Raw genomic sequence first — 280,996 nt, 5'->3', positions numbered from 1 at the left:
CACAAGATTCTCCAACTTTTTTTCCCCTGTCAGACTAGCCCGCGCCACCGTTCCACTCTGCATTACCCCACCACCAGCTGATGGATAAGTATTCGTCCAGCACATGCATATCTTCCCTTTTCACCTGGGAGTAAATACAAAGAACCTGTATTTCAGCCATGCGACTCTCTTTCTCTGCCCATCTCTCTCTTGCTCTGTGTGTAAGTGATACACTTTGCACCCCCCCACCCCCACCCCCCACCCAACAAGCATTCCTTCTTCAGACCTTGTGGAGACAAAAACATTATCCAGATATATGACAAACACAAAAAAATTGTCTCAGTGGCTGCACAGTTCCTTTCATGGCACACGGCCAAAGACAAAACGGACACATGAAATAAATTATTATGATAAAGGGGTTGGGGGGGGGGGGGGGGGGGGGGGACGTAAAGAAGCTGTTGTTACCACCAATTATTTCCTCTGGTGTTTCTCTTAAGCTGCCTGCTGGGTTTGTGTGGTTAAGTTCCTATTGCAGACATAAACACTCCCAAGCCAGCTAGGTACACACAGACACACGCACACTCACACTCAGCAGCTTCATGTCCAAACAGCCTGACTGACCCACAGCAAGAACGCACAACCAGTCCTGCATGGGCAGCTGCTTTCACAGCTTAAACGCTGCACCAGACACACAAATGTATGCACATATACAGATACAAATACACAGTTGCACAACGAATCAAAATGCACTAAAGAGTACTCTTATTTACAGACAAACACACAAAGAAATATAGTAAGTGGTTCTATCAGTTTCTTGTTATCTCTATGTTGATATAATGACTTATATTTGGCTCTTGCAAAGTTATTCACCTGCCAGGGCAGCTGCAGCTCACAGACCAGCTCCAGTCAGCGTGTTTATCCACATTGCAGTCCAGACATCCAAGACGGCTGGGCAAAAAGACAAATATTATGCAACTGTAAAGGGAAGCTTCACTGACTTTGTGGATTTCTATTATAGTGGTCAGTCTGATTTATAATAACTTGTGAAAAGTGCCAGACAAAACCACAAATCCCAGAGAAGCTTCAGCTACGCTTACATCCAGCCTGATAATGAAGGAAAACATGACATGGTTTGAAATAAGCTTAATACAAACTGTACTGTCAGGCTTGAACAACAAACCCTCTTTCTCTGTTAAATTCAGTGCTCTCCTCGCCATTTTTTTTTTACTTTTTCTCTGTCAATTCTCCACTAAGAATAGTTCATGCTATATGAGATCATGTGTTTGAGTTTTTAATGCATAGGCAAATTATAGAGACTCTCTCTCTCTCATAACCATTAAAAAACTCTTAGAGTGCTGTGGAGTCACACACAAAAAAACTATTTCCCTCATATAGGATCCAAGATAATCATGTGACCAGAATGCTGGGACAACACATTAAAAGGATGACTAAAGTGCATAGCAGCAACTTTACCATGAACAGGTGTGTACTGTAATGTAATGTTTTGTTTTGGCACGTTCACCGCAGAACTGCGATGGAAAACAAGTACATCGAGACAGTGCAGGTAGTTACTGGACGGCAGCAACTTTTTAGAAACAGCGTGTGCCCTCCCCAGTTTCTTTATAAGGTCAGCTCAGTGGACCTGTCTGCCGAGACTGGAGAGTGAGATCAGAGGTTATCACAGTCCTCCTGTGCTGTTCCTCTCAAACAGTCTGTAGCTGCCCAACAGCTCTGTGTTGGCTTAATGAAACACTTTTAATTAATCTAAATGCATTAAGTCACTGGTGGGATTTCTTTTTAGAACTTAATTCCTTAAGTGCAGTTACAGTGGCATTTTGCACAAAATGATGCTTTGCTGTAGTTCCAGCCTGAAGTATGCAGTGACAAATGTACTTAAGTTTGTAGTTTTAAGAAAAAAAAAATTTGAAAATTCTGAACAAGAGGTGAAAATTGCTCCCAACAAAAGCCAAATCAGTTTGTACTGCTGTGTCACTTGGAACAAGATGTTGCTTTTTAAGTTTTCGAGGAATGGTCAGCAGAAGGAGGGAATTGCGCAAAAACAAGAAGAAACCAAGAAAACGTCTTCTGGTTTCCTCAAAGAAGTTCCAGTAAAGCATCAGCGGGCCAGGATGGGGGTAACAGTTTGGGGGTAAACAGAAAGTTCATGACGTGTAACCTCTTTATTTGGTTTATATAAAAACTTGTTTATATCCTAGATGGATAATGCAACACAAATAATTAAGTAGACGGCTGTTCTTTCCACAGTATAGTTTACATGACCTGTACACTGACGGCCCACGCAGCTCATTATTTTTAATTAGCCCCACTTATTTAGACAAAAGCACAGTGTGCGGGCCCTTTCATTCATTTCACTGCGACGACTGCATTGACACAATGGGTTTGCTGATGCAGTGGACTCAAGGGGGAAAAAAAAATCAGTCTAGCCAAGGCACCAGACAAAATTTTCCACTGGTACCACTGGTCCTACAAACTTTCTCAGTTGAGCACACCATCTCTTTTGAGCGCAGTAAAATAAAAAGAACAAGTGACTATCAAGGAAACCATTAGCATATATTATGATTAGATTTAAAATTTAAAGTTTAAAATCTATTTTTTATGACAAATTATTATAAGAAACAGAAAAGAGACTCAACACTTTGTGGTTTTGTCGGGAGTGAAGTAGAGAGGAACTCAAAATTTTGGTTGACGTATTAAATGATGATGTATTGAAGCTTAAAAGTTTAAACTATGTTTTTATGACAAGGAGTTTAGCGATAGCAGCTCCCTCTTACTGTAATTACAGGTACTACAATAGGTGTTGTGGTTGAAAACAGACTGTACATAAAAGATCAACAACAACAACAACATCAGCTTTATATGCAGAATTAAGTCAATGCAGAAGTGCCTTAAACCTGCATTCTTATTAACAGTCAGAAGGGGGCGACTCCTCTGGTTGCAAAAAGGCTTGTGCAGAAGTTTAAAGGAAAATTGCCCTTGGATGCCTCGCTGTATGACTTAAAACTTTCCTGTTGATTCAACTGGTAGTTTTAATTCACATTTAATACAATGTAATGTCCACCTGCTAAATTAAGGTCATACTTAAAAGGATGACACAGCATAGCATGCTTTAGGGGTACCTTGACAACTCGCTAGTATATGAGAGCCCGTCTAAATAACTGCATACTTTAAGTATAAATTGTGTTATAGTTCATCCTAAACACTGACTACCTTTCATGAAAAAAAGAAACAAACTCAATACATATGCTCATACTCTCACAAATACATCTGCACAAAATGAAGAATTTAACACATGACTAAAATCAGAGCGCTCTAACACAGAATGAATACTTGAACAAGTGTTTCTGATGCCGGTGGCGCGCTCGAGGATAGCCATTTGTTACCTGTAGCAGGCTTTAGTAACAAACACTCACACCCCTGAACCTGGTGATCTCTCCATATTCCTCATGTAGGTCCTGTCCTACATCTATTACACCGTGGCTATTGTACAGCCCCTTCCCCTATGTGCACACACAGACGTATTAATACACAAAACACACACACACACACACACATACACAGAGTGCGACTGGGGGCTATCGTTCTCCATTATGAAAACTAGGTCGGGGAGGAGTGGGCGAGTAGAGTGGGGCAGTAATTATTTTTATCATTATTAATTTCCACCTCAAGCTTGCGCCGGGGCTTTTTTGTCTGCTTCAATCTTCATTTCAGCCCCCAACATCCACACATGCACACACCACCACCACCATCACTACCAGTGCCTTTGAAAAGGCTACGTGCCAAACAAGGCAGAACAGAGCATGGGGGCACAAAAGAGGAAAAGAGCTCAAAGGGATAGAAAGAGTTTGACAGAGAGCGAGAGGGGCGACAGGGGAAGCCGGAGGGGTCGGACGTGTCGCCTCATCACTCACCGGACCCTAATTTACACTAACAGGTTGTTTACTTGATATGGCGAATGATAATAAAAGCCTGGGTGTTGGATGAGGGGAGAAGGCAAGGAAAGAGAAAAATTGAAAGCGAGGCCCTGCGGGAACACTTCGGCGCTGTGATGGCTTGCACACTCCAATTAGTCCCATGAAAAGCTTCTCTCCCTGGAAAGGAGTTAAGGAAGGGGTGATTTGCTCATTGCGTAAATAAAAACAGCCATATTCACCCCAAAACTCTCTTGCTGGGCCACTGCACAAGGAACAACTTCACTGGTTGTTGGGACTCAGCCGTGGCCATGTGCAATGAAAACACAGTTTTCAAGTTTGTTTTGTTAATGACACTAAATTTGTTATTTGTACTGTACATATTACACGTAGGTTCAGCGACCACAAAAAAAATAAAAAAAAATAAAAAACAAAAAAACAAAAAAACCGCTGCTGACACTAACTACATAAATGAATGACTTGAAATGCACCTTTAACCATACATAGTCCATAACAGTGTGCAAAGACTGCAAAATCAATGTAGTGATTTACTTCTGCTCCAACTATAAATAAATATTAATCAATTTAAAACTGTTAAAAAAGCAGTGTTTTCCTTTGGATCATTTGAAAGTCTAGTTCTGTTACTGCTGTGTGCAGTAGTATCTATTTCCATCTATCCATCCAACTTCATCCGCTTTATCCGGGGCCGGGTCATGGAGGCAGCAGCCTAAGCAGAGAAGCCCAGACCTCCCTCTCCCCAGCCACCTCCTCCAGCTTATCCAGGGGAACACCAAGGCGTTCCCAGGCCAGCCGAGAGATATAATCTCTCCAGCGTGTCCTGGGTCTGCCCCGGGGCCTCCTCCCGGTGGGACATGCCCGGAACACCTCGCCCAGGAGGCATCCTTGTCAGATGCCCGAACCACCTCAGCTGGCTCCGTTCGATGTGGAGGAGCAGCGGCTCTACTCTGAGCCCCTCCCGGATAGCCGAACCTCTCACCCTATCTCTAAGGGAGAGGCCAGCCACCCTTCGGAGGAAGCTCATTTCCGCCGCTTGTATCCACGATCTCGTTCTTTCGGTCACTACCCACAGCTCGTGGCCATAGGTGAGGGATTTCCATCTATTCTATACCAATCATCCTTATGTAGTCTTTGTTATGCAGGTCAAATTTATGGATCTCTGATAAAACTCAGCCATCTGATGTTTAGAAAATCTTCCTCCTGATTTTTTTCGCCTACAGTAAAACTTTTTATTAGACTTATCTTTGGTGCAACACTTGAAATATTATAACAGGGTCTCCTCCGCACTGTCTTTTCATAGAAGATCAGATTACTACGGTTTTCTCTATATTCTTATAAGATCTTTACCTTACAAAATAAAGCACCTTGAGGTGACTGCTGAGCTGAACTGAATTGAAAAAGTTAATCTTGTATTTCATTATAGTTGTTCATTGCACTGGGTTGTCAGAAGTTACGTGATTGAATCGGTTTATTTGTTTGATAGCAGGATTATTCTTTAAGTTATAGATGGAATTGGATTAAAACTTGATCAGTGGAGGAGGTTGCCTCAACATCAACATATCAAATGTAAAGATTTGATATGGTTCTAGATGCAGGATATTTTGTACCATTCTGAGATAGTGTGCCCACTGGACACTTTATTTATTACATCTTGTTCCTACTGGGTTGGACCCCGTTTTGCATTCAGAACTGCCTTACTTCTTCATGGCATAGATTCAACAAGGTGCTCAGAGATTTTGGTCCATATTGACATGAGAGTATCACACAGTTGGCTGCAGACGTGTCACTTGTACATCCATGATGCAAACTTCCAGTGTCATCACATCCAAACGGAGTCCTCTTTTGGACTGTCTAATTGCTGTGGAGACCATTTCCACCCAGTAAACTACCACTCATGGGATATTTTCTCTTTTGTAGACTATTGTCTGTAAACCCTATGGATGGCTGTCTGGGAAAATCCCAGGAGATCAGCAGACTGTCTGGCACCAACAACCATGCAATGTTCAAAGTCACTTAAATTGGTTTTCTGCCCATTCTCATGTTGGGTTTGAACTTCATCTTGACTATTTCTACATGCCCCCCCCAAAACAAAACTGGGGTGCTGAAGTGGGTAGTGGGTGTATGTATAAAATTGAAATAAGAAAAATCATCTTGATGTTCTTAAGAAAATTTCACAAGCTAAGCTAGCTAGAGACATCCTTTTAGATTTAGACATTCATGCATCCTCTGCTTTAACAGATGCAGTCTCAGACTGAAGGCATTAAGTCCTCAGATTTTGAGTTCAGACACTAAGACAGACGTTTTCCCTCTTAAAATCAAGCATAAGTCCTCATGGCTGCTAAAAAAAAAAAAAAAAAAATCCCATGTCCTCTGTCCTCCACTCCTCAATTAGGACAAAAACCTCTGGAAGTGGCTACACTGACACCTTGATGAATGAGTAAGCCATGCAGAGTAAGTACAGCATCATCCTTTAAACAACAGTGGGATCAGCATTCCCCACATTCTATGGTTCTCTTCTACCACATAAACAACTGAAAATCCAAACTCAAACCTGCTGTTTGGACAAAGCGAGATAAAGGTTGATGTATAAAAACTTGTTTTATTAAAACATCTGTTCATGGAAATGTCTGCAGACACAATGCGTTAACAATTCTATGTAGTATAAAAGTGACAGGAAAAACAAGAAAAGCAAAAAAAAGATCTTTGATAAAAGAACTCGGTTCATTCACACAGTTCAGGGGTGACTCAGTTGTTTTTGCTTTCCACTTTAGGGCCACATTAATCTGCCAGCAACCAGTGGAGAGTAGCAGAATATGTGTGGGACTCTGTGAGGCCATGTTACAAACCAAAACACTGGACAGAACAAAAATGAAAAAGAACGTAAAATGGTATTTAATTTGTTATGGTTAAAAGCAAGTAAACATCTAAGACTAATTATTCAGTTATACAAGAGTCGGTTTTGAGACTAGCTCATAGCTTCCTAGACTGTACACCATGGAACTTATATTAAAGTCCTTCATTTGAATTTCCTGTTGTGCCCTTTCTCCAGAATTTCTCTTTCAATACTCACATGTGAACCAGTTTCCATGAATTCTCGTTGAAGCATTATTAGCCAGAAATACAGTATACACTAGTTTTTGCACTGGCACTCAGCAGTTGTTTTTCTTTGCGAGAAGAAAGCCCAACACTGGGCTACCAAGGTCAAGTGCATTTTCAAGCTAAACGACCGGCACAAACATTTTTCTTTTTCGTTGCATGACTAAAAACCATGTTGGGGAAACATGCAGGTATTGCTTTGAACTTGGTAAAAATGTGCAGCCTGAAGATCATTAATCTAAAGCAGCTTTCAGTTTTGGACACCTGTCATAGCTCATCTGACTTTAACAGTGCCATTTGCAAACCTTAACTTGTTTTGAGCTGGGCTTTTATTTTTCTTGTAATTAAATTATAAGAATTACCAAGAGTATCCAACATGAAATACACAGATATTAAACAAGTTACTGGTGTTAAATTCCTCATGGCAGTTGTTTTTATTTTTAGAAAAATGACAAATGAAGAATTAGCAATTAGCAGGACCCTGAGAGATGCAGCTGGCCCTTCAGTTGATCCATCTACTGTTCACTCAAGCCTCATCTCAAATGGTCATTCTTAAGGAAGGGAAATTACCCAAGAACTGGACTGAAAATCAGTGCTAATGCGCCTTATATAGAGTGACGAATCCAAAATTTATAATCTGTTTCAAATTGTCATCAGTATGTGTAGACGTGGTCAGGAGAGGGGTACAATAGTGTGTGTTTATAGCCATCTTTGATACGCCGTGGAGGCTCTCAGCTTGGGCTTCATTTCAGGAAGCAGTGTTTGGGATCTTGCCAGTCCTGAGATGAATACAGAAAAATGCCATGAGAATGTGATATACCATGCAAAACCATCTGGAAAGCATTTGATTGAAGCAGCTTTGTTATCATTGTGTTGCTGAAATATAAAGATATCGCTAATGCAGTCAGGCATGGATTGGCCTCCCCAGAGCCCAGACTTGGCAGCGTACATCCAAAAAAGAGCTTTGATTGTCCTTTAAGAAGCCAGAAGATCTCTTCCTGAAGACTATTTAAAGAAATTGCAAAGAAGCTTGCTTCCAATGGCAGAGACCTTTTGCTTGTCAATCACTTGGCAAGCAAAAGGTTGCTGGTTCGCTTCCAGCTGGAGAAACAAATCCCCCTTGGGGTTGTGTCAGGGAGGGCATCCAGTATAAAATTCAGCCAAATCAAACATGCGACCTCTTGTGGCAAAGGAGCAGCTGAAAGTAAACTTCTTCTACAAGAAAGCATGCCTAAGGGTTCAGGCTGTGAAGGATGAAGGATAAAGGTGGTCATAACAAATATTGACGTTTAAGCTCATTCGAATGAAACTCTGTTTTGCCTTGTATGTTTCCACATCTTTAAATAAATTGTTGTTCCTATTTGAAATATTTTAGGAAAGAATGAAGAAATAAGGTGTAACTAAAGACTTTCCCACAGTACTCTATGAACCACATTATGTGTATGTACACATATCACTGAGCACCTGAGGTGTTTAGAAATATCAACATTTAAAGCTGAGTTTAAGATTAGAAAATGCAATGAAACAATTAAAATGCAAATTTCTTAGGAACATGACAATGATTTTATCTGTTAGATTGTATGTTGCAAGTTTTTAATTAATCAAAAGAATATCATCACAGGAGTCTGTACCCTAAATAACCCATGTTAATTTTTAACACTCAAAGCAGACATCGGTTGGTTTGTTTATAATGTAATTTTCCAATCATAACAACAGTAAGATACAGTATTTTTTAAATAATTGCACATCAAGCATTTGCTGCTGTGAAATGTGAAGAAAGGTACGTCAATTTGGCTTGAAAGACATCACAGAACGAAGGTACATCACAGTGATTAGAAATCAAAGCTTTAAAAGCCTTCAAACATATGCTCCCAGTCCTGTAAAACTCATACAGAGATGCTATAAACCAAATAAACTGTCGTGTGCAGCACATACTGCACGCAACTAATTCAATGGTAAATACTGGTGGGGATAATAAATGCCTCTGCTTCAGTTTGGAAATATTTGGGGTTTAGATCAAATAACACACATAAGCCAGCCTGCTGCATGACAGCACAGACCACTTCTGGCAAACGCTCCAAGTTACTGTTTTTCTTTTCTTTTTTTTTTCTTTCTTTTTTTTAAACAAGCAACTTACTGATTAGTAGAGATTTAAGCAAACAGTCAAAAGACCTGCTACCTTAGCTAAAATGCCTTTAACTAATAATAATTGAATCTGTGTGCATTTTCATGCTTAAATCAAAGGTAAATGTGTGGCTGTACTCATGGAAAATAACTTTTCCGCTGATTTGAAGTTGTGTTTCTGGGATCTTCATGAATGGTAAATGTAATAACTGCTGTCTGTACTGAAGCCTGACGGAAATATTAAAACGGCTAAGTGTTTGGTACTAAGAAGGTAGTGTGCAGTAAGGTTTTACAGCTTTTTGATGAAAGCAGTGGTTTTCTGCAAATGAATGCTGTGAGAGTGATAAGAATGACTCATAGCAGGTTGCAAGCTGGACAGCTTAATGATGCAATGTTGCAGTTTTTGGCATTAACTGCAGGAGCTTCGTTCCACTGAACAAAATCCACACAAAAAGAAATGTCAAAGAAAAATAAATGCAGGTGCACATGTCCCGATGTCCTTTTTCTGCACACTTTCTAGCATAATGCTATCCCGCAAATTTGCTTTAAATATATCAAATAGTCAAACACTGGGCTGTCTGCAGTGAATACAGTCTTTATATATCTGTGAGTTTAAATGGTGGAGGCACATGGCTTGGCACCATTTAAGTGTGATACATTTTTCAATAGCTGTGAGTCATAGTTCTTTCTGAGTTCTGAGCAAGGCAAAGTGCGTCGCTCGGGGCTGCCTCCATCTACAGACAGTTAGCTTCGTACTTCTTTTGCATTTGTTAGACGCAAAATCTGTTCTCCAAACTCCTCGCTTTCAGTTCAGCTCCCAGTTCACTGTCATCACAGCAGCCCCCTCCCTTCCTGCAGTCATGGTAACGGAGCTGTGAAAGAACAAGCTGAGGAATATGAGGCATGGAGGATGACAGACACATGGCCACATTGTGACAGAGACAGACGAAGAGAATGCCGAGTGGTTTGACACCACAGACAGCGATTTCCCCATCCTGACATCCAGCATGGAAGCAATTAAGAAGGACATGAGGCAGAAGTTATGTGGGACACAGCAAGTCGAGAAAAACAAGATTTCTAGTATTTGCAAGGCATTCAGCAGCAGAGTGGAAGTTCTTGCTGGACACAGATTTTATTGTTTGGAGGCGAATCTGTGTACTTTAGGGTCCCGTACTGTCATTCCTTCGTCTGTTGCTGAGATCGGACTTGTTCACTGTACAAATAAGATCAATGAGTCGACCTCCTGACACAAGCTTTTCAGAGTCTAGAACTCGGGAGAAAATAGGCTATCACCATGGCTGAAAATCAATTTGATAAATGATAGAGAGGTGTTCTAGCAACTGAAATCCTACACGCAGGCCATCAAAAAGCCGTCTCTCTTCACATACATTCTTATGGCCTAATAGATACAGTATTGATTTTAGTGTGGTTGGTGGAAATGCCAATGTGAACTTGTAAAAGAAAAAAAAAAAAGTAAGACAAAACAGCTCTTGTTCTCACTCCGTGGCATAATCTGAGCTGTTTTCGGGCACTGCGCTCTTCAGCAGCTAGGATAAGTTGCTTTTGCTTGTGTGTGTGAGAGCTGCACAGCATGGCTGGCACACACATAATAAAACAGATCTATTCCAAAAGATACCATTCATCCCTGGACGGCCAGCACAGACTCTCACTTCTTACAAATAAACACATATGCAGTGATAACAGTCGCACATAGCAGTAAACACTGTTGAGATACGCAAAAAAGTCGTACTCACACAGCATTCGCACACATGCACAGTCAAACAAACACTGGCAGTAGTAGTAGAGGTGTAAATGTGCATGAGCGCACATACACACACATATTTGCACTTGCAGATCCACTCACATTAGAAACACAGAAGAAGGCGGGAGGAGGGGGAAGGGGGCACTGAGGCCACAGAACATACAACAAAAAGCAAGCAGACAGCCTTGAGCTATGAGCTCAGCTAAATAAATAAATAAATGAAAATCTCATTTTAAACCAGAAGCTTCGCACCCCCTCTTGGAGCCCACTCCTCCTCCTCCCAGCTCTCCTCCTTTTCCTCCTCCTCCTTTCCATATCCCAGATCAAGGTTTCATTCTGAAGAAGCACAAAGACTGGCTGCCCAGCATCCATCTCTTCAACTCCATCCATCCCACCTATCGTAGGGCTCCAGAGACATAGATGAGCAGCACTGCGCTGGCTCTGCTTTCCATTTTCTTCCCCCCTCCACAGGATGAGCTCTGACAGTACCCAACCACACCAGAATCTGGCAATCAACCGGCAAAAGCGCCAGAGGTTGTCAGACCATTGTATCTGTTTGTGTAAATCTACTGTAACAAATGCACCTGGCTCCATTTTATAATCCAGAGTTTATGTCAGGCTTCGTGGCAGGTAGGATGATGCCAATTAGAGAAAGGCATGGCTGTCAGGGGAAGCACATAGGTTTAGCCCGCTGAGACACTACAGCACACTAACTGATTTAAGCCAATTTGTCGCCATATCCATATTGTGCTTGACTGTGCAAACAAACAGATATAAGTAGCGGCTGTGGGCATGTGGATCTGTGGGTGTGGATGCTGGAGAGACACAATAGATGGTTGTTTTGGCGTATAAACCCCACACAGATGGATGAACATCCTGCTTTGGATTGGTTAAACCAAACGTACTGAAGCAGACATGACACAATATCTTTTAAACTGTGCACATACTCCAACTGTCAACAACTGAAGAGGGACCAGGGATGTGAACAATCAGTCGACTAGAAGCTTAAGCTCCCTTCACTAGTCGGTACCAGAAATACTCATTTGTTCAACTAATTGCTCAGATTTCACAAAACGAGCTGTGGGATGTCATGCAGTCACTTACAACAATGTCTTCCCCTTTCTCTCGGTGGTGAAATATTCTAAACAAGCAAGGTGGAAAGACAGATGACATCTTGTAAAACCTGTGTGGTTTGGCAGTATTTTGATCTAGAAAAGAAATGCTTGGGTCTAGGCTGTGTCAGGCTAGAACCACTGAACCAGAGCAATCTGTCACCCACATTCAATACAGCCGTGTGGACACTATCCTGCAAGTAAAGAAGGCTGCTGGTGGCAGCACACTCGCCAAGCCAAAATGACATGTGCAATGATACAGACAGCAGACAGCTCCATAAATTTCAGAGGCATTTTAAATATGATTTGATAACAAAAGGGTGGAATTAACAGAGTGAAATGGCTATGCACACAATACTTGTACAAAAGTAATTACATTACAGTCTTAACCATTTCTCAAACATTTAATTGATAATGAAATTAGTCACAAGGAACATCCCTTGTATGGAGAGGAGGACAGAGTGAGCCAGATGATACAGATGATAATGTGACCTTCATCTTTGTCACTATGAATAGAAGGAGGAACCCCTGTGGCCTTAATTATATGGGTCAGCAGACCAGGAGCTGGTGGTCCCACATTGGGGGTATCAACAAGTCAAACAAATGCAGACATACACAGAGAGCAAGTTGATTCGAGTCAATCAACGATGGGGCCCTGCTTTAAAAAGAGAAATGCAAATTGCAAATGCAACACACACACGCACGCAGTCAAATGAATGCATTTCCTCTCATAATAATGACGCATTCATGAGCATTTTACAAGACAAAATGTTACAAAGCAAGACAGGAAACAGAGGGAAACCAGCGGCCTTTGTTTCCTGACTTTATATTCAGCTTTAAAATGATGTTGTGCACTCGATGTTTACTCATAACAACCAAGGACAATCGTTTATGTGCAACACTGTACCAATGACAAAGAGAAAAGTGCTTCTTGCACACCTGCTCCACCATCATCATGATGGCTAGAGACTGTAATTAACGGCGAGGTTTAGGCGTACGTTACAATTAACACATCCATGCAGATATGCACACGATTTACACAAAATATAATGGTCCATTGAATCCTCCACTGTAGGTCCTTCAACACAGTGTTCCGCACACTCACTGATCCAATTACAGGTCAGAGGTCACAAGACGGTCCCATCCTACCACAATATACAACAGGACCTCCCCCCACTCACTTCTCCCCATCCTCCCAGCATTCCCCTCATTCATTTATCCTCCTCTCTTCACACCCTTCTGCTCAGCTGTCATCTCTCACTTCGTCTCCTCTAAATGGCTATTGACTGTGCTCACAGGGCTGTCGTTCTTTGTCTGTCCCCCATCACAAATGTGTCTGCCAATCACAGGCTCACTGCTCTGAGTGATCCTATATCTTATAAAACAAAAACAGCACTGTTGCTTTCATTAAAAAAAAAAAAAATCTTAAATCTCTTTTTAAAAATTTTTAACTTCTGGTATTCCACACTGCTCCCAGTGTTGTTGCTGCAGTTCCTCAGCTAATCTATTTTCTCTGTGGTTGCCCTTTTCTCAATGATTGCCCTCTCTCCGAGCTTTCTCTCCTACGCTCCTCCACTGTTACTCGCTTAGACTCGCTCCTACTCTCTCCTTTATTCTTTCCTTATTCTCGCTCCCTATCACATGTTAAAACTCTAGCTTACGCCCTAAGGGAAGTTCTCCCTTTCAACTCACTGGACCCAGAGAAAGGAAAAAGCTATTCCTCCCTACACCGTGTGTCACTGCACTGCATCTGTTTCTGGTAACTAGCTGGGTAAGCATGATGATGTCATCATGTTACTGTGTCACTGTGTCAACAAAGCACTGGCTTTATTGTACAGTGTATGTAAAGATTAATCTTCAAACCTAGACCAATCTGGTATTTATTACCTCTGCCACAAATCATATGTGATTGGTTGAGTTTGTCTCCTGGTTGTTAGCAAAATTATTCAGAAAGTTCTGGAAAAATATCAATGAACGTGTTGCCATTGATGGGGCTTAGCCCATTGTTTGGAGGTGCAGGTTGGGGTAAACCTGCAAGACAAGCAAAATTCAACTTTAAGCCCATTTTTTTCCAAACATATGCACTTTATGTTTTGTTAGGAAAATTGGAAAAAGATACAGCGTATTGGATTTATAATGCAATAAAATCATTGTCATGCTGAAAAATAAAGCTGTTGCCAATCAGGCACTTTTCAGACAGGTGAATCAAGATGTGAAAGCACTTTTCTGCGTTCATAATTCAATTATAATAATTACATTTTGACATCATCCACAACACAAGCACCCCTCACTAAAAACTGAACCAAACTTTTGGGTCTTTCACTCTGTTGCCACTGACTTCCAGTTCTTGCGTAATTTTCCCTTCCTTAATATTGGCTGCCCTTCCATTGACACCAAATCCAATGAGGCTTCAGTGAATAGCAGAGGAATCAGCTGAAGGGCCAGATACATCTCTGTCCTGTGTTGGGATTTTTTTTCCCATTTTTCCTATTTCTTACAGACATGACTTTCAAAAACTGTTCATCTTCCGTAGATAGTTTTTAGGCCTGTCACTTCTTTTTTTTGTCCTCTACTTGTCGATTTTTAAGGACACAGTGTGCAAAATGCTGAGATATGTCAGGTTTGTCTCCTAAAATCACCTGACTGGTGCAAAAGAATACTATTTTATGCCTGCCAAACTGTTATTGTTGCCATATTTTGTAGATTCAACAACAAAAAATGGAAATATTGTGTGTAAAATAAACACTGAATCCTTTCTTGAGTTAGGTGCATTTTTTAATGTTTGAAATGATTCATGGGTCAGCATGAAGTAGAATGACTGGTATTAAAATTAGTGAAAAAGCAGCCAAGACCACTTTAAAAAACAAGTCCAAGAAAGTCTGGCTCCTTGGAAACAACAAATAAAGAAATGACAGATGGCTCGAGACTTTTGTACAGAATTGTATTAAAATGAAATAAGAAAAAAAATGGGACACATTCATTCAGTTAAAAACAGCAAACTAACCCAGATATCCTTCTGGAACCAGGTATTCAGTTCATGCTTGTTATGGTCTTTTCAGAGGTATGCTCTCTCAGACTCATCTTGTGGGTTAATAAATATTCTAACCTAAGTGTACATTACTTTTAACAAGAGATAAGTAAAAACATAACATATTCCAAATAACTGATGGCAAAACCATCTACAATCTTGGGTAAAGGGACCTATAGTTTGCCACACAAAGGCTACAAAAACATAAAATTTATTTCCTCCATACAGACAAACACACACCCCACAAAGACAAGGTCATGCCTCATTAATCCATCACTCCAACAAGCTCCCCCATCAGCCTCATTCCTCTCCTCCACCACGCACTTGCTACATATCCTGCACGAGTGCCCGAGATTTACAGCTGCTCTGGCTCATGGGCAGAGGTTTGGCTGATATACAGTGAGCAGTGAAAGAAGAAAAAAAATGGAAGAGGCAGAATGAGAAAGAGATGAGAACTGATATTTCAGCCCTCTAATCCCTCGGCACCTCTGCTGATGAGTTTTGCTCTCCTGGCATTAGTTTAGCTCAAGCACAAAAACTCATCACCTCTCTGGGCAACAGCAAAGGTAATTATGACTAATGAAGTGCAGACTTTTATGGCCAAACATGGGCCTAACTGCATTTGTGCTCATAATGGCATACAGAAAGAGACACCCTCTGCTTCACTGGCATAAACATTACGCAGACGCAGAATCAAGGTCACCTCAGCAGATTAGCACAGCCTGTAAATGAGTTCAATTAAACAAGTTGCTAATGACTGTCAGCTAATGACCAAGTTATACCCTGGCAGCTCAGTGACAGCGGATGCAGGGCAAAGACTTTGCATAAGCTACAGTGGGTGGCAGCAGGTCCATCTACGGATAGGCCTATGAAGTACCTGTAGATATTGAATATTTTATATCTTAATATAATTTGAATGAAACATTTATTTGATATGCTTTACAGTCCTTGAATATTACTCAGAAGAGATTTAATGAAATATTTTGCACAAGTGGAATAACAATGTGTCAAGTGCTCAGAAAACAGGTTAAAAAAACAAACAAAACCAAAACAAATGACTAATTCCACTTTAGACAACGAAAAAAAGAGGAAACATTTTAATCATCTAAAAATCTAGTTACAATAATTAAACATGAATAATGAGCTCCTCCATAATTAACCTGCTCCCCAAGCTACACTCCTCTCTATTAGAGAGAAGATCAACACAGAGCACCAGAGACAGAGAGATATGAAGTGCTCAAACAACAATGAGTGAGATCAAACCTATTTGCTTGGACCGGGATGGAAACTTTCCGTGCAATTAAACCGCATTTCCAATCATGAATTGGGAAAAGGGATCTCATCATCTGCAGAGGCTGATAGATTACGCTCATGAGACTGCGCGGTGCTGTCACAGGGCCAAACCAGACTAACTCACCCCAAACTGCCCCTTTGCTCGCCATCATTTACAACCAAGCTATTTACAAAACCATTACAGCGTGCTATTACACTTGACGTCACGGCTGGACGTTCGACCTGGAGCGTCATGTGGAGGTGAGGTTAGAATGAAAATTTAAGAATCATCCCCGTCCTCAGAGTCGGAAGCAAAACACAAACACACTATAGTAGCGCTCAAGTGAAGAGACTATTTTCTCTTTAAAAGAGATAAGAACCAGAAATCTGTCCACATAATTATCAGCGAGGCCCCAACAGAAACAGAAGTAATACCTCATATGCACAAGGGAAGCAACCACATAATGAGAGGTTAAAGGTCAGCCCACACACAGAAAGAGACAAATCACTACTTAGGAGCCAAATTGTGTAAGCAGCTAAGATTATTTAACCCCAAAACAAATCTAATATATTCTGTAGACTTTCACACATATTTAAAAAGACATAGACTGCTGAAAAAATTACATTTCAAAATATTTTTTTAATCAGAGTATAGCATCGAGGCAGTGAAACCGGTTAGATATTGATCTAGTCAGTTGAGCAGCAGAATAATAATGGATTGCATTTATATAGTGCTTTTCGAGACCCTCAAAGCGCTTTACAATTCCACTACTCATTCACAAACTGGTGGAGGCAAGCTACAGTTGTAGCCACAGCTGCCCTGGGGCAGACTGACAGAAGCGAGGACGCCATATCGCGCCATCAACCCCTCTGGCCAACACCAGTAGGCGGTAGGTGAAGTGTCTCGCCCAAGGACACAACGACCGAGACTGTCCGAGGCTCGGGGCTCGAACCGGCAACCTTCCGATTACAAGACGAACTGCCAACTCTTGAGCCACAATTACCCGTAGAGGCAGAGGATATTGTTAGTTAGCTATAGTTATGTTAATGAAATTAACAACAGGTGCAGGAGGGGGGCAACTATGAGACAGCCCCACAAACAGGTGGAGGCCACTGACATTTTTTTTCTTTTCTGGGTTTGTTTTTTTCACAATTATAACATTTGGCCAGGGTCAGTGTCACTGGTAGCAGGAGGTGATACCTGAGAGGTCACACAGGTAGTTCACCTGTGAAAGGATTTATACCACAGCCTGGCCCTCGCGCTAAAGCCAACAAAGCATCTCTGGGACACCATGTTGCACCTTCGACTGTCCAGGTGCTCAGGGATGCCTTGGCCCAGATCTGAATTCATTTTTTTCATTTAGTAGACTGATCAACTGCAAAATTTTCACAATAATTATTTTTTAAATTATTGTCAATCAATCACCACATCTTTAACATTAGTATGTAATTAGTAGTATGATCTGCTGGCGCTTAAAAATGTACGTTATTTTCAACAGGATTATGCAAACTGCAGATATCCTTATCCCCTACAGGAAGAAAAAAAGCAAAAGCACATTGTCTCTCCCCAAACAATACTACACCTATAACTGAAAGGGAAAGATGTGTGCACAGTAGCAGTTGCAAGATTAACTCAGCTAAAACAGTTTAGTCACGTGTGAGTGTGTATTGTATTTGTATACAAATACAAAAATATTGTATTTTTGTATTTGTATTTTTCTAAAATACAAATGTTCCACCTCCCAATAACTGTAGAGTGGTTATTGACCCTTGTCCTAGAAATTCACCTCTGGTACTTGGCAAGCGTTCGTCCAAGCCACTGCAGTGTGGAAGCAGACAAACTTATCCATACCGTTTCAGTTTCATCGCTTTGGTGGTGCCAGGTTTCAGTAATATACCCCTTCGAGGAGATTAAAAAAAAGTCCAGTGGCTCCGTGTGGAGGCACTCTATGTAGAGTTTTGGGTCTCATCCAACATTATTCCCCTGCTGCAGAACTCACTCGATAAAAACTGGCCTCCTTACCACAGCCGACAAACCGCCCCAGTCTGAAAATTTCTCACATGTGGGAAATTTTGGGTCACATTCTGAATGACATGCTGGATACAGTGGACAACCTGCAAGTTTCAAGGTTGTACACAAAAAAAGGTAAGTTTAAAGTAGCAAAGGTTCATTTATTTTCACTGAACATCAAAGAAGGGATTTCAAATTGGATGGATGTGGAGGAACAGGAAGCACCACTCTGTGTTCTTGTCCTCCCTGCTTCTTTCCTTGGTTGCTTATTGAGGCCAAGGCAGTGTTGCTGCACACTGGCTCAGCAGCAGGCCTCTCAGAATGAGCAGTAAAACTAACCACCAGTGGGAGGTTAAGCTACTCCAGTGTCACTCAGGCAACCCGCGGTGAAGCCGACACACTTCCTCTGCCAAGGACAAAAAAAAAAAATTGTTTCCCAACTTGTCCACTGAGGTCTGAGTCTCAAGCCATGGATGAACAAGCTGAATAAATCATACAAGTATGACTGAGAATGTGTACACCCAGAAAGCCTGAAGGAACAACAGAGTGGGTTCTGAGCTTCTTTCATATTAGCAGACTGCTGGCCACATGGCTGGGGGAGCTGAGCCCTTCGAAGCTCAGGCTGTTGTGAGAGAAATACTGAATTATGCATCTGAGAAGGGAGGGGAGATTGGTTGCTGGCTCCGATACCCCCCCCCCCCCCCCCCCTCCTTTTCTTCACCTCCTTTCCTATTCACTGACAGATAGATGAGGGCATCTCAATGAAGTTTCGCAGGAGGTCAGCTCCTCAGATTCAGCACTGACAGACAGTGGGGGGCGTGTCCCTGTTTCCCGTTTTCTGCACCATTTCACAGAATTGGGAGAAATGCCACTCTCCGCCCTCTCAGCCGAATGGGGCGGGCAGGTGGGGAAGGTTCCGTCGCCTCCAGCAAAGATGTATGCTCGATGACACACTGATGACACATTTGCGCCTCTGAAATCGGCCGAGGGTGGTTATGAGGTACGCCGCATCGATTCTCGGTGGATGAGGACCATCTCCTGCCACACCCACAGTGAGCAATGGGGTCAGGAGGTCACCCTTTTAACTGCCTGCCAAAAATCAATTCCTTATTAGAACTTCATTGCCATGGGAGAAGGAACGAAATGGCGCTAAAATGAAGACAGAAGACATTCACCTTTGTCAGATATGATTATGGATGTTCTCTGGTTCCCCCCTGTTGTTATAAAGGAATCTCAGTGGTTCAGTCCCTCTTTCATTTTCTGGGCCTATACTGCTCCTCCTCCTCTTCATTTGAACCTCTTGCTCCTTGTCTCTTGACACTTCATTGCCAGGCTGCTGGTTCTATTTCTGTCCATTGCCGCAGGCTATACATTCTGCATATTGTGTGTGTACAGATATCCACATATGAAACACCTGCTTTCTACACTGTATTCAGCACGAGACCTTACTGCAGCACGTTTTTTTTTTTGAACTACAAAAAGAAGAAATCTCTTTTACAGCCTGGTAAACTATTAATTATTTTTATAGATAAGGTGTGTAGCTGAAAGACATCAGTGATTTTTCTATTACTCGTCTTGATTGATCATTGTTTGTCCATTAGTTAGCTTGTGAACCACACTGTACACCACAATCTTAATGTCCTTCAGTTCTGCTGCCTCTGGCTAAATGGGGTTTACACAGAGACACTGTTATAGATGAGGGTCGGTCCCTTAATGGATCCTCTTGACTGTCATAACCAGCCAAGGCCTGTGGCGGAAACTGTCTTCAGTTTGAGTCCTGAAACTAGAGCAATGGACCCCTCCCTGCCCCTGTCCTCTAGACTACCTCGCTGGGCTTGATGGATGGATGGCAGTCAGCGATAAGCTGTGCAAGGCAACTAGAGACTGCAAAGCAACCAACATTAGAGGACCAAATAACAAGAATATAGCATTCTTCATAAGTGCCACCAATGCAGAACAGACAGGATGTCACTGTGGGAATCGTTACTGATCACACACTCACATGTAAACTGTTGCATATACATTACACACACACACACACACACACACACACGTAAGGCATTAACTTCACATTTGAGATTACGGTAATGTATATTACATCAATTTGCCCAGGGTGGATTTATAAACAACAAAAAGATGTGGCCAATCTGTAAACACAATAAGCTCAATGAGAGCATAAATATAGATGACATGCTCCAGGCTCCATGGTGAGAATATATGACCCTCCCTCAGGCTGTAGGCCTATTTGTGCTTCTTCCCCCACCTTGAGCTTTCCAATGTACATATGTATGGAAAAGGATGGAGGAGGACACACTGACGCTTCATCCATGGACTCAAATTTATGATCTGGATAACCAAATGAGAGCAGTTTACCCCACTGGTTCCACACTGGCAACATATATCTTTCACTAAGCTCGCTGTGCTGCAGCTATAGAATGCATTACATGCTCTCTTTTCTTTGCCTCGGGTTGCTTGTCTATTGGCTGTCAAACTGCAATGAGTGATGCACCGCATGCAGACATCATGAAAATATGTTCAGGATTTTCTGCATTTTGCCAAACCATAAATCCACTTCTCTAGTTGTTAGTAGCAAACAGCCAAGATGGAGTGCAAGCAGGACAACACCTTAACATATATAATCCCATGATTGTTCAATTGTTTTTCCTAATCATACTTACTCCCACTCTCCTCTCGCTTTCCTGTCTTCCTGGAGCCAACCAGCAAGGCATGAACTTGTATGAGTTACTCAGTCGCAGGTATGTGTGTCTCTTAACAAAGACTGTCGCCATTTCATAGAGCTGAACTCGACTTGGTTGATATTTGATTTGGTGAGAGAAGAGGTGAGAGTGGGTGCTGGGAGAGATAACAGGAGAGAAACATGGTACAACACATTCTAACGCCAGACCACGAGGGCCTGCTTGGATCCCAGTAAGGTAAATTTCATCAGAAGACGTTTCCAGACTTTTTGAACTCCAGCTGTCCACATGCCTGCCTAGTTTTTGTGACCTCACTGCAGTGACTACAGCAGGTCTGCAGCTGTCCAACAGAGGATAATCCAGGCTTAAGATGTTTTATGGACGCAAATATAAACATCAAAGTGATAGACACACTTCCAGCTGTGGAAATGACATCCTGTGCCTTTAGGTTTACACAGATATCTCTAGTTAAGAGTATGTTGATGACAGACCTGTTCCACTAAGTGTGACAATCTGAAGTTTGCCATGTTTCTTTTCTGCCACTTGGAGAGCTTTCTGGTGGTAGAAAAAGCCTTTTAGAGACATAGTAAAACTGTTTTTCTACAGATCAAATACCAGGTTTTAGTGTTTCATTAAATAACCTAATGAATCCAAAGGAAGGACACAATTTGCACTGCATGCAAAGACAAAAAGCTCTGTTTTTCAGAGCTCCACAGGAAAAAATATATCTAAATGTGGGGGTTGAATAAAATTTTCCCCACTTAGCGTGGACATGGTTGAAATTTGCTGATAAATATTAATCCAACAGTCGGAACGGAAATTTCCGGTTCTGATTGTGTAGGTAACTCTGAAATGTATTTAGCACCCCATAATGTGTCAAACAACAGCATCCCATTGCAGCGTCTTGTTAGTCACTCCAATCCCCTGCACTGAAGTTGGGACAAATTTAACTCAGGACGCACCCACTTTGCGTCACTAGGAGTTATTTCACCCGGCTTCACAACAAGTTGCCCCCTTTCCTCAAAGGTGACATCCACAGTCACAGTCACTAGCTGTTTCTTCTTGAGTGGACTCCCATTTAACTGTCGAAAGATTTTTTTCGGGGTTTTTTTGCGATTTCTGTTGAAAACGGGATTTCACTCCATGATTTTCTTCTTCGGTCTAGCGTCATCTCGTGACTTGGCGTGTTGTGTCCTGCTAAAAGTTTACCAGTTCGTATCGCTCAGATGATACATTTTTTATGCCGGGCATTAAAAATTCAAAAGATCTGTTCCCCTTCTTTATTCTGAGACCCAAGGAAAAAAAAACAAGTCTCAATAATGGATGAGAGAAAGGTTTGCTAAGAAAAGAGAGCCAGTACGGTGCGATTGAGCTGAAGGGAAGAGAGAGCGAGAGGTATGATGGGAATGATGTATGTAAGTAACTAGCAGAAAGGATAGAGACAGATTGAGAGGAAAAAGAAGCTGCTGACCTGCAGTTTATAGACAGGAATAGGAAAGGGGACTGTCTAAGTATGTGCAAGGTGATCTGACCTGGTGTGATGAAACCCTCTTGTTCCACATGCAGCCTTTATCCATAGGTACATACAGCTGACTGCTCCCACTGCTTGTCTCTTAGTCAGTCATGCAGCAGGTGTGCAACATTAAAAACACACATATGTACACACACATATAGAGAAATACGCAGAGCTCTCATCATCTCACCTCGCCACAGAGAATGCTGTATTTATCACTATAAAGAAACCTCCATTCAAGGGCTTGTATATCACAGAAAAACATTAAAAATCCCCTTTTATTACATTCCTGAAAGCCAAATGCAGTAATTGTCAGAGCCTCGTTGGTTAGAGTAGATGGAGACCCTCCACGCAAATGTAGAGAGCTGATAAACAGCAGTTGTTTCGCAAAATTGTCCGTCTCTGGAAGCGCAGATAATCACAGAAAACAAAACTTTTAGTTAAAAAAATAGAATCGCTTCCTTCTTTTTCTTTAACAGTCAATAACAGCAAACATCTACTGTGAAAATACCAAGTTTCTTCATCTCTATCACTTAACTCTCCAGATGGAGATGTAGACGTTTGAACTGCCAAAATCTGTGCAAAAGACTTCTCGTTATAATAATGCAAGCAAATAACAAACAAAAAAACTCCCAAGTGTTTGTGCTTTGATAGATCCAAAAAAATGCTGCACTAGACGCAAAGGAACATAAAGGCAATATTACAATCATATATTAAAGTGGCAGAAAAGGCCTACAGCAAATCGAGCAGTTTTAAGAACAAATAAAAAAATACGCCTATGGAGATGAGCGCTATTTTATAACATCCCTCTTGTAGCCTACACTACAAACAAAACAGTGACGCTGAGATTACAAAGGCTTCTCTCGGGATGCCATCTAGTGGTACATTACACAACATACACTCTGTTGTTTTTGAAGGAATCCAGAGAATTGGACTTTGGAGATACTGAATAACATGCACTATTTTCCTGTTAATGATGTGCTGATGTCTGTGGTACTATGGAAGATGCTAAACCTATAGTAAATGGCAACAGTGTCCTAAGGGTTGAGCAATTAAATTTCTCATACAAACACCTATCGTTGTACACGTCACGTTTACTCTGATCAATCGCAATCAGTTAAGAGGTAACAACACTGATAACACCTCTTCTATATCAATCTTACCCTTATTCATGAAACCCAAATCAATTTTAATTTAAAAGTGCAAAAATAGATTTCTTTCCCGCACATACAAAAGCAAACTGCACAATCATGAGCACACAAACACGCACACCGATGTTGCGAGACTCATTAGTATGGCACAGAGTGTTATCAGTCTAATGAGACCAGTGTAAACATTTTAATCAGAGGGAGACAGCGTCTTGGAAGGCAGACTCCCTCATCGCACGAGGCAGCGAAGAATGGTACGAACATATTTAACCCGTAAAGTACAACCAGGCCACATCTTATAACTGTCAACAAGTCCAACAGAAAAGATGAAACCAATAACACCAGAGTACACCTGTCATTGCCTTTCATCTTCCCTACCACGTCTGTCATCACAAAGTAAATTAATTCCAAGTAAAGTCAGAACTTTATATATAAAATTCTAAAACTTCTTCTCATAATAACATGCATATCTGACAACATAGCAGATGCACACGCTCTCACACGCGTTCCTCGTCTATAATCATAAAATTCCAACACCAGCCAGAATTAGACAGCAAAAGACACCCCCCCCCCCTTCTCCTACCAACAGTCCCTCTCATTGTGTTGATTTTACTCCCTCACCAGCTTTCATTTCGGTGTTTTATCTTTTGTTTACTGGTGTTTTTTGTTTTTTTCTCAGCGGCTCGGGGAAGCAAAGTGTTGGCAGTAGCTCAGTTTGATCTGCGGTCGTGGATGAAAAGAGCCAGTGAGGGAAAACAAGGGCATTTTGGAAATATAAAAACACTGCCATGTAATTACAATAAAAATACATAACTATGAGTCCTGCTGACAGCGAGGGAAAGTGCCAGTGTCAGCATTGTGATGGTAAACAGTCTGCGAGGGAGTGTTTGTGTGACACAGTGGGGGTCACCTCTACAATAGACGAGTCTGACTTTCAGCTGAGAGTTCGAAAAGTCTGGAAACTTTTCTCAGAAACCAAACCAGCTATTTTTTAAATTTATTTTTATGTTGAGTGGACAGAAAGAAAATTAAAACACAAACTTAACATTAATGATATTTTGTCTCACAAAGTAGATAAAAGCAATTTTTTAAGATATGTGTTTTTATGTAAAGTAAAAAAATCTTCGGGCCACCATTTCTTTCTTGTTATTTTTCTTCCCAGTAGCCAGAGTTTCCTGTCATTTTTAAAGTGGTCTTGAGCAATGGTTTCTGAAGGTCTTTTTCTTTGGACACCAGCTGCTTTTTCACCCAATTTCAGTTTCCAAAGGAATTTTTTTGTTTGTTGGAAAGCCACACAACACTGACCTATGAATCATTCGAGCATTAAACAAAAAAAACTTACTCTGGGGATGAACTGATGTTGTGTTTACACATACAGGATGAGACAACGTTCCCTTTTCTTAAATCTCCAAAAAATGCCAAAGAAAACACAATTTGACAGGCATAAAATAGTGTTTATACACCAAAAAGTTGAATCACAAAGAGCTATTAGCCAAAAACAATAGACTGTGCAGTGTGTCCTCAAAAAAAATCTGAGGAAAATGGACAAGTGGAGGACAAATAAAATAGCAGGAATAAAAAAAAAACTATCTACAGCAGATGAACAGTACCTCTTTAAGAAATAGGTAATGGGACCTGAAAAATGCATCTGGCCTTTCAGCTGATCCATCTTCTGTTTGTCAAACTCTTATCAGAAATGGTCTCAGTGCAAAGGGTGGCTGTCAAGAAGCTATTCTTAAGGAAGAAAAACAGGGAGAAAGTCTGAGATCTGACAAATTACGCACGAACTAAACTGAAAATCAGTGGCAAGAGGACTAATAGAGCGAAGAATCCAAATTTTACATTTTTGGCCAAATTAACATGTATGTAGGAGATGAGGAGAAAGGCACAACAGCGAGTGTCTACAACTATTTGTAAAACACGGTCATGTGTCATGGTTTGGGGCTACATTTAAGTCGGTGGTGTTGGGAATCTTGTCAAAATTGATGGAGTGCAGTAAAGTACCATCAGATTTTTGATTCAGCATGCAGTACCATCTGGAAAGTGTCTGATTGGCAAAAGATTCATGTTCTAATGTGACAATGATCCCAAACACACTGGCAATGCAGTAAAAGGCATATCTGGATAGAAAAAACATGATTCTGCCCATACATATATACATATATACATATATATATATATACATATATATATACATATACCCTTCGAGTTCAGCTAACTCTGTCTCAGACTGACCAAATCAGAGACCAAACAGCAGTTTCCAATGGAAGAACCCACAGTTGGAAGAACCCACGCCAGAGATGGTGCAACAGGTCAGGACAACAAGCAGGACGATTTGCTTTGTTTTTTTTGGCTCAGCACAGCACATCCAATTCAGAGCAAATGACTTTGAGTGTTTTGTGCCTGCTCACAGCAAAACAAGAGCACTGGAATACTGTCCAAAATAGTCTCAGCACAGGATTTACGCAATGAAGTGGACCTGTCAGCAGTGACTGCAGCACCGCCGCAAGAGATCATGAACATGTACTATTCCCAGAATAAAGATGATAAGATAAACATTTGTGACTACGCTTAAAAATAACAAGTAAACAACATCAGAAAAAACAAACTCAATTCCTGGAGAAAAAAAAGAGCTTGTGGGATGCAGAGGAGAAGCAGCAGATGGAGGGAGAGAGAGACTGAGACACGGGAAGACTCTTATCGAGAATGGCGCCATTGTGGGTCGACATTTCAGAAAGAGCTGTTTGCAGCCCCGTATCACTACACAACAATTAAACATAACCATAACGTGCTCATATGCCCTGAAAACAACAACCGCCCAACGACCAATGCTTATCTCAGCATGCCCAGGCTCTCTCTTTTTGGCATTCACTCACTCTCTCAAACATGCAAACACACACACACACAAGCCTATCTTTCATCCTAAAATTGGATGCAGATCTCTCTTATCCTCCACCAACCATTCTTTCTCTTCAACTCCCACAGGCACTGTTCCCAGCCTTGCCTCTAAGTTCTCCCCGATTTCCAAGCCAACACTGACCGATTCACAGTCATAACACACTTTGCATCCTTTCCTTTCTCTACCTTGTCTCAGCCCACTTTCATTTTTCATCTAAAGTAATCTAATTTAACTGCGGAAGCCTTGTGAGTAGCTTGACTTTTCTCAATACCAGACAATTCTGACCCTGTGAGCATCCGAAAGTGCATGTTTGCTTTGCACCACGTGTCCAAAATCATGTTAATCGTGATGTCAACACCCTGCACGTTGCTACAGTACTATTAACTGCTCTGTGTTGCTGATTATCATTATGCAATGGAAAGGAAAGTCAAGTCTGGTACCAAATAATTTCTTTATTCCGATATTGTTCTGCAGCGCACCAGGCTTAAAGAAGCGCCATGGCCCAGAAGGCACAGAGCACGAAGGGCACGACCTTTCTATCTGAGCCACAACTCTCACACAGATCAGATGATAGATTACAAGAGATTAGTGACATCATAAATCATCTTCTAGAGAAAGCTTCATAAAGCTTGCCACACAAACAGTTTTGCACATTAGCTATTCTGTATTTGAGCTCTGGCAATAATGTATATATGCAATCTCTGAGTCTACCGTGTGCAGCTATCTAATGCTAGGCTATACTGATCCCTGGTGGTGAGAAGAAGTATTGCATCAAGCTTCAGCTGATTAAAGATCTTAAAAAAATGTTTGAAAATCTCTTTAAAACATTTCAGTATATTTCTATTTAAACAAATATATTAAATCTAAAACCCAACACATTTTTACCTCGGAATGTAATTTAAAAAAATAACGGGCAGATTTAGAAACAGTAGGAAAGCACTATGTTTGGCTTGAAATGAGAGCTATTCTTTCTACAAAGCTGTGAAAAAAATTACTTTCATCACAAACGTTGAGACACGTCAGAGACTGTGTAATTGTTTCTCAGCAGTTCATTAAAAAACACGACACTGAAGGAAGCTTCCAACGGGAGCCTGATGACAGAGTTTCCTAAAACAGCAGAGCCAGGTGAAGAAAGCGCAGGAGCGGAGGGATACTGATTTACTTTAGAACTCTTCCACAGCCCTGTTAATCTTACCCCTCGTGTTTTTTTTAGTTTTCGCTCTTTTGTGATTATATGCCCCCACCCCGATTAGTCTCACCTGCCTGGCCTTCCACATCTGTCTCCTATTAGCCAATCACTGCCTTTTGCTTTTCTCCAGTAAAGCTTTCCAGGTTTTTATTTTGTTCCCTGTTTCGTGAATTGTTTAAATTCTCATGATTCGTCTGCTCCTACTTCATTGTTAACATCACTGTGTGCCTCCTTGCCTATAAATTAAAGATTTGTCTTGTTAGACACCTGTGTCTACAACTTCAAATATCAAAATAATTGCTGCGATAAAGGTCTAGCTTAATGTGATTTGTTTAAAACTGTGTTCATGTACTCCAGCATAAGAGACTTTTTTTTTTTATCAAACTGTCAGAAATAGCACCAAAAGAACAGTCTTTTGTGTTTTGTTTTTTATTATTATTATTTTTGTCAGCAGACTAACATGCGAGACAATAAATACATACATAAGGGTACCAGGTAATTAACTAATACATGTGTTTTTCTTGCTCTAAAAAGTCTGGCCAACAAACCAGCAGCTGTGGCTTAAATCTGGTGTGGTGGAAACACGAACATGATTGACATTATGTCTGTGAAGGTTCTCAGTCATCCAGGTCATCGTAGTCAAAGGAGCTTGCAAAGAAAAGCGTCTGGACTTCTTTAAGTTACTTGAAGACGTTTCACCTCTCATCCGAGAAGCTTCTTCAGTTCTAAGGTCAAATGGTGGAGAGTCCCAGATATAAACCTAGTGGGAGTATCCCCCCACAGAGGGACAAAAGGACCCCCTGATGATCCTCTAATCGCCTGAGCCAAGGTGTGAAACTGGGTGTGGGTCCCAATCAGCCAGAGTTTCGGGTGTGTTCATTGTGAAACCTGGCCCCACCTTATCATGCGAATTCCTGAGGTCAGATGGCCCAGGATGTGAGTGGGCGTTAAAATCTCCAAGTGTCCAACTTTGGAAGACCTGCAGAAAGCCTGGAAAACTATTGGGCAAGACCAGGTGTACAGTATTTTACATCATCTTAAAAGGAAAAGACTGTGGTACAGGAACTAAAGTGGACGATGGGCAATAGCATGCTGGTGTTTCTACTTTTGACTTTAGGTTCAAATTCAACCTTCAATTTCATGTCAACTGTGCAACTGTGAAATGCTCTTACTGTGTTCATTTATATATCCTGGTGTTGAGTTTTAAGTTTGGTTTCTGGTTTATGTCTGCCATTAGTTTCCTTAATATTTGTTTGTATCCCTTTGTCTTATTACTATATGTATGCCTTGGTCCAACTGTGCTTATTGATCATCTGTTAATATTCATCGAGGATTGAGGATTAAATATTTACATATGCTAACATCATTATTTCTGTTGTCAAGTCTTAGTTTTGCTTCCTCTCTGTCCAGTTCAACTTTTTACAAATTTATATCAGATTTATCTATGTAACACCAAATCACAACAACGGTTACCCAAAGGTAGTTTATATTTTAAGATGAATACCCTACAATAATATAGAGAAAACAGAAAAACAACCCAACAATCAGGTGACCTCTATGAGCAAGTGCTTTGGAGACAGTGGGAAGGAAAAACTCCCTTTTACAGTTTTTTGCAATCGCTAACAAGCGCCTACCCATACTTCAGATACTTTTTCTAAACTCTTAACACAGACTCACACCTACAAAACACAATTGGCCAAATGGATAATTTTCTTCTCAAAAATACATTTTGGTAAATATATACTAACTCTTCATTTCAAAATAGAACACATCTTTCTCTGCACACACTAACTGTACAAAAACACTATAAATCTGACTCAAAATGAAATTAGTCTGTCAAAGAATAACACTTGTTTTCACTTCACAAGGTACATGCAGTCAATCAAAGTACACCAGGTTTCAAAATACTGGCTATTATTGACATTACAAAAACTGCATAGACTTTTATGTTTCAGTTTTACAGGTATTTGCATGCGAAACATGCAATCCACCATTTTGACACCAGAAATGTCTTGGTTGGTAACTGTATGTCCACATGTACAGTAATGTTCACATTCAAAAGCATTCCAGTAAAAAGCAAACAAGTTTTTGTTTCTTTACTGTTTACTACAGGAGGTACAGTAGAAACACGGTATGATAGGACAGAGAAAGTTTTACAGTATTGCTTACAGTGAACAAAATATCCATGAAACACACAAGAGCATTCTGAACAAAAAAACAACAGCAAAAAGCCAAGATAAAAAGGGGGGGAGGGGGAGGGGGGCTAAAAAAAGACAAAAAAGTTGCATCTAATCTCTGCGATCTTCAGGGTTAGGCCACATGTTTTCATCAACATCACATCTGATGTTATCCAAGTCGATGCACCTGGGATAAAACCGCCTGGTATGTCGGATCCACCCTTGGCAATCGTCAACTGTGATGTCCCTGGAGCCAGCATCCATGGCTTCAAGGAGGGACATCTGGTCATGTGGCTGATGGTCATAAACCTTCCACCTCCATGCAGAAAAGAACTCCTCTATGGGGTTGAGGAAAGGTGAATAGGGTGGAAGGAAGAGACTTACCAGTCTTGGGTGGACTTCAAACCATGTTGTTATTGCTTGCGAGTGATGGAAAGCCACATTGTCCCAGGTAATTACAAAGGTCCTCATGTTTTCACCCTCCTGACCCTGCTCTGGAATCAGGCGCTGGTGGAGATCATTGAGAAAGGCAAGCAAGCGCTCTGTATTATAGGGTCCAACCTGACATCTGTGAAGGAGTAATCCTGCATTTGCAATTGCTGCACACATGGTAATGTTTGCCCCTCTCTGTCCTGGCACATCAACTGTGGCCCTTTTTCCAATTACATTTCGTCCACGTCGACGCCTTTTGGCCAGATTGAATCCTGCCTCATCGATGTATATGAATTCACGAGGGGCCTGGTTGGCCTCCAATTCCATAACTCTCTGAAACAAAGTTTATGTAAGTCATGTTATTACTGTATACCATACTGTACTGTAACCTAGCATTGTGTAGGTTACCTACTTGCAAAGTGCAAAGCTTATAGAACTGGACATTGGATTGAATATACACTATACCTGGACATATTGTCGTCGTAGCTCCTTGACCCTCTCACTGTTCCTCTCAAAGGGAACAGTGTAGAGCTGCTTCATCCGCACTCTGTGTTTGGACAATGTCTGCGTAATGGTTGTGAGGCTGATTCTATCGATATTGTCAAATATCTCATGGTCCGCCACAATTCTAGTTTGAATTTCACGCAGTTTTATTGCATTATTTGCAGTGACCATTTCTACAATGGCAAGCTCCTGATCATTACTGAGGAGCTTTCCTCTTCCCCCAGAGGGTGGAAGACGTTGCATTCTTTAGAAAGACAAAAAATTCAACATATGCATTACTGTATGACCATATTGACATGTCAAGTGAGAATAGAAACAATCCATGTAAAATGCAATACTTACCTGTTGGTTTGTTGAAAGATGCGTATAATGGAGGCAACCGTTGACCGCCTCAAATTGGGCTGCACTCTTTCACCAGCCTCTCTTAGTGAAAGACCATGGTTGATTACATGGTCAATGATAGTGGCACGAATTTCATCACTGACTACTGTTCTTGCAGCCCTTGGAATGCCACCACCACGCATTCTTACACCTCTACCTTGCCCTCTCCTTGGGCCTGCTTATCTCCCTGGGCCCCTTGCTCTTACTCTTCCTGGACCAGACATTACAGTGTTTGTCTTTTTTTTGTTTCCAAAAACATCACTCCTCAAGGTCTTGCCTTATAAACCCCACTGAGTCTAAGCCAGAATGGAAGAAGCTGTGGTTGGCCCAATTTACCCAACATAAATCAGCTGTGTGTCAATTATTCAATTGTTTGTTTATTATCAGCTGAGATATATTTTTGATATTGATATTGTTTTTGTACTGATATCATTGCAGAAGCAGAGGTTTTTATACTGTATCTAAGGTTTGGAATATTGTTTTTGCTATTGTGGGATGTTGTGTGTTAACATTCGTAGATACTACAAAAACAGTCCATAATTTTGTTGGGAGGTATAGCTTGTCTGTTAAGAAAATGTAAGCATTGTGGAAATGTGTTCACTGACTGCATATTGGGTGAACACGACATGAAATGTGTGAATGGTATGGCCACAACAGATCGATGCTGTGCTAATTGTGTTTAGAGTTTTGCAAATGTGACAACTGTTTGGACAAACGCTTGTTAGCGACTGAAAAAAACTGTAACAGGAAGAAACCTCCGTCATAACCAGGCTCAGGTAGGTGCAGACGTCTTGCATGACAGAGAAAACAGTTGGGGGTGAGGGGAAGAAGACAGAACAAAGACATACTGTGGAAGAGAGCCTGAGATTAATAATAACTAATTTTTAGTTTTTTCTGAATGCTTAAACCCTAACTGTGATTCTTACAGCACAATTTCTAAAACTATTAATACTTATAGCAAAACCACTCACTGAGTTTGCAAAACTAAAAGCACAAACGCTGCTTTGCACACAGTTTGCCATTTTGTAACACACACTTTGCAATTTTGCAAAACTGTAGGCACAATTCACTGCACAGCACTCTTTTTGCAGAACTTTAAACACAACTCACTGCTTACACTCAATTACCAAATTTCCAACACACTCCTAGCAAAATTATACACATGTATGGCTATCATTAACACTATTTTGCCAACTGTCTGGCACACTTTCACATGTGAGAACTGTTTTAGATAATTAGTCCACTTTGCAATCAGCCTAAGCACTATAAACAGGCCACAGGTAAGCTGTCTATGTGGAGTACAATGGAGGGAGCAGGAAGAGTGAGAAGTAGAGGAGGCCGAGCAAGAGGACGTGGAGGTGAAGTAGTAGGATGAAGAGGACGACAAGGACAAGGAGGAGCAAGAGGAGGACGAGGAGGGGGGAGAGGAGGACGAGGAGGGGGGAGAGGAGGACGAGGAGGGGGGAGAGGAAGGGTAAGAAGAGTAAGAAATAGAATTGCTGATGACATCAGAGCTACAATAGTGGACCATGTCATCAACCGTGGAATGACCCTGAGGGAAGCTGGCCAACGGGTTCAGCCTAACCAAAGCCTGCTGTATCTGACAGTGAAAGAATGATATCGATGCTCCAAATAGATTTAGACTTACAAACCGTTGTTTGAGGGCAAGTCAAGGCAGTTCACCTCTACTCAGTTATGGTGCATTATAAGCCATATATCTTTAATAATTCATATTTTAATTATGAACTATCAACATTTGAAGATTCCCCCATCTCCTCTGAACAGAACGGTCTAAGAATGACCGCTCTAGCCCCTACGGTTAGGAAATTATGGCCATTCGTTCGAGGGGAATCCATAAAACCAGGAAGATTCAAATTGAATATTCAGAGTGGTTGACTGACATCCTGTGTGTGTCTCTGTGCATTTGTGTTTCCATATGTGCCCATATTTCTAATTGTGTGTATCTGCTGGCTGTTCTTTCGTGCATTTTTAAAATTTCTGCCAATTTTTCACAGTTGAACAACAAGTAGTTTTGAGTGAACGTCACTTTATTCAGCTTTTTTCAGCTGCTCATTTTCCAATATTTCTGCTTAAGTTGTTACTTTTCTGCTAAATTGTAGTGTTTCTGCTCTGTTTTTAGTTATTATGTTTCTCTTAAGTCACAATATTTTTCAATATTCAAAATGAGCAGATCCAGGCTGTTTCACAGTTTTTTCTGAATGCTTTAACCCTAACTGTGATTCTTACAGCACAATTTCTAAAACTATTAATACTTATAGCAAAACCACTCACTGAGTTTGCAAAACTAAAAGCACAAACACTGCTTTGCACTCAGTTTGACATTTTGTAACACACACTTTGCAAACCTGTAGCTACAATCCACTGCACAGCACTCTTTTTGCAGAACTGTAAACACAACTCACTGCTTTACACTCAATTCCCAACGCACTCCTAGCAAAACTATACACATTTACGGCCATTATTTACACTATTTTGCCAACTGTCTGGCACACTGTCACATGTGAAAACTTTTTTAGATAATTAGTTCACTTTGCAATCAGCCTAAGCACTATAATACAGGTAAGCTCTGTGTGTGGAGTACAATGGAGGGAGCAGGAAGAGTGAGAAGTAGAGGAGGCCGAGCAAGAGGACGTGGAGGTGAAGTAGTAGGATGAAGAGGACGAGGAGGGGGGCGAGGAAGGGTAAGAAGAGTAAGAAATAGAATTGCTGATGACATCAGAGCTACAATAGTGGACCATGTCATTAACCGTGGAATGACCCTGAGGGAAGCGGGCCAACGGGTTCAGCCTAACTCGAGCCGCTACACTGTAGCAAGCATCATAAGGACATTTTGAAATGAGAATCGGTTAGCACAGTCACTTTGCACTAAGATTTGTAGCACTGCCATATGCCAATGAGAAACACAACAATACCATAGATGTAAAAATACTGAAATTGTTACTTTACAGAATTGCTAGACGACCAGATGCTGGGGGCAGAGGAAGCATGTTCACTGCAGACCAAGAAACCCATATAGTCAATATGGCGATTGCAAATAATCCTATACTTGGAAATAAACACTTGTGTTTGTTTTGATGTGTGTAAATAAACACCAATACTTGAAGTTTGGATCCTTGTATGTTTACATGACACTATGACAAAAGTGTGACCTCAAATTGACATCTGTACACAGAGAAAGCAAAAGCCAGATGTGTTTTGTATTCATACCATCAGTGTGCAGTTGGCGCATTGTGTGCTTAGTAGATGATGGCTTGTGTGTACTGTTTGATACGAAAACACCATTTTTACGAAGGTGTGAAGAGTTAATCTAGCTGTGTTCGCTTTTGCAAGAGAACTACAATGTTTTGATAATTGGGTGACAGGTTTTCTTATTTGTGTGTAGAGTTTTGCAAAAATAGCCAATAGTTACAAAAAATGTGCTTAAGCAATCAGAAAAAACTGTATTAGTCCCTGTTCACTCTATGCTGTGTGTGTGTGTGTGTGTGTGTGTGTGTGTGTGTGTGTGTGTGTGTGTGTGTGTGTGTGTGTGTGTGTGTCCTAAATTAAAGGTAAAAACATACACTCTGACACACAGATGCAAATATAAGTCATCTTTATTTATATAGCACATTTAAAAGACATCAAGTGTCGGCCAAAGTGCTGAACAGAGGGATAATATGGTGAAAAGAATTAAAATAGATAAGATGAAAACATTGAGACATCCGTATATGTTTGTAAAAAAATATGTGTACATGCAAATATGCACATACATATACAAAAATGTACACATTCACACACAAGCACACATATGTGAACTTAAAATACACGTACACGTGTCTGCACATGCAAACATCATCCAATGAGATAAAAAACCAGAATAGCAGAAACACAATAACAGAGGTGTCAGAGAGATCCTTGGAAAATAGGAAGGGCTTCAGATTGGATTTGAAGACTTCCAAGGATGAAGAGGATTTTATGAAAGGGGGACGACTGTTTCGGGGCAGCAATGGAGAAACCTGTCACCTCTAGATTTGAACTGGGAGCGTGGAACTAATGACAGCATCTGACTGGAGGAGCGCAGAGTTCGAGTGGGGCGGTGCAGGCTAAGAAGATCTGAAATGTAACCTGGAGCCATAATAATAAACGCACACGCATGCGTCTTCAGCATTACTGGGTTTCTGCAGCTCCTGGTTTCCTGTTTAATACATTCACACAAGCAATCAAACGCTATGAATCGGTTCCACAATGTTTGCAGTCACTTTATAAAAGGTGTAAAAAGGCAGTCCCTGATCAGCACTATAACATTTTGACAATAAATTGTATTTGAATAAAACTGTTTCCTGCAGCCTAAATACGTCTCTGTACCTGAATAGAACTAAAGATTTTTCTCATAGGGTTAATGACATGTCTACCAACTATTTCATGTCCACATTACTGCTGAGAGTTACTCCAAAAACTTCCTTTAGTGGCTCTTCATCTGAATATTTACTTAGTTGTTGACATGAAAATCAGTCATTGTGTATTTTGAACACCTAAACTTCAGTGTGATGCCATTATCCTGCCAAACAACATAAAAGTCTCTAAAAAGGTAAGTATGGAGCAGCATTCTTTTTTATGGAAGAGGAAGGAAAAGTCATATTTATTATTATTCTCATATTACACAGACTGTGCTGACTGAACAGGCTCAGGCTGAAGCAGTGCAGATCCTGGCCTATTTTCAAGTACCATTAAAGTTATCACGTGTATAAATCTCTCATTAGATGTCAGTAGACGGCAGATTGCAGTCAGTGCAGTCACTTTTCTTATCCCTCCTGATTCAAGAGCATAAAGCGATCTACGTTAGCTCTGGTAATTCTGACGGTCGTTCAGTAAATCTTTGTTTAATCTCTTTATTTGCTTTTTGGAGAAGTGAAGGTACAAAAACCTCTTCAATGAAATTTGCTTTGGTGGACAGAAAACAGCCGTTGTAGACTGTTTGGGGTTACCTTTTATAAGTATTGAATTTTCAAAAGTGAAGTCAGTTCTCCTGACCAGGTTCAGACCAGGATGAACACAAGTATGATACTGAACCCACTAGAGAACTGGTCCCAGCTGTGGGTTCACCTCCTCCTGCTGAACTCATAGGACAGACTCTAATGTAGCATCACGTTCATCGGTCACTCCTGACCTCCTGTGAAGCATGACGAATGTGTAATTAATGACTTAATTATTTGGGGTATTATTGCTATAAAAATAATATTAATAGTATTATTATTATTGTGCTTTAGGCTCCACTGATAACGCAGAGGTCTCTTCTTCCTCTGGGCTGTTTAAAGGGCCAGTTTATCCAAAGCTGTGTATATACCAGCTGCTGTCAGGCTTCAGATGTCTGCATTAGTCCACAGTCCACTGTTTTGTAAGCCATTGCTTTACTGCAAAAGTTCCCATCTACTGTAAAGAAATGGAGATAAGCAGGCACATAATATGAAAAGGCATGCTGTAGGTTGACTTTGTCTTTTCTGATCCATCGGTTTGTGTGGCTCTTTTCACAGGAGGGACCTAACCCACACTTTATTTACTTATATGATAAGTTTAGTGGAATGTAGTGCAAAATACACAGTGTTTACTTTTAATTTAGTTTCCATGGTGACTGCTCAAGAAATTCTGCATTCATAAATAAACATCAGACTGTCAAAAGAGCTCATCTGTGCGAGACCACCGAGCTGAGAGCATTTTCAGGTCGAGATCCCCCCCGTACGCCATCGTTGGAGAGCAGTTAAAGTTTTTCTTCCCGACTGTGATTGGAAAACATCTAAATGGAATCAAGTCAAGGAATCTATAAACCTATCAGGGTATGTGAAGTTTTTGCTTTTACTGCATTTCAATAATATGAAGAATTTGATGTCGTTTTAAAAGTTGACAAACTGAGAATCATTTTAAGTAACAATGACTAAATTGCTATTTCTTTGACAGGTGTTGTTCAACACACCGATTTATGAAACTGCTGTAAAGATCTGCTGGTATCTTCCGGGCTACAGGACTCAGGTTAGACCCAGATTCATGCAAACCAAAGCTGACAGAAAATATCAGGTCATTTCTGAGTACCTGAGAGTGGTGGTGATTAAATGTCTCCTTTACTTTTAGATTGCGATTATGACGGAGTTTCTCAGACTTCAGCAGGAAGATCTAATTCCACCGAACCTCACTGCTGAAGATCTGAGAGATCTTTTGGTGGAGAAGAGCAGGGAGACACTCAGAGAGCAGTGAGTTACTGTCACACCTGAAAGTCTGTTTGTGATGACGTGTAAATGCTGAGAGAAAACCTCTGCTTTGCTTTCTTTTGAAGGCTGTGGGAGTTTGAATTAGAGGATTTTGAAGAAGAGGAAGCCAAACCTCTTCTAAGGCTGGTAAGACGAGAAAACCCACAAGATTTTTTTTTTCATTATGTGCACATAACCTTTAAACATAAGCGCACTGTAAATGTGTTTTCTGTTTCAGGTGTGGGCGGTGAACGTCAGCAATAAAATGAGGGACGTTGAATTTGAAGCCAGGATGCTTCTTCAGTTCCCAGAGGCTGTACCTCCTAAATTTCAGTGAGTCACATGTAATATACAGTTATTAACCCTGTAAGACCCAACCCATCAAAAAACAGCCAGAAAATTCAGATTCTTTGGAACTGAGATGTTTATTAACCCTTTAAACAAAAGCCACAAATTAGTTCTTTGCTATGTCATGTTGTGTATGATTTACTTTTATTATGTATTTATTTTTTGTATCACATTTGATACACTGGGTGTTTTTGGCAACTTTTTGTTAACGACAATGTTAATTTTAGACTAAAAAAAAGAGTTTTGTCCACAACATTTAGAAATTATAGCAAGTATTGATCATGTTGATGAGATCGAGGTCTCAGAAACTCATGTATGATACAAAGGCGGTTACAGGGTTAACAGTCCAGCTACAGTGTTTCAATATTTAAATGATGCTTTGAATATGTTTAAAAGATAACTCTTATCATGTTTTTCTACAGAGCACCTAAACTCCTCAGCGTGGTGAAGGATTACGTTGAAATCCTGAAAAAGAAGCAGCAGGAACAGGAGGAACAGCATAACAGCAAACTGCTCACCGCGCAGGAGGTAGTGATCGAGGTAGTTCCCCGCGTTCTCCAGGGCTTCTGGGAGCTTCCTCCTCGTCCCCTCCTAAACATGGCCTCCCAGAGTCTAAGTATCCTCTCCACAAGTGTCACCAAGGCCACTTTAGATCGTGTCTCCAAGAGCCTCACGGCGATGGAAACACAGGCCATCTTCACCCGCTCCATCCGAGACGATATGGTCGACAGCATCCTGACGGAGATTAGACAGAAATTTCCTGAAGAAATTCTGTCTATCAAAGTTGCAAACTTTGCACCAGTGTTGCTGAAGACCATTGCTGATGTAGCAAGGATCCGGATATGTGAAATCTTTGAGCCCCCTTCAAGTCCTGATGTGAAGAGCACAAATGGAGAGCGCTCCTCTGACGGCCTTTCAATGGCAAATGTTCCACCAGCCGAAGGAGCTCTGTCAGAAAGTGTTCCAGAGCCTGACGTTCCCTGTGAGGAACTTCTTACTGAAAGGGCATCCAGTCTGAGTACTCAAGACCTTATGATCGAAGGAGCTCTGTCAGAAAGTGTTCCAGAGCCCGACGTTCCCTGTGAGGAACTTCTTTCTGAAAGGGCATCCAGTCTGAGTACTCAAGACCTTACGATCGAAGGAGCTCTGTCAGAAAGTGTTCCAGAGCCTGACGTTCCCTGTGAGGAACTTCTTACTGAAAGGGCATCCAGTCTGAGTACTCAAGACCTTACGATCGAAGGAGCTCTGTCAGAAAGTGTTCCAGAGCCCGACGTTCCCTGTGAGGAACCCTATGCCAAGTCCAAATCCTGTGTTGAAGGCGAAGATCATAAGATCAAAGGATCTTGTTCGGAAATTGGGCCAGTTCCTGATGTTCCCTTTGAGGAACCTTTTCCTGAACCTGAAGCCAGCATGAAGTCCAAAGACCGTCACATCAAGAAGAAGAAAAAGGGCTTCTTCAAAAGACTGAGAAGTCTGTTCTGCTGCTGTTGCAGACAAAAAGACACCGACTGACACTGAAGCTGTGACCCAGTATTGGTGTTGCAGTAACTGTAAATATGTAAATATGTTCCTTGATGATTGTTGTTCATGTTTTTGGGGGTTTCTTTAGTTTTCAGTGGGCTGGGTGTTTTTTCTCCTCTGTGTTCTTTACTTAATTCTTGTTCATAGTTCCTGATTTGTTTTCCTAGTTCTTGTTTCTTAGTTTTTAGTTTCTTGAGTCCACCTGAGTTTCCAGCAATAAAAGCTGCTGATTCAAGTTTCATTCCACGTAAGAGTCCTGTGTTTGGGTCCTGCTACCTGCCTGTCACAGCACACCATGACAGAAACTTTATAAACTCATTCATATTTCTACACGAGTCTCCAGCTATGTTAAAGATTTTTTTCTTTCAAACATTTGTAAGAATCTCTTATGGTTCTCAAAATACTTCCATAAGTCCAGTAATTGTAGTCCAGTAACATATTGATGGTATTATTTTTAATAATTATTTTTAATACAATTATTTATTATTTTTAATGCAATTTGAACTGAAACTGGTATATAAAATGTATTTCCTGTAGAAAATGCAGTGTGAATGCTAATAGCTGAATAGTTTGAGTTGAATTTTTATAATTGCTGAAATCTTTGGTGAAAAACATGTTACAGTTTTTGCCCGTTGCTTGAACACATTTTGCAAAACTTCGCTCATTGTGCCAAAACTCTAAACACAAGTAAACATGACACAACAAAATATACCATTCACATCTGTGCCAAACTGAAACTCTGCTGTCAAAACCTAACATTCCTCTGTCAAAATGTAACTCTGTTGACAAAATGACACATACTTGCATCATATGCAGATCAGATCAGGGGGAACACACTAGTCTACTTTATATAAAACACTGCAGTCTTTGATTTTCATTGTTTATTCAGAAGGCATATTTTCAGGAGACACAAACAAACAAAAAAAGAAAATAGGCCTACTCAATATTGTACATTGCAGCACCATGAATTCAGATAAAGCAAAAAAAACAAACATAATACAGTAATAGAAAAAACACTATACTGTACACACAAAAAATCATGACAATTGTGCATACGTGGGCTCATGGATCCCGCCGTCTGTTCGGGTCTGGCCACAGGACCTCATCGACATCGCAAGCAGTGTCTTCTCCCGCTGGGCACCGGGGAAAATATCCTCTTGCATGTCGAAACCATCCATGGATTGCTGTCACCTGACTGTCGCCGCAGGCCTGTTCCACTGCCTGCAGAAGAGGCATGCGGGCATGTGGTTGGCGGTCATAGATTCTCTGTAAAACAAAGAGAACATATTACTGTACTACAGTGCTACACATACAGAACCCTCACCCATCACACAGGTACCTGTGTAGCTCTCAGAATGGATCCATGTGGTACTGATATGGTACATATTCAGCTGCTACTGGATTTCACCAATACTGTATTGTCCATGTAAAGGACAGTTACACTTACCCGTACATATTCAGCTCGAAGTCCTTTGACCCTGTCACTGTTCCTCTCAAATGGGACTCTGTAGAGCTGCTTCATGGTGATGCTGTGTTGTCCCAAGATGCGTCTGATGGTGGTGATGCTCACATGGTTTATGTTGTTGAACACTTGCCTGTCTGCAAGTATTTGCTTTCGTAGCTGGTGGAGACAGATGGCATTGTCTGCCCTCACTAGGTCCACAACGGCAAGTTCCTGCTGTTGTGTGAACAGGCGTTGGCGTCCTGCCCCAGAAGGTCTTCGAGTCATTCTAGAGAAATACAACCACATATTGTCATCGCTTTGCTTATTTTCCTTACAGTACTTTACTGTATATACTGTATCATCCACTGTACAACACTGTACTTCAATATAAGTAATCATGGTATGTTTCACAGAAACTACCACTTTGGCTGCAAAAGGAGCATCAGCACCCTGCAATACCCTGTACACTTGATATGGTGATGTGATATACTGTAGAAGTGCTATGAAAACCACCTGAGTACAGTAGAAGGTAGAGAGGTGAAGACAGACCTGCTTTCTAGTCGGAATGTTCTTACAGTTTTTTCTGATGGCTTTAACCCTAACTGTGATTCTTACAGCACAATTTCTAAAACTATTAATACTTATAGCAAAACCACTCACTGAGTTTGCAAAAACTAAAAGCACAAACGCTGCTTTGCACTCAGTTTGCAATTTTGCAAAACTGTAGGCACAATTCACTGCACAGCACTCTTTTTGCAGAACTTTAAACACAACTCACTGCTTACACTCAATTACCAAATTTCCAACACACTCCTAGCAAAATTATACACATGTATGGCTATCATTAACACTATTTTGCCAACTGTCTGGCACACTTTCACATGTGAAAACTGTTTTAGATAATTAGTCCACTTTGCAATCAGCCTAAGCACTATAAACAGGCCACAGGTAAGCTGTCTATGTGGAGTACAATGGAAGGAGCAGTAAGAGTGAGAAGAGTGAGAATCAGAGGAGGCCGAGGGAGAGGACGTGGAGGTGAAGAAGTTGGAGGAAGAGGACGTGGAGGTGAAGAAGCAAGAGGGTTAGAGGAAGTTAGAGGAAGAGGACAAGGAGGAGCAAGAAGAGGACGAGGAGGGGAAAGAGGAAGGGTAAGCAGAGTAAGAAACAGAATAACTGATGACATCAGAGCTACAATAGTGGACCATGTCATCAACCATGGGATGACCCTGAGGGAAGCTGGCCAACGGGTTCAGCCTAAACTGAGCCGCTACACTGTGGCAAGCATCATTAGGACATTTCGAAATGAGAATCGGTAAGTACTTTGTAGCACTGCCATACTCTAATGAGAAACACAACAGTACCATACATGCAAAAATACTGAAATTGTTACTTTACAGAATTGCTAGACGTCCAGATGTTGGGGGCAGAGGCAGAATGTTCACTCCAGAGCAAGAGACCCATATAGTGAACACGGTGATTGCCAATAATGCAATAAGACTGCGCGAAATACAGCAGCACATAATTGATAATGACACCATCTTTCAAAATATACACAGTGCAAGCATTTCTGCACTAAGTCGTGTACTTGCGCGCCACAGAATAAGAATGAAGCAAATTTACAGAGTTCCTTTCGAGAGAAACACAGAACGTGTAAAGCAACTGCGATATGACTATGTGCAGGTAAGCTAGTGTCATTGGTTCTGAATTTGGAAGTGCATACTGTAGTGCTGTGCATGGGCCTGATGTGTTGCATTTGTTTTGTCTTGTCCAGAGAGTGATGGAACTAGAAGCAGATGCAATGGGACATGAGCTACTTTTTGTAGATGAGGCCTGTTTTAACCTCAGTAAAACCAGGAGACGTGGCAGGAACATTATTGGACACCGTGCCATCATCAATGTCCCAGGACAACGTGGTGGTAACATAACCATGTGTGCAGCTATAAGCCAAAATGGTGTTGTTCACCATCATGCAACCATAGGCCCATACAACACTGCACACATTATTGCATTCCTGGACACCTTGCATGACATGCTCACTGTTCAGAGACCAGAGCAGACCCGATATGTCATCATATGGGACAATGTTAGTTTCCATAGGGCTGCTTTGGTCCGCAACTGGTTTACAGACCACCCATCCTTCATGGCACTCAACCTCCCTCCATACTCTCCATTCTTAAATCCCATCGAGGAGTTCTTCTCTGCCTGGCGCTGGAAAGTGTACGACCGTCATCCTCATCAACAGGTAGCCCTTTTACAGGCAATGGAGGAGGCATGTGGAGATATTGACCAGGCATCATGTCAGGCCTGGATACTGCATTCAAGGAGATATTTTCCCCGGTGCCTTGGACTGGAGGATATCGCATGCGATGTGGACGAAATTTTGTGGCCGGACCCAGAAAGACGACATGATGTAGGCTGATTGTCTTTTTATTTCCTTTTTTTTGTGAAATTCCTTTTTTGTGTTCTGACTTTGTCTTGGTTTTGATGAGTGTGAATAAACACCAATACTTGAAGTTTGGATCCTTGTATGTTTACATGACACTATGACAAAAGTGTGACCTGAAATTGACATCTGTACACAGAGAAAGCAAAAGCCAGATGTGTTTTGTATTCATACCATCAGTGTGCAGTTGGCGCATTGTGTGCTTAGTAGATGATGGCTTGTGTGTACTGTTTGATACGAAAACACCATTTTTACGAAGGTGTGAAGAGTTAATCTAGCTGTGTTCGCTTTTGCAAGAGAACTACAATGTTTTGATAATTGGGTGACAGGTTTTCTTATTTGTGTGTAGAGTTTTGCAAAAATAGCCAATAGTTACAAAAAATGTGCTTAAGCAATCAGAAAAAACTGTAAATGAAGAAAGGTGTGAAAAAGGTGAGTGAAGAAGAAGCAGTGCATCATGGGAAGCCTCCAGAAGTTGTGGCCTGCTGCAGTGTTAGTAAGTGAGGATTCAGGGCCACCTGATCCAGCCATGACTACATGTGCTAAATAACTATATATGAAGAGGGAACGATTTAAGCCTGATCGAGAGGCGGTAGAGAGGATGCCTGTCCCCCAAATCCAACCTGGGAGCTGGTTCTCAGCTTGTTCCCTGTGTCTGGTCTCATATAGCCCAGTCTTTCCTGGTTCCTTTGTTTGGGAACAAAACAGACATCTGTTTTGTTCCCCTCTTTCCTTCAGCCAAGTTTTTTCTGTGATGGTCTTTGGATTTAATCTCTGCAGTGTGCTTTTGGCTTCTCTTTCCATATAGACTTCAGTTTTGGGGGCTTTGAGTCATTCACAATAAAGGCTTGATTTGGTTTGGTAATCTGTCTGCTGTGTCCTGCTTTTAAGTCCTCACTACACAATGCTCTGACATTATGCTGCTGTGAATGTGTAATTTAAGTGTAATTTCTAAAAAAAAACCAAAAACCGCCGTTTATGCTGTATGTAGTTTTATATATGTAAAATATCTCTCAATAAAACTTTCAAGAATGCATTTTAATCTTAACAAAACATTCTTCCATCATTGCTTTTAAATCTCTCTGGCATCCATTCAGAGGATGCCTGCGTTAGGCTAATGCATCCACGGGATATGGAAGATGAAAACACATATACTCACTGTTCATTTCACAACAGGTGGAAAATGCACAGATTAGCTACAAGATTAAAACCACCTACATCCCCTTTGTGCTACTGAACACATCAGAGTATGGACAGGAGATCTGCACCAATATTTCAGGAGGTGGTTTTAGTCAACATCTATATGTATTCCAAGATTTTTCACTCAATCATCATAATAATGTAAGACTATCAGTTTTATTCACTTCATCTGTCAGAGATTTTTATGTTGTGGCTGAATTATGTGTTTTTACTTTTTGTAGGAATAAAACATCAGCGGGGATGTGACACCACTAATGTCATGAGGCAGCATCTCAGCCTGATGAATGCACAGTCTGTGCTTTCAACAACTCTGCATTTAACAGTAAATCCTTTAAACATTAATCCCTGAGTAATGTACAGAGTAGCCACCAAGTGAAAACATAAATGACCATGATTTCTATGCAGAATGTAGCCTGTATTGGAGAATGACTTAAAATGCATTCATGATAGCCGTGTTAAAGTGGTAAAGAAGTGCTAATGTATTTAATTCTACTAAAAACCAGAGGTATAAATGCATAGATCATAACATGGAATATCTACACTAGTCTGAGTTGTTGTTTGTTTGTTTTTATTTTTTGAACCTGGTAGATTTTATTCATTGTTTTAAAAAAACAAACAAAAAAAAAAACAACAAAAATTGCATAATTTAATTTCACTGCATTCATGTTATCATCCTGGTTTCTTATTTTCTGCATATTTGTCACACTTGACCTAAACAGAGTACACTGTAAACCCAAATACTCAAAGTAATTAAATAAATTAAGTAATGTAAACTTTTTTTAAACAGGCCTACTAGCTCAAATAGCTTATGCTCATCTAACATTTTCCTCCATTTGAAATAGTTCAACTTATTATTTTTGATCCACTCTGATCAACAGTTATTTTTGCATAATTTCATTTTACTTATTTATTTAAATACCGTGGCAGTCATATTTGGGAAGTTTTGATTCCTGAGGTCGATTTGACCCTAAACCTGAAAGTTATTAGTTTTTACTCCGATTAAACAGCTGGATTGATTTAAATTCTGAGAAAAGACAGTGGAGTAAAAGTAAAATGTCTTTGTCTTTTATCAGTTGCTCACATTATGCACAAAGTTTAACAAATTGTTTTTTCCCCTTCTTTTTTGCTTTGTTGTTTTGGGTTGTACTTTAGGTTATTGTAGTCAAAAGGTGGATGTCAAATATAGTCAAAATATTGGAGTCTGGATAAGCTTCACCTTTTAAGTTCATCAGCTTAAAAAACCTGAAGAAGCTCTGCTAAGTTGTTCAGGTTTACAGTGTAGCTTTGCATAATTCACAGTTCAATGTAAGCCTCATAAACCTTAAACTAGACCTTGATGTAGCCCATCAATTCATCCACTGTCTAAAAATAAACTCCTTTCAGCTTCCTCCCTTCAGGTCAGCTTTCTTCTGACTGGTTGTTGATTGGTTTGCTGAATAGGTGTGTGGCCTGTTGTGCTGACCATAAAAAAAGAAAAGAAAAGAAAAAATGATCATGTTTTGGCTCACAGGGATGATTTTTTCATAGGCTGACCTCTTTATTTGATAATTCTGCCATGTGTATTATAGGTGTCCAACAATATATGACACACATAGCTTGCTGTGCATGTTGCTGCTCATTTTAGTTCCACAGCGGCATATTTGAACTGTTTTAGTTGCTTAGTTGCTTTTTTTTTTGTCTTACCCTGAAACTACACAAAGGGTGGCATTAAAAAAAACCATCATGGCAATGTGCTCTCTAAGTTTATTTCACCTGATCATTTGATCGTTCCCTTAGTTCCCAAGAAGGGGGACTGTGTAACCAATTTTTCCCCCTTTTTTAGTATTTAATCCATGAAAGTCAACATGGCTTTGCAATTTTATTGCATTTTCAGTAGCAAAACACAAACTGTGCATTAAGCTGATCACCCCCCAGTTTGCAGTTTCATGAACTGTTACATAACCTCTCGGCATTAGACCAGCACACATCATGAAACCGAGGAGTGTTAGTCGTTTTTCTCCTTTCTTTGCCCCTCCCCTGCAAAACGGCAGGTGCCTCTGGTAGCGGGAGGTCGGGAGGATGGCGGTGGAGTATCATCCAGCAATAAAAATACATTTATACGCGTTGAATCTTTCCACTTTTAGACCATTAAAGTCGCACTCATATTTCGTCAGTCCACTGGCCGTTGACGCAGCGTTATCCAGAAGGTGTGTGTCACTATGTGCACGGACTGCCTCTGCGTCGTCTCTGCGCCCCTCCCTCTCCGAGTCCCAGCATCACCGACAGCCCCGCGATGCTGTCATAACCAACACGTTTATCGTTGACGACGCAGAGAGGGGCTGTCGTGTTTTCTGAACGGTAACTGTGATCGGGTTGCATTGATTCCTAAGCAGAATACGGGCCTTATGTATGTATGTGCGACCACCTTCGGAGACATAACGGGCTGCTCGTTACAGGCTGAAGCCGTTTCTTCGAGGATACGTGCGCGTCATATGTTATAGGCTATAGCTGAGGTCCATGTGAATACATGCCTTTAGATGTCGGGAGGCTTTCCGAGGGCAGTACTGAGCTATAAAAGTGCGGCAGCGATGTGCACGTCCGACGGCCACACGGAGCGAGCGCAGTGAGAGACCGTTTGTTCCACTGTAGTCTTTGACTTTTCACAGGCAGGGTTCAGGCTCTCCGCTTCAGCTCCTCACTTGGTTCACCGCCTGGTTTTATGCGACGTCATGAGTTGATCGCGCCTGACAGATGTTGCTGTGTTGCAGATGCACAGGCATCGCTCCTCACGTTCTTCTCGCTGCTGTTTAAGCGTTGATTAGGTTAAATAATAATAATAATAACAAGAAGAAGCTGATTATATTCTAAATGTTAAGCCCTCGCTTTGCTCTCGGACAGATCGCAGCGTTCATTTAGTCTTCGTGATTGCATAAAATGATACCTGGATCCGCCGCATCAATGCTACCGTCAGCAGAAGCCGCGAAACTGTACCAGACCAATTACGTCCGCAACTCCCGTGTGATCGGACTTCTGTGGGCCATCTTCACTATTCTGTTCGGTATTGTTAACGTGACCATCTTCTCGCAGCCCTATTGGATTGGAGATGGCATGGATACGCCGCAGGTCGGCTACTTCGGCCTTTTTCATTATTGTATTGGAGACGGAGTCTCCAGAGACCTGACCTGCCAGGGTAGCTTCACTGAGTTCTCCGCTATCCCCTCTGGTGCGTTCAAGGCCGCTTCCTTCTTCATTGGAATGTCTATGATGCTGGTCGTCACCTGCATCGGCTGCTTCAGTCTCTTCTTCCTCCTCAGCACATCCACCGTGTACAAGATCTGTGGCTGGATGCAAGCAGCATCAGGTAAGTGTCCTTTTGGAGGCTAGCTCACCGCCACTGCTTTTTTTTTTTTAAACGTATTTTTAAGTATGAATATATTGCCTAAATGTAAAATGCCTGCAAGAGCTTAGAAGCTGGCCAGCTGTTTTCTGTGTATGCTCTGCTAGGCTCAAAACATTGGGATGGATCGAATTTTGATTGATGAGTTGATGAGATAAATTAATTGGGAGCGGCCAGGGTGAAAATAAACAGTCTCCAGGATCTCCCCGGGAGCTGGCAGTCAGCCCTCCCGAGCAGACCGTGCTGTCCATGGTGCTGAAGGGCTGCTGAATGCATGACCAACATCGCTGGGGTATTTACAACCCGAACAAGTTTCTTTCTGAAAGCATGGATTACAGTTTTAGTAACATATGAAACACTGTCCAGCTCATGATTAAAAATAAATAAACAAGGCTGCTTATTATTAATAACTATTAAAAAACTTTGATTCATTTTCTTCCTTGTATTTGTCTTACATTTGAACAATTTCAAAAACCTTGTGCCTGCATCAATGAGAACCTTTGGACTTCAAGTTTAATCCAGTGTTTTGGATTTCATGGGATATATTGTAATAATATAATCACAGCAGAGTCTCCAGTGTTTTACCGTAAGCAACTGAAAATGTTTATATGCGGTCTTGTCTTATTTGTAATGCAAAACCACATAGAAAGTGCACACCTATTCCCACAGTGATTAGATAGCTTGGTGCAGGAAGCTAGGCGGGCACACACAAATTTAGATTAAAAAGTTTCTTTTAGCTAAAGGCCACAGAACAACATAACATAAGCATTAAATCACATGCTATGTTGGTAATATAGCACATCACATGTATAGTTACAATGCAGCCCATTGTTATATGCAAATGATCTTCAGCCTGTCCTCGCAGCCAGAAGACGTGTGTGCTCTTATATGTCAGAGCTGGTTTTCAAAATAAGTCGAGGTCAGCCTTTCAGCTGCTGGCAGTGTATTCTCACTAACGGTGGGCTGATGTCAGCGGCAGCAGAGGCCTCGATCATCTGAAGAGTTCAGATGCTGCCAAACATCGGTCCTAGCTCAGCTGCACTAGTGGTCAAAGCAGTCGGCTTGCTGTTTGCAACAAACAGAAATGAGGCAAAGTGGAGGGGAGGGGGTATTTGGAAAGGCTCCAGCTCAGTGTGTTATGTTTGGGCTGAATTAACGCAATAAGCCCGTCTAATAAGAAGACCGCTGGGCTTTGTGCTTCTGCAGCTCAGAGATGAAAGAGAAAGCCAAAAGGAGAGACCCTGACCACAGCAAGTTGGCACAGCGATGCCTAATGAGCAAGTGTGACTGTTTAGCACTGTCAAACTTTATTACGCTTAGAATCAGCTTAACCTTCAGCTGACTTCACTTATAGAAGACAGGTGGCCCACTGGCAGTTCCTGTGCAAGTCATAGATGGTGATGATTGGCAGCTCAGTACAAAATAAAGTGAATACAAAAGGGTTCTTCATTGAATTCTTTCCTTTTATCTTATATTTTTCACTTTAAAACATTTTGGTAGCTCAGTATATGACAAATCTCATACCTGTAAAGCAAAGTGAAATTAAACCTGTCAGCTGGTCAGCGGTAGCTTGTTGTCACCCATCCCTGCTGCTAGATTGGCCAAGGACACAGTCAGTATTCAGAGCACTCTCCGCTCCATGGCACCAGCCTTTCTCTCTGCTCCAGCAATCATCCTTATGGGTGTCTTATAGACATTTTTACTGGGTGATATGACTGGTATGAAAACACAGCATGTAACAGTACCATGCCTCATTGAGTAAAAGGTCTATTCAGGCACACTAACTGAAAATTAAGGTCATACTTGACGCGTATACGTAATTTAAGTGGTACACTGTATGCCGGTTTTGCAGGAGCTTTCATAAATCCCCTTGGGCTGAGGTCAGAGGCTGGTGGATAAAACACTTAACATAGAAAACTCACGCTGTTGCACAATGCTCCTCGCCAGCGAATCAGCATGTGAGAACGCATCTCTAGCCATCTTTTCTGTGAAGTCCAGGTAGAAACATTCAATGTTTGATGAGAAAGTGAACCAGCAGGACACATTAGAAGTCTCAAAATGCCCACCGTGGCCAAACAGCTGAGTGCAGAGAGTGCTCAAGCATCCAGCCGGCCTTTGATGGGCTCGTACCCTTCTATACTCTCCTCAGCAGAGCCATTTTTGTCTGTGCCCCTGCACAAGTTCATGGCATGTAATTATAGGTGTGTACAACCTTTCTACCCCCCCTCATAGAGCTTAAAGACAGCAAAATATATGATGCACGTTTTTCTGGCCTTTAACTGCAGTTCTTCAGGGGTCTGCACACCAATTAACTACATATACAGCGAGGTCAGCGATAATTACTTCACTGTTTTATAGACTGACGTGCGTACTTTGCCTTGTCGGCCGGGCTGACAGACTTTTTCTGTAGTTCGCGCTGCAGTGTCTGTTTTTGAGAAGAAACAATGTGAGTCATACACGTGAATGAGCAACACCAAAGCTCTGTAAAGCAGGAAATGATGTGCAGACAGAGGGTGACCTATTTGGAATAAACAGGTTCGTTTTCAAAGGACTGCAATTTCATAAAGGTCAGGTTTCTACTTTTCTGACTTCTTTGTTTATTGTAATATTTCTTTCTTTGTTTTATTGATACTCAAGAATAACTCAAGAACAAGAAATCATTCCTAGTAACGTATGTGCAAAATTGTGTGCTTTTTGTAGTATTTGCATAATTACCTCTGATGAGTAATTGATACATAAATGACACACTTTGCCAGGAGGACTTGTTGCACAATCAGGAGTCATGGGTTTTCAAGAGGTTTTTATGTTTTATATTGAGGTAGTTCTATTTTGCATAAGATGATGCTATATCAAAATAATTAAAAATAATAGTAAAGGCTTGTATTCCTGCTTTCCTAATATGGCAAGTTAGCGGTCCATAAAAAGACAGTTTATGCATAATTAGATCAAATATTTAATATATACACTCGCTGGACACTGTATTAGATAGAAACCAGGTTGGGCCCAATTTTGCCCAATCTTTCATGTTGCTTATGCCAAATTTTCACACTACCATCTGAATGTTTTAGCAGAAATCGAGACTCATCAAACCAGGCAATGTATTTCCAATCTCCTGGTGTCCAATTTTGATGAGTCAATGTGAAATGCAGCTTCAGTTTCTAGATCTCAGCTGACAGGAATATATCACCCACTGTGCTCTTCTGCTGCCATAGCCAGTCTGCTTTGAAGTTGTTATACATTCAGAGATTTTCTTTATTTTCTGCATGACTTGGTTGCAAAGAGCAGTTATTTGAGCTGCTGTTGCCACCTTATTTTTAACTCAAAGCAGTCTGGCCATCTTCCTGTAACTGACTTCTAGGTCACTTCACTTAGGTATTATTAGCAAAAGTGTTTTTTTTTCAACCACACCCCAAGTTTAGTTTTCAGCTCCTGCTCCAGACATTCTCTTCCGCTTGTCCTTGTCAGGGTCACGGGGGGTAGGGGGATGGCCATCCCAGTTGTCTTAGGGCAAGACGGCGGGTACACCCTGGACAGGTCGCCAGTCTGCCGCAGGGCCAACACATAGAGACAGATAACCATTATGGGCAATTGAGAGTTACAAATTAACCTATCGCCACTAACTGCATGTCTTTGGAATGTGGGAGGAAGCCGGAGTACACGGAGAGTTCCCACCATGCCACCATGCTGCCTAACTAACTGGCAACTCCTGATCCATTCGTTAATAACTTTCTCACTGAAGCACACTGAGTCACAGTAGTTGAGCGTGAGTCACAGAAAGCTAGAAAAGGAACAAAGTGTCACATGTTGAATATGGGATTAGTTTCTCATCAAACCAAACTCACCGAGTTCAAACAGTTCAAACAGGATCATCACATCAAAACTTCAAACCTCTATGCTTCAAGCAGTGGTGAAAAAGGACAGTGAGAATATTAGGAGCACGCGAGGTGATGAGAAAAAGAAAAAATAATAAGGACCAAATAACAAAAGGTTTTGAGGTAAACAAAAAATCCAGGTCAGAGACAGAAGGTAGACAGAAAACAAATGAGACGACAGAGCTCAGCGAAGACGAGCTGGTCTTTCTGGTCACCTCAGTCTCTCTCCACATATTTCTCTTTGTATCATTATCTCTGTTCGCTGTTGTTGGCTTTTACTCCCATAGTCCATCCTATTGAGAGGCTTGTTGTGAAAGGAGCTTTAAATCCTGGTTGAATGTAGAGGTGGAAAGTGGTTGGAGCTCAGCATGAGAGCAGCAGTCATTGAGCTGCACTTGTCACTGCCGCTGGACCAGAAATGCTCCAGCTCTCTAGAGTAAACGCTGCAAATGAGAACTTTTGTCCAGATACAAATCAGACTTTCAAAAGCAATCTGAGGAAAAGACTGATTTTGATGCTTTTTCTAGACATTTCAGATGTGTTCCACTTCTCTACATGTTAATGCATGTACATCCCTCCTCGGGGACTGATACACTTTTTTAGCATTGTGCTAAAAAGGTCCAACTCCTTCAAGCTGCTGTTATGAATCACTATGTTATAGCAGCATACAGCATATAAAGACCTCCATTTATATTCAAATATTAGAAGTTTTAAATTTAATTTCAAAACGTGATAATACATTTTCTTCAAAATTATACATTCAGTTTCAGCATTTTCAAAGTTTTTGATCACTGCTTGCTGCAGGTTGAATTTGGTTTATGGCACATTACAGCTGTCTCCCGGCAACTGTTGTTTGTCCATTTTTGACATCTCTTTTTTTTTCTATCAGTATTTTATGTCATCCACACAACTCCATTTGTGTAACTATGATTGCAGCTGTGACAGAAAGTTATCCTTCTTTAGACCTTTTTGAGATTTTGCTGCAGTCTGTTAAACACGTGACAGAGACAGCCCTGTGCCCAGTCACTTGCACTGCTGCAACTCTGTACTAAACAGAGTAATGTGTCTCAACAGTACATTAAAATAGATACCCACTGTGGCAGATTTGAGAAACAACATGAAACAACACAGGACAGCACTCTCTGCTGTTACTGCAGTAACACACAGTAGTGCCTTTCACTATAACACCAGTGAGAAAGGAAAACTGCATACCTCTTTATGCCAGGGGACCGAGAATGAAATGACAAATGAAAGGAGGAGATCTGAGAGATCTCGAAACAGATATATGAATCTTTTTCAGACTAAAAATGGCTTGAAAATTGGCTGAAATCTACCATGGCCGTGTGGGAACATTGGCAGTAGCAGTGAGGTCGTAAAGTGAAACAAAGGCTCAGGAGTTACAGAACTGATTTATCCTCTTGCTGTTTCTTCTCAGCGCAGCAGTGAAACTCAACCTTTTTGCAGCAAAATAAACTGGATGCACAACACTGTATATGCACTAATCCACACCTTTGCAGCACCCGGCTCAACAGTCGAAGGTGAAACAGTCTGTATTTAGCTCTGTTTGTACGCTGTTATTTGGCACACTTGTCGTCCTTGCACATCAAAAAATCAAGGAACGATCTGCTTGCTTTCTTACCCATTTTTCTCACGTCCACCCAGGTACTTTGCTTTCAAATTACCTCTCCGTTAACACTTTTCCATCCCCCAGTTTTTTGTAATTAAAAAACACACGGTCACTTGAACCATCTAATTATAGTCAGAGGGAGGCAACTAAACTATCATGTATGCAGCTCACACTCCTGCTGATTGTGGACAGGCAAAGAAGATGGATGAAGGATCTTATCCTGCGTGGTGGTGCAGTGGTCAGCACTGCTCCCTCACAGAAACAAGTGTTCTGGGTTTGACCTTCCAGTGTGGACACTGCATGTTATCCCTGTGCCCACGTGGTCTCTGTCTGGTCACAGTCCAGAGACATGTTTGGTTAACTGTTGGCAGTGAATGAGCGATGAACACAGTGCATAGATTAAAGTGCTTTGAGTGGTCAGTTAGACTATAAAAGTCCCATATAAATGCCAGTCCGTATCTACACACCACCATGCACATTGCACATTGAAGCATGGTAATTTGCATGCATGCAATGCACTCGCTCCTCTTTGCAGTGATTACAGCACATACGGAAGCGAGGTCTATGCTGTTTTTGTAATGCATACTTGCTGATTTAATTCTACTATGTGGTTACAGAACAGCTGGTTTAATTTAAAAACCGCAAGACTGCCTATCTGGAGATAAAAACCAACAGATCAATGCTGATTAATTAGCCCACACTTTGTGAGTTTGAATGTAGCAGCGTGGAATACAAAACTCCAAATGCCAGCCAAGTCATCATCATGACTCCCCTGTGTTCAGTGTCCCTGTAGCGCTGCAGGGTGTGGAGTATAGATTTGCCGGAGTTAATCTCTGTGATCTCAGAAGTGGCCTAGCTCAGGCCAGAGCTCCAGCAGGGGAGGCTGCTGATTTATTCCACAGGGGGAGGGATGAGGTGGGATGGCAAGGGCACAGTGACCTAGAGTGTTAAAAAAAACTCTGCATGCTGTAGTGATGAATATGTGATGCACATGTAACTTCTGAGTGCATTTGTCTAACAGCTAAAAATAATATTTGCTTTGGAGGTGCAGACGCAGCATATATGTGTATATATATATATATGATAACATTAACACTGATCATGCATAATCAGCATATTTTAATCAACAGATTTTTCTCTCTACAGCCGGCCTGACTAGCCTATTTTCATTTTCAGTTCATCAGTGTTCAGTAATGCTTTTTAGCTTTGGTTTATTTACACCAAATGTGTTCTTTGGCACATCAAACACCGAGTAACAGCATTAGTAAAACAGGTAAGCCAATCCCAAGTCACCACTTTTCAGTGAGCTTTGACCAATCCCATCCATCCATTTTCTTCCACTTATCCAGCTGAAGCGTATCCAAGGTATCATAGGGCAAGACAGACACAAAGATACAGAGACACACTCACAGCTATGGTAACTTTAGAATCACCAGTTAACCTAATCCCACTAACTGCATGTTTGGACTGAGAGTACTTGGAGAGAAACACAGAAAAGCTCTGGTCAGATGATGGATTCCAACCCAAGACCTTCTTGCTGTGAGGTGACAGGGCTAACCACTACACCACAATGACCAAACAATGATCTTTTCTTGAAAATAGCCAAGTGGGTTTAATTGCTTAGACCGACTCAAGTAAAACCTGACCTAGGGCTGTTCGATATAACGATATATATCGGATGACGATATAAAAACGTCTATCGTTTCATTTTACGCTATCGTTTGTTTCGTGCTGTTGCAAAATAAACTGTTTACGGCAATATTTTTTCATCGTTTTGATGGTGACTGCAGTGGCTATATTAATTTCTTAAAGTTCTCTCTTTCTCTTATATTTAATATAACCACACTACAGACGGACAAGCGCCTGTTTTTATGCGTTGTCGTTAGCAACAACGAGGGTAAAACCATCACGTGTCCGCTTGTTTATTTTCCACATAAACCTTTCATAATAAAGCTCAAGATCCTGTTGAGACTTTTCAAAATAAACTGAATCACGTGAAAGAGTATGCAGAGTATTGAGAAGCAAAAAAGGAGCCGTCAGGTGCTAAAAAATAAACCTTAGACTCAAACGTTAGAATAGGCTTTTCCCTGCAGCACGCCGTGTAATAAATACTCCCAAAGAAAACGGCGGCCTTTACAACCTATGTCTAAAAATGTGTAGTTTAATGCATCAGTTAAAACACTCGACTCCAGATACACTACGCCCAGCTGGAAACACTTCAGCTACCCGAGATTCACAGAATTTACAGCAAATGTTAAATTTTTGTGATTTATATCGTTATCGGACGATAGATGTTTTATATCGGGATATAAGATTTTGGTCATATCGCACAGCCCTAACCTGACCGGTAACTTTGGTGTCTAATCCTAATCAGTGAGTGAAAGTGAAAACCTAAACAACTCAGCAAGAGGAAAAAAGCTAAGCATACCCAAAACAAAAAGGTTCCAGCTGGGTTCAAACCACTGTCTCCTGGCTGGATGATGCTCTGTCCTGGACTCTCATTCTGTCTTGGGTGAATGCTCCCATTGTCAAATGTTCACTGAGAGATCACAGTCCTGCCTAAGCCGTTGCTGTTTTGCCTCCATCGTCCCCGAACGGGTGACCCAGTGAGTATTTGTCACAGAGAACTCAAAGGTCTCTTTTGATCCCCATTGCCCTTGCCAATCTTTATCCTCTGTGGAGGTACAAGCTGCATCTGGACCTGTTACATAAGCCCATCACCCCAGCCTGACTCCCTCCTGCTCTGCTCACTGCAGTTTACTCCGCGCTCCTCCCATGATTCCTCTCCCCCGCTGCCTGCATTCTCTACCTCTGTATCCTCACCTAAGCTGCCATATCTCTTAAGTGCAGTCAACTGATAATTTCCAAGAAAAGCCTTTTCTACTGTATGTCTAGCTTGCTGCAGGGCATTTACATGCTGATTTTCTTTTTAACTTCAATTGATGTGTAATAATGAGGCTCTGACCAGATGGCGTAAGAATCAGGGGACATACACTCTAACGGGGAGGAGGGATTTAAACAATATCCTAGATAGCTAGACTAACAGTTACTAAGAACTAAACCCTTTAACCCCTCATCTATTGTTTAGTATATCTACTTTATTTAATAAAAATTGCATCACTGATGTTTTTGAGCCTGAACTGCAGTGCTTTCAGATTTGATGCAACAGAAAATTAAGCGCACCGTACATTTATTTTAGTCATAGTAATAGTGGGTAGCCTCTTATGGGAATGTTCAACCTTTGAAAATGATGCGTTGATATAACAAATATGACCTTGACCTTGACCCAAAACAAGGGCTCTAGGGAGGAATACACACACACGCGCACAATAGAGTTATTATTCAGTGCAATCCAGCTGCCTGTTGTAAGTGATTGACTAAATGATTTTTTTGTGTATTAGCACGTAGGTGGTGGAAGTGACACTGCATCTTTTTTGTCCTCTCTGCTTACACAGAGATGCTTTTTTACCCCCATCTCTATTTTTTGGGATTCAGGTTTATTCTGAAGCTGTAGCCAAAATTATATTGGGAACGATTTCCTTCTTGTAGAGTTTTATTCCCTGTAGCAGAAGTCAGAGTGCTTGCCGTAGCATATCCTGTATGCTGTAAATGCAATTTGCTCTTGAAGGAAGGTTATTTGCTACATTACAAGATGGTTAAAAAGTATTTGCAAGACTTGCCCTGACACAGAACGGAGATAACGCGATGAAATAAGCCATCGCCCGCTCCTTCCAATCCTTTCAAATGAATTGATAGGTAAGCTGTGGGTATTATGTGCTCGATGTGCAGAAAATTGCTGAAGATGTTGACAGAGGGGAATACTCAGAGTGCCTGGAAGCTCCTTGCTCCCCTCCAGCAACCATCAAGTTTTGCCAGCAACTGAAGCAGAAATAGATTTGGACTGTAGACAGCTCATCTCGATGAGCATGTTCCTCATCTTCCAGGGGAGCTTGTCAGAGTAAGTTTTAAAAGTTTATCTCGCTCCACTTTCCACTGTATCCCAGACACTTTGGAAATATGTTTTTAAAGAACTTTCTTATATTTGTGCCCAGCTGGGGTGTCTTAAAGTATATCAAGATCCTGATATAAGAGGATCAGTTCTCCTACAGCCACATATAAACGCTGCAACAGTAACACTTTCTATCTAAATATTATTAATAGCTCTCTCATTGTATGTATAATTCCTCCTCATAAACCTGCATCATGAAGCAAGCTTATACTATGTGGAGACACACTTTCACACTCCATTTAGCCACACTATATGGATCATACATCCTTAATTACCCCATTTATCTAATAGCAATTATGGCATATCATTGTCATGGTTTTAGGCCATCTTTCTTGGGTACTCATTCACTCGTCTATAGAGCCAGAGAAAAGTCTTGTCAAGTGTGAAAAGGGGATTCATCATGCCCACATTAGAGGCTGAATTTGCCATGGGAAAGATTGTATTAATCAGTCTCATTTTACAGCCTCGTCATTTGAAAATTAAGCTTACAGAATTGGACTGAGTAAATTAAGTATTAAATTATGACAGTGCAGATCATCATCACATGGATATCAAGGCCTACATATGTTTCTTTGTGATCATTCAATGGTACCGTGAGGCATCTGTTATCTATTTTTACTTGCTCTTGGATTCAGATGTAGAAGTTCTGACATTGATAATCTGTTGAGATAAATGAGATGTAGACTACAAATGAAAATACAGCGCAGTGAAGAAGTATTTACCCTCTTTCTGATTTCCTTTTTTTTCTTTTTGCATGTTTTTTATTCTTACTGCACTGATATCCAGTTGTTGTTGTCATCATAATGATGTTGATCCAGGAAAAAATTGCCACTGACCAATAACGTTGTCTGAGCATGTGGTTAGCATTAGCCCAGGGTCTGGCTAATTCTATTAAAAGCAATCACGAGAAAGCCAAGACGAGTAACGTAAATTTGACTAAAACCAAACCTAACTTGATAATATATTTATTATATTGTATAAATTAATAAAGAAAACACTTGAAATAGTTGCCATTTATTCTATAAGAGAGTTTTATATAGACAAAGGATTTTTTTCCCCCTACAAGGCAGGAACAACACCACCACAAGGATATCAGATACACCAACACACGTGTTTCAGATGACCAAATTTTAGTATTAAATAAATATAACCTGATTAAATACAAAATGTCGTTTTTAAATTATGATTTCATTTAAGGGACAAACACCTTCCAAATCTTCCTGGCACTGTGTGGAAAAGCAATTTCCACCCATGTCAAATCATGAATTAACTGTGATTAACCAAATTTTGGGGGAAAGCTGAGTTCAATTTTAATAGCCAAGCCCGGGTCTGATTATTGCCAGAGCCGTTGAATCAAGAAGTCAGTTAAATAAAAACTATGTGAAAGTGAAGTAGGTTAAAAGATCAGCAACACATGACACCAAGATCAAGAGAAGCTTAAAAGCAGATTAGAAACAAGGTCATTGACATCTATCAGTCTGGAAAGGATTACAAAGATATTTCTAAGGATTTAGGACTTATCAAACCCCAGTGAGAGCCATTACACTGAAATAGAGAAAACTTGGAACAGTGGTAAAACTTCCCAGGAGTTGCCAGCATACCAAAACAAAACAATCCAGGAGGTCACAGAACAGCCCAGAACAGTGAACCAGAAAACACCTTAACTTTTCGGAAAATATTCCGTGGACTGATAAGACAAAAGTTGAACTTTTTGGAAGGTTTCTGCCCGTTACATTTGCCTTAAGACTAAAACACCATTTCATAAACAGACCATATCAACAGTCAGACATGGTGGTGGTAGTGTGATGATCTGGGGCTGTTTTGCTGCTACAAGCCTCGGACGATTTGCTGTAATTAAACCATGAATTCCGTTCTCTACCAGAAAATCCTGAAGGTGAATATCAAGCCACTAATTCACGCCCTGGAGTTCAAGAACTGAAGTTAAAACAAAACAAAATGAAGGTTTTGGAGTGGCCTAGTCAAAATCTGGACCTAAATCAGATTGACTTGTTTTTGCATGACCTTAAACAGTTCATGCTCAAAAACCCTCCAATGTGGCTGAATTAAAACAATTCTGCAAAGAAGAATGCAAGCCAAAATTCATTGATTGCTGTTCTTGCAATCAGCGTCACAGTCAGCTGTTACGTTTAAGGGACAATTACTTTTTCACACGGGGCGACTCGGTAGGTTTGGAGAACTGTTTTCCTCTAATAAATGAAATCATTCAAAACCCACATTTTTTCTTCAGTTGGATTATCTTTGTCTAATGTTAAAATTTGTTTGATGACAAATATGATAAAATAAATGATGAAAAAAGGATCAGAAAGAGGGCAAATACTTTATCATGGCACAGTATATACATTTTGTTTTTGAAACAAATAGAACCAAACTTTGTGCTCCATCAGCTTTAGCCTGGGGCTGCTACACATGGTGTGGTGTTTAGTTTGGACTGCCTGTCTCCAGCCTCAGCCTTGGTCTCATATGAATCATCACATACCAACCCCAATTTTCTCAGCAATCGCTGTCTTCAGCTTAACGCTGACAACAGCAGTGTAGATGAGAAGCAACACAGACAAATTATGTCCTAAGGAATAGTGGCTCTCAAACAAAGAAGGACAATTACAAGATATAAAATTGTTCAGCTTGGATTTAAGTCATTATGTTGCTTCCACTTTAAACATAGTCGATTTCTATATGAAAGAGCATAAAAGAGTGTAGAATAAACGCCTTGAGCAGAACTAGATTTTCCTCAATAATTAGGTCACCATTTCACTAATGTAAGTTGTGGACCGACACTCATCATCGGGGTTTGATCGTTGTGAAAAAGACATTAAGTGTTACTATGTTAAACGAAAAGAAGCGTGCACGTGTTCGATTATGTGCGAGGGTCAGATCCATATGCGGCATCAGATAGCACAGTTTACTATGCGTGCATGCATAATTAAGTTTGTCGCAGCTGTTTAAATGAGGAGAGGAGAAAACACATTCCACAAAGGACTGTGGGAGATGAAAATTGTCAATCCCTTTTCATGGCTTATATATGTCGCAGGCGTTTGAGTGATGGAGGCAGTCGGGAATATACACAACTGTTTAGTTCCAGGTCAATCAATGACATGCCGTAACAGTGAAATGATGCAGTCAGACATGCAGCCGCATTGACAGCGTTACAGCAAAACAGATTACAGGTTTGTTTTTCTTTGTTCTCGAACCAGATGCACAAATCCAATGAAGCTGCTGCATTGGTGGTCACACCTCTGCTCAGACCTCTGCTCACCTTGACTCTTAAATGACATGCGGAGATTATGAAAAGGGAAAAGTATAAATAAAAGGTCTTTCCGTATCGATGGGATTTACTTGTCTCTTTGGGAAAAATGAGCCAATGTGCTTCTGACAAATCTGCTGCCATCACACGGCTCTGTACCATCTGTCGGTCTGCTCTCAAACTCTACTGTAGTGCTGTTTGCACCTAATCTGCCCTACCTACAGTCTCTTACGTAAGTTGCTGTTAGCCAACAAGCATTTCACAGTCCAGTTTTACACTTTCCTGATCCCAATTTTCCCCAAAAGGAGAAGACAAACAGAGGAAGGTGTGTGCTTGTGTGGAAACTGCAAAAAAGAAAAAAAAAAACTCCAAACAAAAACAAGTAAATGCTGAGAATAGCTCTGCTTGTCGAGGGGCTCCAGCATATGGTAGCCAGCGTTCATGACGTTGGAGTGGTGCTGGGTACTTGCTGGCGGCTGCACACAGGAGTGGAACATGGCAAGGGTTCAGTCTCTCGCCACGTCCCCTCCTCCATCCTCTCCCTATATATCTCTGCGTGCCTCTGCCTCGCCCTGCCTCATAATCTGTCTCTCCCTTTCTCTGCGCCTGTCTGCCGCTCTGGAACGAGATGGAGACAAGGAAAAAAAGCCAAAAGGGAGGATAATGCCCGTCAGTTAATGTCTCGTCTCCGCTCCGACTGACAGCTGCATTCTGTTAGGTGTGCTGCTATTTCTGTGGCGAGGAGCCGGAGCACACCATTTATTACTGCAGCATGAAGTTCTGCTTCAGTGCAGTGCAAGCGGGTGCAGCCAGCAGATTCACAGAGATAATGAGATGGTTTTTGTCTCTCTCTTTTTTTTTTTTTAACTTTATGAGAGCTTATTTATCATTCATGGGCAGTTTATGAGCATTCAGCAAATTTATTTTTAACCCACTTTAATATATCTGCAAGCCAACTCTGTTTTTAATGAATTTATTAACCGTTTATGAACTTCGAGTGCATGGCTACAAATTGCAGACACAGTTTTTAAGGTGATGTGTTTTTACTGGTTTGTCCTATTAACAGCCCACAAACCAAACACTCAACACCCAATTAGCATCACATAAAACAGATCAGATAAAACATTGAAAACAAACAATCAATCAGCTTTTCATTTATTTCATGTGGTTTATATACAACTTTTTTTTCTTTTTGAGAGTTGGGGGCGTAACTTGCATATGGAAAATGTATATGGAAAAACAATCCTGGTGATGTCCCTTTGGGGAAAGCCAAAACCTTCCATTGCTCCAACATTTTTTGTCTGTCCTTTCATTCTCTTTCGCCAGTTCAGGGTTACTGGAGGGTTGAACCCCATCCCAACTGGCATAGGGCGAGTGGCAGGGTACCGTATTCAAATTTGCAATCGCCAGTTAACCTGATCTTATGTGAAATGGTGGATTCGAACCGAGGACCATCTTGCTGGAAGACACAAGTGCTAACCAACAGTTTTTCTAAGCATGGGGGTAAAAAAGAAAAACCAATGAGCTACTCAGTCCTGATTATTTTAAGCAACTAGAATTTATACCACTTAATGTACTGACATGTTGTCACGTTTGGCAAGTTGTTTGGTGGAATTTGGCCTGTCAGTGTAAATAAAAAGTTTAACCATGTCATAATTTTTTCTCTTTTCTAAAATTCCTGTGTTAATGAATCCACTGTCACTCTAGAGCCCATAATTACAGCTAAAGCACCATTACATGTATTATTTACATATTACTTCTGATTAATAATTGATCCACTAACAGAATTCCCACATGTCTTGTAGAGCATTCGTAAATCAAATAATCTTTTTTTTATTATTATTATTAAAGGCCTCTTAACTGAAAGAAGTCAACGCTCTTGCTTATTTTGGTGTTATTATGATATGGGTGTAGACTGCTTGATGGTAACCTTTATGCGAATCCAAATTCACAGAAAAGGTCTCATTATGTAAGCAGTGCTGTGCTGGATGGGGCTTCTCTGTAGTGTTGTGTGATTATGGATTAGTTCATAGCAGGCATTCTGTTACAGTGCATGAAGGGAACATGTGCTCCTCCTCTAACCACAAGCTGTTTCTGGAAACAAGAGTGACATATGTGGCACCCTCTGTTGGTATAATCCTGTCCAGTGCATCCCTCTGAGATGATTATCAGCAGAGGCAGACTTTGTAGTAAATAGAGTTCAGTAGTGACTGAGACATATTTTACTGTGAGTGTTATCTTTTGTCCTTCTTCCCATCACACGTTCAGTATTTGTCTCCTATTCCATCTTACTGGCAACAAAACTATTAAGAGGGATCCTCCTGTGGTTCAATCTAATATTCATGATCCTGTTGAACTGAGCCAAAGCGACACAGGAGACAGCCAGAAAGATCGAGAAAAGTGCTTGCTACCTTTGTAGCAAATACATCAAAAAGGAGACAAAGAATAGTAATGCGTATTGACTGGGTGAATATCGAAAATGGCCTTCTCTGGTACTCCCTCTGTTCGATGAATGCCGTACACAACACACCCCCTGCTAGGAGAAGCACAGTTGGTAAGAGTTCACTGATTTTCTTTCTAAAAAACTATAGCTGACTGTGTACACAAACAAAAATCAACTTTTCTTCAATATAAAATAAGTAAAATTAAATAAACAAGAAGGTTCATAGTAACATAAATGATTAACCATTTCTCTCAAAACTACACTAGTTTACATGATCTGTTTTCACTTAAGTACAATTGAAAATAAAGTGCTCTGCAGTCAGAAAGCGGTACAAATAATTAATGGAAAATAAGCTGCTGTACACTCGCTGCACCTAGCATATTTTACCTTACCAAACAAAAGCAGGTGCAACAGATTTATGCAACAAAACAGATGTGACCTGCTTGCATTATTCTCCAGTATGTTTATAACCCCATCAGATAACAGACACCCACCTTTATTTTCTGCTTTATACCTCTCCATAATTTTCCTTATAACTTTTTTGATCCTTTGATCATAACAAGGCTGCTAGCTTCTGGCTGACTCTGAATTATTTAGCTTTAGCCACTTTCCCTTAGTTAGCGTCTTTAAAATGCTAAACTTGACTGGTTAAGGGTGCTTTCATTAGGTGTTTGACTAGGTTTAGTGCACTTTGGTGAACTGGTGTGTCTTCGCTTACAGTGAAAACCTTCCTTGCTAACGACATGCTAGTGTGTGGCTGTGCGAGTGACTGTTAGCTGCTATGCACAGGCTGTGCATATGGGAAACAGATCTGACATAAGCACTGATGTTACAAAAACATAGATGTAGCTTTGGTTTAGAAAAATAACGTTAATTAATGAAGTTAGTTAGGAAATAAATATTTCAAATTGGAGGATTTGTGGATCTGTGGTACAAAACTGCACGCTCATTGGCTAATGGTTTGTGAATCGCCAATCAGTGTCCAGTTTACCAGTCAGACCTGCCATTCCGTTTCACATCTGGTTTTTCACAACCAAGTAAGAAATGCTCATCTCTTTCACAGTAGCTACTTAAGTCTTTTATACTAATCACAACCAAACTATTATTAACTATTATTACAAACTATTATTATCTTTTCTGCGAGAAGGCAACATCAGTCAGTTAAACAACAAACCAATCAAAGTGTGAACATTTAAGAGTTAAAGCAAACTGTCATATACCCTAGATTTGGTTATATATTTTTTTGTGTTTTCTTTTTAAGGGGGAAAATATTAAGATAAGAATTTTCCAAAATGGCCACAGGAATCAATCAACTAAGAAAATGTGAGTCTAAGAGTCTTAAATTCAAGCCAATGAAACTCAGAGGCAGCTGTATTTCTTTTCTTTTACGCCATCAGCATCAAACTACCTCTCGGAGATATTTGCTGCTGAACACAACTCTTCGTGTTGTGAATCAAACAAATTGTAATGCTCTTTGTTACCTGTAGTGTAACAAAGAAAAGATCACCCTGGTATTTTGTAATACCATACTAAACCTAACAGTGGCACACACATATTGCAGGTAAGTGTTTGAAAGTTCATGGGTAATAAACTAGAAAAACGCTCAAAACCCCCAAACCTAATACACAAACAAACAGCATTCAGGGGCAAAACATTGAAAGCAACTAGGTGTTCAGGGAATAAAGAAGTGGGGAGTCTGTTTTATTATTAATGTGCAATGCGCTGTGGATAATTGTGCAGTCAGCTTTTTTTTTTTCCATGTCTACTGCTGCTCTGCTGCAGCACCACCTCAGAGGAGGACCTCATTCAAAGTGAAGATGAGAGAAATTTTACCCTTTGGGCAATAAGTGAGAAAGAATTAGACAGGCTCCTCATTTTCTTGTGCTTTTCTGATGCAACATTACCTTAGAGAAGAATCTGTTAGGTTAAATTAAGTTAAACACTTTGGGCCAAAACAGAGAATTATGAGCAATAAATCTAATATTATCACCAATGTAAAAGGTTGAGGATGCTGGGAAATCCATAATGTTTTGAGTAGTCAAAACACTTTAAATCTGTCACTGCTATTAAACACCATTATTCCCACCCTTATATTCTCCTCCTTTATGCTCATATGTATTCTTGGCTTGTCCTTATTTTTCTTCGTTTGATTCACGTTGCCCATCTCTGCCTCCGACTAGGTGTCTGTCTGGTGCTGGGTTGTATGATCTATCCTGATGGATGGGACAGTGACGAGGTCCGGCGGATGTGCGGAGAGCAGACTGACAAGTACAGCCTGGGCGCGTGCTCCGTTCGCTGGGCTTATATCTTGGCTATCATGGGCATCCTGGACGCCCTCATCCTCTCCTTCTTGGCTTTCGTCCTGGGGAACCGGCAGGACGGCCTCATGACAGAGGAGCTGCTGGCTGAAAGCAAGGGTGAGAATAAGACATGACTGACTTCCTTTGAAAACTTAAAGCAACATCTTACTCATAAGATTCCTATTCCTCTGTGGGGCAACCTGCATATGGCCAATAAAGCATTCATTCAATTCAATTCAATTCAATTCAATAAAAGCTGATGTGAAAAAAGTTATTAAACCCATCATAGTTGGAGAAGTTTCCTCATCCATGATGCATCAAATAGCTGAAGCTCATTTTTCCTTTCTGAAAAATGTATTTAAACGTACAGTAAATATTTCTAGAACTAGGCACTGATCCCACTAAATTTCCAAATATTTTAACATTTTTATCATTAATTGAGAAGTAATCAGTTTTTCTTTCTCGCTGTTGTTTTTTTGGCAGAGTGGTGCCATATAAATTGCTCTGAAAGTGCATCTTAATGCAGTTTGTGTTGGTGGGGACTGCCAAATGCACACACACACAGAGCAAGAACGTTTTAAAGCTTACTTCAAGAGTCGGCTCGCGATTCATCACAGCCCAAGTGACTTTCACCAGACTGAAAATAGAAAATGCACATTCATTAACAAGGTGACAAAATATAAACAAGGCTTGAAAAGAGATGAGATGAACTAAATCCATGAAAGGATTACAGTCAGTGCACTCTTGCGTTCACGCCCAGTGAAAGTTTTGAAGTAATGAGCTTTTGATGCAGCCTTTTTAAAAGCAAAGCTAAATTTAGAAAGCTTCAGATGCACACTTTGAATATAACGAAGGGACTGGCATAAGCCTTCTTTCGGATAATTACAACCATTAATGAGCACCCGTTTTAACCCCTTAATAAGCTTTTTCCCCACCACATCCCTGTGAGTTAGGCAGCTAAAAAAATGATTCCTGTTCTCTTTTGATTACAGTTATGAACACTATCTCTTCTGCAAGAGAATGCCATTGTAATCTCTTTTGCTAGTTTGTTATGCACCTATTTGTCAAGGTAAATTAATTATTTTAAACTGATCTCTATTATTGTTTTGGGGATATTATAACAGGAGCTTTGAGGTTCTGAACATGTGTGAGGATACAGTCAGATATATTTCCAAATTAGTCAAACTTGCAAGTCACATTTCTGCTGCGTCTCCAACGGTTTTGTGACTGTGTGAGTATCTGGCAAACTTCTTATCAAAATATAACCTCACTTTCCTACGAAACATGTAGAAAAGGCCTGTCTTGTACTGGTAAGCATGCATGCATACTGTATGTAATTCTGCATCACTATCACAGCTCGACACAGTGAGGTACTGTGGAAAGGCCTGGGTAAAGGAATGTCTCCCAGTGGGAAATGCGATTTGCGTGTCCATGCCCTGTAGTCTGTAATGGAACCAGACAGGCATGGGCAAACTGTTAAAGAGAGGTGAGGAGGAAGGATGGACATGAACTAGTAAAAGAAAAGACTTGTTCATCAGCAGAAGGGATTTGGAAAAACTGGCGTGTGTAACATCATTGGGTGCTATGTTTGATGGCCTGTGAATGCAGCTGGTAATAATAAAAACAGCAATCATAATAAATAATTCAGATCTGCAATTTATTTTATCTTGTCCTAAACTCTGGTGACCTTCGAGTTACAGTTAAAGGTAAAAATTATAAAAGATTTATAGACAAAATCATAGAAATGAAAACTTGGCATTATCCATAGCTTTACAACATCAATAATACTCTGATGATGATAATGCACCACTTACTTCTCTCTTACTTCAGGGCGTGGGAGAATCTTTTCATTATAGCTCAAAAATCTTTAACCAGTTCTCTCATCCCTGGTGCCATCTACTGGTGTCTGTGTGCAATGCATCAAATCATATGCGTGGCATTGGTTGGACATGCTTTCATATATTTTTTAGAAGTGTTTTATATTTTTCTCTGTTTTTTTTGTTTGTTTGTTTTTTAGATGGAGGGAATGCCTAATCAAATCAATAGGTGAGTAAGCACAAACATACATCTTTAACTGTTATATTACACAAGCCTCCCAAATGAACTGATTGTGCTTTAATGTTTGAAATATTATCTGTGTCCTTAGGCACCATAGAGGTGTAAATCCAGTGTAAATGAAAAAAGTCATTTACACTTCACTCCTTAATGGATCGTTAATTTAAAGTACAATAACACGATATTTCAAATCAATGGAAAGATCTTGGGTTATAAATGTTTCTTGGCTAGAAGCATCAGTAGGTTCCTATATTTAGGCTATATTTTCTGTGTTTTGGTTGCCTCAGTGTGTCCTTATCTGATCCCGTGTGTCCCGTTCGGTGTTCATGCGTCAGTCCCTTTGTGTTTCCTTGTCCCTGTACTTGTTGTAAAGTGTTTGTATTCAGGTTGGTATTCATCTCCGCTGGTTGTTTCCCATTTTACTTTGAAGGTTTGCTTTCTTTCATTTCCTGCATCAGTTTTGTTCCCTCACTGCCTCCCTTGATTCCCTGGTTATTTTTACCTGTTGTTAAGTGCATTTTCCTTCCTACTGTTTCCCATCAGTAATCAGATGTTTGTGTTTAACTATTCCTGTCTTCTCTGTGGCCTTTGTTGGATTGTGTGTTGTTTATTCCTTCTGTGTCACTTGTGGGTTTGTTTGTATTTAGTTAGGTTTGAAGATTTTTTTGTTTATTTACCTGGTGGTGCTTTCTCATGAACTCTCAGGAGAGTTGCAGTACAGCTTGCTTTTTGTTTCTTATGCTGGGTCCTCTAGCACAAAGTGAGTTCAGGATATCTTTCTGTTATCTGGATTCACTTAGTCTAACAGTGGCAATCAGGATAAGTGCTAATTGTTCTGTTTTCAAGCTGGTTATCACCCTGATAACGTTAACCCAGTTAACCGACAGTTTCTCCTGCACATTCACATGAAAGAGGTGACACTGGCAACATCTAATCCAGGGGTGTCGGACTCCAGGCTTCGAGGGCCGGTGTCCTGCAGGTTTTAGATGTGTCCTTGATCCAACACAGCTGATTTAAATCGCTAAATTACCTCCTTAACATGTCTTGAAGTTCTCCAGAGGCCTGGTAATGAACTAATCATTTGATTCGGGTGTGCTGACCGAGGGTGAGATCTAAAACCTGCAGAACACCGGTCCTCGAGGCCTGGAGTTCGACACCCCTGATCTAATCAACCAAAAATGTCACACAAGAAGATAAAACTGTAATATATGAAGAGGTTAAACACATAAAATAGTTTGCAACACAGCTGCTGCTGACAAATCGTTGATATAACAATGCTTCTTGGCAATAAAACTACAACTGGAAGTCTATTTATTCCCCCTTAAATGGTGTGACATATGGTTAGGGCGATTTAAGTCTGAGGAAACAAGAGACATTGGTAACCTAACAATTGTATTCAATTACCACACAGCTGCCTCAGTAGCATGTGGAAGAACTGTACACAGCCACAACAGCCTGGCACCTCCTCCTCATGCTAAGATGGTAAATGGACTGGTTCTTATATAGTGCTTTTCTACTCTTCTGAGCACTCAAAGCGCTTTACACAACTTGTGCATTCACCCATTCACACCCATTTGCACAAGCACATTTTTCTAGGTGCTTTCTAGGTAACATTCACACACACACTCATACTCCGATGGATGCATCGGAGTATGAGTTAGTATTAGTTAGTATTAGTATCTTGCCCAAGGATATTTGGCATGCAAACTAGGGGAAGCCAGGAATTGAACCACCAACCTTCCGATCAGTAGCTGACCTGCTCTACCGCCTGAGCTACATGGCATCCCATCCTTCAACCAACATTTGTTGGCTTTGTTGGTCCCTCTGTCATGAACTGCACAACTAAGCTGATCCCACAATTATTCAGTGGGGTTGAGGTCAGGACTGTGGGCAGGCCATTCCATCCTCTCCACTCCCAATTCTGGAGGTAGTCACTGTTAAACCCTGATCTGTGGGGGACACTTGTCATCTTGGAGGTCCCAGACTGTGGAGATATGGGATTGCTGCTGGCTGCAAAATCTCATCTCGATATCTCTCTGAAGAGAGATTGCCTCCAATGATGACAAGACTTGTTCTGGACTCATCGCTGAACATAACGTTCCTAACATGTTCAGGTTCCAGTGCACATGTTGCTGACACCAGCATAAATGGGCACAACAATGAAGGGCAGTTATGACAGGTCTCCTGGCAGTCCTACGAGACCAGAGATTGGCTTTGTGCGAAAACTTGACTGCAAAACTTGACTGCAAATCTGTAGAAGACTGCCTACAGTTCCTAAGTACTAACAGGGTGAGGAAATGGTCTTCTTAGAATGCCCATCTTGCGGCCCGTCTCTGACATCACTCATTATATGGAACTTTTCCTTTAATTTGGACATGGTACCATGGCTCCCTTCAGATGCTCAACCCACAAATGTATTTTCCGTACAAATGTGGCACCATTTAAGGGGAAATAAACAGGCTTTCCAATGATAGAAAATTTTCCGCCATGAAGGATCGTTACAACCTAGAAATCATTGATCAAACAAAAACTTCCTAATTTTTTGTACAAGGTTTATAAAAATCAGAATACAATTGTAAGCTTAGTCTACAAATTTAATGTAAGGTCAGTGATCACAAATAGGTGCCATGTTAGAAGATCATATTGTTTATCAAAGAGTAAAATTGTTGTAAATTTGTTTGGAGCCAAAAAAAATAAATAAATATCAAGAAATAAAGTTGGATTCAAAAATCTATATTTTATTGCTGATAATCATCACAAAAGCAAAAAGACATTAGATACAAATGTCCAAGGGACTTTCCAGGAATGGTGATGGTATTTTCTAGAGGACCTACTGGTCACAAGGTGGTGAGTTCATATCCATTGATCCATCTTGAACATAACCTCGTCCAAAGAAGTTTAGCATCACAGCATAATTAGGTAACCTCCGGGTTTATAGTGCAGGACTCAGATATGCATTTGGGTCCACATTCAAATCATGACAAAAAGAACCCCAGTACCGTACACATGTACTCAAAAAACCATTGTAATGTCTTAAGACAAAGATGCACGTGCAGGCAATATATAGCAAAAACATGGACAGCGAACTGAGAAATTAACTGACATAAATGGCTCTAATGTGTCAGCATGTGTCAAATGAACCATGCTTTATGCATAAATACAACCACTGCAATTATGAATATTAAAAAAAATCAGTGAATCAGTGCAGCTGCAGCACGTCAGTGGTTTGCATTTATAAAATTCTATAAAGTCCTACCGATGTACAGTGTTTAAGCAATTCAAAAATAAGTAATACCTTACTGAAAGGATTAAAAAGAAGCATGCAAGCAACAGTTCACAAAGCATGCAGAGTAACAATTACAAGCAAAAAACAGCTCAGTGATTATATTCACAATACTCTACATGCAGCCATGCAAAACAGAACAAAGACATATGAGCAACACTGCTGATTAAGCATATTTTGCACACATTTCCTCTGCAAGGCAATGAAGTATAGATGAAATGCTTTTTCCCCATCCAGAATTATTCATCTTAACAAGGTCATGGTGTACGTATGTGTAAGCATAACTCTTGAATAACAATTGTAAAAATCGGAATAGCTTGCAAAATACACTTTGTCTTTCACTTTCTTTGTTGCAGGTTCCCGAAGATCCACGTGTCTGTTTTCATAAAGTACCAGTCGATCAACATCAGCTTAAAAAGGAGGGAGGCGGTCCGAGTGTGTGGTGGAAAGGAATTCTGTTGAACCAGCCAGCCTGCCTTTTGCAACTACCTGCCAAAAAAACCCAATGTAACCTACCTTTGATGTTGTGCTCACCGTTGTGCTCACAGTCCTTACGTCATCCCCAGCATTTAGATGGAGCCCAAAGCACTTCTATCCTAATGTGTCCGAGCCTTGCACAACATTTCATAGACCATGGCAAGGGGCAGAGACTGTTAATCTGTCGACAAGTATATGGACTACCCACTACCTACCTGCAAAGACACAGGGTTGACATTGTACACTTGCATTGTGAGCACAGACAAAACACAAACACACACACACACACACACACACACACACTACAACCAATGTTCCCTCTAATTTTTCATGTGTCTGAGCGAACGCACAAACTCCCTAAGCGGTCCCTTGGACCACTGTGAGCAGCAGCAGACGTGTGCACTGTGGTCACGCCAGCATCGAATCCATCCAAGTTACATGGTTTATTAAAATAATCAAATTACAGCATTTATGTTAGACTACTTTTAATTAACTGCTTTAGCCCACTTACAATGAAAATTGAAAAAAAATCTTGTTCATGACCTGTGTAGCATGTAGCACACTATTGGAAGTAAAAATAACTTGAACTCCAGTTTTGAAAACACAACTTTCTTTTTTTTCTTTCTTTCTTTCTTTTTTTTTTTTTTTTATAAAGCTCTGACTTGTATTATGAGTATGAGTCTGTGGTCTGGGAGAGAGTCCTGTAACTCTCTGTCTGCAAAATACAGTAAATAATGACCAATGTTGGGCAATTAATTATATAGTTACTTCTTTAAAAAAGTAACAGAGTTATGCAAACAACAACATTTTTTGCAGCTGTTTACCTAAAAATGCAGCCAAGGCGGTTTTTTAAATAAACATTTCAAACTATTTACAGAACAATCAGCTGTTCTGCATCAAATTTGATGCCACTCCAAAAAATAATTTCTGTCCACTATGAGATAAAGGAGAACAACAGCCTGATACCTGCAGGCCTGACAACAGGAGATGTATCACTCCTGTAACACCTGTAACATTCAGCAGTCGCCTCATTGTTCTGACACACACAACAAAACTATTGACTACACTACACACTAATTAAACAAGATTTGCGCTAAATGTCGCAAATCTCTCACATCTCAAAACACCGCCGTCACTCCTAAAACTCCCCTCTTCCTAAACAACTAAATGCCATGTTGCTATATCATTTTTTGATTGGTCGACATGGTACATTTTTCAACCAATAGGAAAGAGTGGGGTTTTTTTGGATTTGTTTTTGCTCACAGGTGGAGAGGGCTTTCGAGCGTTTTCCTTATAAAACGCCGTTTTTACTGTTTCTTCCCGCAGTAAATATAAACAACAATAGTATTCAGGAAGAAAACCAAACATTGCATATATTTTTATCATAACTCTGGTTTTACGTGGCCTATCAACACAATTTAAAAACTGGTATAAAGTCCACACTTTTTCCGTCAATTGTTCCGTCGTTCCTGCTCACATCTCCAATGGTTGTACGCGTTGTCATTGACGCCACGCTGCTTTGCTAGCTAAAACACCGGTGTTGGCACTTAAGGACGCTGTCATAGCCTGTCAACCACGTTGATTAGCTTTGTATATACAAATGTGAATCGCATTATTGGCTGGACTATGTGATAAGGTGGCATCGTTCTAATCCCATACGGGAGCAGCCAGTCACTTACTGACTAACACTGCAAAACAGAATTGTTAAAGTTTTAATTTTAATTTCAATTCAGGTTAGATTTTTTTTCTGTGTGCAACGCAGATTTTCTGTGCGCAGAAACTGTGCCAGCAGTGCGCAATTGCGCACCCGCGCAGCTTAGAGGGAACATTGACTACAACTCATACACAAGATTTTACATTCAAACAAAACATAAACAAAATTCTGTAATTACAAGTATTAAAGTATGTTAACACTTAGCTGTGTGTGTCACCGTCAGAATGCCTATCATGTTTTATTTGTGAAAAGAAGAAACTTCTCATTTTCAGATAATATCGGGTTTATGTAAATCTGTTGTGTTTAGGTTTGACACTTAAAAGAGAGTTTTATTTGCTTATGTGCCCCCACCCCCCTTGTTCCCCCTCACTTTACTAGAGAAAAGGATATTTAAGACTCTTTTATAAGAATATTGTCACCTAAAATAGACACAACTTGTATTACAAAGTATGTACAGTAAATATTTAAGATGTTATAGGTATTTTAACTAAGTCCATTTAATGCCCCGCTAGCTAACTTTGCACAGCGCTTCAGTTTAAGAAGAAATCTAATATTTTATAGTTTGTGTATCTACACTGTGATGGTGGCTATTGGGACTGCTGCAGGACTCCTAGCTACTGTATGACTGTGTGGTTCTGTATGAGTGCATACCGTAAGGAGGTCAGTGGGTATTTGAGGGAGTGCATGCACGTATGTGAGTGCTGGTGTGAATGTGGTGTGTGCAATAGTTTGTTGGTCTAGTGAACCAATATGCCAGCCTCACACACAGTTGTCCTGTTGTTAATCTAAATCTGTGGGTCTATGTCTTAGTCCAGGTCTCTTTCTGTTTCTCCCTCTTTGACTCCTTTTGTCTCTTTGCTTTGTTGGGACATACAGGGTAACATAAAGGGGGTGGGAGTATAACGTGGGGTGACTGGTGTGCCTGAGTATTGAACTCAAGTAATAATGAATTAGTAAGGCCTGTCCCAGCCTCACCTGTGGGTGTGTTCTTGTGTAAATAGATATTCTGTAGATGCCAATTAGCAAATATGGAAAAGATGATTAACTTACAGCATTGAAAGAGGTTCCTTAAAAAATAATATTAACACTTAATAAAGGTTTTCACTGTAAATCTCTGTTGTGCTTTTTAAAATTTATTATTTTAACCAAAGCTATGAAGTTTTTAAAGGGCAAACCATGTAAATGGATGAGACATGTGACAGTATATATAATAATAAAAAATACACATTGTGGTTTATTCTCTGCTGTTTAAATGGCTAAAGCAGCCTTGCACCCTCCCCCCTGTCCGTTCATTTACCCACTGTATCATTTAGGTTATGCAGATTTAGTTACTAATAAAACTAAAACTAGCTCACTTTTGAGCATCTTTTCTCCTGGGACTTGGGCTTCTCTGTTGCATTGTATACATTTAGATGGTTAGTAAGTCTCATTATTACTTGTTTGGAAGAAGGATTCAATTAAATTGTATTTTATTTATATAGCACCAGATCACAACAGCAGTCACCTCAAGGCACTTTATATTTTAAGGCAAAGACCTTACAATGAGACAGCCATCTGCGGTGACCAGCAGGGGGTGAGGGGAGAGATGCAGGACAGAAGACACGTTGTGGAAGAGTAGGAATCCAAACTAGGAGCTGGTTAAACAGACAGGCCTTAATTCTGCTACTAGACAAACTCAGAAGTACAAGTCAGCCAGTAATCTAGGATCAAAGAGCTCTATTGGAGGGATATGGTATGGATGAATGCATAATGGGTGCATTGTAATGTACAGTGTTGCAGAAAAGTCAGTGTGGTCACAAAAAATTAATGGGTACATGGACATCTATGCAGAGTTTCACTTTCAGGCTCTAGTGATGAAATTTACTCAAACCCAAGTGGACTCGCTCAACTCAGTGACACTAAAAATGTAACACTTGCTTTAAACTTCTTAATTGACTCCATATTGGAGCTGCTCTTCTTTTGCAGGTAGAATTTCCACACTTATTCCAGTTGTTTTACAATCCAACCAATCTATGGTAAGCTTTCAATAGCTACTAACAAAACAAACAATCACCATCTTCCTGTTTTGGTTTTGCAATCATTCCTTCATTTTCCAGGAGCACAGAGTGGCAGAAAGAATTGCTGTTTGAAGGATTGGGACTTACAAGGAACTAATATCGAACAAGTGTCATAGTTTTAAGGCACTGCATTTTTCAATAGGGTTTTCTTTCATAATTATAATTTTTCTTTTGAAAAGAAACAGAATTACATCAGTGATATGGTTTCCACATCTGCAAGTGCACGGGGTACACTTGGGTCAGGTCTTGTTTCTGGAAATTTTCTTTGCAACAGCTACACTCTAAAAAAACTAAATGCAAATAGAAGTTAAGGAGCCAGTACACTGAACTCTTTATCACTGAATGAGATAAAGCTGCTACTACAAAATAAAAGCTTTGAAAGAACAAATTTAGATTTAAAAGAAGGAAAATTATAAAGTGTTTAGCATTAGTATTTGAAAATAAATGTATGTATTTCTTTATTTATATTTATGTTTATTTATTTATTTATAAATGTAAAAGGGTAATAGTTTTTTCCCAAATACTTTCCTTAATAATTCAGCTGCCATAAAAGGCCACGTCTCACTTCATGTTGTAGGCAACCCGAATGAAAAATGCAGTTATGTTTGAGAGCTACAACCACTATGAGATTATGAAAGATTAACCTCTCACTCACAATAGTCCGTTTTTATCCATGTCACATGTTTTGACCGCAAAAGCAAACGAAATTCCACGCAGAGAGAAAGAAAAAAGAGAATTATTGTTCCCATCTAGTGTTTTAAGGAGTAACACCAACAACCCCCTTATGGCAGCTCAGACTTCAAGCACTCAGTACTGCCAGATTTTCAACTCAGGAGTTGTGCTGTGTATGGCTTATGTGCCTTATGGGAATCTGTGGGGTATATGGGGGTGAGATGAAGAATACCTTCATTTAGATTTAATTATATTCCAGTGCAGCTCAGTGTGTGAGGGCATAAAATCACTGCAGTAATTTTTATTTTAACTGAATGATCAAGTGTTATGTTGAGCTTTTCTGTCACTGTACATTTCTTTTCTTTTCTTTTCTTTTTTAAACACAGATCATTTAATGTAAAATATAGTTTCTGTCAAACTCGCTGCAACAGGATGAGTCATGAAGGAAACGAAGAGAAAAACTGGAAGGAAGTTGCACAGGAACTAGGGCGGCAATTTCCCAACAAACTAAAAGTAGGGCAAGCGTGTGTTTGTGCGGGACAATGTGGGATACATCAGAAAAATAAACACACAACAAAGTATGTGTGTACAGCTTTTGCATTAGTATGCCAAAGACATGTAAAGGTCATTTGAATTCAACTTTTCCAACACCCTTGCTAAGTAAATAAGGATAACAGGAGCTCTTCATATAGTCTTATTTTTCTTATGCTCTCACTGTTTGGAATTCTGGTAACTTATTTCCAGTGGCTGTTCTGTCTGATAATCAACTTTTTTTTCTTTTTTTTTTGCATCTCTTTTCAACACATTTGTCAGTTCTAACAATTTAGAGCATATTGTGAAACTCATACATAGTGTGTTTCTTTATGACATACCTACCCTTGTGCGAAATCAAAAAAAATAACTAGCAAAAAAACCCCAAATACTCTTTGAGAATTTCTTTCCACTAACTTAAGTCAGTTAAAACCAGTATCTGGGTATCTGTTGTCACCTCAATGATTTTTCTTTGGGTAGTTTTCATCATATTTGCTCAAGTACAGCTTATGACCTTGTGGTGACTTGCAAGTTCACCCACTGGGCAGAGAATTGGACTTATGGACTTAAACCATGATAAAGGTCTTAAATTATTGAACAGGGAGATGAGGGACAAAACTCCAATACAGTCCTATACCTCGGCATCCTATCTGAGATATTCTGGACAAAGATAAAAAGTGCTGCTTACTTCATTTCAGTTTTTTAAAATATCGCACAACATAAAAGACCCAGTTGCCTTAAAGCGCTTTATGTTGCAAGGTAAAGACTCCACTACAATAATGAAAAAACACCAAAATTCAGATAAACCCTTAAGAGTGAGCACTTGGCAGCAGTGGGAATTAAAAAAACTCCCTTTTACCAGGAAGAAACCTCTGGTGGAACCAGGCTCTGGAAGGTGTAGCGTCTGTTTTTGGGGGGAAGGTTGGGGCTGAGGGGAGAGATGCGGGACAGAGAGCACACTGTGGAAAAGATATCCCACAGAATGAGTTTGGCATAAAAAGGCTGTATTCATATTCATCTGCTGAGATACTAAATGGGGTGGTGTAGCTCCGGATGGAGAGCAGGCCATCTAAGGTTGATGACTTGGTGAATGAGGCATGTTGTATTAAGCGCTTCAGTGTTTAAGTAGAGTAAAAAAGTGCTAAGAACCAGTCAATGTACTTCACTTTATATTAAAAATATACCCCCCGTTTTTTGTTGTTTTTTTTTTTAATTAAGATCAAACTTCAGAGCAGATATCACATCTGCATGCATCTGCATTCGACAGACTGTACCTTTAACTCACTGCCAAAGGGGGAAAGCGAGATTCAAATATCTGGCTCCGCCTCTGCTGCTGCTGCATGTCGTCGCGGAAATAGAAACTAAACAGGGCAAAACAAAATGGGAGCATCGTTGGATACTCCAGCGAGGTGCCCTCTCTGCAACGAGCTGACCCGGGACCCGGTTACTCTGAAGTGTAACCACCGTTTCTGCCAGCGATGCATTGGAGACTTGTGGAGCATTAACCCGAACGGGCCGTACCATTGTCCGGAGTGGAGGTGTAAAACCGAGTACCAGACTTTGCCGTTTCATAGCAGTTTGATACGGTCACCAACTCCCAGAGGACAAGCACAGCCTCGCAGCACTGCAGGTACTGTTAAGATGATTAGGTTAACATTTAAATTGTAACCGGACGAGTGAAATAACGGCCCTTAAAACTACAAACGTGAAAGCGGGATTATAAACTAATGCTAGCTGCTAACGTCAGAGGTCTCCCGCTCACAAGCAAAATGGGCGTTACGCATATGTTCAGTATTGTAAACTAGACTACTGCATACTTATAATCGCATTCTAGCTGTAGCTAGTAAATGTTCACTAGTTTACTTCTAATCCAAAGACCTTAATAAATAGCAAATAGGTTGCGCTTTCTAAATGGAAGATACCATTTGATCAACCTTAGGGGACGTAAAAGTACTATAAAACTAGTAGCACGTGATGGTCTAATCTTTAATTTGCGGGAAAAATGGTTTTAGCAAACCAAAACTTTATGTGCATGTATGACCAGTGACAGATAAAGTAACATATTTTTCGATTGTATTCATTTATTGATGGATTATGTGAAATGAAGAACTCGCAGTTTAGGTTAAAAGACTATATTTTTGGTGTCTTTTTTTTTTTTAGAGCCCAATTGTACCAGTGGCAGCTTCAGGTGAAGGCACCACTTGTCTGTTGGTCATGTAGTCGAGTAGTCATGCACATCCCTACTGCAAACAGTGCTAGGTTGTTGCGTTTTGTGTCATGTTGTTTGGCCAGGTCTCATTTGTAAAAGAAATCTGATCTCAATGGGATGTGCTGGTAAATAAAGGTAAACAAATACATGTGCTTAACAATGGATGGAGCCTGCAGGAAAGAAAATCAATAATACTATTTCTAGCATTTCTTTGGTGTTATATTATGTTGTTAAAAAGGACAACAGACAGAGGACTACCACTCTATCTATGATACATTATACATCATTGCCAACTGCTATACCATTTGGGCTCTAATCTTCTAATCTGTCGTAGTTAGAAATATTCATCTTTAACTGTTTTTGTGAGACTGTTAGATTTAGATTTGAGTACTAAGCAACAATTTTCAGCATTTCAATGTCCATCCATTTTCTTAACTACTTATCCGACGTAGGCCTACGGGAGTGTTAGAGCTTATCCTTAACCCTTCTGACAACGAGTGAACGACGAGGTACATCCTGGTTGCCAGGACTAACACAGAGCGAGAAAGCTGTAAATAGTTAAATAACTTATTCACCTAGTAATCACCAGTAAAATGCCTTTCATATAAAAGTTGGGGGAGTAAAAACCCATAATGCATTCTTAAATAAAGTCTAATTGAAGTAGTATAACATTTAACACTCAAGTGAAATACAGGTACCTCAGAATTTGATTGTATTACAGTTCTTGAGCAAATTTCCTTTGTTTCTTGCTGTCACAAGGTTTAAAACAGAATATCTTAAACAAAGCATTAGCTCTTGTGTAATTTAATGGAAGCAGTGTTCGGCATTTGTTTACAGTGTCACAGATCAAAGTCCAATTAAAACTCTGAGATCAAAGTTTGAACTCTTTTTTAAAGCAAATAGACAGCAGGGTTAAAAGTCTGTTTCTGACGTGTGATCATGAGTGTAAGCAGCACCTTTAAACCTTTAATGCACTGAACAGTTACATCTGTGTTTCTTACCTTCCTTCCTTACAAGGCAACATCATCACAGAACTCCTAAGTAGTTAGTACACTCTCCTCAGTTGCTTAAAGTGGAGTTGAGGGCAGGTGTGCTTGCAGAAGGCAGCATGCAGGTGTTTATATGAAACATTGCTATGAAAGTGCAAACTCAGCCTTCTCTAAAAACAGTTTTGCTTATATTTTATTGCATTTTTTAAGGTTCATCCACCAGTAACAATGAAGAAAGTACATCTGACTCGAGTTTAAGGAGGCCATCGCTCACCAGCCGACTCCTTGGAAAGAGGAAGGCCAGCGCACCTGTACCTGAACAGCCTGAAGCAAAGAGAACATCTGTCGAGAGCCCCTGTGCATGGCCCAGTGACACAGAGATTCCCACCACTTCCTTGTCAAATGACACTGGGGAGTCAACTGCCGTGGAAACATCTAAGAAAGTAGTAGAACCAGAATCTTCCCAATCTAAAGAGGGTGATGGCTCAACCTCCAAGGAGAACTCATCTGCAAGCGATGGGCCACAAGCCATCTCAGTCCAGCATAAATCAGAAAAAGCCGTCATACTGGATGACTCTGACAATGAAGTCGACATATGTGATGCACCTCCTCCGGCAACCCCCAAGAAAGACCTGCAAGTAACAGGGGTATGTGTGACACCAAAGAAGCCTTTGTCAACTCCCACCTCTCACAGTTTTCCTGCAACCTCAACTCCAGGAAAAGATAAGCCTCCTGTGCACCATGCTGGCAAGTCATCTCCGATTCCAAGCAAAATTAATTTACCTGCTTCAGGATCCTCAAGTCATGTTGGCATCTTCTCCAGGGCAGAAAACAAAAGCGCCAGCCCTGTGCCCTGTCATTATTGTCCTAAAACTCGGTGTCAGTCTGCAGTGAAGACTTGTCTGGTGTGCGGGGCCTCCATGTGTTCAGAGCACCTGCGCCCCCACCTGGACACCCCAGTTTTCCAAAATCACACCCTGGTTTCTCCAGTGGAAGACATTTCCCTCTGGAGGTGTCAGGATCACCATGAGATAAACCGTATCTACTGTCGGCAGTGTGCAGTGTGTGTGTGCACTGTGTGTACCGTCATAGGTTCCCATCGTGACCACGAATGCGTCAGCATCAGGGAGGCAGAGAGAGAGCTCAGGGTGAGTGCTGCTGACTTAATGCACGTGAGATCTGATTTCAATGCATAGTACCTGAAGATAATCAGATGAGGAATAATTACACAGATACACATGGGGTAAAAACAAAAATATAGTGTTTTGTGGGAAATCCCTTGCAGTGACCGAGCATCTGAAATATTTGATCTGATAGATATCAGAAGATGAGGTGCTGAGCTGGGTTAACTTTGGACTGGTTGCGTTAATGCACCCCTGGACTATAAAAGAAGCAAACATCCAAAAATATTTCAACTCATCTTGTTCCGACAAGCATAACGTGAAAACAAACACTGCAAGAATAACACGCAATCTAACACACAAACACAGGCAGATAGACAACAAACAAAATCATTACCACTGTAATCACTTTTTGTGCCCATAATGATCTGTAAGCAGGGTTATATTTGGCAATGGTGAGCCGGTCTCTAAAGTAATCTTTGTTTCTGTTTCCTGATATTTGGTTTCTTGATTTTATTCAAAATTATCTAGTTGTCTCTCTTGTCTTTCTGTGTGGTCATGTATCTTCAGTCTTTTGTTTGACCATTTATGATAGCGGATTATCTGAATATAGAATGACCGTTCCTATGAGTTTACTTGCTATTTTGACAGCCGTTTTTAACTAATCATTCGTCATGTAACTTCTAGATGTATTGTAGGAAATCTGTTATCTTCCAATTTACACTGATGCCCCTAGCAGAGAAAACACAGGTCTGTTTATTCACATGGAAAATGTATAAGGTTCACAAAGTTAAAAGATGACAATCAGAGATTTAGAGGGGTACCTTAAAGGTTTTGCAAGCAACAGCCATTTGTATCCAATTTAGTACAAAATAATAATGTTTTTCAGTTGATCTAAGCTACCAGCTTATTAAAAATAACCCTAATCATTTTAGGCTTTTCTCAAAATACGTCTTGGGACTTTATATTTTGGAGAATCTGCTCAAACTACTTTGCTTCAAATTCAAAGTGGCGAAGAACATAGCCTGAAGAACAAAAAATATGTAACTGTCCAGCTGTGAGCATACAGCACTTGTGGCTAAATATAGATATAATCAAAGCCATGGACTTGTGACTTGTTTTTAAATCTTTGTGAACATTTTTCCTCAGGGAAACCTGAAAGAAGAGATCAAACAACTGCAAGAGGCTGAGCAGCAAGTGAAGGACCGAGTGACTGAGCTCGCTCAGAAGAAAGAGACTTTCAAAGTGAGTTGGCTAAGTCTGTTGTTAAATATACATACGTTCGTTCTGCTTAGCCGCTAAGAATTACAAGAGATTTTCTTTCACACCCATTGCATTGAAATTTAAGGGGTTTTTTTTAGAAGTGCATATAATTGGCTAAAATTAGTTAATAAACTTCTCCAGTTCTTTGTTTCATGTCGAATAGGAAGACTTTATACAAGTAATACAAATATTAGGCGGCTTTGTTTGAAAATGTAAAGAAATTAAGCTTAAGGTTTTTAGATTAGGGTTACATGGTCGATTGCTGCCCCCAGCTAAATACTTGTCCTTGAGTAATAGTCATTCATTCATTCAAGTGATTAATTGACGAGCTGTTTTTTTGTATTATTAGGACACTAATCCCAGGGTGCTACATTGCAGCACAAAGCTTTATTAAGTTGCAGCAACTCTTAAATAGAATCTAACACTGAAGTGAGTGTCCGTACTAAAGTAATTCTTTTTCCCATCTGCAAGTATGCTAAAGTCCAAGTGGGATAAATGTTACCATGACTGTGAGGGTCCATGCAGACGTCCGTCTCCCTGCCTGTTATTTTGACCGTGCAAACTCTTCTGCAGAGACTATTCTGTTTACGACTTACCGAGTGTTGCCACTTCCTTCCGACTCTTAGGAGGCAGCCTTGAGTCATTTCTGTTGCTCAATCTGGATTTTATTTTGAGCTGAGGAAACCAGTTAATACAAAAAAGGAAAACATAAAAATGCCATGTTTGAAATTTAAATAGACTGGAAAAGCATCTTACGTTGAAATCTTTGCATTTCTGAAGTGTTGTACGGTATACTAGTAATCGGAAATGAGTAATAACTAACAGCAAAGAAATGCAATACTACCGCAATACTACTACATATATTTATACTGTGTCTGTCTAGGAGGTTTTGAGTGAAGCACAAGCAGGAGTGAAGCAGCAGTACAGTACCATCAAAGAGGCCTTGGAGCAGGAGGAGCAACTGGCTCTTCAGTGTGTGAAGAAGGAAGAGAACCGAGTTTTGGGTGGACTAGAGGAGAAACTCTGCCACCTCCACAGCTCCCTTCAATCCATCCAACAAGGCCTTCACACGCTGGAGAGTCTGGCTGACACCAGAGGCGACAACTCTTTTAAGGACCAGGCCTTCATCATGGTCAGATCATTTTTGTTGGCTTAAAAAATATATGCATATATTTACTGCTGAATTATTAATGTTTACGTAGTAAAATGCCTTTTCTTTTTTCTGACATTGCAGGAATACAGCAAGATTGCCCAGCTGTAAGTAATTTGCTTTTAACTTCTGCTTTGCAGCGGTAAAATTGTCTGCTTGTTGAACATTTCACTAGCTGAATGTGCTCCCAGAAAATCAGTTTTGTAAACATGCTGCATAGTCGTTTACTTTATTTTAATGGAAGTACTAGTTAGCTCACCCTAGTTGGTAAAAGCTGACTTTAAAAGTTCTTTTGCAATGCAATCAGCAGGGATGCTGATTGGGAAAGCGATGTGACACTTTTGTGCTGTGGGTACAAATCCCACACACTAAGTACACACATCTAAGAAATGGAGATTGGATTTATATGTGCAATTTGCTGCACGATAGTCTTAGGGCTCATTACTGACTCAGTTCTCCTTCATCAGGAGTGGTGAGATGGGGAGCTATGTGGAGCAGTTTGAGGCCCCGGAGGAAGTGAATCGTCCCCGGCTGAGGTGTCTGCAGCAGTGGACAGAGAAGCGACTGGACACAGTTGTCATCAATACACAAAGCAAAGATAGAGATCTTAACAGGCTCCTCTGTAAGTCATGTCTTGTTTATACAGCTCACACAGCTAATTACGCCACAGCACTAAATACATGTGTTAGGATATTCAGTTAGTCTTAATTTTCTCATCTAAATTCTTCCTCTTTAATCATGTACACAGATGGCACCATACCCCTCTTGGATTCAGATACGGCCCATCCTAAGCTGCAGCTGTCTGATAACAGCAGAACGGTGACCTACAGCGATGCTCAGCAGGCTTACACGGAGCACGAGGCTCGCTTCAGTTCCTTCCCACAGGTCCTTTCCTCATTAGCACTGGAGGGGGGGCGTTGGTACTGGGAGGTGAGCGTGTCCGTGGATGATGGTCGATGGAAGGTGGGGCTGTGTGAGGCTCAGATGGAGAGGAAAGGCCAAAAGGACAACTCTCGTCTGGGGTTCAACAGTTACTCTTGGTGCCTGGCCTGTGACAAAAGGAAGGTAGAGGCCCTCCATAATAAAGTATCAGTTCCTGTGGATTCAGATGGACTGCAAAGGGTAGGAGTGTTCCTTGACTTTGAAGATGGTATTTTATCATTCTTTAATGTGACACCAGGGGGCAGTCTAGCTTTAATGCATTCCTACAAGCAGAGGTTTACTAATCTTCTTTACCCAGCCTTTTCTGTGTCTAAAACACACTTGTCTATCTGTGATTTGTTCGAGACTTAAACTGCACAGAAGCACCATATCAGTTCTGCTGATTGATTTACAAACTTCATCAATCTGTGGTGCCTTTTTTAAGTGTTAATCTATTTTAGTAAAATGCGCTGTTGTGTAACTTTCTCATGGATGATAGATCTGTCCTACACTGCATACATTCCCTGACTTCTGCAAAGATCTGTAAATGTGATTTTTACATCATTTGAAAGAACTGGAATAAATAGAAATCCTATTCAATATACCTTACATGTAACAGTCAATCACTGGTAGTATTTTTTTTTTTTTTAATAGAAAGGCCAGAATTTTTTAATGGTTTTGTTTTGAGATGATGTATCAACAAGTGAGAACGTTTTAAAGTGGTAGGCAAGTTATCAATGATGATCAATACACAAATATTTTGGATAGTGTTTCTATTTTGAATATTTGTTTTTTAAAATCTTCAGATTGTACTTTACATATCTCGTCTTTGTCATCCTTATTGCTCCTGTTGTGACTCATTTGTCTTTCTACTGGAATAAACTGTCAGAGTTTCCAAAGCTACGTTACTGCGTGCCATGATTCTTCCCATGGGCCTTTAAATAGAAACACAGGTGTGCGAGTGGGTGATGTGTTTCCCCACAACAGGTGACAGTTGGCGTGTTAACTTTTAAATTTCACTGCTCCCACAGCATGGGAGCTTTACTGACAACAAACACTGCCTTTGGCACAAACCCCTGATAGGATGGCAGACCGAAGCAGATGCTAAATTGTCCTTTTCTTTGCAAAGTCTGTGGCTCATTTATTCTGACTAGGGGTCTGCGCAGTTGACGTCATTGAGTGGGATCAGAGTGGTATTTACATAAACTCCTTCTGGATGATTGGTCGAGCGACTGAATGCCAGTGGTTCAGGGACAGCTGTCTGTGGATCACAGTGGATACAAACTTATTAAAGTAGCAAATGTAATATAACTGAAAACGAATCAAAGTCTAAATGGGGCCTGGGGAAAACGGCTACAGTTCTTTTTACATAGTTGAACAAAAACATTTCCCTACAATGTCAACAGCTTCTTCTGACTTTTATTGATGTAATTTCAAACATTTAAGAAACCTGAATCTGAGCAGGTGCTCCAGCCAAGCATGACAGCAATTTCACACTTGCAGACACACGATCCAAAGGTAATCACAAACCCTACGTGGGTTTTGCTTTATTTCTCAGTCGTTTCTAGCCTGCACACAGAGGCAGGATGCGAGACATTTCTGTGAGAGATCAAGAGGAGGAGGAGGCTTAAACAGTCGGGATAATTAAATTCTCCTCTCCCTGTCCATCTAGTGGTCTGTCAGCCACGCTCAGCAAGCTTTTCTGGAATTGTTATCCCTCAATAAGATAAGCTGAGAGCACATAGTATGTTGGTGTAGAACAACGTGGCACATCTTCTTTAAGAAATAAAATGAATGTGATGTGAAGCCCTAAAAATCTCTGTGTGGCTAAATAAAGGGACAAGGTCTTCATTAATGATCCCCATTGTTTCCCACATCTAAAACATAACAGCCAAAGTGTCTACTTGTCAAAATGTCTTCATATTAAGATCCCCTCTTCTATATCTGGCTGCTGTGTCTATGGGAATAGAATCAAATCCCTTAATTACCATGTCAGTGCACGGTAATTACTTAATTCCGTCGATGTGACTGAAAAGGCACAGAAATGAATCAATACTTAATTAGAAGAGCTCTAAACCTGGGGAAGTATTAAGAAAAGTCTTTTGCAATAATCTCCTGTGCAAATGTAGGAACATGCTTCTTCTGTTCTGCTCGTTCATAGTAAAGTAGCACCATAAGTGGGTCAAAACAGGTCTTATTTGCAAGACCTCCGACTTCTGAGTCGGCACTCTCCCTTTTTATTGCAAGCTTTTATCTATCATCATTATCAGGGAAGAAAGTGGAATGGCATGAAATTATTGAGGGTCAGAGATGGTCAAACAGATGGAAGGCAGCAAGACTTCCACTTAAACTGTCTTCTTAATGCCACAGAATGTCACTCCTCCTCCGCTGTGTGTCTCTCTCTCTCTTTTTGTTTTTTATCTGCTGGTGACCTTGTGCTAGCCCCCTTAAAAGTTAAACAAGCTCGTTTTCAAAGTTTGATATTTGGTAACATTTAAATTTGTTCTAGGTCACATCAAAGGTTGTTCTTTGTGGAACTGGAAATAATAGGACCGTGCAGCACAAATTGCCTCATTTACTGAGCTAGGACCAGTAACCACTTCAATTTGCATTTTTCATGGGGCAATGTGCCTGAGTCGACCTTTACCTCTTGGTTCAAGATAAGTCAAACACTCTCATTATACTGATAGGGATACTGTAGCTCCCTGGAGCATATGAAAATCTACATCTATGGTACAGTAACATGGCATAATTAGGTGTCTCTATGGTTTTTCTTTACACTTCCTATGTATAACCTTTCAATATGAATCACAGAGAAACAGAACTCACTGTTGTCCTCAAGGTTTTTCCTCAATTATCAAACACTCTTCTAACAATCTGGATGCAAAAATTATTCTCTACTGGTGGTGGTCAGAGGGCCCGGTGGCGCCAGTGTCCGGCAGCCTCGCCTCTGTCAGTGCGCCCCAGGGTGGCTGTGGCTACAATGTAGCTTACCATCACCAGTGTGTGAATGGGTGGATGACTGGATATGTAAAGCGCTTTGGGGTCCTTAGGGACTAGTAAAGCGCTATATAAATACAGGCCATTTACCATTTACCATTTACAACAGAAATGTTCTCATGGTGCAGCTGTGCTTTCTAATCCATCTATCAAATACTCTGATTATTTTATATTTAAAAAATTTAGCTACTGTAGCCAAAGATACTAAATTTCAGTTTTGAAGACACGTGTGTCATGGGGTGCTCGTTAAAAAAAGTCTTTGATCTGATGTTTTCCTTCAAACAGGCTGAATAAACTTCTTTTTAATTGAATGCATTACTGGCTACTCTAGTGCCTGTCAGTGATGTGCAAAGACTAGAGCATAACTACAAAAAATAGTCTTATCCTAAGAATCAAGCTAACCTTAAAGAACTCATTCTTGTGTTTAAAATTGTATTTAATTCTGCTCTGTTACTGTTTTTATTCTGTTACAATGAAAACTGTTCATATTATGTGACCAAATTTTCAGACAGAAGGTAGTTATTGTGACTCCTCTAAAGGTTTTGATCTGTCCATCATGCAAAGCTACTCTAAATAAATATCACGATGTAAATGACTATAATAAGTCACCTTTAAATCATTTTTATTTTAACAAAATGGTCCAACTACTTTGAACTAGATGTGCAGTCATAATACAAGTGCACCCCACAATTCAGTAACTTGTGTAACCACCTTTAGCAGCAATAACTTGAAGTAATTATATTCTGAGTCTCCCTTTACTGGACCATTGCAAGACCTTGATTATTTTCTTTTCCGCCATTCTGTTGTATATTTGCTGCTTCATTTCTGTCCTTTCTTCTGTTCCTTGACCTACTTTAGGCAAAGCTTTAACTGTCAGTCAGATGACCTCACATTGACTCTAGAGTACTAAACACGGGAGTTAATGGTCAACTCAGTGATCTCAAGGTGGCCAGACCCTGTTGCCGCAAAACAAGTGCAAATCATCACCCATTCACCACCGTGCTTTACAGTTGGTATGAGATGTAGCACTGCATTATGTCCACACATCTCCGCTTTTCTCTTATCTGTCCCAAAGACATTCTTCCAGAAGTGCTTTGTTCAGATGCAGCTTCTTTTTTGAGAGGCAAGTCTTTCTCTAGTACAATTAAAAAAAGACTGCTTGTTCAATCTTTTACTGCCATGAACCTCAACATTCAGCAAGGTAAATTGAGCCCATAGAGTCTGAGATGTAGCTGCTGGGTTTTTTGAAGGTTTGTACAGTCTGACCTTGGGGTGAATTTGCTGGGAAGTCTGGAACTCTTACAAAGATTGGCAGTTGTCTTGAATGTCCCCCACTTGTGGATTCCCAAATTGATGGGCAGCAACAATTGTTTCTCAGATTATTGTTGATGTCTTTCCTGCTAATGATCAGTTAATGAAGTGCACTTACCTTTTTAATTCCCATGAAAAAAGTCAGGGTGTGACTATCAAATAAACCATGGTTTGATATGTTATGATCTCTTTATCTCAGGATATAAATTTAGTACCTGCTAAGGAAACATCATAGGCAGAATACTGGTCACATATCTCTTTAATATCTCTTTAATGAGTTACACACATTCCCCCAAAACATTTTTTTCTGTGTTGTGTTTTTCTGTGTAGATTTTAACCATAGAATTTTTGTAACTATAAAAACGTAATGTGCAAGTATGACCAGTGGTTGGTGCGGTCTGTACATTACCCATGTGGCCATGTCTTCTGTTGGCATGGCAACACTTGGTGAGCTCAGGTGAGCTGGGATACTTACGTGTCTGACTTGGTCATCTGCCAGGCTTGGAACAGTTCATGGAAATCTGAGACACAAGAAATGCCGAGCCTATTGTTGAGTGGCGTGCCCATTTTCTTCCTTCACCTTTCCCCAGGCAAATCAATTTACTTTCTACAGAATGAACGCCTTACGACTTTTATGAGAAAGTCTATCGCTGCATCTGTCCGACAGGCAGGGCTGGGCGAGTGATAAAAATCCAAATCTCACATCTGTTTGCATGGCTGGTCACTATGATGGAAATGTACAAAGAACATTTTTATTCTGTATTCTGTGGCGAATTAAGAATCACGCACAGTGCAGACACTCAAATGGCAAACAATAAGATTCTTTATAATGTAAATTTATTTCTGTCTTCAACGATTGACATGGTAGCAGATTACAAAGAAACAGCAGCACCATTAGTTACCCTCTTTTTGTTGTCAGCTGCGGTGCCAGTTTGTCTCCTCATCCGACCTACCGTCCCACTCTCCCAGTCTATGATCACTCAGAATATCAGCAGTATCTTTCACATAGTTTATTTATATATGTGTCCTGCTGCTCTTTCACTTTGCCCCTCAACAGGAAGGTCAGAATACAGGTCAGAGGCTCAGACTGAGCCTCAGGAAGTGACTGGGATTCAGTGTCTCGTTCAAGGACGTGTTAGTAGAAAGGATTCAGGCTGTCTCGAGAGGTTGACGTTCAGTATACTTGATGTTTTATTTAGTTACATGTTGCTGCCTGTTATAATTTCTAACTCTGAGATTAAAAATTCTTAATTTTTGGTTGTTTTGTCACAATTGCGAGTCACACAATTGCTCTCATACCCTTCAGCTGTTAATTGGAAGCGATTGGGAATTAGCTTCCACTTTGTTTATTAGCTCAAGAACAGTGCGTAGAGAGCTTCATGGACTGGGTTTCCATGGCCAAGCAGCTCCATCGCAGCCTTATATCACCAAGCACAATGTCAAGAGTCAACGCAGTGCTGTAACGTATGCTAACACTGGACTCATAGTAGAGACGTGTTCTCTGGAGTGACAAATCATGCTTCTCTACTCCTGCAATCTAACAGATGAGTCTGGGTTTGGCGGTTTCCTTGTCTGACTGCATTAAATATAAGTATAAATCTGGTGGAGAGTGGATTAAGATGTGGGTTTGTTTTTCAGGCTTGACCCCTTAGTTCAAGTGAAAGGAACTCCTAATCCTTCAGCATACCAAGACATTTTGGACAATTTCACGCTTCCAACTTTGTGGGAACAGTTTGGGGACGGCCCTTTCCTGTTCCAACATAACATGATATAACCAGTGGATGAAGCAAGGTCCATAAAGACATAGATGAGTGAGTTTGGTGTGGAAAAACTTGACTGGCCTGACCTCAACCTGTATTTCTGCCTTCTCCACTTTTCATGTCCAACTGTCCTGGAGCAAAACAAAACAAACCCCAAAGTGCATGTATGAAAACTCTGCCCAAAACTCTGTATACATGCTGTCCCTTATACATATTTATTTATTATTGCTTTCTGTTGTGATACAGCATTGTGTCTCATTTTACATTTTACTCCCCTTCATCGCTGGCTTTATTGAAAGATAATCCCTATATTATGCTAAGAAGAAGAATATTGTCTTCATATGGAGTGCCAAATGTGCTGGGTTTAATCCATGATGATAATTACACTTCATTGAACCGTCAGTCGGCGAAGAGTTGGACAGATTTTCTTTCCAACCATCTGTGCTCCTTTATAAACTTTTTGGCTCTTTTTGTCCATCTGTTGTCCTTTGGCACACTGCACTGACCTTATTAGCATTTAATTAAACAGTATTTGCAGAGATGAGGCTGTTCTTGGTACTTAATCTTAATCAACTTCATTTCCAGCAGCAGAAACAGGAGTGGCTCTTGATGTCTCTGCTTTAACCTCTAGAAGTGTGTCTTGTTCTGACCAAAGCTGGCTGTTCCATACTCAGACACAGAGAAACAGACCTTCTGTGTCTTTCTACTGTTTTATGTTTCCTGTATTGGGTTAATTGTTGACTGTCTAGGACTACATTCACAAATAAAAATGTCTCCACTACTGTTAATTCATTAATATGACAGTCAAAGACCGAGTGTTTCTTAATGATGTCAGTGATGATTAGCCTGTGCTTCCATGTCTTAGATGAGTGACCTTTTATAATTTGCTATTTCAATCACAGACATGGACTCCTATGACCTGCATCATGAAGTCATGTAAAAAGTAAGAGTATCCATGGAAATTGGAAGCAGGTTTGTACCTTTTATCCTTACTTCTTGCACTTCTTGCCTTTTTAATGGCTCCATGACATCAGTTAACTGGACACTTTGACCAATCCTGCTTTAAAGATCCCCTCACCTGCAAGTTTGATGTTTTAAGGGTGTTGTATTCTTGCATTTTAATTCCCAACAAAGCATTTCAACACAATTTCATGACCCTCCATTTATTCTTTTTGATGCTTTTCTTGGTGGATTTTCTAGTGTGCTTATAATCCTGTTGAAAGCTCCACTTCTGCTTCAGCTTCATCTTTCAGACAGACAGCCTCGTTATTTTTAAGCACGACTTGATATGACAAAATTCACAGATGAATAAATGACTGCAGGCTGTCCAGTCCCTGAGGCAAAGAGGCAGCACCAAACTGGCCTCAAATTATATTAGTTTATTTCCTGTCACTGTGCCCAAACACTTTTAAAATTTGTCTGTCCAAAGAAGTTTTCTAAAGCGTCGGGTTTTTAACATATTTTTCTTCCTTTTCTTCTAATCTTCATGTTTTGACAGCAGTTATTTTTTGCCCTGGCGCACCTCCCAAACAGTTTAGACTCATCCAGTTTCTTTCTTGTTAAACAAAAATGCACTTTGACACCAAACATTGTAAGAGTAACCTCTAGTCTTGTGAAATTTTGAGGTTCCTGGAAACTTCTTTTTCCATCAGTCTGGTCTTGGGCTAATTTTGCATGATGACTGAAATCTATATTGATTTATTTGAAATAATTTGGCGATCTTTTAAAAGTCTTTGCCAGACTCAAGTATCCTTGGAGAGCTCTTTAGATCTTGGCGTGATGGCACCACATACTTCAGAGCAAACAGAAAACCAGACCCTGGATATAAGAGAGTTTAAAAGGCAGATTTCACTTCATGAGTCTAACCTTTGGCACCTAATCTTATTCTAACTTTATGGATATTTCCATGTGATTGATTTTTAACATTTAAAATCTGGCAAGGATGTGTTTGAGTATATAAATTTAGAAGGCAGAGGCCTGGAAGGTATTGGCATTGACTGCTTTCAACTTTAAAAAGAACTTTATAACAAATTCTAAAATTGTTATTATTTATAAAATTCATACTTCAGAGATTGTATACATTTGTGTATTTTGCTATTTTGTGGAAGAGGCAAGCTGCAGCCCACTACTTCCAGTTTATTTGCTTTGCTAAGCAGTCTGGTCACTGGCTGTAGTGAACAAATGAGACTGCACTGATTTGCAGACTGACTCAAGCCCTGCATAAAAATGCATTTATTCATTAGAATAGGACCCAGTCTGTTGACACAGCAGTGTACGAAAGCCTTTGATGAAATAATGCAGTGTCATCAGGCAACAAGTGTAACTTGGCTAACTTTTGCTGCAGCTAATTGCAATGTGGGCTGTGCAGCAATCTGCTTCCAGGTGCTTGGATTATACCTGTGCCCATTCATACCTCCTGGAATGTCGTGTTTCTATTCTTTACGTGACAATTTTTGTGATGAACAATACAACAGGAGTCACTTTCCAGAGCTGCAAAAACCTGTTGGACTGATTACGCTTTTGTATTGTACAGCTATGTAGTGGTACATGCTGATATTAGACATAAGCCAGACTTTCAGATCATTTCAGAAAGTTTTCACAGGACTTAAAACTGGAAAATGTTATCAGTATTTTACATGTGGAGGTATTTTTTGATGATTATGTTTCGTGAGATTTGCAGACATTCCTTTATGCACAGCTCAGGTTGATGTTTGGATTTTGTGCCTGTGCCATTGTAACAGTTTGATTCTTTTCTCTTTTTTTTTTTAGCCATTCTGCTGCCGTCCTCAGGATCATTGTCTTGTTGCAGGATCCAAATTCTACCAAGCTTTAGCTGCTGGGCAGGTGGCCTCACATTGGCTCTAGGATACTTTGGCATACAAAGGAGTTCACGGTCAGCTCAAAGACTGCATGGTACCCAAGTCCAGTCACTGCAAAACAAGCCCAAATCATCACCCCTCTACCACAGTGTTCAACAGATGGTATGAAATCTTTGTGCTATGCTTGGTTTTTGCCAAACATGGTGCTGTGCATTATATCCAAACATCTCCACTCTGTCTCGTCTGTCCAAAGGACATTGTGTCAGAGGTCTAGTGGTTTGTTTAGACGCAGCTTTGCAAACCTAAGTCATGCTGCCATGTTTTGTTTTTTTTGTTATAGAGAGAAGAGGCTTTTTCCTGGTAGCCATTCAAAACAAACTATACTTATTCAATATTTTTCTAAAGAAAAAGATATTGTACGGTTCTGAACTTTAACATTTAATATGCCAACAGAGGCGTCTAGAGTTTGAGATGTAGCTCTTGGTTCTTTTTGATGTCAAACAGAGCAGAAAAAGTAATCTCTGTCACACAGCTAAGCTCCACCCACCCTGTGTACAAACCTCCTATTTCCCTGAGGCAACCAATTAGGGGAAAATTGACTTAAAGGGAGAAGAATAAAACAAACAAACAAACAAACGGAAAAACCCTGCGTGTTTCTGAGAGTGATTGAACTGTGCGGTTGCACCAAGATCCAGTGAAACATGATACAGATGATGTTGAACTGCGACACAAGAAAAGTTACAGCTGTAGAGTTTAAGAATTAAAATGTGAAGGCTGATCCCTTATTATGCTCATTTCAAGCTATTAAGCACATTACTTTGACTCTACTACCACACAAATCATCTTTAAGCAACAAACCATCCTTGCAGGGCTATTTCAGTCTGAATCCCCTCTAACTCCTGGCGAGGAATTCAGCATATTACCCAAAATATCAAAATTCTAAACATGTTACAGCTGGACAAAAGCATGTTATTAAAAGGCAGACAGGCCAGTGTGTCTGTAGACATTTTAGGTACTGGTTTCTGCAGTCTGGCGCTCACCCGCTGGTTGCTTTGCATTTGGTCTAATAATGTTTTAAAGTACTTTGGGGAACAACATGCAGGGTTATATCAGCTATGATAAATCAGTTACAGTAAACGAAACAATCAATACACGCAAACGCTCGTTGATTACACGAACATAACTCTTAATGGGAAATCTGGGAGTATTATCACAAGTATTATCACATTTATCTCACACCTACACCATCAAAATGTCAGCTATGAGAGCTCTTCACTCGAAGCAGATTGACAGGCGGTAAGAGATGCTGTGGATGAAAAAAAGTTTGACATTTCTACACATAGCAGCATTGTGACCGGGAGATGAAGCCATCAGCTCTGCCCAGTGCAATCAGGCCTCTTTTTTTGGGAAGTGTAAAAGCAATACATCCTCAATCACCATTTTTATTTCCTCCTGCCTGCCTCCGGAGCCTTCTTTCAACTAGCCGGGATGTTTTTCTATCGCTGATGGAGGCGAACAGCTTCCAGTTTTCTAGGTAATTGGCATGTTGCTTAGTGAGCCTGCAGACGGAAATATTCGATATGAATCATGACATTATGGCTGTCTATATGAAAAGCAATAATTCACATATTGCAAACAGATCACGTTAAGTCTGGCCTTTCAACAGCTACCATTCAGTGGACTGTGGAGTATTTGTCTTTGTAATACGCAGATGTATAATCAATTCTTAAAATGAAGCAAGCTCATTAGAATGAAATCTTCACCTCTCCTGCTATTTCTGCTATTTCTCCCCCTTCAAATATCTTTTGGCCCATTATGAATTCTCACAGTTCGCTCGCTCTTGCTTCCTCTTCACACTCTCATTTATCTCCTCCGAGCTTTTGCTGACTTGAGTGATTTATTCACATCTCAAATTTAGCCTCTTGGTGAAATGTGAATAATGTCTGTGTCCCCGAGGGCAGCTGGCTGGTCACAGCTGAATACATTCTTAGCCCACGTTCTTCCATCCCTGCCTGTCATTTATATACCTGAGAATGAATAAAAATCACCTCTACAAAGGAGAACGAGCTGGCCAGAACTAGCGTGGCAGCATCAAACTGCATGGGTAGATTTTATTGCACTTCAGCAGGTGCACAAAATATCTTTTTATTTCATGTTTCTGCATATAAGAAAGTCCCAATAGCTGCTCCTTAAGGATAAGATTCTAAGCTTAAAAAGCTCACGGTCATAATCTGAATGTGTTGATGTTCTGCAGCTAGTCTTTTTTTTGTTCCAAGCACCATCTAAGTTTAGCACGTTAGCATGAAGACATTGGACGGTTGCAGTAAAACATAAAGTGCTCAGGCTGATCACAGTGGGATGTTTTTTATGTGTGGATCTAAACCTAGAGAGGGAGACACCACAAATGTCTGTGCAATATTTGCTGAGATATTTCACTCTGAAGGACAAAGCACATATTTACACTGCAACCCACAGAACCAAGCCACGAGTAAACATTCATGTTTTTGTGTATTTTTCTATTATTCATGCAGCATTGTTTCTTGATATCAAGACAGTTATTGTTTCCCTGCCAGCTTCCGTAGTTTTAAAGCGCTTGAAATTTGATTTGACATGCTTTTACTGGAAAAAAAAAGAAATATATTCCATTCTGTTGAGGTTTATACAGACTCAGAACTATTTCCAAATATGGTTTGACCCAGCAGCAGCAGCAGCCTGCATGGACTTTGCCTTTAGTTTTTACTCTGCTCCAAAGGAGCATCCTGACCTGCGCATAAAGAACTGCAGGGAGCGAACCGAAGTATATGATAAGTCTCCTGTCCCTCTTTATCCTTGGAGAGCTGTCATATATTCCACCAGGCAGCAAAGGGACCTGCAGAGTGTCAGCCTGGATCTTATTTCACCTCCTGTTGGAGAGGAAAGAAAGATACAGTTTCCCGAGTCTTCTCTATCCTCATCAATAAAACGCCCGCCCCGTCAGCAGGGTACAGAACAAATCAATGTGTGCCTTTACATGAGAACATCTTTGATGAGTAGAGGTTGTCTGAACCCTGCTCAGCTGTATTTCAAGGCCCAATTTGGGCCTGTTGGAGACTTAAAGGTTCTACTGACTATTGTGTTCCTGAAATGCAGATTTTTTTGAAAGCGTTTACTTTCTGAGCTTAAGTAAGATGGAATGCAACTTTACACGTTTGTTTGTGGACAGAGGCAAAATGCCACTTTCCTACTGATTCAAACAGGACGGAACTGAACTGTGAAGTGTTTGCTGAGGTGTGAACTCTGACAAAGAAAACCTTGTTCAGACACTCACGGCACCAGATCGAAGCTTGCAGGTCTGTTCCTATTCATCCCTCCAACTTTAAAAGTTCATCGTGGGCGCCAGGCTGGACTTTTATAAAAAAAATGTTTTAAATCTGCTACATTCTGCTGCTCGCTCTTATCTTCTTGCCTCACTGGTGTCTCACCGACACATATTTTATACTTTTATTTGGTCTTAATCAAATGCTCACTGATTGCTGATGGAGGGCTACATTATTTCCTTCTTTCCTGCATACATTTATCATCCAAGCACTTTCACTTGTTGACAATTCAACCTATTAGCTGCTAACAGCTGTTTGATATTGAAATGACACATTAATGTTGTGTGTGCTCATGCAGGCGAGTTACTCTATGGCTACATTAGTGGCTCCGCGGTGCTTTGAACTAAATAATAACATGAACCATTAACCATCTCCCAGTGATATTGGTGAAATAATACATGGATTATGCGGTGACCATGCACCAATCGGCGATAACATTAAAACCATTCATTTTGTCATATTACCCAAGTCCTCATGCCCTCAAAGCACTTATGACCCCTGTTGGAATAGCCTGACATTGGTAGCTGATCTTCTGAGCTGGATGTGACCTCTGTAGACAGGTCAGGTAGTTCTGAGGCAAAGTCAACAACTTGGTCCCCTTCTCTTATTTTGGCTGATTTCTTTAGGGGGGTCATCAGGCAGATCCTCTGCCTTCATCTCACCTGATCCGTAGCATCTTCCTTCACTACATCCATGAACCACTGAAGTTTTCAAACTGTTTTTGTGTAGTTTTCCCTTCCATGGGTGGTTACATCCACATGAGTGCCAGGATCCAAGGTTTCCCAACAGAACATTGCACTGAGAGGAGATAACCCAGGTTATCGAATGACCTGTCAGTTTTAATGTTTTGCTGAAAGATGCACATTTTCAACGGATATATTTAAATACCTGATCTTACTTGACACTAAACATTGTTAGTTTTTGTTATGCTTTTTTAGAAAAAATTAAATATTCCTAAAATATGTTGCTCAACTTTGGCTATGTGTAAACTTTAGGACAAGCACGTAGGTGGCTAAGAGCTGTGGAGACATTTTTCTAAACAGCGGAGTTATCGTGGTGGGCTGACATGAAACGTGAAGCAGTCATCAAAGTGAGCAGGAAGGGGGTGGCTTGCCTGTCTAAAATTTCCAGTCACTCTATCCGTGCAGTATTTTCCAAAGTATTTTGGTCTAGTCTCAACAAAGTGGTATCTCGTTAAACACTGTGTTGTAGCCTACCAGCAAAACAAAAGTGGCCTAATAAAATATTTAAACGGCTCTCCGTTTCCGTGCATGCCGCATTGGTGTTCATTTATCCTCTGTGCTTTTGGAAGGAGTGGCGAAATCTGCCGACATCGCCTGTGAAATGATCCACCAAGCAGTTTTCTACCTTAATGATGAAATATTAAGTAAACAACGCATGTAGCTGTGTGCAGGAAGTCATATACTCATCCTAGAAGGTGATGAGCGTGTTGATCCATTAGAAAACACTGCACAGCCCTGGCTTTATTCCCCCTAAACTGAACAAATATTGATATTTTAAGACTTAAAAATATCTTTTATACCTGCATTCATTGCTTTAAAAGGTTCAAACACTGTTGGTTTTTGTAAGCTTTGAGTCCAGCCATTCAGCTGGCACAGTCAACACCTCTTTTCATTTCAAACTGGAATTAATTAGAATTAATCTGTTTTTAATTAAGTTATTAGCATTTCTTACCGGTGAGATGTGTAGGCACCTAAAATGAAAGAACCCATTTTTCTTGTTTGTTGTTTTTTTTTTTCAATTTTTTCCTAACACTCTTGGGTAATTGCTCAGCTCGTTTCATACATCATAGAAAATGTGTTTCATCATCACATTAAATCTAAATTAGACCTTTTTTTCCCTAATATTTTATCCTTCTTGGAACAAATAGGCACACGAGTCTCAAAATAGCTCTTGGCTGGAGTAAAGAGGAAATTTAATTACACTTGAAAGAGGGAACCCTATTGTTTCCATAAGAAGTGAAGCTTAAATATTTAGTTGGATCCCCCCCCCCCAGCAGCAGCACAATACAGCACACCGAGCGTTCATTTTTGTATCAAAACATTATTTCCATGTGCTTGAAGTCTTTTTAAATGAACTCTGTTGTGTAATCTCATTGGCTGCAGATCTCTGGCTTTTTGGAATACCTCATCTGTGTACTCCAATGATAACTGCTCCAGCATTTCTCTTTTTCTTCTCTGTCACCTTGTTGTGTGGACACTATTCAGTGGAGCAGTAATTCAGCTTATGACCTGATTATTATTGAATTTATAGGTTCTTCCAATTCACGCCAGGATCAGATAGAGAAAATAATGATTAATCTGAAAGGAAAGAATGAGCCAAGGAAATGATTAACTCGCTGTGTGCTGGTCCAACCTGGTGGGAGAGGGGTCAACAAGCTTGTAAGCAGAGAGAATGGGTGGGGAAGAGGCACTGTAGCGCAAAACTGCATTTAACTAATACTTGACCTTTGCCTCTTTTCACTTTTGAGCAGCTATTGGACTGAAGTCGAGCCTCATGAGACAGTCTCTCTGATAAACATCCAAACCAGCAGAAACCTCTCCAACCCTCATATTTGTTATACAAGAAAGAGGAGACCGGGACAGTTGTATTAATAATTAGAAATATCGGGTATTGCTTCTAAAAACAAGGAGGTTTTATCTACCAGAATCAATAACTTCCAGTACATTTGCTCGAAAAGTTCACATATCATATCACCTCTTCCTTTTTTCATTGTCTTCTTCATCATATCTTTCAGCTTTCATTATTGGCTGTGGACAGTATTGGCTCTTTTTCAGGAAGTCACTGTTCTCATTGATTTTGCACAGTTTTCCTGTTGCGATGCTTGCCTCAAAATAAAGCAAATAGCCCATCACAGCATTGCTCCTTAACAGCATATCCTGCTCGCTATAGAAAAAGGGAAGGATTAAGGGGAAAGGAAGATTTATTTTTTATTTTTTTGGAATCTCTTCATACATTTTTAAGGGAACAGGATTACCATATGCGAGGAGTCATTGTGCTTTTTAAAACACCCTGGAATCGTAGGACATGAAGTGAGATGAAGCACAGCAGGAGAATTTAGGACTAATGCCCGAGAGGCTGTCAGACTTGATTAGATGAGGACGTAGGGTGCCTGGAAGAGAGCTGATAACAAGACCCCAATGTTACCTGGGGCTGTTGAGGTGTTTAGTATATGATGCTTATGGCCTAAGTCTAGTCTTTAAGGATTTGTTATCTGGACCATGTGTGCCCCATCATTGTTAATGAATCTTGTTAGCCTTGTATCCTCTTGTTTAGTAAAGAAATCGAGCTGTCTCGGCTACAAACCCTGATTTTCCAGGATTACAGAATATATGTTTTGTTTTAATCTTTTTATCTTCAGTGAAAACAGAAAACTGTTTCTCTTCCCGTTGCTATCCCAATTGCTTTGTTGACGTGAACCCTACATTTTAAAATCAGTGAGAGAAAACAAGATAGGTTTTAAAGCCCCGTGCCTTTATCCACATTCATCAAACACCTTGTTCCAGTCAATCCCATATGGAAAAGAGTTGGCAGGAGGCAGAAACATTGAGTTTTGTGATACTGGAACCTGATTGGTTCGCTACACATTGGGGGTGTAAGAAGAGTGTTGTTTGTTTGACAGGTTTGAGTGTGGGTGAAGACAAAGCACACATGCCTCCCCCATACCAGCCCCTTTTCTTAGAGCCCATATTCTCTTGTTCATTGCTCAAATTGCACACAGAACATTCTTGCATTCCCGTGTCTGCAGGCTAAAAATGGCACGCACTGAAAAATGGACAGGATAAAAGAGAAAAATCTCCATTTCAACCCGTTGTGGCTTTCCATCAGTGTCCTCTCCCTCATTATGTGCCCATATCTTCAGTCCTCTCACACCAATCTGCTCACTCCAACACCTACCATCTTCTTCCATTTACCTGTAACAACCAGTCCTGTCACTGCTCAGTGTCAAATGTGACTGTAACCAATATCCGGCTGAACCGTGGAACTGCGTGCGTGTGTGTGCAATAATCAGGCGAGCAAAAATGCCACAGAAATAAATCTGATCTGCAGAGATGTTTTCCATGACTGCGATTACTAGTTAACGCAAACACCCTGCTGTGTCCATCCATCCATCCATCCATTCGCGTCCGCTTATCCTTTTCAGGGTCGCGGGGGGCGCTGGAGCCCATCCCAGCTGTCATAGGGCGAGAGGCGGGGTACACCCTGGACAGGTCGCCAGTCTGTCGCAGGGCCCCCTGCTGTGTTTAAGCGAAAATTTTTTGCTATTAATGGAAGACGATATCTGTCTCACGTCGGCTTCGAGTCTGTTTTCAGTGTTTAACTGGAGTTTACGCGAGCAGTCACAAATCAGAAATGTGATGCTTGGCATTTTTCATGGAAAGATATGCCACAGACTTTAAAACAAAGGGGGGGGGAATATGCATCTAAAGTGACACATCCAGTTAATTTTGTCTTTCCGTGGTGCTGCAATAAAATGTACAGAAACCTGTGTTTCTGGTGCTGTTTGTCAGAGAAATCTGTGTGGGCTACGTTGCAACGTGAAGCCGGTCTGATTAATGTGTGCTACTTCACTTCTGGCAGCTACATCAGGCAAATCCTCAGAGATACTTCCTCCAACACTAATTCAGCACCTCTGTTCAAAGCTCGCAGTGTGTTTTATTAGCACCTGGATGAGTATTGTTGAAGCTGTTACAAAGGCAGAAGATAAAAACAAATAAACCTGTCTTTTTCCTTGTAAGCTGTGAAAATAGCATAAGGAAATAGGAGGTTGCAAAATTGTACATATGTATACATATATAGCTTGTAAAGTATGAGTAAAGTACGAGCAGAGAAATGTTATTACCAAAATGAAAGTGTTCATAGTTCTGCAGAAGCATGCCATCAGTGAGTGCGCAGGGAATTTTTTGGGATTGGGGTGTTTACTTTATTTCCCAACCTAGGGGAAAAGCTGTGAATCACAACATAAATATGGGGGAAACTTTGAGGCAAAGGAAGCAACTCACTTTCTCTCTGATTTCTTTCTTATCATAGGCTCTATACAGTATAGCCTATTTATGTTTCTTAGTGTTGATTTTTTTTTTTCACTTAAATAACATTCGGAGTTTACACAAAGTCTTCAACAACTGGAAAAAACCCATTTATCTAGCATATTCTTTGGGCAGGCTAATCTATGTGAGCCTTTCTTTGAGAGGAAGGTTCTCTGATCAAATAGTTGTGCAAACTGTTTATTCAGACGAGAGTAATAGTGTGTACTTTATTCTGGAGCATACATTCATTTTTACTCTATTTTCTCTACTTGGGTATCTATTTTGGCGATGAGGCAGTTTAGCATAATTCCAGTAAACAGCATGAAAGTGAAGGGCTGCATAGTTAGTTTATAGCATTTGCTATTGCTCTGTGATTCTGAAAAACAGTAATATTAAAATGGCAACAGCAATTTTTTTCCTCCATCCCCAAGATTTTTATGGAGGTTCAAAATATATGAGCCTTATAATGAAGTTGAAGCAGTCTATTAAGCATGTGTTTGTGTACTCGCCATGGTAGTTCAATGACCTTGAACTTTAGAAGTTTCTTTGATGGGAGGTGGAAATGTCTTCAAAAAACTGAAGTCCAGCAGCTTTCTTTTCAAGCTCCTTCGTCTTATAAGCACATTTAGCCTTACAGAATTACTTATAGGTGGCACTTATAATCTTTAATCACATATGACTACTCTGCAGTGGGTTTATATGATTTTTTTGTACTTTAACTACGTCAATGCCACATTTCTCTTTTTTTCCCAAAGTCACAGGGAGCCACTGGTCATCTACTAGACTTAACCTTTCTAAGTTAAAGACTAACTTGGGAAAAAAACACAAACAAATGAAGTAAAAATACTTTCAAGTTTTTTTTTTTATGTTTTTACTTACCGCGAATAACAGATCAGCACACTCATTAAACCATTCTTTATTTTGCTTTTAAAATTTTGGCCTGTAGATCACTCTGGCGGGCTTTTGCTACTCTGTGTATTACGGTAGAAGAATGTGCGTGTGCGCCCTGGTGTGAGCGCCGGTTATTACGGTAGCGCGGTTGATGATTGTTTGCTGCTCCGGGGTCTGTGAAAGCGCCGAGCGCTGCGATGAACCTCCACAAAGCCCGCTGTAACCGCAGCTAACGTCTCCCTCTGAGGCAAACTTTGGATACCGCTCCGCTCCCAGCTGTAAGTTACACACACGTCCTCGTGTTTTTGGCACATTTTCCGTTTTTCCTCTTCCTTTTTAACGAACTACAGTTTTACTTTAAGATGCTTCACGCTTTGTTTTCGTCTCGGAGAGTTAATTGTTAACTGCCAGATAAAATAGAAGTCATTACGCGCTGCATGACTCGGAAAGCCTTTTTTTCCTTCCTGAGTTTTTTTTTTTTTAAATTTTGCTCGCACCCGTTAGTTTTTTTTCCTGTTGTATGAGTAGTTTATTTCAATTTTCTTAAAAGCTTTAATAGTATGCTACCACAGCCGGGGGACAATGAAGTTGAAAGTGGTGAACAGTTCTGTCAAACCCCACCTCAGTAAGTTTAACGCTATTCCTAGCGTAGCGTTGTAGCTATAGGGATAAAAGGCTGTGTTAGTATTTAATTTTTAGCTATACATTAGCTTCCTAACTATCTGTGTGAACGTCTGAGCTGCTGCACCCCACCCAGTACATGTTTGGGAGCAGCTAATAATTGTTTGGTTATCCGGCTTAAAAGCATTTTACTGTCGTTATTCAACACGACACAGTCTATACTGAAATTTGTTGGCTTGGTTTTAAATAGCAGTCTTCCAAGTTTATGGATTTCGTTATACATTTATTATTATTTTTAAACGAGTTAAGGCATTGGCTTAATGACAGAGGTGGAAACTCATTTTAACTAGAGTGGTTGGGCATTGAAAGCCACAACAAACTAATATCTTCTTATACTGGCAGATTAGAATGACATCTTAATGTGTTTTATTGAGAAATGCCTCAGAAGCAGCTGTGTTTATTATAAAGAGAAGAGAGGACACATGCATGCATACCTCAGTGTGCTGCAGTGTTTGTAATATAAAAATGAAAGGAATTTCTGCAAGTGTACACTGTCCACATTTATGCTTTCTCTTGAAATTGTAATTAAGATGAATTAACATGAAGCATGGCTACTGATTTGACGTGTGTTTAAAGAGCTGCCCCTCATTGTAGGAAATTAAAAATCCCTCAGTGTGTGGGAGCCTGCTTAACGCCTGGAGGTCACGTTAGTGATTGGTGTGTCAAGACTTGTCCCAAGCGGAGTTCAGCAATCCCTCAGTAGACGATGAATAAACAGTCATGCTGTGAGTGTTTAGTTGTCTGAGGGGAAAGTCTCGCTTCTTTTTCTCCTGAGAGTTGCTGATTGAAATCTAAACTAAAAGTGCGTTTTCCACTTTCTGCCTGCTGAATTTGCTGAACATGTTGAGCTGGAAGGGTAGATGGTGAAGAGTTGTGTGTGTGTGGTTTCTTTTGTTTGTTTTTTTTCCCCTTCCCCTCCCTCAGTGATACCGCTACTCGGTTCATGCATGCTCATTGACACGCCCTTGCAAGGCAACAAGCGATTGAATACCTAACTCATGATGCTGGTATGAGTCAGACAAAAAGCAGCATGATGAAAGCGCCTCAGAAGCTTTTGCAAAAAATCTAATATTTCAAAATGTCACACGAGGAGACAAATGAGGGCTTTTCCTCTCTGCTTGAAGCCTTTAAAATTGCATCGCTGGATTGCTGTTCTTATGAATGGAGCTCCCCCCCCCATCCCTTTTTGCATGCATTTGAGTCGCACTGTTTTCCCCCTAATCATCTTGCACTTGGACATCTCATCCAGGCTCTCTGTGTGGGCAGTGGTTTCTTATTGGTCAAGGAAATGGTAAACTGCGCTTCGATCTTTATTCTTAGTGGTCATGGCGACAAAGTTCCCAGCTTTGTGAAATATAAAAAAACAAACAAAAAAACCCCCAACAAAAACCTGACGTTGAGTGGGCAGCACTGGATGCCTTGTGATACTGTGGCTGTATTGATGTAGACATGTTTTCCAGCTGAGGTACTTGCTCAGAATTAGCCAATCTTTTAAGCTAAGTGAGGATAATCTAACCATCAGGTATTTTTACTGTTAACATAGTAGCACTCTGAATGAAGTAGTGGCTCTAGTAAAGAGGTCAGATGTGGCTCGATGTTGACCTTTTGGGCAATTTGCCTTTCCCGTGAACGCTTCTGCCTGCAGGATACCGTCACCTTAGCTAACCCTCAAAGACTGTTTTGGCTTTTGTTGCAAGCCCTTCTCACTAATGGCTCTCATACAGAACAATATCACGGTTCACTGTGTCACACAGAAGTAGCACACACTGTCATGCAACTGTGCTTAATATCTGTCTGACCAATGAAATCCTGAGAGGGGTGCCGGCAGTGCAGAACTGCAGGTTTTGATTGTGTCCCCGTGCACTCCACCAGGCTGGATAGGGAGTTGGGCTGGTCTCAGTGGAGTTGGGCTGCGAGGCCAACATCATCCTGTGAGAGTTAAGCAGAAGCATATGTAGATGTGTTTATGTGTCTGTGTAGTCTTATATCAGAGCGCACTGAGACAAGCAGCAGCACAGAGTACAGCTCTGGGCAGTCCCACAGGCACATAAACATTCTTGTTTTGCTGCCTGATGGGTAAGGAAAGCACATGGTAACATTTTTTTGTATTAACCTCTCTGTGATTTTAAAAACATTTCAGTTCACAACACTGTGCACCAGCATGGACCCAAACTAGCTATTCCATTTTTTAACACAGAGAACATTTGTTTCTGTTGCATTATCCTTTAAAAATGAAAATGTAGCACACGTTGTTGCTGTAGGGGAAAAATCAGAGTTTTGCCTCAAGCCTTGTTTTTAAGTGTTATGTAAATGGTTAGAGTAAGAATTTTGTTCAAACCACATCCCTGAATGAGGGCATCTTCTACTGTGCTCCTTTCATAATCGTCTCTTTAGATGTAGGCTATCCTCAAAATAGCAACAAATATGATTTACTTGAGCGAAACTGTGGTAAGCTATATTTAGTTTAATCTATTTCTACTGACTTCTGGTCTGTCTCCAGGGCTTACTGTGCACCAGCAATATTGTCATGCCAGTGAAGATGGCTTTCTTCCTGGTGTCTTTGCTTTTAATTTCCTTCTGTCTGCTGTGACTCTGGGTTAGCTATAGGCTTTAATAAGGACCTTTCAGCAGATGAGTCCCTGTTTATTCCTAGTGGACAAGATTAGAGAAGCTAAGACTCCATGTTGCTTTTCAGATTTTGTCATTTTATGGAGGTTGTAGACTTATTGATCTAGGAAACGCAGAAAAGTGGTTCTGTGGTTGAATGTTGGCAAAAGACTGGACAGTTTTAGTGAATATTTGGCAAGGCCTTTCATTTTGAGAATTCCAGACAGACTCTACAAAATCTCATCCTGGGTCCATTTCCTTGATGAGCACTGTAATTCCTTCTGCAATATTACTGTAATCTTTTGTCAGACTCACTTGCATCCTTATGCTCAAGGTGTGACCACAGCTAATAGTATTTATAATCAGGAAGTAGAGTAAAGCCTCTTAGACACAGGCTACGTTTTTTTTTTTTTTTTTTTTTTGTTTGTTTGTTTGTTTGTTTTGTTTTTTCTGAAACGGCGATGCCATTCATTATCAGTTTAATTGTCGACAACTCCTGTCTCATTTTTGCTGCTAACCTGCTCTCCTCTGCCCTTTGATTATCTTGTTATGCCTACGGAGTGGCTTACTGGACAGTTTGGTTCAAACACCTCCAGTTATCCTTCAGGTGTTTTAAGGGAGGATCTCATCTATCTATTATCTTGGACTGCAGCTGGTGATGGTAGTCCTTGTTCTGCTTGGAGCTCCACAGGGAGCTAGAAGGCCACTCTAATCAGAACTGGCAGCAGGTGGAGAGCTGGTTCGTGTGCTGCTATGCCAAGCTTAGCAAGGCTGCTGAGCAGAACAAAGACTGCCATCGGCAACTGCAGTCAAAGACGGTGGAGATTGAATTCATCAGCAAGATTAGAGGCTTACAGAAGAGACCCTTGATTATATTGCTCTGTTTTTGTTTTTTGTTTTTTTAAAGCTTTAAACTGTATGAAGCCTGTTTGATTACAGCAAAAATCATAAACACAACTATTTTGGTCAGTCATCTTGATTATTCATAAACTTAAAAGTTTTGCACTTACTGAAGATTAAAACTTTACTATTTATGGGGGATTTCCTTATACTTTAAATATAATTCGTATGTGAAAAAACCCCCAGAAAAAAACATATGTGGGCTCCAGGGGACACAGGGTTGTCTGACTGGGACTTCTAACTCTAAAGCCCCTTCGCCCCAACCAGTGGAGCCTGTCGGTCCACAGCCTCCACTGTGGGATCCCTAGGGTACAAATGTGGTTATAAAGGGCCCCCTGCAGCAGCAGACTGGCTTGCAGAGCAGCGCAGGGGTGAGCGACAGAGTACAGAAAGCAGACCATGTGAGAGACCCTGAGCGATCTGGGTACAACGGTTAATAATGGAAACCTTGTGAGTTTTACTTCCTTTAGAAATAGCTTGTTGACTTAGATTTCTCTTTTAGTCATCTTGGTTGAAGCTGTGATAAACAGTGAGCAAGTGTACATGTGCAAGCATGCACAGCTGTAACAGAACAGTATGCACACATGGGTGTGCATATGCTCATAGAATAAATAACCAATAGAATCTAAATCTGTGTTAAGCACTACAGCTGGTTTGTTTCACTCCTGTACAATAGCACAGGAGTGAAAGAAGTCAGCAGTGAAATGAAATAGAAATGGGTATGTCTGGTAAAAGACCTGCTGCCTTCCAAAATAAGAAATAATTCATGCTGTGCTGGTTAGCTGCTCACAGAGCTATGCTGTGGAGTTGGGTTAATTGAGTCTGTACGTATTCGTGCTCACAGTGGAACATTGTGATTGTTTTGGCTGCTCGTATGTGCTCCTGCATTGAGACATTCCCCCCCATGGTTTCACCTTTCCCCTTTGCCATTTGAACAAAGTCTCCATTCATTTATCCTCAGGAGCACACAGACATTACGTCTGACGTTTTCAACACCCTCGTATGTCTGGTTAGCTGACTTCCTGGCACCCTTTTACTGGGAGGATTCAAACCTACAGTGTGATGAAAGAAAAGAAAGGATCTCCTCTGCTAAATGTGGAGAATTAAGGCAGCAGCTTCACCTCCCTGTAGGATCACAGTGTCACATCCATGCCACCCCTGTGGAGGTTCAGTAATCCCTATGGTATAGTTTGGTTTCTTTATTCACTCACAGATTCCTCATCAGAAGTTCACCACTGAACATTTGGATTCTGCTAAACTCACAACTGTTACTCTTTTACTTCATTATGCATTACTTTCACGTTCCAGGTTCATCTAAAGGTCTTTTCACTGAAACAGGTCTTCTACCAAAGTCACTAGATTTCTATTCCAATAGCAAACTTGGATGATTAATTTTAGTATTGTTGAGCAACATTTAAGATAAAGTTTTCATTAATCAATTGATTCTTTTCTTGTTTACTTGATTTTTCTGGACAGTAGCCAAAGAGTAAAACATGTCTTTACACCTTTTATCGAAGTTGTTATGTTTATATTGTTTCATATGACTACTCAGCAGGACAAATAATTAAGCAGTTGTTAATTAAAAGGGACAAAGTAAGCCTAAAAGGCTGGAATTATTGCTTATAAAAATGTTTATCATCCAGTTTTCCTAAGCTGCCTATTACTTTTAGGCAAACACATCTGGTAGCGACTGTGTTTGTCAGCAGAAAAGATGTCTCTGGTCCAAGTTGGCCAACCTTTGTTCAGCAGTGAGTGACTTTTCCTGCTGTGATGGTTTAGATAAGGATGGGAGTCTCATTTCCTATGACGCGATTCACAAACTTTGAGTTTGCAAGTTGGTGTAATCACACAGACTCTTTCAAACGCAAATTGTGTGTTTATATAACTGTCCAGGCTACAACCAGTGCTCTCTTGACCAGTCTAAATACATTTATTAGTTACTTGATTATTAATTCTGCCTTAAACTTTAAATGTGTAATGAGCTAGCATATCATATTTAGATTATTGTTATTTTTATTAATTAGATCAGAGCAGAAGCATAAAGACAAGTATCAAGTGAGCACTGACCACTTTGTTTTTCGACTGTTTAATGCACATGCAGCTCATATCGCAGTGGTCACAGCAGGTCACTATTTAAATTGGTTAAAGACGAAGGCTCATTTTCTTCTTCTTTAGCCATTTGTGCCTGTGGGATTAGGCGCCATCAACAAGAGGTCTTTGTGCCTTTGCCTCTAGCTGGCTCCAAGGAAGATCTTTTTTTTTTTTTGGTGTCTGCTAAATAATAATAAAAATAATAATAATGTAAATGTGTTAGTCCCTGTAGTGGACTAACATACCCCGTGTGCTACTCTGCATTTAACCCATTCACCCAGTGAAGCAGTGGGCAGCCACCAATGCAGCACCTGGGGAGCAGTGTGTAGGGTCGGTACTCGGGGTACTGCAGGGTAGCCGTACAGTGGAGTCAAATCCCCGACCTTCTGATCATGGGGCAACCACTCTACCTACTGAGCTATCCCTGCCAAAGGTGTCTTTACCACGTGCTTCTTGGATGGCTGGCCCTGCTCATGGCTTGGGGGTGTTCTACTTCAGGGCATGCATGGCTAGTTTTAGTACCATGTTCCCAATTCATCCTTACCACCTTGTTCCAGTTTCTTTTTCTACTGACACTTGTTGTGTCTTGCTCCTCAGATCGACATTGCTGATTTGGTCTGGCTAGTGGCTCTATTGAGAATTCTTCTCAGATGACTGCTGATAAAATGTCAGGCTGAGGGTAGTCTTTGTCATCCTGCATATAAAAGCTCAGGCTTGTCACTAGGGCTGGGCTATATCATACCGTTCACGGTAATACCGGTGTAATTTTGGGCAATGATAGGAAAATGAAATATCGCGATAGAATATGGGTAAAACGCGCATGCGCAGTGCCTATGTTTACAAACGCACATGGCGGCGACGCAGAATGAGAAGAGCGAAAGCAGATCGTTAAATGAAACGGATGAACCAGAATTGGTTTGTAAAAATGCTGCAACTTCAGTGGTGTGAAACTGGTTTAGCTTTCGTCCGTCAGATACACAACAAAGCACTATTTTTGGTAGAGCATGCTAGCGGGCCGTCGTTATTACTGTGTTGTTTGGAAAATACGGCACACTTAAAATCAATCCTTTGATTTTTCTGAAAATCGACAGTGCCCCTTATAATCCCGTGTGCCTTATGTATGAATTCTGGTTGTGTTTACTGACCTCGAAACGATTTTATGTGGTACACGGCGCTCGAAAATCTCTCAAATGTTTTAGTACGACTTTGCTAAGCTACGAAGCCGCACCGCTTGATGGCTTGTCGGAGCATTACGGCTGTCGTAGGCAGGAGCCTTGCGGAGTGATATGTACTGTGCTTCAATATAATATTACCGTATTGTGTGTGTATAACCTCTTTTTAAGTTTTGCGGATATTATACATGGTTATGCTGAGGATATGTCGGCCAGTTTCCACTGGAAATGCCTTTTGGTTAAACTGTCAGCAAGGAATTTGCATTTGCACTGTTACATTTTTATATAACTTTAATGCACATAAAAAACAGCTGCTTGTTTAAGTGAAAATACATTGATGGGGTTTTTTGCACTAATAAAGTTGTGGAGTTGTAAAGTATTTTGTCTAGTGTCAATTATATCGTCAGTTATATCGTTATCGCAAATTTTCAAATGTGTATCGTGATAAATATTTTTGGTCATATCGCCCTGCTCTACTTGTCACCCTGCTTCTTGATGTCATTCCCCTATTTTGTCTAAAATAGGCAAATAACTCCATTCTGTTAGGGTCTGAGTGTGACAGTTCAGACAATGACTGTGCTGTGATTTTGGCTGTATTTACTTGTAAATTGCTTGTGATTGCTCAGAGAGAAAGTTAGAAGACCTCTCATTTCTTTTTCCTCTGAATCCTCACCCAAACACAGTAGAGAAAGAAGGAGAGCAAGGCACCGTTGCAAAGCAGTAGGACACCAGAGATTTACATTTAGACCATTTCAGAGTTGGTTTGTGATGGTCAATCTAAGGTGTTGTATTTCTATACAAGAAAACTCCTTCCTCATCCTGAACCTACACAACCCAGAGAAGAAAACACACCTGAAGTCAGTCAGGAGAAATGGGTTAAGAACTTTTCAGACAGGATTCTCACTGAACCTGAAAAGAGAGTATTAGCCAAAGGACTCAATTTTGCCATTTCTCCACAACAGTTGCCCATAGTGGACCTCATCACAGCCACAGAATCTGCCATACAGATTAATAAATTATCACAGACAGAAGCAGAGCAAATCAGGATGAAAGTCTCAGCCACGCTCTCCAGTGCCAAAGTCCCTCCATCCAACCTCACAATACAGGAAAAGAAGGCCGTCGCTTCCCTGAGCAAAGACCACAACATCACTGTTTTACCAGCTGATAAGGGAAGATGCACCGTGGTCCTAAACACTACAGATTACCATACAAAGATCACTACTCTCCTCAGTGACAACAATACCTACGAAGCCTTAAAGCGAGACCCCACAAGCAGCTACAAAAAGAAAGTTATAGTTTGCCTTCAAGACTTTGAAAAGGACAAAATTATTGACCGCCTTACATATCACCGCCTTTACCCAGGGGATGCCATACCCTGCATCTACGGACTTCCTAAAATCCACAAGGAAGCTGTCCCACTCAGACCCATAGTCAGTAGCATAAACTCAGCCACTTACAACATTGCTAAACACCTTGCTACCATCCTTGCTCCTCTTGTGGGGAACACCCCACACCACATCAAGAACTCCACCAACTTCACAGACAAGGTCCAGAAACTTACCCTGGATCCAGATGAAACCATGGTGTCCTTTGATGTAGTCTCTCTCTTCACTTGCATACCCACCACGGAGGCCGTGGAGACTGTCAGAAAACGACTACAAGAAGACAGCTCCTTGGAGGACAGGACCAACTTCACACCCGATCAGATTTGCACACTGTTAGACCTCTGCCTCACCACTACATATTTCAAATACAACGAAGGCTTTTACAGACAAAAACATGGCTGTGCCATGGGCTCCCCCGTGTCACCTATTGTAGCCAACCTTTACATGGAGGAAGTGGAAAGGAAGGCTCTTGGCTCTTTCAAAGGAAGAGTACCCAGCCACTGGTACAGATATGTGGACGACACCTGGGTCAAAATCAAGACACAAGAAGTGGAATCCTTCACTGCGCACATTAACGCTGTGGATAAAAACATCAAGTTCACCAGGGAAGACACAAAGGACAACTGTTTGCCTTTCCTGGACTGCGCTGTGCACATTGAAGAGAACGGCAAACTCAACATCGAAGTTTACCGGAAGCCCACACACACGGACCAGTACCTCCTCTTTGACTCCCATCACCCTTTGGAACACAAACTTGGAGTAATTAGGACCCTACACCACCGGGCAGAACATGTTCCCTCTAAGCCTGAAGGAAAAAAGAAGGAACACACACATGTAAAGGAAGCACTCAAAACGTGCGGCTATCCTAAATGGGCGTTCTTAAAGTCAGCAAAGAGGCACAGAAAAGAAGACCAGACACCAACGAGGGAGGATAAGAAGGACAGACGCAACAACATTGTCATCCCCTATGTAGCCGGTGTATCAGAAAAACTTAGGAGAGTTTTCTCCAAGCATGACATCCCGGTGCATTTCAGACCCAGCAACACGCTCAGACAAAAACTGGTTCACCCGAAAGACAAAACGCCAAAACACAGACTTAACAATGTGGTGTATGCTGTACAGTGCAGCGAGGAATGCCCAGACCTCTACATTGGAGAGACCAAACAGCCACTTCACAAGCGCATGGCACAACACAGAAGAGCCACCTCCACAGGACAAGACTCAGCAGTCCATCTGCATCTTAAGGATAAAGGACACTCTTTCGAGGATGCCAATGTTCACATTTTGGACAGAGAGGACAGATGGTTTGAAAGAGGAGTGAAAGAGGCCATCTATGTCCACTGTGAGCGACCATCTTTGAACAGAGGCGGGGGTTTACGACACCAACTCTCTGCCATCTATAATCCAGTTTTGAGATCCCTTCCCAGACGCCTTAACGCCCACTCACATCCTGGGCCATCTGACCTCAGGAATTCGCATGATAAGGTGGGGCCAGGTTTCACAATGAACACACCCGAAACTCTGGCTGATTGGGACCCACACCCAGTTTCACACCTTGGCTCAGGCGATTAGAAGATCATCAGGGGGTCCTTTTGTCCCTCTGTGGGGGGATACTCCCACTAGGTTTATATCTGGGACTCTCCACCATTTGACCTTAGAACTGAAGAAGCTTCTCGGATGAGAGGTGAAACGTCTTCAAGTAAACTTAAAGAAGTCCAGACGCTTTTCTTTGCAAGCTCCTTTGACTACGATGACCTGGATGACTGAGAACCTTCACAGACATATACAAGAAAACTATTCAAAAACTGAATACCAAACCCAACAGATGAATATCTCAATATTCAAAACAGCTGGGTACAGCCCAAACAACCACACATGCTGTTTTCTTTTCACTTGTTCTCAGATATTTTTGAGTTCATGTTGATCTCATTTAGATATCATCCATCGTTTTGATAGCAGCCATTAAAACCCTGATGTGTGCATGAAGTTGCATAAAATCACCCAATTCAAAGTGCTTACTTTGAATAGCACTTCATAAGTTTGTTTAGAGGTGAAATCACCAGGAATAATTCTTCTGTATGTTAAAGTAAAAAGTAGAAACACAGTTGAAAATGACAATCCAAATTGAGTGAGATATGTCTCCAATTTGTGTGATTAAGCTCTACAGGATGGTTATTGGTTGATTACATTACAAATTATGCAATGCTATTTGACCTGCTGTGATTAAATCTAAAGGGTATCATAAACATTTCTTAATCATGTTGTCCAGCTATAATGGTGTTATACTTCTATCTGCACTACACCCGACGTGGTTTACTGACATTGGTGAGGCAAAATGACAAGACTCTTCTTCCTATTGAAAGGTTTAATTTTCTTCTAAATGGTTTAAGGCAGTGCAGTCACAACTAGACTTTTGCCAGGGGAATAATTGAAGTAAGGACTAGGAGATAAATGCAACCTTCTTCATGATTAGATGTCTACATCATTGTGCTTGGACATCAACCATCTTAGCCAGTGGCAAATCAATGCTTGCATAAGGTTGATTCCCTCATTTGTTTCTGTGTAAACTCAGCTGAGCCCACATGGTTTTTGTGGTGTTCAGTAAAAACCTGATTAGCGAGCTGCTCAGATGTGCTTACATTTATTAGGAAGTGGTTTTGGTGTATACAAAGATTGCAATGTAGAGATAGGAATGGGGACAAAAACTCTGGAAAACTGTATAAATGGCTTACTATACAGAAATTGGATCAGAAGTTTTATGTGTAGGAATTTACTGACATAGAGAAGAAAGTTAAAATGTAATGTTTTAGGCCTAATGGAATAAAGACTGAAATATTAGGATTGTTGCTAGGTAGCCTACTAATGTTACTACGAGTTACAACGTTGCATTACATTAGCTTAAGCATTTATAATACATTAGCATTATATAAATTCTTATGGAGCGTAATTGATATCACACTGACAAGTAAGGAATAACAACAGAAAGTACTTTTATGTTCTACTTACTGCCTTCTTTATCAGTGAGTCAGGGTGGCAGTTGCACTACTTGCTATCTCTGTGTGTAGTATTTCCTCTTGTTGTGGTTGTCCATCTTCAGCATGTAAAGAAACAAAAGTCATAGGCTTACAGTCCCCCTCTCAGTTCTGGAAGAAGGAAAAAAACAAGTACAGTCACTTTTTTCTTTAATATAATTTTTGTATAGAAAAGTATCGTAAGCATCTCTTCTAGTGACATACCTACTCTGCAGTGAAATGTTCATCTTGGACTTGGAGCTTATAAATGTTAAACAACAGTTACTTTTACTGAAATCCCTTTTGAAGCTAAATTGCTTGCTAGTCACTATACATTGTTTACTTCTCTGGGAAAGTGTACCTTAAGCTACAGTGTAGGCTATGGCAAAGGGTATAGAGCCACTTGTTGCTTCCACATGTGCTAAACATTTGGCTGCATGGTTTTGCCATTAAGTGCCAACATCATATACCTGAGCATAGACAGTGACAGCGTTGTTCATTGCCCATTGGTTTTACTGTTTATATCCCCCCCCCAACCTGAAAGTAAAAATCAATTTAATTAGCTGTTGGTCTACACAGATTACTGCTACTGGTGAAGTTTATTGAACACAATTTAAGTAAGTGGCTGTGATTTTTCTGGCACTTTAATAAGGCTTAAAAGTATCTGGGATAAAAGGGTGATATCCACACATCAAAGGCCTCACACACACACACACACACACACTGAGTTTGGGGACATTCTGACGACTTAGAGCAAAGCTTCAGTCAGATGAAACCAGTAGCCTTTGAGAAAAAAGTTAATTCCTGTTAGTGCCATTTGCTAAATGGGCAGCATATAGTCATTTTGACTGTAGGCTGCTTTAGATTTCTCAAAATTCTAATCTCTGATCTGTCATCTCATAATTATGTCCAATTTATTGCAGTCTGCTAACAAAGTTTATTTATATAGTTGTCTGTGTAATTAAGAAGTTAGAGTAATGTTCGCCTTATCACTGCATTTGTAAAGACTGGTTTGTATTTTCTGCATAGAATTGAGAGGAAAGTTGAAGGCCGTTTGTAAAATGTATTGTTCCAAGTATTGATTTTCTGCCACAGAGAACCTTTATCATTTGCACTCAGTCTGCTGTGTGGGAGCAAGATCGACAAACCAGTCGCAGAGTCTGAATATTAACAAGAATGGTGTGTGAGTCTGTTGGCATGGACCGCTAACGTGTATTGCTCTATCATTGGAAGATGACTTTCTTACTGACAGGGGAAATTGATTCAAGTATTTCTGACAATGAGTCAGAGCTTGGTTATGTAGAACCATTCATAATTTGATGAAATGTTTAAATTATTATTATTGTTGTTGTTATTAATGCGGTGAGGTGTGGTTGGTGGCTCAGCTGCAGGGGAGGGGAGGAGCAGCATTCAAGGGAGGCTGGTCATCACAGCTGGAAAGCATTACTAATCATGCCTTCCCTGTTTTAGTAGCCGCCAGGGCTGAAGAGGAGCTGTGGGCAGGAACAGTAAGAGAAAGGAGCTGAAAACCTGCTTGTGAAAGCACAAGAGTACTGAAAAGCACACTGTAAGTAAAGAAATATCCATGTAATAGTGAAATTTGGGTTTGGAAAAATTTTCATTATCAGCGTAAAAACAGACATTTCACAAGTATTATTTCTGTCAGATTTATCAAGCAGGTTTAGTAAAAAGTAATTTATTCATATAGCCCATACAAAAACAACAGTAGTATACATTAGCCATGCTTGTGGGACAAGCAGTTTTCAGCAGTGCAGAATTTAAGCAAACGTATACAAAATTATCACATAATGAATGGAATTTAGTCTATTTACTTCATCCAAATCGTGCTCAGGGTCATATGTGTTGCTTCATGGGCACTTTTTTCCCCGTTTTCAGAAGAATCACTCCTCGTCTTAGAATAATGGTCAGATTTGAGTGAAAGTTGGACACAGTGATTACCTCAGGGGATTCATCCAAATTGCGTTAATCCAAGGTCATGTTTGTTAATTAATGGGAAGTAACTTGTGACATGTGATGGATCTTTTGGTGGATGAACCACTGCATCAATGACATTCTGGTTGTTTATGTCGGTGTATTTTAATAATCAGGGTGTAGGCCTCTTTCTGTGCTCATTAAACCCTGTTTTAATGAGCATCGTTACGGTCACTGGCCCTACTGTAGATTAAACAGCAGTGTATTTAAAATTAACCTTAAAGATTTTTATCAGCAACATTAATCTTTATAAAACTGCCATGGATCACTTCTCTGTAGGACGTACTTTACTTTTGACATTTTAGGTTTGCTAATAATACACAGTGGTTTACAGTGTTTATAGTGTGAAACGGTTAATTTTGATGATCACTGTAGAAGTAATAATCATAGCAGTTCTTCAGACTAAAGAAAGCTGCAGAAGATTGTCAGCATACATAAAAGAATAAGACAAGCAGCTCAAAATAATGAAATGGTTTGTTACAGCCGTGACCATTGTTGTCCACATGCGCTTAACTTGATTTAGTTAAGCACATGTGGGCATGCTGTACAGTCCCTCATCTGTGACAATAGTGCCAGTCACTCTGCTTTCTGGTTGCACTCGCTGAGATTGGCAAGGATCCCAGTCCATCCCACCAATTAGTGGACCTACCTGGTTGATGTGCCCTTTAAGCCCAGTATATGACGTTAGAACCAGGATTAACAAAAGATGTGAACGTGAGAAAGGTAGCAGTGTGTGACGCTGCTCTCCCATATGGAACAAAATGGTAGTCAGCTTTTCAGTTTCAGGGTTGTTTCTCTCTGTTCTGAACTCTTATGTCTCTAAAGACATTTTTAAATACTGTGTGATTTTATTTATGTATTTGTATTTTCTTTTGTGAGCCAGCCAAAGTAATGCTTTCTTGCTTGAATAGTTTGGATAACTCCTAAGATTTAAATGTGCTGTATAACTGCAGACCATTTCACTTGTTTTGTTTGACATTTTCTTCATTGCTTGTTTAGTGTGAGCCCCAGAACATGGTGATTGTCATGCTGCCAGGTAATAATGGTAACGTCAACATCATCTTGTGCTTCAAAAGACTGCTTCCCAGTTTATGGCACAACAAGGAAGTTGTGCTTGGTTTCACTCACCTATACATACTCGAATGTGTTGCAGGGCAGTACTTAGAGATGGAACAAAATATTGATATGGCAATACATTCTGACTTCCTCTTTCAGTATGACTGTACACTGAATAGATATTTTGCAGCCACTTGGCTTAGAGCTGCTGCTTTATGGCGCCCTGCATCACTCATGCATGTCAGGTAAATGAAGCTAAACTAAATGAAAGGTATCCACCTTGTTGTTGTGAAGAGGAAACTCTTATCAAACTATTATCAAAATGGAATAATAATGATGCACGAATGTAATGCATATAAAATGCAGTGCTTGTTGGCTTTTCTAGGCCTATTTTTCCTTAGTCACTTTACAGATATCGTGAGGTATCACTGATAATTGCCTTGCAGTGTATTAACTGTGATAGAATCACTATCATCATAACAAAATTATCATGGGAACCTTAATAGCTTGGTAAATCCTGATTTAGCTTTATAGCCGATAAAAGTGGACACATTTCTGTGGAAACCAGCTTATGTGTTTACAGTCATTACTAGAACTACTGCTTTCGCTCAGGACGCTAAATGAGACCACAGAGAACATAAATGCACACCTTTGATGTACTAAAATACATATTAATAGATGTTGAAATAACACCAACGTGTTGGGTACTTAAAGAATTTCTATTTTTAACTTTATTGAGCCATTAATTCCACGTGGACATGGTTTTAGTGACGCAAGTTGAAACCTCCAAAGAGTACACTTCGTCATCCAGCAGTGCTGCTTAGCAACCAGGTAACGCTTCAGAAAGCAAGACGTGCTGAGAAAGCAAGGATCAAGTCGAAGTGTTGAAATAGTAGTACTGAGGGATCTGTCCTCAGAACAATTGATTAACTGAAATACTTTAAAACTAAAACTTTGACATACAGTTTATTTATCAGTGGTCAGTACAAAAGGGAATGGTAAGGTTTTAAATTTTTAGAAGTTTTAATCGGCAAAACTCTTCGTCTATAGAAATCAACCTCTTAGTTTACTCTGCGTCTGATTGGTGAGTATTTGCTCGTTGTTTGTTGAACTTGAGGATGACGGAGAAAAGGAGGATGCCAAAATGTGATAGAGATTTCTGTGCATTGTGCTTTAAACCTTGAATATTCATTTTGTTAACATTTACCAGCCAGTGTGGCACATTTACATACCAAATGAAAATTCTACCTACATTTGGCATTTAACAGGTGTTGATTTTGGACCTTGTTCTCATCTGGACAAAGTAAATGTTCTCAACCCTGCGTTTTTCCTGTGAGGGCGGTAACATCTGCTTCACTTCTAGAAACTGCAGATTATCATACTCCATTTTTAGCTTCTCTGCACAAAAGCAAGATCAAAGAAACACAGAAAAATGTCAACAGGAAAGTTGGACTAGCAGGACTTTATTTAAAATTAAATTGTTAGACAGTCTGTGTGGGTTTTCCTTAGGTTTCCTAAATATGCTGTGCAAGTATAATATTGGAGTATCAATGTAGATCATACATTGTTCCACATCAAACTACTAAAATATCCGCTGTGTCCCCTGGACTTGTGTGGTTTGTTTTCTTTAATTGGTTTCTCTCAGTGGTGGAGAATAAAATGAAAGAACTTCCAGTTTACTTACTGCTTATGTTTCACTGGTAACACAAAGTTTTAATAAAGGAGTTCAATAAAGTATCCCAGGATCTTTTTCTCAAGTGATGCAAGATGGAGCTAGAGATTGGCCATCTGATTGGTGCTTCCTTTAACTCTGTGGAGACGAGAGAACTGAGCTAGAAGGCGATGTTTCTGCTTAACCAGTGAACCTACTCTCCACCACTTACCACTCGGAGGTCATGAACTCTGAGTAGTGGCTAAAATGAGGGGCTGAAATATTCAGTTGTGCCATAGGGACACCAATGTAGGACACGGCATTGAAAGCAGCCAGCTGAGCTGGTTCAGGTATTTGACCCTTTGGCAGTTTCCTGCCACACCCAGCTCACAGGAGACCCAGTGGGTGACCCAGAACTCACTGTAGAGATTAGATATCTTGTCTGGCGTGGGAGTGTTTTAAAATCCTCCAGGAGGAACTATAACATGTTGTTTGGGGGGGGGGGAGGAAGTCTTTAATACCCTATTTGGCCTGCTCCCTCCCCAAGCTGTCTTCAAACAAGCGAGAGAAAAATGTAAAGTGTACAGGATTGTAGTTAGTAAAGTGTTATCATTATAGATGAAGTGATTTAACTCAACCCTTTTTTTACTTTAGTGCTTTAATGCTGAATCATTTGGAGTTTCCCATGAAATACTCAAAATTCTCCTGTAATGTGGCAGTAGTCTCTTGGGGGAAATTGGGCATGCAGAGTTTTAGCCACTAATAACCATTTGTAGTGCGTCATTAAAGCTTGCCTCATTAGCTCGTTTAATTATGGTTGGCTAACAGTTACTCTGGACAACAAGCATTTGACGTCTGGTATTTCAAGCTACCTGTGGTTGTGCTACACCACCAGGGCCTTCAGTTCTCCTGAGTAAACTCTCCAGATTTCAGAGTTGCCTGTTTTCTTTGGTACGCCTGTTTAAAACTAATGTAGTACAGTCCAAAAATCATAGTGTCAGTGTAATAATATGCTGCTGCTGCACAGATGAGCAAATTAAACAGCAAAAATAATAATTATGTGTAAGTAGTAATAATTACTGGTTGGTGTCTTACAGCAGTGTTATTTTTGTCGTGTGTACATTTAAAGGCGGGAGCTCGTTCATTTCATCCTTTTTCCGTGTGTGCTGAACCCCTCCCCCCCCCCCGATCTCCAATGGTTTTGTTCCTGTTCCTGGGAGGAGACCATTCATCTCCCAGGTGTGCGTGTACGCCAAGTGTCGGCACTCTATTCTGCAGCTTCTGCGATAGCTTCACAGTTAGCCTGCTGTGTAAAGAGTGATTCCAGAGATAGAAACCCCAACAATGCCTGGCAGCCCTCTGTGGCTTCATATTAGAGTCTCTCCCTCTCAATTCCATCCCCCACATTGCCCCAGTGTAACAGATGGTAAACATAAGCCACCTACCTTACTTGCACACCGCTGTGTTGCACATTATTTGATAAATAACAAAGCTTTGTCACTTGTACTGCTGTCCCTCACTGTTCTTTTTTTTGTGGCATGCAACTAGTAAATTGGGCTGATTAGATGAAAATATCTGGCAGAAATTATTTTTGAAAAAAGAGGGGGTGTGTAATATTCAACTGTGATACATTCATATATTATGCATCTATCTATTTATGCATATGGATGTTGCAAAAGCAAACTACAGCAACTCTGTGCGTGAATGTAAACACAGATTCATGTGCGTCATAAGTAGGGCTGCCACGATTAGTGGACTAGTCACGATTACGTCGACTATTAAAATCGTCGACGACTAATTTAATAGTCGAAGCGTCGTTTGAAGCTTTGTAAGATCCCAAAAGACGCAGGAATAAGTAGTAGGATTTAAGAGTGTAATAACGGACTGAAACAGAAGATGGCAGCACTGCATGTACGAGGATGCAAGCTGCCGTTAAACCTCGAAGAAGAAGAAGAAGAAGAAGCTGTGTCCAAATTCATGAACCGCATCCTCCTGTGCCTGCATTTGTAGGCCGATTACTTTACAGCGACACGACGAAGACTGTCCAAATTCAAAGACTCCGACAAATGCGGCCGACAAACGGGTCCTTCATTTCCCCAGATTTGAAGGATGGGTCGCTTCGTGGCCCAACCTATCCCAGAATTCATAGCGCGGCCATGCTCAGTTTCCAACAATGGCGGCAGCTAGTTAGTTTTAATATTACTCTTATTATTCTTCCTGGGTCACAAAATAAACGTATAACATATTTTCAGGCAAGAATGTAGCTGTGTAAACCTCAAATATCTGCTCAGTTTATCAAGACACCACATACTTTCAAAAGCGCTCCGACGTTTTCTTAGATGTCTGTTACCCACCAGCTCGATAGCGAGCCGGGGTTCAAGGCTCACTAGAGCCGGTGAGAATACCGGACTCCCGGCAAATCATTTTCAAACCCACTGATGTCTTTCGCTACTCAGGTTAAACATGATATATGAGTCACTTAGATAACTTAAAAATGTTATTGTTTGGCTTTTTTCAGTATTTTATTTGTTCCTGAGTAAATCGGTTTGGCTGAGATTAAAGTTATAGTTTTTACACAGCTGAATAAACATCAAGCAGACAACTGATTATCAGAAGTGTGAGATGCTCGAGTGGTGGTGGTGCAATAAGCTGTACGTTTTACGTCCAATGGATGATGATCTGATTAGTCGACTAATCGCAAAAATAATCAGTGACTAGTCGACTATCAAAATAATTGTTTGTGGCAGCCCTAGTCATAAGACGGAGAGAAAAGGAAGAATAGCTTCATGGCATTGTTCATGGTAGTGTAACTTTGGTTAACTGTGTTTACCTGTGTCCCTGTCTAAGGGTGGGGGGGCTAAATAGAATACATAATATGATAAATATATCTATTTTACTCATAATGCAAATGCATATGTTACAGATTGATGAGTCTGCTTGGCTCTGAGTGATGTGAATCCTCACTTTTGTGATGTCTGCATTTATTTGTCATACATGGAGAGAAAACATTATAGTACACAAGCTATGCATGAACCCTTTAGGTGGACTTCAATCAAACTTCAAAGAAGTATGGACTGATGGTGTCTCTAAGTATAAGCTCCACTTCATGCTAGGGCTGTAGGCGCTGAGCTGCTTCACAAACCTGAAGTGTAAAATAGTGCATTCTAAGTTGGATTTTATTTGTTAAAAAAGTGTTTAACTATGTAACATTGCAACTTGTTTGAGTAAAAGAGGTAGAGGTTACTCTAAGTCACTGTACAGAAAATATTAACTGAGCAATGTGTTATTCTAATTAGAGAATCCAATTAGAGAAGTTTAAAAATTGAGTGCACGCTGACAGTAATGGTTCTTAGAAAATCACGGTGAAAGTTGCAGGTTAGCCTTTATTAAAAAACAAAACACAAATTGTAGTCAGTGCATCTCCTATCATTTGAGAGCAGGCATTAATTTGGTACTGGTTCCAGACTGTTCAGTACTGGAGTATAAATAAGGGCCTTGACAAATGGTGCCGCAATTAGAATTAATGCAAAGTAAATTTATTCTAACATAGCTGATGTTCTTCTCCCAGTAATGAAGCTGCTGGTGTTGAGAGATCACATTTGACATTGCTTTGTGTTTACAGCCTGTGCTCTCAAGTCCAGGGCTGATGAGGCAGAATGTTCAAAATTGATTGCTACATTTATTAAATAATATGCATGCATTATCTGCCTTATACATGGGCATGAGCCAGTGGTGGGGAGAGTAACAGCAAGACCAATTGAATCAAACAGCAAATGTAACAACAGATGTTATTGGTTTAAATCGGGTATTCATTAACGTTATTTAAGTGTAAAACATATTTTTATAGGGGATTTTCTTTAACTTTAGAGATCATGTGAATGACATGCAAATACATACATTTGGGGGTTTTAAAAAAATGAGGCTTTGGCTAAGGGGTGTTTCTTAAAATATAACCAACCTATCAAGGCCAAGTTCAGTCCCTGCCTTCACTGCGGGATATCCATGGATGCAGATGGGAGCGAAGAGAGCCTCGGGCACCATCAGACCTGTTTAATTCAGGAGACCTGCACAGTAGCCACATAAGAGACAAAGATCACAACCGACTGTTTCGTGCCACCAAAAATGGACTGAGAGATTGAATGCTCCAGAGACAAAGGCAGCTACAGGGAACTCTTAATGAACTTTCTAATGGTTCATTGTTGCAATGTTTAGTTTTATTTCCTTTAGAGGGATCTTCTTGATCAAAGACTTTTACTTTTTTTTATGACCAGGGGGGTCATATTAGCTCAAACTGAAAACAGACAGAGAGTTTGCACAATAATTATTTTTGTCCCAAATATTTTGGTTTCATAACCACTGGAAGCCAAAATTTATTGATGCACTCTTTGATATCTCACAATATGTGAGACCAGGTTTTTACAACAGATTTATACTGTTTAAAAAAAGATTTTGTGGTAACATCTTACAGTAACAATGATGACTGGGACAATAAGCTTCCCTTACGTAATTGGGATGGAGTAGGTCACCCTATAAAATAACCCTCCGCTAGGTTATGTAATAACTGAATATTGGACAGGGAAACTCCAAATCCCAGAAATCATTAGGGCAAGTTCATTCCATGGTAACTGTCCTCAGATGATCTGACAGTAATCATCTGTTTGAGTCAGCACAATAATCCATTGATAGTAACCGAGGAGCTTTTCTGTTCTCAGACCAACTGTGTACAGATCTTGCCTGAGCTGTAAAGAGTAAAGTATCCAGGGCCTGTGTTGGTGGTCTGTTTTGACTCAAGACAGGAATTTGTGGCCTTCTCGATTGTCCTTTGTGTATCACCAGCTATCAGTTTTGTTGCTTCCTCTGCCCTTTTGCCACACAACTCAATCTCATTTGCAATTTCATCTACATCAGAGCCAGCATTGGTCAAGAAAGGGAATAATTACTTTGAAGAAGTCTGAGTTTTAATGTACTTGGATGTTGAAGATTTTCTTCATACCTTTGTCATTATAGATTCTGGTTACCGGTTTGTGTGTTTGGTGGATATTGGGGAATAGTCCTTCAAAGATTTCTGGTTTAACTCAACTGTGCGAACATGTTGTAGGAAAAAGACGAGACAGGCGTGTGTGTGTGTGTGTGTGTGTGTGTGTGTGTGTGTGTGTGTGTGTGTGTGTGTGTGTGTGTGTGTGTGTGTGTGTGAGTCAGGTGTGCAGTGGCTCCACTCACGTGAGTTTGACGTCATTGTTTAGCAGTGCTTAACTTTCAGGAAAACATGTCAGCACGGATTCAAGGAATTGGGCAATTTGGTGGCGGCTCTTAACTGGAACTGGTCCTTATTTTCCAACCCTTACCGCTGGATATTATAGACATATAGTTGGGATCCATGCCCTCCACTTATCAACCTAAGAGTTTATCTGGTAGTGTCATCAGTGATGATAGCTCATTGGATGGGGGGTGATAGAAAATTCCCTTATTTTCTTTGAACTTATAAATGCTGTTGGCTGCACGCGTCAATGAAACGGTGAGTCTATAGTTTTTTCCTCAATATCAACAGAAATATTGTAATCGCAAATTTTCTTGAAATATCTTGATATAATTTTGAGGCTATATCACTTAGCTCTACCACTGATGATGGAATCATTAGTGTGCTGTAATTAATTGTAGTCAGGTATAGTTTTATTGAGCAGTTAAAAATGCTAAAGGAGCTAGCTATAAAACTGAGTGACAGCTAACAGGAAGCTACCATCCTAAGAAAATGGATACAGGTAAGAGTACTGATAATGTGTAAATAGTAGTAGTATTAGTAAATCCAACTAGATCCATTTTAGTTCTGAATGTGTCAGGATTGTGTTGATTTATCAACAAAATTAAATGGACTGTTTTTAAACCAGTTAAAACTCAGAATTACTGAGTTTTTCACCACTTTTTTTTGTTTTATATCACAGAAAGCCAGCTTAGTACTTAAAAGTAAGTGTATTATATTCCTTAGTTATTTTTTCCCCAAAAATAAATCTTTACAAGGGAGAAATTGACTAAATAGCTTCTCTGATAGAGATCAGCTAAAAAGGGAGCAGATCAGAAAACAGTAAGGCTTTTATCTGCTTTGTATGAATAGTTGGAACCGAACTGCAGGCGTTTACTGAACCCTGGATTAATTTACTCTGAAGGCAGTTTGCAGATCAGCTATGGGTTATGTCAAAACACAAAAACCAGTAGAGCTAGTCTCCCTGGAATAAACCTTGAATATCCCACTCGTAGTCAAACCATAAGCAGATCTGTCCACAGATCTTGTGAATGTTTCTGGGAGTTTGCTGGAGTGAATTATCTCATTACCATTAAGTAACTATCTGAGAGTGTTTGGGAAATACTGAACACTTAAAGACGAGAGACTGGAGCACTAGTCTGCATGAAGGAAAACCTTTTTGCCCTTTGTCTTCCCCAGAAATTGGATGTGGTCACACATAATCAGAGATACCATGATGCGGTAATGCAGTTACAAATTGTTGTCAGAATAATTTTCCACTTACTTTGCCCTTCAACAAGCAAATCAGCACATTTTTAATTTGTCTTTTTAGTCACTAAGAGGTGATAATGCATGTTAATAGTAAGACATGAAAGCGCCAGATGTCATTTTGATGTAAACTATTTCATCAATGAGTGGGCAAGATGAAGAGTGAGGCTCTGAGGTTATAACGCTCATTGTAAAATATAAAAAAATGTAAGAAGAAAGGAGCCACTATACTCTGACAGAAATGAGGGTCAGATAGTGGAATAGCTTTGAATCCCTCAAGGCCATCTGTGTGATGTACACAAGTGAGAAGAGAGAGGCTTTCTTTGATTCCTGACACAGTCTATCTCTTCTTATGTAAGTAATATAAATGGATTCTGATTCTGTCTCAAAATATGAGTTATTCCCATATTCAAGCATATTGTATGTTGCCTGTGGCTTTTAAGTTGGCCTTTGAGTCTTTTTTGCAAGGAAGTAGAATAAATAAAACTAGGACTCTGGATCAGGCTCTAAAGTTCAAAAACATTAACGTCTGCACAAATGTCAGTGAATGACAAGTCACTAGGGCATACCTGATACCTGAATTTGTATAAAGTTTTGTAATGGTGTAATGGTGCCGATTACATGACAACTTTGACCTGCCGATGCTACCAGAGAAAGTCAGTGCCGTTATTTTCAGTGTCAGCTCTTTCTTGACAGAGCTGTATGTGAGAACCAACTGATAAAATAGTCAGTGCTATAGTAAAAGGTCTAGTGAGTGAGCGGGAGTTATGTCTTCTGCTTCCTAATGTCACTCCTATAGCCTAAACCAGAGGATTTCCACCTGTTACTAAGTATGTAAAATGAACTAGGGCTGTGCGATATGACCAAAATCTCATATCCCGATATAAGACATCTATCGTCCCGATAATGATATAAATCACAAAAATTTAACATTTTCTGTAAATTCTGTGAATCTCGGGCAGCTCGACTTGCGTGAAGTGTTTCCAGCTGGGCGTCGTGTACCTGGAGTCAAGTGTTTTAACCGATGCATGAAACGATACATTTTTAGACACACGTTGTAACGGCCGCCGTTTTCTTTGTGAGTATTTATTACACTGCGTGCTGCGGGGAAAAGCCTGTTCTAACCTTTGAGTCTAAGGTTTATTTTTTAGCACCTGACGGCTCTTTTTTGCTTTTCATCTGTAAATATTCTGCATACACTTTCACGTGATTCAGTTTATTTTGAAAAGTCTCAACAGGATGTTGAGCTTTATTGTGAAAGGTTTATGTGGAACATAAACAAGCGGACACGCGGTGGTTTTACCGTCTTTGTTGCTAACAACAATGCATAAAAACAGGCGCTTGTCCGTCCGTAGTGTGGTTATATTAAATATAAGAGAAAGAGAGAACTTTAAGAAATTAATATAACCACTACAGTGACCATCAAAATGATGAAAAAATATTGCTGTAAACAGTTTATTTTGCGACACCACGAAACAAACGATAGCGTAAAATGAAACGATAGACGTTTTTATATCGTCATCCGATATCGAACAGCCCTAAAATGAACTATGCTTTGTTCTGGATCTAATTCTCCATAAATGGTCTGGAGTTCATTTGCAAAAATGTCTCAGAATTAACACGTTTCAGGTTTGAATATCTCTGACAAATTATCTGCCAGTTCATTCAGGAGTCATCATGATATTTCACTAACAAAAGAAAAATAGCACAAAAAAAAGTTGTCACTGTGACATTCTTAGTCCGGAAAAAAATTCTGAATATCTGTTATTCATCTTCTGGTAACTAATAGCAGTCGTCCTAAAGTGTGAACCATGCGACTGACATACACAGATTAGGGCTGAAGCAGTATCCTACTTTCAAATCTTTGCGTTCCACTGTTACAACCCCCACTTCTGATTTTAGTCACCACTTTGCGGCTCCAAATTCAAAAAAAGACAAGTAACTCTAGGCTTAGAAGATTTGAAGTCCAATAAGGGTCTAGGAAGCTTTATCTTAGTTGGCGAGAAAAAGACTGTCCTTACCTTTGTGGAAGCTGCAGTTTTCATCAGAGCAATGAGAAATCCATGCAGTAATATGTTTATGAAGATCAGTAAATGATTATTGGTGGTTATAAGAGATGGACATTTCATTGAGGGAAAAATTACTCACTCTTGTTTCTAGACTCTGTTTAGTGGAGGCTTTAATTTGTGTGCTGTCTGCTGTTGGCACTATATGGTGCTGTCGATATTCAAAATGTGGTGGTGAGGGGATTTGGAGGCTACTGAGCAACTGTGTCTTCTGTTATTTGTGGAAAAAGAGAAGAAGAGCGGGCTTTAAGATCTGCTTTCTTATTTTGAGTAGCACATTTGTTCACAGTTGCTCCTTCACACCCACACATTGCTTTGTTCCTATGATACAATTATATTTTACAGAGCATCTTTTTAGTTGCTAACCAGAGATTTGTCCGGAGTTCACACCTTTTCCACAATATCTTCCTCCGTGTGTTTAGCAGCTTTTCGTTTCTACGGCACATGTTCTGTCACAAAGCCTGCAAATGAACTGAGAGGGTTTTGTTTGTTTCTCATATTGCTAGTACCAGACTATGGAACATTTGGTTTATTCTTGACTTCTGGTAGACTAATCTGGTCTTTCTCCTGACACACACCTGTTGTGTACTAAATTCACATGCCTGTAAGTATTGTAAAAATATAATATCACAGTTTCATGAGCTCTTCTTGTGTTTGGGTCCATTGTTTCACTGTTAGGTGCCAAAATAATAAACTTGTATCTGTTTTCTTTATTTGTGCTTCCCAGCTTGCTTAATAATTGATTATTTTTACATGACTCATCCTTTGTCTTTACTTTTCATACTTCTCTTATCTTGGTGTCCTGCTGAGTAACTGAGATTACATGTGAACTGTTAAATATTATATTTAATTTTAGCTGTTACAAAGTACCTAATTTATTCAGTCTTGTTTCAACTTTTGAGATTTAAAGAGCAAGTATTTCCGCTTTAAGGTTTTTGGTTGTCACAAGAAGCCACTCATCAGGACATCATGCCTCCACTGCAGTTAATGGGATTCGGATCAAAGTCTCTCTAAAAATTCCTAAAATGTCACTTCCTACATCAAGGAGAATGACGGCAGAGACGTTGTCATCAAAGGTGTCTTCAGTCATGAAAGGTGCTTTCAATAATGAAGAAGCAATTGGTCCATTGGCAGTTGCTAAGCAACTGCATCGGCATTACTCTTGTAAGTCAAGGAGCGCCTGTAGGGAGATCCAAAGGGAGAGACATGCAGGGACATTATTGCATGTGGGAGAAATGTGGGATTTACTAATGTATGCAGTGAAATGCGCTTCATTTACTGCTTTTATTACAGATATTGATAGGGTCACGATAGTGGAGCAAATCAACAGTCGAGGGGCTTTAGAGCCATTGCTTAGGTTTTCCATCATTTACAGGGACATGATGCAAGGTCTGCTTTCTCTTTGTGGCTCAGTCGAGTCCACATGAAAGTGGAGCAAATGATTTGCCGGTTACTTTTTCTGTGAGTGAGAAGTACACAATAGACGTGGTCGTATTTCTGTACTGAATGAGAATAGGGCATAAGGGTAGAATAGCCTGAACAATATATTAACTAAACTATAATTTAACAACTTGTGGCTGTGCAGTAATCTAGTAATCATTTTACAGTAGCTGCACTGTAATTTGGCACACTGGGACCATCATCATACACCAACAGTTTAACTTTGCTGCTTGGAAAGTAGAAAAGTTGTTTTGTTTTTTCAGGGGGCGTGTAAGTAATCTAATTGTGTATTTCCCCAGAAAATATAATTAAGCCTGAGGCAAATGTCTCACTGCGATTATTCTGAGTGGGCACCAGGTCCTTTAAGCATAAAAAGCAAATGTGTGAAAGCACTAATGGATTTTTGCGTCGGACTTTACAACTGGCAAAAAGGAAAGATGTTACTGAGGAAAAAATATTCCTCTGTTCTTGTGAAGCATTGTGATTATCGGTGTGTGGAACGGCTGGAATTAAAGCCTGCATACTTCTTTTGCTTCAAGTTCCAGCCATTGTATACAGGGTTTGGGGAGGCCCTTTTATCAGAAAGATTACCCCTCTCCATTGTGAAAATAGATTTACCTGCACTGATTACTTTCCATTCCCCGTTCTTTCTTTCTTGTGCCTCCTCCTGTTGATTGTTACAGAAAAAGGGGAAAGTCTTGTACTTCGCTCACTGTGTGGGGGACAAAATGGACAACAGAAGCCTGTAAACATGCTGTGTAACCTTTACTGACCTTTGCAATCCTATTCTGTGTGTGCATACCAATACAAGGGATTGCTGCCATGCCCTACTACACATATCCGACTCAGGAATGCACTTAGACCAACACCTTAGCATATAACTGTTCTGGGTATGCCACACAAAACTAAACAATATCAGAATTATATGTATTGACAAAATACAAAGGAATACGAATGGCATGTAATGAATCAAGACAAGTTAAAGTGATTACATGTGTGATTTGCCGTGTTGCTTTTTTTTTTTTTTTTTATTTCATTTTTGAGATGATGGAAAGGAAAGTAAAACTGAATAAAAAGTAGTATTTTTAAGATGACAATTTGGGAAGCGGAACAAAAATTTCTCATGGTAGAAATGTGGAAAAACTGATTATTTAGTCACACACTGCAGCTACTGGTAAATTAAAGTTTTCTCCTTTGCCTAAAATATATATTAGATACATTTGTTGCTATTATGTGTCTGTCTAAGAGATGTGCTTCTATGAGGATGGTGCCATTTTCAGGGAAGGCTTTGCTTCCTTTTTTTATTAAGACAGCTGCAGACCACTTTCTACACATAATGCAAAATGATGGCTCTGTAGTTCTGGTATAAAATTGGACTGTGTGTATTCTATACTTGTCACCTACTGAAAACACTTGGGGCATCATTAAACAAGAAATATGACTTTTTGGAAACTTCATTCATGTCAAACAAGGGGGGCAGAGTTCAGATCTGCATAACCATGGTAACTACACACAAAGCTGAAACATGCAAATGCTAAGAAGATATAAAAAGTAAAAATGCAATAATTGGAGTGGAGGAATGGTGTGGAGGAAAAAGAATTTCAGCTTTTTCTCAAATGAAAAGTAATAAATGACTAAAATGTGTAGCTACTTTTGTCAGCAGTAGTATTAAGTATTCAGAGATCTGTCTCTCACCTGATAGCATAAAATCAGCAAATAATCAGAGTACCAAATGAGAAAATTTCCACAAGATCATTGACTACACTGATTTATATGTGGGAGAGTTGTGATTAACCTGTTCAACAAGTTGTTTACAAAACTACAAAGCTTCATAAATTAAAAGGTTGGTATGCTTCCTGATTTGTGTCATATAGTTGTTCCATATTTTATTGCTGAGGTGTGTTGAAGTGCTTTGGCATGTATGAGTGTTAACAATGTGTTTGTGTGTTGTAAGTGGTTCTGTGCAGCTTAGCTTGCCAGTGTGACCTTGAAAAAACCAACTGTAGTAGTTTTATAACTCAGATTTTACCTTGTCAGCTTAACTGTGATGATATACTTCCCAGCGGGTGGAAAGCTGAATACTTTGAGCTGTCTCCTGTTGGTACAAATTGTTTTCCTTTCCTGTGGACAAGGCTCTCTGTTAAAGATTCTGTCTTTGTAATTGCTCTCATCGGACTTCTCCAGAGAGCTGCCCTGTAGAGAAGCCATCAATTTTCGGACGGGCCGTTCCATCATGTACATGTGTGCATGTTTGTGCATATCTCTTTGCTTCCAGTTTAATCACCGTGGAGGTTACGTTATTGAGTCCGTGATGATGACTTTTGATTTGCCTACTGGTTGCCCATCGAGTCTGCAGCCACTTCTCATTAATGCTGATCAATAGGACTGCTGCAGTGTAACCTCCTGTCACAGTCCATAGCCAGCAAGGGCAAGAAATGAATTACATGTTTGTTTGTTTTTTGCCACTGGCATTTACATCCACTCTTGTGGACAATAAGTGACGTCTGCAAGATAATTAACACATGTATATGTGCAGGGGCGTCGTGGGGGAAGTGGTGACTTTAACTACCAAGGGTTAATTTCAGCTGAAGTGGAACTTGCAATGAAGAGTTTGATTGTGTTTGATTTTTATTTTTATTTTTTTGTTGTTGTTATTTCTACATAATTTATTCAGGCAGTTTAGTTATTGCAAATTGAGTCCAAAAAAATCTTTCATTCCACTTTCACCTGTTACAAATTACAGATTGACCCCCACTTGACTCTCCTTTACGCCATAGCTAATTTATTCCATCTAGGTGACTGCTAATGCGCAGTGTCCAAAAAGAAACTAAAGAGAGGAGACGGGAAGAAAGCTGTTAACATTTTTTTTATTTATTTATTTATTTTTAAAAAGCACTTGTTAAACATTGCGCCACTGCCAGATGTAACAATATAGCTCTCAAAATGGACCAGCACAACTTAATACCATAATTTTATGTAATACTTAATCATCTAGTATCTGCAAGAATATCAGACCGACATATATGACATCTTTTGTGTTTTATGAGCTCAAAGGAATACTAACAAGAAATCTCCATTTTATGTCCTATTTATAAAACTAATTGAATCCAGTGCTTTTTAAAATACTGTTATTCTGCCTACTCCCACCAAGAGCTGTAATTCCACTGTTATAGCTTCATAAACATATATGTTTGGAGATTTAATTGAACTTTCACATTTATTAATTATAGGTCGATTGCCTTGACCTGTGGCCTGTGACATGCTTTAGTACCAAAAACATTGAAAACAGTATTGGGCTATAAAGCAGGTTAATATATTAACCTGTATCAATCCTGTATGCTTTACTCTGTGATGAAGCATACATGCAGTGACGATGTGATAAAGACTACAGTACATCCAGATATTAAGGTTGAATTCTAAGGACGCATCATAGGTTTTTATTAAATGTGGTATATGAACAGTTCATTGGGGGCTACCCTAATGACCCCTACAGATTACTGCATACAGTGGTTGGCTTAATTGATTAAAATATAAAAAGGGGGTTCACATAGACTGCTTATGTGCAGGGCCCAGAGTTCTGTGCTACGCCCCTGTGTGCGCGTGTGTGAGTCTATATGTGTGTCACTATTAGATGCTGTGATTCTCTAAGCAGCCACCTGCGTCTGTTGGGCTCTCAGCAGATACAGGGGGCAGCTGGCTCCTGCTTCCAGTCTGACTTAAGAGGAAGGTTTTATGGCTTGCCTGTATTTGTTACACCCGGATTACGTAATTGTGTTGCATAAGTCACATCCTCAAGGGAATTATTTGTAGATTGGTTGATACCTATTCCTGCCCCATGTGATAGCGATGTCGTCCTCAGACAGAGGTGTAAAATGATGATGGGAGAACTCCACTGATGTTTATTATATAAATGGTCTAGGGAAAAACAAAATTAAATCCATCCTCTTTCATTCCTCTTTCAGTCCTACTTATTAAGTAATAATTCATATTATTTTATCTCCTCTAACGACACCATCCATGTGTCTCCTTTTTTATTTTCGTGTCAGGTGTGCACCATGGCATCTAAACCTCCTGCTCCTCTAATGAAGAAGCACAGTCAGACGGACTTGATAAGCCGTTTGAAGAGCCGGAAGATCCTTGGAGTCGGTGGCGAGGACGACGATGGCGAAGTGCACCGCTCAAAGGTCAGATTACATCATATAAACATATTCCAGCGAGTTTGACTCAATCTAAGCGCTAATGTACAGTCAAATAGCTTGTGCATTAGTGCAACAAGCAGCTTGGTTAGAAATGAGTGCATTTGTTAACTATCACCAGTTAAACTACTGGAAAAGCAAAATGACTTTCCACCACAAATGTGTTTACTAGCCCTGAGAAGAGCTATGGATTCTTTTTAAAAGCCACAGTGGGCTGCAAATTGGCTCATCACTCTCTTCGTGTCCCATTGTCTGCATTTGCTCTTTATGGATCAGTAAATCTAGATCACGTAATCCAACAAGCTCTGGCAGCTCCACTGAGATGTGGCTTGGTCCCTTGAGAGACTTCCTGCCTCTTGCATCTCATATGTATTCTCTTTCTGCCTCCCATGCATTAGCACATCAGTATGGACGGTGCATACCAAAACACAACAGCACACATGCAGGTATATGTTAGGAGACAGAGTATCATATTTGAATATCAAGTTCCACAGTTGCACACTGACAATAATTTATTCCATTTCACTGAGCTCAGATTTCAAGATTTCAGATTATTATTATACATTTTTGTCATTATCAGACCTCATCACAGTGAGCATAGGCATAGCAGATTGTTCCTCACTGAAATATTCATTAACATGCAAGTGTGAAAAAGGGACAGAACAGAAGGGAGCAGGCATACGGTGGTGGCTGATAGTTCGTGATGTGATGTCAGCCCCCTTTTTCTCAGCTCTCCTGAGTGTTTGTTTTCTCTCTCAATGTTTTAGCACGGAGCCTAACCCTGACATCTGCCACTCAGAAACCTTTCCAGGACGGTATGATAAAGACAGAAACGAATGTGGCAGTTGCTCCTCTCTCTTGAGTCTTGGGGTTGCATATTCACTGTAATGGCTGAACCAACAACAGGGTATACAAACCACAGTAAAACAACAGTTTGGTTAATGGGCTCTACTGTACGTGCTGTTTTGAAAAAATGTGTTTCCCTGTTTAACTTCGACATTGAACTAAATTAGAATTTAATTGTTACTGTGACAGTATAATTGTTCACTTATTCTACTCCATTGTGCTTACTCTTGTTGGTCCATTTATCCTTGCCATACATAATTTTTTTTTTTTTTATATAGAGGAAACAGTTGACTCCATCCCGGTGGTTTCAGTAAACAATGGAAGGAAGTGCTCCTGCACTCTGTTCACTGTGCCTTCCTGCTTCTTCTACTACTTAGAGATAAGAATACTCTTCCTCTTTAAGGGACAGAAAGACAGTAGTGCATTACTGCAATGCTTTATCTAGGTGCTACTGTGCAAAAAGATAATGCCTCACCTGGCTGCACCATTGCTGACATCTTGTTTAATTCAGTGATACTGTATTTAAGTGGTAATGGGATGTTGCAACTGACAGATACTGATATTTCAGAGTACTGCTACTCTAGTTGGTATTAGCTGAATATTTTTCATCCTCTATGGCTGAAAAGCTGCTCATTGTTTACTAAATAGCTGAAGGAGTGATTGATGACAACTCAAGGCCACAACAGCTGCGCTATAGCTTCTCTCTGCACAAACAACATTGTGTATTTCTTTTCCTGTTTCTCCCTCTTTCCACTCAACCGCCTTCTGCAATATTCTGCCCTAAGCCACCATGGTACCATCAATTGATGCTCAGTTTTCAGAGTATGAATATTTCTCATGCCAGTCATGAATATTTATGTGTTCTTGTCAAAAACGGCCCCTAAAACCAAAGGCACAGGAAGGGTGATTCACCTGGTTATGTGACCACAGCTGGCAAAGATGGATTCGTGTACAGGTGCTTCAGTTGCACTGCAATGAGGGATGTACATGTCTACCCCTAAATTAAAGACTGCAGCAGACATTGGGAATTTAAGAATCTTAAAAAGAAAAATCCCCTTCCCCCATCTTACTTCAAGCACATGAAGTCTTTGTTTTCCTTTCTGCTGCTTTTGAACACGGGTTCTCTAAAGCTACTTAACAAGTTCAGGGCCATCAGTCCTTCTGTTTGTGTATACATCAAAGATTGATGCAAATGCACACACATGAATCACTACCCTTATATATTTTGTTTAAACATGGTGTGTTTTTTATCTGCATCTAAAGTCATTGCCATGATGAGGTTATTTTTATATGCCAAATTACTGTGCATTACAAATAAATGTCTGGTTGCAAATTACATATTTAACTTAGGAAACTCTTCAAACAAACACAACAGGTATAGTTTTTTGACAGAAGTGCTCAAAATGGTCACAATTGAAATTCACGTCATGATGTGAATTTCACAGAAAGTCAACAGACACGAGTATAGTTGCGTCTCGGCCCCGAGGGCAAAAAGGAAAAGTCATGTTTAATGATATCCTGGAAAAAGCTCTCTCCAGCTGCAGTGAAATTAGGTCTTGCTGATATTGTTATATTACATAATAAGTATGATGTAATGCATCAACTCTTTGAAATACACTTTCTTTTGAAAATGGTCCAGATATTGCACTTATTACCATGCACCTTGTGGGAGATGGCAGAAGGTAAAAGCCAGTGAAAACCCATGTTTTGATATGACATCGATCATTGTTTCGTTCACATTAAGTTTTCACGGGCTTATCAAACAGAAAGCTATTCCGTGTTCCCTGTAAACACTCGTAGCCAGAAAATGATTCATCTTCTCTTCTTTAGAGCTCTTTTGCTTCTGTGTATTTTTAGTTCTGTGTGATGCTACGTCTGGCTCCAGCACCGGAACCCTTTGAGGGAAGAGAATGTTTTATGATGAAGGGAAATCATTCATGTTAAAGATATGATGGAACCTGAAGGGTTTTAGATGAAGGAATTCAACTTCACAGCCAGCCCACAATTGTAATTTCTCTGTGGGTTCCTGTCCGTTCAGGCAGAAAACTTGGTTTGTTTATTTATTTATTTTCACTCTCTGTGGTTATCTGGGACAGTTTGTTTTCCTTCCTGCTCATGAGCCTGACCCTGAATCTGTTAACAACATTTCTGGGCTTGTTTCTCCTGTTTATTCTTACAGGAAAAAAATTACTACGAATCCACATTCTGTAAACACATAACACTAATGTAGTGCATTGAAAAGCAATTACCTTGGTTTGAAATAAATAATTTGTGCTTTTACAATCTAACCAACAGTCTGAACAATGCAGTATAGAATTACAATGAATCCTGAAAGAAATACATGTTTTCACTTTTTTCTTTGATTAAATTTGAACTATTAGCTTCCTTTCATCTTTTCTCATATAGTTACTGTTCCAAAGGTGGATGCTAATATTAAATGTGGTCAGGCCTTCAGATAATAAGGTCAGCATATGTGCAAGTAATCCCTCTGAGCCGTGAGATGAGGCTTCAGCCTGCTGTAAATGCTTTCAGATGTGTTTTTTATGCTCTAAGATTTTTGTGATCTCTTTATGATAAAAATGATCTTGTGAGGCACATACGAGCAGAAGCACATACAACACCCCATCAGAAGAAGGGGTGGGTGAACAGAGATGTTGCAGTATAGATAAATAGGCCTTCTTAAAACAGCACTACAGCAATTTAAAATAAATAAATGAAGTCGGACATGAGCATAATGGGTCCCTTTTAAGTGATTAATTGATTGTCAGATGTGTGTAGCATGCTAATGAATTAGTTTTAAATTCCAATAACTCTTGGGTCCTTTGAGTTTGAAAATATAGTTGCTGCTTATTAGGATTCCAGGGTCTACTCTCATCTGTAATAAGAGATGCTTATCCTATCAGATATTGTATATCTTCTGAATATTGCTGTGTGATAAGATCAGTTTGCATGGCATTTCATGAAATATTTACTGCTATCTGTCCTTGTAGTCAGCTTGAATGAACACTTGGTCATTAAGAAATGGCACGTCACACTTAGTTTTCAGTTTGTCAGACATTTTTCCCACTAACGATTTCAGGCTTCCAGGATTATAAATTGATTATTATGTGCTGCTACTGTTGCCAGCAGTCATTTGTTGCAGATGATGCTTTTCTTGTGGCATTGACATGGTAGTCAGTTATTCGTCTAGAATTCACTAAAAGATATTATGACATACAGTGAGTCTTAAGGAGGCGATTAAAAAGGCGAGAACATTTACAGTCTCTAATTAACATTAAGAGATGCTTCTCTGACACTCAGCCGCTCTGTTCCTTCCTCTTGAACACTCTGTTTTATGTGCTTCTCTCCATTAACTACTTTAAATACACCTCCAGAGTACTCTTTCTTCCTGGTTATGTGGTGTTTTGCTGAAGGTTATCATAACATGTATTTGTTATGATGACATGATTGTGATTGCATTTACCTTCTCATAACTCATTTCCTGTTTCTTTTGTCTTGCCTCGTTTGCTGATAGATCAGTCAGATGCTCGGAAATGAGATGAAGTTTGCAGTGCGAGAGCCTTTCGGGCTGAGGTGAGATTTCAGCTGCTCAGTTACTCAACATCACAACAGTCACAGTTAACACAGCAGACTGTGTAAGGTCATCCGTGCATCATTGCCAGTCTTGCAAAGTCTACAATCTGTAATTTTCACAGGATTTCACAGGATTGAAATAGCATTTCATATTTCTCTCTTTTCAGGGTGTGGATACTCATCTCTGCAGTGGGTTTCACAGCTATGGCTCTGATGGTAAGATGTTTTGCACTGATAAATTTCAAAGTCTTTTCATTTTCAAATGTAAGGCAGAAAGAAATGTATCTTTTTAGAAGTGTGAAAACCACGTTATGCAAACGCAGCGCTGAGTTACTGTAGGTTCTGTTCCAAGATATCAGTGAGGGACATCTGGGGAAACAGCTCCGCCTTTGTTAACCTCACCATCTACATTCACATTATCCTCCAGGGCATTCACTGTGATACTAGCTCAAAAATAGGGAGTCTTTGGGAAGCACACAGTGCTGTTTTGCTGATATGACAAAGCTATGTTGTGCTTTTTCCTTTTTTTACCCTACACAGGCTCTGGTGTTTCCCAACCAACTATATGAGGTCGTTTTTGAGGAGGAGCTCTCCACTACTAACATCTCTGTTCGCCTTTATGGAGGAGCATTGCTCAGTAAGTCCAAAGTTTTATGAAAGATGTGCAGCTAATTCATTCATAAAGGTATATATGCTACTGAGTGTGAATATACTTGCATGAACAAGTGCATTCACCCTGCAGCACCGATGCAGACACGATGCTTTAATATTTATTTATTTACATGCTAAAAATATACACTGCCTCACTGCCATATGCACTGCACTGCCTCTTGTGTTTACAGCTTCTAATGTATTCATTTTGAGTCGAACACTTCAAGCACTCATTCAGATACTGTAGAAAGAGCTCTCTTCTTGCATTCAGATACTGTATAAAGGGATCTCTTCTTCCTCCAAAATCCTTCCTTCAGGCTGCAAATGGTGGCTCTATAATTCAAGTTCTGTTTCTCTATGAGGTAAAAGACTAGTTCTCCAGAACGGCCACAGTCACCTCCTTTTTGCAGCTGTATATATAAGATTTGGATCTAGTTGGTACACGGTGGCAGAACAGTAAGTTTGTGTGTGCGAATGAGGTGCCCTGGAACTAAAAGAGGAGGCAGTGTATTACTCTACATTCATATTTTGCAGTTTTCTCTTTTGCAGTGGCATAAAAATTTTTGTTTTTTTTAATGTCACTTCATCAACGAGACAAAGTGCCATTTTTGCTCAGCTCCCACCTCACGCATAGCATACAACGTGTCTGAGATGCGAGCAATTATTTTAATGGGTTTTGACTTGAGACAGAGCTGTCAGTCGGGTGATCGCAGGGTTTGTAATGGGAGATGGGAGAATATGCAAAGGAGAGACAGAGAGAGTGAGAAGGCTTAATGTTTAAGTACAATTTGTGAGGTTGTCATTTTAATTTAGTTTACTAAATTAAATGCTAAATGTCAAAATGCTAGCACCTAAACTTCATATAGGCATTCAATAACATGAATACTAAGGGAAAGGCTTAATACTATGTTTTATGCATATCTTGATAAATCAAAAATGTAAAATCTGAACAAATCCAAGCTAAACCACTACAAGAACACATGAATGAACCAGCTTGACCTTGAAAAAACTGGCTTCTTCATTATAAATGTCATTCACACTGTGGGGATTAGCAAAAGAGGGTGATGGCCTATCAGACTAGGTGCAGTAAGGGGGCGGATGATGGGGTCTCATCTGCTGCACAGATGGAACCAGGCAGGGAGAGGATACAGTCCATCAGCCCTCCCACCTTTCAGCCTACCCCTTCTTGTTTCCATAGCCTCACTGTTCTCTGCAGGTGGGAGTGAAATTCAGGAAAATGAACAGGAAGAAGAGCAGGCACTGAAATGATTGCACGCAAGCCCGTCATCACAGACAGAGTCAGAGCTGAATCAACAGGCCCCGTTAGCAACATGTGCACATGGTGTCAAGATTCTTGTAGTTTTGTTAGTGGAAATTCTCTCGGACATGTAGGAGTCTTCCTTCCCGAGCTTGCTCTTATTTTCTGTTTTCATTCCCATGCCCCTGAACCTATAAATTCCCTATTTTTGCATTCTTTTCCAGGCCTGTCCCTCATCATGTGGAACGGACTCTACACAGCAGAAAAGGTCATCATCCAGTGGACTCTACTCAGTGAGGCTTGCTACTTTGCTGTGCAGTTTTTAGGTGAGTTTTCCAACACAGATTACAAGTTATCTTCATCTTGTTTTGTTTCATCCTTTTCTGCCTCGTGCAGAAAAAGGATGGCTACTTTTGTCCATGTGGGAGCGTTTGCAGAAAGAAAAATGTGCAGGTAGTGCCCTCTTGTGTTCAGTGTGAGGTGTCACATCCTTGTATTTCAAATTTAGACACATTTTTATTTAAATCTTAAAACGGTACTTTTAAGCTCTTATGTACAATGAAGCATTGTGTGTATGGGTATAAATGGTGCTGTTTTTTTGTGTGTGTTTTTTCATAGTTGGCATAAGTGTCAATTTTCATGTTGCTCTCTTTCCATAGCTGCTCAGGTAATTAATACTTTATGAAAAACAAGCAGGGAGTTTGCATATACGCACTGTCTTTATCAAAAATATACTGATAATTGTGCTGATTCATGCTTTTTTTTCAGAGGCTATTGTTGTTTATTATCATTTAATATCTAATTTAAGTAAGTTTCTATTTGTGGTTTCAGTGACGTCCATCACTTTAGTGGAGATCGGCATCCTTCCCAACGCCGCCATGCTGCTTCTCCTCAGTCGAGTACTCTTCTTGCTGGTCACCATGGCTTACTACTACCACCTGGGCCGCAAGCCAAAGAAGATCTGAGCTGACTGTGTGATAACTTCCAGGGTGGGGACAGTTAAGCACAGATCACAAATGCGGGGCCAAAAGGTTTGGATTATGATTTGATTGGGGCTCGGAGCATTACTTTGCCAGTCAATGCCCCCTGCCCCCTTCCACAGGACCTAGCCTAATGTAACCCCCAGTATTTAACAGATGGGCACAGTCTCATATTCCAGACTCTGCAACAAGAACAAGAAACCTCATAGTGAAAGTGAACTATCACTGGGGCTGTGAGGTCCAATCCTGTATTCCTTTGATTTGTAATATTAATTAACATTACAGAGTAGTTTTAAACACCTGAATCTATTGTTCATGTACAGCTCATGATTTCCCGACTCAGTATTTTGTGTCTGATAAGAAGTTGCATCGACGCCGTTTCTGAATCACACTCGAGGACCAAAAGTTTGTGCTGTCATTTGTTTGTTGTTTTGATGCTGTTGACGTTAAATCACACTATGTACTCTAATAACTGAGCTTGTGCATGCTTTCTGACGGCTTTCCAGTGAACACTCAAAATACACAATCCAAGGTTTAAGGTTCAGAAAAAGCCAAATGAGTGACGATGAAATCTGTTCTAAACCGATAGCTTTCACACTGAAAAAAACAGTTAAAGTTCAGTGTTTACTCTCAGTTATGGCCATTAATAATATTCAGATCTAAATACTTTTCAGGGACTTATTATTATTCCTTGAGTGGACTATTTTGGACTATATTTTCACTACTGACATTAATACATGCAATGTTGATGAACACGTGAAGTTACTCATACAAGAGGAGCAGAGTAGTTCTCTCTTTGCTGTGTGTGCACTACAAGATGGGACTCTTTATCCCAAGTAACATTCAGACTACCTTAAAGCTAGTGTTACAAGACAACCACGTCAGTGTGCAGGTAAACAAATCTGAGCTGGCTGTACTTTGGTGATGTAGCACAGTTTTCTTTTTTTATATACACCATATCGTTAGTCTTGCCTTAAAACTACTTAAAAGAACAGTCATCTACACTGCATCCTGCTTCCTGTACATATGTAAATAAAATTATTTACTATTCTGTGCTGTTCTTGTGAACCAAACAGGGAACTTTTTCAGTATTGGGTAAAATGATTTTCAATTCTAATCCTCCACCTAATTATGGCGCGTCTTACTTTGTACCTATTTAAGTGACATTTGTGTTTTGACATCATGCATGCGATGTAATCCACCGAAAGATCTGTAATCCATAAAACTTTGTAGCAAGTTGCCACAAACAGAAGACAGCAAAGCAGTAAATGGCTGAATGAACCAAAATGGCAAAAAAACAAACAAAAAAAAAACTAAAAATGAAAAGCTGATTGATAAGACAGTTATACTGTATGTGCTTTAAAACAAATATATCATATATTTGACAGTTTTCACCCGTTGCTGAGTACATTTCTACCTCCAAATCCTCAGCATGCCCTCAGGTACATCATAACTCAGCTTGGTTTTGGAGCGGTGCCAGCAGTCCAGTTTGTTGACTCAGCAGCACCTAAAACCTGATAGAGAGAGACACTCCCAAACACAGGCGAATCATTTGTAAGCTCGAATTTTAAAAAAAGGGAACATACTGTAGGTCTTCAAAGGTGGTCCGTATTGTTACAAAAGACCACACTGAGTCCTGCCCTAGAAGGGAGTGACCCGTGATTGTGGGTTTGCAGTCCGGTGCTGAAGGCAGATGTGCTCGTTACTTGGGGCGAACTTTCAGTTCAGATAGGGAACGCGAAACATGGGTGAGGTCTCCTGTACCCCTGAAAAGTAGTAATTATCCTTTTTGCCAGGGTTTAATTAGATGTAGCTCTCCCGCGTGACGTTCTGTTCCTCAACCTGAAATGCTCTGTCCTGGCTAGCACGATAATTATGGCGTGTAAGAGAAATGCCATTCCATTTCCCTCAATACTGCGAGGCCTCAAATCATCAGCCTTACGAAAATGTTCAAAGCTCTACAAAGCAGGTTATTTTTGAAGTGATGGGCAGGCAGGAGGAGGACTGCAAAGACATGGCTCTTTCATCTTCTGGTTCTCTGACATAAATTAGCCAAAACATTCACAAGCAGCCAGTGTTCTTTGAGTTTGAAGACATGGCAAGTTGAGCTATTTATTCCCTCCTTCATCCATCATGCGTTATACTGTTGTGAATAGCATTCCTTACTCTGTTTCAAGTTGTAGCATTGTTTTATATGTATTTATGTGGTATATTGTACCTCAAAAATGCATTGCTATTGATTTTGCATTACAAAGTTTGAAATAAAGAACACCATTGTTTATTTTGAAGACTTGACAATGTATCCAGTCACCTTGTTTTTTGCTGTCCTTGCAATAAATGTATAGGGCTGTAAATATACCGTCATGTCTTAAATCACAAAGGGAAAGGTTTGGGTTTTTTTTTTTCTTAGCAATGGACTATTGCAGTTATTTAACAAAAATATCCTCACATTTCCTGTTATTAAATCTAATGGCAGACCAACTTCAAATATATCAGCCTACCTAACGCCCAGCAGATAGGAGCGACTTCTGCGCACAGGTAATGCTAGGGTGCAGTCTCTACACATCCCTTTCACTTGTCTGACACCGCCTTAAACGTTTTAGACCCTTCAACAAAACATCCCGTTCAACTTGGCCAAACGCATCACCCAGCAAAAGACGAGCTCCACGCGTTTGTTTTAACGTGTTTAACCAAGAAACTTAAGAGGAGCTGCGCAAGCCCGTGCTTTGTTTGGTGTTTTCTGTTTCTGTTGAGCGTGTCACAACACGATCATCTGTACAAATATAATTCGGTGAATTCCAGCTCGACTACATACTATTCCAGGTCTCACCTTTTCCCCGGGCTCTTCTTACCTCTTTACACACACGCACAGCGTGCAATGGGTGAAAAGAGGGATTGTGTGGCTGTGGAAACGTGTGCGTAGTTAGGGTTGTTTATAGGCAAAAGGCTCCCATGTGCCCCGGTTTTGTATGCATTCTCCCCACATTTTCCCATTTAATTTATTGAACCCTGGTTTACTTCTTGGGGGTGACATACAATGACTCATTTAGAAGCTGTGTGAAATGTTTCGTCAAGTTTAACCATCAGCACGTGTGCCACATGGTCGTGTGCTGGTATAATCGGCATTACTTTACAGACAAAGACTAAACGAGAAAATATCTAGACTGATATTTTCTGTTGGGGCTTATGGTCTTGTTCTCTCGTGAGAGTTTAAAAGAAGTTGCAAAATGTCTGCAAAACGCACGGTCTTGACGCGATCAGGGTAATAAGATTGATGATAATCTATCAGAAGACGGTGCTTCGTCTAATGCTGGGCCCCACATTTGGCATCCGCTGCAAATGAAACTGCAGCTGCAACCGCAGAAAAAGCCACGAAAATCCTTTACTGATTTCTAAGGTGTTACAGGTGTTACTGTTTTCATAGATGCCGTTGTAAACTGCGCAAATGCAATGTCTGACAGGAAGTTGAATGCTGTTTGTTGTTTTTTTGTTGTTTTTTTGTTTTCTCCTGATGAAGAAAAGAAAACAATGTGCCCGTTGTGTAAATGAGACACCCACAAAAGAAAAAACTCACAAGGTTGAGGTTGTGAAATTGTAATAAAAGAACTAGAAAACACACCTGTAGCCTGCAGTTGTGTTGCACCAGGAAGGCAGGAGAGGGTTAAATGTGGGTGTAACGAATTTGCCCCCTCACGCACATAAACCACACACAAACCAGTCAGACAGACACCATCATTTGTTTCTCTCACACTCCGAGACCAGACTCTGTTTCAACGGTAGACTCGTCTGTTAGCTCTGAGCACCTCCAGAGACGCAAAGTAAGTGTTTGCGATGTTTTTGTGTATCTAGCTAGTAATAACCCCAGTTACCCGCGCTAGCTTGTGAAAACACGCCGTTGGAATGCCCCCTTTTTTGTACTTTGTTTGGAGACCTTTTGTTTAGTTTACAGGGGTCTTTATGGGTCGTTTATTTTCTGTTAAAGTTTCTGGAAACTTGTTAATAGAGTGAGTAGTTAATTTTGTCGGGGAAATTTGAGGAGCTGGTCAGTGGACGGTCAGCTAGCCGTGAAAGACACGAGATGCTGTGTTCAGTGTCAGGCAGAGCCAGAGTTTCAGTCCCAGGAGTCATTCAGATGTAAAAATACTTTTTCAGCCAGATTCAAGTCCTCGCTTTTTGTCGTTTGTGCACGTTTAATGCTGGTGTATTGACTTTAACATGTTGCGTGAGAGCTGTACGTGTTTGTAGGGCAAACGTTAAAACAGATGTTCAAGGTTCTGCTTTCGACATGGTGTAATTACATTATTTCGACCTTCCTGGACACTGGAAAAAATGGCTGAGTGTGGATAATTGTTATGATTGGTATTTTGTGATTATTTTTTAGACTTTACACTTGAGCAAGTTTAAAAAAAACTAATAAAACAACTCTCTCTTTTTTTTTTTTTTTTTAATGAGGCAACGTAATGCAAAGTTTCAAGTGTTTAAGACCAGTGGCGTACCTATGAAATCTGGGGCCCAAACGTATGTGGTCTCACATGCCAGATCGGTATAATAAACACGTGAAAGCATGTGAAGTAAGGCTGTTATAGTTCATTCAAATATATTTTCACATCTAGTTTTAGTTAACTGAAATATAACACAAAACAAAAATGAACTAAAATAGAATTACAGGGAAAATATTTTTAGTTTAGTTTTGTTTTTATTTAAATTTGGCAAAGACATTGATAGATGTGTTTATTGAGGCTCAACTGCATTTAAAAAGGGGATCAGCTTTGGGTTAGTATCTTGCCTAAGGATATTTGGCATGCAGACTGGAGCAGCCAGAGATCGAACCACCAGTCTTCCAATTAGTAGATGACCTGCTCTACGTTCTGAACTACAGCCACCCCTAAATATTAATAGATCAGTAGTGGCTAAATCCCGCCTCTGACATTTTCCATTAATACAGTTTAAAAATTGAGAAAAGCTAGTACTGAAACGAAAAGTAAACAAATTTCCAAAAACAAGAATTAAACTGAAACTAAACTGAATTGAAAGCAAAGTGCACATAAAACACATACTAATCAGAAAATTATAGTAACTGATGTGAAGTGGTTATTAGAGTTATCAAGATTATCAGCATCAAAGTCTTTTTAAATATGAAATTTGAGCATAGTTCATCCCCTTAATGCAGTAATTACAGTGTGAAGCTTCAGGGTAAAAGAGTTCCAAGTTTTCACGTCTTTGTTATACTGTGAGCACAAAACATACAGGTGGAAGCCTTCTACATCTGGCACATACACAGAAAGATTACAGAAAATAAATCCGTAAATAAAATGAATTGTAATTAAAGTAAATTAGTTTCCAAATCTTCTCCCATGTTGATCTTAATAAATCCCAATAAACTTGTGGTCTGAATATTCAAAGTAAAAAAAAAAAAAACAAAAAACAGGTGACGCACTGACACTAAAACGTATTATTTACATGGTAGCCAGTATTCGTGGTGGATATAAAATAACTTTTAATTACCCACTTATTGAGTCTGTGTCTGATATTGTCTGTAATCTGAGAAGATGGGGCTGTTTTTCAAATTTTATACATTTCTCTTCATTAATCCAGCTAGTTATGTGCTCTGATACTTATCTATAGAACAAGAAGAACCAGAAACATTTTTGGCCATTCTCCAGCAGGAGTGGCCTAAACCTTTTGCACTTTTCACCGTGGAGGCTCTGTGGGAGCACTGGGGGAAAAAAAAAAAAAAAAACACATCCAAAAAATGGTGCTGTAATTCCAGGGTTTGGGTGGTCCTTCCACATGTTAGGGGCCTAGTAACTGTTTTATTTCTCTCAGTGCAACAGCCCTAATTGTAAGCTGAGATAGTTTGAAGGGGAAGCAATGAGTAAGCTACTGAAATTCTAGGTAACATCCAGTTAATACAGTCTTGCAGTCTTTCTGCATTTGTGGTATGTCTTTAAGCAATTTTGTGGTGTACGAGAAGAAGTTGAAGTCTGAGTAGGCAAATGAATTCTCAGTGACTGCATGGGCTCAAACGCCTCTCTCTAAAGTTTAATGTAGAGTAGAGTAAGGGACTATTTTGATTGTTTGGTTATTCTGGAAGTATTTGTGATTGGACAAATTGTTAAATTTGTAAAACTGTACTTCAGGGTTTGTTTTGTTTATACACAAAATGATTGTCTCGTTGCCATAAATGCCTCATCTTTTCTACTGAATAGTGGGGGATTTTTTTTGGTTTCTGACAGTTTAAATGTCACATAAGCGGAAATTTTGAAATCTGTCATCTCACAAAATTCCATTCATCCATTTTCTATCACCTGTAAGGGTCCGTGTCATGAGGACAGCAGTGTAAATATAGCTCTTCCTGTCCATCCTCACTGTCTTCAGCTCTTCTTGGTGTTCCTAAGCCAGCTGAGAGACGACATCTCTGCTGAATGTCCTGTATCTGCCCTAGAAAATCTCTCAAACACCTCGACTACGATGGGACAAGGAGGCATGTCAGATGTCCGAACCCCCCCATTTTGTCTTTTCTGATGTAGAGGAACGTTGGTTATACTCTGTCCTCTCCCGAGTGACTGGAGTCCTCACCCTATTTCTAAGGGGGAGCTCAGACACTTTTCAAGTCCTTTCTACTGCTTGTATCTATGATTTTGTCTTTTCTCTCATAGCTCACAGCCCCGTAGATTGTAGGAATCTTGACCAGTATATCGACATTTATTTGACAATGCTGGACTCCACTGTTTCACCACTTGTATAAATACTTAAAAGTTGCTACCTCAAGTAGAGGAGTTTATTTTCAAACCGGAGCAGGGATTTGACCACTTTTCCGGCCAAAAACCATGACATCACAATTAGAGGTGCACATCTCACCCACACCACTTCACACTCAGCTTTGAATAGAAAACCAGAAACAGTAGAACCCCCACCCCAGAAAACAAAGACGTAATTCTGTGATCACACATCTGATAACCTCAACCCCTTGGCTGTTCTTAGAAACCGAGAAACGGGAACAAATCTCTCTGATTTATTGGCAATGATGTGGCTTGATATGGTTGGATGGGTGGATAAAAAAATTGTCAGTTACATGATATAGTGACTGTTGACCAAATCTGTGTTTAGTCTTGTTGCCACAGATGTGTCATCATTTTCATTTACGTGGGTAGGTACCAGGCACCCAACCACAGATGGGGAGTTTACTGATTTTTTTTTTGCCATACAGCTTGTCATTACATAGATGCAAAATGGGAAATCCCCTCCATCCCTGAAAACCCACTGAGGTGTATCAACTAATAAAGCAACTGAACTGATAAAACATCGTCTATATTACCGACACCCCATGACTCAGGCGAATTAAAAACTTTCATAGACATAAAAAATAACATGTTGACGAAAGCTATCAATACTAGCAGCCCTGATTCTCTCACCAGCAGACCGCAGAGGCGGATTTTACTCCAGGGGCTGTTTCTAGGAATGCATGCATTTTGAAGATGTTTTCTTTTGTTTTGTCACTGAAATGCAGCAGTAAACAACCTACAACCTGTTCGTGCATGGTGATCAACAGTTTTTCAAATGTTAAAGCAGGATTCTGGCACGATATTAAGAGCTTTAGTAGTACCAGGATGGTGTCTGGTGCATTCGTTCCAACACTGTGGCCTCACAGATACGTAAGTGGGTCATATTAAATATGTTAGGAGGAGGTAGTAGAGGGAGCTTGGCACATTGCCTGACGTTTTGTGTTCAACACGACCATAGCTGATCAATGCTGGGTCCATTTCAGACACAGTTGCTGCCATCTGCCATTCGTGCTGTCTTGTCTCTGTAACCCATGCTTGTGAACTGACCCTTTGTACAAACACTTATTTCAGCGTAACGCTTTTAACCTTTTATTGCACCCAAAATACTGTTAGTAGGTGTTCGCACCTTACGCCAAACCTCAGGGAGGGAGATGGAGGCTGTAAAGAGGGGGGAAAAAATGTGTGAGATCACGGGGCCGGAAAGTTCAGGTAATTCTGTCACGGTTTTATTCAGGGGAATTTTTTTTTCTATCCTGCACATTGTTTTTACACTGAGCCTTCACTTAGTTCAAATTGGAGAGATGAAAAATAACCTTTCAAGTAAACTGCCTTTTGACATCAGCAGCAGCATATATATATTTTCTACTTGTAATGAATGGTTAAAATGCCACTCCTGGGTGGCTGTTTAGCTCCACTTCCCATTCCGCTGCCGAGCCTTTATTTTCACATGCTTCTGTGATTGGCTTTGACTGTGTAAGCTACGCAAAAAGAATTCTCTAAATGCATTTTCAACTTGATCTTGTCAGTGTGCGAGCTTCTATGAAAGCTATACTCCCAAAAGAGTATAACCTCAGTTACTGCCTCGTAATAAATTAGGCTAGCACGTTATCCTATTTATGTTTGTTGTTTCGGAAATATAATAAGTAGCATTGAGGCATTGTTGGGAACTGTTTTCAGATGGACTGGGGGCTAAGTCAGCAAACAATGGTTGTCATAACTAAGCCTTTTTTAATCCCCGCTGCTGCTCACCATCTAGACATAAAGACCAACAATCTCCTTTAAGGATTATCTACTTTGCAAGGGTATCTGCTGTGTGGTTTGGGCTTTGCATTGTGTGTAGCTTTGTAAATATGAAATTGTGTTGGTATTTCTATCAGTATTTTTATGCTACATTTAATAAGTAATAATATTGAAAGGCTTTTGATAGAGCTGCTCTACAGACTGTATCTGACAACTTGAAACCACGAAAGCATGTTGAATCTGAAAGTATTCTTCAGAAAGCAATCTGAAGTATTTGTTTGTCTGCGTTTATGTTTGTGTAGTCTAAGTAACTCACACTCATGTGATCGTTACCAGCAGTTCAAATGAAATTTTATGGTAAAACCAGTTTGAACTACACTGAACAGCATCAAAGCTTTGGGGTTTGGTTGTTTTTTGCTGGTGTTTTTTTTTTTTTTTTTTTTTCTAGTCTGTTTTGTAGCTTTTGGCTTTATTTGTACAGTGAAGGAGATAGACAGGAAATGGGGGAGGAGGAGAGAGCGAGGCAGTGACACGTATCAGATCTGACCCGGCTAAGTTTAACTAACAACAAGTATTGTTGAGCAGAACCTATTTTTCATATTATCTTTAGGCTATAATTAATTTTCATGTTCTCTTCTTTGACATACACACTGTCTGGAAAAACACGGCAGCTTCCTTTATGCATAATCTGTAGACAGACTTCTTATCAAGTGAAGAGGAAACGAGATGTGATTAAGAGATGTCAGCAAAGTAAATTGTCTTCATTTGCAAGTCATTTGAGTGGATTTCCAAGATACATATTGTTAATTTGAACTGTTGGTTAACATAGGCAAAAGAAAAAAGAACTAAATACATAATTACCTGTTACAGATACTGGAAGAAGGTTTAGATGAAATAAGTGACACAGGAAGAGAGAGCTTGTCATGAGATATACAAGTGCCTCCATGTTGTATTTCAGACTCCTCGAATAACCACAATAGCTGGTTATATTTCCTGTTTTTCCTTAGTATGAGAAAGCTGTGGTGAATATTGTCGTTGGACTGGTTCTGCTCAGGCTGAATCGTGTTACCAAGGAGGCTTCATGAAGTGTACTGAGTGTGTGGTGCTGGCCTGGCCTACTTTTTTTCTTTTCTTTTCTTTCTTACTTTTTCTTTCTTTTTTTTTTCTTTTTTTTTTTTAAAGGGAAAAAATTACTTGGAGAAAAGTCACCAAGTGCACTCTGTGTATGTATGAAACCCAAACAGGCTGTATGTGAGCATGAGGTAAACTACTGTAAAACAGTGCAGTCGATGATATTCCATTCTAAAACCAAGAATATCAGACAGTGAAGGTCTTTCCTCGAGGATGTGATCACAGCAGTGTTCTGTCGTGTGTTTATTGGTTGAAGTTTTATACCATATAGGCTCCTCAATAAAATTCACTGCAAAAAAACTGTTGCTAACCAAACTCGTTGTTTCCGTGTTGTGTTATAGCAGTTGGTAGGTTGGTCTAGTCTCTCTCGATTTGAGATAGTAGTACACGTAACCACACGAGCCGTCATCCTCTCCACATAGCCGTCGTGACTTCACCACTCATCACTTTGTGGTGGTCCTCCTGCCGCTCTTTCCAACCAGGGTGGTTCTTCTTGTTTGTCAAGAATGCAACGGCATTCATTAACAAGTGTTACTGCAAAAACACGATATTTTCCAACAACAGGGCAGCAGTTGTCGCACAAAAGAGGGAATAAGTTGGTCGGTTGAGCTATTTAAGCCTGGAGAAATGTGACTGTTTAAAAATGAACTAGGCTAACGCTGCTTTGAAGATTTGAAGCTGTGTTTAATCAGGAATCCAGCTGTGCAGATTTCGCGACGTCCTTGACTCAAAGCTAACTTTCCTTGTTGTGTCTTTTCTTCATCTTGAGTCAGTTTGTGATCTCTCTCTCTCTCTTTTTTTTTTTAATCTCTTGCCCACGCTGCACTGTGATATAACTCTCTGACGTTAATAGCCAATAAATTCTCTTTTGTCTCCCAGAAACACAGCCATGGGGAAAGGATGCGTTGCAGTCACCAAATACTTTCTATTTCTCTTCAACCTCCTCTTCTTTGTAAGTATCTGCACATGCATTGCACACACTGTTAGAGTAACCCAACTTTCACCTTGTCAGCAGTTTTGTTTAGCTAAGCTAGACAGACGAGTATGCTGCATCCTACACTTATGACGCACTTAGAGTTGCATGATGTCTTTCAGGGTTATATTTGAATAACTGTCAGATGGTGCCAGGGGATGGTAGAGATACACAGGGAAATGTCGCTGTGACTCTCTCTGTGATAGGAGATATGAAGTTCGGTCAGGTCTAAATTACAACAGATGGTTTCTGTTTGTTTCCTAGTCGCTTGGGCTGGTCACAACATAAAGTCCAGAGGTTCATACAACCCCAGACTCCTAAAACTGACTCTGCGAGGATGTCCAGACCTTTCTAGTGGGTCTGTGGCTGTAAACCTGATGCAGACCTTTTGATGTGAATGCGCCACTGGTGTCTAATAGGAAGCGTGTGTGTCTGTGTCAGTGTTTGTCCATGTGGACAGATTAGTCTAGGGGAGGTTAGGGGAAGCCAGGAAGTGGTGGGCTAATGATGGCTGCCGGGAGCACAAGAGTCTCTCTAAATGAACGGCTCTTAACGAAGGCTTTAATTACTGCTGGGAGGTTGGGGAGGGGCAACGATACAAGTGGATAGCTGGGGAATCAACAGAGCCTCTTATTTGAGAATTTGCCCCCTCTACAGTGCCCCACAATTTCCAAACAAGGCCCCGCTTAATTACATTGATAGTCTCAGCTTCATAGCCTCATTACAAGGGTATATAAAGTAAATCTGATAATTTTTGGAGGCTTTAAGGAACCAATTACACTATGTTCCAGTTTCCAGTTCTGTTATGAATACTGATGTTAATTGTGAGAAAAGCCTGTGGAATGACTGCCTCCACATCCTGTTTCTTTCCAAATGTTGTTATGAGAAAAAGAGAAAGGCAGACAGAAACACAAGGGACAAGATGCAATCAGATGTATCCCACATGTGACAGACCAAGAAAGCAAAAAAGAAAAAAACAAACCAACTACAAACTGTGTGTAAGACATTAGAGCACATATTGTGCCTGATTTTTCTCTGTCACCTCCACAGGTGTTTGGAGCCCTTATCCTGGGCTTTGGACTGTGGGTTCTGCTTGATAACAAGAGCTTCATTGCTGTTCTACGTAAGTACCTCCTCTCTACAACTAATGCAGATTTTATCCCCTGAGACTCATTCCTAAAAAGTCACGAGGGTCTGCTCACACCTTACTAAAAATGTGACTCACATATGAACGTTGATGACTTCCTGTGCACCCTGTAGAGATACAGACACACACTGACAGGCACGTCTGTGAGAAGTGGGTTACTCAGGGGGGATGACGGGCTCTTGATTACTAAGGCATCTTAAAAGGTTTCATCTTAGGGTGGAAAGTGGCAGTTGTACTCCACTTTCCACACTTTGAACTTGCCGATTTTCTTAGTCCTACAGATGGCAGAGGTGCTAGATAAAATTTCCCACTTGTACAGATGTTCTCACATATCTACTTGTAGACACTGCATAGTAAGAAATACGTTATTATTGCAGTTATCAGCTTTCTTAAAGATAGAAACGTCTCCAACTACTGTGAAGAAGACTGGAGAAAGCATAATGAAGCCCATGTCCAGATTTGCCTGAAAAAGCAGAGAACCACGGATGGAAACTCTTAGTTGCCATAAATCTCTTTTATAAATGCTTTCAGTGTATTCATCCCAAGTGGAGCATTTCCAAGAGCAGCAGTCAAGTTTTTTTCTCAGTTTGTAAAGAGAAATTCCTTCTTTTTATTGTCTGGCAACTTGGTACATGTTGGAAGTCAGATGCAGCACTTTCTTCTACGTGACTCTGATACCTCTTTCCTATAGGAGATCTGCATATGTCGTGTTTGTCAAAGCAGGGTCTAATGTTCCATTTAACTCAACCTCAGATGAGTGGTTGTGACCTGATTCACTGTGCCAGGCTAGAAGGGCTGTGAGATTTACTGCTCTTAGACAGACTCAGTTTGAATCAGTCAAATTAGATTAATTACTGTTTTGTTAATTGTTTCGGCGCCTTGCATTGTTTGGTTTTACGGCATCGGTTGAACTTTCCAGTGATTTTTAACAAGTACGATTAATGGACTAAATAGAAGTCTGAATGATCAAAAATAAAAGTTGAGTTCTTTGATAATGAGATAAGAAAATTCTAGGTCAAATAGAGCAGAAGTCATCTATATTTTGGTTGGAAGTTTGGGGTTATTTTTTCATTTTTTGCTATCTTGATCGATTGTTTGTGAAAAGACTAGAGTTTGATCAAAACAATCTCTAGAATTGACCTTTTATTGTCCTAAAACTTAGTGAGTCCAAGGTTGTTGTTCAGCTGAGTTTGGTTATCTCAAATTAGGCCTTCAGGAAATAAAGGCAGTAGAGTGTGCATCATCCTTTTCAGCCTCAGGCCTGTTGTTGTGATAATCCAGCTGTTCCCCAAGAGATAGCATGATTCATTCATACCTTATTCGTGCTAGGAGGAGTCTAATGACCTTCCCCCCTACTTGTATTTATGTTCCCTATACAAAGGACTGGTCAAACTCTGCTCCGCCTTGGATGTCTAACCTCACAGAAAATATCTTATCACTCTGCAGAAGAACAAAAGCTCCAGCCAGCTCTGTTTATTGACTCTTGTGCGTTCCCCTCAGAAGCTTGGTCTGCCTATAAACAGGATCTTTGTGTTTTTAGTTTCCATTCTTTATGAGTTATATTAGCAAAGGCCTTTGCAGCTGTCCCAGTGACTTCAGGCAGGGAAACTATGAGGATGTTGTGGTTTCAGGCGCCCCTACCCCCCCTCTTTTTAAGTTGAAAAAGACATCTTCCCCTCACTATATACTCGTCTATATCAGAGCACTGATGTTAATAGTTTACTGTAACATGATGCCTTCAGTTTATCTTGCTGGTGTTTGCTAAAATACAGCGTGCATATTATTTAGACAAGTCAGCCTGGGAGTCAGGGAGAAGAGGTATGTGAGACGGAGAGCGCGCCAAAGCACAGTTTGGAAATGTGCTTCGCATTAATTCAGAAACTTTTACAGAGGCACAGGGAGAGAAAAAGAGAACATGCTGGAAAATGATTTTCTTTGGACTCTTTCAACTCAGAATTCAGCAAAGTAAAGGAAGGATTTTTTAAATCTGTGCGTATAGTCAAGTATGACTTTTTGCCATCTGTATGGAAGCTCAGTGTGTGGCTTCGGTCATGTTTACAGAAGGACCTGCAGCACCAAACAATCCTAACTCCTGCTCTCCCTCGCCAGCCGTCTTGAAGGGCACCATGAGTTTTCCTTCTTTAAATGGAAAGTTCCATGGAAACCACTGAAGTAACTATTTTAGAATATCTAACAGAGACCTACATAGAAACTTGCCAGAGTAGATGACAGAATAGCACAGTAACCAGGCTAATACATGCTGACTGCAGGAGGATGCTATGTTTTTGGTATTACTCCAGAAGCACACAGATGCAGGAAGCTTGTAAAGAACAGTTTCTGTTCTGCTGCTGCAACCTTTGAAACACCTGCAACTGGTCTTAGGAGTACAAGGAAACTGTTGTTTTGTTTTTTATTTAAAAAGGCTTCCTTTTTCTAAATGTGTGATGGAAAGAAGAACTAAACAGACTCAGTACCCCCGATTGTGTTTTTCAGTTAGCTGCTGCCAAGGTTTTTGTAGTGAGTTATGTTAACAATCTAAAACTAAGTGTGTTGAAACATTTCCATTAACTGAAATTAGCCTGCATTTTATACTATGCAGGCTAATTAAAATATACAGCTTTAATTTTGTTTGGTGACATTTTTCATACAGAGGCTTGGATGTCTACATGATTGTATAATTCTGTTTGTGAACTAAAATGTTGCTCCTTACAAATACCCATGTTATTGCATTAGAGTTGCACTGCAGTTCCTCAAACTTCTGGGTGTATGTTTTTAGTTTGCGTAAACACCGGGCTGCATGAAAACCACACACAACATTTAATTTAAACTCTGTAGTTAATAATCATAGCACACCGGTTTACCATCTACATGGAAAATACATGTTTGTGGTCCACTGTAGCTGCATACTCTTCAAGTGAACCTCTACTTCAGTGCGTTGAATTACACTAATAAATGTAATGATGACAATATAGGAAGCAAAATGTCGGCACGTATCTTGCTGTGTCATGTAACTTTTTCTTTGCTTTTCTCTCTCATCTGACTATGTAAATGTTGATTTGTTGCACCTCTAACTAGAGCCTTAGAAATCTCTTACATGCATTAATATATTTAGTGTTGCTAAAAGTTCTCGCTCCGGCTCCTAACTGTACCTACTGTATACTTTTATGCATGTCCCCTAAATCCCTCAGGTTAATTACTGAAACCCGTGGACATCTGTTGCTTTTGCAGCTACTAGTTGGTTGCGTGTGTGTGAGGGGAGGGGTGGGTGTGCGGTTATGAGAAAGACAGAAATAACATGCCTCAGCTGAATACCGGATATAGAACATACAACATGGTTGTCTGCCTCCCTTTTAATGTTACCTCATAAACACTCGACACATGGTGACCTCATCACTTTCAGAAAGTATTCTTAAACCACCACAGCATGCACTGTTATGGTAGCCCATGCCGAATCAGCAGTGTACATGCATTCAGTCACATCTTGTTTATAGTTTTGGTAAGTTTATATCACGTATTTAAAGGTGTTTCAGTACTAACAAGAAATTACTGTAAATGCTGTAAAGGCTTCCATTTAGTGTTCTGACAAGTTGCGTGAGCTATAAAATATTATTTATAGTTAAGACAGGATATGAAAATGTGCTGCAGCCATAAAGATTTTCTATTTATCTTTGTTTAATGATGCATCCTGTTCCGATAAGTGCAGATGATGAAGTGTATCATGGAGGTTTTCAAAGTAACATGGTGCTAGTTCAAGAAGAGCTAATGTTCCTTCTTTGCAGTCATAAAGTAGAGTAATAAAGTTCAGCTTGATTTTAACAATCTTCAGAGATATTAATATTGACTGTGCATCTGACAGAGCACATATAAAGAAAAGCAACACAGAAATATATTCACAGATATTAGAGGTGAGGTGTCGGAGCCTTTCTGTCTGTCAGCTCTTTTACCAAACTGTCGCGAGTGAGTTATCTGATTTGCTGTTTTGTTTGCTTGGCCCAGGAATCCTTGATAAGATGGAGCCATTTGACAGAGCTCAAAATCTAGCCTCATCAGTGGATTGAGCTTGGAGTCTTTGGAGCTCTTCCAAAGCAGATAACACACAGAGTCACATAATGGCTCCAATTTATCTCCTCTCCAACCTTCCCAGTGCCGGCCCCCTCCTCCTGCAGAATCCCTCCCACTCTACATACCAGAAAGGGAAATCAATTTATCTCGCCACACACTGACTTGTCTCAGTCTACTCTGATAGAAAAACCTTTTGTGTGAGAAAAGAATGTGTTCTCACACAAAAGCTTGCATGATTTCAACATAGAAAATTTGCTCGGTGAACGAGGTTTGGCTAACCGTAACCTGTGTGTGTAAAAATGGGTTTGCAGAAGTAAAAAGGCCCCCACATATGTGGTGCAAAAGTCTGTCTCATTTGGCCTGCTAGACACAGTTGCATTTGTATTACAGTTAGTGGAGAAAAAGAACAGAAGTCAGGGGCCTGTCACCATAAAAATCATGTTTGTGCCACCCTTTTAGATCTCAGGAATTCTATATGTTGATCTCTTTCTGTGTGCCCCTGCCTGTTTCCATCTTCTCCAGAGGAATCATCAGATACTGTGAAAGTGGCCTCATACATCCTCATCGGAGTGGGTTCCCTGACGATGTCCATGGGCTTCTTCGGCTGCATTGGATCCATCTACGAAGTCCGTTGTCTTCTGGGTCTGGTGAGAAGCTACACTGACTTTAAACTCTTTTTAATCTCTTTTGCCTCTATCTGCAATCGAGTGCATAATTAAAACAGTAAATGCTGTTCGAGGTATTGTTTCCTACTTATTTATATTTATTGTCTTATCATTTTAATCACGGAGAAGCTTAATTTTATTTAATGAAACATTCACCTACCTGCTTGAGCTATCAAGGCTAAGAACATGTGGTATATTCCTGCTGACATTAAAACCCTTCAGCATTTCTGCTAAATGTGTGCTGCCAGGCTATCACAGCATGTGTGGATTTACAGGTGGTGGGGTGGGGGGGATGGGGATAAAGCCAGTAAAATGTAGGGGATACAACAAGAGTGGGGATGGGTGCGTGACCTACAGCGTTAAACCTGCAAGGGGTTAACTGAATAACTGCTGTGACCTACTTCTTCCAGTGACAGTGACCAGCTGGCAGTAGAGCCTCTATCTCTGTCTCACACACACACACACACACACACACACACACACACTGAGGGAAGACTGGAAAAGCTGGATGTGTCTGCCCAAAAAGTGTTTTTCTCTTATTCTGTTTTGTTTCTATTTGTTACATGTGAATAAATTTCCATTTATTAGAGTTGATAATTTGTTTACTTTCTATCTATTCAGTAGATTAACTGTGTGAGGGTGAAATGCAATAAAAAAAGTTAAGAGAACAGGTCCAGATTATAAACATTAAAAGCTTTACCGTTGGCTGATCTCACAATCGTCTCCTACACTGTTTTCAGCACGACTGCTATCTTAGTCGAAGTCTTGTTATGACTCTTTACATTTATGCCTCTGCAATATTCATTGGATCGCCTCCTGTGTGTCATAACGGCAGACCTGCAACTTGATTGTCATTTTCGTGAAAAGGATGAAAATGTAGGGAAGCAAAACTGGTGAGCGGTCCAGAAACTCCTGCGTTTTGAGTGTGTCCTGAGCTGACAGGAGATGGCTGGCTGACATGCACCATAATTCACATCACTTCTGCTGAATGTTCTTCTTCAGAAGCCCCAGAAAGTTCGAATAGAGCTCCACGTTGACAGTTTCACCGCGGGGAATGAATTAACTGTGCACCATGTTGGAAACTAAAGTGACTAGTATGCCCCCGGTCTCGCACCTCTCCCCACACACTTGCCTTAGGACTTGGAAACTGTGGAGTCTGACACAAACTTTAGGTTGATTTGAAAAGACAAGTTAAAGTTTGACCTCTGTGCAAGTTTGAGGTCTGTGGTTAAATCATAGAGCACGGAATAAGATCTAAAAACAGCATTCATGCTGGAACTTGTCGGGACCAAAGCAGACATGTCTGAGAAGATAAGCTTTAACGTGAGATTGGCCACATTAAATTCTTCTGAATCTGTTTTTAGAGGGGTTTTTTTTTTCATTCAGAAAAAGTGTCAACACTTGTTTTGGTGTTTTGGCTGCCCAAAAATAACCGAGCTTCATGATATTCAGGACTTAATAATCGATTTTCTATCTATCAGCTGCGTGTGGCTGGATATGTTAGTGTTTGTTGAAAGTCTTCCTGCTGCTACTAAATAAAAAACCTAAACTAAACCAGCAGCCTATAATTACCTGAAACTTGCTGTGAAACTGTGCAAAGCTGATGGGAACTACAGATATATGTTCACCAATACAAGCTTTCTTACTTCATTCACTCCTGTTAAAAAAATTATTATTTTATCTGCTTTAAGATTTGCATCAGTGTTTTTCATCTCTTATCAGTGGTTATGTAAAACTGACATACGTCTGTGTCCCCTCACAGTACTTCACCTGCCTCCTCCTCATCCTCGTTGCCCAGATCACTGCTGGAGTTCTCATTTACTTCCAGAGAGATCGGGTAAGAAGCTAGTTTAGTTTATCCTGCTTTACTTTTTAATTTCACATCTTCTTTCTTTTTTGTGTTATATTTGTTTCCTTTTTTATTTTTACCATATTTCCTAATTTAACCTGTTGCCCCCGCTTCTCGTGCATTCTACCACCCACCACTCCTCCACCCACTAGTACAGTTTGGGCCCACTGGGTACTTGTTTCCCCTTCACAGCTTTCGCTGGCTGTGTGTACATTAACCTGTAAGGAATCCAAAGTTCAACAAATGGAAAGTTTCAGTTTGTGAGTTTGTGTCATGTGATTGGATTGTGAAAAGTGAGATAAAGAAGGAGGACAGGAGATATGTGATAACAGTACCAAAGTAGTTTGTAGGTTGCTGTAATCGAAGGCTTTCGTCATCATATTAGTGAGGTGGTGGTGGTGGTGGTGGTGGGGGGTTGTGTTGAAGAGCGAGTGTGCTGGAGAATCACAATAAATGATGTTTTTAAAGCTTTAATCGTATGAAATAAGTCTGTCTTCATCTTCTATACGTTAGTACTTTTCACCCCAGAGGCAGAAATTGTCATCGTATTAAGTGTCATGTCACCCATTTCTGCTCTTTTTTTAAAATGTTTTAAACAACAACAACCAAACTGTGGCAAAGTTTAATCCTTTGATAGATGTTATTAGCTCGACAGGGGGGCTTGAATTAGAAAACAAGCTGGCTAAAATAAAAACCATGACAAACAACACCAAAAAACAGCTTAAGATTTTCAAAACGTATTGGATTAAATTTTAAAAGGCTGTTGCGTAGCTGTAAATGTGTTTTTCTGAACTCCTGATGTTTTAATGTTTTCCCCCCTTAAAACTTTTCTTATACAGGTCAAACCAGTAATAGCACCACCTTTGTGTTGTTCTAAAGGGAGTGTTAAGTTGGAGCACATAAACATCTAAAACCGGTTTTGTTCTCTAAACATGGCCTTTCTTTTCCAAGACATAAAAAGCCTTTCCCTTGATAAACCTCACCACTGCGCTCAGGATAGGTGGCGGCTGTTTCAGCCCTCCAGCATTTATATGCATGTATGTGTACGTACATGTGTATCTGCGTATCTGTAGCCCAAGACACCCTCCCTGTGTTTAAGGCTCACCACAGAGCAGGGTGGTGCCCATTCCCAGAATAGGGTGAGGCTCTCGCTGTAGAGCCTCAGAAGCTGCATCTCTGCCACCGCTCTGTGGTCGTACACACATAAACACGGAGTCGTTCTCTTGCTAAGCTGTATTTGAACAATGTTTGAGCCCAGCAAGAGACGTCACATAGAAGAACCGACTGCGGCGGTGCTTGAGAAACATAAATTTAAAATTTGGAAAAGAATGATCATCTGTGGGATTTCTGGGGGGGTTGTTGCTTGTTTATTTGTTTTCCTTCATCACCACTGTTTCACTTCCCCTCTCTGGCTGGTGTTCAACCTTTTTTTTAATGCCTAAAATAAAAAGCACTTTTATTTACGTACAGCCATGGTGTGTTTTCTGATTCTTAGACACTGATAATAATATACTTGTATTCAATTCCAGCTGGCATATGAGATGGACAGCATCATTAAGACTGTGATCATCACCTACCCCAATAACAGGACCACAGAGCACCCCTTGGACTACATTCAGAGGACGGTGAGTTGACGCTTCAGTGTGTTTCCACGCCTTGTCGACGACCCCCCCCCCCCCCCAAAAAAAAAAACAAAAAACAAAAAAACATTTGTTTTTCCACAGTGGAAGTTATTTCTAATCACACAAAGTAAACGTAATCAGCTATTTGTTTAGATTTCAGTTTGGATTGTTTTGGTGGCAGGCGTGATTACTCTAAATAATTCTTCAAGAATCACATTACAATACATTATGAGCAGCTTTTCTATCCTTTTTAATGCGTAACTCAGTCAATCAACAATTATCATGCAAGCAGCTAACAGTGTGATTGCAGTTTTCCATACATCAGGAGAGACTAATTGTGCTGAATAGTTGTAGGTCTGTAACCTGCAGCCTTCGTCTAACTTAACTTTCATCCAATTCGGTGGGCTCCCTAAGTTCCATCACATCCACCGTTTTCTGGAGACAGCCTTTTCAGAACTCTGCAAATAAAAGTGATCTGAGGGATAGGTGAAAATATGCGTATGCTTTTCACTTTGGATGAACTAACTCATTAAACTAATCAGCCTGTACCCAGTTTCTTCCCTCTCTTCTTCCACCTTTCCCTCTTTCTTGCCAAGCCTCTTTCCTCCTGGTCTTTCTGAAAGCAGCAGCCAAGAATACATTGTTCTCAAATATCATAATACAAGTACTCATTCACAGAGCCAAGGGATTTGCTAATTTTGGATCCAGTTTCATTTCCAATTCATTTTTGTCTCTTTTAAAGAAATAAAATACAGCAAAACATTTTCAATCCATCCTTTGTGTTTTTTTTTGTGTTTCTAACTTGTCTCACATCTTTGCTTTCTCCCATATTACCAGATGAAATGCTGTGGTTTTACTGGGCCGGGCAACTGGTCTGAGAACCCTGTGATCAAGAACAGCACCCAGGTGCAGTATTCCTGCTCCTGTCGTAATGATTCCTTGCCTGGAGTGGAAAAGGTGCTAGCAGGCCTGTGTTCAACCTTGTCTTCGGATCCACCTGTTTATGAAACGGTAAATAACACAATGTAAAGTCTGCAGCCTCCTGTCTGTGCGCTAAGAGTTGAAAATTAGGCGAGCAACTGTTGAATTATACAACCAAGCCTGAAATTGTTTTATTTCCATACCATGATATCGCTGCTTATACAAATGATTATTATTATCATTATTATTATTATCATTATTATTTTTGGTATTTTCTTTAATGTTTTCTCCAGGCAGTGGGACAGCCCCAAAATACTGTAGTAAATTAATAATATCACAGTATTAAAAAAAAAAAGGAATTGATGATCTGCATGTTTGATTCAGCCTTTCTACGTTAGACAGGCAGGGCTGAGATGCTTTGGACATTTGCAGAGGAGGGTTAATGGATACACTGGACAAAGGAAAAGAGGAAGGCCACAAAGAAGATTCATGGATGTAGTGAAGGAGGACGTGTAGACGGTTGCTGTGACTTAGGCGAATGTTGGGGATGGGATGAAATGGAGGCAGATGATCTGCTGTCATATTATTACAGTTATTATCACTGCATTTAAAAAGTATCTTACTTACTGATTGGATGTGTACTACAAGAAGTATAGACTTATTTGAAGTATATAGGAATGATTTTTAATTTATGATTCTTTGTTTTAGGGAATTTAACGATTTTTAACATTTAATGTTTGTATCTGATAAGGCCCAATCAGCATTAAGGTAAAGTAGATGTCGGAGTTGAATTTTCCAGTAGTCTTAGCAAACAGATTACTGAAGCTTTCAGACTAAGACTGGGTGGAGATCTTAAAACACAACTCTGTTTTAAGGGTCCTAAAACTGTGGAGTAGAATGGACAGTAGACATAAACATAGCAAAAGTTACACGTTTCAAAATGAAAACCCACCAGTTTGGATTTTTGTTTTGTTTTGTTTTTAAGTCCAGGCCATGGTTAGGGAGATGACACAGACGTCACACCTTTAATCTTTACATAACTGTTTGACTAACACTGGCAGTTCAGTGTGCGACTGTGGTTAAACTCAATCAGCGCCGTGATCGGTGGCAGCCGAGGCAAATTGTTCATACTGCTCTGATTTATCCAAACAGCAGTACAGCTCCACCGTTCTGTTGTTTGGTCTGCGTGTTTGAGAAACTTTACACTCCCCAGTTGCTCCCTTCCTCGGCTAAGCTAAACCTGTTATTCTTCCCCTCACAGGCTCAATCCAGAGCTAACAGTTGTGCTTTCAAAAGGCTCAGTTCATGTCCGGCTGTGATCCTGTAATCATTCATCTCTCTGCATGTCCCCCCCCCCCCTCTTGTTCTCTCCTGTAGGGCTGTAAAACCACCATAGAAACATGGCTAAAGGATAACTTGGGAGTTATTCTGGGGATCTGTGCTGCCGTGGCAGTCGTGGAGGTACAGTATCCGCCTCTTCCTGTTCTGATTTTTATCAAGAGTGCCTTAAGGCTGCCAGTATATTTGTTTTTAACTGCACCTTGTCTGCGTTTGCTTGGATCGTAGCTGGTATACAGTTTCAAGTTAGGTCAGGCAGACACAAGATAAATAAATGCATTAAATTATGTTTGTTCATTGCAACGATGGCAGAAAGCAAACATGTGTTTAGATTATCGTAGTAGATAGACTTTATAATCCTCCATATATACTGCTATAGGCTACTTTTAACTCTATCCTCATTCACAAAAGGTCACCAAAGTGGGTTTGAGTTCGAGTCGAAGACTTTTGTGGCATAACCCCAAAAAGATCTGTGCCTTCTCCCGAGGTCTTTCCTTTATGGATCTTTTGCTTGTTTTGTTAGGTGAATGTGTAACTACACCGACAACAGCAGCTTAATCCTACACCCAGGTGCCACATGTACTGTTCCTTTAAAAGTTTGGACTTCATTACCATACCTCTGGCTTCAGCCAGTTAGCTTAGCTGGAAGCAGAGTGAAACAGCTGGCCAGCATCTGTACATAACTCTTGTAGGCAGAATCTAGTTTGGTTAAAAAGAAAAGCTTCTCCTTCCTCTTTAACTGAATGTCAGAGGCACTAAAAAGAAAGTGAAGAAGCCTTTAGAAAACAAAACCTCCAAAGTTTTAGGAAAACCAAGTTAAACAAATGAAGCAAAAACGTATTTATATAGCTTACCTTTTTTGAATAATATATAAATGTAGGTGGAGGAGAGTGTTTGAACCTTTAGAATTTGCAGTAAAATTGAAGGTGAAATTAGAATCTGGCTCTTTATGTTAAAAAAAACTGGGAGGTATTGAAGTACGATCCTGACATCTGAGGTTGTGAATCATGGCTCAAAAGCGAGAGGCCTGAGGTCCTCAGAACAGAAAGCAAGCAGTGTTTATTTATGTAGTATCTATCCCTGCTTTTTCTATATAATAATGTTTCCAGTAGTCTCAGTTTCTGCCTTTTTAGACTAAAACACGGTGCTGTCGTTTTTAAACTAAGACTGGATATGTAGTGTTTCCAAAACGTCTCACAGACAGGAATCACAAAGTGCTGACACAATGCAAAATTTTAAAAAGAAAATAAATCAAACAGCAGATTAAAAAATTTAAAATTAAAAGACAGTGTAAAATATTTTTTAAAAAATACCCTTTTTTGAAGCTAAACTAGGGTTAAGGGCACATTACATTAAAGCAGAATTTGGGGAAACATGTTTCTCATGCCAGCGTAAATGGACATGTGCGGTTGAAGCTCTGCAGTGGACATAACTAAAGTATGTGAATATTGTTTCAAGACAGACTTGGAGAAAAAAACAAGCCTGTGGTTCAGTAATTGTAGCCTGTTGTAAATACACAGAAATTCTTTGGTTTTATCACCTGCATGTTTGAGTGCACACTCTGCTCATCAGTTTCAAATGCAATATCTAAGCCGACAACTCCTCTTTCCTCCAGCTCCTCGGGATGGTCCTCTCCATGTGTCTCTGCAAGAACGTTGGCCGGGAAGATTACAGCAAAGTGCCGAAGTACTGAGCTGATGCTGGAGCCAGCGTCACATCACACACACAGATGGACGAACTCTCCCTCTCTCTCTCCTCACAGCCCAGTCTTATACACACACACACACACACACACACACACACACACACACACACAGACAAATGACAGCTGTCTCCACCATTTGAGCTTCTCATGTCTGCACAGCTGTACAGATTTCTCACGCCCACATGTACACACACACACACACACACTTCTCAAGTGTGATATATTTGTGGACCCTAAGTTGAAAAGTTACTTAATTTTCCTCATTTGTTTTTATTTTTGATGGAAGCTTCTGGCGTTAGATACTATGCAAGTGTTCATTTGTATGTCGTCGTCTTTTTTCTTTTTTTTTGTGTCCCTTTGGCTGACCTCAGTGATGCGCTTTAACCCTGTAAAGTCATAAGAAAACTGCCAGAAAATTCTTCATTTATTGTCTTAATTGAACCTTCAGACAATTTTTTTTTTTTTAAAAAGGAAGTATTAATTTGCGTGTAAGCATTTAAATTGGTATCATATTTGCCACAGCCATTTTTTATGTTTAAAAATGTTCTGTTGCTTTAAAAAAAAAAGTGCAATTCATTGATGATGTAGAAGTCTCAAAAACTCATGTATCAAATGTACACCTGGCGCTACAGGGTTAACTGGTGAGAGAAAGAGAGCACTTTAGTGATATTGAGTTAGCTGAGAGCCAGTTATTCTGACTTCAAGGCACGGAGATGAGAGGAAAATGGGAGGGCGCATGCTACCCTCTCAAGGTATTTTTGGTGCAGTGGGTGGAGGATGGATGCAGGGCATGGCTGCTGCGGTGGAGGTTTTGGCTTCTGTCGTCAACTCCTCGTACCCAGTAGCCCTCTGTTGACACCCACCACCGGCTCCACCTCATGCCTACCCATCATCTCTAAATCATGTCTGTCTTCCTTTCGGGTACGCATGATTCGTAACAAGCGGCTCTTCGAAATGAACTTTTCTGTTTGAAGTACGTATGCGTATGACGTGTTGAGTGAATATTTTATTTCTTTATGTTCTTTTTTAGTATTTTCATGTTATCTGTTCTTTTTTGTTGTTTTTAAACAGCTGTATATATGACTTTAGATAGTGATCGTGGCATGTTGAGTGCTCGGTCAGCGTTTTATATGGGAAAGCTTTCACCCACATGTTCCTGTTTTAAGACGTCCTATTGTTCTTCGGTTCCTTCTGTTCTTGATGAAGAGCAGAGCACGGCTGCCCGTCAGCACTATTTTGGTCTGAATCGGAGAAATTGGATCCCTTGGTAAATTGTCATCAGTCTTAAAGCTATATTTTCATTTCCTTAACATGGCATGGTTGTTTTTGAACTTACACACAGCTCTTGGCTTTTATTTTGAAAAGTCATTTTTTCGTGTGTCTTTTAGCAGCTGTGTGACCACAGTGGATTTCTTTCATAGCGTGACTGTTTTCCAAGAAGTTAGTTTATAGTATCAGTCCGTGAGAAAAAGGAAAGACAAAAAAAGTTGTAAGTTATTACATATTCAGAAACTGACTCTTCTCCCACTTATACTTTCTTCTCTAAAAATACTTTTTACAAAACCTTTTCTCTTCCTCATTTATGTTTTTTTTTTTTTTAGCTGTCTTCTCCATAAAATCCCATCGTTTCACTTCAATACACTATTATAGCTCAATTTATGGTTAATGAGCACTTTCATGAGCCTTCGAAAGCGTGTTCAACACGCTGTAATTACAGAGGATTAAAAGCTGTTACAGTCAGCTTCTGCTGCGTGAGCTGCCAAATTGAAAACATTAATTTAAGTTGAAGAAAAATGAAGGTTTCCTTAATGTTTAGAATATTTTGTACACTTTTACCTTTGTGGAACTTTTAAGCCATGTTAGTAATTAATTGTTTCTTTTTATTACTGAGAATTATTAATAAACATGAACCCACTAGAAACTGTTGACTGCTGATTTCATTTTATTTAAAACTCCAGTTAGAAGTTGGTACGACTTCACACACAGACTGGAGTCAATCTTTCTCAGGCTGCTTGTTATTTGTGTGTTCAGATGTCACGTTTGTTTGTTTTGTGTTTTACTCAAAGCAACCAGAAGATGGCAGTGTACACCTAACATTTGCACTTGGCTAAAATGAGTAAATTTCCCTGTTATGTCCTTTTATGTGTAAAATGAAAGACTTCTCATCACTGGATTAATTATGCTCTAAAACCCTGATTTATAAAAGCTACAGGTTTAATTAATGGGATTCATCCAGATTCTTATGAAATTGGTTATTTCACTACCTTTCCAGTTTTGCACCTCTAAGCTAATTAATTTCTTTTTTTTTTTATTATCGTTTCTTTTCTTAGTTTTTTTTTTTTATGTTAATTTAGTCTCACTACCCCGTGGCTCAATACAACAAAAAGCTCCACACGCAGAAATTTCGCTGCTTCAACAGGATTTTTCCCCAGTAAGATTGTCTCATGAGATCTAAATGCAGTGACTCTTATCAAGGAAAGTGAGCCCCATGATGTAATGTCATACCACAAGCTAATACCTCACCACTGCCTTTGCTGCTTTTAAAGGAAATAAGACAATTACAGCACAGACCTTGCTGCTCTAATCCACTATTGTCTAAGGCACTTAACCTCGGTGTAATGAGTACAGCTTAGTGTCCTCTCAGGAGGCTGCTTTTACATCTCATCAGTGAGCTTCAAGAGGCAAACATCAACTTATCATTTAAAGCACAACACTGAACTTAAACAACTGTGGCTGCTGAGAGGGCAGTCCAAAAGGAACGAGAATTAAAATTTCCAAAACTTTTCTAAGATTTTCACGCTGGCAAACACTCACACTCATCCTAGTTTGTTAGGTACGCCTGTTCAACTGCAAATATCTAATCAGCGAATGTCATGGCAACAACTCCATGCATTTAGACATAAAGACATGGACAAGATGACCTGCTGAAGTGCAAACTGAGCATCAGAACTGAGAAGAAAAGGGACTTTGAATGTGGCATGGTTGGTCTGAGTATTTCAGAAACTGCTGATCACACCGGGTGCCACTCCTGTCAGCTGAAAACAGGAATCTGAGACCACAATTCAAACGGAAGACTGGAAAAATGTTGCCTGGTCTGTTGAGTCTTGATTTCTGCCTCAGCATCCCAATGGTAGGATCTGAAATTGAGGCAAGAAAGCATGGATCTGTCCTGCCTTCTATTAATCCTTCATGCTGCTGCTGGTGGTATAATATGATAATTAAGTGTAATTAGGCTTGATGAAACCCCACAGCCATGTCCATCCATCTATGACCATCAGTGTACCCATCTTCTGATTGCTGCTTCCAGCAGGATTTCACATCATGTTACAGCTCAAATAATTTCAAACTGCTTTCTTAAACATGTACTCAACACTATTCACTGTACTCAAATGGCATCCACAGTCACCAGATCTCAATCCAGTAAAGATCCTTTGTGATGTGGCGGATGTTTCCAGCTCCTTGTTGAAGCTGTGCTATGAAGAATTACGGCAGTTCTGAAGGCAAAAAAGGAGTTTGAGCAAGGTGTAACCGTTGAAGGGGTTAATAGGTGTAGGTGTAAAACTGATTACATCATTTGGGCAACACTATTAAATCACGGTAAAAAAAAACATATATAATATGAGCCCGTCAGGTGTGTTCAGATATGAGTGTAGTTACAAGAAAGGCAGCGAAAACACAAAGGAACAAAACAATAACCATGCTGACAATTAGTCACACCGACGGAGTCGTTCAGCTCGAAACAAAAGACTTTTTTTTTCTTTGCTTGAAGGTCATATAATTACATTCGTCCTAACATTAACAGTTTGGCATCGCAGAAGATCATAAATCAGAAAGCAATCTATCCAGCACGTTTATCAACTATTTAAATGTTTGCAGCTTTCAGAGGCTGAGGAATTTCATCATTTTGCTGTTTTATGTCTGCATAAAATGATAAAAGTTATGAGGAACTGGGTTTACCTAGCAGACTGGATCGCTGGTACAATCTGACGAGGTGATGATCCCAGTCTTCTTAAATCGTTTTTTTGTTGATTATAGGGCTGCGACAAATATTTGGTAACTATTTCATAATTATTTCACGAGTCATTTAAACTCTTTAACATGAAGGTGCTTTTCACCGTTATCTAATACACCAAATAACAAATTGATTATTCCAGGCACATCTATTCCCACACGATTCTATAAAGTAAACAACTACTGACAGAAGCCCTACATGTTATTCACATGTACAGTTACATACATTTCATTTTCTCTGCTATAGGCTGTGAGAAACAGGTCTACAGACCCCTGTAGAGCAGGGTGGTGCGCTGCTGCTGCTGCTGCTGCTGGTTCATCAGATCACACACCCACACTCGCATTGTTCTGGTTGAACACAATGAGGAAGGAAACGTTCCTCTGTTTTTTTCCACATAGCTGTCAATCAGCGAGCGGAGGTCAAAGGAAGTAGGAAAGATGATGATCCCACTGAGACTGCATGAAATGAAAGAATGACTGATGAAGAGACTGATGAAGGACTTTAAATCCATCTCTTTGTTGAGAATGTTTGATTAGGAGGCATTTTAGTGAATACCCACTTTTGTAAAATCTTGCAACTTCATTCATCCCACAGGATGTTAAATATATTTACATATAAAAAGATGATTGAATATATTTGTCATATCAAATGTGTGTTCTCTGCAGTCAACACACACAAGGTCTAAAAAGGGAACACAGTCAATTGCTGGGGTCTCTCTGCAGCCGCCCCTCTGCCTGTTTCCCCCTCATCCTGTTCTGACTGGGTCAGGGACATGCTCAGGCAAAAATCCCTAATCGCCCCTTAGTCACCCGTCGCTGGACCCCACCTCCACCTGCACACTGACCCCCCTCGCCAACTCCCTTCCTCCTGCACAGGCCGTGACTGTCTTTCCTGTTTTTAATCTCTCTAAGCGATCATACGTAAACAAACTGTGTGCACTCAGTCTGTTGCACACGTCCGCCTGAAAGATATGTTTAATAAAATAACTAGCTGGGTCCATCCCCTGTCTGGTGCAGAGCACTTGAAGCCTGAGGAGCTCTAATCAGAAATGAGGAGCATGAGTCATGGTGCCCCCTGTATGAGATCGAAAGAGGTTCGGCCCGGTTCCATTAGCTGTTTAAATTGTTTCTGTGATAGGCTGATAGGCGGCAGGTCAGCGGGTGTCCTCTGCCTCATTTCCTGCCCAGCAGCTTGGCAGAAACCAGAAGAATGATACTCTGACTCACACTCTGAGTCACCTTCCTTCCTCTCTCCTCAGCTCTTTATACCTCTGTCTCTCCCCCACCTCTGCGGGCAAATCCAGCATGATAAGGGCAAGCTCTCCTCTTCATGTGGCCTCTTTGGCCTGTGGAGAGTTAAGACTGCTGAAATCACTCTGGCACTCCGCTAACCATCGGGAGCCTGTGAAAACTTATTATAGTCCAGTGAGATAGAGGAAAGGGAAACTGGCACGGAGAGAAAAATCTTGGCACCAAGTGTGGAGGAAGAGAGAGAAATAAGAAACTACAGCTGGACTCTGTGGTCAGCTGCCCTGTCTAATATTTTCCAGAAAAGCACCACATAAACTTTACTTCCGCTGGTGAAATTTTTGAAAAAGTACAACTCTTAAGCACTTATTTTTTACCTGACACTTTATATTTTAAACCACTACATTTGAGGGGATTACCAGCTGACACAGGGTGAGCTAGAGGGTGTACAGCGGACAGGTTGCCAGCCCATCACAGGGCAAACAACCAGAGACAGATAACAGCACACTCTCACAACCACTGAGCCTAACAAGCATTTCTTTGGACTTTGGAGGGGAAAAATCCCCCATGCAGAAACAAAACAGATATAAAAACCACAGAGAAAGGCCTCAGCTGACCAGATGGCTCAAACCCAGAATTGTTTAGCTGTGAAGCAGCAGCCTGTCCATAAGTACTTAAAAAAATATCTTATTTTCTACATTTCATGTTGATGTGAACAAAAAAAAAGGTTAAAGTTAAATGGAAACCTGATTAAAGCCCATTTATAGCAGATGAAAAATGGGAGGAAACATCTAAAGGTGGACGTAAATTACCAAATAGCCCAAGATGGAAAATCAAAATCAAAATGAGACGTACCAATTATTACTTCAAAATATAATAACTCATCTGAACTTTGTTGGAGAGGTTGTGGCTAGATCGGGAATTTGCGATTAGCCTCATTTACTGATAAGATGTTCAAAAAGAGATTAAACAGATGTTGGGAGTTGATGCTATGTTAGATCTGTTACTTTATATATTGAGCATATGCCTGGATAATATAATAAATGTGAAATTTATATATATATATATTAAGAATTATGCCACTGTGAATGCATTTTGTTTTTGTCCCCAATTTTTGAAAAATTATCAGTTCACTGCAACAAAATCCTGCAAGAACGTCCTCACAGGCTGGGTTATTCTGCCTCTGACAGTCTAGAAAATGGACTTTAGGTTAAGTGGTGATTCTTAATTGGCAGCAGGTGTCAATGACTGTCTGTATCTCTGTGTTAGTCTATGATAGACTGGCAAATTGTCCAGGGAGGATCCTATGACAGCTTCATATCCACTGGGTGTAGCATTTTGTCTTGATGACTTTGAGATTTTGTCATTTAAATCAAAACTAACTTGCTGGTGAGATCACATGCTGAAATGACCTCACCCAAAACCCAAATCTTACCTAAAAGTGTGAAACATTAAATAAACCCTGTGATTTAGCAGATTGTAGAACCACGTGTATCAGAAATAACTTGGAGTAATTGTTTTCTGTATGACTTTATCAGTCTTTTACATCGCTGTGGAGGAATTTGGCCCACTCTTCACCACAGAACTTCAGTGGTGTTGAGGTCTGGACTTTGGACCATTGCAACACTTTGATTATTTTCACTCTGATGTAGATTTAATGCTGTGCTTGGGATATTTGTTCTTTTGCATGACCTAATTTGGGCCAAGCATTAGCCATCAGGCAGATGGCCTCACATTTGACTCAAGGCTGCTTTCGTATACAGAGTCACTGGGTCATCGACTCAATGACTGCAAGATACCCAGGTCCTGTGGCCCTCAGTCATTGTGTTTTACGGCTGGTATGAGGTGTTTTTACTCATATGCTGTGTTTGGTTTTTTGCACGGTCTGACCTTGAGTCAGTTTGCTGGGACGTCCACTCCTGGGAAGATTGGTAACTCTCTTGAAAGTGTTTCACCTGTAGAAGGATGGTTTTCAAATTGTTTGGAAATGTCTTTAAAACCTTTGATGGGAAGATCGGTGCTGATGCCTTTCATCTTCCTTAACCCACATCTGACTGTTTCAGACCAGAAAACTGCAAGACTACTTTGAAAGTTCTCCCACTCGTCAGCTCCTGGTTCCTTGTTACCCTCTTTCTTCCTTTTTTTCCCCCCCGCTTGTCCCGTTTGGTTCTTTTGCTATCAGAATTATTGTCTAAAGGCCAAGAAAGATGCCCAACGGATTTACTTTACCAAATGGACCATCCCGGCCTTGCCGTATCGGTCCATTTGATTGACCTTTGATTTTATTGTTTATTTTATTTTATTTTCACTTGCTACACACGGGACAGACATGACTGGAGGAAAGAAAAGGGAGAAAGAAAGAGAGGTAAGGAAAGAAAAACAGCGGGGAAGAGGAACGGTGATAAAGGGCAAAAAACAAAAACAAACAGACAAAAAATACATATATCAATCACCTGGATCCCCTGTTGAGAAAGAAAAAAGAGAAAACAAGCAAAAAAAGAGAGCAATATAATAAACAACATCATCGCGATAATCTATGTGAACATAACAGTAAATACTAAATATTGAATATTATTGTGCAGCACGTCAGCGCACAGTGTGCTTTGAGGTAGGAGCCAAAAAGGGTGTAGTTTGTGTCTGTGAGCACCCGTGTGTACCCCTGTGAGCATGAGCGCGCTTGTTTTTAAAAGGTTCCTTCATGTAATGATCTGCTAGAGGGTGTGGGGAGCCACAGCCCCGTCCACCAGGGCATGAAGCAGGTATGGAGGAGATCCAGGCTCCAGACATCCAGAGACCCTCAGAGCACAAGAGACCAAGGAAGACCAACGGAGGGGCAACCGTGCCACTCTCCCGGAAAGAGCTGAGGAGAGGCCCAGATGAGGGGTCACTCAGCAGCTGTGGAGCAGAAGGCAGGGGGGGTTGCAGTGATGTGCCCGTGAGCCCCCCCCCCCGAAGGGGCTTAGGATTAGGAAGTATGGTGGTTAACACTGTCACCTCCCAACAAGAAGGTACAAATCCTCAGCGAGAGTTTAAATCCTCAGGCCTTTCTGTCCAGTTTCTCTCTGGGGACTCTGGCTTCCTCCGACAGTCCAAAGACACACATGTTAGGTTAAATGGTGATTCTAAATAGACTGCATAGTTGTCTGTGCGATACCCTGGAGGGCCAGTGCAAAAACTGAAAGAGAATATTACACTACATTAATGCAGTCGCTCTAACTCATAATCAAAATTTGATTGTGCAAGAAAATGTAATTGGAGGATCTGAATATTGAATCTATCATCTACAAAGAAACTGCAGACCGCGGTAGCACCTGTAGCTAACACATCTTCATGATCACACCTGACAGTTGTGCTTGAGGTACTAATTATTGTTCATTGTGTCCATAAATACCTCATAATAACACTGCAATCTTCTGCATCAGATTGCCTTCATCACTGTTTCCCTCCAGCTGTAATGAGATAACTCTGAATTGAATGTTTGAGGGTGTTTGTGTACGTGCCTGATGTGTTGGTATACTTTAAACATCTATGTATTTGTGAGTGTGTGTCTGTGTGCGTGAGTATTTGGTGCTTGAGTGGGAGTTCACGTCTGATCTGATTGATGGAGGCTGCAGTTGAGGCAGCACTCCCCCTGATTGCAGCTACAGGCAGCACTAGACTTCTCATTAACCTATGATAATGCACCTGTCACCCTGATACGAAAGCCTTGCAGCACATTTACTGCGGATGACTGTTCTCGCTTCTTCTTCTTCACCCCCCCCCTTTTTTTTGTTTCTTTGCCCGGTTTCCCTCCCTGCTTCATCCATCTCCTTCTGCCTGTCCTTTCTTTCTCACTTTCTTCTACATTCATGTTAACACACACACACACACACACACACACACACACACACACACACACACACACACACACACACACACAAAACAAAGTAAGCTCTGCCTTTGGAGAGCCTTGTTGACTCCTTGCCAAAATTGACCACAGCAGATGGAGGTTAGCACCCTCCCCTTCTCTACTGAATAGAGCAGCAGCTACAGTATTTAATAGGATCTGTGCTCACTAACCTATCGGGACAGGGGCTGATACGAGATCAACCGTTCCAGCTTTCGAGACTGCGTTTGTGTATGGACTACAAATGTGGCAGCAAGTATGTGCAGCAGTATGTGCTTTCACACAACATAAGCCATCCGAGTTGACTTATTTTCTGACTGGTAGAGACGTGATCTCTCCTTCTGGTGAATTTGAACTCTGAATGAGACAACTTTTCTTTCAATTCAAACACATTTGGTTATGCCAGCGATGTACATTTTAATTCAAATTTGTATCTAAAGTCTACAAATAAGTGGTAAGTTTGGAGTAACAAATAACTACAGTTCTGACTACAAAGGCAAGAAACTAACAACAAAAAAGAATTCTCTGTACCTAATTTATTGTGTCATGATAGGGTTAAGGTTTTGCTTGAGATATACGTTTTCATTAAAAAAAAAAAAAATAATAATTCATTTAACACATTTCAATAGTCTATGTACTGAGCTTGGAAGATAGAATCAAACTATCAGTTCTATCGCGCTAGTATTAAGCTGATACCAATACCAGGATTGCTATCGATTGATCGACACACCTCTAATTTCTAAAATATTTTTGTTTACTAGTTTTTATGACAGGTGATTTAATAAATGTGTCAAGCACTGTATATATAACTGACTTATTTACATTTTATTAAGGTTTAAAATCAGGTGTTTTAAGAAAAGGTAGGTCCCAGCTAGGCTGCTAGCTGCCCTAGCTAGGCTCCTCCTCAGCTAATTCAGGTCACTGAACTGGACCTATTAAGTGCATCTGTGGTGTTGGGATCTATTTAAGCATTTCTGATGCAATTACCTGCCAAATAAAAGTAGCTTAAGGTGCAGTGGTCAACATGTTCAGCTTGCACACAAAAATACCCTGAGACACAAATCTAGCATAACAGGGTCACAAGCTAATGTACTCATAGTGCTGGCCCTAAACCTGGATAAACAGGAGGGGTGCATCAGAAAGAGCATGTAGTGTAAAATCTGTCTGATCAAGTATGTGCACCCATTCACTGTGGCGACCACTTAAGAAACAAACCTGATAAATAATATGGTTTGATTTCAAGTCACTTTCAATGTCACCCCATCTGTGAAATCGGTACTTCAGTTTTTTGGGGAGAAATCATGTATTTGATTTCTACATTAACACTAATAAGCAGATGTCTGTGCAATGCACCCACACAATCTGTGGCTAAGTTGCTAAGCATATACTAGCATTCATGTTTGCTACCATTACCTGATAGTGGTCCACCTGTCTCATCAAAAGACAGACTCTGGAATATGATAGCAACAGCGATAAGGCAAAATTCAAAGCCCTAAAGATGCCACTTGATGAACTGGAAGGTGATGAATCAGTGGCGAAGTATATCTTTTACGTAGGCTAGCAAAAAAACCCACCCTACACGCGGCTTGTTTAAAGTCTTCATTTTGTATTTAGTGGTGACTCGAATAAAGTTCCTTCACACATACAGATTTTTGTGACCACTAAACCACATACGGATGACACGCTGAACTTGACACATGAAGTAAATGAAAAATGAGAACGTTACATTAAAGGGATGATGAAATGAACATAAAATAGGTATGAAAATTAAAAGAGTTGTGATTTATAATAAGGCTTCTTCAAAGACACATCAATGTTAAGAATCACTGTATGTGTGATGTTCATGCAAAGTTTTGTTCAGATTGTCCCACCTGTTAAGGAGGAGATAGGGTACACAGAGACATATGTATACATATGTAGCAATCAACATGAAGTCAACACAGGCCTGCAAAGGTTGCTCCTTTGAGGGGTGAACATCAGAATTCTTGTACAACTTTCAAAAATTCATAAAAATGCCAAAATGTTAAACATATACAGTTTTATATTGGGTCAGATGTGCTTACCGTATATTATCATTTTCACACACAAGTTAGCTATGTGCACCTGACACTTGGTAAACAACATCTCTACCCACGATGCAGCTTGTGTTAATTTTGTGATGTGTAAATATTGATTTAATTAGCACTTCCATTACATCTGAACTCAAGGCGAGCTGGCACAATCATCTCCAGTAGTCAATGTCTTATAATAATGTGTCTCTATAAGTCATTTTCTCCTCAGCAGACAGGCTCCAGTTCCTCCACCAGATGTCTTCTTTATTCCCTGTAGCCCGTTCCACTCGGTTTCTCTTTTCTCCAGAGGGCCTGTGTGTGATTTATTTATCATATCTGCACATTTAGTTAGAGCCAGGAACACGCCCAGAGAGCTCGCAGGGCTGCGTGAACACACTCTCTCGAGCTGCTGGGGAGTGTCGAGAAAGGGAGGACTTCAGAGGACAGGCTGTAAATCAGTAAAGACGTGTGTCAGAACCGTTGCGTGTTGAGTCGCGGCTGTTTCACAAGGACATAAATGGAGATTCTCAGTCTATGAATTTGTTGAGGATGTTGAGGTTTGGGTCTTTTCGGCAAAGGGAAGCTTCAGCGGCTCCCATAAGGCACAGTCATTGGCTAGAGAGACAGCAGAGGCTGCACTGGTGCCTTTTGATGCCAAGCGTCCTTTGGAATTCAGATTTCCCAATATTGGCAGGACTTGATCATGATTAAAGAATGAGCATGTGTGGTGCTGGGAATGTCTCTGGCATGACTCTTTGCTTCCAACCTCTAATCTCCTCTGTTTCATCTTATGCCACGCTCATTTCTCCAAGGACAATCAAACATTGCTTGAACTGTTAATGTCTCTGGACAATAGCCTGAGTTTGTTTGCGTTGGATACCAGCTGCGCTCATTAAGGAAAAGCACAGGGATAATAAAAAAAAGAGGAACACCCCTGCTTTGACTCGGACCTTCCTGTTTAACAACCATTCAGCTTCCTGTTGGGGTCTCTGTCTTGGTTTTTTTTGTGTGTGTTCTTTTTGTCCTTTGACTCCCCGCGGTTAAACTGGCACGAATAACATGCCGTCCTTTTGCTTTTCATCTATAAGCGGATCATCGAGATGTAACAGAACCCACAATCACTTACAAATGAATTCACACGTTTCAAATTGTCAGCAGTGACGCGAGTACCTTTTTGAAGTTATTTGGCTGTATTTGCCCAGCAAGCTGTCATTTGGAAAATACACATTTTCAGCACAAGTGCTCATTTATTTCCACTGCTTACCGAGTGGAGCAAAAAGTACTGGAAAGCAAGCCTCTTAATGTGACGAGGGCAAAGTGGATATCTTTAACACGGCAGCCCGCTGTGTTTAACATGAAAAAAAGAGGGAGCCCACGCTGGACATAATTGAAGCTGAGAACAGACGCCGCTTTCTCGAGGAGTTTAAATTAGAACCCTTTATTTTTTCAAAAAAAAGAAGAAAAAGGTAATGGTAAATTTATGCATCAGAGTAATCAAAATGAGAGGAAGGAGGTTGGGAGCAGAGCGGATGGCCTTCAGTGGAATATTCTCGGCTGCTGATTAGAGAAGCCCTGCTAATGAGATTCACTGACAGACTAATACGGAGAACAGCATGCCCCCTGCTGCGGCTGTCTGTGTCGTCCCTTTCTCTCAGTCCCCATCTTCGGCTCGTATTTTGCTCTTTTTCTCAGTTTCTTCCTCTTTGCTTGTCACGTCCTCACAGAGGGAATCGCGTTTTCACTGGACTGGGACAGCAGGGGATCCGTCTGTTTACCACCAAGTTCTTTAATGATCCCAGTTGAGGAGTTCTACCTTTAACAGCACATGATTCTCACAGTCCTCCTGTCTTCTTCAGGAAGGAGAGACAGGAAGACTGTTCTTAGCAGCCCACCACACGCACACATGCACACTTATGCACAAAGTACCTTGGGATTTGGGTACGGGTGGAGCCATATGAAAGGCAGGCAGAAAGCAGCTGGGGCACATTAACAGGAGTAATGACAAACGGGCGATTGCTGTTGGTTTTCTCATATATAAGCAGTAAACTGAAGCTCTCAGGTACTGTCACTCAAAGGAGTAACCCAGTATGTGTCTTTTAGATGTATGTGCTTGTGTACACTTCATATGCAGCCACATGCTAAGAGGTCCATCTCAGGGCTCAGTGGAAAACTGTGCAGAGGAGGAGGGAGAGCCAGCTGTTTTAGCTCAGTAAGCTGAAAGATGAGTTCATGGGGAGAACATCTGAGGCTTTCAGCTCTGTTGACCCCCGAAGAAAGTCTTAATCCAGACATTTTGTGTGCATATATGTGTACAGTGAACACTGAAGATGAAACTATTGTTCAGGTGCTTTGGGTCCAATAAACTGTGATCTAATTGCCATTTTGCCATAACGATACTTCAAAACAAAAATAATAAGCCAGATGTGGAAACAGACACAAATGCGTTGGTAATGCCTGTGGCTGTGAGTGAGAGAGTCCGATAGAGAGGGTGAAACGGGGTCTTAAGGAAACAGTTGAGAGTGTGATTGTGCCAGACAAAAGTGTTCCCTATTAAGCAGAAGCGTGTCTGTGTGCGTAGGCTAACAGCTTTCACTACAAAAAAAGTCAAGCTGGAGTTAATGGCCTTCCTCGCATCTCACGATTCCCATTTTCTGTTGGCCCAGCAGCTGCAGCCTCAGTGTTGTGACAAACACTGTCACGGCCCAGCGGCACGAGGGAACAGGGATGGACACAGGTGCAGAAACCAACCCGGAAGCGAGACGGTAAGAGAACAAAGGATTTATTTCCGCCCACAAGTAAACACAAGCAAAAACAAAACGACTCCACCACACTAGTGGCGCGTAGGATAATCTAAGATAACTAAGGGTGACCTAGACACCTCTAGGAGGTAGCTGAACAGCTGAGGCAGCGGGGAGGTGGAAACAGGACTATGAAGGGGCCGGGGCACTGTAATGAGAGGAGATCACGGTCAGTGGGATACAGCAGACAATCAACGATCCTCCACAGTTAAACTGAGTTGCCTTACTGGGTTTCAGGTGGAGGGGACAGGTGGGGCGGAAGGCCCAGATGCGGTCGAGACGTGGGGAGGCAGGCAAGTGAGTGGTGGGCCGGCAGGCAGCGTCGTATCAGCAGCAGGCGGCCCAGGTCCAGGAGAGCGGGAATGAGGGAGACAAGACCTCCACTCCAGGTGCTACCTCTGAGAACAAGAAGAACAGGTAAGTCATCACACGGGTTCTGAACAGAGCAATAATGCTCCACTTGACTAACATGGGGATAGCAGGTACTCAGGCGATGAACGGTTGAGAGCGCAGGTCTGATATACTGCCGGAATAATTGCTCACAGGTGGTCAGCCAGGGAGGAGCAACCGAACTCCGCCTAAAGGAGGAGGAGCCGCTGTTGGAGACCTGCAGGTACCCACCCAGACCATGACAAACGGAGAGAATTTAGCAGAGGTCAGATGGAGGGATGACTCGCAGGGTGCGAGTGCCCTCTGGTCGCATCGCTTACCTTCCCCCAGCTGAGGAAAAACAAATTCTCTAAACCACAAGCAAACATCCAAAGATCCCCCCACCCCCACCACACACACACACACACACACACACACACACACACACACACACACACACACACTGTACTGCTGCAGAGTCTGTGGTCAACCTCAATGCCTGTATATAAAAGATGGACACAGTCACAATGACTACTGTCTCTGAATTTTGACCCCTCAGCATTAGCATTTTTGGCCCCCGTCATGTTGTCTTTTTTCTTTTTTTAGGAGCCAAAAATGACCATATTTACACAAGCGGGTGTAAGTTTCATTCATCAAATCTGGAGCACAAACCTGACTGAGCTGCACCAAACAAGAGGCCATAACAGTTTCGGATATGACAGCAAAATCCATCCACAAGCCTTGGCATCGTTTTTAAACGAAGTTAAGTTAGGCACTCTAACGTGGAACTTCTTGGGAACTGACTTGCTTCTTGAGTCTGCCTCACTGGCTCGACAGGAACTGCAGTTTTTGACACACTGTTCAGCTCTGGGGGGGTGGGGGTGGGGGGGGGTGCTTGGTCATACACAGCTGATTCACTTTGATCTCTCACTAGAGTTCTCAATTCACCTTTTTTCAGCAAACCACACACATAGATTATCATCAGGACAGTCTATGTGTGAACTTTTTTGTAAGTTATGATCGATTTTATTGTGCCCAGTGCCTGATGTCTATTTAGATATGCCTGTTTTGCTGTCCTGTAAGCTAAATATCCCTCTTTGGTCAAGGAAAAGCTGTAAAGTAGACACAATTGACCAAAGTGGAAATGCAAGAGAATGTCAAAAAAAACCATACAAACACCAAGGAAAATATGCTCCAAATATAAAAACTGCAAGAATACCAAAACCCTAGCTAAAAGGGAAAACTAAACGCTAATGGAAAATGCTACAAAAAGACTTGGCTCTTTTGCAACTTTCTTTTGGCATTACATTTTTTTGAGACCGTGAACAATATTTCCCTAATGTTTTTTCTTTGATCTCTGATGACCAGGAAGGAGGACAGGATGAGCTCATCTGTGAGGCTGTGAACCACTTCAAAAACCAACAAATCACACCCCTTGTTTTTAAGGTTTCAGCCAATCACTGCACCAGTGGACAGGGGGGTCATGTGAGACCAGTTAACTCTTTTACGAGGCCCTACCAGCCAGGCGGGGGGAATGGGATGGAGAAACGCTGTCTTTTAAGGGCTACTGAGGGATAGTGCGCTTCCATCTCAAGGTTATTAAAGAGCTCGGCATGCGCACTCTCTCACAACCTGTGGGTGAAGCCTGCTGCACCTGGGCTCAGCTAGAGAAAGAAGCTTAACCCCTTGTCTCCTTGCTCTGGTTGTCCTGATGCTTCATATTTTCATTTCAGCCCTTATAGGTTGTTTTCCCAGTTTGCAACTGTGTCAGAATCAATTCTCCATCTCAGTCATAACTCAGTCTAAACTGAACATAGAGACATGAGAAACAAGTCTTCATACTTATATCTAAATACCTTTATATCTAATTACCTTTGTGCGAAGTATTTGCTCAGAAATCAGAGATAAGACTCATAGCTTGACATGTATTTCTCAAAATTATTGTAATTCAGAGATTACATTCACAAGTACACTGCAAATAGAAACTACTAAAGGTATGTTCACATCAATTTAGTAAAGGATATTCAAAAAAGTAAAAACATAAAAAAAAGATTTATACGGCAAAGCTATTGGCTGGACATCATCAGTATACTTTCTTTTTGCACTTTCTATTCACACAGTCATGTTCTTAAGAAATAGGAAACAATCCACCAAAGGCCTGACAAAGAACCTAAGAGATTCATCTGACCCTTCAGCTGATCCATCGACTGTTCACTGAAGCCTCATCAGAAATGGGCTCATTGGAAGGGTGGCTGTCAAGAAGCCATATTTACAAAGGGAAACGGTAGAAAAGGCAGAGGTATGCCACATTACACAAGAACTGCACTGAAAATCTGTGTTAGTGGGTCTTGTGGTGTGATGAATCCTAATTTGAAATTTTTGGTTGTATATATGGAGTTGGTTAGGAGAGAGGTACAACGGTGCGTGTCTGCAGCCATCTCTAAAACATGATGGAGGCTTAGTCCTGTTTTGGGGCTGCATATACATCAGTGGTGTTGGGGATCTTTGTAAAACTGATGGATTATGAATGCAGGAAAGCACCATCTGATTTTCATACATCATGCAACACCATCTGGAAAGCGTCTGATTGACAACAGCATCTCAATGATCTCAAACACAGTGCCACTGAGGAAATAGCATACCTGGTGGAAAAAAACACACACAGTGGAAAACAATGTGTTTTAAACTCTGGGATTTCCCCCCTCAGAGCATGAACCTTAACGTATCTGAAGTAACCTGAGAAAACTATGTGGTGTATCTGAAGCGAGACACAATCAGTTCATCTTGTCAGATGACCTATGGACCACATGCATAGTTTTATTTTGTTGTTTTTTTCTAGTTGCAGCACAAACAGTAAAACTGAGAAATAGCTCTGCATAGAGCATGCTGTGTACACTTGAGGTTCTCATTAGATTGAACTCTTCAGGCATCTGCAGCGATAAACGAACACACTCGAGTTTTAGAGATCTTCCTCGTCTCTGTTTCTTGGTCTTTACGATACACGTGTGCCCTCACATAAAGTGAAAGGACTGGGAAGAAGACTAGTCTAGTAAACCAGGATTTGATTAACTCCTCCACAGGGAATTGGTGGGGTGGGGGGGTAATATAGACGGTACATCTAACTGAATTTCACTTTTTAAATTTCCCTAGCTTGTACTCCTGTATCCGGTCTTCCCGAGAGCTGAGCAGTTTACAGCCAGCAAGAGAGAATTTGTCGCCAGATTGGCTTTGTCATTTTGATTCATGTGGGGCTCACTGCCGAGTGTGTTATTGTGCAATCCTGAGCCTATTCTCCTGGCTCACCACGCTCTCGTCTGGTTTTATTAACTTAGCATCTTCGATGTGTTCTGTAAGAGACGAGTAGTCACGGGAAGACTTGGAAAATAATAAATTGATAGAGAAAATTTTCTTTTTTCTACTCCCTGAAACTTGCTGCTGATTGAAGCCTTGAAGTCTTTACATATTGTACCCTCTGCTGTGAGCTGAAGGTAGGTGGATGACAAGAGAAACACAAGGGGAAGAAGAAAGAGTGTGGAGGAGAAGGTACAGGAGACAAAACAGTTAGCAGTGCATGATGTAACAGCCTCTTTTTTTTTTTTTACCTTTCCCTTTTTCTGCAGCCACAAGATTTCTGTCACCCACATGGGAAACCGAAACAAACTATTCACAAAAGATCTGATGAATAATTCTTGATTCTGTTGGATTACCAGTGGTATTTTTTTCACATGACAGAACCACTGGAATCCCATGACAGCATTCTGAGCCTGTTTCATGTGCAGATTGCTTTGACATTGTGGTAAAATTAGTATATTTGCTTTCTTTTCAGGAATTACTGTTAGTGTTGTCCCTTCAATATAAGCACTTTGATCCTGGACCATCAGTGCAACTGGCCAGTCATGCTGGTTGTGAATCCATAGTTCTAACTCAAAGAAAAGAGACTGGCGCGTGGCCTTAGAAATTCTATAAAGATCGATGTAGCCACTGTGGCCTGAGGTTGACGTGTTATCAGCTAATGCTATCAAGCCTTGATACAAAGCAACATTCATAACATGTATGGGTGCAGGGCAGAAGCACAAACACTCACTATTCAGTGCTCAGTAATAGACTGTTAACAACACTAGAATTATATTCACCCAAAGTGAAGCAGTGGGTTCTACTACATTTGACATAATAGTTCAGATAATTCCATGAAAAGGCTCCAACATGGTAAAAAGGTCCAGTTCAGTGTCACCAATTAGCGGAGATGAGGCCTTGGAGACAGCTACTGGCTACAGCGGCTAGTGTCGAGACATCTGCTAATCAAAGCTGCCGAGTCCCTTCCTGTCAGACCTCTACAGTATCCAAATGAACTTCTAAAAATTGTCACGCATATTATGTTATAAAAGGAGAACCATCCATCCAGACGAAAGTGTTTATGTACCAAAAGAAACATGTTTTCACAGCTGAAATTGGGCATTTTAATCGAGGTTTTTCATGTGACGTCATGTGCACATTGCTCAGTAGTGGTCTGTCATACTGGCTGTGATACAGTCACCAGTTGGTTGGGAAAAATGTTTATTCACTGATTGGTTGGCAGTGGTTCCTGGAGGTTGCTGGGCAAAATTGGTTGAAAGAAGGTGCTGCAGCAAAAACCTCCCAGCATTTTTTTTGCTTGCAAACAGATTGCCACGGTAGTTTTTACCCCTCAGCCGTAAAAGGGTCATGGCGTATTGTTGTCCAGGTCACCCACCTACCGTAGGTGGCGTGAACGCCCAAATTTGTGTATGCAATAACTTGAGAACAAGGTGACAAAGACACCATAGAAACAGACACCATAGATCTACTAGGAGTCTTGGGGTCAGCATTGGTAGCCATCAGTTTGTCTTTAAACACTTGCAAACTAGTGGCCAACCAGTGAAAAAATGTGATACAAACTGGAAATGGAGAAGGTTCACCTTCAAAGTAAAAGTTGTGTTTTAGCTCTGCAGGTAACATGTTTCAAAAGGCGCCACTTTTAATTCAACAGTAAACAGTCTCCATTTCCGGCTTGTTTCACGCTTTCCACAGTTTCACTAAAGCTTGGAGAGTGGCTGGACAGTGTTTGTAGACAGCTCTACCACCTTCCTTCAGTCTGCAACTACAGCAATATGCTAGCAAGCAAAGCAATCACAAGTCTTTGCCAACAGGTTTGGGGAATACAGATTTTTCCCAAGTGACCAGTGGTTAACAGGGAGGCACTGAACCCGTCTGTACTCTTGCCTGCATGACTGAGGCTTTAGCATCATTTTTCCTGCAACTGCCATCAAGCTCCAGCAACCGCTCACCAACTGGTCAAGGAATACTCATTTTTTTCCCTCATGACTAGATTAGTCTTTAGGCCTGTGTGACTGTCGCCTCATTCAATTGATCAGCTCCAAGTAACCATTAGGGAAACTGCAGTTTTTGGCAATTCCACATTGGCTTATTTTCTTAGGCCTAAGGTTTCCACTTCTCTTTAAGGTTGTGATTGATAAAATACTACTACTAATAATAATAATGGATTGCATTTTTACAGCGCTTTTCGAGACACTCAAATTCCACTATTCATTCACACACTGGTGGAGGCAAGCTACAGTTGTAGCCAAAGCTGCCCTGGGGCAGACTGACAGAAGCGAGGCTGCCATATTGCACCATCGACCCCTCTGGCCATCATCAGTAGGCGGTAGGTGAAGTGTCTTGCCCAAGGACACAACGACCAAGACTTTCCGAGCCGGGGCTCAAACCAGCAACCTTCCGATTATAAGACGAACTGCCAACTCTTGAGCCAGTTCCAGACATGGTCTTTGACGTTTTGGCACTTTTGTTTTTCTATAGTTTAAATAACAACATATAGTGTGTTACTTAAAGAGGCTTATATTTACTGGGTTAATACTGGTTCAGGTCTGTGTGCTGAATCATGCTAATCAGCTGCTGGTGATTCACATTTATCATACGACACAAGAGTAGAATCAGTCTTTCTGACACGCACAGGAAAGTGGAAAAGCAAAACTATTTTTGTAAGTCAGATAAATGCCATATAAAAATTCATGCAAGTTATTCATTCAATTCTCTGTCCCTGTGCCAGGAGTCCAGTTGGTTTCTTCCTTCCTCCTCTGCTTTGCTGCAGTCTGGACTTGTGCGCCATGTGCTTTGTGGTCTGTGGATACAAGAGTGGAAGTGACAGGGTGGGACAGCAATGTCCCCAGAGGGACCTGATGTCCTTCTGCCTCAGCAGTGAGCGAGACTCAGCGAATCCTAAATGAAATGCTCAGCCCAAACTCATCGTGACAGAGAGGACAGAGCCTCAGCTCAACCCTGAAGGTGACTGGACTCTCGCTGTGGTCAGAGGCCACACGTTTACATGCAACACTGCACCCATATGATCTGACAAAAATACCTTTGGGATCTGAAATATGTTGGAAATCCATCCATAAAAAGAGAGAATCATGTAAAACGGCTTTGACAGCACAGTCGCCTCAACAGGTGCTATGAGACTGGCTCAAAGCCACAGCGTCTGTGATGGCGAGACAGACGATGGCAGCAGCAAAGCCGTCCAAGTGTCATGATAAATCACTTATAGATGAGTTTTACTGGCTCGTCTGGTTTTGTGCATATGTAGTTGTGCTGGTAAACCCCAGAAGTCTACTTTGTGATTGGAGAGAGAAATGATGAGCCTCTTGGTTAATGGCGAAAGCAACTGGCGTTGGAAGCCTGTGTTTTTCTAGCTCATCTGGCTTAGATTAGAGAACGCCTGCACTCCACTGTCATAGTGAGAGTGGAAAGGAGCTAGAGGCATTAAGAGATGAAGAGAGCACAGAGTGAGGAGGGAGGGGACTAAGGGACGGGTCTGGGCGGTGGGAGGGAGTGAAAACAATAATATAGAGAGCAGGGAGGAAGGAGGGGTGAAAAAAAAGCATTTGCAGAGGTTTTTAGGATTTGTGATGAGCAGTGTCACCCAAAGTGCTTAGCTCAAGTCAGAGGCATAAACCCTTTAGATAGGCCTTGTGAAACAATGAAGGAGGGGGAAAGCTTTAAAGACCAGGCCGTGAATGAAAACTGAGAGGCAGGGAACAGAGCCAAACACCACTGGTTGCCCCTGGCATGTCCTTGCCCGCTAACTAAAGAGCGCACCCCCATTACGGGAGGGCAACTTTCACCCTTTTCACCTTCAGAACATCCTTCTGCCTCCACATTCCCCCCCCCCCCCCCCCCCCCCCCCCGCCTCCTTTGCTAATACTCTCGCTTAGCTGACAGTTGCTCCCTACACTCCAGAAGAAAAAAGCAAAACACAGGAACAAAAAAATAGTAGGCAGGGCATCCATATCACTCAGTGCAGGTTAGAGTACATGGTTCACCAGCTTTGTGTTGTTGTTGTTGTGCACCTGCAGAGTCTCCGAAACAAGTTATAGACATGCTGGAACTAATTATTTCTTCTGCTGACAACAGCACAGTTTCACAATGCCTTAATTACGTCAGCTCCACCCATATCTGTTTCTTGTCTTGCAGTAGGTGCATCTGCAAATCTGCTTTGTGGCTCAAGAGATTTATTTTAAGTAAACTGGCCTTTTCTGTCTGTATGGATTTTGTGTCGTAAATGCTTGTACCCTTTTTTTTTTTTTTTTGTTAGTTAATCCAGTCTACTAGACAGCGAGCTGAGTGGAGGGATTTTGAGTGTTTTGAGCCCGTCAGTCTGTCTCAGCTTGTTGTGCACCCTGCGTGCAGACAGGCTTTCTGGGTCATGCCTAATTGACAACCTGTATTAATAACAGTGAGCAGCATGTGCATGTGCATGCGTGTGTGTGTGTGTGTGTATTTATGTGTGCATTACTGTCCTGGTTTTTGCTGTCTCACTGTCCTCAGGCGCAGTCTAGAGCTCTACCCATACAAAGATACAGCCCATCACAGAAGACCACCCTCTGATCCTCCACCCTTTCTTGTTCCCTGGGGTTCCTGCTAATTTTTGGGCTACCAGGGATGACACAGAGGGTGTGTGTGTGTGTGTGTGTGTGGGGTGTATCACGCTGTCACTCCAGACTGGCCAGCCTTCATTCACGCTCTTACTTATTTTGTCTCTACATGGGGTCGGTTTCCCTCCCGAGCTGGCGTGGGGGATGTTGGGAGGGGTTGCAGTCTGAACAAACAGCATCCCCTCTAATGAGCAGAGAGTACAAAGCCGTGTTCTAACAAGAACCAGGGAAATGCGAATATACTGGCTGCTGTTGTGGAGGTGCAGTCATTATTTCAACTAACTGTTAGTTTTACGTTCACCACAAGCCTGTCCTAAAGGTGAGGGAAATATAACAACAAGGTCACTGCTTTGATGCCAAGACATTTGCACTAAATCTTGATTTCTCCCATCCATGTGAAACAGATGCAGGTGCAAGGATTTGAATCTCAAATGCTTAATCGGCCACCTTATCATACTGCTGTGATCATGTGTAGAGACTGAAGAGTGAATATGAGCATTGCTACAATACAAACGTCTCCTTGAATAAATTGAGGGAATTTTTAAAAAGGGTGGGTGGGGTTACTCAGTCAGACAGTTTTAAGCAAGCCAAAAGTTACGCCCAATTATCTAAAACTAAAACAAGAGTTCTCAAACTTTTAACGACTCAAAGCCAACTTAGTGAGTGAGCATATAATTGAGGCTGGCGCTGAAGAAATGCACACATCAAACAGTTTTACTGCCGGTAATGTGTCTGGCTTGTGCTATAATCAAAATGTCAGGGCTCCTTCATGTGTATACATTTTTTTAACCCTAAAAAAAAGGCTAATACATAATACAGTTAGAGAGTTAATTTTTCCTGGTGTTGTTTCCAGCTGACGGCATTGAGATACTTGCTCAGTAATAAAATAATGACGTCCCACCATCCGCTTACACCTTCAGCTCATCACTTTTTCCTTCTCGTCCCTGTGATGGGTTCATGGTGCAGATGTCAAAGTTACGTTTGTGGCGCTTCAGCATCTAGTTAGCACAACCGAAGAGGAGTGAGCATAAAAGGGACAGCTTTATGAAGCGGCAGGCAATTTAAGGTGCAACTTTTCAATCAACTCAGCAAACATGAAGCTTTTCATGTTTGCTGAAAACTTTTTAAAAACACATCAATGTTTGATACTGTCACTTGTGGGCAAAAATAAGAATGAAACAAGGGGGTGAGGAAAAGGAATTAGTTAGATTTTTTGTCTCTGTACATAATGTGTTGCTAAATTTTGTTCTTCTGAATTTCTTGCGAAACAAACTTAAGTGTGCTCTTCTTGTGTTATCCAAATTTTGCACAAGTATACTGTACTAACCACTTTGGTAGTCTGCAGCTCTGTAGTGAAGTTTACAATAATAATTACAACAACACTGGTACAGAATAGGTTGTAGTGTTCATGGTAAATGCTAGGCTACATCAGCTAATTTAGATTTAAAGTAATGATGCTGGTTAGATTCATTCATGATTCACGATTTTACCTTTTGTACTTGCGCCATATTGTCTAAGGGTGGGAATCCAAGAAGATAAAAGCAGAAACACATCCCCCAAAGAGCAGCAGAGCAGGTCACATGATGACAGCCTGCACACAGAATGAAATCTACTTTTTAATCGATGTGACTTATATCTAAGTGATTCTTTGCCCCATGCTGCACCTGATCATAGGATTTACCTACCTGCCAAATCTCACATTAAACCCTTTGTGTAACGGTAATCACAGTGCATTTGGTAACAAGTTGGTAACAACTGTGTTGTTACTTGCATCATGTCTTTGATTAGCTGAAGGATAAGCAAAGAGAGAGAGCCCTTTTCCTGGAATCATCTGACCAATTCCTGTGCAGGAAGAAAAAAATGGCAGTGGTCTTTATTTGTTTAGCACAGCACTTTTTTTTTTTCTTATGTTTTGCACAAGGACAAGAATGGCAGACTAAAGCACAAACCGTGTCCTGTTTGGAAATACAGCATGCTAACACAAAGCTACTAGTGTGGAACCTGAGAGTCAGAGTGATGTTCAAGCTGTGTGTATGTGGATTTAAGCCAAGCAGCCCGAGCTCGATATTCAGCAGGTAAGAAAAGTAACAATAAGCAGCCAGCAGCATTAATGTATACACACCAACATATATATTTATGTTTCTGGTAATTAGGTGGGAATATATGCTGTGGGATTGTACAACAGCAATGTAACATGTAAAAAAGGAAGGAAGTAGATAAGCAATTTTCCAGAGTAATGTGGAATGCATTACTTTTTTCAGTAATAACTAGAACATGAATGAAACCCTTGTGAACAGTTTATATGGGAGCCAACCCATAGCTGTAGCACGATGTCAGTCTATGAGCTGTGACAAAGATTTACAGGGTGTGAGACGATGTTACTGTTCACATTTTTCTATATTTACAAATCGTTTCAGACTGATTGTTTTCCAGTCTGACCGTTTTAAGTGAAGTCATCACGTCCCATGATTACGGTAGCTAATCTGTTCGGTGCAATCTTGCTATAATCAATAGACTTAAATCAGTGGATGTGGGGAACTCCTAGAGGATTATAGAGCTGCGATATTAAAAAGTGTACATTGGCAGATAGAGACCATTTCCGCCAACAAACTTACATGATGTCTCCACTGCCCCCTTCCATAGTTTTTTTGTTTGTTTTTTTGGCAAAGACAAGGGTAGCTCATTCTTATTTATTGTCCTTTGGGGTCTTTGGCTGACACACTGAGTTATGACAATAGTGAAACCGCTCTTTTCTTTATATTTTGTTTCCAAGGAGCCTGACTTTCTACATTTTTTTTTCAATCCAGTCATTGTACCGGATCATCTTCAGAGGAATGTTTTTCTTCTTTGTTTGCTAAAAAGCTTAAAACCTACTTATGAATCACTCTGGTATATAAAGCAAAGAATTAATTTTAATTGTATCTTTTAGCACTTTGTTACCAGCAGCTTGTTGCTGAAACACATCATTTGTTACATTTTCTTCAGAACAGTCTATAAAAAATGCCAAAGATAAAACAGTTTAACCGACATAAAATAGTATTTTTATGTCATCAAGGTGATTCCCAAGGAGCTATTAACAGACAACCTTGTATATCTCAGCACAGTCTGCAGTGCGTCACTAAAAAATTTGAGGGAACTGCACAAGTGGAGGACAAATGAAGAATTGGCAGCAGATGAACAGTAACTGAAGGTCATGTCTTTAATAAATAGAAAAAGAAATCAAGCACAATCTGAACCTGAAAGATGCACTTTTGCTTTTAGATGATCCGTCTACTGTTCATTGAAGCCTCATCAGAAATAGTCTCTGTGGAAGGGCTGCTGTCGAGAAGCCTTTTTTAAGGAAGGAAAACAGGGTAGAAAAGGCTGAAGTTTGCCAAATTACACAAGAACTGGACTGAAAATCAGTGCTAACAGGTCTTAAGGAGTGTTGAATCCTAATGTGAACATTTTGGTGGGGGTCAGGAGTGAGGTGCAACAGTGAGTGTGAGGCTCTATCATGGTTTGGGACTGGATTTCAACCAATGATGTTGGGAATCTTCTCAAAATTGATGGAAATGAATTCAGAAAAACATAGTGAAAATTCCGAACCTACATTAACCCAAATATTAATCTTTTCCTAAACCTGACCCATGTGTTCTTGGTGTATAAATCTATACAAGCATAACAAGCATTTGACTATAAACGACTACTACTAAAGACATAGACTACCTTCTGCTGACTTAAAAACGTTGGTACTGGCTCTAAAAAGATTGACAAGCCCTGCTCTAAATATTTACAGTTTATTAAGTGTTGCTACTGATTTATATGTCTCTTTATAAATCTGCTCAGTTAGATACTTGACCCCGTGTATTTGCATGTCATTTACTGTCTCCTGGAAGTATCCAGCTATTCAACTTCAAGTTTGAAGCAGGAAAAAACGTGGCTGTTATGCAACATCATTGGTAATGGTGCTAAACAAAGAATAAACTTGATTCAACTAGGCTTCTCTTTCAGGGTCAGATCTTTGAGTACAGCAAGAGCCAGACAGTTAAGAAACACAACTTTTCTTCTGATGAAAGACATGTCTTTTCTTCACACAACGAGCAAACTTTCTTGTTAATCTTGCAAGAGGCACTTTGAGCTGATGCGTGCATGTTTGCTGAGTCTGGAAGTGAAAGCCGTGTTACCTTGAAAGTCTGTACGCTCTACTCTCTGGGGCAAAGCGCTCCTGCTGCTCGGCCTTCTAATCTCTTGTGGAGTGTGCTGTGTTCAACGCGCACTCTAATAACCCTCTGCTCCTGTTTTTCTCACGCGCGCCTCAGCTTTGTTGGTGCTTCTTGTCTTCCATTTGTGCCTCATCCACTGGCTAGACCTGGAAAGAATCCCGCTTCGTTCTCCCCCACCTCACATCCCAGTAATGTTGTTGTTCCCAAGAAAGATATCAGTGCAAAGAGAAACGGTGTCCACGTTCACAAAACGTCAACACTGACATGATAAAAGTCCATGGCAACAGCAACAACATGTACAGGGAGTGCAGAATTATTAGGCAAATGAGTATTTTGTCCACATCATCCTCTGCATGCATGTTGTCTTACTCCAAGCTGTATAGGCTCGAAAGCCTACTACCAATTAAGCATATTAGGTGATGTGCATCTCTGTAATGAGAAGGGGTGTGGTCTAATGACATCAACACCGTATATCAGGTGTGCATAATTATTAGGCAACGTCCTTTCCTTTGGCAAAATGGGTCAAAAGAAGGACTTGACAGGCTCAGAAAAGTCAAAAATAGTGAGATATCTTGCAGAGGGATGCAGCAGTCTCAAAATTGCAAAGCTTCTGAAGCGTGATCATCGAACAATCAAGCGTTTCATTCAAAATAGTCAACAGGGTCGCAAGAAGCGTGTGGAAAAACCAAGGCGCAAAATAACTGCCCATGAACTGAGAAAAGTCAAGCGTGCAGCTGCCAAGATGCCACTTGCCACCAGTTTGGCCATATTTCAGAGCTTCAACATCACTGGAGTGCCCAAAAGCACAAGGTGTGCAATACTCAGAGACATGGCCAAGGTAAGAAAGGCTGAAAGACGACCACCACTGAACAAGACACACAAGCTGAAACGTCAAGACTGGGCCAAGAAATATCTCAAGACTGGTTTTTCTAAGGTTTTATGGACTGATGAAATGAGAGTGAGTCTTGATGGGCCAGATGGATGGGCCCGTGGCTGGATTGGTAAAGGGCAGAGAGCTCCAGTCCGACTCAGACGCCAGCAAGGTGGAGGTGGAGTACTGGTTTGGGCTGGTATCATCAAAGATGAGCTTGTGGGGCCTTTTCGGGTTGAGGATGGAGTCAAGCTCAACTCCCAGTCCTACTGCCAGTTTCTGGAAGACACCTTCTTCAAGCAGTGGTACAGGAAGAAGTCTGCATCCTTCAAGAAAAACATGATTTTCATGCAGGACAATGCTCCATCACACGCGTCCAAGTACTCCACAGCGTGGTTGGCAAGAAAGGGTATAAAAGAAGAAAAACTAATGAAATGGCCACCTTGTTCACCTGATCTGAACCCCATTGAGAACCTGTGGTCCATCATCAAATGTGAGATTTACAAGGAGGGAAAACAGTACACCTCTCTGAACAGTGTCTGGGAGGATGTGGTTACTGCTGCACGCAATGTTGATGGTGAACAGATCAAAACACTGACAGAATCCATGGATGGCAGGCTTTTGAGTGTCCTTGCAAAGAAAGGTGGCTATATTGGTCGCTGATTTGTTTTTGTTTTGTTTTTGAATGTCAGAAATGTATATTTGTGAATGTGGAGATGTTATATTTGTTTCATAGGTAAAAATAAATCATTGAAATGGGTATATATTTGTTTTTTGTTAAGTTGCCTAATAATTATGCACAGTAATAGTCACCTGCACACACAGATATCCCCCTAAAATAGCTAAAACTAAAAACAAACTAAAAACTACTTCCAAAAACATTCAGCTTTGATATTAATGAGTTTTGTGGGTTCATTGAGAACATGGTTGTTGTTCAATAATAAAATTATTCCTCAAAAATACAACTTGCCTAATAATTCTGCACTCCCTGTATGTGTGTGTGGGAGAGAGCAAAAGTAAAGCAATGGGGAAATTATTTGTTTGTTAATGAGACCGAGTGCGTTCATATGTGCAGTCTGATGTGACTACTTTAAATCCCTCCAATCGACCCTTCTGACTGCAAGAGGACAATAAATCTTTGTCTCCTTCCTAAGATAATGTTTTGGACTCGGACTCTGGTGCACTATGGTCTGTGGAATTTAAATGTCAGAGCTTGTAATTTCTCACATCTGCTTTTCTCATGAGTATCCACGTCTTTATATGGTCAAACTATTCCGTGTGGCTCCTGCTACTCAGTAACAACATTTAGAAATGGCCTGAGATCATCTAATCACGTCCATGTCCACATGCTGACGGAGCGGCGCAGCCTGTTTAGAGGCGGCACTGAAGCGTGCTGTTCAAACTCTACTTCTGAGATGAATGTCTTCAGTTTAAGTAGCTTCAAGTGAACATTAACATGCATTTTGTCGCCGGAGCACACTTAACGCGCACATTGTTTCACCTCTCCATGACAGTCGTGCTGCTTCTGTGTGAGCAGACTGATGGGGCCACGTCCTGCTCGGCTCGCAACACTGAACTCTGTTGTCATGGCGACGGAGACGTCGTGGCAGTTGGAGTGCATCTCCTTCGAAAATAAGACCAGCACACAGCATTATGCATCTACGTGTACTGCCTCTTTACTATTAATGGACATAAATATTTATACGGTTTGGAAGATATTTTCACGGTGGAGGAGAGCCAGTGGCCTGTGGCGAGCAAAGACATGAGCTGATGAGGTGGTCCGTGTCAGACATTTGTGTCGGTGTGCCCATGTGTGGAGGCGCAAGTGCATTGCTCAGCACCATACTGTATAAGAATAATGATGCTGGGTTTTATAACATGCAAATTAAGCACTCATTGTGCTTAACATACATTTGAATATCTTCAGTCGTGCTCCTTATTTGAACAGTTAATCTCTGCTGCAGAGCCGTGGTAATGAAGCGTTCACAGTATTCTTTGACTGCAGTGAGCAAAGAAAAAAAAAAACAGCAGTTAGTTAATTGATTTGGCAATTTATACAACAAAATACTGACAAGTTACAGAATCCAGACTCTCTGTTGTTTCTTCTGTTTTATATCAGGTTAAGCGATGGGCTGGGCAGGGGGTATGATCAGTGTGGGACATAATAAAGATGGTGTTGAACTTTAACTAACTAATAATAATCTCACGCAGGTGTAGGTTTGTCTGTTTGCGTTAACCTACACCAGGGGTGTTAAACATAAGGCCAGGGAGACTGAATCAACCCGGCAAAGACTCCAATCCAGCCCACCAGAATATATGAACTCACAAACACACTTTGCCATCTTAATTTATGTACCACCTGCATCCTTACATGCAGTGAATGGGTCATTTGAACAGCACCTCCCCAAGAGACCCCTCACAAAATCAAGAAACAGAAGCTGTTTCACTTTGTTATATAAAATGAATTCATACAAGAAAAAAATGTTGCTGATTTATCACCACATAGTCTACCTGCACATTAGCCACTGTATTGAGCAAATGCTTAGCTAACCCAGATAAATTCACAAAGCATGAATTATGCATCCCAAATGTAACAAGTAAGCCTAATTTCTCTACTTCTAAGTGGATTCACACAGACGGGCGCTGTCTACACCAAGCACTGCTAAGGTTTGGGTCACTTACATTCACAACTTACTTATATCCTTCATGCTCTCTGGAGGAACTGAAAAACATACAGATGACAATGACTAACAGCCAGTTAACCACAATGCACACTGGATGAGAGTAAGCATCCCTAATTTCCTTAGGGATTAATAAAGTATGCTGATTCTGATAGTTCTGTCTACTGTCTACACGTAAATACAAACCAAGAGTTTTTATCAATATAAACTGAGAAAAACATGCATGAAAAAATACTAAATATTTGAATAAATACTGACTGACTATCTTTAAGCAGGTTTTTAGGGTTTATTAAAGTGAGATTAAAAAAAAAACATTTGAAAATTTAGTTCTGTTGTCAGACCTCCACAACCTTCCACGTGCATTGGTGGAAAGCTGCAGTCATGGAGATACACAGCAACACCTCCTCTGCTAAACAGCGGGCATATGTGACAACAGACAGGGCACTGGTTGGAGCTGGGGTTGAGGTGGCTTGCAAATGTGGGGCAATTGTTGCTTGTATTTGCCAATCCATCTGGCAGTTGGATGCATGTATGGGTTTCAGATGGGTAGTTAGCCAATGTGGGTTGGCCATGGGATTGGTTAATCTGCTAGGACTGTGACCAAGCTTTCTCTCATATTTTTTGAGCAACAATACAACATGTAAAGAAAAGGTTGGATCCACTCTAATGTCCAATGAACATGGATCTAGAGCATCAAGATGGTTAGCCTAGCTTAGCATTAGGACTGCAGATACAGCTAGCCTGACATCAAAAGTCTCTGAAGTCTCGTGGTGTAAATCATTATGTTGCTCTTACACTTCAAATAAACAAAATGTGATGTGTTGTACTTTTAGAGGCATTTATTGGCGGATGTATCTGACAGGACCAGGCTAACTTTTTTCCCACTGCTTTGAGAATTTACGCTAAGCTAAGCAAACTGGTTGCTGGAACTTGTTTAAGGTGCAGACTATATGACATCAGTCTTCTCATTGATTGCAAAAATAGGTAAGTCCATATAAGAACAACAATACCCATGTGTTTTTCTTTTATTTTTTTACACTGAAAACTGATAAATGTTACTCACACTACTCTTAAATTTAAAATATAGATCTTGTTCTCTGGCCATGTGGAAACAGAGCTGAAAAGCAGGAAGAGTAAAAAAGGCTTACTTTAAATGAACACAGTCCAATCTTACTGTATTTGCCTTTTCATTCTGTGTTGATAAATTGCATTCCCTGGCTACAAGGTCACCCTGTCACTTCAATGTGCATAAGATCTATATTTTATTGGCTTCTGTGCCGCCTGGATTTCACACTCGGCGCCCCGCTTCCCCATTTCTCTCTCTCTCCAGCTTTGTTCTCTAATGCGCACATCCTCTTTTGTCTTTGCACTTTCTCTTGAAGTTCTCTTGAATCTGTAACATTATTTCTGGTAAAGGTTCAGCATAGAGGCTCCCACAGTGGGCTCAGATTTATAGCAGATTAAATTATACGTAGAGTCCTTGGAATCTAAAGGGAGAGAAGAAAAATGATCCTTTTTATATTTCATTTGCATGCTTTCCCCATCTTTCCTCCAGGCCTTTTGGTTAACGTGACCAACCTCCCATGGCTGTCTCACAATCCATCCTCTCCATAATGACTAATTTAAAAGGCTTTGATAATCCGTTAGTACAATGAATTAAACAGCCATTAGAAGAGGGTTCACAGGGAATGATGTGAATAGAGGATGGTCCAGTCCTTCTCCCTATCTCACCTCTCACTCTGCAGAAAAGTCTTTTTTTTTTTTTATTATTTAAAACATTCAGTTTCTCTTATCATTCAAAGCTGGTCTTTGGATGTCTTTAATTTTTAAATAACTAAGTTTATTACTCTTTAGAGCAGCTGTAGCTATAGGTTTGTCTTTTAAAAGTATTTTTTTAGTATTATAATTGTTTTTCTTAGCAATATGTGCAAATGATATCTCTCTAACATTTTTAGATATTTACCTGTTAAAGAGAATATTGAATGAAACTGATTATTTTTGATTATTTTCCATATTTGTTGTAAAAATATAACCTCTGAACATATTTTAATGTTTTGTCAATACAGAAACTGACCTGGAACACTTTACATATTGCCTCAAACTCTTATGTTCAGGTTTCAGTCCAAGTCTTTGCATGAACACCTACTAACAGCTTTTCGGTTATATTCCATTTGAACTGTTGTATTGTTTATGAATATAAGACTTCACACAGATCATTAACCCCAATGTCGGTAAACATTTGGAGAATTTTCCTCCTGCAGCTTTTTTTCCCCAAAGCTTTCTCCTCAGCTTTTGTCTCTTAAAATCACTCCTTTTTTGGATCCAGTTATTACTACAAGGAGACATTTTTGGTTTCTGTCTTTTCTGCAGCCTTCCCTCAAGTTATTGCCTCTCTGAAAACACTTCCGTTGTGTTTTCAAAGAATTTTTTTTTTGTATTTGTGGCATTTACTTAAGTTGTAGTGTGTTTGAACTCTCAGGGCCATCGTAGAAAAGAGGTGAGTGAAGAAGAAACATTCAGTGCGCCATGGGAAGCCTCAGTAACACCTAAGCCTACAACACAATAACGAAGGGAGGGTTCAGAGTCACCTGATTCAGCCCTAAGTCTAAAATTTAATGTGTAATCTGTCTGACATCCTTCCTAGTATCTGAGTTTTTAATGTCTCAGGCTAAAAGTAACAATAATAAAGTTGTTGGAACTCAACTGTTCAGTATCTGTCGGGCTTCTTGACCTTTGACCACAGCCTGTTTATAAAAGATGTACATCGTTAAGGCGATGATACTCACTGTTTTCTGCACTCTGCACTGTGAAGTGTCAACATTAGCATTTAGGGGAATGCTACGTCGTTGTTTTTCAGCCAGGCGTGGGATTATTTTAGCAGTCTGCATCCATAAACTGCTCAGGTCTGACACTTCACAGGTAATTATGCTAAGTGTCAGGCTAATGCTAGAATTTCATCAAAACTGAAGTACAAATATTCAGCTAACTGTACAGTTGTGATGGTGGGAAAAATTATGATATATTATAATTATATTTATATAGAATAGAAAAAACTCTTGCACTAGAGTGTAAACACGCAGATTTTTAACATGGGAGTCTATGTGTATTGACTCAGTTTTTGAGATAGCTTCAAGTGGCCATTAGAGGAACTGCAGTTTTTAGCGCTTTGTGCTTGGCTTCAGTTTTCGACTTTAGAGTTTGCTGCTTGCTTTCTGTCTCATGCGGTGAGGCTACCACAATGCACACTGGTTCTGGAGCTTAGAAAAGACATGAAATTACTTCTGTCAAATAGCCGGTCAATTACAATCAAGATTCCTTTTTTAAGCTGATCTCTAAAAGCACTATCCTGCATTATAGGACAGACATTCTTACCAGCTACATGTGAAAAAGAAAGCACATGCTCTTTCACTTCTAAGGTTTTATATATGAGGACATAAGAAAACAAAATCCCCTGGTCCTTAATATGTCTTACAATTAGGTAAATACAAACTAATATGAACAAGAACACACAACATATTAGTCATTATTTATTTAATAAAAGCGAAGCCAAAATACAGAAGCATTGTGAAAAAACTAAGTATAGCCTAACTGCTTCTATAGGAAATAACAGGGTAAATAATAGAGTTGATAATCAAATGCACGTGGTTAACTGATCATCAGCACATGCGAGGACCTCTGTGAAAACAGAGGTTTTTCCGGTTTGCCAGTCTGGAGCAGTCAGGTATTTGTTAACACAGTGCCAAGCAGGAAAGACATGAGTAATGATCTCAGAGAAACAGCTGTTGCTGCCCTTCAGTCTGGGAGGGGTTATAAGGCTTTTTCCAAACAATTTAAAGTCCATCATTCTACAGGGAGAAAATTTATTCACAAGACAGTTGCCAATCTTCCCAGGAGTGGATGTCCCAGCAAATTCACCCTCAAGGTCAGACCATGCAATGCTCAGAGAACTGCAAAAAAGCCAAGAGCTACATCTCAAACTCTACAGGTCTCAGTTAGCATGCTAAATATTAAAGTTCATGACAGGACAATTAGAAGACTGAATATGTAAGGCTTGTTTGGAAAGGCTGCCAAGAGAAAGAAACTCCTCTACATACCAAAACAATTTTAGAGTCAAATATGAGGCCATCTCTCCGACAGCTAAAGCTTAGGACAAACCGGGTAATGCAACAGGACAACGATCCCAAGCACAGCAGCAGATCTAAAACAGAACGGCTGAAAAAGAAGAAACAAGTTAAGTGTTGCAATGGCACAGCAAAGTCCAGACCTCAACCAGATTGAAATGTTGTGGCCTGGACCTTAAGAGAGCTATGCATAAATGAATATCCACAAACCTCAATGAACTGAAACAACACTGTAAAGAAGAGTGGGCCAAGATTCCCCCACAGTGATGTGAGAGACTAATAAAGTCATACAGAAAACGATTACTATAGTGGTTCTACAAGCTACTAAATCATGGGATGTAGTGTTTTTCCCACTTCTGCATTTTGGCTTAGTTGCTGTTAATGATAATAATTAATGGCAGGGTGTAATATATCATGTGTTGCTGTTCATTTACCAAATTACCATTTACCTTATAACCTGCTAAGGACAAAATGATTTTTTAATTAGTATTTATTATTATTATATCCTGATACATAAAACCTTAGATCTGACAGAGGGTGTAATTTTTTTCTCACATGACTGTGCCAGCATTGTTCCGCTCAAAGACAATGCAGCTCCTAGTTTGTTTTTTTCTCTTTATGTGCAGTCTGAGCCTGTGTAAATAGCAGACAAAAGGCACAAAGAAAGATACAGTGGAGACTGCATATTAATGAGGCCAATGACGCACCTAATGCCAAGAGAAGACAACAACAACACTCTAAAAGATCAACACACTATACAGCAGACTGAACAATACAAGCACCTAAAACCATGGGCATGTGATGTGACAATCAATAAATACGAGTTTTAAAAAAGGAAATCTTTCTTCAGTCTTGAGTTTGACACGTGGACGGTGTATTTTAAGCAGCGGTGTCTTAAAAGAATTCAGTCATTTGTTCCAATTTACCAGTATTGTGCAGCTTATCACACCCCGCTTCCAGGAGAGGAAAATGCATTCATTATTAAACACGACCCTGCGGCAATCAAATGTCACTATTGTTAGCAGTAATTAACAAGGCAGCTACCTTTAGGACAACAGCTTAATAAAGAAACAGAAAGCAGTCGAGTTTGAAGCACGCTCTGACTGCCGGGAACAAATTCATAACAAGTCTTCCTGTAAAGCTCCAACAAGATAAACTGATGATGTAGATATATATATATATGTATATATATATATATATATATATATATATATATATATATATAGTTCCATGTTACTGTCAGTTTCAGAATCGGAGCAAATTGAACATTCATCCCGGGGGAATATAAATATCGCATCAAAGAATCAGATCCTTTTTATTAAGAATATGTACACTGCCAGCTGACAAAGGCATCAATTCTCCCCTGATAGACCCGAGCCGGGGTGGATTTTTGATTTAAAAATGTGATTTTATATGAAACTCAGCAGTCAGGTGTTTCCCCTGAAACTACCTGCTGAGTTTTGACAGGATGAGGAAAATGAGAACTAACCTGTGCTTTGTTGTTTTCCCCTTCTTTTCTTTTTCAACCTCCCTGTTATTTTCCTTTTTCGTTAACCTTTCGGTTTTATACATTCTTGGAACAGCTACTACATTGGATCTTGAAGCTGGACTTTGATAAAGCAATAGTTCAGCTTTGCACTCTGTAAGCACAGCCTGAGCTTTGACTCACCGCCATTAATGTTATTTCAAGGTTAAACTTTATATCAGCCCCCACCAGCCCCTCAACCTCGTCCTTTCTACAAAGATTTGTACCATGGACTCACGATAGACTGTTCTAATCAATCACCCGGATTGTCTCTGCGACACCTAGGACATCTTCAAATAATGAGATGGGGATTCATTGGTAAATGAAAGTGTCACATCATTGTGACAAAATGGGTATCATCTTTGTCTTTTATCGGTGAACAAATAAATGTCTATTTCTTGTTCGCCCTTTCACGTTCTTTGACAGACTTGATGGTGTCGTGACTGTCCCAGCAAGAACAAGTGGACAAGCTGTAATTGCTGTCTTCATGGCAGCTACTTAATTACAGTCCATCAGTGTGTATAGCTGTCTATAATTTCTAGTCTTTTGATTATTAAGAGATTAAACAGCTGAGAATGTGTGAGGGTTTTTTTTTAATTCACATCAGCACAAAGGTGTTTAAGATGGAAAATTAGATCTATCCATGTGTTTTCTTAACCAATGGGGGTGAAGGCAGGTGTGTCGTAGTACAAAAATGGTAAATGGTCTGTATTTGTATAGCGCTTTATTAGTCCCTAAGGACCCCAAAGCGCTTTACACATCCAGTCATCCACCCATTCACACACTGGTGATGGCAAGCTACATTATAGCCACAGCCACCCTGGGGCGCACTGACAGAGGCGAGGCTGCCGGACTCTGGCGTCACCGGACCCTCTGACCACCACCAGTAGGCAACGGGTGAAGTGTCTTGCCCAAGGACACAGCGACTGAGACTGTCCAAGCCGGGGCTCGAACCGGCAACCTTCCGATTACAAGGCGAACTCCGAACTCTTCAGCCACGATCGGCCGTGGTGGAGTCCAACCTGGAGAGTCTATAACAGGGCTAGTCAGGGGCTGTGAAACAAAGAGACAGACAAACATTGACTAATTAACCCAACAAGCATATCTTTGGACTGGGGTAGGAAGAGTTCCTCCAACCCCAACCTAGAAGCCATGCACTCATAGTCACATGCACACTTGACTCCACCAGCCCAGAACCTGCTTGCTGCTGTTACTTACATATCCATGTCTTCCTTGTAGAGAAAGTACAAAAGAGGATGTCCTTAACATGACAGCTGCCACGAGCCAAGTAATTAGATGATCTACAGGTAAATAGTATGTCGTGCGTTTTACACCAGTGCTTGAATTGCAGCATTGTTGAAAAAATTCAGCGATGCAATGGAGCATTAAGACTTTCTTTAACTAATAGGGCAGTGTATCTACCAACCCTTGTTTGTTCCTTTCAAGTCTGAGCAAACTAAGAAGTATATTCAGATTTAACAAGGTTTAGTCCTGAACTATTCAGGACTTTATATTTTCTGCAAAACAAAAAAATTAGTAGATGCCAATTTTTGTGATAGATGTTTATGATTGCTTTTACCCTTTTTACCACCTGGTCCCTATAATTATACTGATATTGAACACGGTAGCTTGTGAATCTGACAGCAGTTTCTTTTTTTTCTGGATCTGAGCAAGGCAATAATCACTAAAAGCACAGATGGGAGGTGTGGAGTACAAATTAATAGCTTTGCTTAAAAGGTTACTCTGCGTCTACATGTTATGTCTAAATAATTGTTCCTAATACTACTACTAATAAAAATTAAAATGAAAAAAGAACACAACGCTATTTATAAGTGCAGTGCATTTGTCGAGATAGCTTTTTATCTCCAAATTTCCTTAACTCTGACTCATCAACAATGAGAGGTAGCCCTAAACCTTAAATTAAAACTAAAGAAAACTAAAGAATCTTTCTTTTTTTTGTTATTATTTATTTATTTATTATTATTACTATTTTAATATACACATATATGTCATATACACACATGTTGTATATATGACATTTTTGTGAGTAAAAACTGGATTCAACACATATTAATACAGCCATACTTGAGCTAACTTTAACATCTAATCAGACACAAGTTCCTTTTACTTTATATGTATCTTTAGTACTGTATGCCCTCACAAAGCCCTGCGTTAACTGAGTTTCTGGGCTCTTGGAGGCAAATCAAGTCATTGTAGTTTAAAGTAACACAACATGGCTTAACTCAGTTTGGTTTAAAAGCTGATGAATTTAAAAAAAGTGTTTTCAGTTGGGTTTTTAATGACGTCTGATTTCAGTGAGATCCTCGTGTGAAGCAGCAGACAGTTCAACAACTTAGAAGTAGCTACTTGTCAGTGGTTTTATCTGGACCTTGTGACAGCCGGGAGCATCTGGTCAGCAGACCTCACTGATTCAACAAGCTCACAGAGTTTAGGAGGTGCTTACTAATTTAATGGGTGAAAAAAAAACGAATCAATTCAAAATCTTAAGCTTGCTTGGAGCCAAAAAGTGAGCATAGACTAATTGTAATAATAAGCTTTAAACAATAAACTACACTATCTAGACAGTTTTTCAGTTAACTGTATATCTTTGGAGATTCTGCAGATTTCATTTGAAGACTATACGGCTCCACAATATTGAACTTTAATTATAAATGCATTGTTGTGGCAGTGGAAAGCCTGTGCTGTTGACCTTGCACGACCATTAGGAGCTGCCCACGCACAATAAGTTCTGTGGGTGGAAGGAGAGGAATCAATAAAGAGGAATACAGTGTTTACATTGCTTTCTGCTCCAATGACATTATAGGTTTCTGTGACATTTTTCCTTTTGCAGCTACTTGGTTTAACAAGCATCGCAACTTGTCTGGCGATGCCAGCTGTAAAGCATGAAATGTCAAGATGTCTCATTAAAAAAAATTACATTACGTCTCTCTGCCCTGGGGTTTTTATCTATCATTAGAATTAGGCCCAAAATAGAGGTCCATCCAGTATGGTACATTTTGTTTTGCAGAGTGGATTTAGAGTACCCGCCCACCCTGCAGTTCCAGTGCATGTACAAACAGGGTCACAGGAGAAGCCTGTGATTTGTGTTTTGGGAGCTCAACGAAAATCACGCATGCAAGTTCTGGTGCTTTGAACATGTCTGAGCAATTTCTCTTCTGTTGACATCATATCTGATGACATCTGGAGTGTGATGAGGAAGAAATCCTTCATTTGTGTGCTCAGGTTTCTGTTCGGGGTATTGAACAGGTGTTTTTTTTTCCAAGGAGCCGGCCTGTTCTCCTTATTGGCCACACTGTGCACACAAACGCGCAAGTCTCTGATGGTTTCCCTCAGGCCTGCTGAATCTCACATAGAGCAGACAGTAATGAGAAAAAGGATAACTGTGTTCCATCAACAGCTGAGCCCTGCAGCTCCTGTCAGCATTAAATGCACATAATATAGCCTCTGGCCATGCAGTTGCTAAGGAAGTGCTGGTATCCAAGCAGAAGTTGGCAGGGAAACATCCCCAAAGTTGATTCAAGAGATTGGATGCCGCTGGAGATGATTTCAAGCTACATCCATATTTCATTTATGTATACGAGTTCTTTGAAGCCAAAGGAGGAAAATTACCTGGACATCTGTAGGAAGGCTGCAATGTAAAGTGTATCAGATCCAAAAGAAACTCTGTGAACGTCATTATTGGCTCACAGGACATTAAAACAACAACCAGAGTGTTTGGATATGACAGTCGTTAGACTTATGGTCCCGTATTCAAATGTTATAAACAGGTTTTCACATCAAACTTGGTCAACGTGGTCCCAAACTGGCCGAAGAGAGAGAAGACGCAAAGCAAAAAAAACAGTGACCACCGTGATGTTGTTTCCACACCTGACTGCTGCTCTCCACTCAAAACCAGACAAGCAGGCTATAGCTGACAAGCCACCAAAGTACACTGTAAAACATCAGAGAGCAATTTAAAGCAGTTCTTCATTGTAAATGTATCACAGCAGATCCACAGATCTTCTACAGCAAGTGATTGTATCCCAGACGTTAAATTACTATTTAATCAAGGAATTGAGAGACGCAGTAGAAGCAGAACAGCGACTCATGGGTGCAAAATGCTGCTACAGTAAGAGGGTCATGCATTTTCTCAAAAACTCGATGCCTATCCTGGCCCACTATGTGACATAAAAGCAGCAAAGACATTCAAATTCACACTCACAGACTTTCTGTTAAGTCCATGAGGGCCAAGGGCTTTCAAATTGTCAAGTGCATGAGGGCTCTCTGGCAGGTATCTTGTATCCCTTTGCACTTTCCGTGGAGTGAATTTGGACGTTTTGAGAAAGGGAAAAAGGAAAATGAAAGCTGAAAGAGCATTATTACAAATCAGAATCCAGCACAATAATAGTTTTTATTTTGTTTATCTTTTTTTAATTATGGTGATATTAGGTGTAATTAGGTGTAAAGGTGTAATCGGAATTAAAATTGGAGCAATTTTACAGTATAATTGTTTATAGAACTGCCAAAGATTAAAATTTCTGCTGGCTCTGCCCCAATATGTAAGTTTTGAGAAGCTTTTCCCCCCACATTATATTATTACAGCTTTATTAACAGCTTAACGTTCACCTACATCTTTACTCCAATAGCAAGTGGATATAATTCCCACCAGATATTAGCTGAACTGTTGTATAGCGCTACTGTGCACGCGCATCAGTGCAACAGTTTGATTGGCTCATTTCTCTTTCGGATGATTGGCTCTTTGAGGGCAGGGGTAGCATATCTTTGGAGACTTCTTACAGGATCCTTTTAGTCTCTTACTTGTAATGTCTCTACTTTAATGTTGGTTCAAATGAGCTCATTTGAATATGAGCGATGGTACTGATGTAGTGATGCTTGAGTCTAACTGTCTTATGCACAAAGTGAATGTGTTTGGGGTGGAGGGGGGATAACATAAGATAGTAAATGTTAGGACTAACTGTTCTACTTTTGTACAGGCCACAACACCTCAGTCCACAAATCATCATTCATTTTTAAAACCCTTCTATGTCCCACGGTTCCATTTTCCAAGACTCCCAGACCAGAAAATGTGTCTGGCTCAACCAGTAACCACAGAGCTCCATACTTCTGCAAAGCACCATGGGGCTCTGACTGGCTTCAGCGGCTTCATTGTAAACCTGTTTGAATTAAGTATGTCAAAACATACGCAGACTGTGTGGCACACGCACAGGACTACAGAGTAGAAAGTGCATGTTGTATCTGAGATAGAACAAACAGCCCATGTCAAACGAAGAAGGAGAGAAATTCAGTGTGACAGACAAATGGATCTTTCCCTACCAGTGAATCAGATTTCTGGAGGAGGGGATGCAGCGGTGGCTTGCCTGGCCTACTTTCCTCCATTCATCAGCCAGTTCATCCTCCTGGGAAGACTGGAGGTACGGTATATGAAGGGAGTTCAGCCACGCTTGGCCTGCCACCACAAGACAGCAAAGAAATGGCTGCACTCATCAAGCAAGAGGGGATGGGTGGAGAGTCAGCATGCAAAGGTAAAAAATGGACCGCTCGCTCCTCTTTTCCATCTTTACACTCTCCATTTGCACTCACCCCGTGGCCCTATAAGCCTCATGTGTGGCTTCTTTTTTTCCCCTTTCCGCTTGGTTAAGTTCAGGCCCTCCAGATGTTTCTGCTGTGTGCATTCCTGAATGAAGAGGTGTATAAAGTATCTGGTTAGACTGGCATATAACTCTACGGTATTCCCCCTCACACCCCCTCATATCCTCGGGCTCCTGTCACAGACTGAGATACAGCAGGTAGACATCCATAATTATTAAGGTGGAGGAAGGCATCGCGCTAGATTGCCTACAGGTGTTTTTAATGCTAAGGAATGCACAAGCAGAGGGAGAAACACAATCCAGAGCGGTCTCAATACAGTGAGCCTTAAAGATACTTTCAAAGCTTTCTAATTCCAGATTTAGCCTGCTAATGCTCTGATTTCCTTCTTTATTCCTCTTCCCACGGATTTGTCCAATTACTCCTCTAAACAGCGCTGGGGCCTTGTTGCTAGGTTACCACCAGGTAACACACACGCAGTCACCACAGAGTTGTTAAGATGAAGGTGTTTCCAAATAAAGATGATTCCTTAGCTTCTGGCTTAAGAGTGAAACAGACACGTCTACTGTCACCTTCCTCTAACCCTTCTCCATCAGCTTGGTGAACGTGACAGATGCAGACAGGCTCACTAAGCCAGATGGAGCCGCATGAATTCACACATGATTTCATGTGAAAGCACACTGATTTTAAATGGTGTCGCAGACAAAGTCATAGAGGGGAAATTTGTTTGTCACTCTCTTCACAAGTACTGCTTCAGCTTAAATCCCATATATTTCACATATATATATCATCATTTTTTCTCCAAAAGTTTCCTCTCTGGGCAAATGCATGCCTAAATTCAATCTGGAAAACCAAATTATGACTCAAACAATACAATGGAAAATTAAAGACAGCAAGCTCATTCAGTGCAGTGGCATTGCAACTTGAATGTGTGTTACACAGCCCTGATCCAAAGGATGAGTCTACTCTCTGCCTCACAGCTTGAGCCCCATCCTGGAGTCTTAGAGGGGGCAGAAAAGCTGGGACACATGCCACGTCCCCCCTGGGCATTGGCTGATGCCCCCTGACAGATTGAGGCTGCAAAGATGTGTTCACATTTGTGTACTGTGTGCGCTTAAGGGTCTTACATTAATCAGAATTGACAAACTGCGCAGTTTGGGACAAGTAAAGCTCTGTTTGTTCAAGTAAATAACATGTAAAAAAAATTGATCTGTCATAAAAATCTATGGCTGGACTGCTCTGTTTACAGTAATGTGCAAGAGTCACCCTTGATTTCATTATATTTTGCAAGGGAAATGAAAAATAGGTGCAGTGATTTACTGAAACGTGTGCTATCTAGGTATGCTTTTACTGCATTGGCAGTGTGTTTGGCATCACTGCCATGTTGAAAAATGAAGCTGTTGGCAGTCAGATGCTTTCCAGATGGTATTAGCTGATGGATCAAAATCTCATTATAGTTTTCTGTGTTCATAATTCCATCAATTTTGACAAGATCCCCAACATCACTGTTAGAAATGCAGTCCCGAACCATGACAGAGCCTCGACCGTGTTGTACAGATGGGTCTAGACACTCACTGTTGTACCTCTCTGCTGACCACCTCCATACAATTTCACATTCTACCCATAAGATCTGTTGCCACTGAAAGTCCAGTTCTTGCATAATTTGGCATACCTTTGGCATAGACATTTATACAATCTTAACTGTTTTTGCACCTAGAGTGCTAGCCAAAAAACAATGCAGGTTTAAAGATTCTTTACGGTTGCCTTTACTTTTCAGACCCAGACGCTGTGTCCATCTTTTATACAATTTAATTCTGCTTCATTTAATTTGCACTGCAAGAAAGTCAATCCTGTGTGTTTCAGGGACCAAAGTAACACAGATATAAGATATGAGGTAACACTGAAAGAATCGGACAGTTATCGGTATCTCTAACTTTGGAGCAAGCATTATGTCACTAATAAGGTAAAATTCCAAATATCACCTTTAGCTCACTGAACAGTGTTACACTGCAATGTAAAATACTCTAAAAGCTATAAGTAACGCTAATTATGTTTGCTAATTCAGGGCTAAATAGTGCCTTGCTAACGCATAACTGACATTAGCTTTCTTACAACTAAGTAGACACAGAGCTCTAGCCAGTAGCACTTCAGCTGACAGATGCATATAATGGGGCTAAATGCGTTCTGCTCCAGAAGGTGTGGCCAGGCTCCTCTGTGTTTTAAATGTAAACTTACGGTGTTAGCGTGAAAGCTCCATAGGTGTTGGTAGTAGTTTTTAGCCAGCTGTTTCCATCTGCTTTCAGTCTTTAAGATAAGTTGGATAGATAGATTTGTTTATTTCAAACATACGGAATATATTAACCATGCATCTGCATATAAGTAACTCCTAAAAGGAATAGGAAGAAGTACAAACCTATGTGATCCTACCCCTCCAAGTTATTGGCCCCTTGACTCTAGCTACATATTTAGCCAACCTCTAGAACACAAACAATTACCCTATTGATTAGCTGATCGATAGAAAACAAATTGTCACTCTCTATGTATTGATTAATGGCTGAAATGATTGTTCAAGCAGAAACATTCACAGATTTTCTGGCTTTAAAATGTGCTGCTGAAGTGTAGGAGCGTTATTTTCTCCCTCCAGTGGCTACACAATGGTGATATTTCATCCTTTGCTCATAAGGACTTGATATTTGCATGCTGCAAAACATTTAAAGACAAAACAAGACAGCATTGCATTAACACAAAATGCGGTAAATTAAATTACTCCTATGCCGTTGCTGGGGAAATTCCTTCAGACTCCATCCCCTGTGTGTGCTTATGCATGTCTCTGTGTGTACATAACAATGAGCCCCACTTTGTGTGAGCTTGTGAAGCATGGCCATGGCCTGTTTAATGAGATAGCATGTGTTATGATGCTATGTGTGCGAAATTGAAGTGCCGGCAGTGTAAATTGAATTAAATGGGTATGTGTGCGATAAGGATGTGCATGTGAGGAGCTGCCTATAGGTTGAGATAGTTCTGCCTGCGAGTGTCAGCATGTGTATCTTATGTGATTAACATGGACACAAAAGTAAATTTTACTTGCAGCTGCATGGATGGAGGAGAAACAGAGTAATGAAGTCTGCTTTCAATTCAAATTCTAAACAGTTTAACATGCACATGACTTAGCTGGAAACTCTCAGCAATGATAAACAAATAAATGGTTAATTGCACCAGTTTCCATCTGAAGCACCTTAAATATGACTTGGAGTTTCGAGAACAAATAACTTCCTGGATTTTCTTTTGTATTGGGGGATAAAATGTCACTCTAAGCCATCACAATACGACTTAGGCCATCAAATAAAGGTCAAAACCCGAGACTGTAATCCAATTTTGTGGCTGTGTATTGACTGTGACTGGCGTGCTGCATCATGTGGACAACAGATCAGTACATTCGTTGATCAATCACTGATTAGCTAAGAAAAGAACAAATAATCACTCAACTGAACCGTGTCAGAGCTTAAAGAGTGCACATCTCCCATCGCCAGTGAACCATGTGAGCGCTCAGATGGGAGTGGGGCTGTTTAGTCAGTGATTCACTTCAGCTTTTCTTTACTCTGAGCCCTCTGAAAATACCCAAGGAGCCAAAAGGAAAATACCTCACAGCTGTTCTCTCTGCAGCCAAATCATTCCAGATATACCTCTCTTTACTCGCCCTACGCCTGAACCCCAACGAGCTATTGAATCCAGCCTTTCCATAAGCTAATCTTTGCCCTCCTCCAAACTTCACATTAAGTCGCTGAATGTCTTTTCTTTTTTTTTTCTTTTTTTTTTTGCTGTTGTTGTTTTTAACATTAGAAATACACTTAAAATAATAGACGTGTCCCGAGAGCCAATGAGCAAAGAGTCAGGAGACTGGGGGTTGGAGGTATCACATATGCCAGTGGGAATGTCAGTGTCATGACCTTAGAGGAGTGGGCAAAAAAGATCAGTCTCCGGAGCGCTTATCTTGCTCTCCATCTGTAGTAGATTTGGTGACACGAGGAGCACAGAGGGGTAGAAAACACTTCAAGCTCACCCCCCACGCCCCCAAACCTGGAACAAAAGCACTCGTCTTGTTTTCTGGCTGGTGAGAGAGTCACACAGCATGAATAATTAACAAGGGACAAACAATAACTATCAGCTGCCTATCTGTAAGTTGTTGCTTATCTGTGACTGTCATCAACAGTGCTTCCCAAGAAACCCATACTCGTTAGTCTCATAAATATAATATTCCTGTATGCCTTGGGGTACTCACTAGAAGCAGTACATTGTTCTGTGCTGTGGAATTTTGTTAGTTTCCCCCAAAGTGTTGACGGCATTCAATTCAGTTTTATTTATATAGCACCAGATCACAACAGCAGCAATCTCAAGATGCTATATAGTATAAGATAAAAACCCTGTAATGTTAGATAGGGAACCACAGAGTCCCTCATCTGTGCAAACAAGACACTGAGCGGATGGTTTTCCTTTACAAGGGATGATTGCAAACATTATGATCATTTTATCCAGCAACCCGGCAACTTTATAAGCCATTTCTCTGCTAACCACAAGCTGCAGAAGTGATTATTTGAATCATGCCTAGTGCTGCAACTTATTTTCAATACAGATAAGTGTGTAAATTATCTTTCCCACACCCAGTTTGCGTTTATATTTTATTTATTTTTAAACTATGAGACACAGAGAAGATTCCTTGCATTTCCCCCCTCCTATTTAAAGACTTAAACAATTAATTACCCATTAAAAATTATGATTTTCTTTAGATTGACTAGGCCTAATCAGTTATTGAACTCAGCAGCTCCAATTCTGAGTTCAATAAAGGTTGAATACAAATGAACAAAACCTAAGAATTTCGCTCAAATTTAAGTTTCTGTTCAATAATTAATTTAAAAGAGATCCAGAGTTCCCCAAAGTTTGGAAACCAGGTAGAAACAACTTAGTGGAGACAAAATCTAAGCAGGGGGTCGGTGTCTGGGGCCGTTATTACAGTTGATTACACTTGTGTTTGGTGGTATTTGAATGAATGTGTGACTAATGAACTTTTCAAGAACTGATTGATCGGTACTAGCTTAATTATTATTAAATATTAATTATTATTATTATTAAAATACTTGGGGGGAGGGCATATTTGGCGATATGTATTACACCACCCATCTGTTCTTACACCTAATTTTGACAGATTGACGCTTTCCATTAAGCTGGTAAACGCACGTTTCTGCTGCGTTTTGCCACACACGCACAAACAACACAGTGAGCGTAAACTCCAGGCGTGTATGTGGTCCGGAGTCTCCGCCCTCCGGAGCAGAGCAGGCAGCTGTATGAGCCGCTCAGCTTTCAGTGAGTTCAGAAAACTGTTTGCATACCAATCTTCCCCCAAACACTGCGTGCGGGTCTAAATTGGGATCGCCGATCTCGTAGTGGTGGATCTTTTTTCACAGTTGGACGCCGTTGGGCACGTTTCACTCCAGTGGACATCCCAGCCGATTCCGCCTTTCCTTTTTTTCTTTTCTTTTCTTTTTGGTTTTGTTTCACCTGAATACGTAGGTTGCAATCAGTAGTAGCAGCTCTCAGAAATAGGCTGTGAGTAGCAGCGAAAACAGCGTGTCACAGCCAGAGGTTTCGGCACTGAGGTAAGAAACTGCTCTTCAGAAGTGTCTCCAACTCAAATGTTACGCACCGAGGCAAAAGATTTAAAAGAGAGTTTCGTGACTGCCTCGTTGAACCGAGTCATTATTTTCAACAGCGTGTCTAATTGTCTAATGGGTGGTGTGAGGGGTGTTGTTGTGTGCGCACTGTTTGATTTCTGCAGAAGCTACTTTGTTGCGGAGAGTTTAATTTTCACATCAAACAAGGAGCAGAAACGAAATGCCTCGCAAGAAGTGACACGAGCAGGAGCGCGCTTGTTAATTGTTTAAGTCGTTTATTGGGTTGTTAAAACCTCTTTATCCACGGGTCAGATCTCTCTTTCGTCTTTTAGAGATGCAAAAATAAAAAAATAAAAAATGCATCGATGCATATCTACATTCTTTGAAAGTAGTTTAATCTTTTCATTTAATTGTGGGTTATAGTGTGAGAAACCTGACAGCAGGGGCAGTCCAGAGCGACGTCTGTCAGTCTCCAAGCTGGCTTTCTTCCCACGGGGGTCCAGCTAAAAAACGGGCAGGCTGTCTGCAGAGACGTATGGAGCCACCAAATGGATGTCTCTCATGGCGCTACCTTCGTTGTAGGGCAGGAGTTCACTGTCAGTTCGCGTTAATCAGAGGGATGCATCATCCAAAACCACCTCCTCCATGTTTCTGTCTGTCAGAGCTCCTCTGGACCAGACATGAAATACTCAGAGACTGAAAGGGCAAATCCAGCGCTCTTAGGAAAGTCCCGTACTTGTGGCTTTTCCTAGTAAACTTGGGCTGTTTTTGTTTTTAAACTGATAAGTTGGATAGAGTGAAAAGTTGACGTTCTAACTCACTCAGTAAGCAAGTGAGAAACTCAAAACATCTGTCACTGAGTGTAACAGCTGGGAATCGGGTTATAATCAGATTTTGCCCAAGGAGATTGGCTCCAAGGGACCCATTAACACGCTCACCGGTGTGTCCAGGTGAGCGTGGTCTGCTGGGCTCTCTCGCCTCAAGTTAAAGTCACTGCCGGGCCCACGTCTCCCCGAGGCTGGTACAGTGTGTCAGGAGAAAGCAGAATCATATCATGCCCCAGCAGCTTGGACAGACTGACAAATCAGCTTCTGTCTTGATAAATGAGCTGAGCTCCACTATACCGCTGCCTCATGTGAAGATTTCTCTCTCTCCGTCTCTCTTTCTGCTGCCTGCTCTTTGTTCCACCTTATTTATTTTCTTTTTTATCATTTTCTCCCCCCTACAAATCAGATGAATGTGAGCTGGTGGCTGGAGAAGAAGCACAGAAACTGGGAACAGAGGCGTGTTTGTTCACCATGTTGCGGATGAACATTTGCCTTGTCAAAAAAAAAAAAAAGACAGACAGAAAGAGGAGGAGGAGGAGGAAGGGGGGAAAAGAAACAGTAGTATTGATGCTTTTGGAGCAGCAGCCAACACGGATGACTAAACTCCGCCTGAAGCCTTTCTCTCCTCAGCTTGATTCACATGAGTGTTGGAAAATAGAAATTGTTTTTTTGCTCAGCGATGTTTCCAATACAAGTACAAATGTCAGCAATGGGCTTTGTAAACCTACAGTGTAATTTATACGGGGAATAAAGGTTAGCAGCAACAATTCAGACTCCGGAGGACAGCAATTAAATGGGAACATGTTTGAGTAGACTCAAGTCTCCAGCGTGCCCAGCTGATATTTATTTCACCTACAGACAGAGAACACCTGGTGTGAGACTTGCCACCGGTGATCAGTGCGCTCGTTTTAATAGTGCCTCTGATAATGTGTTGCTCTTAATCACACGTTTATGCGCCGGCGCTGAAGTGAACAGCAAAAACACATTAATAGGAGAGAGAAGGCGAGATGGAAAGAGGGAGAGGAAGTGTGGTGAGTTCACTGCTCCTGTGTCATTCAGTCCTTGGCAGAGATGGGGAAGTGTGAATTGTAGTGTATGGCAGCTCCCGCTGTGAAGACGGGGTGACTGACTTGATGCCGCCTGGCCTGACAGTGCATCGCTCATTAAAGGCCTGAAATTAATCAGTCTGTGGTTCCACATGGTTGGGTGCCTCTGATTTCTCTCCGTCCCCTCCTGTTTCACTCTTTCTCTCTTTCTTTTATATCAGCTGATGTGCATGCAAATGAGGGGGTGGGGAGGCTGGTCACCGACCCTGAGTTTACATTCCTGATTCACTATGCCTCACCATAACCTCCTTCCATCTTCTCTTTCTCTCTCCGTCTGTTGCATCTAATCTATTTTTCCTTCTTCATCTCGTTCCCATCCTTTCTCATCGTACCTTTCTTCGTTCTGCCCTTATACAGTTTGCAGTACACGTCTGTATATTGATGAGTTCAGAGCAGCGGAGGCACAGGGAAAATGAGGCTGGGTCATCACTCTACACTCGCTTTCCCCTGTATCAGCCTCACTACAGCAGCAGTGGTCCGTAGAGATCCTGGAACTAAATGGAGTATCTATTGGCTCAATGAGAAAATTGCTTTTTTCGATTGCTAGAGGACCCTTCATTTAATGTGTGTGATGCAGAGGCCCCGGCCTGTAATGGGTTCGGCATCTTTGTTGTCGAGAGACAGGAGAAAATGAAATTTGCTTTTCAGCTGGCAGAAATAATTTACTTTCTGAAAGGTGTATTTTTCATCAGCTGTTTAAAAGCAGCGAAGGTGCGTGTTGGTGTAGGGCCACGTCTGCGCTGAATGTCCAAACCGGCGTGTTTTGATGTTGTCTGCTGAGGGCAGTTTTTCCGCTAGAAGTTTGATCATAACACAGCTCTGCTAAAATATAAAGCCGAGGTGGAAAACTTTGCTCCTCCGTGAAAGCAAAACGCAGCAAAGCTCAGTAGAAAAATGAGCATACGAGGTCAGTGAAGCCCACTACTTCCTCTCGCTGAGGACGCCTGAAACTGTGGCAGGCCAAAACAAGCATGTTGAGATCACAAGTGTCTGATGAGACATTGTGGAGAGTGAAGAAGCAAGCACAAACAACAGCTCTTATCTTGTCCGGCGATGATGCGCGATAAATGGTACTTTCATCCACACTCCAATATGAATTTACACAATAACCTCCTCAGATGACGCTGCCCTTAATTAGAATAGGAAAAATGTTATTCTCTTTAAATGTGCCAGGCACAGCAACATTTAACCTTGTTCTTACTAGGTTATTTACATTCTTGATTGAACTATACTTAGCTTTTATAAGGAAGTGAACAGCTAATATGCACCATCTTTAGAAAGCCAAATCTTTATTGCAGTATTGACCAGCGGTATTGCACATTCTTGGGTTTTCTAGGGTTTAGCTACCCTCCCCATCATCTTCAACCTTCATCCGTTCACGCTTCCATTTTCTGTTTTGTTCTTGGGTATTAGTCGCTGGGGAAGCAGTCTAAGGCATATCCCTTTTAAATCACATTTTTCAATGTGCAAGATTCTCCAGTAGGATTGACTCAGTCCCTAAACTTCTGGAGTAGATGCTTTGAGATTCAAATTTGCTGTGCTGCTGTTGTTGCTTGGAGAGAAGTTTCTCTAGTGAAGTGTGTCATAATTGGGTGTTTTAACCTGAACCGTGATCCTGACCAAACAACTAGAGGAAAAAGGAAAGTGTAAAAATAATCATCTAGGCATTCAAACTCTTTGATTAACAACATCCATCTGGATCGAGGAAAGAGTTCGCATCAGGTATCAACAAATTTTGGTCAAGAGTGAGAAAGTGTTGTGTCAAAGCTGTAGCAGCAAGTAGACACAGTAAATTGTTTATACTGTAAATGTTGCCATTGCTTAAAAGAGACATGGAAATTGTTAAGCATTAGTATGGTTAAGCAAGTATTTTAAACGCTTGCATATCCTTCTAAGGGGACTTTATAATTTTATATTTGATGATTGTATGTGTTTATATGCTAATTCTGGATACCTCACGAGTGCAGTTGCATGTTAGAACAAAGGTGTGTGTAGTGGCGGCACTCCGTCTCTATTTCACTCTTCTGTACCACCTTTAGGAGTCAGTCCGGCAACATGCATTTGAAACGCGAGCAAGTCCAAGTACTTTTCTTGCAAAAAAGATGTTTATTGAAACTTTCATTTACATGGCAAGACTCGGTCAAAAAACTGTGTTGCTTCCAGCTTATCCGACTCCCCAACTACGTAATTACAGTGTGCCGGAAGCCCAAAATACTAAAAAGCGCATTAGAATGTCGCACTTCTATATTCTATACATTTAACAAACAGTATTTTGAAATCAACTAGAAATTATATTCTTAACATCAAACATGTATATTTCTCCTCTAATTATTTTACCAGTACCAATAAAATAAACCTTTAATTGGCTCTTACAGTGTGTTGGAAACACAACACACCTAAAAGGTTTTGCTACATCATAGTGCATATAAACTGTTTATTTGAGATGTATATTATAAATATTATAAAGTACCAAACAAAGTGAATATAAATTCAGTCTTAGCTTGCTGTCGAGTCATGTTTCTGCATGAACACACAATCGCGCACTCCTGTGTCCCCGGTGTGTCTCCATGTGCACCAGGAAGCAGAGAGTGACCTAAACATGGGGCAGTTGGCAGCTCCACACTTCGCTGAGAGCAGGAAGTTGAAGGGGCCTCTTCCGTTTTTATCAGGAGGAAGCAGGACGTCTGTTTGTGCTCAGCCCAAGAATTCTTTGTGCTTATCTAGCGTTCACCCTATTTCCCTCAATAATGGCTGTGCAGAGCAGGTAATGAGGTAAAAGGTATGTATGTGGCAAGCTGGCCTCAGCAGATAGCAGGCTCTCCAATAGGCTTATGGCTCTTAGTTGAGGGCACTCTCAGCCACGTTTCAGATTGTTCAAATATCTCAAAGTCTCCCCCCTGCTTCCCCTCACCAACCCCGCCCTCAAGCCATCTTTCCTTCTGCATAATGTTTTTCAGAATTAATAAACCGTTTCACTCAGGTGGCCATTAAAGGCTACTGGTGAGGAACCGCGAGTTATTACACAGAGCGAGCATACTTGCTAAATCCCCTGTGCTTTAGCCGGGAGATTTCTTCATCACCTTGTGGTCTTTTCATCCCCCCCACCCCCAGATGTAGTTAAAGCTGAGAGAGGGGCTTAGGCAGACCAGGAGTCTAGGTATGTGACACAGTGAGATTATCTGCCTGGCTTCAGAGAGTGGAGCGACTTGGTTGTACTGAATGATGTTTAAGTTTAAGCGCGTCGCTGATGCGGAAAGCATTGTAGCAAAGGTATAGCAGTGCCTCACAAGTTTTCTTTGCTTTAGGTGTGTAAAAGGGAGGCATTTGTTTTGTGTTTGCGGCTGGGCTCGCTCACATTGGGTTCAGTGCCGGTTCACTGGGCTGATAATCAAATGGTACCAGAGAGGAAGAGTTCATTTTACGGATGTGATTGTTCTCCACGCTCACTGCCTAACGCTGGCTCTTTCTCACTATAGATGACTTTTGGCCTCCCTTTTTAAACTGCTTCTTGTCTTCTCTTGCAGAAACGACTCACTCGCTGTTGTATATTGTGATAAAGCCCCTGTGCTCACATGATTCATTAGGCAACTCAAATGGGGGGGATTATACACTGCTTACGAATCAATGAGGAAGGAAAGAAGTGTGTTACAGGAAGAATAACCCATTTTCTACAACAATGTGAAAAGACTCCATTGTAAGACTCCACCATGTTTCTCTGTTTGCACAATGTGCAAAGGCGTCACTCTGATTGTCCACTTCAGCTCCAGTGTTGTGTTTCAAGCATTCTTCACTGTGTGTTTGACTCTCAGCGGTGATGTGAGAATTGGAAATTGTGCAATTATAGAGCTGAAGTGAGTCATCAATGCCAGTCATCAGTCAGTTATTCAGTAAGTTTTTCTGATCAACTGTTTGTGTTTTTTAGGGCTGTCGCTGTCTAAATGCCATGTTTTGGCCTTTTGAGCTTCAATGGTAATCGATAGCGAAAAATAATAATAAGTATCTGCTGGTGTACAGGAGTTAAGATCACATCTGCAATTTCAACATGCATGTAGATTTTTCACTCAAACACACAGAAGAAGAAGAATATATTTCATACTTTTTTTTTTATTCTTCTCTGACTCGGTGCACCAGTGCTCACCATCCAGAGAGAAGGCAAGGAAAACATTGCTGTGCCAGGAGAGCAAGACTTGCTTGCAAAATGCAATCCTGGTCATCCATTTTTTGTGAGGCTTTTAAAGCCGTTAAATCGGATACAGAGTCACTACATCTGCATCCAAGAAACAAGGCAAACTGAAGAATGAGCATCACTGCTGTGAGTAGAAAGGATATCAGACGGAGCAGCTAAAGTTATATTTACTCATCTGCAGGTAGCAACAGAAAATTGAACAAAAAACAATACTTTCCCAGCCAATATATATGTGTGTTTTATTGTTTTATTTTGAGTCAAATAAAACCTCTTACCAACCAGTGTACCAGCTGTTTTATTTCTAATTGCACATAAAATTGCAAACTTTAGAAAGTTCTTGCAGTTCCTTATGCATTTAATTGAGCATCCTTGAAGCGCATTAGCAGTCTGTGGCTAGCATGAGCGCATTATCTGAGTAGATGTACCGATAAGGAGACACCACTGAACATGAAAACCCATCGCACTTCATTTAAGGCCGCTGTTGTACTCTTCTCTGGCTGCCTTTTGAGGATGGTACTGGGAGCTGCACTCAGTCCAGATCTGTTTTCACAGCCTCTCCCTGTGACTCACTGGGCCTAATGGTTCTCTGCTCCTGACTCAGGCATTTTTTTCTGATGAAATGGGACTCTCTCCCAGCTTTTGGTCTTTTTTTTTTTCACTTCTTTTTTTCTGTTGCTTCAACCACAACTGCGTCCCAAATCTCCTCTTTCTGTAGGTTCTTTTCCTCGAGTGCTCGCTCTCTGTGCATCCAAGTTTTTTTTGATAAAAAGGCCATAGCATTACAAGAGTACCCCTATTAGTCATCGCAGGCTTTTAAAATGTGCCCTATTTTATTCCCTATTCAGCACGGTGCTTTTTATTTCCTCTGCCTACAGGGGATCTGAGCGCCTGTAAATATCCCTGTTTATTTTTAATCACTGACGACGGGCTACACAGTATAATGTGATATGATAATTGTTGCGTGCAAATACAAACACACTTGCTCTTGTCAGAAATTGATTTGGCAATTTAGAGCATACAAATTATCATAGGGATGGACAGCAGGTTGTTAATGATGACCCAGATAATTAGGTCATTATCACTGTAAACAAATTAAAGGCATGTTGGTGCTGGATGATACCTCATTAACTCACTTTTTCAAACATTTACATTCTGATTGGAAGTCGGGGAAACGAAGCGGCAAGGGTGGAGTCGCATCAGGTTTAATGATACAGAGCGGATGCTTGGTTGGTGTGTGACGTCGTCTTGTTTGCTGTCTGTTGCTTTTCCAAAGTGGCTGAATTATAGAGTGCTTCTTGGAGATTTATATTCAGCGTGATATGGGTTTGCATCCCGGTCTGTTAATAACACTTTGCTGTTCCAGTCAGTGATACCCATACAAACCTCAAATACAAAACCACAAGTGCACATGAAGCTCTCCCACACACAAACACACACACACACACACACCCCTGCAGCCTGGGCGCTGCTGCTACAACTCTAGTGGAAAATGGGGTTGCTTCATATTTACTGCATATGTCTTTCATATCTGCTTGAATGTAGGTGAAATGTTTTGAATCGCACAGGGGGAAAAAAAACCTTAGCTAAGCAGAGATTTCTTTATTTTAACCTGGAAGAAAACGTTGTAAACTTCAAGAGACGTAAGTAGGCTAATGTGATTCTTTCACTGCAAACTGATTATGTGCGTTTATATTCACGTATCAGTCCCTTTTCCTGTCAGCTGGCTGGCTTTGCTGTCTTTAAAGCCCACACACCTCGTCCACAGTGCTGCTCCCCCCTGTAGCTCCTGTGGAATAACAGCAATGTTACAGGCCCTCCCACAGGGTCAGACTTGCCACAGGTCTATTAGACATACGGGCTCCCTGTTAGCTTCCAGGGCATCAAGGCCACAGATCGTTTTTTTTTTTTTAAATTAAAGAAAAAAAGAAGAAGCTCGCAGCAGGTTAGAAGCTGTACCTGGGGAAACTTGTTGGGGGGGGCTGGGGGGCAAATAACGGTCTCTCTCCCACCATGATCACAAGCCTCTGAGAGAGACGACTGCATTTACCTCGAGCTTGTTAACAGGAAAGTGAAAATCTTTAAAAGTCGTGGCAGTTTATGTGGTGGGCGTCTGCCTCCGCTGTTTTCTGTTTACATTTTGTAGGCTTGCTTGTGATTCGCTTTACTCGTGCAATAACGTTTTGTCGCCTGAGGTTATGGGGCGTCTTACGAGTGTGACACAGGTGTGCTCATTGCCGGATTCAGCTTCCCTTCAGCGTCGTCCTTGTTTATTGCACACAGTCGCACTGTTGGACTACATGTGGTTGAAAACTGAAGCTGAACTGTTGCTCGCGGTGTATCCCTCAAAGCCAACTGAGGTTGTCCAAATTAACCAGCATCCTCCAGCAATCCAGAGTAGGCCTGTGTGAAGATCGTAGTGATGGTTCTCCCTGCATGCTGAACGTCTGCCCCCTTCATGTCTGACTGAATAATTGCCTTTTAACAGCAGATCAGATGTACACGGTGTAGACTGTTATTTTTACTCCTCAAAGGCGAAAACAATTAGACGGCAAAGACGGTACGCACTGCTGCCTCATGACTTTTTCATGGCGCTTTATGAAATTTTTAACCTGCTGCCTCTTTAAAAGTGCGTTGTGCTCGAGACAGCATTCATGGGTCAGTGCACTAAAACCCGGCCTCTGTCCTTTGGGCAAACAGTACGTCAACCACAGCTGATGTGTTGCAGCCATTAGTATGAAGGAAATGTAGGAAGGAAATTTAATATTCTCTGTGGCTTTGCAACTTCCAAGAGGAATTCTTAAGAAGTCATGCATTTTCTAAGAAGAAAATAAATCTTTTTTCTTTTGTAGTTCTTCATGGTAAAATAGTTTTTATTCACTAATAGTTATTAGGGTAAACACAGGCAAACCATGAAGCATAATTCCCTTTTCCTTAATCCGTAACTCTCTGTTGCTTCTTTGCTTTGAAGCTTGAGAAGAGAGTCTGTGGAATTGGAAAAAGGTGGCCACTGTTTAATTATTTAAAGTAATATTAAAGCATTTGATATTTTTATGAAAATGTGTTTGATTCCAACATTTCTGACACCAGCATCCAGGGATCACCTTCACATGTGTTTGTCAAAGATAGCACAGGCAGGACAGGTGTCTCCAGTATGTGAAATCAAATTGGCTGCAGTGCTCATCGATTTAAATGTTCAAAAAGCGAGAAACACCCCCCCCCCCAGATCAGACACACTTGGAGATATTTTTTCCCCCCTCACTGGAACATCAGGTGAGCTTGGCTGGCTTCCCGCTCGTTTTGTCACTCGTCTCACGTCAGGATGACAGGCTGCTCGCACAGTGGTCCAATGTACTCTTGACCACCTGGTTGTGATGCTCACAAGTGTGAAGTGTTTGAGGACAAAACAGACAGCTCAGGCAATTTTCCAAGAGTTTGCACCCCGGAGGATCGCTTGCCAGATCGTCTTTCCCGATAACGCTTGGCAGGAGGCAGATCCCATATGAAATATCTCGGCACCGACGATGAAGCCAAAGTAATTTTGTGGGTGTCTGTGAAAACCCCTGGACGTGTAAAGGTTCTTGTTGGCTTTAAAAAAAAATGGTGGTTCTGCTGCTGGCTCCAGACTGCTGCTTTAATTGGACAGATGACAAAACAGGATTTAACAAAGATAAAACAGCTTTTAGATGAATTCCTTTTAATGCTTAAAATTTGGTATCACAAAAGAAACAATGAGGCAGAAGAAAGCCAATATAGCGGGCAGTTATCAAAACCACTTTTGCTTATCTTTGCAGGCACTTTGGAAATGGACAAGCCCCCCTTTTTTTTTTTTTTTTTTTTTTTTTTTTTAAATAAGGAACAGATGTCTACCCTTTCCTCACTCAAAACATCTCAGGGTGAGCTATTTGCCATATCGGGTGCGGCCGTGGAGTCTATACACTGTGAGCTTTCAAAACACCCCCCTTCAAATATTTGGCCAGCTCCGTGTGTCTATATATTTATCCCGTTGCTTTTGGCTTGAACCAAATGTGTGTTGTGCTTCCAAGAAGCTCAAGACTTTGCAGACAGCAACTTTAAAAAAAAAAGGAAAGAAAAGAAAGCGTTCCATATCTCCTCCTGCATCACCACAGCTCATTATACGGGATATCATCTGTAATCTCCCTCTGCTTTGTTCATCTCTTCACCATTTGGTGGCTCACATAAACACAAGTCCCATGCCGTGAAAAGTAATGAGTTGCATCTTATATTTGTTCTCTAGGCTTAAATGTTGTTTGCAGCTGTTTGTAGATATATTTTTGTTGTTGTTAAGACTATATAATAGACCCCTTGGATACCTTTGATCTGTAGTACTCCTCTGCTTCAGCTCGCAGGATTGCTGAATGTGCATCACCGTCTTTTTTTTTTTTTTTTTTCCATTTTAAAATCAGTCAGACGTTTAAATAAACACACAATCTGTAATGTGTTTCGCCATAAATATCCCAGCGGTGGTCACTCCTGTGGTCCTGTTTCAGGACTGTGGGAGCACTAAGTGGACTGTTTATTTATAACTGTTAGCCTGTGCTACCCCACAAAAGCTGCAGTGCACGCTTGAGCGCATTACTCACAATTTCGTCACCACCCCAATTAATACTCAAGACAGCATCAGCAGCATCTGCATCAGTCCCTCTGCTTGAGTTCAGTTGAGTTGAGAGAATTAAAAGTATATCAGCAGCGGTGTGATTGCTATTCTGAACTTGTTATCGGCGTGTGCAACCATGAGCAGGTTTGCAGAGAAGAGTCTGCATTCCAATTATGTCTGTTTTCATAGTTTAGTGTTTTGGTTGTTGTTGTTTTTTGTTGTTTTTTTTTTTTTTTTTTTTAAGTTTTAAATCAAAACCAATAATTTCAGATGGGTTTGACCTCGCCGTGTTGCCCGTGCTTCTCCAACCGCAGTCCTCCCCGTACGATTGTCTCAGATCCATCATGTTCTGTGGTGTAAATCTATTGACTTGTGTTTCTTCTGGGACTTAATCTTGGAGCCTCTCCAAGCAGCTCAGTTTCCATCCTCTCCCTATCTTTCCTCCCTCTCCCATAAATCAATGTGATGTAATTGCATAAACTCCCTTTCCCACATCTCAGGACTGGAGGCAGATCATTCTCAGGGAGAAAGTGTTTCAGTGTGGCCTGTTAACCTTAACCCTCAGATTCCCACATTTGTGATGTCCGTGTCTTGTGAAAGTTTCATGTTGACCTTTAATAAATTTTTTTTTAAAAAAGCGGTGTTTGCAGAGTTTATTTCATTGGTGATATTTGGTGTTTCGTTTTTTCAAGCAGCAGGACTGTGGAAGTGAACTTTCTCACAAATGGCACTGGCTGTTTGCATCTGGCTAATTTACTCTAAGCTCAGCAGATTAAATCTCATTTCTCTGAGTGCTTTTTGTGTTGAGCCAAGCATGATTTCTCCTGACGTCTCCTCACCGTCAGGAGTCTCACTAGGCTCCCTCGGCCTATTGAAGGAATGTTTCTCAAAGCACTTCTGCATTTTCACGAGATTGGACCATGGCAATAGTCCAGCTTCCATTCCACCTCTTTTTCCACATTTCATTGCCTTCCTGGCTTCCTCTTTCATTCAGATATCTCTCAGCTTTGTCCGAGGAGAATCGAGCGTAGAGTGAACCGGTGTGGAAAGGTTTTGCAGTGAGCAGGAGTCTTACTCGCACACTTTGTACTTATACTTTATCCAGGTTTCATCATTCGTCCGCTGCTCCAGTAATCCTCCCGCCATGAATTGCACCCTGCTCTCATGGTGATAAAATGATTTTTTTTCTGGCTCACGCTGAAACACACTTCCATGGTATTTGGCTATTAGCGCAGGCATATTTGACAGTGTGAGAGACAAAACGCATGTGTCGCTCTCAGTTGTGAGTTTGTCACAGCTTGTTACCTGCTGCTTGTTACCGCAGCTGCCACATACAGGCCGACATGGATGAGGAATTCTGAGGGATACAGGGTTCTTTGGCATATGTGCAGCTTTTATGAGGAGTTCCCAGTGTGGAGCCTGTGTGCCGAGGAAATGATCCAGATGCAAAGCTTCTGGCTCTCATAACCCAGTGGGACACCTGCCTTGCTGCTCCCGTGCAGCCCTCTGCAAAGTCCACAAAAACGAAGGCTACCATCTTTCCTTGGAAGGAGGAGGAGTCATAACGTACTGCTGCATATCAGGCATGTGGAGTATTTGTGTTGCTTGTATTGCATGTCTCTGGTTTAGGAGTTTCAATTTAAAGTCGTTGTTGAATTCACCTAAATGAAAACTCTTAACAGATTAAATGTTGAACTGGTTTTGCCGGCTGTGATTATTTTAAAAGCCATGTTTAATTTTCCCAACATGCGTCTGATAGATGGAAAAAGCTGCTGGACAACCCGAATAAATGCCTCAGTGTTTGTCAGCCGTAGAAAACTGCCAAACCACGCTGTGATTAACTGGCTTATGCTGAAATGGCTAATGTTTTTCTTTATTTCTCAATAAATTGGGCTCAAAAGATTTTGACATTCACATAATTTACTGCAAGATGAAACCAACATGTCACAGTCTTAATTGCAGGCAAATGTAAAAAATATTATAAACTTCAAGCATATTTCTTTTTTTTAAATAAATATAGTAAACATGGTGTTTTTGCTGTGTTTACAAACCTAAAGGAGAGCCAAAAATGTATGTATATTTATGTTATCTGGATTATTTTTGTTCACATTAAGCATCTCTTTGAGGTATGAAATCAAAATGACATCAGATCCTGGATATATATCAGGATGTCCTGCAGTCTTTCTCTGTGTGTGTTTGTACTTTTTTCTTTAGTAATGCGACCCACATGTTTGCACGCTAATAAGCCCAACATGTGTTGTTATAGCCCAGCCTTTACAGCATTGTTCCCCTTGTTTGAACACAACAACAACTTGCAAACAGCGGTTTTATAACTTAAAATACGCCAACAAAATAGTTTTTGTCAGTCGGTGCATCATCATCATCTTATTTCTGAAGTAGGAAGCTTCACTGGGGTGTGTTCACCAAGGTATGTAGTGAAAACCATTAAGAATTGGAACCAGATCTGATGCTGTAAGTACCAGGCAGTGATCCAGACATTGCTCCTTTTTTTGGATTTATACGTTAGTTGTGCCAAAAGTTTTTGTTTTCATTCATGCAGCAGTGTGATGTACAAACTGTTACAAAGTGGCCATGGAGCAAATTCAGATTAACAAAAGCAAAACATCACTGGCTTGGCACAGCCTGTCAAGCGTATGGACGTTTCAGAAGAGGAAGGAGTCCAAGTCACTCCTCCTCCTCCTCCTCCTCCTGGTTTTAATCACGAAAATAAGTTTCATCTGGTCCCATTGCGCACATATTCTTGCTTCCACTTCTTGTGTATCTTTTGCATTATGATGTTTACTGCTCATGACCCACTAAATAGAGTCATGAGCTTCAGCTGACAGAAAGGTCAAGGTGAGAAAGATCATATCCCATGACAGCTAATCTCACAGGTACAGGATGTTTCTCTCTGCCATTTCTACATCTCTTCTCAGAGATGTAGGGAATCAGATCTTCACAGCTATATAAAAAAACACTATTACCTCACGGTATTGCAGAAACATCTAAGTGAAGCCTAGAAATGGTTACCAGATGTTTGTTTAAGCAGCTTGTTGGGCGTATAGGACAACAGTGGGCCAATATTTCTACAGCGTGCTTCGGGGGGAGTCAGGATATCATATGCTGTTGTACAAAATGTAGCTGATTCATAATATATTTCAGTCTCTGAGGTGCAGCAGATATCTGTATTTGTTCTATACATGCATAATACATCATTTTGTAAAACAGTCTTCTGTTTGCAGCATCGAGCCTGATCTGTATGTGCAGGCTGACTGACAAGCTGTCATTGCTATAGCTGTAAGTGACCAACAAAAAATAGGCTGTCAGTTATTCAGGAGACGCTGCCAAAAGTTCCATATTTTAAATTGTTAGTAAATGGTGTTTATTTTATGTTTCCAGAAGCTTTGGATTTTGTTACAAAGATTCAAAATATCAATGTGCAGACACTGCATTGAGCTTTGGGACCTTTAACTAGGATTGATAAATAAAACAACAATTAGTGATCGGAACCAGCTGAGAATGGTTTCCAAATGGTCTAATCTATCAGAATCGTTTGCCTCCCAGCTAATCAATTCCTTTCATCAGTACTGGCATGCTGTTGTAAGACTTACATGCAGCAAAACAATGATATGAAACTTTTACAAACCTCAAACAAGCACTTTTTGTATGCTGTATATAGACTTGGAGATCACACAGATCAAAAAGGGACGGTAATCAAGAACTAAAAAGTAAACAGAATCAATAATGGGATTGGTATCAGTTGTGTCAGTATACATCCCATGTTACAGCTCTACTAATGAAAAAAATGTCTACAATAGTCTGATCTAATAGTTTGAACTGAGCGCAGATCTGGCGTTGTTTCTTTTTGTGTACACGAAACACTTTATGAAAACTGTGCTAACTTCCTCTCTGTGCATGCAGCTTGGATTTTCTTCCAAATTCCTCTTAGATTTGAAGCTCCCTGAGCTCACTTCTGCACAGTTCTCAAGACTTACTGACTGAGGGATTTCTGTGGGTTGGAAAATGATTATCCTGTGGCTGTTCGACAGCTCGCACCTCCGGCGAGTGGAGGAGCCGGTGAACAAACTGGATTTAGCAGCCTCAGCCCCCTCCCCCTTTGTGTATCTAGTAATGAACTCTTACCTTGGCTTGGAAGGGTGCACTGCTGCTATCCTTTCTGTGTTTTTGTAACCCTCACTAAAAAAACCTTCCTCTTAATTGTGTCCCATGGGTCCAGAGCTCTCAGTATTCACAGCCTTTCCTGTCCCTCTTACTGATCCTCCTCCTCTCCCAACCTTAGCCCCATCATCCCAATTCGACAGGTTTCCTCTTTAATCGCTTGACTTCAAAGCGGTATTTTGATGCACCCTCCCCAGACCCCTGGCTCCTCGGAGAGAAGGAGAGGGCTAGACTTGGGGGCCTGGGAAGTAGAGTGAAAGTGTGGTGGTGCACAAGGCAGCTGGTTAAGTTAGGCAGGCATGGGTTAAAGAAAATAAGTAGTTCAACTGCTTTTTTTCATCACTTTGTCACAAGAGAGAAATTGCTGTTGTGTTTTTAGAGAACCAAGTCGCACACCTGAAAGGCTCTGTGTAAGACACGTCTCGCTGTTCTTTGCAGAGGTGAGAGGTACAAGCTCCTGCCGGAAAAAACCTGGCGAATAGAGACGAGCCCTGGCTAATGTTTGCCACAGAGGTTGGACACAGTGTCATCTTTCATCCACATCAAAATAGCACCCTCCAAACACACTTCCAAGAGCTGCATTCTCATCAGGTTCCCATTTAGCTCAAAGCGATTAACACTGAGAAAACACAAGGCTTGCTTAATGAGTTCAGTCTGTATCTTTTAGCTGGAAAAATAGTGCACCCCAAATGCATGAATACGCTCTTGCCCCGGGTGTAACCTCCCCGGAGCACCTACTGTAGCGTGAGGAACAAAGAAGAATTGGGTTTGCTGTGGCCAGAGAGGAAAGGGTGAGTGATTAGCTGTTGGATGCCCTCTGATCAGTGCAGGGATTGTTTCTCCATCGTGCTGGTTTATCTTTGTCTCTGGTAGTTGACTCGCACTGTTAGATCAATAAATCCAGATGGAGTAAGGCGATAATTCTGCCTCAGCATTGCCCTCATTAAAGAGGACGCTCAGGAGATATATAGCTGCCGGCAAGTGGCCTCCTTCTCATTTCTGTAATATTAGAGCTTGATGTATATGGCGAAAGATCACCAGGGAGGAATGACATCCAGAGCTGTAGATTTTTCCTTTGATTAAGTGTCTATATGAAAGTTGGATTTAAGCCGTAAACCGCCCCTTAGGTTATTATCTCCAAATTTGGAGTTCCTTGTAAAGCTCAGGGGTTTGCTTTTTGTCATCACTAGTGAGAAGTTGAGGTTAAACCCCATTATAATGTGTAGATGGAAATACTGTCTATTCCTGTACTGTTGTCCTTTCTACTTCCTTTCCTCAGAGGAAGTGCCACAGGTCAAACTGGGTGCTGTGCTCTGACTTCTGACATGTCACAAAAGGTTTCCTGCCTAACATGCAAATTGGCCTGTGCTTGAAAAAATGTTATTAAATCAACGTGTCTTGGATGAGCACAGAAAGTCATGCGTGTAATGTTAGATTATTAAAAATCAATGTGGTCGATTGTGTTCAGTGACTCAGCTGTGGTGAAGCCTCGCAGGCAGCTACAGCTGTCAGTGCCACTCAAAGCTGACAAGCCCTAATAACTCAAACATTTAGCATTAGTGAAGTTTGAATGGAATCGAAAATACTTTATTGTTGTTATACAAGTATACCGATGTTTAGACTGCCATCTCTCCTATGTTCACCAGGAAAAATTAACATAAATAGATTATTATTCAAGATGGAGTGGTTATATAGGGGGTGCAAAGATAGTCCTGAAAGTTATTGTCAGTGCATGTTGTTCTAGTGTATGGGGGGGTTGGGTGGGGGTGATGAAGGCCATAACTCGGGGGAAGCTCAGCTTGTGTGGGACTGTATTAATTTGTTTGTCTATCTGTTTGCCTGATGGCAGAAGTTCAAATCGAGGCTGACTGGAGAGGGAAGTGTCTGAATTGAGGCTGTTGGCCTTCTTCAGACGGTTGGTGTAAACATCTCTGTGGTGTCATAGCTCCAACCCTACCACATGCTAGGCAGTCTTCACCAACAGTGTAGGTCCTTCTGCTCAGCAGCTGTGCAGCTTCTGCACCGCACCTTGATGCTGTTTGTGAGGATGCTTTCAAAGAGAGTTTCATTCAGCAGCAGCAGTTTCTGGGGGAGCTGTGCTTCAACTTGATGAGTTATTGAAAAGATGAACTCACCTTACAGTTCTTATGAAGGTGGGTATTAGTTATAGAGACCAAAAGCTTCTTTGTACAAAGCTATAGACGTGTCTTTTTCTTCTATAAAGTGATGCATTTTAACAGCGGACTCCATCTGGTTTGACTCACTTTTGAAATTGGCCTCAAGTGCCGATTAGAGGAACTGCAGATTTTGGCACTTTGTGGTGGGTTCATTGTTCAGTTCTTGAGGTTTCTGCATGTTTAAAAGAATCAATCTGGCATCACAGATGATGCAAGAGACAGAGAAGCCGACAAATGGCAGTAACATACGGAGGCTTTTGAGCATTTTTATTGAAGGCATTTGTTCTTATGCACACAAAAATCATCAATTTTGTTTTAAAAAAACAACAAAAAAAGGAGGGAATAGAAGCTTGATATCCATAGTTCATAAGTACTCACTAAGTACTGGTGCTTCAACTAAAATGAATTTGTTCTAATTCCCTTTCAGCAGTTATCTGTGTAAGCACTGACACTCAGAATGGCCATGGATATTAGACTGTATTATTCAAGGATGAGAAATGCCTGCATTGGAAAGGTGAGGGCAGTGTTTATATAAGGAGTATATTCTTACTGCATTATGATACTACAGTTTCCCCTGCTATCTCTATTGTGAGTGGTATTGAAGCACGTGATTTATCATGTGCTGATGGCTTGCACACAAGATAGATGTTGATGATGCAATAATATTGTCAGAGCCTGAAATAACAGCACAGACTAATCAATTAGTGGCTGCCTTGATGTTTAAACTGCCCACAGTGCTTCGGCGCTTAAATGTCAGTAACAAATTGGCAAGGGAGATTTCCTTTAAAAGGAAAGTCATCGAGCGGATGTAGATGAAACCTTTTCTCTAGTGTTGACTCGTTCTCTTTGTTGGACCCTCAGTGGCCTGGCCTTTCTAGTCCTCCCCTCGAGGTTTCGTCCTATTGTTGTGCTTTCTCAGCCGCCTGCGCTGATCTCTCTTCGCACCCCCCCATAAGCGATTCATTGAGGCTCTGCGATCCTATTGGTGCTCCACTTTCCCATGGAAGGGTTTCCATGGAAACCAAAAAATAATGCAGACCCTCAACACTGTTGCTCTTCACCGGCTAATAGCTCTTTAAACAGGGGTTCAAAAGAGACTGCCACTGCAACAGGCTTCATGGTAAAATGTGACCACTCTGTACCTGATTACAAACCGTAATGACGAGAGTTACTTACATATATGCTGCTGTTTGTGATAAACTGCTGCAAAACTGAAAAGGATTACAGTGTTGCATTACCTGGGGATCTCTGAGCTAAACCATATGGTGAATATTTTCTATAAGACTCACTCAACAAGGCTGCCCATGCATGCGTATCCACTGTAAGGATGTTAATGATTTCCCGAGCACGTGTACCTTGTATTGTCTGAGTTCAGGGTGCTTAGATAAGGGAGTGTATCATTCCAGTGCATCTCCCCACTTCTCAGATTTGTCCACTCTCCTCAGTCAGCCTTTGATTGCCTTTTCCAGATGTAATCAGCGCCTTCTATTCTATATGGGGCTGGCAACGTCAGTTGGGTTTTGTGTCCTGGTGAATCTGATGTCTGCTGGCAATATGGTGTGTCTGCGGGATGATGTGGCTGGCTCTATCAGCCAGAATACTCTTGGGATATTCTCCATCCCCGAGCCTCTGTCAGAATGAGAATACCCTGCCTGTATTTCACCATCTAATGTGGCAACAGCCGCTTGCCGTTCATGTCTTCGTAGGCAGCTCTCTCCATATTTGATGCGGTAGTTGTCAGTGCCAGTGCTTTGAAACTGGCTCCAAAGTATTGTCAGTCAAAACTGTGCTGCTGACTATTTTTGCACATGGAGGCTGAAATACCAGCAATTTAATTGGCTCTCATTGCGATATCGTTATTTTCAGCTGGGAGACAGTTGTGGCAAAGCAGTTTAGAAACAGGAAAAAGTTTAAAGCATTTATGCTCATTAGACACACTCGGCTGGAGACGTATCTTACACTGACAGTTAAAGCCAGCAACGTGCGGTAAGAAAGCAAGGTATTCTACTTCCAGTGAATAATGCATGAGTTCAGATGCTCATCAAGGTCAAGTCGCAAACTGCATGAGGAGATTGTGGTGTGTTGGGTTTTCTAATAAAGGATAGTTAATTAGTGAGAAGATACAATGTTTCTAATACCTCGAGGCAGATATTAAAATTTTACCTGCCCAGAACTTTGGTCTGGGTTGCTGCGACTAAAGGCAGTGCATTTTCCTGTTCTGTCCCTGTTTAATTTTGCCTTCCAGCAGAGAAGTGGAAAAATTCACACAGAGAAAACACTGTTACAGTCCTAGATTGGAGCACTGCGGGGAGCGAGCGCTTCATACATAATAAATGCAAACTCGGTCATTTTAAGTGTCCTAGAATTTTATTTTCTGTGTTTTTTCTGTTTTTTTTTTTTTTCCAAGCTCTCGCTTTTACTCTGCTCAGATGACTTACGTGCACCAAGACAAATGTACCACTTTTCTTTCTCTTCGCCGCTGCTTCACTGTTCATTCATCTCATTACCTCAGTCTTGACCTGTGCTCCTTCTGCTGTGCTTCTCTCCAACAGCCCATGAAAACAGGAGAGGAGAGAAAAGCGAGAGAAGTCATCAGCTTCACCTGAACGAAGACGAGGAACAAGCAGATACACATGGTACGGTAGTGTTTTATCTGCTAAAGCGGCACACACGCAGTTTTTCATTTTCACCTTATATTTATGTGTTAAACACATTTCCTTTACATTCTCCTCAGTATATGTCTGGAACGTGGGGGTGTTTTCATGAATAATTTCTAGCAAATCCAACAATAATTCCACTTCAACACACTTAAAATTGTTTGAGAGGCGCTGCATAAAGAGGTTGTTGACAGACTCTTTTCAGTAAGATGCTGACAGCACAGGCGCAAAACCATTGTTATCGCCGACAGGAGGCACAGTGCTAGAGCAAGAACCAGTGTGTGTGTGAAGCCGGTCCTGCAAAGAGGCAGACATGCTTTTGTCCCTTTGCTATCATAGCAGTCTTGCACTGGTCTTTGTTAGTCCCTGATTTGCATTGGCATTTGTAGCATTAGTATTCCAGACACAGCAGAGCAGCAGACACGTATGGATTGAAAGGTTAAAGGGGATGTTAGACCCAGACACATCAGCTGCAGTCAGTCATACATGGAAGCATAAAAAGCATCCAGTGAAGCAAATAATATGTGCTACATGTGCAAGTGACATGTAAGATCATGAGCAAAGTCGAGCTGTTTTCAGTTACATAAGTATTGATTTTAAACTTTTCATTTTAGTTTAATGCAACGTGTGTGTTAATGCTCAAGCAGTCACTTGTTGGGTGCCCTTCAGGCGCCTTATGGTCAAGCCACACTGTGCATGAATCTAATAAACCTGGCAATGACATCAGGTTTGTTGGATGTAGACTGTGCAGTGATAATGGCTGCTGAACTGGAGGCTATGACACTCACAGTTGCAACTCCTGCTCTTTCTTTCTTTCCATGCTATGACCATCTTGGAATTTTCCCAAGCTATCTTTGGTTGCAAGATCATTACCACCTTTGAACTTCTCTATGGCTATGATCGGACTGCAAATCTAACGGTCCTTTTATGGTTTTCGTATTATTGCCCTTGCGGATGGCGGCATGTGCCAAAAGTGGCACCATAGCTGTTTGATTTTTTTTGTGAGCTGATGTGCAGCCGGCATGGTTGGGTTTAAGATGGAAGGGTGTGATTGTATTGGTCTTTACCGCCATGCAGCAGCTTGAAAAGATCAAACACTTGGGAGAAAACTTTGAAGAAATCTCTGATCGCTTTGCTTCCTCTTTCGACTTCTTCTGCTGTTATACCAACACTGATGCAGAGGTTTTTTGTAAGTGGCAAGGATGTGTTATTCAGGAGATGACTACAGCAAATCTGGTGCTTTTTAACTAATAGTATAAAATGGTTTGAGTGATAGTGGCTCTGTAGTGTAGTGGTTAACGCATTCACTTAACACAAGCAAAAGTTTAGGTTTGACTCCAGCCCAATCTGGACAGTACGAGTAACAGATTTCAGAGTGAACTCTAAACTGACCTGTATGTGCAGCAAAAACTATTCAAATGTTATTTTATAGATGTAAACAAGAGGACCATAGAAACCAGCAGTAACGGTTTCATTTGTAAGTCTTCTGTGCCGTAGGTGCCAGAAAATATGTTCTCTAATTTGATTTTCATGAGGAAGAGGATTTTAACATTGGCTTTTTTGTGGCACAGTAGCTGCTACCTGTATACAGAGCTTTGTGTGGATATGGAGTTGCAGCAAAGAGGGGTGGGATGGTGAATCTGCTTCATGGAAATAATGTTATGTAAAATTGAGCATATAAAGGACCGCTTTAGCCCACGAGATGCTCTGCTGCACTCTGCTCTGATGAGTCATGTGAATTCTGATTCGACCGTTACAGCTGAGGTTCATTTGCAAAGATTTAAGACCTAAATTTGATTTAGAATCATATATGAAGAGTTCAGCTTTTATATATGAGGAGTCACACCTTGATGCATGCTCAGTTGTTCAGCTAAGGAAATTCAGGAAAGAGGATTTTGTTCATCTGGGCGTTGTTTTCAGTGGGAGTAACGTTTTGTCACTCATTCGAGTCACTCCCTTATAGTGGAGGAACTGCTGGTTTGATTGATCTAAGAAACAAACATTCATATTAATAAATAAACTTAAAAGAGGAAAAAAATACAAGCCAGGATATAAGATTTAAACATCCAGTCTAGACTGGCTTCCTGGTTTCACTTATAAACATGTCTTCCTCTTTTATTTATTTTTTTTTATTTCAACATTGTTGGGTGGGGTCACTTTCAGTTTTACCTTGAACCAGCTTTATATTTGAGTTTCTTTTCTTTTCAGTTTTTTTTTTTTAAACTTTAGTTTTACTTTTACCACAGGACAGCAATTGAATGAGACAAATCCAGGACAAGGATATAGAAGACTCAAAAGAACAGCGCAAATAGGAAAACAATGAATGGAAAAGGGGGATTGTGGGGATATAAAAATGAGTGTAATGCAAATTGTGTGAAGATCTGCTGTTTGAGTGGGTTCAATCATGTTCCCCCAGTGATCAAATAAAAGATGGGACAAAATAAATGCTAATAGTAACAATAATTTCAGCAATAACAACAATCCTTATCTTCCTGTATGCTGAAAAGTATGCATGTATAAACCAATATACCAACCCATGCACATACAGTTAAGCTGACTTATCTAAGTTTAAACTCTATTAGTTTCCTTAGTGGTTTTGCTCATCTCAGTCTTAAGATTTAATAACTGCAGAAAAACACTTTACCTGTGAAAGCAGCTGACTCACAGCCATGTAGACACCCTGGACCTAAACTAGTACCACCTCATAACAAATCTGATAAAACTGACGACGTCTAAAGACATTTAATGTATAAACCTTTAATGATGGATACATGCACAATGCTCTAAAATGAAATAGTCTTCTTCTGCTTCTCTATTATTTCGGAGTTTCTTTCCCTGAAGTCTGGTTTTTAAACTTTCAGTTAGTTTAATCAAAATGTAAGGTGTGTTTAAAGCTAGTTTAATTTTCTAGTTGAGTTTCTGCTTCCAATAATCTCTGTGATGTTTGCTCGATCCTTATAGTTATTATGTGATGCCATCTGAGGTCTGATTTGAGCTTTCACTTGAGGATTTTTTTTTTTAAATAAGGAAATGTGGTGGAATTAAAAGCTCATTTTCAACAATCTCACCACAAACATTAATCTAGTTCTTATCCACCCTGGAATGAAAGGCGAGCTTTAGCTCCTCCTTTACAGTTCAGTATTTAAAGACAAAATCGTGATCCACCGAGATCCAAACAAACTGGAATAATCTTTTAATTTCTCTGATACATTAAGTATTGCTAACACGCTTTTGGTTTACTTACATCAACTTGTTTTGCAGTGGGGCCTCAAATATACAGTATGCCTGCGGCTTCCACAAAAACACAAACGTTCACATGCTTTATCCTCAAGGCTTTGTTTTGATCTTTGCATTGCACTGAAACCCCAGCCTGTAACACAAAGTAGGTTACACTGTTGTTTTTTGGTTTGGTTTTTTTGCTATTTTTCTTTTTCATTTTGTTGAACTTTCGCCAAGTGCGTGATATTTGTGTGTGCACGCCACACACAAGAATCATCAGTAAGTGATAAAACAGCTTTTAGGCTTTCCACACGGGGGAACTAGCTGTATTCAAACTAGCATATGGCCTTGCAACAGGGTGTGAGTGATTGCTCATTAGACAAATGGCTGGCCAAGCTGTCCCCCCTGTTGTAAAGTGCTCTGCTCTGCTCCCCTTTGTTTTCGAACAGGAACTCGAGCTAAGTGGAGATGCCAAACAGTCCTCTGCAGACAAAGGCCACTCTCACCCCATATCCGGGTTGCCGTAGAGACCAGAGTCTTTTTTTGGAAATATTCCAGCACGTGATTTAGGAAATCCTTCTGTTTTGAAAGATGTGTATCGTTTGCTTAAGAAATAAGATTTTTAATTTTTCATGGTTTTGTTTTTGGGGTTTTTCAGCCTGGATTTAGTGATGTTTGGTGACTTGCGTGTATTTTGTGTTCCTTTGTCTTTTTTTTCCCCAGTGTCCTGTTCTTGTTTAGTGCCCTGAGGCTAAAAGTGTTGTCTTTCCTGAAATAGTCCATTGTTTACTTCTGCAAAGGCCATCTGTGATGATATGGATATCCGACAGAGACAACAACCTCGTATTCAGTGGCGTTTAAAACAATATTCAGTGTTAAGAAAAGACTCATTTTAATTGTTTCTTGCCTGAGGGTCAAATGGTGGTCAGGGGAGTGCTGGTGAAATTATTGACTGGATTTTTCCAAGTTTTTGTTAAGCGCGGAACTGATATCGATTCTTCTCCCTGTGACTCCGATATATAAGAAGGAGACTGAGAAACTTGTGGAATAACCCACAGAAGTAGACAGTGCAGTGATATAATTCCCTCGGTTGTTCGCTCAGTAATTTTAGACCATTTAGTTTTGAATTGAGTTATAACTCATTTTTGTGGAAAGCCCCAAAGGCAATGTGTCATTCTCTAAAAACGTGGGAAAAGCCTTAGCCGAGTCCTAACAGCCGGCAGCGCCGAAGTGTTTATGTGTTCATTGTGTGCTGTTACCACATGCCCTCACTACCAGACAACCAGTGGACTAAGCATTGGAGCTCTAGGGGATCAATGCATCATTGACCATGTGCCCGGGCCTGGTATCGATCCATCCTCACGCAGCCAGTTTGTATCTTCGCTCAGCCAGATAGAGGTGCCGAGACGATTAAGTGAAAGCCTCTGCTATGAGCGAAGGAGGATCTCACACACAGCAGGGTTCAATAGAAGTCAAAATCTGCTCATCACTCAATCACATGTCCTCTGCTTAAGATAACTATCGAGAAGTTATTAGCGCTCTTCCCCCTCCCCCGTCCAGTAATTCTAATCTAAGGAGCTGGAGAGTCTATTTCGCTGTAGGACTCGGAGCAACTGTTACTACTGAACTAACAGCTGGATGTGTGCCCAGTTGGGATGTCAGGAATGTAGCCTGCAGCAGTGTTGACAACACATGGTCAGTCTGTTTCTTAGTGTTCATTCTGGGAGTTTTCCTCTTGTTAATCAGCCTGGTTTTCAGGAGTGTGTCAGCTGCCGGTCAGAGGACTGCTTCCTTCTGGGGTTCACATAGTGTCATTTCAAACTGAGTAGGCTAGGAACTGAAATCTGAACTGGAAAAATAGAAGAATTTGATTTTAGATGAAAATTAACTGATTGAAATGCATATTGTGTGTGTATGTAGTCTTTTAGTTCATTGTCTTAATAATGATTTTGTACCTATTCTGAACTTTTATGCCTCTGAGTGGCTGTGGCTCAGGAGGTAGAGCAGGTCACCTACTAATTGAAATATTGGTGGTTCAATCCTTGGCTGCTACAGCCTGCATGCCAAATTATCCTTGGGCAAGATGTTGAACCCAGAGTTGCTCTCTGATGCGTTAATCGGAGTTTGAGTGTGCGTGAATGTTAGATAGGGGGAAGAAAAAAGGGGGCTTGTTTAAATATGGGTGAATGAGGCATGTTGTAAAAAAAAAATTGAGTAGGTTTTTGGGGTGTTTTTTTGCATAAAAACTAAACCAAAATGAGAGAACCCTACTCTGGAAACGTAATGGAATTAAAGTGAACTGAAAACCAAAAATAAAAAAAATGAACAAAAAAAACCATGAAAAATACAAAAGTAGCCTTTTTGCACCAGTTACAGTGCTGGAGTATAACTCTTTTGTAGTCCCAGCACGAGTTGAATGAAATTATAAAGGGTTTTGCACGACTGAACCAATTCATCATAAACTGTCCACTTTTGGAGGGGAGTAAACTAGCATTCCCTGTAATGTGCAGAAGCTGATGATATTCTGTGTGTACTCTGAAAACTCATTAAGCTAAACTTGCCTGAGGAAAGACAAGTTAAAATATCTACCTGAGCATATAACCAGCATTAGGACCTTTGCTTTAGCTTGCCCGGCTCAGTGTCTGCACTCCTCTCTGTGTGAGAGCTACACCCACACACGCACACACTGCGAGCTGCCTTTGAGCTACTTTTGTACACTTTCTCCGTGTGGTTGTTTGCTGTTGTCTGAAAACTGTATGCCCTCTAAAGTATACAGTGCTATTGCTGTTTAGCATTCAGTGCACTTCAAAGCTCCTCCGTGTGACAGCAGAGCCCAGGGCTCATTCTCTCCTAATTGGAGGTTCATTAAGGACTTGGTGCGCCTCACGGGAACCCATTTCATTGCCAGAGGAGCCTGTCTTTATTCGGATTTGGGGGTGTTTACTTGCTGTGGCTGATCTAGGAAGTCATGGAGAAATATGAAAATGGGTTTTTAATTGAGATAAAGGCTGATGTGGCATGTGTGTGGTCCCCTAGTGTCATTGTCGGAGGGTATTAGCGCATGCACGGAGAGCTTAGACTGGCATGCAGTTGATGACAAAACACACCTGCTCCAGCTGCATCGGGGAGCCTGGGAACGAATGTGTCCTCCCCAGGGTTCAATTACAGGTGATCACTTAGAGGGTCAATGATATTTAAAGGGGTCAAGATACAAGCCATAAAATCTCGAGAGGATTTCAGTATTAATGATTGTTTTTAATGCAGGATCATGCTCAAGATGAAGTGAACTTGCTGGTTATGTGAGGGTGGAGGATGGCGACAGTTTGACGAGGAGCAGACACAGTGTCCTTGTAATTCTGATCCTTTTGTCCAGGGCAGCGGCTGGGGGAGCAAGGGAATATGGACTGGTTTCATTAATCCTGCTGAAAGTGACATCTTCAAGGAGAATCACCCACGGGTGTGCTATTTATATGTGGAGTACTTTCAATCTAGTCTGTGTCTTCCTTATCTTTTAATTACAGCGGGTTGACACCACCATAATGGTTGATCGTGTAGGTGCCGACTGAACAGACTTCTGGTTTTATGAGTTAGGAATGGAAAAAAAAGAAAAGGTCTATTCCTCACGCTTCCATTGAGACGAATATAGGTCGGATCAGTTTGTCCTCATTAGAGAGCTCTTGCTTCTTTTGGTAGTGTGAGGTTGATGTTTTTAGGATCAGTTCACATCAATTCACCATCAAACTCATCTGTGCCAATTTCCACAGCCTAAGCTGACTGTGGATCAGTTTTCACCAGGAGTAAACAATGGGTTCTTAGCGCCGCATGACATTTTATGATGTCAGTTACAGGAGATGGAGACAGATTTGGCATTTGCTGGATACCTCGGGGCGAAGACTGTCGCTTAGCTTGTCAGATTGAGGACATACAGTATTTCCTGCACGTTTAAAGAAAAAATCCAGCACATTGTGTAGTTGTAGCAGTGCAGTACTCCTCACTGTTTTTGTGTGTGCATGTGTGGCATGTTTATTTATAATAGATTTTAGCCAGTACAGCGTGTTATCTCAACACATCACTAGCATTGCTCAGCGGCACACCTGAGGAGGACCAGCCTTTAACCTAGTAGCAATTTTTCAAAAGTGATATAAGCCTGCAGCTCCTGGGGTGTGAACCATGTTTTTCCTTGTCTACATCATATACACTGCAGAATATTCAGAGAAAGCCTTAGTGGTCTGATCTCTGCGACTGGCCAGTGATCGATGAGGATCTGCGATCCCACAGGAGTCATGGGAAAGACCGGTTTGTTTACTCTGCACTTTCTCCGGGGTCTCAGTGGCACTTTGATTTATACCATGCTGCTTTTCAACCATAGGCTTGTTATTTGGAGCCTGTCTGGGCCCTTACACTATAACCCATTTTATTCTTAAATATTCAATGCATTTTAATGCACAGAAGAAAATTGGCTCCAGATCTGACAGTCAGCTTGACCCTGAAATGGGAGCAAAGAGCAAAAGGGTGAAGCTGGAAAAGAAATCGGACATTTTGTTTAGAGAATAAGAAGTGAGCTGTGCCCTGAGAGGTTTTCCAGCCGGCCCCTTCCTCCTCCTCCTCCTCCCCTCCTATTCATTCAACCTCTTCATCCCCTGCCTCAATAAATACAGTTTGCACCCTTCACAAGGGCCCAGAATTGACAGGCTAGAGCTGGAGGGATAGGAATGGACCTTTTCTGATGCTTTTCTATGAGACTGTAATGTATGCAAATCTCAGTTAAGACCTCCTGTGCCCTCATTAGACCTTTCTGGGGCTTAGGAAAGGGAGGGGTTAATTAAAACCCATCTCAGACAATGAATCTGTTGGTTGCTCTCAGAGTACCACTAGAACGGTAATCAATACCTAAGCATATTATTATGATTTACAGAAAGTGTTTAACCATAGGTCTAAATCAATTTCCTGGGTCCAAAGAGGAAAGCGGTAAAGGGGAACAAACAGAAGCATAAGCCCTCTGGCTGGTGAGGAGAGGAAAAGTTCTCTTTATAGGGTAGCTTCTTCTCACAGCAGACAAAGAATGCCGTCATATCTTTAGTACTGTTTAATTTTATTGTCACGGCAACTTATGCGAGTTAACAATGCAATGGGGGGAAGAAAAAAAAAAAAGCTTTTCATGAGGCTCGCAGAATGAAAAACAAACCAGTGTTAGTGCGCTGTAATAATAGAAAAACAGATTAGAAAAAGATATCAGTTCTGCCTTAATTATTCACACGCTTCCTTTTCTTCTGTGGGAAATAATTGCTCCAGCAGCTCAAAACTGCTTGTGCCTAGGCAGGGCTTTGTGCTGGGCTATGATTTATCATACCTGAAAGCCAACATTCGTGAGTCTGCTGTGTGCAGCACAGGGATGAAAGGGTCAAGGCGGAATGAGATTTGAGCGACCGCAGAGGGTCTTCAAAGATGGACGGGAATCAAGCCCGGTGTTGATCACAACAGAGGTTTCACTCCTGCCTCGGAGAAGCAGAGAGAGATCACCCAGAGGAGTCCTTTGACATCACATCAAGCAAAGGAAAGCCTTGCCTACACGTTATGAAATTACAGCTGATGGATGTTCTGCAAGTACGGATAAAAGAAGTGCGAAGAAGGCATTTAAACATTTTCTTTTTTTCAATTTGCAGGTGTAGTGTGTAGCTGTGTAAACCTATTTACAATTCCTCTGAGAATCATTTTTTAATCCGCTTGTTAGCCAGCCTCAATCCTGGCTATCACTATGGGAGAGCAAATTAATAATCAGAAAGTACAAAGCAAAGAGTGCCAATTCATTTCTGCCAAATAATAAATTTTCTTCCTTCACTGAGACTGCAATTACAGCTGCCCCACAGATTGTTTTCATTTCAGTTTGTGCAGAATATGTAGATATGAATCCTTACACAGTCCCCAGTAGGGCTGTTCGATATAACGATATATATCGGATGACGATATAAAAACGTCTATCGTTTCATTTTACACTATCGTTTGTTTCGTGGTGTCGCAAAATAAACAGTTTACGGCAATATTTTTTCATTGTTTTGATGGTCACTGTAGTGGTTATATTAATTTCTTAAAGCTCTTTCTTTCTCTTATATTTAATATAACCACACTACAGACAGACAAGCTCCTGTTTTTATGCGTTGTCGTTAGCAACAACGACGGTAAAACCATCGCATGTCCGCTTGTTTATTTTCCGCATAAACCTTTCACAGTAAAGCTCAAGATCCTGTTGAGACTTTTCAAAATAAACTTACCCACGTGAAAGACTATGTGGAGTGCTTACTGTTGGGAAGCAAAAAAAGAGCCGTCAGGTGCTAAAAAATAAACATTAGACTCAAACGTTAGAACAGGCTTTTCCCCGCAGCACGCCGTGTAATAAATACTCACAAAGAAACGGCGGCTGTTACAACTTATGTCTAAAAATGTATCGTTTCATGCATCGGTTAAAACACTCGACTCCAGGTACACGACGCCCAGCTGGAAACACTTCACTCAAGTCGAGCTGCCCGAGATTCACAGAATTTACAGAAAATGTTAAAGTTTTGTGATTTATATCATTATCGGATGATAAATGTCTTATATTGAGATATGAGATTTTGGTCATATCGCACAGCCCTAGTCCCCAGCTCACAAAGGCTGAGGGAGAAATCTTTTCATCTGCAGCTTGAAAGGTTAAACATTTGCTTCAGCGAGGGCACGCTGCATTTTTAGGTGTACTGGGCCATGGATTCTTAGACACCCCACCCCACACACACACTGCCGCCCCAGTGTTGTCTGCTAATGCAGGAGAGGTGTTCTTCATTAACCAGGAGTGCTTCTAGGATGGGTCTTCATCAAGCAAAGTGTGTTTGTGTCAGATGGAGGGGTGGCTGATGGGAGCACAAGGCCTCTCATTACATTAAGAAGAAGAAGAAGTTCCATAGCAAAGGCCATCTCTTGTCGGTTAATGAACATGGAACCCCAGTCAGGACTCATTTCCTTAAAATGCTTCAGAGATGGACGTCCCCTCCAGTCGCACTAACATAGGGTTGCCATTTTTCCGGAGACAGGAGGAGCTGACAGGCGGTTAAGTTTGAGAGCACGCTAAAATGAGATGTGTCAGATAGGTTGACATTGTGCTGCCTAATCTCGTAGTTGCTTGGGGATTTCCAGGACTATAGCTGGGGACAATGCACCTAAAGGGATAATATGAGGATTTTCATCTGAAATTGGACCAAATCAGCTGACAGGCGTGCGTGTGTGTGCTGTGTGTTTGACTGACAGAACTCATTAAGAATGTGAGCAGGTTCTGGCAGAGCATCCTTTTCTTGGCAGTTTCAGCGTAATGCTTATCCAGGGTGCAGGAAAGTGGGGAATACTGTGAGCATTTGGCAGGAGTCATTAAGTGGCACGTTTTATGTTGTGTTTAATGTTTTTTCTTTCAGGGGCAGGGAGAGGCTTCAGCACGGGGGACAACCATGGAGGGGGACTGTCTCAGCTGCATCAAGTACCTCATGTTTGTCTTCAATTTCCTCATCTTTGTGAGTATTTTTTTTTCTTCATCTCTTTCTCAAAGACACTTAAAATGGCCGTCTCTGAAGTTTGTGTCAATCTAATGATTTAAGAAGGGCTTCTGCGTGCTCCCCGCCTGACTGACTAATGGAGCCACATTTGCATTTCATTAGATGAGGCAATCTTGATTCTATCAAATTCTCTTTTGATTAAATTTTAGTGTGCTGACACACATCTGAGGCACATTGTGCCATGTGGAGTTTGTGACTGGCACCTGAGTTTATCGGTCTTGATCAGACAATCAAGGGTAATCCTGTTAGTCTGAAGCCGTAAAGCGGGGGAGGGTCAGAGTAAGAAGGTTTGTCTCTTTTCCTGCTTTATTAAGCACAACCAAACCATTTAGAGTCTCTGTTTAGATGAGGTTGCTCAAGGCTGGGGTAATAATGCAACCAGCAGAGCAAAGAATGAACTTGACTGTCGGCATCACTGTAACAACTACTTTTCACAGCTTTTTTTTTTTTTTTTTTTAAAGTGTGTCTATCTAAGGCCGTTTCACACTCGTGTAACTCGGCAGCATTTCTTTTAAAGCCCAGTGCCTTGAAAATGGCTGCTTCTTCTCCTCGTACCACAGAGTGGCTATCATTTGCACAAACCCCAGGTGACAGGAAGAAGGGGATTGGGGTAAAAATGTTGGAAGCTCAGATCTATTCCCCCTGACTCAATATCTTCTTTTCTTAATCACATGAGTCACCCCACAGTGGCTGCAGAGAGGATTTTATTAAAGGGAGGATGGGAAAGGATGGAAGCTCATTGCATTTCTTTAGCAGGTGGGGAGGCTGGGAGGAGAAGTTCAAGGGGGTAGATTTATCCACCCTTACCCCCACTGAGGTACTGTGGTTCTGCAGATACCCAGCCTTTTATTTTAGCTTTACCTCCAACCTCCGTGGTATTTGCATAGCTAACAGTGGAGAAAAAAAGTCACCGTATGACCTCTGGTTGAATCTTTTGAGTTGCTGGGGATACAAAGCTACTATATCTTCTGAATTGTCGATTTCTATTTTGTCTAAGTAATGTACTCTTTCCCTTTTGTCGTTATCAGCTGGGGGGCTCTTTCCTCCTTGGAGTGGGAGTGTGGGTACTGGTGGACCCCACAGGGTTTAGGGAAATCGTAGCAACCAACCCCCTGCTATTCACCGGTGTCTACATCATCCTTGGTATGGGAGGCATGCTCTTTCTCCTCGGCTTCCTGGGCTGCTGTGGAGCCATCCGTGAAAACAAGTGTCTGCTCCTCTTTGTGAGTTGGCTGACAAAGTCGAAACATAGCTGTGTTACCGCTCGTGTGTGTGTGTGTGTGTGTGTGTGTGTGTTGATTATTCTCTCTGTCAGTCTTGAAACAGAAAGCCAAAAGAGCAAAATGCCTTTGTATGTTGTCTTTGTGCTGAGTGAAGTGAGCACCACCAAAATGCGATTTTTCACTTTCCTTTCTTTTTCTTTTTTAAACACATGAACATGCACTTTTTTGTCTTCACTCTCATCTACCTTGTCATACTCTTTCTGACCCTTTCCTTTTTCCTTTTGTCTTACTGCAGTTCTTCATGCTCATCCTCCTGATCTTCTTAGCAGAGCTGGCTGCTGCCATCCTAGCCTTCATATTCCGGGAGCATGTAAGTTTCTTAAAAAGTTCACCCCACCTTTGATCACAAGTCTGCAGTTGGGCTGAGTGTCAAAACGCAAGGGCTCAGATTCTTACTTTTTGTACTTCCGGACCTGACAGCTGCTAATTTAAATCATGATTCTGAAAATTTCTTTTGACTGTGTTCAGGTATTGCATAAGTGTTTGTATTTATAGCATTGCATTCCTATAACAATGTTGTGCTTGTGATGCACAGTTAAAAATTGGGATCAAATTCTATTCAGCAACCAGAGATGCACTCTAATTCTCCATGTCAAAACCTGTTTGGTACATTACTCATTATGCGTGTGACCACAAAGATTTAGCTTAATCTAGCCTCGAGTCTGTAGCCCCAAACACATATGAGGAGCAGATTGCTGGTGAGATCACTTTTTTGTAACTCCACACCACTAGATTTTGCCGTAGCACCACCAGATTTCCCTGAGAAGACTTTAATGTGTTAAGTTAGCGCATTTCCCTAATATAAATGACACTCAGCCCAACCCAGAATTCAGTGAAATCATCCGAAGTAACCGATGTTATCTGTGTGACGCTAACATGTACGCCTTCGCTTTAGCTGACCAGAGAGTACTTCACCAAAGAGCTGAAGAAACATTATCAGGGCTACAATAACAGCGACGTCTTCACCTCCACATGGAACGCCATCATGACTACAGTAAGACCACCGCACACATGGCAGAGAGCTGACGTAATGCAGCTTTTACCGACTCACCCTTTCCACAGTCTGTGGAAACGTTAAGGTTAACAGCCAGGGCTATATTTTATAGATAAATCCGAGACATTTAGGTCAATATTCATGCTGGATTGCCACACGCACACTGTGGACCACAGGCCAGTGCGCAAACGGGCGCTTAACAATAACGGCTTCTTCTTCTTCTCCATCCTCTCAGTTTGACTGCTGTGGGGTCAACAGCCCAGAGGATTTTAAGGAAAGCATGTTCAGGATGATGAACCAAAATCATGTGGTGCCAGAAGCCTGCTGCCAGCGTGCCGCTCAGACTGCCGAGTCAGCCTATACCAGCCAGGAGCAGTGCTTATCGGGCAATATGATGTTCCGTAATAATAAGGTAACTTTTCACATCCACCATGTCAAGACCTCTCTCTCTCTCTCTCTCTCTCTCTCTCTCTCTCTCTCTCTCTCTCTCTCTCTCTCTCTCTCTCTCTCTCTCTCTCTCTCTCTCTCTCTCTCTCTCTCACTTTCACTTCCTTCTTCTAAACCTCCTCAAGGCTTAATTAGAGCTGAAGACGGTTGAGGGGTGACATCCAGGGACTAGCTGACTCCTCCATGGCTGATTAGTGCTTTTCTGTGTTTTGGGTGTCACAGAAGACCATCTTACTGTGTGGTAGAGCACAGAGACAACAGCGCTATGTATGTGTCTGGATGTGTGTGTGTGTTTTGTGTGAGATATATACACACGCACGCACACACACACACACACACACACGTGCATGCCCACATCCCTGCTCACATGGCTTCCATGTGCACAAACGAAGCCTTGAGTGTAATTACAGTGAAAGCTGATAGGAAGAGTTTTTTTACTGCAGTCTCCACCTGTTGTTTTTCAGCCCATTAGAACAATGAGAGATATCCACCGTGTGTGCCTCGCTCTGTTCATTCACACAAAGAGCTCTCATTAAAAGCCAGTGAGGCTGGAGGCCCTTCTTCCCACTCATTCAGCCAGGCCTTTGTTCAGACTCTCACTCAGTTGAAGCTGTGATGTTACTTTAATCGTCTCTGTAATTCTGCAAGTTTATAGCCTATTGATTCTCTGCTGAGTGTCACGTCTTTGTGTCCACAGGGTTGTTACTCTGCAGTAGTTGACTACTTCGAATTGTACATCTATGTGGCTGGAGCCCTGGCCATAGTGGTGCTAACCATTGAGGTACGAGCGAGTTTTAAAATATGCAACCTTTTTTTTTTTTTTTGCCTCCAGTGTATTCTGAATATTCATTTTAGAAAATTTGCAAGGCTGCTTTAACCCAAGGCTATTTGCTTTTTTGCTTTTTGAATAGCAACATCGCCACCTTGTGCTAAGATTCAGTATCACAGAACATAGTGGTTTTTAAAATGAGGTGAATATTGGACAGTACAGTGTATTTATTTCTATTAACAATTTGGGAGGGAGGGATTTTGAACAAGGAGGGAGGGATTTTCTGTATGTGTGCTCATTATTTCTTTTTCTTTCCCTCTTTCCTCAGCTTTTTGCCATGGTTTTTGCAATGTGTCTCTTCAGGGGAATCCAGTAGAGCTGCTCCATCCACGAACTTCTTTTTTTTTCTCTAAAAAAGAAAAAGGGAATTCAGGAGAAAAGAAGAAAAAAAATGGACATTTGTAAATTTTGTGGATCTCTTTTTCTATTGGCTAATTGGTAGAAAAACTAACTCTTGTACTTCACAGCTGGACTTTTGAGGTACTGGGTGATTAAAAAAATATACAAATGCACACACACAGACATAGAGACACACACATTGCATTGAGACTAGACTAGAGAGAAAACTGATGTTAAAAAAAAAAAAAAAAAGATTTGTGTGCAAAGTGGAAATGGTAATTTGTGGACCAGGTCTTGAGCAGATTGGGTGTAAAGTGGACCGGGGATGAGGACCAGGTGAAGCCTGAGCAGAAGGCACTGCACTGACTTTTGGATGAAGAATATTTATATTAAGTAAAGTTGGCTTGACTGTAAAAATGAAAAATGTGTTTCTTGTAAACTCTGGCTGTTATCCTTTCCCCTTTCATACTGTATAATGTAACAACCTCCCTTCCTCCACATGCCTTTTTTACAGCCACACTTCTTCAATGCTGTATTATATAAGCTCTGTTTATTTGTGTGTGCGTGTGTGCGTGTGCGTGTGCGTGTATATACTGGATGCTCTTTATGAATGTGTATGAGCCTATTTGTATGCATGTGAGCTTGTGGCTCTCCGTGATCTCTCCCAAGCTTCAAAGCCAACTACTCTAATTCTTTTTTTCCTGTTTGTATGGTGATGTTTTATTGCATTAGTGGTTATATGTGGTTCTTGGTGGTGAAATGTGTATGCCTTTGTATTAGATTCTTGAAAAGTAAGTTACATAAATGGCATTTTACCTGACCCTTCCCGTGTGTTTTCTCAAGCTGGTTGCACAATTTCACACCATTTTCGTTTTCTTTTTTTAAATGAAAGCTCGACCCCGTTTATAAAGACACTGGTAAGTAATGATATTGCATCACAGGATAATTAAAAACAAGTGTTTGTTAAAAGATTATTGCTTATCAAGTCTAGATCACTAACTAGCTTAACTTTTAAGAGCTTATGTCACATTTATGATCATTTATAGGATACATGTGACTGTTACACATTTCCCACACTAAATTATTCTTCTGTGCTACTGAAGTCTGGAAACAAAGAAGGGGTTTTATTTGCTGACTAGCCAAACCATAAGAAAATGCCATTAGCCTTTAGTGTCCATATATATTTATATGACTCCGGGTGTAGCTTTTGTAATGAACTCAATCTCAACCATATTGCTGGAGTGCATTGATTTTATTTGCAAAAAAAAGTAAAGTTATTGATTAGAAATGCCTGTGGACATTGATCTATTGCAGCAGCCTCAGAAAATGGCAGAAGAATTCATCAAAGGAAAAAAAGGGGAGGCATGCAATGCAACAAAAAAGCATGGTAGGGATGAAAATGAAACCCATCATTTGTGGAATTTGCATTAGTATCGCTTTCAGAGCAAAGAAACCGATGGAAATTGAAAAGACACAAAACTGTTTAACACAGGTAAAAATGAAGGTTAGTTCCTACATACATGAATTTTCACTTGTTTTGCCATCCTAATTTTTTTAATGTCTTTTTTTTTTTCTTCTTTTTTTTTTTTTACTGCATACCTTTTTGCATACTACCTCCAAACAGCGTGCATGACAAAGCCTACTAAAAACCCAAGTATGGCTTTGTTTGACATTTAGTGAGCAGGCAGCCTGTTCCAGTAACAAATCCACATTTTCAGCTAAATGTAGCCATTTGGAGGGGAAAACACAAGATCATAGCAACTGGTAAGTGATATCCAAAGAGAAGCAAAAATGCTTATTCTGTAACATAAATATTGTTTTTAGAGTAGTGATTGCAACCTCAGTCCTGCTGTGTGTTGCTTGTTAGCTTGCTATAGTGTTTGAGGGTTGTGCTCCTAACAGTTAATCTTTCTATTTGCATATGCAAGCAAACCGATTGTGCAAAGTACATAGGCTGTATTTTGTGGCTTGTAAATGCCGGTTCCCACAGACTTTCTGCAGAAGACAGAGTGCGCTGAGAGAATCCTGAATTTATGGAAGAATTCTGTAACAGCAATTTAATGTTGAAGTCAACTTGAAAGGGTTCACATTGTAGAACATTTCTGAGAGGTGGACATAACTTAATTGTTTGAAAAGCGAGGTGATGCCTGTAAAGTCTTCAGTCTCTCTTACAACCAGCAGAGGGCGACGCCTCTGGTTACAACAAGAAATCTCTGGGAAAACAGCCCTTTGGCTCCTTTGATTGGTGATCTCAGTAAACGCGTTCCTGATGAGTTTATGGTTAGCTTCATGTTTTATTGACTACAGCAGAATGTTTAGTTTATGAATTAGCCCCCACCCCTCCCCTAGAGTTAAAAAGGTCAAAAAGCAGGTTTTGTTTTCAGGCAGCCTTTATCTCCTAACAAGCTGCTACAGCACGAATGTACAGTGTCTCTCAGATTCACCCCTTGCTCTTTACCTCCTCTGTCAAAAAAGGTAAAGAGTTCTTTGCATGTTTAAATCTGTCTGTCTTCTTAAATGCCCACACTGAATCTGTCTTTTGTCTAGCAAGTAGTCGAATTTCAAGCTTCAGCTCAACAGTTGCACAAACCTTTGTGGTTCTTGGCTCTGTTGATGTCACTTAGAATTCTTCTCCATCTAAAATAAAAAATTAACCAGGCTTCAGCTCCTCGGCTGTCATGATGACAGCAGAAAACTGTTTATTGAAACCAAACAAAGAACAAAATAAGGAGGTACAAAGAAATGACACCCTCTGTCGATTCTCAGGTTTTACATATCAGGAGATAAGAGTACACAACGTGTGGTAGCAATAGAGCTAGCTATCTTAGGAAGAAGGCCAGGAAGGAACTGCTTTTTTTTAAAAAAAAAACCCTTTAACCCCCCACTCATACGCTATAATAACTTGAACTGATAACACTCTGATGATCATAGGAGAGATGCCAGTCTAAAATTTGTTGCACTTTAAAAAATGACTATTCTATTCTGTTTGTAGATAGTGAAAAAGTCCTTAGCAGGTCTTAAAATGAGGTAAATACAACTTGAGATGAAACACATGACACATCACATCATATCATATAGTTATTTAAACATAACTCTGGTGTTTTGAAGCCATTCTGCTGTAGATTTTCTGATGTGGTTGGGTAGTTATCCCGTTCTTTGGTTCACAGAGGAGTTCAGAGACCGCAAAACAAGCACAAATCAAGCACCCTGCACCATCGTGATTGACAGTTGGCACAAAGTGTTTGTGCCGATTTGCTTTTGATTTGTATCAAACGTGGCACTGTGGATCTTGGTCAAACATCTCCACTTTGGTCTCGTATGTCCAAGGTGACCCTGGTCTGGCTGAATTTAGTAGGTTATCCACTCCTGTGAATACTGGTATTTGTCATGAATATTTTCCACTTGTGCTTATAAACGGCCTTACAACCCTTCCCATATTGACAGTCAGCAACAACTAAGATATGATTTATTTCCTTTTTGGGATTTTATTACCACCACACCTGAATGCTGCAGATCAGCAAATGGCTCAAATTTCAGCTTTTACAGAGATGTTCACACTTCCTGGTGATGATGCATGCAATTAGCAGAACCCAGCTGCTACTCACCCTCTTAATTCCTATAGAAGCAGCAGGATTGTAGTTATTACATGCTGCTTTTGAATGCCGGTGTAGGTTTTGCTAAATAAATCATGACAGTGTAATATGTCATATATTATTGTTTAACTGAGACTGATTTTCTTAATAAAAGGTTAGATTTGCCAAACATGAAGAAAATCAGTATTTGCTTCACTTTAAACGATTGGATTAACCTCAACATAACACAGCTGCCTACAGTCATCTACTGCAGGCATCCTACACTATATATGTGACAATATAGCATACTTTATAACTGGATTTAGCAACTAAAGCAAAATGAACTGATGCAGGTTATATCATCCATACTTTAATACTTTAAATCATCCTCACTAATCTGTGCTTGGGATTCCCCAGGGCGACACGGGAATGCCACACACAGACTGTATATCCAGTGTGATTACGATTATCTGGGTGATGTGAGGTTTTTTTGCTTTTTTGCTTTTTTAAGAAAAAAGTGGATGACCGACATTAGGTTTGTCATTCGTCTTTGTCATTTGGCTAGTTTTACAGCAAAAATGAATATATAGCACTTCATAATACTATAGTCATGTTAATGGTACAGTGGGTTACTGCAGCACTCACTTACTTCAGTTCTAAATGAGGCATCGTATCATTTTTACATGCCAATCAGAGCATGTTGAAAATTACTCTATTTTTTTAACCTGGTTTGTTATTCAATCTTATTATACAATCTATCATTTCTAATTGTATGTATAATTTGTGTTCATCCTTTCTTCATAAACCATTTACACTGTTCACAGTCTCTCAAAAACTCAACCCAACCCAACATATGATCACAATTTTCCTAACAACCCTATTAAGAGTGCACTTTTACACATGCATGAATAATTGTTAAGCTCAAGGTGTACCAAACAATGACCAGCTGACTTCTTTTAGTTTCGCTGCCTCATTACCATATACTGGAGCTCATTACTGCCACCTCAAATAAAAGAAGAATGTACAGCTTCGTTTCTTGTTCCAGAAATGCCAAAGGCATTAAAAAATGGTCCCAAACAGTAACCATCGGTGTTAAGTGAATTGTTGCCAAACTGAATCAGTCCAAGTTCAATTATTAGAGCTCACTGGGATGTTACTTTGGAGGTTTTGGAAACCGCAGCATTATTATTCACTCTGCAGTATTTAAGGAATTTAATGTGTATCATCTGTTCTATGAGGACAAGAAGAGTCTTAATTGTCTTATTTCAAAATTGAAAGTTTTTTAATGCAGAGTATAATCATCCCCCTACTATACCATACATTTCTCAATATGTTGCTTTCAAGCCAGACTTTCTTGTCATTTTGAAAGTACTCTTGATCAATAGTTCTCTGAGCTTTCTGAAAGTTTCTTAGGACATTGGCTGCTTTTTTACTCATTTTCAGTTCATTTCTTATAACTGAACATTATCAGAGAAATGACTGATGAATTATTCAAGCAAAAGGGAACCAAACCCAAGAAATAGATACTTTTTAAAAAATTAACAAAGAACCAATTTTTATTTGCACTTTGGGGCACTTTTTTTTACTTACCACTTGTTACAAAAATGCCAAATGTATTTAGCTGAAAGGGTGATTACCTCACAAACGTCAGCAGGTTGTGCTGAGAGAAGAAGAGCTTTGAATTAATAATTGTTCCAACTCCATTTGTGTCTTATGTCCATTTATTTTTGCACATGTTCCAATAAATTCACGTTTACACATCACTGTAGATGTTAAATTAGTTGTGAATAACGCCAGTTTATTTAAAATTGTGGTTATTTTAAGGCAGCAGTGACTTAATTCACCACATGAGGGCAGTAGCATTCCTACTCCTCCTCCATGCACTTCTCTTGAGGCTACATTTTCTAATTTAAGCATGAACAAGAAGGGTCTTTTGTGTAGCGAGTGTTTTAACGTCGATCCCAGAGTGTAAATCTGTCATCTTTAATGTCTATAGATTAGGTTGTTTTGTATTTTAAAATGGCATAAAGGATCGCCACAAAACGCAGCATCGCCAGTGCATGTGTTAAAGTGTAACATTTCATCAGATCTGTAAACAGTGAAAAACCTCTCAAGAGGCCTGATTGTTTTAATCCTGCAAACATGACATGACTGTGAAGCAAATTTAAACAATGTGGTGCTTTAAGCACGTTTTGCATTTGACCTTCTGTTAATGACTTAAGCACCAGTAGCAGTTTGTGTATACTTGTGCCCCCTCCACTCCCTTTGCTGTCATTTGAAATGTTCGGATCTGCTCAGGATCTCAGCAGTGAAGCCTTACAGGTGTTCAGCACAGCGCTTCACCATCATGGGTGTTTACTCTCTGCAGCACGCTCGGGTCACATCGTTATATGTTAACGAGGCTCCAAAAAGCACTGCACAAAGTCGCGGGAGACAGTGTACTGTGACATTTATTGTGATATCCTTCTGCTGTTCTGCCTCTGGGATATCATAGCTCGACACACATTTGGACCCATGAAATCAAACTAAAACCAGCTGAAATTCAAAATCTGGCATCTTCGATCTCCATTTAAGAGTTCTTTCATACAAGGGAAGAACACCAAAAGAAACATTTTTGCTTTGAGTTAGTGAAATGAATTGACAGTTTGTGGTTTTTTAAAAAAAAACTGCTTTCATTGTGTGATTATTTTCCATATTAATTGGTGCTGCCAGAACTTTTGGATTTTCTAATAGAAGAACAAAACCCTGTAAGGCATTATTTGAGAATACGCCTTTGTTCTCCAGTTATGAGTTACTGGGGTTGGATTTGAAGTCCATTCACTACTGATTAAGGACCTAGAAGGTCTTAAAATATTGTTAGAGTTATTTATTATTATTAGTTTATTTATTTATTCGGTTTGTTATAGTAAAGGGTCATCTTAAAGGATTGATGTCGTAGCAGTTACCTCTTTGCTCGAGTGTATGTTTGCACCGCCGCATATCTTCTTTCCTCATAAAAATTCCTACCAGGAAGGAGAGCGAAGGAGTGAAGGATGGGGGTGAGGTGAGGCCGAGGGGTTCCATGTTCAGTTTGTTTTAGCCCTCTGTTTGGAGAGGAAACTTTCATTGCTTGGTGATTTATGGGTGGTTAGCTTCCCAGGGGAATCAGAGAGTCGTTTTCCTGCATGTAATAACCCACTCTTTAACATAAAACTTGAGTTTCTCTTTTGTGTTTTGCTGATCCAGTGTGAAAGGTGTTACATCCGGTTCAGAGCTGAAGTGCTCAACAAGAAGCCCTTGAGGACAGTTTAGCAGAAACTATACCACGGGAGATGATTCAAATCTATCCACAAAAACCCTCATAGAAATGTAAGGATCTAGGAAATGCATATGACAGCATAATAGCTTCGGTAATGCTCTAGGTCCCTGTGCAGTGTTGTGGTATAGCACATCAGAACTGTCCCACAGAAACAGCAGTTTTGGACTTGACCAGGCCGCACTTGTGACGCACAATGCGGTGCCTACGGCCCAACATGAAACAGGAAGTAAGCGAGAAAGGCCGGGAAATTAGTCTATGGGGATGAGTTGCTTCTCAGGCCAAGCATCACCACTGGCTTGAGAGATCTGTGACTCACTTGTGGAGCATGTGTTTTCAGTCCGCGGGACAGATGACTACAAATAGATGGCCCCAGCAAACCCATGTGAGAGGACCGCAAAGTGTTCTATGGTTACAAATGAGAAAAATAAAGTTTAGTGGCCGGCCATGAATCTGGTGATAGTGAGTGCTGGAGCCTCCTTGGGATTCGTATCATTGTCGGGGTTTTTTTGTTTGTTTTATTTTTGTTTCACTGTTTGTCTTGTGTTTCTGCGTTCCAAAGTTTCCACACAACGTGAGGCTAATGCAGCACTTGGCAGCTTTTGCGTCGGCCCCTTGGCTTTCGCTGCTGAGCCATCATCTCTGCCTGTCAATCACATCCAGAGTGACACGGCGCACATGAGTCCTCGAGAGGTCAGTTGTTGTGTATGTCTGACCTTTGAGCCCTGCAGCAGGAGGGATCCATGTGCAAATGCACTGAACAAAACTGGGCTTGAGCGCGTAATAAATCAGAAGAACGCTTTACCATCCCCATATACACAGGATTCATAATTGGAAGCATATTGCTGAGCGGAGAGACAAAAGGCTGCTCCAGAGCGAAGACGTAGAGGGGTTAAAAACACAGGCTGATAGCAAACTTGAAGGGTGTTGGGGTGGAACTTGCAGTCAGGCTTCCAGTATGTTGACTCAGGCAGAGTAAAAAACTACAGCAATCAACACAGTGAGTCATTCATGGCTACAGCATGCCAGCTCACAGTCGAAGCATGTTTTATCCGTCGTATTATTCATGTTCTACCACACGTGTCTAGTAAATGCAAAAAGCTGCTGTTATAAACCCAACCAGGCTGTTCTTCCAATGTAATGCTTCTGCAAATATGCACTTTTATTCTTGTGTCTCAACAGTCCCTATAACAGTACATGAGTGCTGGTTTAACCCACTAACCCAGTTTTTTTACATTGATGCTGTTCATCTCTTTTTTAGCCTGCCCAAACCTACACCCACGTGCCAGTACCACTTTAAATCCTTTGCCTCTATATTTATGTTAGCATGTCAAAAAGCCACACTAGACATTTCCACACTGTAATAAACTAGATTTTATTAGTAAGAGCCAGTGAAGGATGGGAACTGCAGCCAGGCCGTCTCCATGGTTACAGACCACAGAGATGGCTGTCAAGCAGCTTCTGACCGTGGCGTGTTTCGTGGCCACCATCAGCTGATGGCTGAAGACAACCCAGAGCATGTGTACTGTGCTTTCCTTGACATCCAATTATGCTTGCTCTCACCTGGGCCTTCGTTTAGGCTTTCAGGAGTTTAGTTTTTTCAAGTTGGCAAAGTAGCCCTGCGACAAACTTGCAACTTGTCCAGGGTGTACCCCGCCTCTCACCTGTGACGGCAGCCATGACCCTGAATTGGATAAGCGGAAGAAGATGGATGGAAGTTGGCAAATTTGTTGCTGCTATTGCACAAATAAACCTTGGAAGAAGGTCTGAATGGAAATTTAACTTTATTATTATTTAATAGTAAATAGTAAATAAAGTTATTATTTACTGTCTTTCATGATGATTACTCACAACAACATTCAAATTATGGTTTCAAAAAGATTGTGCTGGTGATTGTTGTGTTGCATACCTACAAAAGACTGTGTGTTGTTGCTGGACATGTGGAGATGAGAAAATGCAGCAAAGAGAGACTCCGCCAAGGTTAAGTTCACAGGAGAGCCTTTTCTGTATCATCTGAGGGTCTTTTTGTCAAATTATATTGTTTCTTTGTAGCCTGGCAGTGACTGTTAGCAGGACTAATTGTGGCCCATTAGTTGGGAATCTCCATTTTTGACAATAATCCCACTTGAGTACTAAGTGCTGAGTTTGTCCCGTGTCCCTCCCCTAACCTTTGCCTCCCTTACGCTTTATTTGCCAGAGGTCTCTTCCTGTTAAAAGGAAGTTTTTCCTTACCACTCTTGCCAAGAGCTTGCTCATAGGGAGTTGTCTGATTGTTGGAGTTTTCTCTCTATTATTGTAGGATAAAGCACCTTGAGGCACCGTTGTTTTGATTTGTACATATATATATATATATATATATATATATATATATATGTGTGTGTGTGTGTGTGTGTGTGTGTGTGTGTTTAGATAGATAGATAGATAATTTAATTGAAATTAATTAAGTCAACAAGGAGAATAATACTTGGTTTAGATCCTTTGAAAAAGTTCAACACTTTTTCTTTCTTGCAGACAGTAACAGTAAGTAGAAAACACATGTGCCTGTCAGGTATAACTGCTGTAAATGCAAATTTACAACACTGCAGATGTTCTGTATGAGCATGAAAAGACATGAAACTGATCTCAATGATAGTTCAGTTAAAGGTAATAGCAAAGGCTGGCTCATAGCCAAAGACCCCATTAGAAGGAGCCCAGGGAAGGCAGGTATATATGCTTCACCCGCTCATGCGCCTCTCTAATCTCAGCTGTGAGCCATATCCTCCTGCAACATTTATCTCCTACTGCAAACACAATAACCTGTGACATGTCATGCTCTTGTGCAGACACAACACATTTTGGGCCCCAGTGATTTCTGTTTTTGTGAGGAAAAATTTTCATTGGATACTACAGCAAGTCACAAAATGTATTCTAGGCAGTATCATCACATTTCTCGATCACGCTCTTTGTCAGTTTTCCTTCTTTAGCTGTAGAGCCTACTTAAAAACAGATGTCAGTTCTCTTAGATCGTTCATTATTTATCCTCTTGAGGATTAGTTTCTTATGTGTGTCAAAAATTATAAATCTGAGTTATTTACTGGGACATTTTGCTGGACATTCATCTTCTGCTGCCTACTCCCCCGCACTGATGTACAGCCACAACAGGGGACTGCTGCTGCTTATACTTCCCATAGGGCAGAATCAACAAATCAGCTTCTTTTGATTAACAATGACAAAACCTTATTTGAGCGAGGTATCCTTTGGTTTCAGAGCAGTGAACATGACTGGTGTGAATTCGCATGTCTAAGCCTGTTAGGAGTGAGGCCTTTTACTGGCCAGCTTGCACGTCTTTTTGCTTCGGCTACAGTCCTTTACAGTTTGCGGGTCTCTTCATTGGCCCAAAAATGTGTGCAGAAATTTGATTTACAGTGCAAGCATCAGCTTTCTTTTCAAACCAAGGGATCATTTAACACTGCAAGTGCCAGCTCTAAAATATGACCTATAAGAAATCTTTGCTGAAAGCTGATATAAGCACTCATTTACAGCCTTAGCCTGGCTAACGATGGCCCTTAATGAGCAGCTCAGGCATCTACTTGTTTATTAGGGCAGACTGACTGACAGGTCAACTGATGGAAAAATAAAGTACTGAATGAGGAATTGGATCTGTCCCCTCTTTGCCACATCAGCGGGGCCCTAATGTAGTGGGGTGAACTTTGAAGTGCCCTAATGGTCTTCATGGTCCTTTAACCATGCAGGCTTCTATTAGGGGTGTCAGTGGAGCCTGGCTGGAGCAGCGTGACCTATTAGGTTTAATGAGTGCTGCTAAGAGCACAGTGGGCTGCTCTTCTTCCTCTCTGTAAGTGTTTATTTATCTCGTCTAGCTGTGTTTTGGACTGAAGCAAAGTGCAAAAGCAGCAGCAATGTCTCTTACGCTCACAGTCCATTTTATTCTGTGGGTCTTTCTCTTTTTAATAGGGCTGTGTGATTAATGGTCAGTTAACAAGGATGAATTATGTTGTATTTTCCATATTCTTGCAGTGGAAAAACACTGAAATTGTTCTGTTTGCCTCTGATCCACAGACTTACTTTGTTTAAAAAGTATTAAAACATCAGAATCACACAACTACCAAGTTAATTGGAGAAAGTTTGTGATTGGCTTTAAGATTTACTTTAGAGCTGGGTGTCAAAGACAAGATAAGAAGGTAAAAAGGTACTGAAAAGCATGGTAACACTAGAGTTTGCTGTCCTTTTGTGTAGTGCTATTGTAAGAACACTATGAGGCTTCCTAATGCTGTTTGTTGTTTGATCAGGTTGTCTTCTAATCTTAGGGTCCATCCCAGGCATTTCCAACTTGACCAAGTGACTTTGGAAAACACCGGATGGCAGGCCAGAGGCTTGGATGGCAGCTCTGCCACCAATAGTGTGTGAGTGAATGGGTGAATGAGAAGCACATTGTAAAGCACTTTGTAGAACTGCTAAGGTTAAGAGGTGCCTCATAAGTGCAGACCATTTAGAATTTTAACGAGCACTTTCTAGTCTAAGTAAACTTTACTTATTACTGAAAAATCTGTATGCTTTGTCTGAAATGTGCAAGCCTGCAATGAAGCGGTTTTTCTCGTATTCACAATTGCCAGTTCCTCTGCTAGACATGGAAGCTTTATTGGGTGACAGCAGGCGTCTTATGAGTTCTGCCATTGTAACGTGATCGAAGTGCTCCAGTAAACTGTTGCGGCGCAGTGGAAAAGTTAGCATTTGTTTCTGGGAGCAAGCAGAAATGGATGTGCCTCAGTGCAATGTTTCTTTCTTTCTTTTTTTCCAGGCCAAAGACCAAAGCAGTGGCATGATGTGAATTGCCACAGGTTTTCTATAATTTGTTTTATTCTTTTTTCCTGGCCATGCCTTCTCTTCCTCTTACATGAGAGTTGTTCTAAGCGGTTGCTCCTTCTCTGAAGGATTTTCAGAACAAAGGGTAATAACGGGGGGATTGATTACACACAGAGAGATTTTGCAGTGTAGGAAAGACATTTTGGAGCATTTATAAGAAAAGATTTCCTGAATACTGTCTTGTCTCATGACTTGTAAAGCAAAAACAAAGAACATCTGTGTGAAAAGAGGTTCTATATTTTCTTACATCTCAGTTTATTCTAGCTCTGGCTACAGCTAGATTGACCACCTGTAGGTATTTAAAGCACATTCAAAGTATTAGGGTTAACTTTAAGTCTAATGGCTTAGGCAGAGCATCCCATCTGGACGCTGTTGATGCGAGAAAAAGGATGGGATCAGATATCAACCCCAAGAACACAGAAAGACAGAAAGACACACATCCACACACTCGCACACACACACATCACTAAAAATGTTAATTATTTCATTTTTAGAGGCACCTATTGTATTTTTCTATTTATGTCAATAAATGCGTGTAATTTTGTGTTCAGTTCAGTTACATTTTTTTTCTTGTATCACCATAAGAGCTATTTATGTTGCAAGATAAAGAAACGACCCTACAATTTTAGAGAGAGATCCACAACAATTAGATGATCATATGTGAACAACAATTTACTAATAGCGGGGAGGAAGAACTCCCTTTTAACAGGAAGAGACCTCCGGCAGAACCCTGCTCAGGGAGGAGCAGCTATGTGTCGTGACTGGTTTGGGAATGAGGAGAAAGAGAAGAAAGACAGAAGACAATGTTTATGCATTCAAATGGAAATATGTTGATGTTTTTGAGATTTGAGGTAACTATTATGAGGTCTGATCGTTCAGAACTTTTTATGTAAAGAGACACATTTTAAACGGAATTTTGAATTTAACAAGAAACCAACAAAGATTATTTCTCTCTGTATGGAAGAAATATGATCTACTCTTGACTAGCTGACCATAGATAAACAGTTAAACAATAGTTTCTACTGTCAGTGCTTGTTTTGCATATACTGTATGAAAAGTTTGTAGGTCACTGTTGTGATCATGCTGTACACTGCTGAGTATTTTTAGAGTCTGAAATGTTCACTTTTCTCTTTATTGTGCTACAGCTGAAAACAAAAAACATTGCGCAACATAATTTTTTATTGTTTATTCAAGAAATATTTTCAGCTGCTCCCAAATTCACAAGGGACAAAAACACCAAGTAGCTCCAAAAGTTATAACTATAGAGCCACTACTTTTGGTTTTTCAATGTGTCGGTTTAATAATTGTTTACAACTCGCTGTCCATCTATCCATTAAATACAATCCTACAGCCAGCATTCACTCACCCAAAGAAACAGCCCAAATACACCAAACTCCTTCTCTTTCAGAAAATGATTGTGGTGGACATGAGTTAAATTTCTTAACCTTTCAAAGAAAGAAAAACAAAACTATTTGCACTCATTCTGCCACTGGAGATCAATTTATTTCAAAATCATTTAGAAACCATCATTAACAAACACAGCGAGTTACTTCTGTACAAAAATACAGCACATGAGCAGCGCTAAATATGGACGGGCTTCGTTTTTTTTCTCTTTTCTTAGTTTTTCTTAGTTTCTCCTGGGACAAAACCAAAACCACATAGTCTCTGGCTTTATTAAAGGAAGCGTCCCAGTGGAATAGGCAAAAATAATGATTAAAAAAAAAAACTCGGACAATCTAAGTGCAATAACTTATTGCACTGGCACAATCATACATGGAAATACTTGATTAATATACAAAAAACGCTTAAAGCCATAAAAAAATGTGAACAAAATTTCAGCCTTTCTTCCATGGCTACTTTTCAAAATAACAAAGAACATAATTTTACATTTCTCGGCAATATTAAGGTAATACTTCATTGGCTTATCTCTTGTGGTCCATTATTTGACAAATAAGCAAAACAAATGTACAAGCAAACGAACAATATTATTTATATTGTTCATATTCACACAATATGACATTACAACCATGGATTTCAATTGCTTTATTTCAGTAGTATCAACACGGACGGGGCTGCAGAGGAGTGGAGCACTGAGGGAGTACCGGCAACGCAAGGTCAACTTGACAAAGTAAGGATTGAGCCACACATTTCTAATCTTAGAGGTCCTTGTCTTTTACTTTGCTGAGGTTTGAGTACCCTCTGCAGGGAATATATAAAGAGAATACATCATCTGGTCCTCCTTAAATGGTCTCTCCTTGCACACACAAAGGTAAACGTTAACATTTTTGATGTTCTGAACAGAAAACATGGTTGTACATGCCAGTGCATGTGAGTCCCTCTCTTTGGGACGTCTTCATAAAGAGACCAGAATGACACTAAAAATGAAAAGACAATGTAGAGGCTGAGCAATCAGCATTTGTCCCAAGAAGCAAATAAGTATTTTATCCATCTTTTTCTGTGCAGTCACATCATTTCAGATTATCTGAATCCTGTTGTTTTGCTCTCTTTTGCTTGTGCTTGTTTCCATCGCACTGTACACACAGTGAAACAGAGAGCAGAGGAGTAGTAAATGGACAGTTCTTATGTAGCACGTTTGCTTGTATCAGTCCTAGGCTTGTATTAAGCCTAGCTCAAGACTAAAAGAAAACGTTGACAAGGATCCCCACTGAAAAAAGTTTTAGTCCAGGACTAGAATTATTCCAAGTCCAGGAAACTAAACCTTGAAGATTAAGACCAGTAAGCAACCACTAAGAGGACAGAGGTGTGGCCTGTCACTGAGATTAAACTGGGTTTGCTGTCTTGCCCAGAGAGGAGAATCAAACTGCTAAACCTCCACTTCATTGTCAAATATTTCTACCACCTCAGCCGCAGCAGAACGGAAAAGGAGAACGGCAACACAAACTTTCATCACCACGGTGGGCTCATGATCAGCTGACTTAAAGCACATGGCTACCGTGCAATAAGTTTCACAATGCAGACGTCAGCCAATTATCATGACTGGATTTTGGTGTTTTTGGCTGTCATGTAAAATACCTTCCTAACTGTAACTGAAATATGAAATGAGGGAGGGGAGCAGTGGCCAGCGGGCCCTTTTGTTTTGGTTTGAGATGCTGACGCAACATTTAGTAGTTGAATAGACAAGTATCACCATTAAAAGAGGGGTTTTTTTATATTGCTGAAATCTCAGATGTGACTGCAGCAGTGGGTCACAGTAACTCAACAACTATAATCATATACACTTGATCAATGAAGTCATTTGTCAAGCAAAAGCACCAAACAAACTGTTGAATTGACGTTTAACTTTATCTTATGTTACCATAAACTGAATATCTTTGGGTTTTGGGCAGCGAGACATTTTAAGACGTCACACTGGGTTTCTTGCCATCATCCACGCAGGAGAAAAGAAAACCGATATGTAGCCCAGCATGCGTCATAGAGAGATCAGCCAAAAGGCTAATGAAGCCTGTCTCTAGCCTCGGCCTGGAGCCCAGCTCTGGTGACAAGCTTATTCCGGCGGGGTAACACACACACAGATACCCCTACAATCACTGGACATGCTCACCACATTCCTGTAGTCCAGCTCTAATGTCATCACATTGACCAAACATTACCGAATGCTCTTCGGGACGATTAGGCCCACTGATTTGGCCTGCAGTCTCTGGCATGTATAAGATTCTGTTACCAAGCTATGAATCGAACCTTCATCCCTGCTGAACCCGCGTCTAGCGATGAAGCGATCACTTCTGTGTGTGTGCAGTATGTCCTCACCGTGTAGACTGTGATGCTTTCACAGGGCAGAAAGGCTCACTTTGATGCTAATTAACTGTGTCTATTCCTGCTGGTTGCTGATTAGAGCTGGCGTGGTAAGCTGGTGTTGAAGGTTGCTGCTGTGCATTCCTGTGCCTTGTCTGCCAATGGAGACACCATTTCCTGTAACCTGAAGCCTGAGCCTATTAGTTGAACCTGTGGAGGGAACCCTGGGAGGGAAATGACAACTTCATTTGAAATTGCTGCCAGTCCAAGCCCTGCCCTCCACCCAGACTCAATTGGCAGGCCATGTCTGCTCTCGCTCAGTTAGACTCTGTTCACTTACTCTACCCTTCTCTGCAGGGAAATAAACTCCCAACAACATACTAGTGAAATGTACAGAAATGAACTGGTTTATACAGTGGAACAGAATGGTGTGTGGCGGGATGGTCGGTATAAAAGATAGGATAAAGAAAGCAAATGATGTGAATCAAGATCTGCTCTTTAAATGAAGATACCGTACTTGGCATTATAGGCTATAAGGCTATGAAGACATTAATAAAACCAGGTTTGCTGAATTTTACTGAAAACAGCGTCATGTTAATCGGTTTATTGGGGTGTAAACACCATAGTTGCATGAGACCTGAGAGATCAAGGAATCAAGAATGAACATCTAGGTGATATTCTCATCTAAGTCACACCTCTGCTTGTCTCTCACTTTCAGTATCTGCTGATTATCATAGACACAGTTGTCTTGGTTGCATCGGCAGCTGTGGTGGCCTCTGTTATCTCCACAGTCTCTCCCTGTTCATTTGACCTGTGTTATCATTAGTGCTCGCCTCCTCCCCCCATAGTGCTTGCTGACGGCTGCTCCAGGGCAGGGGCCTTATGGGGGCAGGTTGGGATCGGGCTGGAACATCATGTAGCCCAGGAGATGGCTGCACTGTGTTCCTTGGCCTTCATACGCAGCGCAGCTATGCTGGAGGACTTTCGATCTGGATCAACATTGAGATCATAGCCATTGATTCCCCCACCGATCCCAGCGCCCCCAAACAGACTGCCCATATGAGTCTGTCCCATGTGGCTGCTTCCTGGACTTGGTACGCCCAGGAAGTCAGAGACGCCTCCAGGACCGTGAGGGTGAGGGGGCATGCAGGAGGGCATAGAGTCACAAGGCACGACACAACCGGGCACCGGAGATGCCCCGCTGCTGCTTCCTATCCATGAAGGGTTCTGGATCTGGAGAAGAAAAGGAGGAGATATTTCCATAATAACTGTTGTTTCAAATGAACACATGAAAAATATTAGTCCTGCCATAGTAATAGTCACCTGCACAGAATTGTTTTTGATTTTTTTTTTTTTTTTGCCACATCAGCTGCTGTTAATAGTAGAAGCCCTCAAATTTAACACTTAGACCGAAGAAACGTTAAGAGAGAGCAAATATTAGATCTAAATCATTCCAACTACAATTTTACTGCTGTGGTATGTTAACGCTGTGTTCAGAGGTTTCTCTCTGCCCCATAATAATAGCTATTACAGGTTTAATTTCACACTTCCTAACTGCAATTCTGATATCTGCCATCAGGTGTATCTGTAATGTGCACACCACTGAAGACTGAACATTTACCTGTGCATAGTTCTCAGGTCGAGTGAGCAACGGCAGCTCGTAAGCTGTGGAGAAGTGCGTGCGGACCTGTTGCATCTGGCCAAAACGCTCTCTCTTCCTCCACTTGGCTCTGCGGTTCTGGAACCACACCTGCGAAGAAAACAGACTATCAGGACAATACCTCTAACCAAATAGAGACCAAACACTATCAAACAGAAATGTGAATATCCTTCTTAAACGAGGCCATTAAAGCTCCTAAAAAGTACACAGAGTGCTTTAGTTTTTCCCACAGAAAACTGGGCCATCTTCTTGCTAAGAAACACAAAGTAAAAGACCACATAAAATGAGGACAGTGAAGCAAATAAATTCTGCCGCACATGAAAGTCCGAGACCCGATTTTAAGACTTGACGTGTCTTTAAAGTGCCGTCCACACTGAGCTATTGATGTGAAAATGGTGAGTCTCCCCTGGTGCTGCATGTTTCAGCTCCTCCCTTTGATACACAGACGTCTGCCTCCCTTCAGGCTGCCCGCGTCGACAGATCCACATCTGGGCCTGTAGCCGTTCATAAATCACTCTGAGAAAGGTGTGCTCTCTCCCACATGTCAGCACAGTGGGATCCAGTGGGGAATCCCTCTGTATAATCCATGGAACAAATGTTGAACTTTTGACCAGGACATATATACTGTATATATGAGCATAGAGTATATGTATGTGTGTATATTCATCTTTAGCTTTATGTCTGTGAAGGTTCTCAGTCATCCAGGTCATTGTAGTCAAAGGAGCTTGCAAAGCAAAGCGTCTGGACTTCTTTAAGTTACTTGAAGACGTTTCACCTCTCATCCGAGAAGCTCCACCATTTGACCTTAGAACTGAAGAAGCTTCTCGGATGAGAGGTGAAACGTCTTCAAGTAACTTAAAGAAGTCCAGACGCTTTGCTTTGCAAGCTCCTTTGACATCTTTAGCTTTACTGAGCATTGTTTGTAGCACATGAAATGACTACTGCTCTTCAGATTTGTAGACTTGCTACTTCTCAGAGGGTTGAGCTTTCGGGAACCTGCTGACAGACCAAGTGCAGGCTGCTTAGTCCACTTCTCCATGACTGCAAAGTAGAAGATGGCTATGAAGGACCGATTTCTAGAAGAAGTAAAGGCTGAAACCTAAAAGAACTCCCCAAGAACATTTTTCCCCCTAAAATCTTAGTGTTAATTGATGTGATGCCTAATACACTGTAGAAATTCATGATGTTCTACATACTGGAAGACAAATCTCATCACTTTTGCTCTTCCAAAGGTTTCTTCCTTATCTAGGGTTACACGATATTGATGAGTGTGGATAAAAATAAGGAAAAATAGATACTAGATATTGATTACACACATACAACTACCTGGTAAAATAATTAATGTTTTAAAAAATGAAGAATTCATTTGTTCTAATAACAAACAATGAAAATAATATTCAGTTGCAAACTTAGTACTATTCTGTTTTATGTAGCCCAGTTGTGTGTCCTATTGTTTTGGGAACTAAAATGAAAAGAAGATGATTAGCAAATAAAACAGTACTTTGCAAAAGTACTGTTTTATTTGGCATAGGCATGAACACATTTATTCTTCAACACAACCTGAACTCTCTCAGGCAAACTTGCGTGTAGTTTCTTTAAGCAGTCTGTGGGAATAGTTCTTCAGGCTTCTTGAAGGACATTTAAAGGTCTTTTTTGGGTGTTAGCGGTCTTTTGTTCTATTCTCTGTGAAGATTTTGAGGTCTGGGCTCTGGGGAAGCCATTACATAAGCAGTAGTGTTCTACAGTGTATTTTTTTTTTAACCAGGTATACTTTTACTGCATTGTCAGTATGTTTGTGATCATTGTGATGTTGAAGCTGTTGACAGTCAAATGCTTTGCAGATGATGTTGCAGAAGATATTGACAGGATCCTCGACGTCATGGGCTGAAATGCGGCTCCAAGCCATGACAGAGCCTCCATTGTATTTTACAGGAGGCTGTAGACGCTCACTGCAGTACCTCTCTCTTCACTTTCTCCGTACATATCGACAACCAGAAATATAAAATCTACCTTCATCACTCCAGAAGAGCTGTTGTCACTGATTTTCAGTCCAGTTCTTGTGTAATGTGGCCTTTTCTCCCTGTTTCTCTACTTTCAGAATGACTTCTTGACAGCCACCCCTCCACTCAGGCAATTTCTGATGTGGTTCCAGTAAACAGTAGATGGACGGATCTCACATGTCCTGTGTCAGGTATTTGCTGGATTTTCCCCCCTATTTTTTTAAGGACCTGACCTTTTGATAGGCTTGTCACTTCTTCTGTCATGGTGTGTTATCTTTGGCATTTTTTGTAGATTCAATAAACTAAATATGAACAAATGATGCGCTTTTGTAACAGTTGGCTAGTAAAAAAGCGCCTAAAGATACAATTTAAAAGTGATTCTTTACTAAGATGCGTTTTACGTACAACACTGGTTCCCTTGAGTTCCCTTGAGTTCCCATCCCTTGAGTTAGATGCTTTTTTTTTATATTTGAGTGATGCATAAGTCAATGTTAGCTGGGTTAACAAACAAGAAAAAACATTCATCTAAAAATGGTCAGGTAGAAAGATTGGACTGAAAATGAGAGAAAAAAAAAGAGCCAATGTCCAAACAAAACCTTAGACCATTTTAAAAACTTCTGAGAAAGTCTGGCGCCTTGGAAGCAAAATATAAGGAAATAAAGGGTAGACCAAGACTTTTATACAGTACTGTATGTTTCAAAATAGTCAACAGATACAGATTAAACCATACAGATTATCACAGCAACTGCATCTTTCGTTAAACGTTTTTTCTGTAGAATTTTCTCACATCTCCTTGCAAGAGAATAGAAAAAGCAGAGGGGGTTACTGGGAGTCTCCACATGTTTATCTGTATCTATTTGTTGGTTGTTTGAATCTTATCCTCCCTGGAGAGAAGGGGGAAACTTCTTCAAAGAGAAAAGAGAGGGCAGCCTCGGTTTGACACAGGGGTTAGGACTTGGATTGTTGGGCTGATTCCCAGCCCAATCAGCTTGTGGTTTTCACAGTCCCTGACATGCAATTTCCCTTCAGTCATCCCCTTCAAATCCCCACTCTTGTCTCTGGCCATTTCTCTCAGTCAACAATAAAGTTTGGTGGCAGAATTGAGCACTGTCATACAGATGCATATTTGCAAAATGCTGATTTTCTCATAGTAAGGAGTTGACTTTAAACATATGAGATAAGACCACCTATAAGCACCCTAACCTGCAAACTCATCGTCTCATTTTTTTAGATGCATTGACCTCCTAGCAAAGTCAAAGTGAATAACATATCCATATGTCTGTATTTTTGCAAGAAACTGACGTAAAGAAGTCTCGTCTGACTCCGACATTCTTTGGGTCAGCTGGTGAGATTAGAGAACAGCTCACCCTTACTGAGTGGTAAGCTGATATGTGAGGTTGTGACTGAACCCCAATGTCAAGGTGAGGGGTTGGAGCCCTTTGAATTATATCATATGTTTGGAAGTAGGTTTGTGGGTCTATTTTATACTCCTCCTGAGGATTTGGGATCTATTATTGTTTAAGATTTGTCATGCCTTTCCTTTGGTGGCTCTTTGGTTACACAAGCTCATAATATCACAAGTTTTCAAATATAAGCCCCAACATGAAAACACCAACATTAAGTTTCATTACAGCCTCAGTTCTACAAAGATATGTTACTAATGTGATTAATGTATTACCAGCTCAAGGACTCAATTTCCCTCCAAATATATGCAATTCTGGCAAAGTTTGAAAGATGGCGTATAAGTTTGTCCATTTACTAACTCGCCACAGGTAAACCACGAGGTCTTTATGATGTCCACGGTACCCTCATTTAGTTTCATAGTAAATGTAACAGTCTATTGATACAACAGTGATTGGTACAAGCCAGGTACATTGTAAACAGTTAATCACAATGTAAACTTACTTATATTCTAAAGCCATTTCAGACTCTTCAAGAATTTTTCAGTGCCCTGCACGAAAAATAAGTTTTTCTTTCTCAGCAAACCTAAGTTTTTCATTTTAATTGTGATTTTGACAAATAGAGATGCCTCATTCAGTTTTCATACTGTGCTGGCACCACATGATATGTAGCTAGACTTCCTGGATTTTTATAATACATATATACATGCAGGACAAGAGCATCTGCTGGATCAACCATCAGAGTCGTACTGCCCTTCCCTCCGTCTTTGTAAACTAGTCTTAATTTTTGATTACCTGTATTATGAAAATAGTCACATTTCATTTAAATATTTATAAAACTCTTTGAGGAAATGCTGTCAGAATAGCAACAGAGCCTGATGAATGACCTTCTCGATTCTGGTCTTAGATTGTTATCAAAAATATAAAAAATTGCATATTTCAAAGCTCTGCTGTCAGTCACCCAGCGCCGTTATTGTACTCCCACTCCTGTGTTGAAGCTCAGGCTCTTCTGTCCCTCGCCACCCCGCCCCCAACTCCGACCCCTCTCTCCATGTCTCTCTCCTCCCTCCGTTTTAAGTCAGTGAGGGGAAGTGGGGATATTGGAAAGTGAGATGGGAGAATGTTCAAACTGGAGCTTGTTTTCATTTCATGTTTAATTTCCTGATGCCTAAGCCCTCGGCTTTCCGCAGCTAACCCCTCTGACCTTTGAGAGGCGTGCAGACAAGAGCAGTGGACCAGGCGTGCACACACATACACACAGAATCACACACATTTGCATACCATGTTATATTCACATTTCAAAGTTGCTCTCCAAAAAATGCAGTATTTTAACCTGGACCCTCTCAAGCACTTACTGGAAGCTTTTTCATAAACAGTTTCTGAGCACATATATTTCCCTTGTCTTGGTTTCTGAGTGTGTAATGTTTCACAGAGAGTTTGCTCTACGTAGCTTTTCCTTTGAACGGCAGTAGGAACAAGACCCCTGCCAAATAGTTTGGCAGAGAGATAATTCGGGGAACATTGTGGAGTCAGATGTGTCCCTTGCTGCTCCATCTCTCATAGTCCCTGACTTATAAATTCATGCAGTTCTTGAGAAACTGAAAGGTCACTGCTGTCTTTGTGCAAGCAGTTTTCCAATTAACATAAATTGTCTTAATTGTTTGTCATGATGAACACCAGTGGTTAATAATATATAAAACCCAAAATGATGCTATTTACCAACTACACACACTCACGACTCCTGTTTATTTTATTTTAGCAGACATCTGCAAGGAAGGTGGCTCAGTGGTCTTGGAGCTCAAATAGCTTGGCGGTGATACAGTAATTGCTAAAGACGCTGACAGCGAAATGCAGCTTACAGAGACATTAAAGAGCTTTATTTATGCTCCAGAGCCAGCAGGCAGAGAGAAAGGAAGAGGGAGAAAGGGAGGGCAGAGTCCACAACTCCAAAAGCAGCTTTGAAGTCCAGCCGTCTCACCTCATCTCTGTCATCTAGGACCACTGCAATTGATAGACTGCCTCAGCAGTCAATCACGTACAGCCTCCTCCTCCTCAATAAAAAGTAGGCCGTATGGCGAAGTTCAAGTCACGAGGCTCTGAGCTAATTGCTTCTAAAGAAAGTAATGGCACCAGAAGTCACAGATTGTGTTATCGGAAAGCTGCAGCCTGATTTTATGAAGACATTCGACATCAAAACTGAGGATGAAACCGTAGGACCTTGACACTGGCAATTTGGCAGAAAACATCTGTATTCTGGATTTCAATTGCTGTTGCTTTGCAGATGAAAAGGATTCTCGATTGCTTTCCGAGCATCGAGTGCCCCTTGGTATTCAACAATTGGATATCCCTGGACTTTGTCTCAATGTACCTTCAGTTGAAATTGTGGGGTTTAGTCTTGATTGCGTGCATATTTAGGGTTTGATTTTAGAAGTATGGGTCAAACCTCACAGTGACTCAACAGAGTCTGCAGTGTGCCTGTCAGATGAAGACGTTAATTATATTCATCTGGGGCATAAATGGGTCTGTGTGAATGCAACATGAATGTACTTATTTTACTGTACCACCACAAGGACCAGGCCCGGTTCTCTGTCCCTGACTATGTCTCGGACTATGTGTGGAAATTGAAACTGGCATCTCAAAGTGTTTTTTATATCCATGCCAAAATAGCTTTGATGGTGTTCCATGTGTTTTCCCTCGTTGCCTCCAGAGCTGTGCAGCGAAGTAGTTTAAACATGGCGGTGTGGGGAGAAACCCTTGGCCTCTGACCCTTTCCAGAGTCTACACCATGTAAGTGCTAAGAGCAGCGTATTCCCTAAGTCTCCTCCAACCCACTCTGATCTAAAACTGGCAGGCACAAAGACAGATGGAGAACAATAGGCCTTGCTGTCTAATGCTAGGAACAGTCTTTGTAACTCTCAGCCTTCCCTGTCAGTTCCCCCAATGATTATCAGCGTGCAAACAACTGTACTCATGGAAACTGTCTTAACAAGACAGAAGGACACCATCAGCTGCTTCAGCAAGTGCACGGAAATGACATGTGTTTGTATTAAAGTCTCAAAGTTCTCCAGTGGACAGACAGTTGTTAATTTCCCACTCACAATGCAACATTGTCTTTAACACGATCATGCTCATTCCTAAACCATATGTTTTATTACAGTGCCAATAGAATCAAAACACCTAATGTTTCTTTGTTTGTTTGTTTTTCCCAAAACCATGACTCTGAGTGGGGTGGGGGGGGCATGTGACCCGGTCTGTCTGACATCTCTATGCTGGTGTTGTTCTTACGTCATCATAATTATGTTTGTCCACAAGTGCAACTGACCAATCACACTGTTGTGATGTTGCTTTGGACTGTCGAGGAAAACGAAAAGAAATTATTTTGTTCATATAAAAGTCTCTTCTGGAACAAGCATTACAACTGTTTTTATTAATTAATGTATACAATATAATAAATATATTATCAAGTTGCTAGTGATAGTTTTGGTCAGTTGCAATCTTGATCCTGGATCAACATTTTTGTGATTGATATAGGAACAACAACAACACGGGGATATGTCATAAAATAGATTAATTGTGTATTACAGTAATTTGTTTCTATGACGTAAATAAAATCTGGTGATATTTTGATTAGATGACAGAGATTCATTTTCTCTTATAAATAAAGGACTTATTGGCTTATGTCAATGCAGAAAGGTGCTTTTAAAGCGTAACCCTCTGTTTTGACTTCGTCCTCACCTGTACACGGGCCTCTGTCAGGTCTGTCCTGAGTGCCAGCTGCTCACGGGCATATACATCAGGGTAGTGTGTCTTCTGGAAAACCTTCTCCAGCTCCTCCAGCTGGTAGCTGGTAAACGTAGTGCGATTGCGCCTCTTCTTGCCTTTGTTGCTCTCGGCCTCGCTTTTTTCCAGTGGGCTAGAAAGGTCCGACCCCGGGCGCTCGCTCTGCCCCTTCACTCCAGTTTCCTTTAGGTTCAGGTAGCTGCTTTCCATCCCAGGAGGGTCGACGCTCTGGGGCAACTCAGACTCTGTCAGGCTGCTGCTGTCCTTTCCTGTATTTTGGAGATAAGAAAAGTAAAGAAGAGGTCAAAACGTTTATTTTTAACAGTTTGTTCTTTTAAAGGGGCACCACACAAATTTTATACGTTCTTTTTTGGTTCAAAATGCTCTCAAGCACTAAATCGCTCAAGTACTCCTTCTGTGGCTTCCTGTTACTGCTCAAAACTTTAATGTGGAATTTAAAATGTGAAAATACAAGCGTTTGGGTGAAGCATTAAAAGATGAAGGTAATACTTTATAACTATACCCACAACTAAAGGTGTAATTCCCCTGTAATTAAATGGAATCTCAATGTATTTTTATTTAAACTACAGTGTCATCATATTTATATATAAATACTTAAAGGTAGGTACCTTGCCTTTTAATTACAAGAGAAGGACAATTAAATAATACAAAATTATGAACCATGATGCTCACCATCATTAGGACTTTTAAATAACAATGTAGAAATATAAAGATATAAAAAGACGAGATTCATTAACTCCATAATGCAGCCCAAAAAGTGCAACGTTTTAACGATATTTACATAGTACTTAAAATTACTCACACACGACTTAAATTTACTGACAGTATAATTATTTCTTTTTTCCTGTAAAAACCTAACTTGTTACCCCATTTTACCAACCTTTAAGTATTTGTATGTAAATATAATTACCTTGTAAGTTTAAATGAAATGTGCTGAAATTCCATTTGATTAAATATCAATTACACCCTTGGTCGCTGTTCGTATTATAAAGTGTTACCAACTTAGAAAACATCCTCAAAATTTACTAAAGTGTGGCTTTACTGTGAAATCAGTTCATTTGTGTAATAATAAACAGACAGTTATCTTTCTGACCATCTTAGAGATGAATAAAAAGCGCCATGTGTTCTCAGCAATAGTCCCACGTTTACAGTTAGAACATTCATTAGAGAAACGTGTCTTTAAAATGTGGCTGAATGATCACATTCAAGCCACCAAGAGTGTCTGCTCATCGTCATATTACAGCATCCCCACCAAATGACATTTACTTTAAGCACACATCATCTCTGTGATGTTTTATTTTAAGGTTCAAAGGCCTCATCTGTGTGCAGCAGGAAAGAAAGTTTGAAAGATATGTCACGACGCATTGGTGTGACCTGCGACACAACCCTCGAGCCCTTCTCCCCTCACATCTCTCAATCACGCCACCTGAAATCCGAGCCACACAAAATCCTGTGCGTCTCGGGCCACGTGTATGGCGGGCCTTGTGTATGGGGGCAACCACGCTTACCCCACAGCCTTCCCCCTGAGATGTAAACAACATTGTGTTTGTCACCTTCAATTTTCAGTGCATCCATTTTGTTACAGACCTTGCTCTGTTCCTGTCAGCACATGCTGGCTTTTTGTTTCCTTTTAAGAGATGAAGAAAGCTGTCCCTTCTCCTTCAATAAACAAACAGCCGTGTGAATAAATAAGCAGAAGGGCTCTGGTTGCAGGCCAGTGAGAACAGTGTGCTCGGTCAGCCTCTGTTTGCCTTTCCTGCAAATGGGCATGGAGAGTGCCCTGTCCTAACTGTATTGGTCTGAAACCAGCGCATAATGGTCTCCTCCATATAAACAGACTTGTGAGTGTTGTGCAACACCACCATTACTTTAATCCAACAGACTTTTTCTCAGAGTTAGGAAGTGCCAAATGATTGAAAGTCACGGGCTTGTATGCATGCATTAGCTTTTGTCACGTTGCATTTTTCTTCTGAGTAACGTCAGTAATCGCTGTGTGTCATTCTTAGAAAGTTACCTCACTGAAAGAGTTGACACCTTTTGACACACAGTGAGTCACAGAGTCTTGTTTTTTAGTGGTTAACAAGATGACTGAATAGTTTTAGGGTGATGAAGTTAGGCGGTGGTTGTCTGCAACAAGCATGTTTGTTTTCATGGATTAGTACGCTTTGGGCTTGTGTGTCCCACAATGAGATGTCAATAGTCATCCCCTCAGAACTGCTGCAGCCCTTCCCTGCTTTCTGGCTCAGACCTACATGGGCTGAAACACTAATGGAACAACACAGCGTTGCCCAACTGGAGTTCATGTCCTCATACAGCAGTGGCCTACCTGTCAGATCTTTTTACAGTCTCCATGCACGCAGATATTCTGACATCACCAACCCCTGAGCTGGCCTCGTATCCTCGAGCTACGTACAGTCATTTTATTCTGCCTCTGGGCAGGAGCATGGCTCTAGTGTTAGTAAAGTAAGACAGGTCAACTCCAGGTTCCTGTCTGGCATTTGCATCTGTGAGAGAAAATCCAGTTATGCCCCTGAGCAAGGGGCACATATCCTGTGAGACTGCAGCTGCACACAGATGAGGAGATGGGAAAAGGGTAGGATGGAGTGTGGGAGGTACTCCAATTTGTCAGTGCAATTAAAAAAACTGATTTAACATTTTTTTTAAATACACATATTTCTTTTCTTATCCAGACATTGGATCCACTGATCAATGCCAATCCCATTACCGTAACTAAATGTGAGGCTACCGTGAGCAGCCTGCTAAAGGCATAAGGACTGGAAAGATGAGGTAAATTGCTTGCCTGTCACTGAAAAATTCCACCAGGAAGTAACATATATATAACATATAGTCATGTAAAAGAGGAAAACTAAGTACACCCCATGATTGAGTAGCTTGTAGAACCACCTTCACCAGCAATAACTTGAAATAATTGTGTTCTGTATGACTTTACCAAATGTCGCACATCATTGTGGAGGAATCTTGGCCCACTCTTCTTTATAAGGTTGCTTCATTTTACTGAGGTTTGCTGGCCTTGAGGTTTGTAGCAAGAACTTAAGGTCTCTTTGGTTTCTGGAGCATTTCAATTACGTTGAGGTCAGGCTTATACTGGGCCATTGTAACACCTTTATTCTTTTCTTTTTCACTCATTTTGCTGTAGATCTGCTGCTGTGCTTAGGATCATTGTCTGTTTGCATACCCCAGTTTTGCCCAACTTATAGCTTTTGGACAGATGGTCTCACATTTGACTCTAGAATACTTTTGTATACAAAGGAGTTCACTGGTCGACTCAGTGATCCTGTAGCTGCCAAACAAGCCCAAATCATCAACCCCCCACCACCATGCTTGACAATTGGTATGAGGTGTTTGTGTGGATCTGCTGCATTTTCTTTTCACCAAACATGGCACTGTGCATTATGGCCAGACATCTCCACTTTGGCCTCCTCTGCTCAAAGGTCACTAAGTCAGCGTTCTCGTGGTTTGTTTAGATACAACTGTGCAAACCTAAGCCGTACTGCCATTTTTTTATTTTTTTATTTTAGAGAGAAGAGTAACTTTCCAAACAAGCCATACTTGTTTGGTCTTTTTCTAATTGTACTGCCTTGAACTTTAACATCTAACACGCTAAGTGAGGACTGTAGAGTTTGAAATGTCGCTCTTGTCTCTGACCTTGGAGTGGATTTTCTGGGACAGTTATGATAGCATTGTGTTAACACACATCTGAAGTGCTAAAACTTCTACTTTTAGAGAGGTGCTCACATTTGCTAATGATCAATTATTCAAATGCATTTGATTAGCAGTGCCTGGCTCCTACTTACCCTCTTAATTCCCATGGAAGCAGTAAGGGTGAACTTAATTTGTCACAGGACTGTGTCTGGTAAAAACTTTCTTTTCACATGCATTAATTTCAGTTTATGTATATGTCATCCGTTTTATCCATAGAAATTAGCAAACTGTGGACATCACAGAAAGTGTTTTTTGTTTTTTAACTTTGTCATTTTCAGTTCTTTGTGCATAGATCCAAAAAACATGGCCTTTAACAGAAACATTGTAGGGTATGACAATCAAAGAATCCTGAATAGAAATATATAGGGGAATTTGCCCAAGATACTACCAAAGAGGGGCTTTGTCCTGCCCTTGCATCCAAAGAGCCATTCTGAGCTATGTGCTTTATATCAGCTGAACCCAGAAACATATAATTCAATCCAGTTTTATTGCACTGATGCATACACACATTTAACTTTCATGACACTTTCAGTTGTGTGGTGGCATGCTGTATCTCATATCCCATTTTCAGCACTCTGATGGGATAACCCAGTGACAGTGATTGTGTCAGCACTCAGGACTGGGTTGTAAATTCATCCATAATGTGGTAAAACTTTGCTCAAGCGTGGTGGAGGTATAACGTTAAAGGGGAACATTTGTTTGAGGCAAAGTCACTCATCTAAACAGATTTCATCAGATCTGAGTGGTGAGTCTATACCACCAGTGTGTTTTTATGCCCCTTACACTGTTTAAACTGCAGTTATGAGTCTCTCTCCATTCATTTAGGTTGGGACTTGATGTTGTTATACTGCAGTATATTGCACTGGAAATCCCATAAAGCAGTATTGACTATTTGCAATCATTTGCCTCCTTAACTCCTTAATTCCTTAACTTTGTTTGTTGTTCTTTCGTTGTTCTTTGGCGATTTTGCAGGAGAAATTGAGACTGTTACGAGTCAGTTTTGATCACCTGGCTGTATTTTGCTCTTCCTGAAATCTATTTATAGATGTATTTTGAGCTTAACTAGTTACTAGTCTACACAGTTAGTTAACTGGCTACAGCATACATCCCTATAAGTGTTAATAACTGTCTCATCCATCAGATCCAAGAAGAGACTTAATCAGGGATTTTCCCACGCTGAACTCTCCCTTTAAGTCTCTGAGCTTAACCCAGTCTTTTACCGCCATATTTTACACTGGAATCTGCAATAATCAACATCTTTTGTCTGTCTAGTATGCCAAACTCATCCCTTTTCTCTCTGTCACGCTAACCACACAGAATCCTTTCCCACAAGCATCTTTCAGTTTTCCCGCATGCTGAGCTGTCTCTTCTGCACGCTGCTCCGGAGAACACAGCCATCACACACTGCTTTCTTTTGGGAGCCAAGATTCCACTGCGCTGGCTCCGAATTTTTTTGGCATTCACAGGAATGTGTTTTTGACAGTTGTTCTAGTTTGAGCATTCAGCAACGTATATGTGAACACACCATCTGCGCAATGTGCCAGTTTCTCTGTGACAAGCTGCAGACCTCTTCATTTAGCCGAGGTCAGATGTTTACTAGGGTCAGCAATTTAATCACTGCTGAAAACAGAGAGAAAACATCAAAGTGTAATTTAACTGGTTGTAAAGCAACAGGGCACCCTCTCGGTTTTTATGGAACGGGACAGGGAGGGTCAAGTGAAGCCAAATAAAAGAAACACTATAAATTAGTAACCTGGGGAAGGGTTAATGACCAAACACTAAATAGGGAAGGGAATGCTTTTAAACAAAGTGCTCTGAAATGTTGTCTCAAAGCATTCGGAGCTGACAGCAGCACTCCACCAAATAAAGTCAAATATTCCTTCAGGTTTGGTTGTCAACAGGTGAGTATTAATTTACAGTTAATGTCGGCTCGCAGACACGCTTCGGCCCGGATTATTTTTTTTCTGCACCGCGCTCTAAGACCTGATGTTGACTGTTGTTTCCTCAGTGGAAGGGAGGCTCCCAGATGTTCCTGAGGAGAGATCGATGCCAGCGGCTCATGCAAGAATGCAGATTCCCTGGGAAACAGAAAAAGTCTTTCTGTTAAACCTCACTGCTGTCATATTACCTTGGGCTGGGTCGCTCACTGTCTCATATCAAAATGCGCAAAAAATAGTTGTGGGGTTAACTAGTGGACGAAGAACACAAGTGTCTTTCTTAAACGTGGAGAATCTTGAGAAAAACATTCATGTGTTTGAACTGTATATAAACTGCATATTAAGCATTAAGATAAATAACATTTGCCACTCTTGGCAAATGTAATTTATTGGCAATGTAATGTGGCAATGCTGCAACATTACAATTAGGTTGGTCATTACAAAATCCCTCTCTTCTAGTAGATCACAGTGGCAAGCAAATTCTTGCCATTCCCATGTCTCTTTTTGATCACACTACAGTCCTGTGCGGCCATATGTTTGCATTATTCAACAACCCTGCAGAGGTTAGATTAGAGTCAGATTTAACTGATGAAAGTAGTAAAGGTGAAGCCACAGAGCCAGACTCAGCACAACAGGCCCCACAGTGTGTGCCAGCTGGCCTGAGTCAGTCGCTTTATTTTTGGTATGTGTGTTACCTTCGCCTGCAAGAGGGATGACTGAATGTTTAAGCAAAAAAGCAGCAAAACACAGCAGCAAGAGTGAGTGCGGGAACAGATACAAGCAGAAACTTGACATTGAGAAAAACAACACCCCACAGAACAAGATCTCGGGTTGCCAAAGCTATATGGATGTATATTTCTTTTCATGGCGGGCCAGTTGCTGCTCCTTTGCGTCCCAAGTCACACATTTATATGAGCCACTGCTTCCAAGCATTCACTCTTTACGTATTCGAATTTATTCTGGTTCGCAGAAGCATGCTGGTATGATCACAGGTGTCACTCTGGCGCTCGCGTTTTTGCTAAAATCAACACAATGTGTTAGTCATCAGCACATGTGTATCCTGTGACATCACTTCCCCAAGCCTTTTAATGCGTACTTAGAATACTGTATTTTGACAGGACGCTTTTAAAGAGCTGCCAGGACTTTTTGAGCTTGTGTTTTGGTTTTCATATGCTGAGAAAATGTTTTACATATCACAGGATGCTCAATGTCCCGCTGAGGGGGAGGAGGGGTTGTTTAAAAGTACAAAGATTGACAATTGTTGTACTTTCGGAGTGTATAATTTGCTTTGGTTATTTTGTGAAGAGGCAAAAAGGATATGAGCGTTTAGCCCGAGTTGTACTAGTATTACCACAATACTAGTGTCTCTCTGATTGCCACCTTTAAGCCTTTTTATAAACACTGAGTGAAAATAATCTAATGATTGGTTTATGTTCATGAAACAATATGATCTCCTCTCTGAAGCGAGCAGCCCCTATCAAAGGCAAAAAACTGAAATTAATTAAAATTAAACAGTGAGTTCAATAAAGTGCTGTGCACGTAAACAGTCGTTCCCACACATGTGCCGCTTTCCTGGAAACCCTCTCATTTCTCTCGAGTCTCTCAAATCATTACCCAATCTCCATGTCCAATTCTGACTCCTTGCTTATTTGTACAAGGTATTGTTGAGACAGGGTTATGTAAACCAGTCCCACTTTGTCATCTTGGGGACTCTCTGTAGCTTTGGAGATCTGATGTTTGGGGAGTATGAATAATAACTATAGGATCCAGTAATGCACATCTGCCTTGCATTAATGCGGCCCTCTCCTGCGGCGCTGACCTGCATTCCTCAGCTCTCGATCAGCTCCAGGGATTTTTATTTCATTCATCGCCATGTGAGCAGGTAGTCGGCTCCATCCCTGTCTTCACTGCAGGACAGTCTACCTGATTAACGTAGGCTTAGAATGAACAGTCCCACCGATCGGTGCCACTACTGTGCACGGCTGCATGTTGATTCATGCTTCCTGAGTCAGGGTTGTTTTCTGCTTGTTCTACAGATGTGGTTCATGAGAAAATGTTGTATTATTAATAAACAAGATTTAAGAGCATATCCACACCACCTGAACCCAGATGTTTTTTTAATAATGTAAAATTAAAAAAAAAAAAAAAAAAAGCTTGAAATATTTTGATTAATATTTAAATTGGATTTTAAAATATTTCTTAGATTTCTATAACTTTACAATTTTCTCAGATGAATTGTACTCAGCTGCACTGAAATCATGTGAGTGTAAAGGTGTTTCAGGGGTTTTGGATCTCCTAAATCAAAGGTGTAAATTTAAAAGAAGAAATGTGGATATTATGGCGCAGTTATTAAATACATTCCACGATAATACAAAATTCCAGTTCTTTGCACTTTATGTATATTTAAAAAATGGCAGTTTTAATACATATCTAAAAGAGATGGCCTAGCTGGTTGCCTCTCTTTTGGGTGTTTTGATGTATGAAAACAATTTCATGTAAAATCTTCAGAATGACATAGAGATTTGCCATAAACAGCTTTAGAGCCGTAGCTGAAGTTACCACATTCAAAATTCCCTTTGGGGACAAGACAGTTTTGTCATCATGATGGAGATAAAGCATTAGCATTGAGCAATATATCTCCCATTGAGGACCACACATAACAGCACAACCCTGTTGACGCCTGAGGCTTTGGCAAGTCCCCAAAGTATCCTCCCCAGAGCCACGATGCCTTCATCTGGCTGCAACATTTTCAATATTAACATTGCACAGCTCTCCTCAAGGGAGGCAATGTTGCATTTAATGATGGTGTTTAAATGATTCTGTCAATGCACTTGCCAAGTCGATTTAGTTCAGTGCAGGGGTGCTGAAAATGTTGGAGGCAGAAAAGGTGACAGTTCAGACTAAAGTGAAGAGTGACACCATTTTTTTTTCTCAGAACAAAAAAGAACACTTCGCACTTTGTGGCTGTGTGATGGTGGTTATACAAAAATGTACATACTGCCGGTCTCCTCCTCACAGATCACGCAGAGCAGAATTAGACCAAAGCACTTTTATTCATTATGTGTAATGAGCAGTTTTTAGATCTCAAATTTTGGAACTTTTCTGAACTTCAGTGAGAACTGCATTAGATGCATTTAGGATGGATTTCTGCAAAGGACTCGATTCACTTAGTTTTAGCTGTGATCCCAACAGATGTTTTCGTCTATATCACTGTGGTAAACATCTGGAATTGACGCCAACCGGTCTGCCTCAGTGTTCACCAAAATCAGATTTTTGATGTAGAATATTATAGAGATATGACATAAAAATATTTAAGATTGTGGTCTGTTACTTTTTTCACCCTATTGCCCTTTTGACCTTTTGTCACTCAGAATAATTTGAATCGGATCCATCGGCTTAATAAAGTTGTCTGTTTTGATTTTAATAAAAGCAGAACCTTTTCTTTCGCCGACATTAAGCGTGGCTCCAGAATTGTCGTGATTGTCGCAAAACTGTAAAGCTTTCATTATAAACGCTATTTAAATGCATTTGGTACGAAGTTGACTACACGGACAATTAAGGGACATAAACTAAGCATTGCTTTTGGCTTATAAACCTCCATCAAATGGATTAATTAATATTAACAAAGACACCTGAAAAAAGAAGAATTTGCCCTTTTGTGTTTACTCTCACAGAATAAGCAGGACTTGCTGGAAAGAAAATTATAGGCCCATTTCCTGCACATCCAAAAAATTCTCCAAAAATTAGGCCTTATGTTTCATAGGCTGTAAGGCTGAGGGTTCCGCGTAACGCAGACAGGTCTCAAAGTGCCCCAAATAATAATAATAACAGCAATATTCCACGAGTTGAGTTTATTTGTCAGCGATCAAGATAATTTATTGTTGACGATAACATGCTGCAGTTGTAGTTGAGTGAGAATAGTCACAGCGGTGCTGCAGGCTCGCCAGTCCAGTGATGCAGTGACAGACACAGGAAACAAAATTCTGCGTTAGTGCTTTTATTTTGTAGCGCCAGTGCGCAAAAAACGGACAAAAAGTCGATTTAAAGGCACAAAAATACCAAACTGCCTTTGGTCAAAGCGCCTCATTAAATCCAAATAAAACCCAGAGGTTTGATGCATTAATTATAACTCACTTTGCAGGAGTACAAGTACCTAAAATCCTTTAATCTCACTAGACTTGTAAAAAAAAAAAAAATCAGCCTACTTCTAATATTTACTTTTTCTGCAATTATCCGGATTTAAGGGCTTTAATGTGAAGGTTATGTTCCTGAGTCAGAACCAGTTATGCTCAAAGAAAATAGGTCTGTTTTTCAAAATGTGTTTTCTTTTCATACCTCGGCTTCTCCAGTCAGGCTGATGGGTTCAACAAACGAACTTATGGCACACTAATGCGCACACTTTCTCTTCCTCTCTGCTCTACTTTGACAGCTTATTTTCACACCGTGTGTTAGACAATACTATAAATTGCACTTATTGCTTGCAAATGTCCGGTCCTGCCTCGCATTTCCGTTAAATTTCTGGCCAACACATATATTCCCAGTAGAAATCGCACTTTGTCTTGTGCGCACTCACCATAGCAGGAGATGAGCGTCCCGTTGTGTGCGCTGTCCGGGTGCAGCTTGCTGCCTTCCGGGGGAGTTTTGCAGGTCGGTCGCTGCATGAAGAGCTGGTATTTGTTGAAGGTGCCCTCCTCAGCGCCATCCAGTGACTGGCAGTCCGGCTGGAAAGGACTCCTGGACTTCTCTCCGTAAGCCTGCCCTTTACCCGGAATGAACGTGGGACTGTATTTTGTTTCAGTGGTTGGGAAAGTCCTGAAAGGGTTCGCTTGGTGATCTCTACTTTGCGCAGTAGATGTACTATAATATGAATCCATCGATGTCATATCGCAGTATGAGACGCACGTATCTGCGTTCATACCTAAAAAGATATATTAAAAAAAATCCACACGGTTCTTGTTTCCCTCCCCTTCTACAGACAGCAGATATTCTCCCAAATTTTTCTCGCACTGACAGGCTCACACTGCCGCGCTCATGCACACACACTCTTACACTGGCGCATCTGGGACTGGTTAAAAAATGAATCAGATGTTTTCCAGAGACTGCAGACTGAACAAATGCTAAAAGCCCCCTGAAGGTTTGTCGGGGTAAAGAGAAATGCCTTCCTCAAGCTGATGCCGCCTCAGTAGCCTACAGTGGATCAGACACACGCACACGCAGCACTCCGACCTTCAGGCTCGACGCACGTCTGAAGTAGGGCCCACACCGAGCTTCAACCTCCGCTATTATGCAGCCAGTAGAAATGGGAGGTCAAGCTCAGAAGGGGGACAGCTTTTTTTGTAAACACGCGGGAGATACAACACATGACATTAATGTAATTAGGGGATGAATATGACCGCTTTGATTCCTGTTGTTGCATGGCATAGGACCTTAACCTCCTACTTAGAGAAAAAAAAGTATATCTTTTTATTAACCTTTAAAGGACTCTTCCCTTCCTTTCCGAGGAAGCCAGATGCTTATTAAATGACATTTGTGGAAACATTTGTGTTTCAAATATGTGGGGGAAAAGAGAGAAAACAG

The 280,996-nt window shown here is 40.7% G+C and overlaps 7 protein-coding genes and 1 long non-coding RNA gene across 9 annotated transcripts; 6 read left to right on the top strand and 2 right to left on the bottom strand.

Annotated features, from left to right (window-relative positions):
- The first annotated feature begins 37,030 nt into the window (after nucleotides 1-37,030).
- On the top strand, nucleotides 37,031-39,619 carry LOC146382823 (uncharacterized). Its single transcript, XM_084932523.1, has 6 exons — nucleotides 37,031-37,101; nucleotides 37,223-37,294; nucleotides 37,394-37,512; nucleotides 37,596-37,656; nucleotides 37,748-37,842; nucleotides 38,280-39,619. The coding sequence occupies exons 1-6, from the start codon at nucleotides 37,066-37,068 to the stop codon at nucleotides 39,367-39,369; spliced, it is 1,473 nt and encodes a 490-aa protein (XP_084788649.1). The 5' UTR covers nucleotides 37,031-37,065; the 3' UTR covers nucleotides 39,370-39,619.
- A 7,088-nt stretch (nucleotides 39,620-46,707) lies between these two features.
- On the top strand, nucleotides 46,708-74,120 carry LOC146382822 (LHFPL tetraspan subfamily member 3 protein-like). The gene is made up of 4 exons (XM_084933755.1): nucleotides 46,708-47,805; nucleotides 65,235-65,471; nucleotides 67,372-67,400; nucleotides 71,049-74,120. The coding sequence occupies exons 1-3, from the start codon at nucleotides 47,379-47,381 to the stop codon at nucleotides 67,386-67,388; spliced, it is 681 nt and encodes a 226-aa protein (XP_084789881.1). The 5' UTR covers nucleotides 46,708-47,378; the 3' UTR covers nucleotides 67,389-67,400; nucleotides 71,049-74,120.
- Nucleotides 74,121-77,456: 3,336 nt separating this feature from the next.
- On the top strand, nucleotides 77,457-85,066 carry LOC146382821 (tripartite motif-containing protein 14). Its single transcript, XM_084933754.1, has 7 exons — nucleotides 77,457-77,773; nucleotides 79,552-80,489; nucleotides 81,612-81,707; nucleotides 82,609-82,857; nucleotides 82,960-82,982; nucleotides 83,343-83,497; nucleotides 83,624-85,066. The coding sequence occupies exons 1-7, from the start codon at nucleotides 77,524-77,526 to the stop codon at nucleotides 84,166-84,168; spliced, it is 2,256 nt and encodes a 751-aa protein (XP_084789880.1). The 5' UTR covers nucleotides 77,457-77,523; the 3' UTR covers nucleotides 84,169-85,066.
- A 17,060-nt stretch (nucleotides 85,067-102,126) lies between these two features.
- Nucleotides 102,127-142,340, top strand: LOC146382820 (tumor protein p53-inducible protein 11-like). 2 transcript variants are annotated; one of them, XM_084933752.1, is made up of 7 exons: nucleotides 102,127-102,259; nucleotides 132,585-132,722; nucleotides 137,095-137,153; nucleotides 137,321-137,369; nucleotides 137,694-137,790; nucleotides 139,287-139,388; nucleotides 139,894-142,340. In XM_084933752.1, the coding sequence occupies exons 2-7, from the start codon at nucleotides 132,594-132,596 to the stop codon at nucleotides 140,025-140,027; spliced, it is 570 nt and encodes a 189-aa protein (XP_084789878.1). In that variant the 5' UTR covers nucleotides 102,127-102,259; nucleotides 132,585-132,593; the 3' UTR covers nucleotides 140,028-142,340. The 2 variants fall into 2 exon arrangements, with proteins under 2 accessions (XP_084789878.1, XP_084789879.1); XM_084933753.1 differs by lacking the exon at nucleotides 102,127-102,259 and adding an exon at nucleotides 115,272-115,395.
- Nucleotides 142,341-143,737: 1,397 nt separating this feature from the next.
- Nucleotides 143,738-165,901, top strand: cd82b (CD82 molecule b). Its single transcript, XM_084933751.1, has 9 exons — nucleotides 143,738-143,860; nucleotides 150,578-150,650; nucleotides 151,722-151,794; nucleotides 156,403-156,527; nucleotides 158,308-158,382; nucleotides 159,924-160,019; nucleotides 160,854-161,027; nucleotides 162,315-162,398; nucleotides 163,891-165,901. Exons 2-9 carry the CDS (start codon nucleotides 150,588-150,590, stop codon nucleotides 163,966-163,968), a joined length of 768 nt encoding a protein of 255 aa, XP_084789877.1. The 5' UTR covers nucleotides 143,738-143,860; nucleotides 150,578-150,587; the 3' UTR covers nucleotides 163,969-165,901.
- Nucleotides 165,902-177,131: 11,230 nt separating this feature from the next.
- LOC146382818 (uncharacterized) lies at nucleotides 177,132-178,756 on the bottom strand. The gene is made up of 3 exons (XR_014800676.1): nucleotides 178,444-178,756; nucleotides 178,202-178,372; nucleotides 177,132-178,122 (listed from the first exon to the last, which is right to left on the bottom strand). It is a non-coding gene; the product is annotated as an uncharacterized LOC146382818 (long non-coding RNA).
- A 31,862-nt stretch (nucleotides 178,757-210,618) lies between these two features.
- On the top strand, nucleotides 210,619-246,238 carry tspan18b (tetraspanin 18b). Its single transcript, XM_084933750.1, has 9 exons — nucleotides 210,619-210,968; nucleotides 230,626-230,709; nucleotides 241,389-241,484; nucleotides 242,555-242,749; nucleotides 243,045-243,119; nucleotides 243,705-243,803; nucleotides 244,039-244,215; nucleotides 244,948-245,031; nucleotides 245,348-246,238. Exons 2-9 carry the CDS (start codon nucleotides 230,707-230,709, stop codon nucleotides 245,393-245,395), a joined length of 777 nt encoding a protein of 258 aa, XP_084789876.1. The 5' UTR covers nucleotides 210,619-210,968; nucleotides 230,626-230,706; the 3' UTR covers nucleotides 245,396-246,238.
- A 12,404-nt stretch (nucleotides 246,239-258,642) lies between these two features.
- On the bottom strand, nucleotides 258,643-280,609 carry alx4b (ALX homeobox 4b). Its single transcript, XM_084933749.1, has 4 exons — nucleotides 279,993-280,609; nucleotides 269,694-270,007; nucleotides 262,520-262,648; nucleotides 258,643-262,131 (listed from the first exon to the last, which is right to left on the bottom strand). The coding sequence occupies exons 1-4, from the start codon at nucleotides 280,333-280,335 to the stop codon at nucleotides 261,811-261,813; spliced, it is 1,107 nt and encodes a 368-aa protein (XP_084789875.1). The 5' UTR covers nucleotides 280,336-280,609; the 3' UTR covers nucleotides 258,643-261,810.
- Nucleotides 280,610-280,996: the final 387 nt, after the last annotated feature.

The sequence above is a fragment of the Perissodus microlepis genome, chromosome 7 (assembly GCF_051167445.1).
Source record: "Perissodus microlepis isolate ML-2025 ecotype Zambia chromosome 7, ASM5116744v1, whole genome shotgun sequence".
In the NCBI taxonomy this organism is placed as follows: domain Eukaryota; kingdom Metazoa; phylum Chordata; class Actinopteri; order Cichliformes; family Cichlidae; genus Perissodus; species Perissodus microlepis.
The sequence above is the reverse complement of the archived record's forward strand: the minus strand, read 5'-3'. Positions and strand labels throughout refer to the sequence as shown.

What these genes read in the sequence shown, in the direction of transcription:
- tspan18b (XM_084933750.1), top strand. An exon ending in ACAAGTGTCTGCTCCTCTTT is followed by an intron (nt 242,750 to 243,044) that starts GTGAGTTGGCTG and finishes GTCTTACTGCAG; the next exon opens with TTCTTCATGCTCATCCTCCT. An exon ending in CCTTCATATTCCGGGAGCAT is followed by an intron (nt 243,120 to 243,704) that starts GTAAGTTTCTTA and finishes CCTTCGCTTTAG; the next exon opens with CTGACCAGAGAGTACTTCAC.
- LOC146382821 (XM_084933754.1), top strand. Translation starts at nt 77,524, where the DNA reads ATGGGAGCATCGTTGGATACTCCAGCGAGGTGCCCTCTCTGCAACGAG. An exon ending in AGGACCAGGCCTTCATCATG is followed by an intron (nt 82,858 to 82,959) that starts GTCAGATCATTT and finishes CTGACATTGCAG; the next exon opens with GAATACAGCAAGATTGCCCA. An exon ending in TACAGCAAGATTGCCCAGCT is followed by an intron (nt 82,983 to 83,342) that starts GTAAGTAATTTG and finishes CTCCTTCATCAG; the next exon opens with GAGTGGTGAGATGGGGAGCT.
- LOC146382822 (XM_084933755.1), top strand. Translation starts at nt 47,379, where the DNA reads ATGATACCTGGATCCGCCGCATCAATGCTACCGTCAGCAGAAGCCGCG. An exon ending in CTGGATGCAAGCAGCATCAG is followed by an intron (nt 47,806 to 65,234) that starts GTAAGTGTCCTT and finishes GCCTCCGACTAG; the next exon opens with GTGTCTGTCTGGTGCTGGGT.
- LOC146382823 (XM_084932523.1), top strand. Translation starts at nt 37,066, where the DNA reads ATGGAATCAAGTCAAGGAATCTATAAACCTATCAGG. An exon ending in TTCCGGGCTACAGGACTCAG is followed by an intron (nt 37,295 to 37,393) that starts GTTAGACCCAGA and finishes CTTTACTTTTAG; the next exon opens with ATTGCGATTATGACGGAGTT. An exon ending in AGGGAGACACTCAGAGAGCA is followed by an intron (nt 37,513 to 37,595) that starts GTGAGTTACTGT and finishes TTTCTTTTGAAG; the next exon opens with GCTGTGGGAGTTTGAATTAG.
- cd82b (XM_084933751.1), top strand. Translation starts at nt 150,588, where the DNA reads ATGGGGAAAGGATGCGTTGCAGTCACCAAATACTTTCTATTTCTCTTC. An exon ending in TCTTCAACCTCCTCTTCTTT is followed by an intron (nt 150,651 to 151,721) that starts GTAAGTATCTGC and finishes TCACCTCCACAG; the next exon opens with GTGTTTGGAGCCCTTATCCT. An exon ending in TGGACTACATTCAGAGGACG is followed by an intron (nt 160,020 to 160,853) that starts GTGAGTTGACGC and finishes CCATATTACCAG; the next exon opens with ATGAAATGCTGTGGTTTTAC.
- alx4b (XM_084933749.1), bottom strand. Translation starts at nt 280,335, where the DNA reads ATGAACGCAGATACGTGCGTCTCATACTGCGATATGACATCGATGGAT. An exon ending in GACGCTCATCTCCTGCTATG is followed by an intron (nt 270,008 to 279,992) that starts GTGAGTGCGCAC and finishes TCCAAAATACAG; the next exon opens with GAAAGGACAGCAGCAGCCTG. An exon ending in TGACAGAGGCCCGTGTACAG is followed by an intron (nt 262,649 to 269,693) that starts GTGAGGACGAAG and finishes TTTTCTTCGCAG; the next exon opens with GTGTGGTTCCAGAACCGCAG.
- LOC146382820 (XM_084933752.1), top strand. Translation starts at nt 132,594, where the DNA reads ATGGCATCTAAACCTCCTGCTCCTCTAATGAAGAAGCACAGTCAGACG. An exon ending in GCGAAGTGCACCGCTCAAAG is followed by an intron (nt 132,723 to 137,094) that starts GTCAGATTACAT and finishes GTTTGCTGATAG; the next exon opens with ATCAGTCAGATGCTCGGAAA. An exon ending in CTTTGCTGTGCAGTTTTTAG is followed by an intron (nt 139,389 to 139,893) that starts GTGAGTTTTCCA and finishes TTGTGGTTTCAG; the next exon opens with TGACGTCCATCACTTTAGTG.